Source organism: Equus caballus, chromosome 15 (assembly GCF_041296265.1).
Source record: "Equus caballus isolate H_3958 breed thoroughbred chromosome 15, TB-T2T, whole genome shotgun sequence".
In the NCBI taxonomy this organism is placed as follows: domain Eukaryota; kingdom Metazoa; phylum Chordata; class Mammalia; order Perissodactyla; family Equidae; genus Equus; species Equus caballus.
The window spans coordinates 26,711,522-26,976,768 of NC_091698.1; the positions used below are offsets into that span (position 1 = coordinate 26,711,522).

A 265,247-nucleotide genomic window follows, 5' to 3' on the forward strand; every position below is an offset into this window, starting at 1 on the left:
AATTATTCTTTTGAGAAAATTGATGGTAAAAGGGATATAAGAAGGTAACTGCTTGGAAAAGGGCAGCAGGGTCATGGGAAATTTTTTGTTTTAAACTATATGGAGAGTGACGTCAATGATGGAGAAGAGTCCTATGTGGTCAGGCCTCCTTCATCCACGTCCTGAAGGAACTCAGCCAGTGTACTGTCAGGATGTGTCAAGTGCCTCTCTGAGTCAGGTTAAGTTCAACCACCTATGACAGAAGTGCTGGTTCCCAACTCTCTCCACCCACTTCTACCCATGGTTGTTTCCACTGTAGATCCCCCGCCCCTGTTGTAAACTCTGCCTCTCCTCAGACAGGACTGCAACTGACTCTGGTGAAATGTAACTACGACCTTTGACAACTGCTAACCCGAATCCCTGAGGGTCAATTCCAATAGGAACTGAGAATTTCTTCATCATTTTTACTTACAGAATTACAAGGCGATGACGAAAGTTGAGTTTTGTAATGAGTTTTAAATATCATCACCCAGAAAAGCTTTCCCATGGCTCTGGAACCACAGGCTGCGGAGATATACTCGATGAAACCGCTTCTTTCATGGGTGTGAGGTTGGACAGATCACTTCGTTTTTCTGAGCTTCAGTTTCTTCATGAGTAAAATGAATGAGTGGGCTGGGTTGGACTTCTGGCGTGCGGTCAAGGATACACACACATTCAGACCTCACAAATCAGGGTGTTTGAGGGCAGGACCCAGGCTTTATGTATTTTAAGAAGGATCTACAGGCGATTCTGACATACACTTCTGGTTACTGGCTTAAGTTCTTTTAATTCCTAACATTTTATATTAATACTCCCAGTTTGCTTAAAGTAAAATCTATCTAAATAATAGTGCTAAAATTTCCCTCATGAAATTTTGGTACTATGGTTGCATTTAAGTTGGGATTCTTTTCTTTCAAAAGACAATTTATTCAGAAAGATAATTCATTTATAATAAAAGAAGCCAAAATATTAACGCCTTATTAATCTATCTGGCTCTAATAAATACCCATAACTTAAATGCTACTAAGTACTTGATTTAGGAAGAATGTTACTCATTAAAGGAGACATCATAATTGGGAAATGTGCTATAACATTCATGAGGGAAAAGGGCAGTGTAGGAGTCTCCAGGCAAAACGACCTCACTTCATCACTAAACCTTTAGATCTGAGATCAGAGGAAAGGTCTTGTATCAGGGATGAGAATAAAGAACTGAAACTTACCATGGAACTGAGAACAGAAATTACAGGCATGGCTAAAAAGCAGAACCCAGACGTAGGGAAATCATCTTCTTGTAACAGAACCCAGTGGGTGAGTCAGAAAGAGCTGATACAGGAGAAATCCTGGTGGGGCAGGCTCAGAACGCTGATGGGCCTCAGTCTCTCCAGTCGGTGCAGACAGGCAGGGGCAGCGTCTCAGCCACCTGTGGGTGAAGTCAGTGTTCCACCCCACCACAGGGAATACATACACGACCCCCATCGCCCCTCGCTGGGCAAAAGTGGGGCAGGACGTTAACTCGACTGCTGCTAAGAGCCTCTATCACATCGAAATCAAGCCTCAGAATATGAATCAGGCTGAGTTATAGAAAAATAAAGTTATTTTTCTTGTGCGCACAAATTTGTGGACTGTGATCCATGCCCACCACAGAGCTGCTGTTGTCATTACCACTGTTAATTGTCACCCCTGCCTTTGTCTGGGAGCCCTTTCACCTCTGCTCTGTGGCTCAAGTGCAGATGACTAACATGCCCTGAGACCTTCCTGCTCAAGTTACCATCTCTCCTTCCGGTTCTCCAGGTAGATTGCTCTCTTCCTCCCTCTATGAACAGCGAGAGAATTCATTCATTCACTCCTTCATGACATTCATTCAGTCTAAAAATGTCATGTGTCAGAGAGCACTTTAGGCAACAGAGATACAGCAGGGAACAGACAAGTTCCTTCTCTCCTGAAGACTGTGTTCTGAAGGAGAGAGACAGACAGTAAACAAATAACTATATAATGTGTCAAGTGGTGGCCAGTGCCCTGCAGATAAATATAGCAGGGTAAAGGAATGAAGAGAGACAGGAGGCAGATGCTATTTTAGAGGCGGTCAGGGAGGCCTCCCTGTGGAGCTGACATTTGAGCAGAGAGCTCTGTGAACCTATAAAAATGCTTTATACACATGATAACCACAGATAATCAGCCAACTGGCACAGTAGGGGAGCTGTTCCCTTGGCAGTATACCCAGAGCCTGTCACAATCTAAGGCTAAATCAAATGACTCAAAAGACAGGTAAATACCACCTGGATGCACATGTTCACTGATGAAAGAGAAACTGACTGAAGATTAAAACTGGTAGCAGCAGAAATGGGCTTCCATTCAAAACAATCTTCCTTTAAGCAATATATAAAATTACTAGGCAAAAGAATAAGATTATGATAAGTTATAAATACCTAAAGCTATCCAATTGGTGTTTCCAAAGAGGGTTTTTCCTTACACTGTTTTGATTTGGAAATGTTAAGAGAAGGTTTAGAAGCTCATGGTCTCAGCTATGTTCCAGGGTTCCATAGGGAAATGGACAACACAGCCGATGGATGGGCTCCTCTCAATGAACCACAAGTGAGAGACAAGATGGTAGAGTGGAGACAAGGAGGCTTTGGAATCAGGCAGACCCTGGTTTGAGCGGAAACTGAGACCGAGAAATTAAATAACTTGCCCAAGATCACACAGCCAGTAAGGCGTGAAGCCAGAATTAAAATTCAGGCAGACCTCAAGGGAATTGTGCTGAGCGGGGTGGGGAGCCAATCTCAAAAAGGTGGTATACTGTCTGATTCCATTTATATACCGTTCTTGAAATAAGAAAATTATAGAGATGGAGAACAGCTTGTGGTTGCCAGAGCTTAGGGTGGGAGATGACTCTAGCTATAAAAGAGTAGCATGACAGGGGCTGGCCCCGTGGCCGAGCGGTTAAGTTTGCATGCTCCGCTGCAGGCGGCCCAGTGTTTCGTTAGTTCGAATCCTGGGCGCGGACATGGCACTGCTCATCAGACCAAGCTGAGGCAGTGTCCCACATGCCACAACTAGAAGAACCCACAACGAAGAATACACAACTATGTACCGGGGGGCTTTGGGGAGAAAAAGGAAAAAATAAAATCTTAAAAAAAAAAAAAAAAAAAAGAGTAGCATGACAGAGCATGTGGCGATGGAACAGTTCTGTATCTTGATTGTCATGGTGGTTACACAAATCTACATGTGACAAATTGGATGAAACACACATACACACACACACACACGAATGAATGCATTAAAACTGGTGAAATCCAAAAAGGCTCTGTGGATTATCCTACTGTTAACTTCCTAATTTTGACAGTATACCCTATTTCTGCAAGATGTTACCATTGAGGGAAACTGGGTGAAAGGTACACAGGATTTCTCCTGTTTTTATTTCTTACAACTACATGTGAATACAATTACTCCAAAATTAAGAATTAAAAAACAAAAAAACTCAGGCAGTCTGAGCCCTGAGCCTAAGCCATAATCATGATGCAGAGCCAGAGGCTGCAATGGTTCTCTGTGGCAAGGGACTCTTCAATTAAACAATATAATATTTTTAAACTTCTGTTATTCTTAGATGTTCTGTTTACCTCTTTAATGGACAAGGAGAATAAATCTAATTTTAAACAGTTTTATAATAAATTTATTAAGTATTTTAATTAAATCCTTACTTTCATGACATAATCCACATAAAACATCTCGATTCAACACAGGGGAAAAAAACAGATTCTAAATATTTGTATTCCTCCCACAATTCTCCATTAAAACTTCTGTAGACAGAAAAGTAATCAAGTGGCTTTTGAAAGCTTTAAAATGATTCTCAGTGTCCAGCAGCATAGACAGAACTCGCCCTGTGGGGCCACACGTGCTCTGTATTCCTGGCAGGCTGGAGGAAGAAAGGAACACCTTTGCTCGGCGTCCTGAGAGCCGCGCTCCAAATGCACAGGAAAAGCACCTTCCCACTTGTTCCCCTTTATTGTTCTGATTTATCTGAAATGTACGAAATGGGTACTGGAGGATACTGCATCACATTTACTTGTTTCTAACAGTCTACGCAATATGTTAGGCTTAATTGCGGAAAAATGAATTTTTGAATACTAGCATTTAAAAAGCACAGCTCGGTTAGCCCAGGATGATGCCTGGCAGTTTTCTGGAGAGCGGAGGGCGGGTCTGCAAGACTGCGTCCGGAAACTGCAAACCTGAGTCTAAGAAGCGGGAGAGGAAATTCCCTTGGACACATCAGGGAACCCGAGGGCACGGAAAGGGCGAGCCTGACCTCAGAGCTCGCGGTCAGAGCTGGGCCGGGCGAGGATCCCTCTCTGCCGTCGAGCGAGCGCGGCGACCCAGGGACCATCACCCCGGCGCGTGCGCAGCCTGGTGAGCTGCGCGGGCGGTTCTCAAACACCTGCTTCTCCTTCGCCTCCTTTGCCTGAGCCCTCTGTCCTTCTATAATAGCAACGGACTAATGGAGAAAAAATACAAAGAATGTTTTCATTGTAACTTTAAAAAGTGATCGACTTTCAAGCCCAAGATGTTATTTTTTAAATAATGAGAAAATAAATAGATAAATAAATAATGAGAAACATTTTCCTCTAGCATTCTTTCAGGCTCTTGGGCCCCTGGTGGCTGCATGGTCCGGGTCCCAGGAGTCAGGTGCCAGGGGACCATGACAACAGCTTTGACGGGTATGGTGGTGTATCAGCACAGGAGAGGACAATTTGAGCAAAGATTTGAGGTGCAGCTAAATTAACTTTGCTACTTTTTAGAGTTCATATTTGATTCTAGATCTTTCTATTAACCTATGATCAGCCCAAATCAGGGTAAATGTCAGTTATTTTATAGCCTCCAGCAATAAGTGCAAACACTATCAGATTCCTACTTGTGCAACGTGAGCAAGCTGGTATAATATTTGGGAATGCCAGCCCAGCTCACAGCAATCCTATAACACCCCTCTTTCCAGGAGCGGAAAAGCCCCCAGGAGCCTGAATGCCCTGAAATACTCCACCTCCAGCCCCAATGCCGGCCCCGCCGCCCCAAACACATCAGAAGGGCCCTGCTTCTTCCTGTGAACTGACAATCTGTCTGAAACTCTGGCTCTGTCTGTTCTGTGTTTTGAATAGACACTAGAGCCCACATGTTTTATGTCACAGGAATGGAATAATAGAGAACACACATCTTGAGGGATAGGAATGAAGCAGATGATAGGTACATAGAGGGAAATTATCCTCAGAGGTATTCCTCTTCCAACTCCTGTCCCTTTCTGAAACCCAGCCTTAGCCCTGTCCTCGGGGGTCTATGTGATAACTCTTTTTCTTTTTTACCTTCAATAGAAGCGTCCTAATGAATACTGGTGGAGTCTGCAAGGTAATAGACTGTGCTGATTTGCTCAGCCGTGTCTCCAGTGCCTGTCACGGTGCCTGGCATGTAGTAGGAGGTCAATTTATATAAATTGAATTAATGCATGAACAATACCCTAGGCAAGTATGGCACATGTGGGAGGAAACAGCAGGAAAGAAGCATGCCAGAAGAGAGTTCTCTGCTTGACGGGAACGATGGCAAGATGGTGGAGTTAGTTGTACAAGAGAACATCTTAGAGGGGAAGGCTAATGTGTTGACAATGGAGAGCGAAGATACTCATCTGTCATTAGTTCCCATCCGAATTCTTTTAAACACCCTCTCCATATTTTGATGATTTCCTAGATTGTGAACTTACCTTCAACTGTAGAAGCCAGATCCTACCATCCCCAGCCTCCCTTCCACTGAGGTACAGATTTTTGACTTGGGTTCCACCAATCAGATGAAATCGGTGTGAGACATCGTTTGGAAGCCAACTGCAAGAGGACCAGGCAGGGTCTAGGGCACCCGTGTTGCTGGTGTGCTGGAGGCAGAGGCAAAGTGGTTCTGGGGTCACATCTTCCTTAGCAGGTTGGTTCTGTGAAGGGCTTGTGGATGATGGCCCTAAAAGCTCAGCCCAATATACCCCTTCAGCCTTTCCAAGGACCTTGTGATCTTTCTAACAGCTCTTAATAAGTTCCTTCCAGTGTAAACCAGCTAGAGTGAAAACAGGATATAGAAGCTAAAGTCTTAGTCATGAGGACAGAGCTGAACATCACGTCTAATAGTCAAGGTGAGATCCAAAATGAAAGAGTGAAGCAGGAAGCCAGAAGAATGCTCTTTCAAACAACCAGTTTTTGGATTAATTGATTTTTCTCTATTGTTTGTTTTTTCTTTTATTAATTTTTAGTCCTATCTTTATTATTTCCTTCTTTCTATTTATATGAACTTAATTTTCTGTTTTTCTAGCTTCTTAAGGTAGAAGCTTACATCACTGATTTTAAACTTTTCTTCTTTTCTAGTGCAAGCATTTCAAGTTATCCTCTTCCCCTCTAAGCAATGCTAAGCTTTATCCCACAAATTTTGGTATGTCAGGTTTTCATTATCCTTCAGTTAGAAATATATTCTAATTTCTCTTGTGATTTCTCCTTTGACACGTGTTATTTAAAGTGTTTAATTTCCAAATATGGGGGGAATTTTCATTTTCCTGACATCTTTCTCATATTGATTTCTATTTTAATTCCACTGTGGTTAAAGAACGTACTCTGTATGATTTTAGTCCTGGTAAATTTATTGAGGATTGTTTCATGGCCCAGCAGATGGTATATTTTGATGAACTCATACACACTTGAAAAGCTTGTGTTCTGCTCTTCTTAGGTAGAATGTTCCATAAACATCAATTAGGGCAAGTTGGTAAAAAGTGTTATGTAAGGCTTCTCTCTTTTTATGATTTCTGTCTACTTTTTAAATTAAATACTGACAGACGAGTATTAAAATCAGCACTATAACTTTGGATCAGTCTCGTTCTCCATTCATTTTCATCAGTTTTTAAGATTTTCTTTTTATTTTGAATTATTCACAATCCCTTGTATTCGTTACCTACCGCTGTGTAACAAATTATCCCCAAACTTAGCATCTTAAAATGACAAACATTTACTATCATGAATCTGGGTTTGGCTTAGTGGTGTACTTCTGGCTCAGGGTTTCTCACAAGTCTGTAACTGGAGCGTCAGCCTGACCCGTAGTCATAGTCATCTCAAGGCACCAGTTAGCTTCCAAGCTCATTCCTGTGGCTGTTGGCAGCCCTCAGGTCCTTGCTGGCTGTGGGCTAGAGCCTTGACTAGTGGGCCTGTCCAGAGGGATGCTCACAACATGGCAGCTTTCTTCCCCCAGAGGGCACAGAGAGAGATTTTGGTAACCTAATCTTGAAGCAAAAATCACATCGCTTTTGCCCTATTCCATTCATTAGAAGTGTTTCTAGATTCAACCCACACCCAAGGTGTGGTGTGTGGGTTACAGGAAGGTGTGAATAACAGAATGTGGAGATAATTGGAGGCCATCGTAGAGGTTTCCTATCACACTCCTCGCAGCACTCAACAAAGAAAGGAACCTCAGTCATATATGTATATACATATGATGATACTGGATTATTTCATGGCATCCGTGGAAATGCTAAGCAACCAGTCCCCAGGAGAGTGGGACTCAAGGCAGCTCTGGGGACTCTGCAGCAGGAGTTTGTAGATGCTCATGTGTAAGCTCTGCCATTTACATAACTCAGAATTCATCCTTAATGTTGATATCTCTTAGTAAAAAAATTCAAGAGAATTTGATTGGACTAGCTTGGGTTAGGAGTCCTTAACCAATCAACCAGGGCAGGGAAAGGAAGATCATGAAGAGTAAACCCATGTGCGGAGGTCGACCCCTGTGGGCAAGGGAGCAGGGATCACAGAGGGAGGGTGAGTTATGTGCCAGGTGTCCCCCTGGTGATGCTTACAACCACAGGTGGCTAGAATTGAGAGAGAGCTGGCTCAGAGGAGATCTGTGATGAAGACCAGGGGCCATAGGAGGCAGCAAGGAGCACTTTAGTAGCCCTTGTGTCACATCCCAGGTCTGTTTATGGCCCAGGCTATCCCCCACACATTTCTGCATACCTCAGAGACATCAAAAGTCTCTGTGCACCATGTTAATGACCAAAAGGAACTTTAGTGTCTTGCCAGGGTCGCAGAGTAACCTGAGAAGAGGAGTTTAACTCAGAGTTGGACTAAGTCTTACATGCTGGACTGTACAAGCAACTGTGGCCTCAGGAAGCTCTGAACACTCAGCCTCTTCAGGAGGCAACAGTAGGTAGTCCTGAGGTCCTGCCAGATGCTGCAAGGCTTGGGCGTTATCTGCTGCCTCCTTGGGCTAAGTTTGGTTGTTTCAAATGTTTGGCAAGTATAAAAATTCTTGGATAAAGTATTTCCTGGGGCTCGATGATTTGCTCTCTCAGGCCAGCCCCTGCTGGCACCAGTGATGGTCCAGGACCTCTTGTTAGCGATGGCTATAGAAGCTAGATTTGGGGCTGAAGCAGTTAAAGGCCTGTTCTTGCTTTTCTTTCTTTCTTTCTTTCTTTTTTTTTTAACTTTTTATTATGGAAAATTCCAAGCATACCTAAAAGTAGAGAGACTGGCATAATGAACCCCCATGCACTGATCACCCAGCTTCAACAATGATCAATTCATTACTCATCTTCTTTCATCTATAACCCTTCCCACTGCCCCCACTTACCCTGTAGATTATTTTGAAGCAAATCCCATCATATCATTCCATTCATAAATATTTCAGTATATATTTCTAAAAGATAAAGTCTCTCCAAAAAATCCATAATAACCATTATCAAACCTAAGATAATTATCTCATAAAAAATCCAGCCGTATTCAAATATTCTCTTGTACTGCTTTTTTAATGTACGAACTCTAAAAATTAAAATTTGAATTCCCCCAACTGCTTTTAAAAGCATTCATATTTCATTGGTGACTATATTCACAATAAAAATATATTAAACCAACCAATAAAAAAGATATAAATGACAAAAACTTAAAGTTGTTCTTTATAACTTGATAATTTCCGAGAAACTGAAACCAGTTTCTGTCATCTTTTCTCAGGCTGCTGTTTCTTATTTTTCCAGAAGAAAAGAAAGTAAGTTAAAGCCTGCAGTAGTCGTTAGGGTTAATAAATTGTGCTGCCCTCTCCCTCCAGCCACGGGAAGTCTTGCACTTCCCCAGACCCTTGAAGGGAGGTGTGGCCACATGACATGTTCTGACCAGAGTTGTGAGCGGAAGTGATGAAATATCGGTTCCCATCAGATAATTTAATTGTCATTATGAGACCCTCCCAAGCATTCTTATCCCTCTGCTCCAGTGACCTGGGTTACTCCATCAGCCGGAGCCCGGATGAACACGTGGTGGAAGAGAGAAACAAATCTGTTATTTTAAGTCATTGAGATTTTGAAGTTGTTTGTTATCACAGCACAACCTGGCCTACCTTGACTCATATGGAGTGCTCAGCCCTGAGCAGGTGATTTCAGGGAAGTTCAAGCTATGGCTAATAACTTTTTAGTGAGAGCCCTCTTGAGGAATAATTTGCTTCACCTCTTATGACATTACTGAATTGATCTGTGCTATCATTTAAGTGGAGCAGTAGAATTTTAATTCTCTAGCCTTGACATTATTATAAGATTGATACAATAATTATAAGAGCACTGTGCCAAATAAAATACTGTAGACATACAAAATATTAAATTAAATGGACCTAGAGATGAAACCCTGGCCTGGAGAGTTGAGTCTCTGCCCTGCCATTATCTCGGACAGGTCCTTCATTTCTGGGCCTCTGTTTCCTTTTCTGTAATGATAATCATTATTATAACAGTGACATTGTTGAGCATCTGATGTGCTACATAGTTCCGTGGAACTTAGTTTATTCAGTCCTTACAACTGGCCTTCAGTAGTTATTTTTGCCATTTTTTTAAAACACGAAATTGTGGAAACTGAGATTTAGAGAGGCGGAGTAATTTGCCCAACAATACGCGGAAGTGGAGGGGACACTTCCAAAGCCAGCCTCAACTAAATATTTAAGGTCCATTTCTTGTTCTAAAATCCAATGGGTTTTTTGGTGTGAGGTTATTTGCAATGAGTAAAACCACACTGTCAAAAAGAAAATAATATTTTCTCCAACAAAAGAATAGTTCTTTTACTTGCAATAATATTTTCTGTCATGTGACAGAACACATATCTTATGAAGATCAAGGACTCTGCTCTAATATTCCCTGGCCTGTGTACTATCAAAGGTATTCAAAGCATCAAATCTTTATGATAGAATACAGATGCTAACCATAATGCAGACTAACTCTGAATCACAAATATTCCCCTTGAGAACTTCCACACACTATTTCTTTCCTGACATTTTTCTTTTCGGAATAATTCAAAGATTTGTTAACTCTTGGTCATAAAGACATTTTACCAGCCATGTTACGTGGTTTTAAAATACCAAATTCAAAAATACCAAATTTTACTTGTGGTTAAAATACCAGAAATTAAAGCAATGACGTTTAGAGAAAGTGGAATTCCCTTTATGGAAAACTCTGCCCAGGCGTGTGTGTTACAGCCGTGATGCCTGCTCTCAGACTGCCATTACAGGCTCCCCGCAAAGGGCCAGTTCTCGGTTACTCGTTTAGGGAACTCACACTGGTGGAGAGAGTTGTGTCTCTCCTACTGCATCTTCTTTTCGGCAGACATCCTTATTTTACTGTGGTATATTATTAATATTTTAATTTTGTTTTTCACTCTTTCCGGTCTCCATCTGAGCATCTTGAATATATTGATCCTCGCCTTTACTGAATATTCTTGGAATTTTTATAGTTACAAACAGTTAAATAACAGGGAGACGTGGGAACACAAAAGTCCCTCAAGACATTGTTTAATGTCTTTTTTCCTCTCAAATGGCTTTCCGAGGCTGCTAATTACCAACAAACCGTGACATTTTAGGTTGATGGTTTCACTGAATGATGGCTGAAGTAAGTTTCTTTAATAATGGTGTTCAGGAAAGTTCAGAAACTCAGGGCAGCCTAACATTCAATTTCAAAGTACTTAGTGAGTACTAGAGAAGACAATGGTAGGGAAGGTGGGAGGAACAAGAAAAATACTAGAGGTATCCTCTGTCCTCAAGAATATTATTTCCCTCCTTTTAACAGAAAGAACACCAAACTACATGAAACATCTCAGAAAGTCATAATAGTAAGTCTTTTAGGAGAGAATAAGTTAGACAGGCCCCGAAGCCTACTCTGGAGAATTTGAAATGGCAGCCTGAAATTTTGGTTTATTTCAAACTAGGATGTGTGCCATGAAAATATTTCTTATGAATGCTAGAAAGATTAATAAAGGCTTATAAAACATGTCAGTCAGCTCGGGAGGAAAATATTGAACAAAACCATAATTAGTGCTAGCATCTAAATGCCTTCTGCTTAATAGTAGAGATGTATATGTGGTAGTGGTTATGGTCATTGATGAGGCCTTAGTTCATGTGAATTTGGAGACGTCAAAGGAATATAGTTTTCTTTCTTTTTTTTTTTTTTTTAAAGATTGGCACCTGAGCTAACATCTGTTGCCAATCTGTTTTCTTTTTCTTCTTCTTCTCCCCAAAGCCCTCCAGTACATAGTTGTATATTCTAGTCGTGAGTGCCTCTGGTTGCGCTATGTGGGATGCCCCCTCAGCATGGCCTAATGAATGATGCCCTGTCTGCACCCAGGACCCGAACCTGTGAAACCCTGGGCTGCTGAAGCGGAGCATGCAAACCACTTGGCCACGGAGCCAGCCCCAGGAATCTAGTTTTCTTGAGGAATATATGAGTAAAGAGCTTCAAATAGGAGCGAATTCACATAGATAGCAGGCTCAGCCCACCACCTCACAAGCTACTATCCCCATCCAACAGCATGAACCTGTCTGAGGTTTATTTGCCCAACCCTAGGCTGCAGCAATTTACCTACTAAGTTGAACAGGCTTGAACCTTGGGCTCTGTGAGTTGATTTGTTTTCTTTTTAAGAATAACACCAAGGAAAACCTACCAAAGAAAAAGGCCCATAGCCAACAAAATGAGCAATTATTCTGTATATTGAAGAAGACTGTCTATATGCTACACCTCTTCTTACTCACTTGACTGCTGTGGCCTTTATTCATACTCTGAACTAGACGAAAGAGAGCTAGAACTGAAAACAAAGAAAAATTAGTTGAAGAAGTTGAAAAGGCTGGATAAATAAAGAAATTGGTAGATGCCAGAGTTGTCCTCATTAACACTCCCTCCCCCTTTCTCTCCATTGGTTCATTCCCTCCCATTATAGTTTGTACTTGTCGGTCTTATCCACTAGATTTTAAGTTCCCTTAAGGAGGAGGACTATGTCTTACTGATCTTTATCTTTTGGTTCTATTCATTCATCCATCCATCCATCCATCCCTTCATTCATTCTGTAAGTGTTACTGAGTGTCTAATATATTCTAGAAGCTTGGGATACATCAGTGAACAAAACAGATGGGGGTGAATGACAGATAATGACAACACATTTAATGACTAAGTAAATTATTAGTATTCTAGAAAGTCTTAAGTTTTATGGAAAAAAAGGAAAAATGAACACAGAGTATGGAGGATTGGGACTTGAGGGTGAGTATATTAAACCAGCGTATTAACAGTGGTGATCAGAGTATGCCTCACTTAGAAAGTGATAACTGAGCCAAGACTGAAAGGAGGTAGGTAAGTGAGGCAAGCAGAGAACTGGGGGAGGAGAAAGCACTTGAGAGAGAGGGAAGCGCCAGAACACAGGCCCTAGAGCAGAAGCATCTCTGGTGTGTTTGAGGAACAAAATGGCAGTGAGTTCAGCTGAAATAGACTGAATCTGGAGGAGTGCAGTAGAAATGGGAGTCAAAGGTCATGGGGAGCCAGCTGGTGCAGAGCCATGTGGACCATCATAAGAGCTTTGGCTTTTACCCTCAGATGGGGGCCACTGCAGGAAGGATATGGGATGTCTTATGTTTTAAATGGGTCATTCTGGCTGCTGTGTTGACAAGAGACTATTAGCGTGCAAATTTATGTCAAAATGTAAAGGAAAGACCACCAGAACTAAAAAAAAAAAAACGAAAAAAAAATCAAAGCTGAGTTTATATCCTTGATAGGTAAGGAAATACACCATGAAAAAGTTCACTGAGTAATTCATGAGCTGGGGAAAGTCAGGGTTTTTTAAATTCCAGAAAGAAGGAAGAATTCATGGTGGTTATGCTAATCAAGGATTGAAAACCAGCACTCCGGAGAGGAAAGAACAGTGTTGGATAAAACGAATCCTTTGTTCACTGTACAGGAACGAGTCTTCAGTTAGGTCTAATAAGGGTCTCGCCTAGAGCTCACTCAAAGTTCACAGTCCTTTATCAGCTTCGGTTAGTCTGAACCAGGTGAGGTATAACATAGCATTCCATTTTGATATCTCCTAGTTAAGTGGTGTAAGTGGAAAATTTTCCTTTCACAGTTGGAAACAGGGAAACCTGTTAGGCAGCTCTTGCAGAAATCCAGTTAGAAGATGATTTGGCTCATTCTAGTGTGTACCACGGAGGTGAGAAGCAGTTAGATTCTGGATATATCTGGAGATGAGTAAAGAAGGAATCCTGGGTCTTTGGCCTGCGCAACTGTGTGGTTGGAGTTGTCCTGGAGATAGGAAAAGCTGGAGGTGGAGCACGTTTGGGCAGAAAATTAGGAGTTCATATGAGTTTAAGATGTCCATTAGATGCCTGAGTGGGAATAGCAATAGAGACAGTGAGGTCTGGCTGGTGACAAAGTTGGGACTTGGAAGAGTACAGATGGTGTTCAATACCAGGAGACATGTACATTCACCAAGGGAGCTAGTGAGGTAGAACCCTGGGGACTCCGACAGGATTTTCCCCTCCTGGTCCCAAATTTTAATTCATACATTATTTTTATTACAATGCAAGCATTCTTGTAAGCCTTCTCAAATATTTTACAGCATGAAGCGGGTGTTTAAATCAATCAGTGATCTTTGAAACTCTCACTGTGCCTGATATGGTGTTTTGAAAAAGTAGGTACTGAATAACAGATCCTTTTACAATCTCCTGCTATGTGCCAGATGCTATTCTATATGTTTATAAACATATATTGCTTAATCTCCCCAAATTTATTAGATATCATTTTACAAGTAAGGAAACAGGCCAGAAAAGTTGAGTAATTTGCCCAGCATCATATAGCTAATAAAGGCAGGGCTGGGATTTAAGCGCAAATTCCCCTCAGTCCCTTTTAACTCTGCTTCCAATCGTAGTTTACTAATCCGAGCAGAGAGCAAAGTGAGTAGAAGATGAGCAGGCGTCCCAACAGCTTGGAGTTCCTGGCACTTATCCACGCAGGACAACAATATTCAAACTCGAGCGTGTGTCAGAATCGCACGGGTGGCTTGTTAAAGCACAGACTGCTGCACCTCGACCCAGAGTTTCTGATTCCACAGGTCTAGGATGCGGCCTGCCAATGTGCATTCCTAACAAGTTCTCAGGTGTTGCTGATAGTGCTGGTCTGAGGAGGACACTTTGAGAACCACTGGTTTCCCCTGATTCTGCCAGCTAAACAGCCTGCCTCCACCTGCCAGATGCCTAGGTTCCTCTAATGCTCAGAAGGGGAGAAAGGAAGTCCACAGCTAATCAGAACTTCAGAAGGGTCCTTGGTGATAGTTCCTTCAGTTTTAACTCATAGCTCTCTCTTTCCCAAGACACATGGGTGGAGGGGACGAGACGATGGGGTCATGGTGGCTCAACTCCAGGTGGTCTCCAACACACAGTTCACCAAGTTGTCTAGCAAGAGTCTTTCTTCTTTTACTATTATTCTCCCAGCAGTCTTACTGTCTTTTCCGGGGAATGAACTCCCATCATCCAGCTTCCAATGTCCATCAGGCACAGGGGAGGTTCAGGTATGGTGAGCCTTCAAAGCTTACACAACTATTGGGGGGGCCCTTTAAGAACAAGAATACTAGCTTATAAACACACAGTTAGGTGTGGCACCGTGGAAGGAACTTGTGCAAGAGAGGGACCCTAAAGCTTAAGCTTCATTAACTTCGTGGGAAATCTACCTCCCATCAAACATGTCTATAGATGTCTAAGCTCCAATTATAGGTGTATGCAAGTTATTTCCCATGGAGCTCTTGAGCCTTAGGCTAATCAGAGGAAGTGGTTGATTCCTGTGTAAGAGAACCTGAGCATTTCACGGCTGGGGAGGCTTGTCTGCTCTGAACCTGGAAGTGGGGGAAGAGAGGCCGACTCCTTGCGCTGCACATTGGAAGTTGAGCTTTCACCCAGCAAAGGCACTCGGTTACTCATCCTTGGGCTTGATTTCTTCAGTAAGTTAAAAGTCTTCCAGAAACCCCTTGCCTCAGGTATGTACAAAGACAGAAATGCCCACTTAGAGATAATAATTATTCCTATTTCATTACATCAAGAATAAAATTTGATTACTCAGTTTTAACACTAATATTCAGAAAAACGAAACTGCTGTTCAAAATCATTAGGGTTAGGTCGTTTAAAAATCTAATAATTTACAAATAAACTTAAGTGCTTGCTTGACAAAGAAGACTACTGCATAGGGTAATCTCTTTGAATTCCTTTTGCAAGTCTTTCTGAAATCTTATTTTTCTATGCAGTTTGCTCTTACGCATATTAGGGGTGGACTTAGTCTTAAAAATGCATTGATTCACTCAACAAATCCTTCCAAGCATAAGTAAACGGCTCTGGAGTCAGGGGAAGTTACTAAGATAGTCATTAAGTTAGGAGTTAGGGGAAGTTACTAAAATGAGTAAAGAGGAACTCCCTCAAGGTGTTTAAATTTTGTACAGAATAGCCACATACACCAAGAACCTCAACCTAAGATGGAACGAGCATCTAAGAGGCATGAGATGGCTTCGTGAAGGAGATGACATTTGATTTGGGCCTTGAAGGGAATATGTGAATAAAACGTCTCATGAATCATTCCAAGACAGAGAAAGCAAGCATGGCCCCTGGACACTTTTCTAAAGAACAATCTGCCGTCTCCCTCCGGGGTCACTGCGGGGTTTTCCCGCAGCAAAGTGGGCACAATCCACGGGCAAGAAGATTTCATTAAGCGGTCCGGGGTACTGCGTCTTGAAGGATGCGAAGATGAACAGAGCAGATCCCCGTCCTCAAGGAAGCAGGACCAGGAACTGAATCAGGCCCGCGGTATTCTAGAAGCGGCTGGGAGGCAGAGGCGCGACCAGGAGTCACTGGAATGGATTTTCAGCGCTGGGCCCCGAAGTCCGGATACGCGCTCAGCCCTCGGGAAGGCTCTCGCACTGCAGCGCCGAAGAGGCGGAGGTTTGCCCTCGTCAGAGCAGCGGCCGACCCTCCCCTAGCGCCTCGCAACCCCTCCCTGGCCCCGCCCACCCACCACGGCGGCTGCGCGGCCAGGCCTCGCCGTTTCCACGTGATCGCCGTCACTGCCTCCGCGAAGCGTGAGCCGCCATCATAAGTCCTGGCGGCCGGGCCTGGCCTGCCTCCCTCCTCCTCCCCCCGCGGGGCAGCGGGGACGGGTTAGGGTTGTGCTGCCCCCGTCCCGCCTGGCCAGTGAAGCCGTGGGCCCCCGAGAGCAGGACGAGGAGTTCGGGCCCACGGCCTCCCGAGCCGACAGACTGACCTGCGGGCACCGCAGGTGACGGCACGGCGGGGGCGGTGCCCAGGGCTGCGCCCCGCCCCTCGCAGGCCAGCGCCCAGAGCCCGCGGCCCGTGCCCGTTTCCAGTATGGCCGCCCGCCGTGCTTGACCCGCGGCCTTTCCGCTTCGACTCCTCGTAGCCGATGCTGAGGCCGAGGCCGTGACTGACACTCTCGCTCACACGCACGCACGGACCCAGTCCCACGCCCCGAGCCCGAGCCCTGGGCCCGGAACTGCTCTCGCTCCCGGCGCCACAGCCAGAGCCCGGACCACGGCTCCCGCGCCGCTGCCGCCGCCGCCGCCTCGCCGAGAAGGGCCGCGCCGGACCCCGAGCGCGGCGGCCCCCGGCCGGCAGAGATGGGGAAGCGGGCGGGAGGGGGAGCAGCGGGAGCCGCTGCCGCCTCCACGTCTGCCGGGGCCGGTCTGGAGCCCGCGGCCGGCCGCGGCGGGGGTCCGCGGAGCGCGGCCGCCGGCCTCCTGGGAGCGCTGCACCTGGTGATGACCGTCGTCGTGGCCGCAGCGCGGGCCGAGAAGGAAGGTGGGTGTCAGCCGGCCGGCATCTCCCAGGCCCGGCCCGGCGGCTGTCACCGCGCCCTCGCGGAGGCCGCTGCCGGGCTGCGAGCGCGGAGGAAGGGCCGCGGCTCGGGGCTCGCTCGGGGCTCGGGGCTCGGGGCTCGGGGCTTGGGCTTGGAGGGCAGCCGAGCGCGGGGCTGCGGCCGGCGCGAAGTTGCTCGGTCGGGTCCCGTCCCGAGCCGGGAACTCGCGGTGCGGATGCCAACTCGCGGCGCTGGCCGCGCGGAGTTGCTCTTGTCCCCCGTGATTCCTTCCCCTTGTCTTCCCTTGTGTCTCCTGTCACTGCCATTTCAAAACTTCCTGAGTTCTCGTATGTTCTTGTCACTTGGCCCACTCTGGAGGAGGGGCATATTTTTAGACTTGATTGCTGTTAATAGGCAAATTTTAGGACTTTTTCTTTTGCTTGGTTGCAGTTTTCATAACGGCACGCAAACAAAGCTCAGTTTAAAATGTCGTAGTAAAAACAGCGAGACTGGTGGAAAGGCTTCAAAACACAGCTTAAAAATTTCACTTTGACTTTGTTTAAACAATTCTTAGAGAGGAATCTTGTTTCTTCAGTTTCCCTCTCCAGTATCGCTTTGCAGTATTGATGATTAGCTCACAGTTTTTTCTATCTATCTTTGTATAGAGGGAAAGAGAGAGAGAGAAAATACAGTTTTGTTTAGCTTTCTAGGAAGCTATTGAAAGTCTGTTTACATTTTAAAATTTATTTTAAGATGCGTAATTGGGTCTCATTATCTGTAAAACAAATGTCAAGTTTCTAGTTTGCTAACCTTTATCTATACCTCACAGTTAAGGGCTGGCCTCTATTTTAAAACCTGCCATTAGCATTGGATGAGTGTAAAACCGATACTTTTACAGGGTTAAAAATTATTTTGTAACCTAGAAGTCCAAATCTGTAGTTTTGTTGGCACTGCCTGTTTTTGAGCCTAGGGAAATGAGTGGTCACAGAACCTTCATGAGGAAATCACAAAAAGTGAATGGGTTTTAAAAAGCTAAGCAAAACTTGTTAGTTTAGCTTCCGTTCCACACTAAACTGCCGCTACAAGAAAGTCATTGCTTGCCACAGTAACTTTAGGGTTGATGTTCTACTTGATGTCTAAAGTCCCTTGCTTTTTATTGTTATTGAAGGTAACAGCAGATGCAAACCAAATTAGTATGAAAGTGCAAATATACTCTAGTTTACTGTTTCTTTATTTTTATTCAAAACATTACAACTCCTCATTTAATTCTCTAAGCAACCTTAGTCTGGGTTAACATAGGTTGAAATTGTTCAAAGAATTGCCATCTATAGAAAGCATTAATTGACATAGGCAAGATTATTTCTAGAATATAATATTGCTGCTTTAGGACTAGTCAGGCCTGGGGTTGTTATAGTTCCTCATAGGTTGCAGATCTGCAGTTAGTTGCTTGTTCTTGTGTGTGTCCACAGTACCCAGCACGGTCTGGCATGTGGTTGGTGTCCAGTAAACCTAAAATAATACAGTAATTTAATGGGCATGTCTCCTTGAGGTTAAAGTAGTCCTTGGCAGGTATTGTGTCCTCCTGTTCCTTTGCTTACCTTGCACAGTGCCAGGCATACAGTAGGCAGTTAACATTTGTTTGAGTGAATGACTATCTTCATGGGCCGCCAGCACAGGGAAATAAAATAATGGTTGAGTCTGGTAAAACATTAAGTTTGTATTATCCTGCTGCTTATTTTTCTAACAAGCCGTTTTATATGCTAATTCTCTGTGTGTAGTAGTAGACAAATCCCTTGTTTGAGAAATGTCAGCCTAAATTATATTTGCTAATTTCCTATTTATATAGCTTATAAGTTTTAGTGCACCCCTCTAATACCCATAAATGCAAGGGTCAGGTGAGGAGAATACATGCCAGGGTGTAAAGTATGAAAAGATGTGGCCAAATCAGCTAGTGGTCCTGGCAGAATCAGACATTTTTTGTGGCCCATATTGTGTCTGTACGAACAATTTGAATGTACAAACTAGCTGTTCAAGGTATTGCTAGTAATTATACTAATGCAAAACATAGGCCCTGCCCATCATAAATGGGTCTGGTTCTAATCAAATATTCCAGGAAGGTAGCTCCAAAAATGGCCTGTGCTTTCAACCTTTTTGCTGATCAAATTCTAGTATTGTTTTTGTTTGACTAAGTAGGAGAAATGAGATTGATTTTCTTACATGATGGTAATGCTGCGAGTTTCGCATCTGATGGGGCACAAATACAGCATTTGCCCCAAAAGGGTGCTGTTGAGTTTTTTCAGCATGTCTGGGCAGATTTCTGAAGGTAGCTGAATTCACTTTGTCCGTTTACACCCTGAGGATTTTTTGTGTTTATTTTAGTGATATAAACTAGTTTAATTTTTCAAAGTTAAGATTTACCTGCCATTTTCATGATGGTTCTCTGAGTATTTTGTATATTTTTCCTTCATTGCAGCAAAATTTCACTAGAAAATCTTCAAAACAAAATAAAACTCATTGTGTCCTGAAGAAAAGCCGCAGAAATGGCAAGATTACCTAAAGCAGTGTTTCATGTTTGGACTAGATGTTGTTAATTTACTTAAGTCAGAGTCATGAGCTATTCCTTGTCTTACCCTTCCTATATCTTAGCATCCATCTTTACTGATCTTTGGGGGTATGTTATCACTAGTCCAGAGAAGAGGGACCTTTGAGAATGTTTTGGCTGAGCGCTACAGTTTGCAAGGACTTGTTGAAAGAGTTGCCAGAAGTAGAACTGACTATAATTACTACAAATAACTCACTTGTTCTGGACTAGCGTCAAGATTTTTCTTGAAGCTGAGACCTAGATATTGGGAAAAGTAAATATAGGTGTGTGGTGTGTGTAGTGAAAATATATGTATGTGTATATATTAAGCTTATACTTTTTAGTGGTAGTTTGATATGTAAATCAGCCCATTATGACCAGCAAATAAGAGCTTTTGAAAAAAAGCATCATATATCCTGTAATATAGTTTCATTGTGAAATGGGTTTTTGGAAGGTATTGTTGTCTTTTAATTTATTATAAATAAAAAGCTACATTTTATGTATCTAGTAATTATAAACTTGGATAAATTTTCACTAATATGATTGTTTCAGTCCGTGACCATTTAAATATCAATGTCACATGTACTATCATCAATTGGCTATTAATGGCAGGCAAAGTTTGACAGTCTTTATTAGGATTTTTAAATTTGTTTGCCGGATACTTTAGTTTTATGCACAAATTTTTGTTTTAAACTGTATTCGTGACAGAAGTGCAGAAGGAGGGTGCAAAAGTGTTTTATCTACAAAGCATATGAAAAACAGCTTGGGAATAAAGGCAAGAAGAAAAGAGAGAAAAACCTAATTTGATTGGGTGATTTGTCTTAGGATGATAGAATTAATTAGGAGAGGTATTTACTTTTTTCTAATCAAATTATTTATAATGTAAAAATATTTTAAAAAATAATTTTCTTAAGAGTGAGATGTTTTAATCCCTTGTATGGGGGTAGAGTGGCTACTCTTTAGAGCCTAGTAAGTAGAATATTACTTAATTAATATTGCTTCACTGGTCAACTCTTGTTGCTTGCTTTTGAGCTGTTTGCTACTGCCAGGAGCATTGGAATCCTGGAGCTGGAAGAAGCGCGTCCTCTCTTTCTCTGGCTAATGACTATTTTCCTCCACTTTATAATCCTTGCAGCAGATTCTCATTAGACACCTGCCAAAAAGATCAGCTTTTGGGATAGATGTAAAATCATCTAATTTGTTATCATCTGCAGTAGTAATAAGCCAAACTACTCTTGGGGAAAAATTAAATCATTGCTGGGTGCTTAATAGTATTTTAGAAGTTCTCCTTCATCTGCCTGTGGGTTGAGCTTTCTGATTGGCCTTGAGAGACGCAGAGGCCTTTTTTCTATGGCTGAGTTTTTCCTTACTATCTGCTGTAAGCAGCGTCAGGCACTGTTGATAGCTGCTTCTTGGAACATCTCTCCCTTGGTTTCTGTGACTTTGTACTTCTTGGTTATCATCCTGCCCTCGTTGTCAGTCACTGCTCTTTAGCTGCCCATTGGATGTCTTCCTTCGTATGCTTGTCAAGCCACCAGCACACACTGCACGTGTCCAGGACAGAATTATCTCACGCCACCTCCAGTTTCCCAGTTTTTATTAATACCATGATTATTCGCTGTGCCGCATTGGTCTCGTTTTTGACCCTTTACCAAGTGATGTCAGTGCCTCTTAGCTCTCTTGATCAGCTCTCCCACGGCCTCCAGCCTGGGGAACTGCAGGAGGTTCTCACCTCCCAACTTTCTCCATTTCTGCTCAGTCCTGCAGTCCCAGTCTGCGCTCTGAATTTGCATTGTCTTTTGTTACTCAGCTCTCATTCATTTTGACACGTAATCATGTATTTCCTCATTTAACTACTTAATTTTATGGGTGTCATTCTTCACCCATACTGGAATTTTTGCAGGGCAGAACCTCTGTCAGCATCTGCACTGTGTCCATAGCAGGCATTCAGTTTTAAATGAAGGTCTTCATAAAATGGCCTTATCCTTCCCTTCTCATACTTGACACCTGGATTGGGAGTAAAAAATACAGGTAAAACTGTAAACTCAGCTGCAGGTATCCTTAGGGATTCCGCTATAATAGGACTTAGGGTGACACCACTTTTTCTTCCCTACACATTGCTTTCGCTTGTAACTAAAATGAGTACTGTATAGTTACCTAGGCCATCATTTTTGTAAGTTTGGATTTTAAGATTTCAGATCCTCATAAAACTCCAATTTATAGATCATGAAACAGGCACAGAGAAATTAAGTAATATTCCCAAGGTAACAGAGCTGGTAGGTTGAACCAGGATTCTGTCCCAAGCCATCTGTCCCTAGAGTGAAGCTATGTAATCCTGAGTCCTTAAGGTAGTAGATTTTGTTGTGTTGTATACCACCTGCAGAAAGACCAGGCCTGCCAGTTCATGCAAAACCAGTGTATTAAGTACTCAAGTGAAGTGCACTTTTTTTTAATAGCCACAAACATCTGTATCACTTTCTATCAATTTGTTAACCATTAAAGCGATCACAGGCCATTCAGGATCATGCACATTCTTAAAAGAAAACGCATGAATGGATAATCCAGGAAACAGATATTTGGTATTGGAAGTTACTGACTCTCTGCTGTTGATGATTTAGGTACCTGGTATCTTGCTTAAGTTAAGATTAAGTTATATTGCATTCTGTGAATACTCCTTAGTTCTAGATTGGTGTGACAAGTGAGTCTAGACATGTGGAGTAGTCTCAGAAGCTCGCCCTGGATTAAAAGGAACTGGAGAGAATCCAAAGGCTGGTGGTGGCATCAGCTTTTGACAGTGGGGAAGTCTCTTTCAGACATCCATTAGAGATTCAGGAAGCTCCACAAGTTCATGTCTTTTCTCATGAAGGCATTTTTGGACTAAGTGGTCATTAGTTCCATCTGTAATACTGGATTTGATTTTCTTTCATTCCTGTGTGATTGCTTTAGAAAGATTTTTAGAAAGCCATAACTCTGCTTGATTCATTTTGTGGCGTACAGCACTTAGGGCACAGATGTGAAAAACGGCTGAGGTCTAAGAATCCTTAACATGGTCTGTCATGATAAAATGTTAAACCTGCTTTATTTGTTTGTTCATTTATTTCTATATAATTGTGGTAAAAAATGCATAACATAAAATTTACCGTCTTAACCATTTTTAAGTGTACAGTTCAGTAGTGTTAAGTATATTCACATTGTTGTGCAACAGATCTCCAGAATTTTTTCATCTTGCACAACTGAAACCCTATACCCATTAAACAGCAACCCTTCCTTCGTTTCTCTCTCTCCCCAAACTCCTGGCAACCACCATTCTGCTTTCTGTTTTTATGAATTTGACTGCTTTAAATACTCTTAGAAGTGGAGTCTGCAGGATTTGTCTTTTTGTGACTGGCTTATTTCACTTAGCGTAGTGTCCTCAAGGTTTATCATGTTGTAACATGTAACAGAATTTCTTTCCTTTTTAAGGCTGAATAATATTCTGTTGTATGTATGTACCATTCTTGCATTTTGTTTATGCATCAGTGGACATTGATTGCTTCCACTTCTTGGCTATTGTGAATAATACTGCTATGAACGTGGGTATGCAAATGTCTCTTTGAGATCCTTCCTTTAGTTCTTTTGGGTGTATACCCAGAAGTGGGATAGCTGGATCATATGGTAGTTCTATTTTTAGTTTTTTGAGCAACTGCCATACTGTTTCCCATCGCAGCTGCACCATTTTACACTTCCACCAACAGTGCACAAAGGTTCAGTTTCTCTCCACATCCTCACCAACACTTCTTTTCTTTTTTTTTTTAGTGGCCATCCTAATGGATGTGAGGTGATATCTCATTGTGGTTTTGATTTGCATTTGTGTAATAATTAGTAATATTGAACATCTTTTCATATGCTTGTTGGTTATTTGTATATCTTTTTTTAGAGCACTATCTAAGTCCTTCACCTGGTTTTTAGTTGGTTATTTTTATTCTTGTTGAGTTGCAGCAGTTCTTTATATGTTCAAGATATTAACCCCTTATCAGATAGATGATTTGCAAATATTTTCTCCCTTTCTGTAGGTTGCCTTTTTACTCTGTTGGTTGTATCCTTTGATGCACAGAAGTTTTTAAGTCTGATGTAGTCCCATTTGTCTAGTTTTGCTTTTGGTGCCTGTGCTTTTGTTTTCATATCCAAGAAAACATTGCCAAATCCAATGTCATGAAGCTCTTCCCCTGTGTTTTCTTCTAGGAGTTTTACCATTTGGGGGTCTTACATTTTGTTCTTTAATCTGTTTTGAGTTAATTTTTGTATAGGATGTAAGATACGGGTCCAGATTCATTCTTTTGCATGTGATTATCCAGTTTTCCCAGCACCATTTGTTGAAGAGACTGTCCTTTCCCCGTTGTGTGGTCTTGGAACCCTTGTGTGAAAATCATGTAACCATATATGTGAGAGTCTATTTCTGGGCTCTCTGTTCTGTTCTGTTGGTCTATTTTTCTTTATGCCAGTACCACACTGTTTTGATTACTGTAGCTTTGTTATATCTTTTGAAATCAGGAAATGTGAGGTCTCAAACTTTGTTCTTCTCTTTCAAGATTCATCTGGCTGTGTGGGGTCCCTTGAGATTCCATATGGGTTTTAGGATGGATTTTTCTATTTATGCAAAAAATGGCGTTGTGGTTTTGATAGGGAGTGCATTGAACCTGTAGATTGCTTTGGATAGTATTGACATCTTAACAAGATTGCCTTCCAGTCTGTGAACACGGAATGTCTTTCCATTTATTTGCATCTTTAATATCTTTCAGCAGCATTTTGTAGTTTTCAGTGTACAAGCCTTTCACCTCCTTGCTTATTAGATTTGTTCCTGGATATTTTATTCTTTTTGATGCTCTTGTAGACCAAACCTGTGTTTTTGAACAAATGATTTCAATCATTGTATGACTAAGAGTTGTGAACATGCAGTTTTTGATAAAAGAAACATACTCCATATTTGAAACAAAAAATTCTATATGCTTAAGTATTTCCGTGGGTTATTTGCCTATAAAATGAAATGATTTTTAAGCCCTCTTGAGTTCTAACAATTTGTGACTATTTTCTAAATCAGTTATGATTGCAAAATGACATGACAGTCCAACTTTGCTTCTTAAAACTAATTTTTTTCTATGTAGTTATAGTATTACATTTGGATCAAAGCGTGTGCTGGTAAAAAACTGTTTTTCGGTAAAGGTTGAGAAATAGCCTAAGCCAATATTAGCAGTTTGTATTCCGGGTATGGCAAGGGCCCTACTTGGATTTTCTTTTCTTGGGAATGATTAAAGTGGAAGCAGAAGATTTTCTGGGGAATTATTTGTGATGCAGAGGTGCTCTCTGAAACTTTAACGTATTTATAAAGAGCCCTGAGGTATGGTTTAAGTTAGTCATCTCAGAAGTTATTTGGTAGAGCAGTGTATAAGAGAAGCCAGTGTGCTCTTCCAACTGAGCCACTTTAAAAAAGTCTTCTATGAACTGGTGACGTGAGCTCATCTGAAGTATTGCTTCTTGATTTGCAAATGGGGAATAAAGTGGTGGTTAGCACAACCAGGAGGTCATTTCTCTTTGCAGAGCTGGTGCAGCGGTAGTTAGGTTTCACGTGTAGGGGCGTTACTTCATATTGGAGGTTTACCTCACTGTACTGGGGATGCTCTTGGGTTAAGGCTGGATGTGAAAATAGGTTACTGAGAATCGTGTTGAAGAAAGATGTAAGAAAGAAGAAGCTGTTTAGATCTAATTTTATTGGAATCCTGGAGATTCATGTAAATAGAAAATAATTTCTGAATATTGTCAGTTCCTTACTGACTGCATCTGATTTTATTTGTACTTGTGGATCGTGAGCTTCTGGACTTAAAGGACCAGGTCGCACTTTTCCTGGACATAGCATTGTAAGGGGTTCAATCCGTTGAAGTCTCTCTTGGTGGGAGAAGCAGTGGACTATAACCAATTAAAGATGAACCAGAATGAAGAAAAAGTATTTCTGAAATGATAATATTTATCTAAGTTTTATTTTTCACCCTATCAGGAATATATGATGTAAGCAATTATTGCCTATAATTGGTAATGCCTGTAATTACTTGATGATGGCTGATGTTTGTCAAATACTTTTGTGGGAAGCATTGTGCTGATTGCTTTGCATGCCTTATTTAATCTCCACACTAACTCTGTCTGAGGTGACAGTGCTTCTTCACTCACCCCCCAGATCTGTTTGTTTCTGGCTATAATTCCTCTGTGGCTGTCAGTACTGCTGGGGGGTGCTTGTTTGTGACAGTATAATACATGATTTTAATCTCCAGTAAAATGGGACAGTATAATATGTAATAATTCTGCATACAACTGAGAGGTTGGTTTGGGAAAATTTTTTTTAATTTCACAAAAAATTCATGGTGATTGTAAAAATGAAACAAATTATAAAATACAGATGAGTAAATGGAGAAAAATTTCTCTGATGTATCAAGTAGAAAGAACCAACATCAGTCATCAGTGTTCTAGTCTCTATTTCCTCCTCTCTCTTCTTCTCCCCTGCTCCCTACTTAAAAAAGAGGTAATTTGCCTTTGAAGAAAACTATCAATTCACATTTCAAGCATACTAAGTGAAGGTGCCAACTTTCCCACATTGGCTGTTACCCTTCTTTTAAGTCCTTGCCAATCTGGCAAGAAAAGTCATAACGTTAATTCATTTTTAAAAATTACTGGTGTTTCTTCACCGTGGTTTCCTACCATGTTTGAGTGATGGAGTTAGGTGTAAAACGTATCTCGAGTTCAGAGAGAGAAGGAAGGGTAGAGCTCCAGCTGGTGTACTAAGGTTTACGTAACCTCGAGAAATTCTGGTGACCCTAGGCAGTATTGCACATGTGGCCCTAAGTCAAAATTTGTGTCCACAAGGGAAGTATTCTGGGAACTCCATTCTGCTGTTCCTGGCAAGGAGTTGGGGTAGGAAGAACATACCAAAACTGAGTTATCTAAGTTAATGAGAGAGGATTCATGGCTTTACCTGGGGCTCCAAGAGGTAATAAGTTGGGAAGTAGAAAAATCATTCAGAGTATGCCTCTGGGCTCTGGCTATCCTCTGCTTTCTGGCTGTGTGAGTTTAGTTTAAGTATGATTAACCACTTTGAGTTTCACTGTCCATAGAGTTGGGGTAAAAATAGCAGCTCTGTCATTGAGTTATTGCAGAGATTTACTGAGGTGGTGAGTGTAAAACTCTTAGCACAATGCCGGACACATAAAAAAAAAGTTACTGGTAAGACTGAAAACTTTTATACATTTGCCGGCCATTCGTATTTCTTTTGTATTATTTGATCGTGTCTTTTGTCAGTTTTTCCATTGGTGTTTGAATTCTTCTTTCTGGCTTAAACGAATGCTTAATTAAAGATTTCATATTTTTCTGTTTCCTTTTGCATTTGAATTTTTTTGTTTTAATTTTCTACTTATTATTATTATTTTAAAACTTATTGACCAAATCTGTCGCTCTTTTCCTTTATGGTTTTTGCCTTTGTTGTTACACCTAAAAAGCCCTGTGTATAAAGTTTATATATTCACCAACATTATCTTCATGCGTCTGTTTTTAAATGCAAATCTCTAATTCTTCAGAATCTATTGATATCAGGTAGGAAATCTTATTTTTCTCAAATGGTCTGGTGCCTTAATACCACTTGCTGAATTCTGCACCATATTTCCTTTTCATGCAAATTCTCTTATATATTTGGATCTGTTTCTTGATTTTTTTTGTTTTTTTCCTCACAAATGTATTTGTGTATTTTCTGTTTTAAGTTTGTTTTAAGTACTACATCTTTACTGGTCCATTTTATTAGCTAGCTTGGCAGGTCATCTCCTCCCCCTAAATTATTATTCTTTCAGAAACATTTTTGTCTGTCTTGTTTTTTATTCCCTATAAACTCTAAAATCACTTTTGAAGAAAATTTAAAATTCCTGCTTACTTTTTGATGAGAATTGCATTAAAATGTTAGACATCTTTGGAACTTGTTGAATGTTTATAATGTTTTCTATTTGTTTTCCTTTCATGTGTATGTACGTGCACACACACAAACACATGTATTGAGTTGAACTATGTGAAATTGCCATTTTTGTAGGTCTGAAGTGATTGAATAGCAGCTTAGTTATTCCGTACAATATTAGCGTGTGTGTTTGTAGGTATTGTTGCGTTGGCTAGAGCTGTAGAGCAGCATTAGAGAAGAGTGGAGAAAAAGCAGACCTCCTTATCTTTTTCCAGTCTTTATAAGGAAATCGTTGTGTTTCATTATGAAGTATGATTGTGGTAGTCAGTTGAACTTAGGTGTTCTTTATAATAGGAAATTTCTTGCATTTTTAAGAGTTTTAGTTTTAAGAGTTATTAGGGACAGATGTTATGCTTTATCAGATGAAATTGTCTTAGCTTTTTTACTTTAAGCTGTTTGCATTACAGTAGCAATTACCTTAACTCAGCTCCACTGGACTCTCCTGGTGACTGTAATCCATGTCTCTCTTCCCCCTAGGAAACAGCCATTGATGCCCGCTGGACTTGGGCTCTGGTAACTAACAGGCCACTCTCACACTCTTTCACACATTTGCTTCCTCTAGTTGTGTGTATTTTTATATATTGTGGTTTTTTTTTTAACCAAAACACTTTTTAAAGTTTTTTGAAATAGTTCAGACACATTGCAAAAACTGTCAATAGTAATAGCAACAACAAAAACAAAGAGTTTTAGGAATAAACTTAACAGGAAATGTGCAGAGTCTAAGGAAAACTTTAAGTAGATTTGAATAGTGGGAAGACATTCATTGTGCTTGCATAGGGGGACATAATATCATAAAGATGTCAGTTCTTCCTAAGTTAACATTAACGTAATTGCAATTTTAAAATACCAATAAAACTTTTTATAGAGTTAGAAAAGTTGATGTTAAAGTTCATATGGGAAAGTAAACATGTAAGAATGCTGGGAAAATGCTGAGAAAGAAAAGTTACGAGGTGTGACTAGCACAAGCAGTTATTAAAACATACTCTTAAGCCATTATTAATTGGCAACAGGAAGGTATTGGTATATAAATAGACCAATGGAATAGAATAGAAATTCCATATATAGACGTAAGTGCATGTGGTTTATGCTAAACTCTTACTTTCCTTCTGGGAGCCTGGAATGTGCTAGGCAGAGGGTGCCAATGTGACCAGCCCCCAATCAAAACCTTGGACCCTGTATTAGTTTCCTATTGCTTCTCTAGCAAATTACCACAACTTTAGTGGCTTAAAACAACAAAAATTTATTCCCTTATAGTTCTGAAGGGCAGAATTCTAAAATCAAGGTTATGGAAGGTTTGTGTTCCTTCTAGAGGCTTCAAGGGAGAATCTGTTTCCTTGCGTTTGTGGGCTTCTAGAGGCCTCCTGTGTTCCTTGGCTCATGGCCCCTTGCTCACTATGCCCCACTGTCTTGCTTCATTCCAAGTTCCTCCTTTCGTTGTCAAATCCCCTTCTGCCTTTCTAATCTCCTGTCTCCCTCTTATACAGACCACCGTGATTACATTGGACCCTTCCAGATAACCCCGTACCTCAAAATCTTTAATTTAATCACATGTATAAAATCCCTTTTGCCATATAGGGTAGCATGCACATATTCTGGGGATTAGGACGTGGCCATCTTGGGGAGGCATTATTCAGTCTACCACAGACACTGAGTCTGTACTTGAGCTTCCCTGGTAGATAAGAAACCAAAAGCGCAACCACAAAAGAGAAAATAGATACATTGGACATCATCAAAATGAAAAAGTTTTGTGCTTCAAAAGACACTTTCAAAAAAGTGAAAAGACAGCTCACAGAATGGGATAAAATTTTTGCGAGTCACGTATCTGATAAGGGACATGTACCTAGAATATATAAAGAACTCTTACAACTCAATAGAGAAAGCCAGCCCCATTAAAAAATGGATAAAGGATCTGAATAGGCATTTCTCCAAAGAAGATATACAATAAGCACATGAAAAGATGTTCAGTATCATTAGTCATCAGAGAAATACAGATCAAAACCAAAATGAGATACCACTTCTCACTCACTAGTATGGTTCTAATAAAAAAGATGATGACAAGTCTTGGCAAGGATGTGGAGAAATTGGAATGTCATACGTTGCTATTGGGAATATAAGATGGTGCAACTGCTTTGGGAAACACTCTGGCAGTTTCTCAAAATGCTAAATAAAGAGTTACTTATGATCCAGCAGTTCTCCTGGGTATGTACCCAAAAGAAATGAAAATGTGTGCACACAAAAACTTGTACAGGAATGTTCATAGAAGTATTTTTCAAAACAACCACAAAGTAGAAACAACTCAAATGTCCCATCAACTAATGAATGGATAAATAAAATGGAATCTTATTGAGCCATAAAAGGGAATAAAGTACTGATGGATGCTACAAACATAGACGAACCTTGAAAACATTCTAAGCAAATGAAACCAGTCACAAAAAACCAGGTGTGAGCACAAAAATCATTTAAATGAAATGTCCAGAAGAGGCCAATCGACAGAGACAGAAAGCAGGTTGGTGGTTGCCTCGGGCTGGGAGAGGTAGCAGTAGGGAATGACTGCTAATAAATATGGGGTTTCTTTTTAGGGTGATGAAAATGTTCTGGAATTGGATAGTGGTGATGATTGCACACCTCTGTGAATATACTAAAAGCTCTGCATTATATATTTTAAATGGGCAGATTGTGTGGTATGTGAATTATATATCAATAAAGCTGTTATGTAAAACGTTTATTCAGAAGTTGACAAATATCCTTTTTGTTGAAGAAAAAAAAACAAGATACCGTTTCTCACTTACCAATTGGCAAAAGTTTAAAAGCTTGCTAGCACCTCTGGTGAGGCTGTGGAAAGCACACATTCTCACACGTTGCTGGTGGGAATGCAAAAAAGGTATAGCCTTAAGGGAAAGAAATTTGGCACAATATCTGACACAACTCCATACATGTTTACAGTTTTCACCTAGCAATCCCAGTCCTAGGACTTGACCGTGAAGATACACTCCTGACATACAAACGCAAGGTTATTCTCGGTGTGATTATTTGTAATTGAAAAATATTGGAAACTGCCTAAAAGTCCATATGTAGTTGAATAAATTATTTACATCTGCGTAACGGATTATTATTATGCCCTTGCAAAAAGAATGAGGAAGACCTCTAGAATCTGATATTCAGTGATTACCCGAATACATTACAAAATGAAAGCAGCAGGGTACAAAAGAGAGGGAGGGAGGGAGTGTATAGAGTATGCTTCCCTTAATTTTTTTTATGGCTTTTTGTGATGGATACATTTAATACATGTATAGATTTATGTAACCACCACCACAATCAGGATACAGAACAGTTCCGTTACCCCCTAAAACTCCCTTATGCTTTGCCATGATAGTCACACCCTCTGTCCACACTTCTCATTCCTGGCAACCAGTGATCTGTTCTCCATCACGCTAGTTTTCTCTCTTTGAGAATGTCATATAAGTGAAATCATATAGTGTGTCTAGTTTTGAGACTCTGTGATTTTGATACTAGTTTCTTTTATTCAACACAATGCCTTTAAGATTGATCCAACTTCTTGTGTGTATTAATCATTTATTTCTTTTTATTGCTGAGTAGTATTTCAGTGTATAAATATACCATCATTTGTGTACCCATTCTTATGTTGATGAAAATGTGGGCTGTCTCCGGTTTTTGGCTATTGCAAATAAAGCTTCTGTGAGCATTCATGTATATTTATAATATACATCTTTATCACAATCAACTTGTAAGTCATATTATACTTTGTGTGCAGATATATTTCCTTTTCTTTTGGGTAAATACCTAGGAGTGCAGTGTCTGGATCATATGGTAGAGGCATGTTTAACTTTAAGAAACTGCTAACCTATTTTTCAGAGTGGCTGTACCATTTTGTATTCCCACCGGCAGTGTGTGAGTTCCAGTCCCTCCACTTCGTTGTCACACTCGGTATGATCAGTCTTTTCAATTTTAGCCATTTTAACAAGTGTATGGTGATGTCTCATAATTTTAATTCCTGTTTCCCCAGTGAATAATGGTGTTGAGCATCTTTTCATGTGCTTATTTGCCATCCATATATCTTCTTTGGTGAAGTGGCTCTTCAGGATCTTTTCCCCATGTTTATTTTGCATTTTTTTTTCTTACTGAGATTTGAGTTCCTTATATATTCTAGCTCTAAGTCCTCTGGAGATATATGTTTGCAAAGATTTCCTCCATGTCTGTGGCTTGTATTTTCATTCTCTTTAACAGTGTCTTTGGAAGAGCAGAAGTTTTTAATTGAGTAAGTCCAATTTATCAGGTTGTTCTTTTGTAGATCATGTTTTGGTATTGTATGTAAATCTTTGCCCAACTCAAGATATCAAAGATTTTCTCCTTTGTTTTCTTCTAAAAGTTTTACAGTTTTAGGTCTTGCATTTAGTTCTGTGATCCACATTGAGTTAATTTTTATATATGGCACAAGGTATGGATCCAAGTTCATTTTTTTGCATTTGGATATCCAGTTGTTCTAGTGCCATTTGTTAAAAAGTCTGTTCTTTTCTTGCTGCATTGTCATTGCACTTGTTGAAAATCAATTGCCTATACATGTGTGGTTTTTGTGTCTGGTGTCTCCTGTTCCATTAATTTGTCTGTCTGGATGCCAGTACCACACTGTCTTGACTTCTGTAGCTTTGTAATAATTACTGAAACACATAGTGTTAGTTCTCCGACTTTGTTGTTGTTTTTCAGAATTGTTTTGCCTTTTCTAGGTCCTTCGTATTTCCTTATGAATTTTAGAGTGAGGTTATCACTTTATGCCACAAAGGCTGCTGGAGTATTGATTGGGATTGTGTTAAATGTGTAGATCACTTGGGGGAGAATTGATACCTTAATGTTTAGGCTTCTGAACATGGGGTTTTTCTTCATTTAATTAGGTCGTCTTTAAGTTCTCTTAGCAATATTTTGTAGTTTTCAGTTTGTCTTTTATATCTTTTGTCAGATTTAGCTCCCAAGTATTTCGTATTTTTAATGCTATTCTAAATGGCATTGTTTTTTAAAGTTCAAGTTTCTGATGTTCATTGCTACTATATAGAAATAAATCAGTGTTTGAATATTAATCTTGTATTTGCTGAGCTTGTTAAACTGACTTAGTAGTTCTAATAGCTTTTCTGTAGATTCCATTGTATTTTCTACATAGATGATTATCTGCAAATAAAGACACTTTTAGTTCCTCTTTTCTAAGCTGAATACCTTTTATTTTTGCTGCCTGGTTGTACTGGTTAGAACCTCTGGTACAGTGTTTAACAGAAACAGTAAGAGCGGACCTCCCTGTCTTGTTCATAATCTTAGAGGGAAAGCAGTCAGTCTTTCCCCATTAAGCATGATGTTAATTGTAGATTTTTCATAGATACCCTTTCTTGGGTTGAGGATGTTCTCTTTTATGCCTGGCTTGGTTAGGGTTTGTAACAGGAATGGATGTTGAATTTATCAAATGCTTTTCATGTGGCTGTTGAGATTCTTTTTTTAGGTTGTTCATATGGTGAATTATCTACCTTGAGTTTCTTACTTGATCATGATATATTATCCTCCTAAGGTATTACTGGACTTTTTTGGCCAAAGTTTTGTTGAGAATTTTTATGTCTGTGGTCATGAGGGATAATGTTCTGTTTTCTTGTAATGTCTTTGCTTTTGGCAATAGGGTAATACTGGCCTCAGAAGTTTTGTTGAGAGGCTTTTTTTTCCTTTTTAATTTTTTGAAAAAGTCTGTAATAGAATTGGTGTTGTTTTTCCTATAATGTGTGGTAAGAATTACCCTTTCAGCCACCTGGGCCTTGAGTTTCTTTGGGGGAGGTTTTTAACTACAATCTCAATTTTTGAGATGCAGGGCTATTCAGGTTATCTCTCTCTTTCTGCGTGAGCTTTGGAAATTAAAATCTCTCGAAGAATTTGTCCACTTCATATAAGTTGTCAAATTTATTCACAAAGTTTTTCATAATGTTCTGCTGTTGTCTTTTGAATATTTGTAGAATCTGTAGTGATGACACCTCTCTCATTTTTTTCCAATTATTTTATTGAAATCATAAAGGTTTATAACAGTGTAATTTTGGGTATACATTATTATTTATCAATTTCTATACAGACTGCATTGTGCTGACCACCAGTAGTCTAATTTTTATTCATCACCATACTTATGTGCCCCTTTACCCCTTTTGCCCACTGCAAGCCTCTTTACCCTCTGGTAGCCACTAGTCTGTTCTCTTTATCCATGTATTTGTTTATCTCCCAATTGTGCACTGCCATGCTTGGGGCCTGCCCTGCCCATCAGCACTCATGAGGCAGCTGTGTACCACAGGGCAGCGTAGCCCTGATTTCATGTGAGTGAAATCATGCATCGTTTGTCTTTCTCTGTCTGGCTTATTTTGCTTAACATCATACCTTCAAGGTTCATCCATGTTGTTGTAAATGGCATGATTTTGTCTTTTTATATGGCTGAGTAGTATTCCATTGTGTATATATGCCACATCTTCTTTATCCATTCATGCGTAGCAGGGTACTTGGGTTGCTTCCACATCTTGGCTATTGTACATAATACTGCAGTGAACATTAGGGGTGCATAAATTTCTTTAGATCGTTGATTTCAAGATCTTTGGATAAATACCCAGTAGGGGGATAGCTGGATCGTATGGTATTTCTACTTTTAATTTTTTGAGAAATCTCCACACTGTTTTCCAGAGTGGCTGCACCAGTTTGCATTCCCACCAGCAGTGTATGAGGGTTCCCTTTTCTCCACATCCTCTCCAACATTTATTATTTTTTGTCTTGGTAATTATAGCCATTCTGACGAGTGTAAGGTCATACCTCATTGTAATTTCGATTTTCATTTCTCTAATAATTAGTGATATTGAACATCTTTTCATGTGTCTGTTGCCCATCTGTATATCTTCTTTGGAGAAATGTCTGTTTATATCCTCTGCCCATTGTTTGATGGGGTTGTTTGTTTTTGTTGTTGTTCGGTTGTATGAGTTCTTCATATATTTTGGAAATTAACCCCTTGTCGGATATATGATTTGCAAATATTTTTTCCCAGTTGGTGGGTTGTCTTTTCCTTTTGTTCATGGTTTCCTTTGCCTTGCAGCAGCTTCTTAGTCTGATCTAGTCCCATTTGTTAATTTTTTCTTTTGTTTCCCTTGCCTGAGTAGACATGGTATTTGAAAAAATGCTGCTAAGACCAATGTCAAAGAACGTATTGCCTGTATTTTCTTCTAGAAGTTTTATGGTTCAGGTCTTACATTCACATCTTTAACCCGTTTTGAGTTAATTTTTATGTATGGTGCAAGATAATGGTCTACTTTCATTCTTTTGCATGTGGCTGTCCTGTTTTCCCAACACCATTTGTTGAAGAGACTTTCCTTTCTCCCTTGTATGTTCTTGCCTCTTTTGTTGAAGATTAAGTGTCTATGGATGTGTGATTTTATTTCTGGGCTTTCAGTTCTGTTCCATTGATCTGTGTGTATGTGTTCGTGCCAGTACCATGCTGTAGTGTATTTTGAAGTCTGGGATTGTGGTGCCACCAGCTTTGTTCTTTTTTCTCAGGATTGCTTTGTCTTTTGTTGTTCCATATAAGTTTTAGGATTCTTTGTTCTATTTCCATGAAGAACGTCATTGGGCTTCTGATTAGCTAAGCAGGTTCCATCCCTTTCCTTTTCCCCTTCTGAGTTATGGTTGCCGCACATTATTCTGTTTTGTGTAGTGAGTTTGTGACTAAGTTTAAGTGTTTATAGTTACTTTTGATGCTTTCCTTCCTTTTATCTTTAAGTTATAATTAAGGATTTGCTACCCTGTTCTGGTAGACAGCTGCAGTTTTCTCATTTTCTCTGTCTATCTTCTTGCTCAAAGCTTTCTGGACCTTTGCCTTTTTGTTTCAGGTATGAGGGCCTCCTTGATAATTTCTTGTGGGGAAGGTCTAGTGGCGATGTGCCCCCTCAGCTTTTGTTCATCTGGGAAAGCTTTTATTTCTCCATCATAGCTGAAGGATAGTTTTGCTGGATAGAATATTCTTGGTTGAAAGTTTTCGTCTTTCAGTATTTTGAGTATATCATTCCATTCTCTCCTAGCCTGTAAGCTTTCTGCCAAGAAATCTGCTGAAAGCCTGATAGGGATTCTTTTGTAGGTTATTTTCTTTTGTCTTGTTGCTCTTAATATTTTTTCTTTGTTGTTGATTTTTGCCAGTTTTACTATTACATGTCTTGGGGGAGGTCTTTTAGTGTTGATGTAATTAGGAGTTCTGTTGGCTTCAAGTATTTGTAAGTCTGGTTTCTTCCCCAGGTTTGGGAAGTTCTCAGCTATTATTTCTTTGAACAAGCTCTCTGCTGCTTTCTCCCTCCCTCCTCTCTCAGGGACACCTATAATCCTTATGTTGCGTTTCCTAATTGAGTTGGATATTTCTTGAAGAATTCCTTCATTTACTTTTTTAAAAATCTTAGTTCTCTCCTCTACCTGAAACCTTTCTATATTTCTATCCTCTAACTCACTAATCCTTTCCTCCATCGTATCAGCTCTATTTTTTAAGGTTTCAGCTCATTAATTGTGTTCTTCATATCCAGAATTTCTGCTTGTTTTTTTTTTTTAATGTAGTTTCAATCTCTTTGGTGAAGTATTCCTTCTCATTAATTTTATTCTTGAGCTCATTGAACTGTCTTTCTGAACGTTCTTGTAACTCATTGAGTTTATGACAGCTATTTTGAATTCTCTGTCATTTAGATTGTAAACTTCTGTGACTTCAGGGTTGATTTCTGGAGAGTTGTCATTTTCCTTCTGCTCTGAATTGTTGCTGTAGTTTCTCATGGTGTTTGATAAACTACTCTTTTGTTGGTGCATTTGTGGTAGTATCAAGTCACAGATTCCATCTGCTACCTCAGCAGGAGCTGTGTTTCTGATCCCCCCTCTGTCTGCTGCAAGTTGTGTGAATGTGGTGGGCTCTCCCACCAGCCGGGAAAGCGTGGGCACAGGACTGCCACCCTGCCAAGGCACGTTCCCACTTGGTGGGGCCACAGTGCTACTATGTGTACTCACGCTGACCAGAAAGCATTCTTGTGCACATATGTCTGCTGCCACCTCTTTTTACATCCGTGCTGGCGGCTGTGCTTGGTGACGGGGCTTCTTTGCGGGATCCAAGCATAGGCCACTCGGGAGCGCAGAGGCAGGCTGGGCTCTCCCATGGCCAGAATAGCGTTTGCCTGCAGGCCCAGGGCTGCCACCACCCCTTCCTACAGTTGCACTGAGGCACACTCCCACTTTGGGGGCTGCAGTGGTACTGCAGGTGTTCATCTGGCCAGGAAGGCATTCAGGCATGCACACGGGGCTGCTGGGGAGCATAGGGGAGTGCTCACCTATCTCCACCACTTCCTGGGGAACCAGTCCCTCCACCTTCAGATGTACAGCTGTGTGGGCCCTCAGGAGTCCTGTTGTGCTGTGTGGGTATCCTCCACTGGTCAATGAATGTCTGTGTAGTTATAGTTCAAAGGGGGAGAGATAAAGGGCACAGCTCACTCCACCATGTTTCTGACATCACTTCCTCTCATTTTTGATATTTATAATTTATGTCTTCCCTCTTTTTTCCTTGATCGATCTGGCTAGAGGCTTATCAATTTTATTCTCAAAAATATTCCTTTTTTCTGTTTACTTAGAGCTTAATTTGTTCTTCATTTTCTAGTTTCTTAAGGTGGAAACTGATATCTTTGATTTTGAGGCCTTTGGGGATTTACCAAGGATCTTTTTGGTTATTGAGTTCTAATTTAATTTCATTCTGGTCAGAGACCATACTTGCCATGATTTGAATCCTTCTGAATTTAAGACTCATTTTATGGCCTAGACTGTGGGCTTATCTTGGTAATATCTGTGTGCATTTGTGAAGAATGTGGTTCTGCTCTTGTTGGAGTGTTCTAACATGTCAGTCAGGTCAGGTCGGTCCTTGGTGTTGTTCAAGTTCGCCATTTTGCTGCTTTTCTACCTAGTCGTGGTATCAGTTACTGAAAGAGGAGTAGTAAAATCTCTGACCATAATTGTGTGTTTATCTGTTTCTCCTTACAGTTTTATCAGTTTTTGTCTCATGTATTTTGAAGCTCTGGTATCAGGTATATAATGTTTAGAACTGTTTTGTCCTCTTGATGAATTAACCCCTTTATCATTATGAAATGATCTTCTTTATCCCTGATAATATTCTTTGCTCTGAAATCTAGTTTGATATTAATTCAGCTGCTTTAACTTTCTTTTGGCTAGTGTTAATATATATTGTTTCATCTGTTTACTTTTAACCTATTTGTGTCTTCATATTTAAAGAGTGTTTCTTGTAGAGTTGAATTTTGCCTTTTACCCAATATGATAATCTCTGTTTTCTAATTGTAGTGATTAGACTATTTACATATAATGTGATTATTGATATGATTAGGGTTGAGTCTGTTGTCTTGCTCTTTATCTATTTGTCCCATCTGTTCTTTGTTTTCTTTTCCTTTTTTCTTGTCTTCTTTTGAATTTTTTTTAATTATATTTTATCTCATTTTGGCTTATTAGCTATAACTCTTTGGTTCATTATTTAATGGTTGCTTTAGGATTTATAATATACATCTTTATTACAATCAACTTTTAAGGATTGTTCCACTTATAATAGTTTTCTTACATTTCTTCTCTTTGAGCTTTCTGCTATTGTTGCCTTATCTTTTATTTTACACACGTTTTATGTCTCACAATACATCATTATTATTTTTGTTTAAACTATCAATACTTTTAAAAAAGATTTTAAAAGATATGTGTATATATATTTATACTTAGTTAACAAGTAGTTACCATTTCCATTCTTTTGTATATCCATGTTTCCATCTGGTATCATTTCCTTCTGCTTGAAGGATTTCCTTTAACATTTCTGTAGTGTGTTTCTGCCAGTAATGAATTTTTTCAAATTATGTATGTCTGAAAATGCCTTTATTTTGCCTTTGTTTTTAAAAGATGTTTTTACTGGTTATAGAATTATAGGTTGACGTGTTTTTTATTTCTTTTAGTACTTTAGAGATGTTACCTTCAGTCTTTGCTCTTGCATTGTTTCCCATGAGAAATTTGATGTCACCTTTATCTTTATTCCTCTGTATATAGCATTTCTCGTTTCTCTTGATCCTTTTATGCTTTTCTCTTTGTCACTTGTTTTGAGCAATTTGATTTGATGTCTCTTCCTATAGTTTTTCCATGTTTCTTGTGCTTAGGGTTTGTTGAATTTCCTGGATCTATGGATTTATAGGTCTCATTAAGTTTGGGAAATTTTCGGCTTTATTTCTTTAAATATTTTTCCTATCCTCCTCTCTGCAACCCCAGTTTGGAGACTCCAGTTATCCATGTATTAATCAACTTGAAGTTGATCCCACAGCTCACTGTACTATTTAGTTTTTGTTCTTTTTTCATGTGTTTCATTTTGAATAGGTTCTATTGCTATGCCTTCAAGTTCATTAATCTTTTCTTTTGCAATATCTAATCTGCAATAAATCCCATCCAGTGTATTTTTCATCTCACATGTGGTTTTCATATCTAGAAGTATGATTTCAGTCTTTTTTATGTCTTTCATTTCTCTACTTAACTTTTTGAACATATGGAACACAGATATAATACCTTATTGTCTTGTCAGCTGATTTTAATATCTGTGCTAGTTTTAGGTTGGTTTCAACTGATTATTCTCCTCACATTGGTTCATGTTTTCTTTTTTGTATGCTCAGTAATCTTTAATTGGGTGTCAGACATTGTGAATTTTGCTTTGTTGGGTGCTATATTTTTGTATTCCTGGAAATATCCTTGAGCTTCCTTCTGAGATGCAGTTAAGTTACTTAGAAACAGTTTGATCTTTTTGGGGTCTTGCTTTTAAGATTTGTTAGGTGGGTCTGGAGCAGTGCTCGGTCTAGGACTAATTATTCCCCATAGCTGAGGCAAGACCTTCCTGAGTGCTCTATCTAATATCCCATGAATTGTGGGTTTTTCTAGTTTGACTGGTGGAAACAGGCACTGTAACTGGCTCTGGGAAGTGCGAGGCACTGTTCCCTCTAATCCTTTTGGATGGTTCTTTCCTAGCCTTAGGTAGTTACTTCACACACGTGTGCTGATCAGCACGCTGCTGAGTACTCGATGGAGATCCTCTCTAGTTTTCCAGGCTTCTCTCTATAGCTCTCTCCTCCCTGCTATTTTGTCCTATGAACTCTCACTGCCTTGGTTTCCTTGGACTTTGAGCTGTGTCTCTGTCAACTCAGAGAGTCTATCAGGCTCTATCACAGTTTCCCCTCCCTGCACTGTGGCCTCGTAACACTCTCAAGGCAGTAAGTTGGGTCAGTCAGAGGGCTCACCTTGTTTGTTTCCCATCTCTTAGGGATTGTTGTCCTTTACTGACTGATATTTGGAGTCTGCAAACTATCGTTTCATGTATTTTGTCTGAGTGTTCAGTTGTTTCCTGTGGGAGGGCACATATGGTCCTTGTAATTCCGTCATACCCAAAAGCAGAAGTCTAGACATCTATATTGGTTACTATTCTCTAGTATAGTTCCATGTTATTTCCCTGTGTTATTCCTGCACCTCTTGCTACAGAAAAAAATCTTGTAGTTAATATCAAGATAGGATGGTGTATTAGTTTCCTATTGCTGCTGTAACAAATAATCACAAGCTTAGTGGCTTAAAACAAAAATAATTTATCTTACGGTTTTGGAGATCAGAAGTCTCAAATGGATATCACGGGCTAGAGTCAGGTGCTGGTAGGGCTTTCTGGAGGCTCCGGGGGAGAGACTGTTCAAGCTTCTGGAGGCCCACCCACATTCCTTGGCTTGTGGCCCCTTCCTCCATCTTCAAAGCCAGCATTGTCTGGCTAAGTCCTTCTTTTGCTGCCATCTTCCACTTTTAAGGATATTGGGCCTACCCAGATAATCCAGAACAATCTTGTTAAAGTCAGCTGATTACAACCTTCATTCCATCTGCAACCTTAATTCCCTTTTGCCTTGTGACCTAAGACATTCACAGCCTCCTGAGATTAGGACCCCATCTGCCTCAGATAGGTGGCATCCTTTTCAGCACCATTTTCCTCTGCCTCACGTGTTTTCTTTTATTTTGGAGCAAAGAAGAATGATCTTTTAGATTTTCTTCTTAACCTACCTGCATTAAAAAATATTGTTAGAAACAATGAAACTCTGTAAACCTACACTTTTTTTAAATGTGTTGTGTATAGCTTGTGTATTGTACATAATATTTAGAGGTAGTTTATTTTACTTTTTGATACGATTCAGATAATTTTTATGGATTACTGCACAAAGTTATTTTTCAGCCCATAGTATCTGGCACTCTATAGAAACTTCTCCAGCTTGTGGAGTTGATTTATTGCCACAAATGTAATTTTAGGCAGGTGTAAACCTATCTTCTATTTCAATTTTTTTTCTTTTAAAACCATACAATAGTATCTCCCCCTCCCCATCAGCATTAACTTCGGGTGTTGTTTGTCGCTTTTTATCGTGCAAAGCAGCTGGTCTCTCCTGTGTGTGTGCTTTTCCTATCAGGCCTTTAGCAGTGTCATCTCCCACATGTCAACAGTTTCAGTGCTCCTTGACAAATGTCAGGGTTGTAGACCCACGATGTTCTCCCTGACCTTTACCCATGACTCTTTGGGCAGAGTTATGTGTACTTAATATTGACAGAATAATTTATGTACAGCAGCTCTGAATTATTGTTGCACTTTTCCTTCCACAGCTGTCTTTAAATTGTGACTTCCATCTTCCTCATTATGTCTAAATAATTGTTGATGGAATTCTAAAGTAGTTGTGTAATATATTTCTTCATACTACTTAAGCTAGAAGTCACTGCACAAAATTAATAAAAATAACACAGAATGATAATGCATATTTTAATCACTCTTTATTACTTCTCCCCCTTGCATTAAAAACAAAACAAACCAATCTTTTATATGTCCAAGCACAGTTGAAGGTGAATAGAGGCAGATTTTGGACCACACAGTCAAGCCAGTGACTTTTGTTTATGAAGCCTTCTACTCTTTCTTTCTTCTGCTTTGCTGCCACTGGCACACTGCTCGGTGAAAGTGATTTAGACGTGCCCAGCATGGCAGACTAGTAAGAAGTTGGCCAAAACACACAGCACATTGTCCTGGTTGGAGGAAAAGGCCCAAGTTGTCATCTTCCTCTGGCCATAGTTCTGGAACCTGGACTCCAGTTGGCTAAGCACCTTTTTATCCACCTGCCTGGTTTTTGTCTGGAATCTGGTGCCTGGTAAATAGACAAGTTCAAGGCTTTGCAGGTGGATGACTTTTCTTCACATACTGGTTTATCATTTACTAGCTGTGTGTGTCCTTGGGACAAATGATTTAGTTGTGGACTTTTCTCAGCCGTAAAATGGGCATACACATGCTTAATAGAGTTGTTAAGCACTTTACACGGGTACTCAAATGTTAGTTTTTGATATTTTTATAGAGAAGATTTCCTACCTTTAAAAAATCTTTTTCTTCCTTTTTTATGCTATTTCCTTTGGCCTGTGTCTCTCTTTACATCTTCCAACCCCTTTCATCCAGGGAAAAAATTCCATGGAGCTTTTGTCTCTTAGATCAACCCTTAATACCTCATGCTCCCTCCTAAGCAATTCCTTGGAGGGCAAGAGAGGCCTAAGGACATACCCCAAAGAGGTAACCATTTCTTTAAGGTGTTGTGTTTTATTTTAATAATGTATGCGAATTTTGCATTTCATTCCATGCTGATTTCAATAGAAAAACAATTTTTCCCAAGTGGATACTCCTGGAAAATGTCTCATGTTTCCTACTTCTAGTTCACAGCAGCACATTCCTGGAAACACTTGTATACTGGCGACAGCAGCACTGTTACAGTAATTCTCAGTCCACAAGGAGAATGGGATGGAATGTTGCCAGGGTGTTGATTTGAACAGTAGACTAACCTGGACCCTCCCGGGTCCCTGCACAGATCAGCATCAGACAAGTTGTTGTGAAAGGCACTGAGTAAAATTTAGAAAAGTGGACGATTTTGCATCATTTACGGTAACACCGGTAGTCCAGTGTTGTATGACAGGCTGCTTTGGAAGCAAACGCATGTGGTGGATACCAGCTTTTGGTGGGAGGTGTTTGGCTTTCAGCTTGGTGCTTCGATTTTTGTAGACTCTTACTGCGTCAGCTTTTTAGTGTGAGCAGGTTGTATAGTGATGTGTGGATACGTTTATGAATCATCGCAGAATTAGTGCTCCAAGGCTTTGGAGTAACGGCCTGGGTAGAGGAGCATCAGCACAGAAAGATGCATTCGGAGATATTGGAGAAAGCCTGAAAGTATCGTTCAACAGATTCTGAAAAAGAAGTGCTTTAGAAAACGTGAGATAGGCATTTGGGTGTCTGTAGACAGAGTTAGGGGAGGAAAGAGGTAACAGGCTAGCAGAGGGAAGTCTGCAGGGATGCGGGGAGTCGGGGCAGAAAGACCTAAGCAAGGTGAGCACACTGCTGGGCTCTGGGCATATGTTTATGAGTAACACAGTCATTAGCTTCCAGGAATTTCTTGTTAGAGAGATGGGTATAAACAAATAATTACAGTGCAGGGGTAAAGATACCAAGGTTGTGTGTGCCACAGGAGGGACTCAGGTTGATTGTATAAGTAAACCTATGTATTGGTCAGCTAGTCTACTGGAGAGAACAGTATTGCTGAGGATTATAGGTCCGGATCCACATAACCCAGTGTTACAATGAGTTAGAACACTGCTTTGTAGTTCATTCAGCTCACCCCTGCCACCCACCTAGTAAGTGTGCACTTTATTGTTTCAAGTTGTGGGCAGATGTGGCTGAATTCAGACCTGTGAATACTCTTGGAAGAAGTTTGGTCAGAACAAGGTTCCGTCTTCCCGATAAGTGATCAGTCTTGTCATCTTGCGTTAGGAGCCTGGCTGCTTGGCTCTGGGTAGGGACTAGACATGCAGCTGACTTGGTTACTGCCTTGACTTTGACCTTGAGCAGGGGGTCTGGCCCTCATGCCTCAGCTTCCTGACATGTTTTAATGGGGATAGTAGGAATACCTACCTTCTAGGGTTGGTGGGAGGCCTGAATTAGATCATCTGTAGGGCCTGGCGTGTAGTAAGTGCTAGTTTAGTGCTAGCTCTTGTTGTGGGTACACATTCACATTGTGTTTCAGTCCTGACTGCTTGTGTAATACCAGGCTAGCCAGGTTGCAGTTGTGTTCAGTTGGACCGGACTGACTCCTTGCTCTGAAGGTATTCCATGTGTTCAGCTGAGCAAACACTTAGTGAGGGCTGAGGAGTGTGTCAGACACTGGGTTAGTCATTGAGGCCTCAGAGATGAATAAGGGGTGATTCCTGTCTTTCAAGTAGTTTCTACTTGTATTGTACTCTTTGTTTTGCCAAAGTGTCCTTTAAGATCAGGACACTCAAAGAATTAGATTTGAAAAGTGGAAGAAATAAGAAGATTAGAAAGAGGTTTTCTCTTTTAAAGTAGAATATCAGGTAGTGTAAGTAAATTTGCCCCTTCCAGACCTTATTAACCACCCCAGAAAGACTTCATCTGAGTTTGATGCCAGACACTGTACAGATTGAACACCTGCTGAATTAGGTTGCAGTGAGCAGAGAACAAGTCAGCTTACTCTGTGATTTACATGTTCAGTGTGTGCATTCTGTCAGCCCTGGTAATCAGACAGTTTAACATATTAGATAGCCATGACAGGAATTTACTTCACGGTAAGGGAAAAAATATAGATTCCCCTGTCAAATTAATGATGACAATTTAAATTAAAAATTAAGTAGGATAATCTGACATGTAAAATTGTTCTTTAATTTCTAATCATGCTTTTGATTAATTTGTTTCTTTTATCTGCACCCTCTCTTTTTTTCTGAGTTATCCTTACATTACTATTCTTTCTGTATTCATTTAAATTTTTAGATCTAGTTGAAAGAGCCATGCTAGGAAACTTGGCTAATGCCACCTGTTTCTGCCTTTATGTGATTTTCAGAATTATATTTAGATGGTTTCTGCATGGGCAGACTAAAGAAAGGTAGAAGCTAGCCTTCGAAGTTAGCCTGTCTAGGGGAAGGCCAGCTTACACAATCTAAATTCACTGGAGAATTTCTTCAGATTTCTAGAAGCAGTAATTTGTATTACACCAGGGAAATTTTAAACAGTCTGCGGTTTGTGAGTTCAGATGAGTGGGTGCCCAGTCGTGGGGTTTATCACACCATACAGATTCATCATTCTTGCTTTCCACCAGGTGCTTAACTGAGTAGCCCCGTAAATGGCCCTGCCAGTAGGTGCTTAGGAAGTGGTGGCATGATGTGCCAGATACTCTACAGTAGTGCCTGTTGTAACAAGAAATGTGTGCCTGTTTTATAGATGAGGGGACTAGGGTTTAAAGTCAATGTTTTTGCAAGTTTTCTTGGTAGTAGTTAATAGTGTATATTTAATAATTTTACCATTTGATAATGTTGCTCTATTTTAGAAATTACCATCTTCCATCCCAGGATTTGTTGGGATTAACTAAGAATAGTGCATGCAAATTTCCTAGCTCAGTGCTCAGTATGTAGAAGGCATTCAATAGATGTTGTTAGACATTTTACAGTGGTTATTTTTATTTTGAAGTGTTTTCTGTCTGAAAGTGGAGGTGTAGTATAAGGAAAAACAGTCTGATTGTAGTAGCATTGATTAGTCAAGGGCATTATATCTTAAGTGTGTATTTAACAAACTCTATTCTTAGTTATATGTGATTTTTACTTTCCTCAGCAACTTTATTTGACTATTTTAAGGAAATTATGGAAAATATTAACTTCTTCCCTAACTGTATTCCCTGTGATTTGTTTGCAGTAGGACTGAATTTACTCTAAAAGTGTGGTGTGTGACTTGCATACCAATTTCACTAATGGGAAGTGACATGAGCAAAATTGTAAGGAAATAGAGGTCAAAGATCATCCTTGAATAAACCTAGTATAAAAGTAGAATGCCGTAACAATTCTCCCAGTTTCTTTAATTTAAAAGCAGTATCTTTGAACTTGTAGATGATGGTCTCCTTTATTGTTTTGTGTCTGGGGACGTGGGAGTTCTGAATGAGAAAGAGAAAGAGACTTTGACTGCAGCTGTATGTGGTTATGGGTGTGTAGGGATTGCTGTCATCCTATTCGCAGAACATTCAGGAACCTGAATGCTTGGTTTGCCAGTTTTCTTGGCATTAGGTTGAAGTATTGTGGAACATTATTATACCTATGCCACTTTTATGTAAGCCTATGGGTCAGAAAACTGGATTGAGAAAAATGTTATATTTGATAAGATAACATGATTCTTTCAAATACTAGTTAATTCCATATCCAAATATTTGGAACTTTTAATAGAAATTTACCACACTACTTTTACATAGAAGAAAAGTTCTTTTTAGTATGTAATGTAGTGCAAACATTACCTCATTTTTCAAGTGAAATCAAATTGTTCTAGTAATCTTAAAATTGTTTTAAACTGACTGCTTCCTGGTACCTTAAAAAAAAAACATTTAGAAGCGATGTAACTCCTTTTTCTCTGTTAACACATAGGAGATTAATAAAAGACGAAAACTAGGCAGCAGCTGTATGTCTTGGGGGTGTTTAGAATATATGTGGCGATCGATAGTAGTATGCACCTAAAATAGCCCTGTGAGGTGAGTGAAATTTATTGAACTTGTGCCAGGTTTGTTTTTTTCATGTTTTACCAGCTTTATTGTAGGATAATTTGCATACAATAAAATTCACCAGTTTTAAGTGTATGCTTTGATTAGTTTCACAAACATACCCACTTGTGAAACTACCACTGTCACAGGACAATTTCTTCATCTCAGAAAGTTCCCTTGTGCCTCTTTGCAGTCAATACCTTCCCCTGGTACTGGCCTCAGGCAACCACTGATCTGCTTCCTCTATAGCTTTGCCTTTTCTAGACTTTAAAATAGACGGTATCATACTGGCTGCAGTTTTTGTGCTTCACTTGTTTCTTTGCATGATGCTTTTGAGATGGATTCTTGTTGCATGTGTAAAAGTTTGTTTCTTTTTATTACTGAGTAGTGATCCATTATATGGATATACTGCAAGTTATTTGTTCACCTGTTGATGGACATTTGGGTTGTTTCAAGTTCCGGTCTATTGTGATTAAAGCTTTTATGAACATTCAAGTAAAAGTCTTTTTGTGAATGAATATTTTCATTTCTTGTAAGTAAATGCCTAGGAGTGGGATTGATGAGTGTTTAGTAAGGTTATGTTTATGAGAAGCTGCCAAACCGTCATCAGTACTGTTACGAGAGTTCCAGTTGTTCTTGCTGTTCATCCTTAGCCACTTGGTGGTGGTAGTCATTTTAGTGGATGTTTGGTGGTATTTCATTATGGTTTTAATTTGTTTTTGCCGAATGCCTAATGATGTAGGCATCTTTTCATGTGGTTCTAGGCTATTTATAGATCTCCTTTTTTAATGTTTCTAGTTAAATCCTTTGCCTAATTTTTATTGTTTTGTGTCTTACTAACTTTTCTAAGTTCTTTAATACTCAGCATGTGATTCTTTTATCAAATATATGTATTGCTAATATTTTTTTCCAAGTGTATGGTTTGCCTTTTCATTTTTTTAGTGTGTTTTTTGAGAGCAAATATTTTAAATTTTAATCAAGTCTAATTTTTCCACTTTTTCATTTATGGTTCTGTACTTTTTGAGACCTGTAAGAATTTTTGCCTACCACAGAGCCACAGAGATTTACTCGTGTGTTTCTCTAGACTGTTACAGCTTTAGCTGTTATATTTAGGCCTATAATCCACTCTGAGGTAATTTTGTGTATAGTGTGAGATAGATCATTACTCACATATGGATATTCAGCTGTTCCAGCACCATTTATGAAGAGACTTCTCTTCCCCCAGTTAATTGCTCTGCATCTTATTGAAAATCAGTTAACCATATACACGTATGTCTATTTTTGGATTCCCAATTCTATTCCATTGATTTATACATTTATCATTTTGTTAGTAGCACATTGTCTTCATTACAGCAGCTTTTTAGTAAGTCTTTAAAAGAGATAATTTAAAGTTCTCCAACTTTGTTCTTTTAAAAAATTGCTTAGCTGTTTTAATTTATTTGCATTTCCATATAAATTTCACCCTTATCAGTTTCCTAAAAAAAAAAAGATGCTGGGATTTTGAATCTTTGAATCTATAGATCAGTTTGGAGAGAATTGACGTCATAACATTGTCTTCAGTCCTTGAACATGGTTCTGCATCTCTGTTTATTTAGGTCTTTAATTTCCGTAAGTGGTATTTTATAGTTTTCAGTATACAAATACAAGAATGCTCTTGTAATTGGAATTGTAGTTTTATTTCATTTTTGTTTTTTTTTTAAATTGGCACCTGAGCTAACAACTGTTGCCAATCTTTTTTTTTTTTCTTCTTATTTTCTCTCCAAATCCCCCCAGTACATAGTTGTATACCCTAGTGGTGGGTCCTTCTAGTTGTGGCACGTGGGATGCTGCCTTAACATGGCGTAATAAGCGGTGCCACGTCTGCGTCCAGGATCCAAACCAACGAAATCCTGGGCCGCCAAAGTAGAGTGCACAGACTTAACCACTCGACCACGGGGCCGGCCCTTATTTCGTTTTTCAGTTGTTCGTTCGTACATAGAAATGTAATTGATTTTTGTATATAGACTTTGTATCCTGCAGCCTTAATTAATTTACTTATTCTATTAATGCCCTTTTTTGGGTGGATTCATTAGGATTTTCTACATACATGATCATGTTTGTGGATAGAAACAGTTTTACAGCTTCCTTTCCAATCTGTATGCCTTTTGCTCCTTTTTCTTGCCTCGGTGCAATGCCTAAGTCTTCCGGAACAATGTTGAGTAAAAGTGGCAAGAATGGATCCTCACCGTGTTCTCAATTTTAGAGGGAAAGTGTTCACTCTTACACCATTACGTATGATATTAGTTGTAGATTTTTCATAGATGCTCATAATCAGGTTGAAGAAATTCCTTTCTATTCTTAGTTCACTGAGAGTTTTCATCACGAATTGGTAAATTTGTCAAATGCTTTTTCCTTATCTGTTGAGATAGTTGTATTCTTTCTTTTTTTAGTATGTTAGTGTATTTTAATGCATTTTTCCTTAAATGTTAAACCAACCTCACATTCTTGGTATTATCCTCATTTGGTCATTATGTTATTTGTTTTTTATATATTGCTGGACTCAATTTGGTAAAACATTGTTAAGCATTTTTGTGTCTTTGTTAATGATGGATATTGGTTTTAGTTTTCTTAGATATTTTTTGTCTGTTTCTGGTGCCAGGATAATGTGGACCTCAAAGAAATTGAGAGGTATTTTCTCCTATAATGTTGAAATATTTATATAGAATTGGTCTTATTTCTTTTAAATTGTTTCAGAAACCTAGAGCTTAGACAGGAAAACTACAAGGTGATCCTGGAACATTTTATTGTGGCAGAAAGCAAACAAGTTCTGAAGGACTAATGATAACATGTCAGAAGGACACAAGAGCTGACTTCAAGGGACTCCAGTTGGCCAAATTCAGGGCATTTTGAGCATCAGAAAGGAATAATAATAGTAATCAATTGTATTGGGAGAAAAATTCGTGAGTCTATAGTGATACTCAAACATGAAAAGGGTAGAAGGAAATGAAAATGGCATTACCAAAAAACATCATGTAGTAAATGTACAAGGAATGATTGAATTATAAAAGCATTTTACAACCACCAGTGTAATAATTGCTTCAAGCAGAAATCATCAGTGGATGTTAAAATCATTGTTGAAAAGGCTGTCGGACAGATGCACACTCTCTCACTGTTCTCCCTACAGATTACTTATTATTTACAAAAGGAAAAGAACATCTTTTTGATGGAAAGATATGGTGTATACTACATTAACCAAGTGGTCCTTTCTTTCCATTTCTCCCACTACTCCAATTTAGCATCACCAGTAATGTCAGACAGATTGACATATCTGTGTATTAATGAGATGCACAATGTCATCGATGTATTATTCTTGCCAAAAATGTTTAATCTGAATCTAAGCTTGGGGAAAGAGTAAAGCAAATCAAGATTTTGGGAGATTGTGTAAAACACTAGGTCTTGATTTTTAAAAAATATGTCATGAAAGATAAAATTTGAAGAGACTATCCTGATTTAAAGGAGACTAAAGAAACATTACAACCAACTGTAATGCATGATTCTTGATTGGATTCTGGACTACAGGAAAAACTGGACACTTTTGGATGGACAGTTGAGGAAACTTAAATATGGACTACGTATTTTTTAATATTGTGTCAACATGAAACTACTTATATGTGATAATAGAATTGTGATTATGTCTAGGAATGTCCTTATCCTTAGAGGATATATGCTGAAGTATTTACTGGGAAATACTGTGATATCTGTAGCCTACTTTCAAATGCTTTGGCAAAAAAAAAAAGTGAATATTTGTAGGGAGAGCAAAAGAGGAAGGGAGAATGTGTTAAAATAAATATGACAGTATATCATTCTTTTAGTTTTTCTTAGGTTGAAGTTTTCGACAGTGAAAGATTTGGCAGAAAATGTTTTCCTATTTGCGAGTCAAGGCCACAGTCTTTACCATGTGGCTGAAAGCAGTTGGTTCTACAAGCATGCCTCCTGGTTCCCTACCCCTTTTCAAAGCACAGACACAGATGACCTTGAGTCTTAGCTTATTGAAAATAGACCCTCCATGGGGCCAGCCCCGTGGCCAAATGGTTAACTTTGTGGGCTCTGCTTCGGCGGTCCAGGGTGTCACTGGTTCAGATCCTGGGATCGGACATGGCACCGCTCATCAGGCCACGCTGATGAGCCACGTCCCACATAGTACAGCCAGAGGCACTCACAACTAGAATATACAGCTATGTACTGGGGCCTTTGGGGAGGAGAAGAAGGGGGGAGAAAAAGATTGGCAACAGTTATTAGCTCAGGTGCCAATCTTTAAAAAAAAGAAAATAGACCCTACAGCATCGGCTCCTTTCTCTTAACCTCAGTTTGTGTCTCTTCACCCACATGTTTGTTTATTTCACTCTTTAGAAAGAGCATTTCCAAGGCTAACCCTTCACCTCTTCTCTTGAGTCTTTCAGGCAACTACTTTATAGTCTGGCTTCTGCTCTGTCACTCAGAAACCTGTCTCAGGACCTACCAGTGACTTCCAGTTGGCTGAATCTGGTGGCTTATTTAAAGTCGTTAAAGTCTTTGCCGCCCCTTCCCGCCATCCTCTCCGTGTGATAGCCTTTGACACTGTTGAACCCTCTTCTTGGCCTTCATGACACATGCTGTGCTTTTCTGTTCCTCTTTCGCAGAAACCTCTACTGTCAGTAGCACTACTGCTGCCTCAGGGAGGTTCTGCCCTTATGAAAGCCCTTCAGCTCTCTCCCACTTCTTCCTTACTGGCTTTTTAAGGCCTGGAGCTTCAGTTTTCATCTCTCTATGTGTGTCTTCAACTGTGACCTCTTTGCCCAAGCTCAGAGACTGTTCTGGGACTGCCTGCATCAGCATTTTCACTTGCATATTCCATTGTTGTCTCAAATCCTGTATGTCTGGAGTTGAATTAATCTTTTTCCTTTCTTCATACTCCCCTCCAAATCTGGTCATCCATACCTGGCTTCAGTTGAAAAGGCATTGAAATCACCAACCTCCAAAGCTTGTGTGTATCACTATAAAAAATCAAGATCCCAGGCTCACTCCCCGAGAATATGGTTCGGTAGGTTTAGAAGTAGGCTCAGAATCCCCATTTTACTGAGGGCCAATGTAATTTGATGCAGGGATCCAAGGACTGCACTTTGAGAACTGCTGTTTTAATGATCACTTTAAGGGTTGGTTATTTTTCTAGTTCATCATTGGATTCCTCTACCTTCAAGAAGCCAATCTTCTTGAGAGACCCCCTCTGTGTATGAAAGATTGTTGACAGGCCGCCTGAGCTTGAACTTTAGAAAAACAGACTTAGCTCCCATCTTGACCCTGCCGTTTGCCTGCTGTGTGACGTTGGGCAAGTTACTAAAAAAATGGGGAAAACAGCACATAACTTCCAGGGCTTAGTATGTGGTGTGGCGCAGCCTCTGCTTTCCTTTCCAACCTCTTCTCTAGTTCCTCCCAGTGCTCCTTAAATTTCAGACCTACTAAATGACTGTTATTTTCTGAGAGAACCATAATTTCTCATACCTCTAATTCCTTTGCGCTGTTGTACTTTCTGGTAGGAATACACACCTATCTGACTCTCACTTGTCTTTCATATTAACCACTAACTACTTGGAGGCATCTGCAGACTCTCGTGGTTGAACTTGGTGGTGCCCATGCTCTGGGAGCCCCCAGTACTTGACTTACTTGCCTGTGCCCATCTTAGTCTGTGAGCTCCCTGAGGACAGGCAGTGTCCAGCCCTAGTCCCCAGCATAGTGCCTATGCACAGTAGCTTCCTGTTAAAAGTTTTCTTGTTTGTTTTTTAAAAGTAATTTACCAGAGTACCTACTATGACATCAGCTAATTGTATTTTGGAGGCCTAGTTTTGAAATTTTCTTCCTGACCTGTTTGTCAACATACTTGGCAGCCATGCTAACAGGCAGGAAACTTTCTAGCACATTTTCAAAACAGAAAATGTATGTCCTTTTGGAGTAGAAATTTTAGCACTTGAACAGGTTTTTTTCTAATGTCTGAAGAGGTAACTTGTTTCTTTTTTTAAGTTTAGGTTTGTAATTGACTCACCCCACAATGAGATCATAAAGTAAACTTGCCCCTCCCTATCCTATGCTTCTGTTTATAGCCAGTGGTTAGTGCCAAAAATGGTGTCCCTCGAGCTTTGCAGCAGACTAGGATGGACTAGAGTAAAGTCAGATTTGTGTTAGTTGCTAGAGGGGGAAAAATATTATAATTACATTTTTGTATTTATGTAATCAAATAACATAAAGTAAGTAAATAAATTGTAAAATAATAAATCAAAATTCACAGTAATGCTAAAATTGGTGTGTAAATAAAACGTTAAGTACTGGGACACAATAGGATTTTTGGTTTTTTGGTTTTTGTTGGTTTGGAAGCTGCCAAATTGGTGTCTTTTAATTTTTTTTTTTCTCTTTGTCAAAAATCTCACATTGGTTCAAACATCTAATTTCATTTTTAAATTAATGCTGTTAGACAATATTTTTAGCTTAAAATTTATGTCAGAGGTGGGGAATAAACTATTAAAGACTGAGAGTGAATAAAATTGTTGAACCATGCATTTACAAAAGTCATGTTTAATAGTAAGAAAAAAAATTCTAGTTTGCATTCTTAGCGAAGAAAGAAAATATTCTTAAATTCTTCTAATTATAACACATTTTCAATTTGGCATCATTTATCTATTTTCACCCTGAATACTACAATGCCCAAGAAAATTTTCTAAACTTCTCCAGAAGTTTTATTTTCTTTTACCCCTTAGGGAGTATGACTTAACTGTTATTTGTAAGAGTTTGTTGAAAGAAACTTGAAATTTTAATTTGCACCCAAAGATCAATAGGAGATCAATACCACATGAGTTAAAACAAAGAATAGAATTTTTAAAAAAGGGTTATCTATCTAATCAACCAATTATGTGATGGAGCATTGTAATTATTTCACATTTGTACTTAGAACAAACAAAATAAATTGGTTCTAAGATATTAAAATATTTGGCTTTTTTTTGCTATGGGTGTCCAATTACTCTAGCTCCTGTTGCTGAAAAGGCCAGCTTTCTTCCCATGAACCTTTGTCAGAATCAGGCATATTTGTATGGGTCTGTGTCTGGGTTCTGCGTTCTATCCCGTGCATCTGTGTGTATCGCTCCGCCAGTACCACACGGCCTCGAGTACTCTAGCTATATAGGAAGCCTTACTATTGGGTAGAGTAATTCCTTCCATTTTATTCTTATTTCTCAAGATTCTTTTAGCTATTTTAGGGAGTGTGTCCTCCTATGTAAATTTTAGAGTAAGCTTGTCTATGTCTATGAAACACCTTGCTGAAATATTGATAGGAATTGATTAAACCTGTATATTAATTTGTGGAGAATTGATATTTATACTGTATTGAGTGCTCCAGTCCACAAATATGTGTTTTCATTTATTTAAGTATTTTTTTTAAATCAGCATTTTGTAGTTTTTAGCATCTAGATCCTGTACGTATTTTGTTAAGTGTATGCCTAAATATTTTTTTGGATTGATTGTAAATGGTGTTTTGTTTTTAATTTTGGTTTCCACGTGTTCATTGTTAGTATATAGAAATGTTATTGATTCTTGTATGTTGATATATCCTGCTACTTTGCTGAACTCACTTTTTTTAGGAGTTTTGGCGTTTTTCATGGATTCCTTTGGGTTTTGTATGTAAACTCTAGAGTCATCTGCAAATAGGCATGGTTTTATTCTTCCTTCCTGATCTGAATACATTTTATCTTTCTTATTGCAGTGGCTAGAATTTTGAATACTTTGCTGAATAAGAGTTATGAAAGTAATATCCTCACATTTTTCCCAGTTTAGAGGGAAACCATTCTGTGAAGTATGTTAGCAATAGTTTTTTGCAGATGCTCATTATCCAGTGGAGGGAATTCCATTCTGTTCTTAGTTTGCTGAGAATTTATATCATGAATGGGTGTTGGATTTTTTTTGAGGGGAGAGAGGGATGAGGAAGATTGGCCCTAAGGTAATATCCATTGGCAGTCTTCCTCTTTTTGCTTGAGGAAGATTGTCCCTTAGCTGGCATCCATTGCCAGTCTTCCTCTTATCTTTTTTTTTTCCTGCTTGAAGAAGATTTGCCCTGAATTAACATCTGTGCCAGTCTTCCTCTATTTTGTATGTGGTATGCCTCCACAGCATGGCTGATGAGTGCAATAGGTCCGATCTGGGGATCCAAACCCACCATCCTGGGCCACCGAAACCCAGCACACAGAACTTTAACCACTTGGCTACGGGCCAGCCAGGGCCTGTTTTAAAAAAAAGTTTTTGTTCTGTTTTTGTGTGACTTTGATATCAGGGTAATACTAGCCTCATCAAGTGAGTTGGGAAGTACTTCATCTTCTTTTTTCTGGAATAGATTATGTAAAATTCGTGCTAATTCTTCTTTAAATATTAAAGAAGATAAAATTCTCCAGTAAAGCCATTTGTGCCTGAGGATTTCTTTTTTGGGGGATCTTTCTTTTGACAAATTCATTGTTTTTATGGCTCTAGATGTATGCTGGCCATCTGTTTCATCTTGACTGAGCTTTGGTATTTTGTGGTTTTTGATGAATTGGTCCATTTTTTCCTAAGTTGTCGAATTTATGAGCATGAAGTTGTTCATAGTATTCTCTTATTAATCTTTTAAGGCCTGCAGCAATTATAGTGCTCTCCCCTGCTTCATTCCTGGTATTGGTGATTTGTGTCTTCTCTCTTGTTTGTGTATCAGTCGTGCTAGAGCTTTGTCAATTATGTTGATTTTTTTCCCAAAGAACCAGCTTTTGGTTTCATTTTTCTGTTATTTTCCTGTTTTCAATTTCATTGATTTCTGCTCTTATTTTTGTTGTATAGCCTTCCTTCTACTTGCTTTGGGCTTATTTTGCTCTTCTTTTTTAAAGGAATTCTTTTTAAAGAGCTTCCATCTTGTTTTATTTATGTTGTTTTTTGAGTATATTGCTTTTGTATATTTTTCTTAGTGTTGCTCTGTGCATTACAGTATACATATGTAACTTACCACAGCCTGCTGATAGCAATGTTTTACCACTTCGCAATTTTAAAACCTTGCTTTCATTAAGATTCCTTTGCCCTCCCCACTTTTTAAAATATAATTTTCTGAGGTATTTCCTCTCCATACACTGAACACAACAGATGTTACTATAATTTTCTTTCAGCCATCAAGTATGATTTAAGAAACTTGTCAGAGACCCCCAGTCTTCTTTTGTCATTTCCTTTCCTTTGAGGGAGCTTCCTTTAGCTATCTTTAGAGGTGAGCAGGGTAGTGACAGAGTTTTTCATTTCCTTTCATCTGATAATGTCTATATTTCTCCTCCTTTCCTGAAGGATGTTTTCGCTCGATATAGAATTCACAATTGACAGTTCTTGTATTTCAGCACTTAAGAAATGTTGTGCCACGTCCCTCCTGATTTCAGATGAGCAATCCACTGCCGTTGGAATTGGTTTTCTGCTAGAGGTAATGCGTCATTTCTCTTAGGTTACTTTTAAGACTTTTTGTCTTTCGCTTTCAGAAATTTAATTGTGATATGTCTTGGCATAGACTTCTTTGGGTTTGTCCTGTGTAGGATTTGCTTTGTAGGTTTATATCTTTCACCAAATTTGGGAAATTTTTGTTCATATAGAATTTTATTTTCAATGCTTTAACCTTCAGTTCTATCTATAACTTCTGTTTCTCTGCTGAGTTTTTGTATTTTTTCATTTTTCTTAAGGGAATTTGTAACTGCTTATTGAAACAGTATTATGGTGATGGCTTTAAAACCTCTGTCGGTTCCAACATTGGATTCATCTTGCTTTTTGCTTCAGTTGATTGTCTTTTCTCATTCAAGTTGTGTGTTCTTAGTATATAATGAGTGACTTTCTGTTGTGTTCAGAGATGTTGTCTGTTATGTTAGGAGACTATGGGTCAATTTAAATCTTTTATTTTAGCAGGCATTTACTTTTTCAGGTTTAGTGGGATACGATGGCTTACGATCCCTGCTTCTCCCATCTAAGTACAACTAAATACCTTGGAAGCAGTTTAACAGATGGTCATTAGAAGATTCTAAAAGGCAGAAGGAAGGTGGACTAACTGGGATTCCAGAACTTAAGAATGACACCACGATGGGTTCCCTGTGTTTCCTTTTTATTTTCCATATATCCCAGAGTGGAGGGACCTACAACTTGGAATCGCCAATAGACATAGACAGAAGAACAGAAATAACCTGCCCTTTCTGACCGTAGGACCAGCAGAGACTTAATAGTGAGATGTTTACCCAGTGGCATCGACAGGCCTGGTCTGCCTGCAGCAGTAGCCCCGGCAGAGAGAGAGTGGGAAGCTCTCCAATAGGATGGCCAGAGAACAGGCCGGGATAAGTGCTATCCGCCGAAGGGTCTGCCATTTCCTCCGCCCAGTCACCTAATCCTACCACGTAGCCTAAGGAAGTGCCTTCCACCCCTTCGTGCTGCACCAGAAGGCGTCCAGTGGGGGCTCTGGCGGAGCTGGGAGAACGAAGCAGACAAGTATAGCATCACAAAGGCTTGTTACAAAACTAAACTATCTTTGAAACTACAGACCACAAAAGTAGACCAGAACCTACACACTAAACCCAAATGAGGCCATGTTTTTCTAACCACTTTAGATCATTAATTTTACCTCATCAAAGGGATTTTTGCTGTTTGAAATGTGTCCAGTGGTGCTTAAGGTGAGTCTTTGCCGTCAGTTGAGTTGGTTTATTCGGATCTCTTTGGTTTTGTGCTTCTTGGTCAGTCATTTTAACTTTAACATCTGCGACTCTGATAAATCCTAAAACTCCAGTGCAGATGTTCTCGAGGAAATGAGTTTATCTTGGTTTCTTGGCTCTATGCAGCCTCGCTGTATGCCCTCTACTGCAAATTTGGGCTGTTATGAGGTCATTTTTGCCTCAAAAAAACAAAAACAAAAACAAAGCCTACTATCCCCTCTTTGAATCTATTGGCTAAAATTTTAGTCATCTTAGCTTACAAGTGGACAACTGAGCAGTTTTTAATTCCATGGTGTAAAAAACTAGATTGGAATCTTGAGCTAATAAATCAGGTGGTAGTAAATACTGGGTTCTAGGAATCAGCAGGCTCATGCCCTAGTTCTGGCTCTGAACTCATTCAACTTCTGATTTCTAAGGTACTCTTAACCTTTAAAAAAAGAGTAGTCAGAATACTGTTTCTCCTAGGTCACTGAGCTTAACTGCTTCCCCAATTTGTTACCACCTGGTGGAGAATATCTTGTAAAGAGAGCCTTCCCTGATGCTCTTTACTGGAATGTGGAGGGGGTCTTGGGGGAGAAGGAAGTTTCGGGGCATGAGGATCATAGCATACTGGAGAGAAGGCAGCGATTACAAAGCCACAGAGGCATGTCTGGGAGAAGTCAGAGGGAGGGAGGGTGGGAAAGTCCATGAAATAGATAGTACTGCTACCCTCAAACTTTGACTAATTTTTTTTTATTGAAGCATAACTTATTTTGAGTAAAGTGCACACATCTTAAGTACAAGGCTTTTTAAATGTTTACATATGTATATACTTGTGTAACTATCATCTAGATGAAAATGTAGAATATAAAGCTTTACCACTGTTTTTCATTGGGAAATCCTTTTTCCCATTCACTGCTTTAATGCAATGGTTGAATATTGGCTTGATAGGCATTTATTTGTCTGTCTTACTTGTGCTGAAATTTTGGATATTTTGCAAGAAAGAAATTTAACTTAATGAGATTGATAGTCATCATCATCACATAACAGTTATGTATTTCTAAGGGGGAATATTTCAATATAATAAGCCCGTTGGGTGCATAGGTGCAAGAAATAAGACAGGATGGTTGTAGTTTTGGGGAAAAGCCTTCCTGTAGTTAATGTGAGGTAGTGATTTGGAATCCTTCAAAAGCTGTTGTATAAAAATAACCAAAGAAACAAGCCATGTACAGAGTATAGAAAGGAACATTGATTCTTTTTTTGGTGAGGAAGATTGTCCCTGAGCTAACATCTATTGCAAATCTTCCTCTTTTTGCTTGAGGAAGATTGGCCCTGAGCTAACATCTGTGCTAGTCTTCCTCTATTTTGTGTGTGGGACGCTGTCACAGCGTGGCTTGATGAGCGGTGTGTAGGTCTGCACCCGGGATCCAAATCTGCGAACCCCAGGCCAGTGAAGCAGAGCGCATGAACTTAACCACTGTGCCACCAGGCTGGCCCCTAAATATTCACTTTTTAAAACAAGGTTTATTGAGATATAATTGACAGGCAATAAACTGTACACATTTAAAGCATACCATTTGAATTTTGACCCATGTGTACACTTGTGAAACTGTTACCACAATGAAGATAATGAACATATGCACCCTCCTAAAGTTTCTTTATGACCCTTTGTAATCTACTCCTCCTCCCACAACTCCAGGCAACCACTCTTCTGCCACTGTATATTCATGTGCATGCTCTAAACTTTTATATAAACAGAATCATATAGTATATACTCTTTTGTCATCTGCCTTCTTGTCCTAAACTTTTATATAAACAGAATCATATAGTATGTACTCTTGTTATCTGCTTTCTTTCATTCAGTCTAATTATTTGAGATTCATCCATGATGTTGCATGTTTCCATATTCTTTTTAATGCTGAGTAGTATTCCATTGTATGAATATACCACAATTTGTTCATCCATTCACTGATTGAAGGGAATTTTGGTTTTCTCTTTTGAGCTATTACAGATAAAACTGCTTATAATGTCCATGTACAAATCTTTGCACATATACCTAGGAATGGAGTTCTAGATCATATGGTAGATATATGTTTAACTTTTTCAGTAACTGCTAACTTGTTTTCCAAAGTGGTTGCACTATTTTACAGTCCTGTCAGCATTGTGTTAGAGTTCCAGCCCCTTCACATCCTTGCCAACACTGGTATGGTAAGAATTTTTTATTTTAGTCATTTCAGTGGGTATGTGTTGGTGTCTCATTGTATTTTTAATTTTCATTTCCCTAATGGCTAAGGAGCTTGAGCATCTTTTCATGTGCTTTTTTTCATGTGCCATTCATATTGTCTTTGCTTAAATGTTTGTTCAGTTTTTTGTGCATTTAAAAATTGCATTCTTTATTAGTAGTAGTTGCGAGAGTTCTTTACATATTCTGAATACAAATCCTTTGTCAGATAAATAAATGTTTGTTTCTGGTCTGTGGCTTGTATTTTTACTTCTGTAACAGTGTCTTTTGAAGAGTAAAAATTTTTTTTTTTTTTTTTTAAAGATTTTTATTTTTTCCTTTTTCTCCCCAAAGCCCCCTGGTACATAGTTGTATATTTCTCGTTGTGGGTTCCTCTAGTTGTGGTATGTGGGACGCTGCCTCAGCGTGGTTGATGAGCAGTGCCATGTCCGCGCCCAGGATTCGAACCAACGAAACACTGGGCCGCCTTCAGCGGAGCGCGCGAACTTAACCACTTGGCCACGGGGCCAGCCCCTGAAGAGTAAAAATTTTAATCAAGTCTAATTTATCTTTTTTTTTTCATAGTTCGTGATTTTTTTGTATCCTGCTTAAGAAATCTTTGCCAAACCCAAAGTCACTAAAATTTTCTCCTATGTTGTTGTTTAGGAGTTTTAGAGCTTTAGCTCTTGCAGTAAGTTGTATTATTCATTTCAAGTTGATTTTTCTAAGTGTCAAGATTCTTGTTTTTTTCCTTTCCCGTTTGACTGTCCAGTTGTACCAACATATTTTATTGAAAAGATTGTTTTTCCTCTGATCGAATTGCCTTGGTACCTTTGTCAGAACTCATTGACCATATATGTGGGGGTCTTTTTCTGGAGTGTCTATTCTATTCCATTTATCTACTGCCTTTGTCAATATTACACTGGTTTGATTGTCTATTTTAAGTCTTAAAATCAGCCAGTATTGTCTTCCAATATTTATCTTAATCTCCAAAATTATTTTTAGTATTTTGGATCCTTTGCTTTTGCACATATTTTAGAATCATCTTGTAAATTTCTACCAAAAACTCTGAGATTTTGATTAGGATTGCATTGAATATCTACATCAATTTGGTGAGAATTGGTGTCTTAATATTGAGTCTTTTGATTCAAGAACACAGTGTATCTTTCCATTTATTTAGTTATTCTTTAATGTCTCCCGGCCACATTTAGTCACATATATCCCTTAGTATTTAATATATATTGATGCTATTGCAAGTGGTTTTTAATTTTGGTTTCAACTGTTCCTTGCTAGAATTAGAACTAAAATTAATTTTTGTATGTTGCCCTTGTATCTTGTCATTCTGTTAAATCTTATTTATTCTGGTAGAATTTTTGTAGATTTCTTAGGATTTTCTACATTGAAGATGATGATATCTGTGCATAAAAGGCAATTTTATTTTCTCTTTTCCAGTCTCCATGCTTTTCTTTTTCTTGCTGTCTTACATTGGCTAAGACTTTCAGTATGATGTTGAATAGGAATGGTGAGAGGGAACAGCTTCAACTTTGTTCTCACCTTTCACCATTTAGTGTGATGTTAGGCATGTCTTTTGTACGTGGCTTTTATCAACTTAAGGCAGTTCCTTTTGTTCCTACTTTGCCAAAATCTTTTTATCTTGGAAGGATGATGAATTTTGTCAAATGCTTTTCTTGCATCTTTTGAGATGATTGTCTTTTAGTCTTATAGGTTGGACTACATTATTATTTTTCTTGACTGTTAAACCAATACTGCATTCCTGGGATAAACCCCCTTTGGTTATGATGTATTTATCCTTTTTATACATTAGTGGATTTATTTGCTGAAATTTTTAATGAGAATTTTTACATCTGTAGTAATGAAGGTCATTGGTCTATAGTTTTTCTTTTCTTTTACTTTGTTTGTTTTTGGTATGAGAGTAATGCTGGCTTCACAAAATGAGTCAAGAAGTTTCTTCTCTTCTGTATTCTGGGGGAATTTGTGTTGAATTGGTATTGTCTTTCTTCTTTAATTACGTGGGAAAATTCATGAGTTAATCCATCTGGGCCTAGAGTTTTCTTCATGAGAAGATTTTTAACTGCAAAATAATTTCTTTTTTACATACAGGGCTATTCAGGTTAACTTTCTTCTTGACTCATCTTTGGCATTTTGAGTCTCTGAAGGAATTTGTCCATATCATAATCTGAATTGTTGACTATGTTAACAAAGTTGTTAATAACACTCCCTGTTAACCCTCTTAGATCTATAGCGAGTGTAGTCATGTTCAAGCTCCCATTTCTTATGTCTCTCACATGTGACTTCTCGCTACTCACAGTCTTTCTAGAGGTTTTATCAGTTTATTCATCTTCTCAAACAAAAAGCTTTTGATTTGATTTTTCTCTATTTTCTGCTGTCTATTTTACTGGTTTATATTCTTCATTATTTTTCTTCTATTTTAGGTTTAATTTGCTTTTCGTTTTCTAGTTTGTTTTTTTTTTTTAAAGATTTTATTTTTTCTTTTTCTCCCCAAAGCCCCCTGGTACACAGTTGCATATTTTTAGTTGTGAGTCCTTCTAGTTGTGACATGTGGGACACTGCCTCAACATGGCCCGATGAGCGGTGCCGTGTCCGCACCCAGGATCTGAACCAGCAAAACCCTGGGCTGCCGAAGCTGAGTGCACAAACTTAACCACTCGGTCATCACGGGGCTGGCCCATCTGGTTTCTTATATTAGTCACTTCTTTGGGCATGGGGGATAAAAACTATTGATAAGATATAGATGATTACTTACCTAATATTTAGAATGTGATGTATTTTATATATATCCAATGTAGATATATATATATCTCCATGGTATATCATAAAATATAATCACATATTAGAAACACACATGATAAAAATCTCTGCACAATAGCTGAGTCAGTGTGTCGTTTTAACTGATAGTTTTAAAGTGGCTATAGTACCACTGTAGTAACAGACACTTCAGTTTATTATTCTTGTCACAGTTAATGTGTGGCAGCAATAAGAATACCAGACACCTCTATAACTAGTATTTCCGACTTGGCATAATTAAGTAAGGGGATTTACTATGGCTTGATAGCAGGCTTTTTAAAAGAGTGAGTGTGTTTAACCATTCAAATTTTTATGTCTTGCATAAATGATTTTCTTTTTAGTAAACTTTTTATTTGGAATATATTCAATCTTTCAGAAAATCTCTAAGAAGCAAAATAGAATAAAAAACACTCACGTACCTTTACCCAGATTTACCTCTTGTTGACAGTTTGCCCCATTTGCTTCATCATTTGCTATTTGTTCTCCCCTTTCATGCACACTGAAAAATTAATTTCTATACATGAAAGAACTGTAAAGCTTAAAACTCTTCTGGAGTAGAGATTACATTCTGTCCCATAGTTATACAGTTTTTAAAATGCCATTTAGGGGCCAGCCTTGGTGGCCTAGTGGTTAAGTTCCATGTGCTCTGCTTCGGCGGCCTGGGCCTGGGTTCAGTTCCCAGGCGCAGACCTCCACCACTCATCAGTAGCTATTCTGTGGCAGTGACCCACATACAAAATAGAGGAAGATTGGCAACAGATTTTAGCTCAGGGCAAATTTCCTCCAGGGGGAAAGAAAAAAATGTCATTCAGGCAGCCTTTTAAGAAAAGATTTAGAGAATAGAGCATAAAACCATGCCGTATCTTTTTTTGTTGTTGATTTTTAAATATTGAAATATAATTCCCATATCATAAATTCACTCTTTAAAAGGGTACAGTTGAGTGGGGTTTTTTTAAGTCTATTCAAAGAACTGTACAACCATCACTACTTTCTAACTTCAAACCCCAAAAACTATCCTTTGTATATATTAGCAGTCACAACCCATTTCCTCCCAGCCACTAGGAGCTGTTAATTTACCTTTGTTTCTATGGATTTTCCCTTTCTGAACATTCATAGAAATGGAATCGTAAAATATGTGGTGCTTAGTCTCTGATGTCTTTGACTTAGCATTGTTTTCAAGGTTCATCTGTGTTGTAGCATGTATCAGTACTTCATTCTTTTTTTGTGACTGAGAAATATTCCATCATATGGATTCACCACATTTTGTTTATCATTCACCAGTCAGTGAACATTTGGGTTGTTTCTACTTTTGGGCTATTATAAATAATGCTGCTGTGTGTAAGTTTTTGTATGCACATGTTTTTAGTTCTCTTATGTATCTACATAAGGGTGGATTTACTATGTCTAGGTAACGCTATACAGTAGTCTCCTTATCCATGGGGGATACATTCCAAGACCCCAGTGGATGCCTGAAACTGCAGATAGTACAGAACCCTACATATACTATGTTTTTTCCTGTACATACATACCTATGATAAAACAATTTATAAATTAAGCACAGTAAGAGATTAGCAACAATAACTAATAATAAAATAAAACAATTATAACAATATACTGTAATAAAAGCTACGTGAATGTAGTCTCCCACAATATCTTATTGTATTAAATGGGATTTTCCATTTAATGTTTTCAGACTGCAGGTAACTAAAACCGTGGATGGGGGCCTACTGTATTTACCCTTTTGAATAACTGTTTTCCAAAGTGGCTGGTCCATTTTTTACCCCCACCAGCAACTTATGGGTTAACCATTTTGCCACATCCTCACTAATACTTATTATTGTCTGTCTTTTTGATTATAGCCATCCTGGTATGTGTGTCAAAGTGGTGTCTTGTTTTGGATTTGATTTGCATTTCTCTGAAGACTGATCTTTAGCATGTTTTCATGTGTTTATTGGGTATTTGTATATATTCTTTGGCGAAATATTTATTCAGATCTCTTGTCTATTTTTTATTGGAATATTTCTTTTTTTTATTGAGTTATAAGAGTTCTCTTTCTGTATTCTATGTACATATCCCTTAACAGATATATCATTTGCAAAAATCTTCTTTCAATTTGTGGGTTGTCTTTTCACTTTGTTGGTAGTGCCCTTTGAAGCACAAAGGTTTTAATTCTAATAAAGTACAATTTATCACTGTTTTTCTTTGATTGCTTAGCTATCCTAGCTGAGAAACATTGCCTAATCCAAGGTTACAAAGATTTCTACTTTTCTTTGTTTTTTTTAAGAGGGGCACCTGAGCTAACATCTGTTGCCAATCTTTTTTTTCTTTACTCCTCCTTCTCCCCAAAGTCTCCCAGTACATAGTTGTATATTCTAGTTGTAGGTCCTTCTGGTTGTGCTATGTGGGATGCTGCCTCAGCATGGCTTGATGAGCAGTGCCATGTCCGCACCCAGGATCCAAACCCATGAAACCCTGGGCCAGCAAAGCGGAGCGCGTGAACTTGGCCATGGGGCCAGCCCCCACACCTGTAAGAGTTTTATAGCTTTAGCTCTTACACCAAGGTCTTTGATCCGTTTTGAGTTAGCCTTTGCATATAGTGTGAAGTAGCATCCAGCTTCATTCCTTTGCACGCATATATCCAGTTGTTCCAACACCATTTCTTAAAAAGACTATCGCTTCCTCCTTGAATTGTCTTGGCACTCCTGTTGAAAATCAGTTGACTATACAGGTGAGGGTTCCTTTCTGGGCTCTCAGTTCTGTTCTGTTGAGTTATATACATCTACCTTTATTCCTTTACCACACTGTCTTGATTAGGGTAGCTTTGTGTAGTAAGTTTTGAAATTGGGAAGTCTAAGTCCTCCACTATGTTATTTTTTCAAGATTGTTTTGGCTGTTATAGGTCTTTGTATTTTCTTAAGAATTTTAGGATCAATTTGTCAATTTGGCAAAAAAGCAAAGTGGGATTTTGATAAAGAGTACCTTAAATCTAAGGTCAATTTGGGGAGTATTGCAACCTTAATATTGTTAAATATTCTCGCATATAAACACCAGATGTCTTTCCATTTATTTAGGTCTTCTTTAATTTTTTTCAGTGATGCTTTGTAGTTTAAAATCTACTAGTCTTACACTTGGTCATGATGTATAAGCCTCTGCAAATGTTGCTGGATGTGGTTTTCTTGTATTTTATTTAGTACTGGATATCCGTATTCATAAGGGAGATTGGTTTGTAGTTTCCTTTTATTGTGATGGCATTACCTGATTTGGTATCAGAGTATAAGGCCTCATAGAATATGTTGGAAACTGTTTCCTCCTCTGTTATTTTTGGGAAGAATTTGTGAAGCACTAGTGTTAATTTTTTAACCATTTGGTAGAATTCATCCATGAAACCATCCGTCCCTAGGCTTTTCTTTGTGGGAAGATTTTTGATTACTGATTCAGTCTCTTGTTATAGCTCTATTCAGATTTTCTGTTTCTCTTCAGTTAATTCCAGTAGTTTGTGTCTTTCTGGTTATTTGTCCATTTCATCTAGGCTATGTAATTTGTTTCTGTACAGTTGTTCCTAGTGATTCTCCTATAATCTCTTTTACTTCTGTAAGGTTGGTAGGTCTTTGTATTTCTGTAAGTTCAGCAGTAATGTTCCATGTTTCATTCATGAATTTTTTCTGGGTCAACCTAGCTAAGGATTTGTCAATTTTGTTGATCTTTTCAAAGAACGAAATTTTTGTTTCATTAATTTTCTCTGTTGTTTTCCTGTTCTCAGTTTTATTTATTTTCACTCTCACTTGTATTATTTCCTTCTTCCTACTTGCTTTTAGTTTGCTCTTCTTTCTCCACTTTCTTAAAATGATAGGTTATTAATTTAAGATCTTTTTTTTAGTATAGGCATGTACAGCTCAAATTTTTTTTGTAAGCACTGCTTTCACTGTATCTCATAAGTTATGGTCTTTTGTGGTTTTCTTTTCATTTTAAAATGTTTTCTCATTTTTCTTCTGATTTCTTATTTGACACATGGGTTATTTAGGATTGCATTTTTTAATTCCACATATTTTTTGAGTTTCCCAAATTTCCCCCCTTATTGATTTCTAATTTTAGTCCATGGTGGCTGGAGAACACACTTTGTATGACTTCAGTCCCTTTAAAGCTATTGGAAATGTGTTATGGCCTAACACGTGTTCTTTCCTGGAAAATGTTCCATGTGCACTTGAGAAGAATGTGTATTCTGTTGTTGAAGTGTTCTACAGATGTCTTTTAGGTCTTACTGGTTTCTAGTGTTGTTTATGTTTCATTGTTATTTCCTTGTTGATCTTTTGTCTAGTTTTTCTACTAATTTTTGAAAGTGGGGTATTGAATTCTCCAAGTATTTTTGTTGAATTTCTTATTTCTCCTTTCACTTCCGTTCGTTTTTGTCTCATGTATTTTGGAGCTCACTTGTTAGGTGCTTGTATGTTTATAACTGTTTATCTTCTTGATAGATTGATCCCTTTAACATTATAAAATGTCTTTTTTTCTCTAGTAACATTGTTTTTAAGTCATTTTTTTTAACGATTGCCCTGAGGATTATAATTAACAACCTAGTTTATAATAGTCTGGTTCAGATTCATACCACCTGTTCTTCAGATATTCTTCCTGCTCCCTTTTCTCACTCCTCTTCGGGGACACCACTTGTGTGTATGTTGGTACTCTTGATGGTGTCTCGTGGGTCACTGAGGCTTTGTTCATTTTTCTTCATTCTTATTTCTTTCTGTTCCTCAGACCAGATAATCTCAACCTATTTTCAGGTTCACTGATTCTTCCTTCCACTTGGTGAAATATGACCCTGAGTCCCTCTGATGAATTTTGTTTTTCATTTATTGTACTTTTTATGTCCAGATTTCTATTTGTTTTGTTTTTCGTTTTCTTGGGGGTTTTTTGCTGAGGAAGATTCACCCTGAGCTGACATCTGTTGCCAGTCTTCCTCTTTTTGCTTGAAGAAGATTTGCTTTGAGCTAACATCTGTGCCAATCTTCCTCTATTTTGTATGTTGGATGCCTCCATAGCGTGGCCGCCAGCAGGTGGTGTAAGTCCGTGCCCAGGATCTGAACCCCCAAACCTGGGCCTCTGAAGCAGAGCATGCTGAACTCAACCACTAGGCCACCAGGCTGGCTCCCGTTTTGTTTTTCTAATTTCTTTCTCTTTATTGATATTTTCTATATGGTGATACATCATTCTTATACTTTCCTTTAGTTTATTGCACATGGTACTCATACTTCAAGTAGCTTATTTAATGTTTTTGCCTAGTAAGTCCTATGTCTGGACTTGCTCAGGGACAGTTTTTATTCTTGCATTTCTTTCCTGTGTATGGGCCATATTTTGTTGTTTCTTTACATTTCTTATAGTACTTCATTAAAAACTGGGGAACTTCAATTATTGTACTTTATTTGGTTCTTTTTATAAATTCCTTTGCACTTTTAATGTGAGAAGAAAATCAGTTAGGTATATATTACATCTTTCAGATAAGAAGATTAGTGAGGGAAGAAATAAAGTTTCAGTCGTAAAATTTACAGATAGAAGGGATCCATACAAACCTAATCCAGAATGTTTAAAAATTTTTGTTCCTGAGCCTTTTGCCGAAATAATCTTGAGCAAGTATAACTATAAAAGACAGATTAATATCATTAATAATGATTAATTCTAAAATAATCCCATTATTTTAACAAATACATATATATTTTTTCTTTTCTCTTTTTTTTCATTTGTTTTGTGAGGAAGATTTGCCCTGAGCTAACATCTTTGCCAGTTTTCCTCTATTTTGTATGTTGGGTGCCTCCACAGCATGACTGATGAGTGGAGTAGGTCCGCACCCGGGGTCTGAACCCATGATCCTGGGCCACCAAAGTGGAGAACACAGAACTTTAACCACTTAGCCACAGGGCCAACCCCAACTGATGTTTCTTATCTTTCATTTTTCAGACTTTGTGCTAGGCATCGATGACAAACAAGCAAATCAGAAGCTAGTCACAGATTGTGGTAAGAGTTAAAATTGGACATATGATAGAGGATAGCAGGGAGCTGCTTGGAGCACTCATGGAAGGCCACTTAGGCTAGTAGACTAATTTAGGCATTGGACTGTTTTTCTAGGCATATAGTTTAAAGTTATTGTAATTGATCATTTAAAGCAAAATATCATAATTTGTTGCATGCCAGAATTCTTTTCATTTTAGGAAAAGTAATGATGGGTAACATGATATTTTCCTTTTTTTTTTTTTAATTAATGTTATGATAACCTTGTGAGATTTCAGTTGTACTTTATTGTTAGTCATGTTGTGGGTACACCACTTCCCCCTTTGTGCCCTCCCCCCACCCCCCCCTTTTCCCTGGTAACCACCGATCAGATCTCCTTGTCAATATGTTAACTTCCACCTATGAGTGGAGTCATATAGAGTTCGTCTTTCTCTGACTGGCTTATTTCGCTGAACATAATACCCTCGAGGTCCATCCATGTTGCTGCGAATGGGCCAATTTTGTCTTTTTTTATGGCTGAGTAGTATTCCATTGTGTATATATACCATATCTTCTTTATCCAATCATCAGTTTCTGGGCATGTAGGTTGGTTCCACATCTTGGCTATTGTAAATAATGCTGTGATGAACATAGGGGTGCAAGAGACTCTTGGGATTTCTGATTTCAGGTTCTTAGGATAGATACCCAGTAATGGGATGGCTGGGTCATAGGGTATTTCTATTTTTAACTTTTTGAGAAATCTCCATACTGTTTTCCATAGTGGCTGTACCAGTTTGCATTCCCACCAACAGTGTATGATGGTTCCTTTTTCTCCACAACCTCTCCAACATTTGTCGCTCTTGGTTTTGGATGTTTTTGCCAGTCTAACGGGTGTAAGGTGATATCTTAGTGTAGTTTTGATGTACATTTCCCTGATGATTAGTGATGATGAACATCTTTTCATGTGTCTATTGGCCATATTCATATCTTCTTTTGAGAAATGTCTGTTCATGTCCTCTGCCCATTTTTTGATCAGGTTGTTTGTTTTTTTGTTGTTAAGCCGTGTGAGTTCTTTCTATATTATGGAGATTAACCCTTTGTCAGATAAGTGGCTTGTAAATATTTTTTCCCAATTAGTGAGCTGTTTTTTTGTTTCAATCCTGTTTTCCCTTGCCTTGAAGAAGCTCTTTAGTCTGATGAAGTCCCATTTGTTTATTCTTTCTATTGTTTCCCTCAACTGAGGAGTTATAGTGTCCAAAAAGATTCTTTTGAAACTGATGTCAAAGAGTGTACTGCCTATATTCTCTTCCAGAAGACTTATTGTTTCAGGCCTAATCTTTAGGTCTTTGATCCATTTTGAGTTTATTTTGGTGTGTGGTGAAAAAGAATGGTCACTTTTCAATCTTTTGCATGTGGCTGTCCAGTTTTCCCAGCACCATTTGTTGAAGAGACTTTCTTTTCCCCATTGTAGGCCCTCTGCTCCTTTGTCGAAGATTAGCTGTCCATTGATATTTTCCTTTTAGGACTTTATAAATCAGCTGCTGCTATTAATTTTTTTCAGCTAAGGTAATTCATGTTTAAATTTTAAAAAGCTCTTAATTAAAAATATACACCCAAATTTCATTACTGCCTTTATCTTTATTTGCTTAAGTTCTCATCAGTTAGATAAAGGTCTGATCTAGCTTGATGTTGAGAACTTCTGCGTTGGTCGTTATATCTCTAATAGCAGCCACCAAATATAGCATGTTTCTAGTATTTTCTTATTGGTTTCCTGTGCTAATTAGATGGAAGGCTTCTAACTAGGCAGTGTTATTTGTCTCTTATACTGTGAGCATCTGCTATTCAATTAATTCTTGTTAGTTCATTGTACCCTTACATCAATAAATCTGTCTTCACAAGGAGTATAACCAAAAGAGATTTTCTGAGGGCCAGCCAAGTGGCGTAGTGGTTAAGTTCATGCATTCCACTTTGGCAGCCCGGGGCTTGCAGGTTCGGATCCTGGGTGCAGAGCTACACACTGCTCATCAAGCCATGCTGTATTGGTGTCCCATATACAAAGTGGAGGAAGATTGGCACAGATATTCGCTCAGGGCCAATCTTCCTCACAAAAAAAGAGAGAGAGAGAGAGATCCTCTGGATCATCTGAAATTTCAGTTATGTAGAAGGTGGGGGAAGGGGTGAGAAGTGGCCTGAGCCTGTTACATTCACATTCTTTTCTTCTGAATGGTTTATTTTCTTCAGAGACATTCTTGTGCGCTCCAGATAGATTCTATGTCAGTAATTCTGTTGGCGGTATTAGCTCTGGTCTCAGTTTTGACATTCAACTGTAACCTGGGACTAGAGATAACAACCAGACGGAGGTTATTTGCGTCAATGGCTGCAAATATCCGTACTTATACCTGAGCAAAAGATGAGATTTCATTCGTGCACCCAATATTTACTGAATGTTCTCTATATACTAAGAACTGCTGGGGAACGAGCAGAAGTATAACAGATTGGCACTGTGGTTGAAGAGAAACACAAGAAATGGAGGACAAGGTTTCCCAAAATAAAATCAGGATGTGATTACTAGGATAAGGGGAAGTCGACTCTGGGCAGGCAGGAGAACACCGTCTAGTTGGGTAATCTAATTAGCCAGTATCTCACTCTGCTGCTTGGCTTTGGTATTAGCCATACTGGGAAAGCCAGGTATGTGAAATTAGACAGTAAGCTTCTTCCCTGAATACCCAAAGACCAGCGAAGAGGAGTCAGTGAATGCCGTATTAAGCCAAATAAAATATCATTGTTCATGTTTTTAAAAAATAAACTTTTATTTTAGAATAAGTTTAGATTTATATAAAAAAATTCCGAAGAAAATCCAGTTTCCTTATGCTCTCCCCAGTTTTCCCTATTATTAACATCTTACGTTAATATAGTGCTTTTTCTTTTTACAATTAATGAACCAGTGTTAATAGATTATTATTAAGTAAAGTCCGTATATTTTTCAGATTTCCTTAGCTTTAGCTAATTCCCTTTTCCTTTTCTAGGATCCCATCCAAGACCCCACAGTACATTTAGTTGTTATGCCTCCTTAGGCTTCTCTGGTTGACAACAACTTCTCAGACTTTTCTTGTTGTTTTTTACCTTGTCAGTTTTCAGGAGTACTGGTCAGGAATTTTGTGGAATGTCCCTCAGTTAAGATTTGTCTGTTGTTTCTCTCATGATGAGACTGGGATTCAGTGAATGGGGAGGAAGACCACAGAGATAAAGTGCCATTTTTATTATATCATGTCAAGGGCACATGCTGTCAACATGACTTGTTACTGTGGATGTTGACCTTGATCATCTAACTGACGTTTGCTGGGTTTCTCCATTGTAAAATTACTCTCATTTTTCTCCTCCTCATACTGTTTTCTTTGGAAGAAAGTCACTATGTGCCTCTCATGCTTAAGGACTGGGAAGTTACACTCCACCTTCTAGATAGAAGAGTTTTGCAGAAATTATTTAGAATTTTTCCGCCTGGGAGTTTTGTGTCTTCTCTCCCACTTATTTATTTATTCAGTCATTTGTTTATATCTGTCTGGACTCATGGATATTTATTTTATACTTTGAGTTGTAATCCAGTAGTAGTTTAGTTTATTGCTCAAGTCGTTCCAGCTTTGGCCATTTGGGAACTCTTTCTGTTAACTTTTATGTCCCTTTGACATAGTCCCATCAGTGTAGGTTTTTTTGGTTTTTTTTTTTTTTTTTTTTTTTTTTAACACTTTCTTACTTTCTGGCACCATAAGATAATCCTGTTACATCTTGTGTGGATCCTGCCCCAGTCCTAGATTCAGCCATTTCTCCAAGAAGGCCTGGTTCCTTTTATTGGAGGATGGTATTAGGACCAAGATCTGGGTACGAGGGTGTGCTCTTTGCTGCTGGAGTGTAATTGCTTCTAGTCGCTCTCAACTTGAGGAGCGAGGAAATATATCCTGAGTATACTAACCTGTATATACACATCCATAAATATTTCTATATGTAACCATCTGTATCTATTTTAAGCTAAACATGAGTTCATACTGATATTGCCAACGCTAGCCCATTGCTATGTGGATCATTCTAGCCTTCTTTTGTTTTTGTGTAAACTCTTATTCCAACTGTGAGAAATCTCACTCCCACCGTCCATCATCCATGTATTATATTGTTCAATTCCACAATGCATGTGTAGTGGCATCAGAATTATTAACCCAAACCCCTGAGGGAAATAACTTTATCAGCTAGAGTACAGTGCTTATGCACAGTTTCTTTTGCCTTTAGTCTTACAGTTTCCACCCGTTTCCAGATTACTTAGGTCAGCATCTTTCCCCACCCCGCTCCCCCTTCAGTGAGTCGTTTTCATGCGTTTGTAACATAGTTAAACTGTTTTGTCATATTCTGCATTGCATCTTAGGATCCCGTGATCTCCTAAATGATTTTTTTAATCACATATGTTAGGTTCACTCTGTGCTGTAAAGTTCTGTTTTGAGAAATGCGCAGCATCGTCTATCTACCTTTATAGTATCACACAAAATAGTTTCACTGCCCTGAAAACTTCCTTGTGCTTCACTTATTCAACCCTTCCTTTCTCTCCCCATCACCTAGAAGCCACTGATCTTTTTACCATATCTGTAGTATTGCCTTTTCCTGAGTGTCATATACTTGGAATTATATAGTATGTAGCTTCTTCTTTTACTTTTTGTCATTCGATAATATTCCATTGTATGGATGTACTACAGTTTGTCTGTTCTCCTATTGAAGGACATCTTAATTGTGTCCAGTTTTTGCTGATTATGAATAAAACTGCTATAAAGAATTGCTTGCAGATTTTTATGTGGACGTAAGTTTTCAAATCAGTTGGGTAAATGCCTAGTAGCTTAATTGCTGGGTTGTATGGTAAAAGAATGTTGGTTTTCAAAGTATCTTGTCTTTTCATCGTACTCAGTTTCTTGAAACTGAATAATTTTCTTTTGCCATTTGCCTGCGCGCTCCCCCTCCAAATCTCTTTTGACTGTTGATCCCAGGTTATATCATCACTACAAAAGAGCAGATGATATAGAATTTCAGCTTATTGTTTTTTGAGGGAAATATAATCCTCTAGTGATCTTTTCTATGAGTTTATTATATTTTCAATTAATCTGTCAGAGAAAATAGCTGCATCTAGTTGAGTTTGACTATTTTGGGCTTTCTGGCAGGTTAGCAGGAATAGCTGTTTTGCATGTGGTTTATACAAACTGCAGGTAGTTAAAACTACTTTCTGATTGAGTTGTATTGTTTTATTTTAAAGCGTTTCATTGTTGCTAAAATCCTGAAGTATTAGTCATATTTTTGTCTTTAACCATCAACATTAAGCAGTACGTTTTTAAGTAGAAAATTGTGTTAATTAACTTTAAGGTAAGAGATTTTATTTAAATCAAATTTATGTTCCGATTAAGTGATAGTGTGCTTTGTTTCCTTCACAGCGTTCATTCAGTCGGAGAGCATCATAGAAGTACTGCGCTTCGATGATGGAGGGCTGCTGCAGGTAATTTTATTTTAAGTGAAAGAATCATCTCAGTGTCAAGCCTGGAATAATATCTGGTTATTATTTTTCTTTAAAAAAATGTAACTGGTTTCTATGAAATATATTTTATGAGCTTTACGTGCAGTCAGGTCAGTAGAGTCATTGGTAATAATAAAAAACCTCCTTAGCTATGTGAGTTATCTTTTAAATATTTCTGGGGGTTTTGGGAGGTCAGGTGAGGAGGGTCAGATCGGGGCAGTGGGATCAGTAGTGAGCTCTAAGGATCTGGAGCCAGTGAGTGCAACACTGAATTTGGATGTTGGACTTCAAAATAGGCATCTGGAAAAGAACTTCTCTAGAGAGTACAGATTTACATATATACTGCATCTGTAGATTTACATCTGCATCATGCTTCCACTTACCATCCTAAGCCACATCTTTAAATATATTATGCCTAAAGTTAGAAAGTGTAAGCTGATAAAAGTTCCGTCCTTCCTTTCAGACCTAGCTCAGATATCACCATGAAGCCTATTTTAGTCTTCCCAGTTAAAAATCACTTCTAGAATTTCAGAGCTGGAAGAGACAGTAAAAGCCATGCTAATCAACCCTCTGATTTTCATGGCTCAGGTTTTTTTTATCCTTTCTTCCAAACTTCTATTATCTCTATGCTTATCTTATATAGCACTTAGCACTTTTGTAATGATAACATTTGTTTGTCAGGTACCATGCTATTTGGTAGCATGACTCATAACTTTTTATTTATTTTATATTCAAGGGAAACCAAGTTTTAGATTAAGAAAGTTGCCCAAGATCCCATGATCTTGTGGTAATGGGACTTTTATTAGCATTCTGGTCCTCTCACTCCAGGTGTGGTTGTTAGTCTCTCTATTCCATCATGCTGCCTATGATGTATTTGTTTATTTATTTGTAGCTAAATACATGACTTAAATAGTTCTGTAGCTTATAATAAAGGCAGGAAAGTAAAAATTAAAGTTAGTTAAAGGCAATAGAGAAAGAATTCTGCTAGGAACCTGGAATGAGATTTCTATTTGCCTTTTAGCTTAAATTTAGATTTCAGACAGTAAGGCAAACAGAGAGCAAGAAAAAAGGCGATGGGTTTTAAGGTTCTTTTTCTCTGACAACAAAGCAAAGAATTGTTCTGGACGACAACTTTTTTCCTGCTTCTAAATGTTTGAATGAACTTATCATTCATACCTTTACATAAGAGATATTGAGAAACATAGCAGGCAGAGGTTAATGGTTCTTGCAGAAGTCTTTGTATGGCTTTTTTATATTTTAAAACTGAGTAAAAACTGAACATAATGATTCTCAAGTTTTGTAAAGCACTTTCCTAGAAAATGACCTTAGTCTCTTTTTGCTAGTTCTTTACTCTGTTGCATGGTGAGAACTTGGAGAACCTATAGAAATGACTCATAGCTCCCTTTAGGTGGTTTGCAGGATCTGTGTAGCAGGCAAATCAGGACTGAATTTCTGGAAAATTCTCCAAGTGTTCTTATTCTTTATTGGTTAAAGAAGGATCCATATTCTTTAGGAACTAGACATCTAGGTTGCAAGTTGATAATCCATTTTGAAAATTCTGGAGTTTGATTTGTATTTTTGCCAGGGGAGGCTGTCAGTGCATGTCTAAATGGACGTGGCTGTGGAAGAGCTTGTGGGTTGGGATGTGATTTGCTCGTATTCTGGGTCTGCTGAAATGCTGAGACAAGAGCTTGGTTGAGACCTCAGAGTTCTATGGCAAAAGGAATCTGGACTGGAAAAATGTTGAGGGCAGGTAGTACCAGTTGGTTACCTCAGCCACAGTGAAACCTCACTAAGGATCCTGCAGAATGTCTGATGTTGAGATACTGTATATAGTGTGTGATATATCCTCAAGTAGTGGAATAGAAGACCCTTTTGAATAGATATATATAAAAATTGTTCATTTTAATGTTGAAGGATATTTCCTCGGAACAACAATTGTGATTATATGTCGTTCTTTCTGACGATAATTTACTACTAGGTTCAACTGTTTGTTAAACAATTCCCAGTTTCTTATGGTATGATTAGAACAGAAGTATGTACATGTAGCATTTCTGTAACAGCATATATGTCAAGTTTCTCCAAATTAAATCAAAGCTAAAGCAGGGAGAGAGTCAAAGCAACAGCCTTGTTTTACATTATTTAAAATGAAAATTTTGCCTGAGAGCGTTCCTTCCGAGATCTTGGAATTGATGTCACATGCATGTGGCTTGGCTCATAGTAATTTTTTAATCCTGAAAATTAATTGATGATAAGTCTGTAAAAATTACCAAAACTCAAAAAATTTGCTAGAAAGGTTGGATTTGCTTTCCTTGTTTTTCAAACATAAGGGAGATGAGGCTTATAGAAGTTAAATAATTTGCTCAGTGTTCAGCTGTAAGAGCAGGAATCCAACATCCAGTAAATACCAGCCTGCCTGGTTTCAGAGCTCGTAACACAGCAGGATGTATGTGCAGCTCTCTCCACTGCATTTGAGGGCTGCCTCTAGTAATGTTAGGCAGTGATTAGAAATTCTAAGATTTTGGAAAAAAGATTTTGGAATTCTCTTAGCCCACGTTTTCTGTAGTTGGTGCTTTGGCCATTGTTATTCCTACTTGGCAAGGCTACTAAGAATTGGTTATAGTAGGTAGAAAGATGCAAAAGTTCCCAAGATGAACATAGACACTAAGGATTCTTCAGCTCAGAAATATGCATTAAGATTCATCACCTGGTCAACTATCTCAAACCATCATTCCGGTCCTAACTAATAAGAATGGCTGGCTCTTCCCAGCCTGTTCCTTTGATAGATTGTAAAATTGAATAACAAAAGATATTCTTTCATTTATAAGTGTTAATACATTTTCTAATCTAACTTTCTTATAAACAAATAAAGATAAAGCCCAAGGGAAAGGCTAGCTCTATAGTTTTTTCACTACATCGCCAAAATAATAAACAGAATTTTAAGATATTGGAAGGCAAGCTCTATAATGAGCTTGAGAGCACATGCAGAGTTTTGTCTTTTAAAACTTATAACTATAGGAATCCATAATTTTGTTTTCTAACTTTGGTCAAGAAACGATGGTAATAAATATTCTTTTCTCAGTGCTTATTGGGTGCTCATTGGTTGTTCTAATAACATATAGGCATCTATTATCTCTACTCACTGCCTTGCTTTTGAGTGCCCAAGATAGGAAACCTTCACTGGAAGGCAGGGAAAGCTAGAACTAGCACTTTTTGAGCACTTACTGGAGTGTCAGCTAGTTCATTAATTAGCCCCAAATTTCACCACTGATAAGGGTTGCAGGAGGAGTCAGTAACAAGTTTGATTCCAAAGCTCTTAATGCTTCACTTTCCATTGGGCTACTGCTTAAGGGTTAAGTAACAAAGTTGCCTTTTAGAAAAAGAGGTAAATTCCTCATTGGTGTGCTTAGGAGGTAGTGCAGGTCAAAGAGGTCTTTTTATACGAACACAGTAGATAACTATTGTGATGCACAGTAGATAACTATTGATATGCCAAAACAGTAGATAACCTATTGTGCCCCTCAGATTTCAACTGCAGCACTATTGTTAGACAGCCAGAGGGTGTTTTGTTCATATTGTAAAAATAATTCTTTGCCCAATCTTCTCAGAGGAAGGTTGGGGAAAAGATTTTGGAGAGTTTGCCTGCTATTCTGTGTTAGGTTGGCCTGGAAGGGACTCTGTAGGCCTTTTCCTTAAGTGTAGACAATACTTTGCAACCCACCAAAATGCTCAATTGAATGAGTGAGCCTAGTTTGGTCGCCTGGTAGTACTCTTGTTCTTGGATGAGCTTACATTTAAAAGATACTAGTTTTTAAAGACAGCTATAGTAAAACTCAACAGGAGTTAAAGGGCTTTTGAGGATAACTTTAACCCCTAGACAATTTTTCTTAGTTTGTATAACTGAAAGGAGCTGGAGTTGGAGCCATTAGAAACTGCGTTAGAGAAAGAAGATGAATCAGACTCATCCTAGAGGTAGGCTAGTATAAATGGATTCTAAACACTTAATGGGGACCCTATTTTGAGTCTTCTTCCAGAGAGTGTAAAAGAGGTCTAAGAATTTGATTTTTTTTTAAAGTGTCTATTGTGAGAGATAATTCATACATAGATGCATAAAATGTGAGAGTTTTTTGCAAAGCAAATACCCATATAGAACCACCACTCAAGTTAAAAACTAAAAACATGCCAGTACTCACATAAGTTCCCCCTGAAGCTCTCCCCAGTTGCTATCCCCAAGAGTTAGCCATTGTCCTGAAGTTTATGGTAATTTCCGTTCCCTGTAGTTTTACCATCAAAGCATGTGTCTCTAAACACTGTAGTTTAGTTTCATCTGTTTTTTTGAAGTTCATACAGTTTTTTTTTCCCCCCGGCTCCTTTACTCAACATTATGTTTTTAAGATTCTCTGTTGTTGAGTGTGACTGTAGTTATTCATTTTCATTGCTGAATACTATTGAGTATGTCCCAATTTATATATCATTTCTGCTGTTGATGAACATTTCACATGTTTCCAGTTTTTGACTATCATGAATAATGTTCTTTTGGTGAACATATATATACATTTCTGGTTGAATAGAGTGTAATTGCTGGGTTAGAGGGTATGTAAATCTTCAATTTTACTAGATAATGCCTTATAAGTTTCCAAGTGGTTGTTCCAATTTACAATCCCATCCTCAGGAACTCCTCTGAAATACTCACTTAACGTGTTTTTTAAAGCATTCTGAAGAGTGGGTAATGATCTTATTGTGGTTTTAATTTGCATTTCGCTGATTCCTAATAAAGTGGAGCAACTTTTCATGTTTATTTGACCATTTGGATATCTTCTTTTGTGAAGACTCTGTTAAATCTTTTGCCCTCTTTAACTGTTGGATTGCATGTCTTTTTTTTCCTCTTGTTTTGTTGGAGTTCTTTGTAAAGTCTGGTTATATGTATTAGAAATATGTTTTCCTACTTGGTGGGTTACCCTTTCCACGCATACTGGTGACTTCTGATGAACTTAAGTTCTTAATTTTAGTGTAATTTTAATTTTAGTGTAGTTCAATATATCAGTCTTTTCCATTATAGTTTATAGTTTTTTTGTCCAGTTAAATCTTTTCCTATCCAAGGTCATGAAGTTATTCTCCCGTGTTATCTTTTAAAATCTAGAAATTTATTGTTTTGCCTTTCATAATTGTATACAGTTCTAACTGGAATTGATTTTTGTTATTGGTGTGAAGTTAAGGTTTTATTTCTCCCATATAGATATACGCCTGTCCCTGCACCCTTTATTGACTGGTCTCCAGTATTTTCTTTCCCCAGTATTCTTCAGTGACACTTTATTCATAAATCAAGTATCTATATATGTGTGAATCTTTCTGGGCTCTGTTGCCTTTTCTGGTCCATAAAAGTGGTAATTCATGTGGCTCAAGATAAAATGTCGAAATGCAGTTGTTTTTTATATATCGACTGTTATCCAGCAAGCTTGCTAAATTGCTTATTCATTCTGATAACTTACCTCTATATGTTTTGGACTACCTCCATAAACTGTCATAATCTGAGGTTAATAACATTTTATTTCTTTCTTTCCAATCATTTTAGTTTTTAATTCGTTTGCCTTTACTGACTACAAACCAGCATGATGTTGAATGTAAGTGATATTTAGTAGGCATCTTTGACTCATTCCTCATCTCAGAGATAAACCTTTCAGCATTTCACTGTTAAGCATGTTGTTTACTATAGTTTTTCTCCACCCCTCACCCATAGATATCCTTTATCATATGTGTCAGTTGGGGTTTTCAGCAAGATCCTGAGATAGAGTTAAGAGTGCAAGAGATTTATTAGAGGATTACTGCCTGTGAAGAATAAGGGGAAGGAAACAAGATTGGGCTGGGAGAGCCTCAGACAGTGATGCAGAATCTTGGCCAGCCCACTGAGGAGCTGTGGAGCATAGATTGCCTACCAGAAGCTTCCCACATTGGGCAAAGGTCACCAGGCCCTAGTACACCTGCTGTGCTCATTCATTGGCTGGGAATTGCTCAGAAAGAACTTGGCCTTACCCCAAACATTGCAGTTGATTCCAAGGGTGCTGCAGTTGGAGGCTGATAGCCAATGGTGCTTTTCATAGCTGAATGGCAAGTTCTTGTAGGGAGATCTGAGTAATACACAGTAAAACTACTGAAAATCAAGGCAAAGAGATACATTCTAAAAGCAACCAGAGAAAAAAGTGAGAAGACCTTCCAAGAAGCTAGAATTAGCCTGAGGCCTGACTCATAAACTGAAACCATAGGAGGAAAAAAGGATAAAATTTACTTTTTAAAAAGTTACCAAATTAGAATTTGATATCCAGTGAAAATATCCTTCAAATATAGAGGAGGAATAAAGATTTCAAAGCAAATGAAGGTTTGTCACCAAATGAAATAATAGAAGATATTCTTCAGGCTGAAGGTAAGTGATCTCAGGTAGAAGTTCAGAAATGCAAAGGAATAAAGAGCAATAAAAATATAAGTATGTGGATAACTAAGTTAATATGTACTTTGTAAGACAATAGTAGTAGTATCTTGGTGAATACAGTGTGGCAGAACACTGGTACTACTAAGGCTAGGTCATAGAAAGCTTGGCTGCTTCTGCATGGGTCTCTTGGACCTCTAGGAATTGGGATATTTCTTTTGGGAACTCAGTTGCCCCGATGAGAAACCTAAGCCAAACGGAGAGCTCACAGGTAGTCCTCTGGTCAGTGGTCCCTGCAGAGCCCCCAGCGACCAGCCATCATCACTTGTCTGCCAATGACCATCACGTTTGAAGCGTCAGATGAATGCAGCCACAGTTCACATCTGACTGCAGCCACATGAGAAACATCAAGTGAGGCCTAACCGACTGAGCTCAGCCAGCCCAAAAGAGTCTGAAGGATAATAATAAATTACTGTTTCAGGCCGTTAAATTTTGGAGTGGTTTATTATACAGCACTAGATAACCAGAACACTTAATGTCATCTAATATCTGGTTAGTCTGTGTTCAGTTTTCTTCCACTGTTTCAGAAATTGCTTTTTACATTTGGTTTATTCAAATCAAGATCCAAATAAGGTCTGCACATTGCATTTGGTTGCTGTGTCTCTTAAGTCTCTTTTAACCTGTCTTCCCATGCCATTTTATTTTTGTTGAAGAAATTGAGTCATTTGTCTGTGGGATTTCCTAGAACCTAGGCTGAGATAATTTCTTCTTCTTGGTGTTGTTTAATATTCGTCTGTTCTGTGAATTTTCTATAAACTGTTTAGCTAAATCTAGAGTCTTGATTAGATTCAGATTCAATTTTTTTCTTTGCAAGAATATTTCATAGGTGGTAGTTGTATAATGTGAAGAAAATGACTGATCTCTGTCCCTAGGGAGACTTTAAACCTTGTAATATCCTTATTAATAAGAATGTCTTTGTTATTCATGAGTCCCTTGGATCACTCCTGAGTTTATGCTTAACAAGATGACTCAACCTAGGGGCTGGTCACTTGAAAAAACAGTCATGTGATTAGAGGTTTGGGCCTTTAAGCCAACTCAGCCTTCTGCAGTGATGAGAAGGGGGCTAGAAATTGAGTTCAATCACCTGGTGGCCTATGATTCAATAAATCATAACTCTATAATAAAACAGCAATAAAAACTCTGGACACTGAAGCTCTGTAGAGCTTCTTGGATGGTAAGCACACCAATGTGCCAAGAGAGTGATGTGCCCTGATTCCATGGAGAGAGGGCACAGAAGTTCTGTGTTTGGGACCCTCCCAGACCTTGCCCTGTATGTTTCTTTAGAATAAAACTGTAATTGTAAGTATAGCACTTTCATGAATTCTAAGAATCACTCTAGCAAATTATTGAGCTTGAGTGGGGAATCGTGGAAACCCCTCCATATTTGTGGCCAGTTGGTTAGAAGTGCACATGGCCTGGACGCCCTAACTTTTGGTTGGTGTCTGAAGTGAGGACTGTCTTGTTGGAGACTGTGCCCTTTAATCTATAGATTCTAATGCTAACTCCAGATGGTGAGCATCAGAAATGTATTGCATTCCACTAGTAGCACTGTATGCTTTTCATCGTTTTTTTTGTCAGAAGCCATGTATTGTCAGGTTGGTTGTCTTGGATATTTTAGGTCACAGATGTTTTTTGTTTTGTTTTTTAAAGATTTTATTTTTGCTTTTTCTTCCCAAGCCCCCCAGTACATAGTTGTATATATTTTAGTTGTGGGTCCTTCTAGTTGTGTTAGGTAGGATGCCACCTCAGCATGGCCTGATGAGCAGTGCCATGTCCGCTCCCAGGATTCAAACCAGTGAAACCCTGGGCCACCAAAGTGGAGCCTGGGAACTTAACCACTTGGCCATGGGGCCAGCCCCCCCACCTTTTTTTTTTTAAAAGATTTTATTTTTCTTAGAGATGTTTTTATGTTCATCAAACAGTTTGTACACAGTTTGCAGGTGCCAGGGTGGGCAGAAAAGGACCTTATTCTCGAGATATCGGGGATCTATGCCATGATTGCTGATTGCTTCTTCTGAGCTCAGTGATGTAGAGAAAGAGGCAGGCAGCTGTTGTGGTTGCACCTCCTTCCGTTGTTAAAAGTTCCTCCCCTTGAAGTAACCCAGGAGATTTCAAGGGCTGACAGTCCTCCCCACCCCCTTTATTTTTCTCTTTTTCCCCTTTTGGGAGCCAGGCATTAATGAGTAGGACATTCAAAAGCAATTACATATACAGGGGAAATTAGAAAATCATTGCAAAAGAACTCATACAATGCAACAACAAAAGCAAAAAACCCAATTAAAAGATGGCAGATAGGGGAAGATGGGCACAGATGTTAGCTCAGGGCCAGTCTTTCTCAGCAAAAAGAGGAGGATTGGTGGCAGATGTTAGCTCAGGGCTAATCTTCCTCAATCAATTTTTTAAAAAAAAGGAAGAGGAGGGGCTGGCCCCGTGGCCTAGTGGTTAAGTTCGTGCGCTCCGCTGCAAGCGGCCCAGTGTTTCGTCAGTTCGAATCCTGGGCGCAGACATGGCACTGCTCATCCAACCACGCTGAGGCAGCGTCCCACATGCCATAACTAGAAGGACCCACAACGAAGAATATACAACTATGTTCTGGGGGCTTTGGGAAGAAAAAGGAAAAAAAATAAAATCTTAAAGAAAAAAAAGGCAGAGGATCTGAAAAGACATGTTTTCTAAAGAAGATATACAGATGACTGATAGGCACATGAAAAGATCTTCAACATTACTAATTATTAGGGAAATGCAAATCACAACCACAATGAAATATCACCTCTTGCCCGTCAGAAGGGTTATTATTAAAAGGACAAGAAATAAGTGTTGGAGAGGATGTGGAGAAAAAGGAACCCTCATACACTGCTGGTGGAAATGTAAACTGGTGCAGCCACTGTGGAAAACAATATGGAGATTCCTCAAAAATATGAAAATAGAAGTACCGTATGATCCAGCTATTCCACTTCTAGATATTTATCCAGAGAACATGAAAACACTAATTTGAAAAGATATAGGTACCCTTATGTTCATTGCAGCATTATTCACAATGGCCCAGACTTGGAAACAACATCAGTGCCCATCAACAGATGAATGGATAAAGAAGATGCAGTATATATACACAACGGAATACTGTTCAGCCATAAAAAAGATGAAATCTTGCCATTTGTGACAAGGTAGATGGACCTTGAGCATATTATACTAAGTGAAAAAAATCAGACAGAAAGCCAGACATCTTATAATTTCGCTCTTGTGGAAGATAAAACAACAACAACAAAAAATAAACACATAGAAACAGAGAAAAGATTGGTGGTTACCAGAGGGGAGGGAAGAGGTGAAAGGGCAAAAGAGCACAATGTGTACAGTGACAAATGGCACTTAGACTTTGGGTAGTGAACACGATGTAGTCTGCACAGAAATCAAAATAAAGTAATGTACACCTGAAATTAAAAAAAGAAAAAAATCACTAATATTCGAGGAAAGGCGCAGGCTCATGAAAGACATGAGAAGACCTAAATTTACACCGCAGGCTTGTTTTTGGCACAGAGACAGCCTACAATAATCAAAAGAACAAAAACGAAAACAGCAGACCCTGGGAAAGAGGGAGAATCTGATATCCAGAGTTACTACCTTATTAGATTCAAATGTCCGGTTTCAACAAAAGATCACAACATACACAAAGAAACATGAAAGTATGACCCATTTAAAGGAAAAAATGAATCAACAGAAACTGTCTGAAAAGGACCTGATGCCAGATCTACTAGACAAAGACTATTTAAGATGATTGTCTTAAAGATGCTCAAAGAACTAAAGGAAGATGTGGAGAAAGTCAGAATGCTGTATGAACAAAATGGAAATACTAATAAACAGATATAAAACCTAAAAGGAAACCAAAAAAGAGAGTGATGTCATCAAGATGGTAGAGTAGGAAGCCCTAGCTCTCTTTCCTCCACAGAAACACTGGGATCACAATAATATTGTACCAAAATAACCTTGAAGAGAAATTCAGAATCCAGTTAAGAAGTAGAAGCACCCTAGAGGACCACAAACTGAAAGCAGTGAGATTCATACTGGTCAGAAGAGCAGAGCAACTTTACCCACATTAGTTCCTCCACCAGACTAGCTTAGCTTGATGCCAGGAAGATCACCTCAGCCCATGATTTCTCCCCCAGTAGAGAAGTGAGATTGGAATGTACTTCTAGCCTCCTGGCCTCTCAGGGTGCCCTCCATTGGGCTGGTTTCTGTCTCAATTCATACTAAGTGCTAAACAACCTGCAGAGCCTGGTCTACTGGAACTAGCTAGGAACAAAGGAAAGGTGAGGGCATATCCTTACAGCCAGCACTGCCCTTTGAAATTGGGACTAAGCACAGAACTGAGGGGTTTTTTCCTCCACAACAGATGGAAGGAAGCTAAGAGAACGTTATCCTCCAGCATTTCAGTGGACCCTCAGTGGAGCAGGTTTCTGTCTGGCCTCATACTGAGTGCTGAATGACCTCCAGTGCCCAGTGCCCTTGGGCAGCTAAGAGCAAGGGCTGGGGAGGGCATGCCCTTACAGCTAAAACTGAGCTGTGAAATTGGGAATAGGCACAGAGGTGAGTTCTTCTTCCAGAAGATAGGGAAAGAAGCAAGAGGGGCCTTGTTCCCAGCCTTACATTGCACTCCTGAGGGTTTGGTTTCTATCTTGCCTCATATCTAGCACTGCTGACTAGTGGCAATTTCTCCCAGTCAAAACCAGTCCATAAAGACCAGAAGAGGAACCTGCTTCATAAAATGCACAGACAACAAGCAAACCTACAAGAACCGTGAAGGATGAAGAAAACACAAAACAATCAAAGAAAGAAAACTAATCTCCATTAACCAACCCCAAAGAAATGCAGATCTGTGAAAAGCCTGACAAAGAGTTCAAAACAATCAACTTGAAGCTGAGTGAGTTGCAACAGAACACGTATAAACAACTAAACAGAATCACGAAGATGATACATGAATAACATGAGAAGATCGACAAAGATAGAAACAATAAAAAGAGAACCAAACAGGAATGCTAGAGCCAAAGAATACATTAACTGAACTGAAAAATTTATTAGAGAGGTTCAAAAGCAGATTTGTTCGAGCAGAAGAAAGAATGAGCAAACTTGGAGAGGTCATTTGAAATTACACAGGAAGAGTAGGAAAAAGAAAAAAGAATGAAAAAGAGTGAAGAAAGCCTACATGACTTAGGGGACTCCATCAAGCAAACCAATATATTACATATTTTATTTAGGTATAAAGGTAGTCCCAGAGGAGGAGAGAGATAAAAGGCTAGAAAGCCTATTTAAAGAAATAATGGCTGAAAAGTACCCAAATCTGGGGAGGGAAATTGACATCCATATTCATAAAGCCCAAAGGATCGCAGATAGGTTAAATTTAAAAATATCTAAACACGTTATAATCAATTCATCAAAAATCAATTAATCAAAAGACAAAGAGAATTTTGAAAGCAGCAAGAGAAAAGCGACTCATCACAAGAGGGCCCCCATAAGACTGTCCACTGATTTCTCTGCAGAAACCTCTCAGGCCAGGAGAGAATGAGATAATACATTCAAAGTGCTGAAAGAGGAAAAAAACTGACAACCAAGAATACTGTACCTGGCAAATCTGTCCTTCGGAAATGAGAGATAAGCACTTTCCCAGACAAAACAAAAGTTGGAGAAGTGCATCACCAGTAGACTTGCCTTACAAAAAAAATGCTCAAGGGAGTTACTCAAACTGAAATGAAAGGATGCCAATTAACAGCATGAAAACATATAGAAGTATAAAATTCATTGGTAAAGGTAAGTATATAGTCAAATACAGAATACTACTGTAATGATGGTAAGTAAATCACTTTCTACTCTCATGTAAAAGTTAAAAGACAAAATTATAAAAATAACTATAACTGTAATCATTTGCCAGTGGGTACATAATATAAAAGATGTAAATTGTGACATCAATAATAGAGTGTGGGGAAGAAGTGAAAGTGTAGAATTTTTGTATGTGATTAAACCTCAGTTGTCATTAGCATAAAATAGACTGTTATGTTTTATGTAAGCCTCATAGTAAACACAAATGAAAAACCAGTAGTAGTTACACAAAATATAAAGAAAAAGGAATCAAAGAATACCACTACAAACAAAAAGTCATCATATCACAAAGGAGGAGTGCAAGAGAGAAAAAGGAACAAAGGAACTCCAAAACAGAAAATAATTAACAAAATGGCAATAAGTCCTCATTTATTAATAATTACTTTAAATATAAGTATCAAATTCCCCAGTTAAAAGGCATAGAGTAGCTGAATGGATTAAAAAAAAAAAAAAGCAAGATCCAACCATATGCTGCCTACAAGAGACTCACTTTAGCTTCAAGGAACACGTAGGCTGAAAGGGAAAAGATATTCCATGCAAATGATAACTAAAGGAGAGCAGGAGTGGCTCTTCTTGTATTAGACAACATAGACTTTACGTCAAAAACTGTCACAGGAGACAAAGAAGGTGATTATATAATGATAAAGATCCTCAATTCATTATGAGGATATAACAATTATAAGTATATATAAGCACCCAACTGAAGGGAGAAATAGTATTTTTCACAATAGCCAAGGTATGGAAACAATTTGTATCCATTGATTAATGAATGAATAAAGAAAATGTGGATGACATTAAATTTATACACACACATATATACATATATATACACACATATACATACAATGGAATATTATTCAGCCTTTAAAAAGAAGGAAATCTTGCCATTTGCAAAACCATGGATTAACCTGGAGAACATTATACTATGTAAAAGACAAATACTGCATAATCTCACTGATACGTGAAATCTAAAAATGTCAAACTCATAGAAGCCGAGGGTAGAATGATGTTACCAGGGGCTGTGAGCTGAAGGAAATAGGGCCATGATGGTCAAAGAGTACCACATTTCAGTTATGCAAGATGAATATCTTCTGGAGATTTCATGTACATCATGATGACTTAGTCAATAATACAGTATTATGTACTTGAAATTTGCTGAGAGTAGATCTTAATTGTTCTTACCAAAAAAAAAAGTATGTGAGCTGATAGATATGTTAATTAGCTTGAGTGTGGTGATCGTTTCACGATGTATACATATATCAAAACATCACATTGCACACCTTAAATATATATAGTTTTTATTTTCTAATTATACCTCAGTGCAGTTGGGGGAAAAAAGAAAATCTGGAGCTGAAAATATAACTAAAATGGAAAATTCACTAGAGGGATTCAAAGGCAGATTTGAGCAGGCCAAAGAAGGAATCTGCAAACTTAAAGATAGGACAATGGAAACTGTTGAGTCTGAGGTACAGAAAGATAAAAGATTAAGGAAAAGTAAACAGAGCCTAAGAGACCTGTAGGGATACCATCAAGTAGACCAACATATGTATTATGGGAGTCCCAGAAGGAAAATAGAATATTTGAAGAAATAATGGCTGGAAATGTCACAAATTGAATGAAAGACATGATTATAAGCATCCAAGAAGCTCAATGTATTCCAATTAAGACTAACTCAAAGAGACCCAATGGGACACATTATATAATCAAACTTTTGAAAGACAGACAGGATCTTGAAAGCAGCAAGAGTGAAGCAACTCATCACATATAAGGGATCATTAGTAAGGTTATCAACAGATTTCTCATCACAAACTTTGGAGGCCAGAAGGCAGTGAGCTGATATATTCAAAGTGCTGAAAGAAAAAAAAAACTATCAACCAAGAATCCTATATCCAGCCAAACTGTTCTTCCGAAGTGAGGGAGAAATTAAGACATCCCCAGATAAACAAAACCTAAAGAAGTTCATTACTGTTAGACCTGCCTTGCAAGAAATGCTAAAGGTAGTTCTGCAGGTTAAAATGAAGGGACACTAGACAGCAACTCAGAGCTATATTAAGAAAGGAAGATCACAGTAAAAGTAAATACATTGGCAATTATAAAAGCTGGTATTATTGTATTTGAAACTCCAATTTTTGTTTGCTACATGATTTAAGAGACCAACGTTATAAGAAGAAACCTAAGAGTCTAAAAGCTAGTATTATTGTAACTAGTTTATAACCTCACATTTTGTTTTCTACATGATTTAAAGACTAATATACTTAAAAGAATTATTAGTTTGTGTTTTTGTACACGCTGTATATAAAGATGAAACTTCATGCCATCAATAACCACAAGGGGTAGGGACAGTGCTATAAAGGAGTTCTGTTTTTGTGTGTTATTGACATTAATCTAATATAAATTCAAATTAGAATGTTAGAACTTTAGGATGTTAAATTAATCCCCATGGTAACCACAAAGAAAATAAGTATGGAAAACACAGAAAAGGAATTTAAACATTTTTGCTGCAAAAAAAAAATCAACTAAACACAAAAGTTGACAGTAATGCAGGAAATGAGAGACAAAAAAATCTATGACATATAGAAAACAAATTACAAAATGACAGAAGTAAATATGCTATGAAGCTAAGTTGGTATTAATTCAAACTGGTTTGTTATAAATTTAAGACATAAATTATAATCTCCAGGGTAACCACTAAGAAAATAACAAAAAAATACACAGAAAAGGACATTAGGAGGGAATCAAAATGGTACACTACAAAATCAATTAAACAGAAAAGAAGGCAACAACAAAGGAACTGAGAAACAAAAGATATAGACATACAGAAAGCAAATAGCAAAATGACAGAAATCTTTCGTTATCAGTAATTACTTTAAATGTAAATAGATTAAACTCTCCAATCAAAGGCAGAGATTGGCAGAATAGATAAAAACATGATCTTAACTATATGCTGTCTACAGGAGAATCACTTTAGATATACAGACAAAAATATGTTAGAAGTAAAAAGTTGATATGATCTGAATGTTTGTGTCCCTGCAAAATTCATATGTTGAAAACTTAATGCCCAAGGTGATGATATTAGGAGGTGGGCCTTTTGGAAGCGATGAGGTTATGAGTGTAGAGCCCTCATGAATGAGATTAGTGTCTTTATAAAAGAGACCCCAGAGACATCCCTTGCCTCTTCAACCATGTGGATGTACAAGAAGTCTGTGACCCAGAAGGGAGCCCTCACTGAGTCATGCTGGCACCCTGATCTTAGATTTCCAGCCTCCAGAACTGTGAGAAATAAATTTCTTTTTATAAGCTACCCAGTTTATGGTATTTTTTTTCTAGCAGCCTGAACAGAATAAGACACCTGTAAAAAGATATTCCATGCAAACAGTAAGCAAGAGCGAGAAGGTAGCTATACTAATATCAGACCAAATTGATTTTAAATCAAAAACTTTTCATGAGACAAAGAAGTACACAACATATTTTTTTAAAAGCTCAGTATAACAAGAAGATACAGCAATTGTAAAGGTTTATGCACCTAATGATAGACCATCAAAATATAGCAGAAGCAAAAACTGATGTAGTTGAAGGGAGAAATAGTTCTATAATAATAGTTGGAGACTTCAATACACCACTCACAATAATGGATAGAACTAGACCAGAAGATAAGTAAGGAAATAGAAGTCTTAATACAATAAACCAGTTAGATCTAATGGACATATATAGAACACTATTCAACAATGACAGCATACACATTCTTTTCAAGTCTACATGAGACATATTTCAGGATAGACCATATGTTGGGTCACAAGTTGTCTCAATAGATTTTATAGTATAGATATTGCACAAAGTATTTTCTCAACCACAATGGGATGAAATCAGAAATCAGTAACAGAAGGAAAACTGAAAAATTCACAAATTTGTGGAAATTACACAACAAGGGAAATTCGAAAGTATTTCAAGATGAATGAAAAAAAAACAATATGCCAAAACTGTAGGACACACCAAAAGCAGTGGTAAGGAAGAAATTTATAGCTATAAATGCTTATATTAAAAAACAAAGAAAGCTCTCAAATCAATAATCTATCTTTACAACTTAACTAGAAAAATAAGAACAAGCTAAATCCAAAGCTAGCAGAAGGAAGGAAATAATAAAGATTAGAACAAAGATAAATGAAAGAGAGAATAGGAAAAATAGAGAAAATCAATGAAAGCAAAAGTTGGTTTTGAAAAGATCAAAATTGACAAACTTTACCTTCATGGGCTAAGAAAGAAAGATGACTCAGATTACTCAATTCAGACATGAAAGTGGGGCACATTACTCCTGATTCTACAGAAATAAAAAGGGCTTTAAGAGAGTACTATAAACAACTGTATACCAACAAATTGGAAAACCTCAATTAAATGGACAAATTTCAAGTTACACAAAACTTACCAAGATTAAATTAAAAAGAAATAGAAAATCTGAGCAGACCTGTAACTAGCAAGGAGAATCTAGCCATAATAATAAAAAAAAAATCTCCCAACAAAGAAAACTCTGGACCTGATAGCTTCACTGGTAAATTCTAGCAAACATTTGAAGAACTGCCAATCCATCTCAAACTTTTCCAAAAATTTAAAGTGGAGGGAGTACTTCCTCACATTTTGTGACATCAGCGTTACCCTGATACCAAAGCCAAAGATTCTACAAGAAAGAAAAACTACAGACCAATATCCCTCATGAACATTGATGCAAAAATCCTTAACAAAATACTAGCAGAGCAAATTCAGCAGCATATTAAAAGGATTGTACACCGTGACCAAGTGGTATTATTCCTGTAATGTGAGGATGGTTCAACGTATGTATATGGATCAGTGTGATACAGCATATAAACAGAAGGAAGGACAAAGACCACATGATCATCTCAGTTGTTGCAGAAAAAGCATTTGACAAAATTCAACACCCTTTCAAGAGAAAAACACTCAACAACCAGGAACAGAAGGAAATTACCTGAATGTAATAAAAGCCATATATGAAAACTCCCAGCAAACATCAAATTCCATGGTGAAAGAATGAAAACTTTAAGATCAGGAACAAGGCAAGAATGCTCGCTTTTACCACTTGTATTTAGCATAGTACTGGAAATTCTAACTAGAGAAGTTGGACAAGAAAAATAAGGCCCACAAATTGGAGTGAAAGAAGTGGAATTATCTCAGTTAGCAGATGATATGATCTTATATATAGAAAACCCTAAAGATTCTACAAAAAAACTGTTAGAACTAATAAATAGATTTATCAAAGTAGCAGGATACAAAATCAACACACAAAAATGAATTGCATTTCTATATACTAACAGTGAACAATCCAAAAAAGGAATAAGAAAAACACTTCCATTTACAATAGCACCAAAAAGAATAAAATACTTAGAAGTTAACTTAACCAAGGAGGTGAAAGACTTAAACAATGAAATATTCAAAACATTGCTTAAACTAATTTAAAAAACATAACTAGCGGTCGGCCTGGTTGTGCAGCAGTTAAGCACGCACGTTCCGCTTTGGTGGCCCAGGGTTCGCTGATTTGAATCCCCGGTGTGGACATGGTACCGCTTGGCAAGCCATGCTATGGTAGGCGTCCCACATATAACATAGAGGAAGATGAGCATGGATGTTAGCTCAGAGCCAGTCTTCCTCAGCAAAAAGAGGAGAATTGGCAGCAGATGTTAGCCCAGGGCTAATCTTCCAAAAAAAAAAAAAATAACTAAATGAAAACAGCCCATATCCATGGATTAACATACTTACTATTATTAAGATGTCAGTAATACCCAAAGCAATTTACAGATTCAATGCAATCTCTATGAAAATGTCAGTAATGTTTTTTGCAGACATAAAAAAAACCTGTCCTAAAATTCATGTAGATTCTCAAAATACCCTTAATAGCTAAAGTCTTCTTGAAAAAGAAGACCAAAGCTGAAGATTTCACGGTCTGATTTCAAAACTTACTACAAAGCCACCGTAATCAAAACGATGTGCTACAGGCATAAAGACAGACATAGACCAAGGGAATAGAATTCCAAGCCCAGAAATAAACTCTCACATATATGGTCAGATGATTTTTGACAACCCTGCAAAGACCATTTAATGGGCAAGTATAGTCTTTTTAACAAACGATGCTGGGAAAAAAACTGGATATCCATATGAAAAGAGTGAAATTGAACCATTACCTAACACCACGTACAAAAATTAACTCAAAATGGGTGAAAGACCTAAATGTAAAACCTAAAACTGTAAAACTCTTAGAAGAAAACATAGGGCAAAAGCTTCAAGATATTGGATTTGGCAGTGATTTCTTGGATACCGGGAATTATAAAAACTTGGTCTGCAAAAGAACGAGTGAAGAAGAGAAAAGCCAAAATATAGAGTAGGAGAAAATATTTGCAAACCATGGATCTGACAAAGGACCTAGTTTTTAGAACATATGAAGAACTCTCAAAACTAAATAATTTTTTTGTTTTCGTTTTTACTTTTTTGCTGAGGAAGATTGGCTCTGAGCTAACATCTGTGCCAGTCTTCCTCTATTTTGTATATGGGATGCCGCCACAGTATGGCTTGATGAGCAGTGTGTAGGTCCATGCCCAGGATCTGAACCCACAAACCCCAGGCTGCCAAAGCAGAGTGTGTGATCTTAACCACCGTACCACCAGCCTGGCCCCATCAAAACTCAATAATTTTTTTAAAAATCCAGTTCGAAATTGGCAACCAACGTTGTACTGAAAAGCGTATATGGATGGCAAAAAAGGACATGGAAAGCTGTTCAACCACATTATCCATCAGGAAAATGCAAATTGAAACCACACACAACATAGTGACAAGACCAAAGGCTGGCAAGGATGTGGAGAAACTGGATCACTCATACGTTGCTAGTGGGTATGTAAGTGATACAGCCACTCTGGAAAAACAGTTTGGCAGTTTCTTATGAAACATAAACATGCTGTTATCATATGATCCAGCAATTACATTCTTGTACATTCTCTCAGAGAAATGGAAATTTACGTTCACACTCAAACCTGTTCACAGCAGCTTTATTTGTCATAACTAGAAGCTGAAGACAACCCAGATGTCAGATGTCCTTCAGTGGCTGAATGGCTAAACAGAATGTGGTACATCCCTACCATGAAATATTACTCAGCAGTAAAAGGTAAACTGTTGACACACGCAGTAGCCTGAATGAATCTTCAGAGAATTATGCCGAATGAACACAGCCAATCCCAAATGAGTATCTTTGTGTGATTTCATCTATCTGAGAGTTTTGGAATGAGAAGATTTTAGACATGAATAACCAAGGAGGGTTTGCCAGGGTTGGGGGAGGGGAAGCAGAGGGGGACGTGCTTATGAAAGAGCAGCATCCTTGTGGTGATGGAGCTGTCCTGTAGCTTGACTGTGGTGGTGGGTACCTGAAGCTACGCACAGATGCGTACAAGTAAAACTGGGGCCATCTGAACAAGACATGTGGATTGTATGCGTGTCGGTGTGCTGGTTGTGATGTTAGCAGAATGTTACATTGGGGGAAATGGAGTAAAATGTACCTCTCTGTGTTATTTTATTTCTTATAGTCAGGAAAGACATTTTGTGAGTTAAAAATTCTTAAAACTACCTCACAGATACCTTGTCCATTTGCAATGATGAGATTATTTGCAGAGCACCTTTTAGGGGAGTGGGGAGGATAGTTAATGAGAGGGAAGGTCACATGTTTAGGTTTTGTTAATCAGAAGCAAACCTCATCCTCTACCACCACCCCAATCCTTGAGGAAGTATGTGATTTTGTATCTGAAAGTGACAAAGAAGTCTGATCACCTGCAAGGACACTTGGCTCCTTTTCTCAAGCATAGTCCTGGGAAAAGTTGCAGTCTGTGACGCGCATATGCTGCCCAGCATGGCTCCTTGGTACCGCCAACTGTGTATGTGCGCTGCCTGTATAGACCTTGTCTCATTTCTAAGCACCCATTGCCTTGAACGCAACTGTATTGTATACCAAATTCTGTAGTAAATTTCATTTATTAGTTGACTTTTTTCTAAGAAAGTTAAATATTCTGTTCAGCAATTATACAGTATAAAATGGTGGTCACATTAAAAATTGTTATCAATAATATGGCCAACTTCAGCTCATGTAAGCTAAAAGAAGTCAGTTTCAGGCATATACAGTCTTACCACAGATGTGTCATAATAGGTACGTAATAACAGACCAGATCACAGGATTTGAATTCTGACTTGTACCATTTGATCCTGGACAAGTGATTTGAGTCATTCAGAGGCTTATTTTCTTTATTTGTAAAATATAATCCTGTATTTGAATGTCTCAGTGTGTTAACAACTGCAAGGACCATTAGAGACATAGTTGTTGTGACAGTCATGCATGTTGAATCATAACACAAGGAGATGTTACTACAAATGAAAATCTAAATTATTATCTCCTCATAAAATCCAAGTCACAGTCAGCTTTTCAGTCTTGGCAGTATTTACATTTTGGACCAGATAATTCCTTTAAGGGGGTAGGGAGTAGAAGACTGTCCTGTGCATTATGGCATGTTTTTCAGCATCGCCGGCCTCTACCCTTTAGATGCCAGTGGCCCCTTCAGTTGTGACCATCAAAAGTGCCTGTAAACGTTGCCGAATGCCCCTGGAGGACAAAATTGCCCCAAGTTGAGAACTGCCAGGTTATAGGGATAAAATTATCATGTGTTATTTTCGTGGTAAGAGAAATATTTGAGAACGTATCCCATATGTTTTTGCAGAGTCTTATCCATTCCATTGGAAGAATAGTCCACTTTCCTCCTATTTTCATATCCTGTTTGGGGTTGGAGATACTTTCTGAGAGAGACTGCTCAGATTGGTCTGGAATCTGGAGCCTAGCAGTGAGCTCGGCTGAGGCTGGATCCCTTATATGCAGCAGAAGCGTGGAGTCTAAATTGTGGGTGGGAAGGAGTCTGTGCTTGTCCCTGTGGATAGACACAGTGAAAAGATCATTTGCAGGAGGTCAAGAATTACCAACTTTAAATTTCTGTGATTTGGGGAAGTTTACTTTGAAATGTTGTGGGTATGTCTTGATAGAAGATCCACAAGTACATGGCACAGGCATTTTCTAGGGCCCTGAGTACTCCTGATAGACCCTTGTCTCTGGGCACAAATTTTATAAAGTCCAAAGGTTCCTGCTGGTCAGATGGCGCAATGTGAAACCTCAGCATCTTCTAGGGATTGTCACTATTTAGTGCGATGGTAATCTTTTTCATATGGTTGTTGGTCATTTATTTTTCTTGAGTGAATTGCCTCTTCTTGCCCTTTGCTTATTTCAGTCACACTATTCTTTTTCCTGTAGTCCTTATTTTTCTTTCTTTTGCTGTTGATTTATAAAAATTTTTACATAAGATATCAGATCTTTTCACTGTAAGGTTATTAATATTGCAATCCCTTTTTGCTTGCTTTGGCTCTTCTCTTTTCTTGACATTTATCCTGTCTGTTTTTGTTCATTCTTTGACTTTCAACATTTCTGCATCATTTTGTGTTAGATATTTAGGGTCTATAATTGGGCTTTGGTTTTTCAACACAATCCTTTTGTCTCTTTTAAATAGACTAGTTTATCTCATTTAATCATACTGTATATGTGTTCAGTCTCTTCCGTCTTATTTTTATGCTTTCCTTTTTGTTATTTTCTGTCTCTTGATTTAGAGGCTTAATTTTCAGATATACGTTTAAGATATGATTAAACCTTTATCTCTCAAATTGCTTCAGAAACAAAATAGTGTCTGTTGTGGTCTTTTCCTTTCTCTCAATATGTAGGGTATATTGTTGGCATGTGATCAGATTTTTATTCTTGTTTATTAAAGTTAAATGATTATTTTTCTATTTTGTGGTTTATACTTCAAAAACATTTACTTTCTGCTTTTCTAACCTTATTTCCACAGTTCCTTTACCTTGAGTGTCTGCTTATCTTTCACAAGACAGTTTCCTCATTTGCAGTTCTTGATGAGTAATCTTGTTGACCAGATTGTCTTCATGAATGCTTTTTTACCCTCAGGAAAGTGTACGTGGGCGATACACTTCCTGAGCCCTCTTTCTGTCAATTTCATGTGAGAACCACAGTTTAACATGTCCTGAAGTTCTTAGGTTACACTCTTTATTGAAATATAAGTGACATACAATAAACTGTACATGTTTAAAGTGTACAATTTGAAAAGTTTGATCTGTTTGTACACTTGTGAAACCGTCATTATAATTAAGATAATGAACATAACCATCACCCCCAAAAGTTTACTTGTGACCCTTGGTAGTCCCTCCACTTTCACTCTCCATCTCTAGGCAACCACTCATCTGCTTTCTGTCACTATCAGTTAGTTTATATTTTAAGCCATTTTATATAAATGGAATCATTCAGAATGTGCTTTTGGGGAGAGTCTGATTCAGCATAATTGTTTTGAAATTCATCCATGTTGTTGCATGTATCAATAGTTTATTGGTTTTTTCCACTCAAATGTTATTTTTTATTCTTTAAAAAATGGTACATATTTATTTTAAAGCAATAAAGAAATGTTTAAAGAAAAAAAAGAAAGTTTTCCAGTCTTTGAGTTTATCTTTTTTTATTGCTAAGTAGAATTCCAATGTAGATGCACCACAATTCATGTACCCATTCACCTGTTGATGGAAATTTGTGTTGTTTCAGTATTGACCTGTTACAAATAAAGCTGCTATAAACATTCACATACAAGTCTTTATATGGACATATGCCTTTGTTTCTCTTGGACAAATATCTAGGTCATATGGTGGATGTATGTTTAACTTTGTGAGAAATTGCAAAGCTTCTTCTAAAGTGGTGGTTCTGTTTTACATTCCCACTGACAGTATATGAAAGTTCTAGTTGCTCCGCATTCTTGTCAACCCTTGGTATGGTCAGTCTTTTCAATTTTGGACATTATAAATAAGTATGTAGTAAGTAAGTTACTGTAGTTTATATTTGCTTTTCCTTAGTAACTGATACTGAACATCTTTTCATGTGCTTAGCTGGCATTTGTATAGTTGCCCATTTTTAAAAATTGGGTAGTTTTCTTATTATTCAGATTTACAAGTTCTTTATATGTTCAGGATATAAGTCCTTCATGAATATGTGATTTGCAAATATTTTCTCTCAATAAGTGATTTGCCTCTTCATTTTCATAACAATTTCTTTTGGTGAGCACATTTTTAATATTTTGAAGAAGTCCAATATATCAATTTTTTTTCTTTTATAACTAGTGGTTTTTTTGTCCTGTTCATGAAATATTTGTCTATTTCAAAGTTGCAAAGATAATTTATGTTTTCTTGGTGAAGCTTTCTAATTTTAGTTTCTATGCTTAGAACTATGTTTTATCTAAAATTAATTTGTGTGCATGATGTGACATAAGGATAAAAGTTTATTTTTCCCCTACATAGGTTTGTCCCCCTATTCCAGCACCATTTGTTGAAAAGATACACGTTTCTCTATTGAATTGCATTGATGCCTTTGTTGTAAATCAAATGACCATAAATGTGTGTGAGTCCATTTCTGGACTTCCTCCAGTTCCGTTGACCTTTTTGTCTATCTTTATGCCAGTACCACACCGTCTTGATTGCTATAGTTCTTTTTTTATTCTGGTAAAATGTGGATAACATTAAAATTACAGTTTTAGCCAGTTTGGTAACGTTAAGTACGTTCACATTTGTTTTCCCATCATCGTCATCCAGCTCCAGAGCTTTTTCATCATCCCAAATGGAAACTCTGTACCTATTGAACAGTAGCTCCCCATTCCCCTTGCCCAGCTCCTGGCAGCCACCACTCTCCTTTCTGTCTCTATGATTTTGACTCCCACAGGTACTTCATGTAAGTGGAATCATATAGTATTTGTCCTTTTGTGACTGGCTTATTTTACTTAGTGTAAGCGTAGACTTAGTCTTCAGAGTTCATCTATATTATAGCATATGGCAGAAATTCCTTCTTGTTTAAGGCTGAATAATGTTCTGTTGTACGTATAAACCATATTTTGTTTGTCCCTTTATCCAGCGATAGACGCTTGGGTTGCTTCCCTGCTTTGGCTCTTGTGATGAATGCTGCTGTGAACGTGAATGTCCAAATGTCTGTTTGCGCCTCTGCTTTCTGCTTTCAGTTCTCTGGGGCATTTACCCAGAAGCGGGGTTGCTGGATCATATGATGATTCTATGTTTAATTTTTTGAGGAACTGCCACACCGTTTTCCATAGCAGCTGCACCATTTTACATTCCCACTAGTAGAGCACGAGGATTCCATTTTCTCACATGCCTATCAATACTTGCTATTTGCTGTTTTTTTTGGTAGTAGCTATGCTGATAGGAGTGAGGTGGTATCTCATTGTAGTTTTGATACGTGTTTCCCTGATGATTAGTGATGTTGAGCATCTTTTCATGTGCCTGCTGGTCATTCGTGTATCTTCTTTGGAGAAATGTCTGTTCAAATTCTCTGCAAATTTTTTAATCAAGCTGTTTGGTTTTTGCTGTTGAGTTGTAGGAGTTCTTTATATATTATATGTTAATCCTTTGTTAGATATATGATTTGCAAATATTTTCTCCTATAGTAAAAAATTTTCATAATAAAAAGTTGAAGAAATTCTTTAAGTACAGAAAATAGAAGAGTTCAGTTCCCTGTTCACCTACCATTCAGATAAACCCAACAATTACTAATGTTTTGCCATATTTGCTTTATATACACACATACTTTTACACACAACAAATTATATTGCTAAACATTTTAAAGAAAATTACAGACATCCTGACACTTCACTTCGCATGAGCATTCACTTTCAAAAAATGAGGACATTTTCCCACATCTGCCATATTTCTCCTGTATGAGTTCTCCAAAATGCCATTTAAAAATAATTTATGTTAATGGCAAAAAAATAATGCCACAATTCTGCTTTTTCTAATTATAACATAGAAGCTAACCTTTTTTTTTTTTTAAAGATTTTATTTTTTCCTTTTTCTCCCCAAAGCCCCCCGGTACACAGTTGTATATTCTTTATTGTGGGTCCTTCTAGTTGTGGCATGTGGGACGCTGCCTCAGCGTGGTTTGATGGGCAGTGTCATGTCCGCGCCCAGGATTCGAACCAACGAAACACTGGGCCGCCTGCAGCGGAGCGCACGAACTTAACCGCTCGGCCACGGGGCCAGCCCCCTGAAGAAGCTAACCTTTTGAAATAAGTTCACTGATGGTATTCCTTAGAGTTTTAGCATTTGCTAACACATCATTTTTAACAACTTCGTTTCCTTCATCAGTTGCCCCCTAACTTGTTGCATTCTCTCTTTTCCTCCTCTAATTCATCCTTTACACTACAGCCAGAATAATACCTTTACAATGTAGACCATGTCTGTCTCTGTCCCTCTTATTCCTTCAGAGTCCTTGTGTAGCATCTGGAGTCCAACACAATCCAAACTTCTTACAGGGATGCGACATAATCTGGACCCTGCCTGGCCCTCCAACCTCATTGTCTACTTTTCTCCCCCTCCCATCTAAGCTCCAGCCAAGTAGACCTGCTGTTTCTTGAACATCCAAGCTCTTTCCTGTACTAGGACCTTTGCATGTGCTAGTCTCCACCACCACCTAATCCCGCTTCCACACACCGCTCTTTTTTATCCTTTAGGTTTCAGTGTAAATGTTCTCTCTTCAGACAGGCCTTCTCTCATGACATATTTAAGCATGTCGTCTGTTTATTCTTGTTCACAGCACAGAAAGGTATTTTGGTAATCCTTTATGTAATGTATAAACACATTTATTTAGTTTGAAAGTTACTGGCCTCCCCCTCCCCCTGCCTTGTGCTCCATGATGGCAGGAACCATTACATACCAGCACATGGCACACAGTAGGTATGCAGTGAACAGTAAGAGGCACACGTAGCCTCACAAAGTGATTGTGAAGGGGGCTCTTCTCGTAGGATGTGTTAGTTTAGCAATCTTTTAAAAATCAATCACATTACTTTGTATTATTTCCATAGATGTTTAAAATTTGATCCAAATTATTTTCTCATTTGAATTACATAGTGTGACAGATCATTTCGTATGATTTGAGGATCAGGTTTAACCTGAAAATCCAAGTAAGTATAAGATCAAAGTTGAAACTACAGTAAAATATTTGATGTTCTGTATGTCTGTAGTATAAAGATTTGGTCTCAGTATTTTCACCAGTTTTTCCTTCCTTTCACAGACTGAGACAACACTTGGACTCAGTTCATATCAACAAAAAAGGTAAGGAAGGAAAGTATATATATGTTATAATTTATAAAAGTTTATACATTTAGTAAGATGCTAACATTCTTTCAGTTCCTTCTGGGGGATTCCTGCAGTGCTCTTCTCTTTCCCCATACTTTTTTGCTGAAGAGTGAAAGCAAGTTATAAATCACATTATATTATGTACTTCAAGTATTCTGTATGGAAAATGAGGTTTAAATCTGAGTTTGCAGGTGATGCATTGTGTAGCATATGTCCGCCTGTCATATACAGAGGGACTTTACTCATAGCTGAAATGCCAACTGCTTTCTAAGAGGACCAGCTAACTCCCTAGTGGCTTCTTTTGTGACTATCCCTGCCTTTAATGGACTGACCATTGCTGCCCTCAGCTGTCACCAGGGGTCTGTCTGCAGGCCCCTAGAGGAGGAACTCAGGGCAGTAAAACTCAGTCTTGTGACTAAAGGAGACCCCTTTTAAACACAGATTCTCTGTGATAACAGGGAAGTTGTTAAACTTGCAGATATTATGAAAATATATACATGCATGTGTATTTGAAGATGCATTCCTCACCTCCAGATTCTTTGGGGTTTTGGTAGCTTATCACATATATTAGAGAGACAATATAAAAGAAAGATGCTGGCCTGATTCCCTTTCAATATCCAGTGAGGGCCTGCACATGGTATCTAAAGGGGAATGAGAGCTATCTGTGAATTAGATATCCTTGATGCTTACAGTACACCCAAGAATGTCCTCAGAGTAGTGAAATGCAGACTGCAACAACAAAGAATTTTATTTTGAGAGAGAAGTAGCAAATACTCAAATTAAGTAGGGCAATTAAAGCTTTACTTCAGGGCCCAGCCTGGTGGCCAAGTGGTGCTCTGCTTCGGTGGCCTAGGTTTATGGATTTGCATCCCCAGTGCAGATATGCTTGCTCACCAGCCACACTGAAGAGGTGTCCCACATGCAAAAAAATAGAGGAAGATTGGCACAGATGTTAGCTCAGGGCTAATCTTCCTCAAGCAAAAAAAGAGGCTTGGCAATGGTTGTTAGCTCAGGGCAATCTTCCTCAGCGAAAAAAAAAACCCGACTTCATAAATATAATAATGAAACTCCTCAACATTCACCGTTTTTACTCTTTTCACTCTTCATATCTGCAGTAACATGGCCCTGCTTCCCCATTGCTCGTCCTTCTCCCTAATGTCATATGCCCTATTGGGACCTGTTCTACCTGTGAACCCTGCCCGAAGGACACACTCGCTGCCTGCAGTAAGGTGTAGACTTCTCTGCTACTCTGATTATAAAATATAATGCCACCCTGCCATCCCTCCACCCCTCCCCAGATATTTTTGGCCTTGGGGTGGATTGTTTCCAGACTACTGTGACTCTATCCTGATGCCACCTTGGCTGGACCATCTGAGAACCCTAGAACTCTGACCCATCTGGAGCCAAATTAGTGGGGAGAAAAGCACACCTATTATCTTGTGCTTCTTTCTTGATCCTTTATCTTAGCAGTTAGGAGATTAGCTATGGAATTATATTTGGCTACTTTTATGAAAATGATGGTATTATCCATGATCAAGATTTGGGCTTTAAGTTATTTTCCTGGTATAATGAAGAATTTACCAAAAAAAGGGAAGAATTTACATCAATACATAATTATATTCTGATCTCATGTTCCACTTATCTTATCATCTACATCTGTCTAACAGACTACCCCAAAACTGACTGGCATAAAACAATCATTTTATTATACTGTCGGACTCTGTAAGTCAGGAATTTAGGCAGGGCACGGCAGAGACAGCTTGTCTCTGCTCCATGATGATTGGGCCTCAGCTGGAGAGATGCCAGCGCAGTGACTCAGTGGCTGGGAGCTGGAGGCACGTTGGTGCTAGCTTGTTACCTGGGACCTCAGCGGGGCTGTCACCTAGAATACCTACATGTGGGCCCCTCTCTGTGGTCTTTTCCCAAAGGCTTATGGGCTTCCTCATGGCATAATGGCTGGATTCCAAGCTTGAACCAGTGAAAGCTGTATCGCCTTTTATGACCTACTCTCTGAAATCATATAGTGTTATTTCTGTCATATGCTGTTTGTCAGTCAGTGACTTAAGTTGGCCTCCGGGTGTTGGGAGGTGGGGCAAAGACCCCCACCTATAGATTTTAGGAATATCAGAGGATTTGCAGACAAGTTTTAAAATAATCACACTTCACTTTTTTTTTTTTCTGACCAAGACCATGCATTAGATAAACACTTGGTTCAAATTGGAATGCAGTAAAAATACCCTGTGGTTCTTTCATATGGGTATGATCCGGATTAGGCACTAAACATATGTTTTAGTCGGCTTGGGCTGCTATAATAAAACACCGTGTAGACTGGGTGGCTTAAACTACAGACATGTATTTCTCACAGTTCTGGAGGCTGGGAAATCCAAGATCAAGGTGCCGGCACATCTGGTTCCCCAGTGAGGGCTCTCTTCTTGGCTTGCAGACAGCCGCCTTCTCCCTTTTGTCCTCACATGGCAAAGAGAGAGGGTAGAAACGAGCTAGTTCCATCATGAGAGCCTCTCTCTGTGACCTTATCTAAACCTAATCGCCTCCCAAAGGCCCTCTCTCCAAATGCCCTCTCATTGGAGGTCGTGGCTTCAGCGTGCGAATTTTGAGGGGTTACAGTTCAATCCATAACAGCATAAAAGTCTAAATTTAGATTTTTGAGCTTCATATCAAGCAACTAAAAACTAACCTAAAGAGCTGTATTTGTAAGTCACCCTTCATAAGTCGTTTTAAAACGTGTCTGACATGGAAAAGCAAATATGTTCTCCATACTTAACCTAGCACATGACAATCAGAACAGAGCTTCCACACTGGAAGGATTTAGCCAGTCCTTCTATATGTGGCTCAGTGCTGCACAGTCAGATCAGACACTGCCAGACTTCTCATTTAAATCAGAGGAACTTTAATAGAATGTGAAATGAAAATATAAAATGTGCAGTTGTGTAACAACAGATGTAAATAAAATGTGTAGCTGGATAACAACAGAAATTGTAATCCTTTTTTTTTCTCAGTTCGAAAACAAACTTCTATAAAAGTATCAGAGTTTTGGTTTGGTTTTGAAAATTTGGCTAAGATGAAAGTTTTCGTATGATTAGAGATGGTTGTAATATACAAGAGACCCTAGTAGATTATCTTATTGAGCCCGCATGTTTGACAAGCTGAGACCCTTAGGACCAAGGGGTGTGCTCAAGGTTAGAGTGGCAGAGTTTCAGTTAGAAGTCATTATCTTCTGATGGCTGGCCCCGTGTTGCATTCTCTTTGACTATTTGCCTGTCAAATATGTAATCCTTCAGTATTCCCTATATTTTCTCTTCTAGCCAGTATTCCTAGAGGACAAATAGAGTTAGTAGGAATTGGAGTGGGAAAGGCTGTGAAGGAGGAGTAGGGAAGGCAGCGGAGGCATGTGGGGGGAAAGCTGTCAGGATTGGGATGCATGGCGGGGAGGCGTGTTGAAGAGAGGCAAGAGATCCGCGCGGTCTGCTTTCCGTTCTCCAAGTGTCTGCCCTGTGCTGGGCTCTGGATACAGCCTCTGCCCTCAGGGATCGGGAAGGATCGTGGAGATACCATTTCTGATGAGGTCATAAGTCATATGTGTGGATGAAGTGACAAAAACAGTCCACTTTGCGAAAGAAAGCAGCACATTTGAAAGGGATATTATAATCAGGTGATGTAAGCCTCGGGGCTTAGTTGTAGTGGACCAAGGTACCTGACACAGGTGTTGTGCTTCACGTGGCGTCTCACTCTCATCATCACAACAGGCCGCAAGGCCCAAGTCACAGCTGAGGGGAAGGTTGGCTTCTGACTCCAGAGCCTGGTCTCCAACTCTGGAGTGTGCTGCCTCCACCAGTCTCTCCTTGCGGCGGCCCCGGTGTCCACTGAGCATTAGCAATCACTGAGATGGACACTTTGTCTTTTGACCTTCTGTAGTCATTTCTGCATTCGTTTCTAACTTTTTATACTCCCCAACTGTATAGTCCACATGCTGCCATCTTGTTTTTCTAGTAAGCCAATAAATTCAGCCCCCTCCTTTTTCATATTGCCTATATGATCTCCCGAGTCAAAACTCTTTCTCTATGTGAAACTCGATGCTGAGTGAAATAAGTCAGAGGGAGAAAGTCAAATACGATGTGATCTCACTCATAAGTAGAAGATAAAAACGACAAAAAAAAAAACCAAAAACACATAGCATTGGAGATTGGACTGGTGGTTACCATTGGGGATGGGGGGAGCGGGGAGGGCAAAAGGGGTGATTAGGGTCACATGTGAGGGGTTGCACTATAATTAGTATTCGGGTGGTGAATATAATGTAATGTATCCAGAATTTGAAATATGATGTACATCCGAAAAAAATAAAAATTAAAAAAAAAAACGAAACTTAACCTGCTCTGGGTATCATGAAAAGCTTAGTTCGCAAAATGATTCTCTAGCTAGTGGATTGGATGGCAGTACAATGGTAGATGCTGGCCTTTGGCTACTATTTGGTCACCTCCCACCTTCTTTCCTACTTGCCTGTCACCTCCCCCTTACCCCCCCATCCCCTGCACCATTATCATCTGCTTCAGCTTTGGGGGGAGGCTTGGCTCTAAGGGCTTCCAGGACATTCTGCAAAGGGAAGAGCTGCTGCTTTTGTAACCTCAGGATTGTGGGAAGTAAAACCATTAAAAACAGAATTTTTCAGGATACTCTCGTTTGTATTTCTCTCCTACTTTATGACTCACCCTTTTAATTTGTTTAAATGTACCTATCAATTACATGATAATATTTTGTTTAAAAAGCTTCTGGCTGCATGGTATAATAGTGGAAGATGTGCATATAGCGTTCCATCAGTGTTTATTTCATTTGAACACCAAAATATTATAATGAGTACCAGTAACGATTTAATTATTGCGTGACGTGAGGCCACCTATTGTGGATGCCTTTTCCTAGTATTGTATAGCCCTATGATGGGAGATGAGGAATCAAGAGCCCTGAGTTCCGTGTTCACCAGCTGTGTAGCCTTGAGCAAAACTGCTTCACTGCTCTGAGCATGACTTTCAGTTGCAAACTGGGGAAGATCCTTTCTCTGCCTGATAGGATATAAGGTTATGCATTATATAAGGTTGTTGTGAGGATCAAATGGGAAGATTTATTTGAGTAAGAGTAGTGTGCAAACTTTAAAATATTATATGAATATAAGCAGTGGGTGTTTGCTAATTTATTTGTTCAGTCGTTCAACAAATATTTGCTGGGATCTTTATATACACCAGGCATTGTTCTAAGAATTGGTGATTCAGTAATTGTATTTCTTATCTCTTGCTGTGTAATAAATTACCCCCAAACCTAGCAGCTTAAAACAGCAAATTTTTATCATGTTTCTGTTTTTGTGAGTGAGGAACTTAGGAGCAACTTAGCTAAGTAGTTGTGGCTTGGGATCTCTCATGAGATTGCTGTCAAGATATCAGCAGAAGCTGCGGTCCTCTGAAGGCCTGTGCGTGGTGGGTCGTCTTCACGGTAGCTCACTCATATAACTGTTCGTAAAAGGCCTCAGTTTTTGCCAGCTCTTGGCAGGAGGCCTTAGTTCTTCATCATGTGGAACCCTCCATAGGACTGCTTGAGGGTTCCCACGTCATGGCAGCTGGCGACCCCAGAGCAGGTGATCCAAGAGAAAGAACAAGGAGGAGACTACAGTGTCTTTAGTAATTAAGTCCTAAGAGTCACATGCCATCACTTCTGCCATATTCTGTTCATAAGAAGCCAAGCTAAGGAGCGGGCAATTAAGTGCCATCTCTTGAAGAGAAGAATATCAGAGAATTTGTGAACATATTTTAAAACTACTACAGTGCTGGATGAGGAAGATAGTCAAGACTCCTGCCCTGGTGGAGCATGTGTTCTAATGGAGAAAACAGACAATAAGTGACCAAATAAATAAAATATCAGCTAGAGAGAAGTCTGTGTGTGTGTGTGTGTGTGTGTGTGTGTGTGTGTGTGTACACTCAGTGTCCCCAAGAAGAACCAGAATCTTCTGATCTTTTAAGTTTCCTGGTATCTCTGGAAAATAAGCCAAAAAAATATTGGGTTGGGGCATACTTTTCAAATTAAGGTGGCTGAGGTTCTTTAACTGACTGTATAATTTGCTTATACTAAATACAACCGTTTTGATTGCCTACAATTAACCTAAGCGTCTAGAAGATTGAGTTAGATCCCAAACTTGGTAGTATCTTAATGGCAGATAAAATCTGCTAACAGTTGCAGTTTGACTAATATCTGTTTTAAATTTTGTGAAAAAGCTAAAGGGGAATGGCCTGAAGTTGTTTTTAAGGATTTCATTTGGTTTGTACTTGGATTTATCTTCCAGCCCTGGAGCTTTTAGCTGCACGTGAAGTGACATGTGCAGAAGAGTAGTACTACTTTGCATTAATCTTGAACACTATAGTAAGTTGATGACAGACAAGGCAACTTATCAAAAGTGCATTTAAGTAAAGACATGGCTTACTGGGCATTAAACCACAACAGCAGGTGTTGATAAGCTCCAGTGAGTAAGCTAGTTTTACCTCACTTATTTTTTAACAGCAAGAAATTAGTTTCACCTTGAATTTAAGTGGGACAGAATTGAGATTTCTGGAATGGTGGTGTGAGGATCTCGGGGACTTCTCCCCGTAAGTGGATTTCCTAAGCTGATCACAATTAGCAAAGACAATCAGTCAGAGTATCTGGAGATTGATCAAAGAACGTAGAATGAATTGAGAAATATTTATTCAACAAAATCTCTGTAAACTTGGCAAGAAAGTGGGAGGCCACAGCACTCAGGTTGGAGACGGCACCCAGGGCTCCACAGCTCTGCCTTGCAGAAGAAGGTTTCGGTGGGCTCAGCAGCCAAGTGGACGTTCCCATCTCCCCCAGCTCGCTGGAGTGGAAGAGCTATTCCAGGTAGATTTGGCAGCCAGAGAGCGTTGGCAGATCTCGTTGTCCACAGGCTTATCTTGAGTGGCTCGTGGCAGTCAGGTGATGCTTGTCCCCCCACACTCAGTTCCCACCATCTAGGGCTGATCAGAGTGGGCAGCTGGTGAAAAGAACAGTCCCTCTCTCCTACACAGCTGTGTTGTAGGAGAGCTTCTTTAGTGTGCTTGGTGGCTGAGTGACAGGCCCTGTATGTCCCAGCTTCCTAGGGCAAAGACCTGGGTAGATTTGACAGTCAGTGAACCTAGGGATGAGTCTGATCAGAGATGTGCAAGACTTGTACACTGAAGTCTCCAAACATTACTGAGAGTAATTAAAGAAAACCTACATAAGTGGAGAGATAAAAAGAATCAATACCATTAAGGTGTCACTTCTCCCCAAATTGATCTGTCTATTTCGGTGTGGTCCCAATCGCAATCCCAGCAGGCTTTTTTGGTAGAAATTGCCTATAATCTAGCTAATTGTAAAATTCATACAGAATGTAAATAAGTTGTCAAAATAGTAATGTAATAGACAGTAGTCAGCCCTTTATCATAGATTATTGAACACGCAAGAAAATAACCCATAATCAAGAGGAAGAATAGAAACAGTTCTAGAAATGACAGAGATAATGGAAGTAACAGACAGGGAATTTAGTACGTATATTATATATGTTCAGCAATTTAAAGGAAAACATGAAGGAAAAGTAGACAATATTTAAAAAAAGAACAAAACGGAACCTCTGGAGCTGAAAAATAGTTTCTGAAATGAAAATTTCACTGGGTAAGATTAATAACAATGTATTGTTATTAGAAAAGCTCAGTGAACTTGAAGACATAGTGACAGAAGTAACCCAAACTGAAGCACGGGAAGGAAAAATGACTAGAAAAAGAATAAACAAACCCTTGGTGACTTGTGGTACAATAGCAGGCAATCTGACTCATGTGTGAGTGAGTTCCCAGGAATTGGCGGGGGTGGCAAGGGGGCCTGTCAAAGACCTGCAGTAAACCCAGTGCAAGAGGAACACAAAGAAACCACACCAAGCCACATGATATATTCAAGTTGCCGAAAACCTGATAAATAGAAAAGCAGCCAGGAAACAGAATTCTGTAGAGAGTCACAAAAGATGAGAATGACTGCTGGCTCTTCATCAAAGACAATGCAAACCAAAAATCAACAAAATGGCATCTTTAGAGTACCAAAAGAAAAATTGTCTTTTGGTACTAGAATATTATATCCAGCATAAATGTCCTTCACAAATAAAGAGATTTCCAGACAAAAGCTATGATGTGAGGCCAGCAGACTGTCACTATAAGAAATCTTAAGGAAGTTCCTTTAAATTCTGAAGGCAGTAAGTAATCCAGACAAAAACACAGATCTAAACAAATGAATGAAGACCACCAAAAAGGTGAAAATACATGGATAAATATAAAAGACATTTTTTCTCATTAAAAAAACTTGAAGATAATTGAGCTTTTTTTAATATAGAAAATCCGTTTTTTTTCTTTTAAGATTGGCACCTGACCTAACAACTGTTGCCAATCTTCTTCTTTTTTTTTTCTGCTCTGTCTCCCCAAATCCCCCCAGTACATAGTTGTATATCTTAGTTGCAGGTCCTTCTAGTTGTGGCATGTGGGATGCCACCTCAACGTAGCCTGACATGTGGCGCCTTGTCCACGCCCAGGATCCGAACCAGGGAAATCCTGGGCCACTGCAGTGGAGTGTGTGAACTTAACCACTCGGCCACAGCGCCAGCCCCAGATAATTGACTTTAAAGAACAAATAATTACAATGTTTTGTGAAATTTATAACTTGTATATGTTACATGTATGATGACAATAGAACAAAGGGGGGGAGTGAATGGAAAAATTGAGTTGTGAAGTTCTTACAGTACATGTAAAGTGGTATAGTATTATTTGTAGTGAGACTGTGATAAGATGAAACAAACCCTGGAGGAAACATTAAAATCATTAAAAAAAAAAAAAAAAACCCAAAGAAGTATAGTTAATAAAGCAATCAAGGAGGTAAAATGGAATACTAAAAGATTTACTCAGTTCACTGAAAAGAAGGCAGCTAAAGAAGGCAAAAGAAATAAAAAGCAGATGGGGGTAAAAAGGAAACAAATAGCAAGATGCTAGACTTAAACCCAGTTATATGAAAAATTATAATAAATGTCAACGGTTTTAACACCAGTTCTCAGACTGTATTAAAAAAGAAAGATCCAAGCATATGCTGTCAATAAGAAATAGACTTTATTTTTGAATTCATATTTAATTTTTTAACCTTTGGCTTTGAAATAATTTTAGAGAAAAGATGCAAAGATAGTACAAAGAATTCCCCTGTGCCCTTGACCTGTATTCCCCATTTGTTAACATTGTGCATTTGCTTTGTCATTCATAATCTCCATCTCTGCCTCTTCTTTCCTTCCTCCTCCCTCCCTTTCCCTATATGTCTTTCTGTATATACATATATAACTATTTTTCTGAATTTTTTGAGAATCAACTGTAGACATGTTGCTCTTTTACTTCTAAAAACCTGTGTATTTTTTTTAATAAATATGGATATTATTTTACAAGACCTCAGTGTACTTATCAAAATCAAGAAATTAACACTAGCATACTATTATTTAGTGTATAGACCTTATTTGGATGTTGTCAATTGTCCCATTAATGACTTTTATTTTAAAAAGAAAAGAAATTTTTGTTCTAAGCCTCAAGCCAGTGTCTCTCATATTTAATTTTCTTGTCTCTAGCCTCTACTTTAATGTGAAACAATTGATTTATCTTTCTTATCTTTTAGGACTTTGACATTTTTGAAAAGTAGAATCCATTTATTTTGTAGAATATCCTAGTTTGGGTTTTCAGATGTTTTCCTCATGATTCAATTCAGATTGTCAGTTTTGGGCAGGAGTATCACTTAAGTTTATGTCCTGCTAGTTCATTTGATTATCAGGAAGCACATGAGGTCTATTTGTTCCATTCTTCTTTTGTAATTCATAAATATCTTGCAGAGAAGTACCTTGAGACCATGTAAATATACTGTTTGGCATCAAACCCTCTCTAGTTTTAGCATTTATTGTTGATTCTTGCCTGCAACAGTTACTACTATCTATATTATATCTATTTCTGTATCTATGTATATTAAAAACCATGAGTTGTTACTGATACCTCCAGTTTTAATACATCATCACAGTGTTCCTTCTGTCCTTCCCTTTTCTGTTTCTGTTTATTCTCCAACAATGAGAAATCTGGGTCCAGTTGTCTGCAATATGTATATTGATTGCTCTTAGAATACAGATAAATTTGTGTCAAAATTGTTAACTCATGTCACCATGAAAAACAAACCTACTAATTAGACTACAATGTTTGTTTAAAATTCATTATTTTCTTTAGTCTGAATGTGTATGGTCAAAATATTACATTCCAAACTTATACATGTTATAATGTTCTTCATCTTTCTCTCCATCCTTTGCCCTCCATCTCCGCCCCCCCCATTGTGATTATGTTCATTCAAAATAAAGTTTGATTCATTGGTTTCTGTCTATATTCCATTTGGGATTTTTACCTCCATTTTAAAAATTCACTTTTTTAAATATGTGCAACAATAGAATTCAAAAAGGACGATACAAAAATGTCAAATGCATGAATATTTTCTTATATCTCTTCTTTCTTATGCAAAAGGAAGTGCATATAGATTCTCTTTTGCATTTTGTTTTATCCACTTAAAATTATACCCTGAAAACCTCTATATCAGTTCAGAGACCTTTATCATTAATTGTATGCAGTTGCAACATACTATATTATGTGGTTGCGCCATCATTTTTTCACCCATTGTCTTCTATATGAGCAACTTGTTTCCAGTATTTTGCAGTTGCAAGTAGTGCTTAAAAGACTAACCTTGCGTATATATAGTTTCATATTTTTGAAAGTTATCTTCAGAATAAATTCCTACAATTAGGATTTCTGAGTCAAAAGATAAATGTATATGTAATTTGTATTGTTGAAAGTATATGTTTAGGATAAATTCCAAGAAGCACTATTGGTGAGTCAAAAGGTAAATGCATATGTAGTTTTGCTAGGTATTGACAAATTCTACTTCAAGAGTTGTGCCAATTTGCATAACCACCATCAGTAAATAAGAGTGCCTATTTTCCTATAGCCTTTACAACAGAATATGTTATAATACTTTTTAATTTTTGTCAATCCGATAGGTCAAATTCTATCAAATTCTAGCATCATTTCGTTTTAGTTGTCTTTCTGTAATTATAAGTGGGGTTGTATATCTTTCTATATATCTAAGAGCCGTGCTTATATTTATCTTTGGATATCATCTGTTCATGTTTGTTCCACCCATTTTTCTATAAGACTTTTAATCTTTATTTCTTTCATTTTTAACAGTTCTTTCTTTATTAGAGATATTAGTCCTATATTGCAAATATTATCTCCCTATTGGTCAGTAGTCTTGATATTGAAGAAATGTACTTTAAGTATAAAAATACAAGTAGCTTAAAAGTAAAAAGATTGGTGGGAGGAAGTACCACTAGTCTTAAAAATGCTGGGTGGTTATATTACTATCCAGCAAATTCGACTTTAGGACAAGGAATATTATTAGGGATAAAGAGAGACATTTTGTGATTATAAAAGAGACGATTCACCATGAGGATACAACAGTCCTAAATCTGTGTTAACCTAATATCAGAGATGTAAAATACATGAAGAAAAAATAAACGGAAATAAAGGGAAAAATAGACAAATCCACAATTATAGTTGGAGATTTCAACAGTCATCTGAAAATAACTGATAAAGTAGATAGGAAATCAGTAAGAGTACAGAAGACTCGAAGAACACTATCAATCAACTTAACCTGGTAGATATTTATTAAATATTACACCCAACAATAGCAGATTATTATGTTCTCTGACACAGAAGAATTAAATTAGAAATCACTAACAAGAAAAGTTTGGAAATTTTTTAAATTGGAAATTAAAGCATGTAGCAAAATTCATCATCTTTATTTAATATTTGTGATTAAAAACACTCAGCAAACCAGGAATCAAAAAGAATTTCCTCAACCTGATAAAGAGCATCTGTGGAAAAACAAAAGCTAACACGATACTTGATGGTGAAAGATTGAATGCATTCTTTCTATTGAGAACACAAGGCAAGGATGTCTACTTTCATCGCCTCTATTCAATATTGTACTGGATGTGCTATTCATTACATTAAGGCAAAAAATAGAAATAAAAGGTGTTCGTCTACAAACAGCATGATTAGATACATAGGAAATCCTAAGGAATATACCCAAAAAGCCATGAGAATAAGTGAGTTTAGCAAGATTGAAGGACATATGTAGTCAATATCAGAAATTCTATTTCTTTATGACAAGGGCAAAAGTAAAATATTTTAGAAAAATGCCGTTTACAATAGCCTCAAAAACGTTACATACTTCAGGATAAATTTAACAAAAAGTTTTTGAAACCCATTCACTGAGTTCTATAATAAGAGAGATTCTGTGTTCGTAGACTGAAGAACTGCTAATATGTTAATTCTTCCCAGATGGTTTAGACTAAATGCATTCCAATTAAATCCCAGCAGACGACTTTCTAGATATTGACAAACTGGTTTTCAGACTTACATGGGAGCATTAGGGTAACCCAGACAAGTTTTGAAAAGAAGGACCAAATTGGAGGATTTAAACTACCTCTTTTGAAGACTTAGTTTAAAAGCTTTATGACATTTTGTGCCATATGTACATGGAAACAAAAAATGAACTTTAAATTAAATTACCTCACACCAAAACCCAGGATTAACTTTAACAGGACAATAGGCCTATATGTAAAAGCTGAAAGTATAAAACTTTTAGAATAAACATAGAAATCTTTGCAGCCGGGGAAAATTATTATCAGGATACCATAAAAGAAAAAATGATAAATCAAACTTCAAAGTTAAAAATTTCTGCGCTTCAGAGACCCTTTTCCCCCTGGTTTTATTAAGATACGATTGACTTGTAACAATGTAACATTGTGTAAATTTAAAGTGTACAGTAATAATTTGATATATGTATATATTGTGAAATGATTACCACAGTAAGTTTTGTTAACATTCATCACCTCCCATAGTTACAAATTTCTTTTCCTGTAATGAGCTTGTAAGATCTGCTCTCTTAGTAACTTTCAAATATACATTATGGTATTGTTAACTTTAGTCACCATGCTGTACATTACATCCACAGAACTTGCTTATTTTACAACTGGAAATTTATAATGTTGACCATCTTCACTGATTTGCTTACACCCCACCCCTCATCTCTGGCAACCACCAATCTATTCTCTGGTTCTATGAGTTCAGTTTTTTTAGATTCCACATAATTGAGATCATACGGTATTTATGTGATTTATTTCACTTAGCATAGTGTCTTGAAAGTCCATCAGTGTTGTTGCAAATGGCATGATTTCCTTCATTCCTCTGACTGAATAATAGTACATTGTACGTTTACCACATTTTCTTTGTTCTTTCATTTATCAGTGGACACTTAGGTAATTTCCACGTCTTGGCTATTGTAACTAATACCACAATGAACATGGAAGTGCAGATATCTCTTTGAGCTGGTGTTTTCATTTCCTTCAGTAAATACCCAGAAGTGGAATTACTGGATCATATGATAGTTCTATTTTTAATGTTTTAAGGAACCTCCATACTGTTTTCCATAGTGGCTGAACCAATTTACATTCCCACCAACAGTGTACAAAGGTTGCCTTTTCTCCACGTCCTCTCCAACATTTATTGTTTCTTGTCTTTTTGATAATAGCCATTCTGTCAGGTGTGAGATAATATCTCATTGTGATTTTGGTTTGCATTTCCCTGATGATTAGTGATGTTGAGGATCGTTTCATGTAGCTAATGGCCATTTGAATATTTAATATCTATTCAGATCCTTTGCTCATTTTTACATTTGGATTATTTGATTTTTTGCTGTTGAGTTGTCTGAGTTCCTTATATATTTTGATATTAATCCCTTATCAGATGTGTGACTTGCAGATATTTCCTCCCATTCCCTACATTGCCTTTTCATTTTGTTGATTATTTCTTTTTGTGTACAGAAGCATTTTACTTTGATGTAGCATCACTTGTCTAGTTTTGATTTTGTTTCTTGTACTTTAGGTGTTATATCCAAAAACTTGTTGCCAGGACCCATGTCAATGAGCTTTTTTCCTGTATTTTCTTGTAGAAGCCTTACGGGTTTGGGTCTTACATTTAAGTCATTAATCCATTTTGAGTTCATTTTTGTTAGTAGTGTGAGATAGGGGTCTACTGTCATTGTTTTGCATGTGAATATCCGGTTTTCCCACCACCCTTTATTGAAGAGACTGTCTTTTCTCCATTGAGTGTCCTTGGCTCCCTTGTCAAATAGTTGACCATATAGGCATGAGTTTATTTCTGGACTCTTAATTCTGTTTCATTGGTGCATGTGTCTGTTTTGATGCCAGTACCATACTGATTTGATTACTATAGCTTTGTAATATAGTTTGAAATCAGGAAGTGTGATTCATCTAGCTTTGTTCTTCTTTCTGAGGATTGCTTTGGCTATTCAGGGTCTTTTGTGGTTCCAAACTCTTTAGGATTTTTTTTCTATTTCTGTAAAAGATGTTATTGGAATTGTGATAGGGGTTGCATTGGATGTATAGATCACTTTAGGTATTATGGACATTTTAACAATATTCTTCCAATCCATGAACATGGGATATCTTTCCATTTATTTGTGTCTTCAGTTTCTTTCATCAGTGTCTTACAGTTTTCAGTGTAGACATCCTTCACCTCATTGGTTAAATTCATTCCTAAGTATTTTATTGTTTTTTGGTACTATTGTGAATGGGATTGTTTTCTTTATTTCTTTTTCAGGAAATTCCTTGTTGGTGTAAAGAAACACTACTGATTTTTGAATGTTGATTTTTCTATCCTGTAACTTTACCAATTAGTGTATTAGAGCAAACAGTTTTTTGGTGAGGTTTTAGGATTTTCTATAGATAAGATCATATCATCTGCAAATAGTTACAATTTTACTTCTTCCTTTCTGATTCTGATGCCTTTTCTTTCTTTCTTTTTTTTTTTTTTTTTTTTTTGCCTGATTGCTCTGGTTGGGACTTCCAGTACTGTGTTGAATAGGAGTGGTAAGAGTGGGCACCCTTGTCTTGTTCCTTATCTTAAAACATTTCAACTTTTCGCCACTGTGCTGTTAGCTATGGGCTTTTCATTTGGGGCCTTTATGATGTCGAGGTACATTCTTTCTGTACCTAGTTTGTTGAGAGTTTTTATCGTGAATGGATGTTGAATTTTGTTAAATGTTTTTTCTGCATCTATTGAGGTGATCATATGATTCTTTTATTCTATTAATGTGATGTACCACTTTTGTTGATTTGCATATGTTAAATCATCCTTGCATCCCAGGGATAAATTCACTTGATCACAGTGTATAATCCTTTTAATGTGCTGTTGAATTTGGTTTATTAGTATTTTGCTGAGAATTTTTGCATCTAAGTTTACCGTGGATGTTGGGCTGTAGTTTTCTTGCCTTGTAGTATCCCTATCTAGCTTTGATATCAGGGCAATGGTGGCCTCATAAAATGAGTTTGGAAGAGTTCCCTCCCATTCAGTTTTTTGGAAGAGTTTGAGAAAGATTGGCATTAATTCTTCTTTAAATGTTTGGTTAATCACCAGTGATATCATCTTGTTCTGGGCTTTACTTTGTTCGGATATTTTGATTACTGATTCAATCTCCTTATTTGTTACTGCTCTGTTCAGATTTTCTATTTCTTCATGATTCAGTCTTGGTAGATTGTATTTTTCTAGGAACTTATCCATTTCTTCCAGGTCATCCAATTTGTTGACATATAGTTGTTCATAGTAGTCTCTTATGATCCTTTGTATTTCTGTTGTATCAGTTGTAATCTCCTTTGCATTTGTAATTTTATTTATTTGAGTCCTCTCTTTTTTTTCAGTTAGTCTAGCTCAAGGTTTGTCAATTTTGTTTATCTTTTCTAAGAACCAACTCTTAGTGTTGTTAATCTTTTCTATTGTTTTCCTTTTTTGTTCTTTTTCATTTATTTTTGCTCTAATTTTTATTCTTTCCTTCCTTCTGCTAACTTAGAGCTTGGTTTGGTTTGTTTCTGGTTCCTTGAGATATAAAGATAGTTTATTTATTAGTGATCTTTCTTTTTTCTTGTTGTATGCATTTATAGCTATAAACTTTCCTCTTGGAACTGCTTTTGCAGCATCCCTTAAGTTATGGTGTGTTTTGTTTCCATTTTCCTTTGTCTCAGGATGCCTTTTTACTTCCCTTTTGATTTCTTCTTTGATCCTTTGGTTATTTCAGAGTTTGTTGTTTAATTTCCATGTGTTTGTGAATTTTCCAGTTTTCTTTCTGTTGTTCATACCATTTTAATCAGAAAAGATACTTGGTATGATTTCAGTCTTCTTAATTTGCTAAGACTTTTTTTATGGCCTAAGTTTGATCTGTCCTAGAAAATGTTCAGTGTATGCTTGAGAAGAATATGTATTCTGCTATTGTTGGATAGAATGTTCTGTATATGTCTGTTAGATCCATTTGGTCTATAATGTTTTTCAATTCCATTGTTTCCTTATTAATTCTCTGTCTGGATGATATATCCATTGTCGATAGTGGAGTATTAAAATTCCCAACTATTAGTATATTGCTACTTATTTCTCCTTCTAGTTCTGTTAGTATTTGCTTTATATATTTAGATATTCTGGTGTTAGTCTTAAATATTTATAGTTTTTATATCTTCTTGTTAGATTGACTGCTTTACCATTATATAATGACCTTCTTTGTCTCTTTGCCCATTTTTGGCTTAAAGCCTATTTTGTCTGATTATAAGTCTAGGTACCTCTAATTTTTTTTGATTATCATTTGGTTGGAATATCTTTTTCTCTCCTTTCATTCTCAATTTGTGTGTGTCTTTAAAGCTGAAGTTGTTCTCTTGTATGCAGCCTATCACTGGATCTTGTTTTTTTATCCATTCAGCCATTCTAAATCTTTTGATTGGAGAATTAATTCTTTTATGTTTAAAGTAAGTATTAATAGGAAGGACTTACTGTTTCCTTTTTAATTTTTTGTTTCATAAATCCTTTGTTTCTTGCTCCTTCTCGCTGTCTTCTTTTATGATTTGATCATCCTATGCGGCAGGAGGCTTTGACTCCTTTATTGTAATCTTTCGTGTAATTACTACAGATTTTTCTTTTGTAGTTACCATGAGGCTTACATAAAATATCATATTTTTAACATCCTACTTTAAGCTAACTTCAATAGCATACATAAATTTTACACTTTTACTTCTTTGCCCTCACATTTTAGTTTATTGATGTTAAATATATAAATATTAATATTTTATAGTAAAATATAAATATATTATGTATATAATAACAAATTATTGTAGTTTTAGTTATTTTTAATAATTTGTTTTTAGCTGTTAAACTAGAGTTGTAACTGAATTACACACTACCATCACAATATTAGAGAATCTGACTTTGACTATATATTTACCATTACCAGTGAGTTTTACACATACATTCATGTGTTTTTTATGTTAATTAGCATCCTTTTATTTCCACTTGAGGAACATTCCTTAACATTTCTTGTAAGGCAGGTCTGGTGGTGATGCACTCTCTCAGCTTTTGTTTGTTTGGGAAAGTCTTTATCTCATTTCTTTAAGAAGGCTTTGCTAGGTGTAGTATTGTTGGTTGACAGTTATTTTCTTTCAATATTTTGATTATATTATCCTATTCTCTCTAGGCCTGCAAAGTTTCTGTTGAGAAATCTGCCTGTAATCTTATGTGGGTTCCCTTGTATGTGGTGTGTCACTTTTCTCTTGCTTCTTTTAAAATTCTCTTTGCCTTTGACTTTTGATGACTCAATTATAATGTGTTTTGGTGTAGCCCTTTTCAGGTTTAACCTATTGGGTTCTTTGCGCCTCATGAATCTGGATGTCCATTTCTCTCCCCACATTTGGAAACTTTTCATTCATTGTTGCTTTAAATATACTTTCAAGATTGTATATGAAAATGATTGCCATAATACATACCTTGTTTCTCTTGAAGGTATCCCGTAAATCTGGCATGCTTTCTTCACTCTTTTTCGTTCTTTTTTGTTGTTGTTGTTCCTCTGACTGGATAATTTCAAGTGACCTGTCTTTCAGTTTGTTGATTGATTCTTCTGCTTGGTTCAGTCTTTAGTTGAAGCTCTCTATTGAGTTCTTCAGCACAGTCATTGTATTCTTCAGCTCTAGGATTTCTGTTCAGTTGTTTGTTTTTTGATGATGTTGAGCTTCTCATTTTGTTTGTGCATTGTTTTTCCAATTTCCTTCAGTTATTAACTTCTTTAAGAGGATTATTCTGAATTCTTTGTCAGGATTATTCTGAATTCTTCCTCAGACAGTTTATAGATCTCCATTTCTTTAGGGTCTGTTATTGGAACATTATTAGTTTCCTTTGCTGGTGTCATATTTGCCTGATTTTGATCTTTGATTCCTTGAGTTGGCATCTGCTCATTTGAGTAAGTGATCTCCTCTTCCAGACTTTACCGGTTCACTTCGGAGAGACAATTCTTCACCAGTCTGCTCAACTCGGGGTTCTTGACAGGTCAGCTGGTAGTGGCCTTGGGCAGGTGGGTCTTGCTTTCAGGGTCTCTATTAGCCAAGGCCACTTCCTGATCACAGAGGTGAGGAGAGTTGCTGCTAGCTGTAATCAGTTGGATAGGACTGTTAATTTGGTTCCCCGTCCGTGTGCAGGTGTAGGATGGGCTTCACAGTACCCAGATTCTCTGGTCAGGCTTCCTAGTTGGGCAGGACTGGGTGTTCTACTCAGTGGTTGGGTGGGGCTGTGAATTTGCCTCCCTGCCCAGGCGGGGCCATAAAACATGCTCCACAGCCATTATGGCCTTATAGGTAGGGACCCAAGTCTGGCAAAGCTGCCCACCAAGCTCCCTGGCCAGACAGGACAACCAACTTGGCTCTGCAGATGGGCTGAGCCACTGGCTGGGTTCTTGGCTGGAGTGCCATTGTAAGCAGGGCTGTAGATTGGTCTATGCAGCTTCCCAGGTGAACATGTCCTGGTTGGGTGGGGCTAGAAGCTATATTCGCCATAAGCAGGTCTTTGAATTTGCTTCTCAGCCCAGGCGGGGCCACGGGATAGGCTCCGTGGTTGGTATGGCTCGTTGGGTGGAGACCCAAGTCACGCAGAATTGTCCACTGAGCTCCCTGGCCAGACAGGACCACTGGCTTGGCTCTGCAGAAGGGCAGAGCTGTTCGCTAGGATCTCCACTTGGGTGTTGTCACAAGGAAGAGTGTGGTCTGCTAATGTGTTGGTTGCTGTACATCCCACCCCTGCATCCCAGTCTTATCTCCAGTGGTCAAGCCCCACAGATTCGCCCCTACAGATTCCCACTATGAGCCCCTTGAGGCAAGACTCAGCTGAGCCTTCTGGGAAGCAACCCACAATGTTGGGGGAGCTGAATGTCCACCTTGGGCTCTCACTTTCCCACTGGAGAAACTGCAGGCTCCAGGTGGCCCTGTCAGTGCAGCCATGTGCCAGCCTGGTAGAGAGGCTATGGGATCAGAGGGTAGCCCTTCCTCTTACCTTTCTAATGTGGTCCTTTTTGGTCTCTGTGGTCCAGAGCGGTTCTTAAACTTCGCTCTCGTGTTCTGGGATTTTCACAAGAGTGTCTTGTCTGTGGATAGTTGCCAGTCGGTGTTCTTGTGAGGGAGACTAAAGTGGGCAACGACCTATGTCACCGTCTTGACAATGTCACCCCCAAATGACACCATTAATAATATGAAAAGGAGGGACAAGTAAAAAATATTCACAGTACATATATTTGGCGAAGGATTTATCTAGGATATATAAAGACCTCTTAGACCTTAATAAGACAAATATCCCAGTTAAAAAATTTTGAATAGATACTTTACAAAAGAAGATATCTAATTGGATAATAAATAAATGAAAAGATGTTCAACATAATTAGTCTTTAGGGGAATGCAAATTTAAGCTAAAATGTATGTGTGTGTGTGTATAGAAAAAATATACATATTATATAAGAGTAATCTATATCTTTTAAATCACTTTTTTTTTTAGCTGTCTCTAATAAAAATCTTACTTGGAACCATTTTAAACTGTTGGTGACTCTGGAAGCTACTTTTTTTGCATCTTATTTCTGCTTGCAGTGCTTATTGTGGATCAAGATGCAAAAGACTAGTTCCCAAATGTGAGAGTGAACATAAAATCGCCAGTTTCTGGGCTCTGTACTAGATGTAAGGAATCAGATTCTGGAGGTGGGGCCCTAGAAACTGCATTTCTACAACAATTCTAGATGATTAAGATGTAGGTAGACCACAAATCATTTTTCAAGAAATACTGGCCAAAGAGTGCCTTTTGTTAGATAGTAATTGCCCCTAGGAAACCATTTTAAATTTCCTGGTTTAAACAAATTCCCAAAGCCCCGAGAAGCCCTCTCTGCTTCCTTTGGGAGCCACCGGCTTAACTTTCACTTGATAGTTCACCGAGCAACATAGACCATGTCCCACGAGATTTCTTTTCTCTCTCTAGTTGTTCTCTTGCTTGAAGTCAGAAAATAGTCTTTATTCATCTCCTTATCCCCAAATAAGTAGTTAATATTTTAGTGAAAATAAGAAGATTGTATGGAGACTTGCAAAACAATTATACAGTTACTGCAGAAAGCATAAAACCCTGTATTGTAGTGTTACAATGTCTCAGATTCTTTTCTTTGAATTGGCTTCCATTTTTCACATTCTTCTTCTCCAGTTTATTTTTCAACATTATAGATTTGGAAACATTTGCTTTCTGTTAATAAAGCACTAAATGATGTCACACCCTTTCTAAATAAACGTAGTAGCAACCATCTCAATTAGCTGTGGATACATGACGGCTATGTTATTGAATTTTTGGTCCTATTAAAATAAGATTATACCTATGACGGCTTGTATTGTACCCACTCAAATATTAAACTGTTTCTTAGATATAGATCTGCTGTTGTTTTGAAAATATGCATTATTCATGAGGGAGTCATCTTTTATGTGTTGCTCCCTCTATCTCATGTTGTGAGCGTTCTGTAAATATCACAGTAACAGTTGCTGGACACCACTTCTCTGGAGCACTTTATGGGCGGTCTTAGCCCACATAAGGCATAAAAAAGGAAAACAAGGTCTAAGGATTTAAAAGGAAGAAATAGAATTTTTGTTACTTGCAGATGATTTGTCTACAGAGATAGTCCAGATAGTGATCATTTTGGCAGCACGTTTAGTGACAAGAGAAAATCTAAAAGAATCTACAGACAAACTATGAGAGTTAATTCACCAAAGTGACTGGATATAAGATCAGTACACAAAAATCAATAACTTTTTTATATAAAGCAACAACCATGTATATTCAGCTGCCTGCTTGTCATCTTCATCGAGATAAGACATCTCAAATTTAAATGTCTAAAACAATACTTTTGAGTATCTGCCCATCTATTCTTCCCCACTTCCAACCCACTCCTCCCACGTCATGACTATGTATCCATTTTCTCAGACCAAAATCAGGATTAAGTCATCCTTGAGTCCTGTCTTCTTTCTCTCACACTCCAAAATAAATGCGTCAGCATGACCTGTTGTCTCTAGCTTCCACGTATGTTCGGAAAAGAGCCACTTCTCACCACTCTCCATTGCAATCCCCCTAGACCACAGCTGCCATCCCCTCTTGTCTGGACTACTGCAGGACTTCCCTGCTGCCACTTTTGGGCTCCTACAGTCTGTTCTTCACACAGCAGCTGGCATTAACCTTTTCATATATGTCAGATCATGTTACTTTCCTTGCTCAAAACCATAGAGGCTTTTTGTTACACTTAGAATAAAATTCAGACTCCTGCAAGGAGACCTGGCCTTTGTACCTCTCTGATCTCAGCTCCTCCCTTTTCCCCCTCCTTCCCTGCAGCTTCGTTGTTCCTCAGCATGCCTAGTACCTCCCCCTTTTCTTCCCGCAGATCTCCATTGTTCAATTCTCTGTTCATGTCCCTCCTCAAAGAGACCTTCTCTGTTCCTACTGTGTTTGCTCTGTCTTTATATATCACACATCATCACCTGATATGTTCTACTTTTGTCTCCCTACTGGGTTGTTGGTGCCACGAGAGCAGGCTCTTAGCTTTGTTCCCGTAGCCCCAGCTGCTAGGCAGCGCCTGGCATGCAGCATATTTCTATTGAATGAATGGGGTGTGCACTTTTTTTCACCTTGCCTGGTGACTTTACACATTTCCATTTGCATCTTTGGGAGCAGACTCTCAGTTCTGTGAGAGAAAAAACTGTCTTACTCTTTTGTATCTCTAGCATCTAACCCAGTCAGTGTTTATATATATGCATTAATGACTTATACACATTTATTTATGCATTATGTTTTTTTTCCTTGATTGGACTAAGATTTTATATAAGTTTGGGTTTCATACTGTTGAAACTGATGAGCTGATCAGTATTTCTAGTTCTAAAGGCACGAGAGTGTCCTTGTTATAGCATGCCTGAGAAAGGCAGCAGTCGAGAGGGGTAGCTTCTCTACTTCTAGGTCCATGTGGCAGCTGTCCTGTGGGGAACCGTGCCTTCTCTGTCCTAGCGTCTTGAGTTTTGTGCCTTATACGTTTGGTGGTGTCCTTCTTGTTTGTGTGTCATCTTTTCTGTTCAACACATGTAGAGAGATTATCAAGCAGCACAGAGGAATAGTCTTAATCAGTAGAGCTAAAAACACCCTTAGGCTTTATTACTTTTAGATCAATTAATCCACTGCTCAGACTATTTAATCTTTGTTTTAATTTGCTTTCCTCTTTATTTCTCCATATGTTATACTTAGATTCTACTGTTCTTTTATATTTCTAATATTTGTTATTCATCTTTTATCCACTGTTTAGCTGTTTTTTTAAATATAGTCTCTGATTTCATTTTCCATTTTACTTTATTTTTTTAATGATTCAACATTTATTTACATTACAAAATGATCACACTGAAAAGACCAGTTACCATCTGTCATCATACAAAGTTATTACAATATTGTTGACTATATTTCCTATGCTGTACATTACATTTATTTTATGATTGGAAGTGTGTACCTCTTATCCACTTCACCTATTTCAGACTATTTAATCTTTATAGAATTGAGTTAAAGCTAAATTTCCTACATATTCTGCATGTCCCTGTCTATTCCTAGTGTATTTCCTATACTTCCTGATTGAACTTACTGGATCATTTGAAGCTTATATTCTTGTCAATTACAGTGGTGATGGAAATAAAGTCTCACAAAATGGGTTTTGCTCTAACATCATTTCTTAAAGTGCAGCAGAAAGATAAACGTCTACTATTTAGAAATGTTAGTGGCTAACTGAATTTCTCACTTTGTCAGTATGAGAAACAGACGACTTCACCTATGTGGGCTCCCCAACCCGACAAAGTCGTTTATACTTTGCATCAGTGTTAGGTTGTGGTGATGTCTAAGAGGTTTGCTATTCAGAAGTCTGTTTTAGTGAGAAGTTCTAGTATCAAGTGAGATAGTTAGAAATGATGCTCAAATATTTAGAACAAGACATCATAGATCAGTGTGTTCTACACTCTCAGGCTAAAAAGATATTTCAGTTCTTGGAAATTTCTATCCCAAAATTCGTTTTTTAGTTCCTTTGGCCCTCTAATTACAAGGTTATCTAGTTACAAGGTTTTCATGTCTGTGTATTTTCTGCCAGGTATGTGTGGTTGTATTAACTAGGTATTGTTCATTGTACATGTATCAAAAACTCCGAGTGAGCATACTAAGGTATATTGTTATCAATCTTAACAGCCAAGTAAATTTCAACATTCTGTCTACCTGAGCTTTTTCTGTTTTTGCATACCTTTGATTAGGAAATATACCCCTATTTTTTTCTTTTCATTTTTTAAAACAACATTTATGGACTTCCTCTAAGAAGAAAAGTAATGCACATTCCTAATAGAACATTAGACTCCACCTTTCTTAAAGATACTTTCTCAGGGCTGGCCTGGTGGCATAGTGGTGGGGTTTGTACGCTCCACTTCAGCGGCCCAGGGTGTGATTCAGATCCTGGGTGCAGATGTACACACCACTCATCAAGCCAGGCTGTGGGAGCATGGCATATGCAAAACAGAGGAAGATTGGTGCAGATGTTAGCTCAAGGCCAATCTTCCTCACCAAAAAAAAAAAAAAAGTTTCTCATGACAAAACTCAAGTGTCTGACTTCAGTTTGGGGAAATATATATTTTGAAGAATTGCTTCTTATGCTGTTTTATTTTTTTACTTACAGTATATCTCTGTACCGGGGTAATTGCAGACCTATACGATTTGAGCCCCCAATGCTGGATTTCCATGAACAGTAAGTTTAAAATTTGCGCACCATAGTTTCCCATTAAACTGTTATATGTATTTTATGCATGCATTTGTCTTGCCTTTTGCCTGTGTTATCTACATGAGAAAGCTACATTTCCAGGTCATCAGGAAACAAATGATGTTGAACACAGTTTGAAAATGGGAATCAAGTATGTGTTATGAGTCTAACCTGTATTTATAACTTTTGGAGTTTGAAAAATACACTCATAATGGAGTTTCTGGTTCAGAGGATCTTATCTTCAGAAGCAGCATAAAGCTTGTGGGTTACCTTTTCTGGTTAGCACTCTATTTCCATTTTTATTATTTAAATTTTTCTTTGCGGATATAGAAGGACATATTATTTATCGTTTGATGCATATGCTTTTAAAGTACACACTTTTATACATCACCAAATAAAATCATCACCAACCTAGAAGGGCAAGCAAAAGCAAATCCGACAGAGAGACGTGGTTCAACCACAGAACTCTTCCTCAAACCGTACTTCTGGCGTCCCTTCCACCTCTGGGTCTCAGGTTTTGTACATCTCAGATACACTAAGGGGGAAACAAGTCTTCACCCTGCTTGATTCCAACCCAACTTAGCAGGTGGGTAAAAAGAACTTTTTAAATGATATAACTGCTAGAGCAATGCTGTTCTGGTAAGTTAGCAGAAGAAAAGAGTTTAAAAGGGAAGTGACGGGGAAGCTATATGTAGATCTGTTCTGGTTCAATAAGTGAAAATTGTAGTTTTTGTTAACGTTGTCAGAGTTGTAGTTAGCCTTTTTTTTTACTATAGTAAACCCATTAAGTTTAATAATTTATTTACAATCTCAAACCTGGAATAATCAAATATATCAGTTATACTTGTACAGAACCTTGGTAGACTAGTTAGCGTAAGAAGTAAGAGATATCTGATAGCAGCTCCACCTTCTTAGGAGATTATGTTCTTATAGAGATCATGGATTTTGGGGGGGGAGTGCAGAGAAAAGTTTGCATGCTTCTTTGTGCACTTCTAGATGGAATCAGTATTTGAGACTAGTCATTATAGAAGTAAAATTGCCTTGTGAGTGTTAGATTTAAAGACTATAATGTTTAGATAGGAAATATATCACTGTTAATTCTGTCCTATAAAAAAGGTTTAGGTACATACAATGTTGAGATGGCAAGGAACATAAAGTTCTAATCCGATCACAGTCGTCTATCACTCATAGTCTCCTTCCATCAAAGGCAGGATATTTAGTGAAACATGGCATGTATTTTGATCTTTAGCAAGAGAGTGCATTATTTTTAAAATGAGTTTTCTCTCTTCAAGTATGTTCTCTCATTTTAGAGTGGATCAGAATAGAGACGGATGAACTCCATTCTGAGACTATGGCTAGAGCGGCATTTATGATGACACATGCAGATGGGACAGAGGAGATCAATATATGGTACCAAAACTTTTAGTCTAAAGTAGGAGTATTCTTACTTTGAAAAGCTTAGCAGTAACCATTCTGGAGCAATTGTTTCAGAAGTTATATCCAACTGTTTTTCACTTCATTATTTATTTTTTGATGGAGTTCTTCAAATTTCATGCCTCCCTTGAGATAAAGAAATTTTCAGGTATGCAAAATCTCTGAATTGGAATTTGGAATTCTTGTTCCAAATTATTTGTCCCTCAGCCTTTTAAATAATGCCCCACCCCCAAAATAGAGAAATTGAGATAAAGTCCAGCAAGATTCTGTACTGGTGGTTTTAACCTTTTTTGGATCCTGATCTCTTTAGGAATAAATGAAAGCTGTGGAACCTCTGCCGTCCTCTCCCCAGATGCAGACACACACAGTTGCACATACAAACAACATTTTGCATGTAGATTCAAGGATTTTATAGACATCCCCTCTAAGTCTATATCTGGATCCTTAAGGGCTGCTGAAGACTCCCTGTCCTAGACTGCAGGTCAGCAAATCCCCACTGCAGAACTTTCCTGGGGCTTTGCTTATTGCCCTCGCAGTGCGTGTCCACTGTAGTAAGCTCAGAACACTTACCGGCAGAAAGAAGAAAGTTACACATTACCGACGACAGTCCGACCACTCAGAAACATTCACATTGCGCTTTTGTCTTTCAAGTCCTTTTCCTACGCATCTATATTTATTTATTTACAAAAACATAACTGTATTTTCTGAATATAAACTAATTTGTAACCTGCTTTCTAAACATGATGTATTGTGCATTTTTTTATTCCATTGTATTTTGTTACGTTATTTTATGGTATCAAAGAATATCAGATGTATAGATAGATTTGTTAAATTCATTTATTGTTTTAACTTTTGTTCTTATGCTCAGTGCTGAAACTAGTGATTTAAACACAACCGTGACTATTTCCTCAGGAGAAAGTCCTAAAAATGGAATTGTGAGATGAAGGATATGCAGAATATGAAGGTTTTTAGTTAATATTTAGGCTAGAGAATAATTTGTTGTCATGAACAAGGAGAACTTATAGGAATAAATAAATTAATCTATGACTAGAGAGGAAAAAAATGGGATTTCTTTAAGAGACTGGAGCTGGACTTAGAGAAACTGAGATCTCATGAGCTGAGAGAAACTGTGGAAGATCTTGTAGAAGACGTGTGAATGGACAGATGAACTCCAGTATGAACAAGGGTCAGGTCATACAGGGAGGGAAATTATCTGAAGTACAGCGTGAGCTCTCAGTTTCAGCACAGGGAACAAATATAATAGTTACATTGCACTATTCTCTAAAGCAGCAGATTTATATGCTGCCCCAAAACAGTGAAAACAAAAGAAAAAGAAAACTACTCTACCATTATTTTAAACTTTTCTGTGTCCAGTCTGTGACAGCTGAGTGGAGTTTGTTTTATCTCACAAAGGGAGAAGTGGATCTCAAGAAGTGGGAGTTGGGGGCAGATATGAGCACATGTGTACTAGGATTCAATCAAAAACACAGAACCAGTTGGAGATTTTATGTGTGTGTATGAGTATATGTATGTATACGTATATATGTGTGGAGTTTTTATGAGGAATTGGGTTATACAACTGTGGGAGCCCATTAAGCAAGCCTGAGGTGTACAGGGCAGGCAGTCAGGAAGGGAAAGTCATGAGGGGGCTGGAACCCCAAGGGCACAGGCTGAAGCTTGATGTCCACAGGCAGGCGCTCAGGGAAGACCCGAGGAAGCAGAGCAATTGCAGATCCAGCTGTTTGGAGTCTCTTAGCTCAGGCAAGGGCTAAGCTCTCGTTGAAAGGGCTTGCAACTGATTAAGACAGGCCCACCTAGAGCAATCTCCCTTTTAATTAAAATCAACTGATAAGAGACTTTACTTCTGCCAACTCCCTTTTCAGCAGCACCTAGATTAGTGTTTGATTGAATAACTGGGAGAAGGTATGTGTGTGCTGCAAAATGGCTGCTGCCTCCCTTCCGTCTTCCAACTCTCAGGAGACAATATTACTTGTAACCCACCCTAAGCAGAAATGTACTAGAAAGGAAATTCTGGGGACTAGTTCTGTCCAACCAAGATGATATATCACAAAGCTACCACATGGATGTAAACAAAGAGTTCCTAAATTTAGAACTTTTGACTCTAGAAAATCAGAGGGGATATGATTGAAAGAATCTGCACAGCAGGTTTAGAGCCAAGGTTCTTGTTATGAAACCTGAAAGTAGTTTTAGGAAAAGAAAATGAAGTACATTTTCACTACAGAAAGTAAATTATCAGTGGACTGGGAAGTAACTCATTGCTAAAGGAAATCAGAGATGTTTTAGGATGTATCCTCTTTTAAAGTTGTTGTATATTTATTTTTGTTTCACCCTCAGAAGCATGAAACTTAGTTGATTGAATTTTTTCCCGCATTGGCTACTTTTCTTTCCGCCTCCAAAAATCCCTGCTCTTTCTTTAATGAATATTATGATATGGGGAAAAATGAGATTAGAATACTTTAGTACAGAATGGTTCCTCCTCATGCCTCTGAGTTACCTATTCAACATCCACCCCACCCCACCCCCTCTTTTTTTGTTAATATAACCCCAGTGTTTTCAGTTATCCAGCCCTTAGGAAAAGTAACCCTGTCCCCATCTCAGAAGTAAATCCTGATTAATCTAAGTCAGTTGTAATAATCTCTTTCTTCTTGTTTGTGATCAATTCAGGGGTGGATTTAACCCAGTTCTGCCCAATAATATGAAGTCAGGTCTACTAAAGGATTTCTGGGGAAGGATTTTTTTTCCCCCACTCTAAAAAAGGGATACAAGAAAGAAATACCTCTCTTCCATGCTGAATAATGTCTACATGTGATGCTTGGGATACTGTGGCAACCATCTTGCGATTAGTCATGGGTACTAGTCTGAGGATAAAGCCAGCAAAGTTTGCCTGACAGAGTAGAAAAATGGGAAGAACTTGCATCTGTGTTGATATTTTCAAACTGCTGAATTAATCAACCCTGGAGCTGCCCTAATTTAAGTCTTTTTGTTAGGTTACGAGTCCTGGCATTCTTCATCTCTTGTAGAGTACATGGCACTGCTGACCTCTTCCTCCCTCTCAGATCTTTCTCTGCCTGTACTGTTGTGAACCACTCTCAGTGTTTTCTACCTGTGTCTAAGGCCCTTTTTTCTTAGTCTCTTTCGGGGTTCTCGTCCTCTGTCTGTCCCCTAACTGTGGCTGCTTCTCTTTCTTCAGCCCTTAACAGTAAGCTCCACACTTTCTTACTGGGTGATCTCTTCCACGCCTTTGGCATGGCCTGTGGTTTTCCAATCAGTGTCTCACCCCCGCCCTCATGACTCACCTTGTGTCTCCAACACCACCTTAAACTCAATGTGTCCTGCTCTTGCTTCCGTATTCCAGCCTCTGTGAATGGTAACAACCAGTCATCAAAGCCAGGATCCTGAGGCTTTCTGGATTCCTTCCTTTCCCTCAAAGCACTCCCTCCTTTCCCCCACCAAATCCATTACCACAATCCTATCAGTTTTCACCTCTACTCTTCTCTAACCTTTAATTCAGGCCTTCGTCATTTCTTATCTAGACTGTTACCACATGCCTGCCATTTTCCAATTTGTGATCTATACTATCAACAGAGAAATCCTTTTACTATCAAAATCTGATCATATCATTTCCCATACTCCTCCTACCCCCACATTCTTTTAATGGTTTTCTAGTGTTTTCCCAATAAATGCTAAATTTCTTAACATAAAATCTGTCCTTTACCTTTCTTGTATGCCCCCCACCTAAACCAGCCTGTGGAGAACTACTTACCGTTTCCTGACATAACTGATCTTTCTAAGCTCAAGGCATCTTATACATACTTTGAGTCTCCCTTCTAAAAAGAATTTTTTATGGGAGGTTTCTTATATCAGGAAAGTAGAAAGAAGGGATAATGAATGTACTCTTAAGTTAAATTCAACAATTAACATTTTTGCCATGTTTCCTCCATATTTTTGTGGATCTTGAATGATTTGAAAGTAGCAGACATAATGACATTTCATTCCGATATTCCTCAGCACATGTTTCCGTATATAGTAAGGACAGTCAATATAACTACAGGACCATTGTACTGTAAGTATTTTAAGAAAATTAATGGCAATTACAGAGTGCCTTTAATCCCTCTGTTTTGGTCAGTGCTGCAGTTGTTTGGTTCTAAGTGATAGAAGTCTATCTGAAACCAGCTGAGGCAAAAGTAAGATATATTGGAAGGAGTGCTGAGGACCGTAATGTATCTGCAGAAAGGTCAGAGATGCAGCTAGGGCCTGGAGACAACAGGATCCACGTTGTGCAGCTCCACCAGGACTCTTCTTTCTGGCTCTTATCTCCGCCTCGCTCTTTATTGGCTTATTCTCTCCCACTGCCAGTGTCTTTTTCCTACAATGATGAGGACAAATCCACTGACTGCTCTTCAGACCCACATTCTATAGCTTTGCTCCATCAGGGGAAAAAAATCTCAGAGTAGTGCAGTGGTCACTCTGGCTTAGATCAGGTATCTACCCCCCAAACAAGGAGGGCATTTGTTGGTGGACATGTTTTGCAGGTGTTGTCCCTGTGTTTATCAGGTTTCGCCCAGAGAAGAGAAATCATGCAGTGGGCAGCTCCTCCAGTTGAACTCCGTTACAGCCTCCTTGGCCTCTTGAATCCCTAATGACCTTCGGCACTGCAGAGTATAGCTCTCCTCTGTGAGGCAGGCCTTCCCCAGCCTGCCTAGCAGAGGTAGAAACTGCCTTCTCTCCGCTTCCATGGTGTTGTGTTTACCCCGCAGGGTAGGATGGATCCCCGCTCAAAATTTGCTTCAGATGTGAAGACTGATGACATCATATGCACACACACGAAGAGGGTATGAAAAAGTTCATTGTAGTGAAGCTTTCCAGAGAGCGCAGGATGGGCTCCCAGTCAGGTCTGGAAAATGGCTTGAGAGAGCAGCAAAAGGAGACTGGCTTGGCTTTTATTGTGGTTAGGGAGTGAGGCTGGGGTGGGCTTGCATAGTTTGGACTTTTCACGGGATCCAAGAGAGTGTGCAGGCTTGCTTATTCGCTTGCTCAGGTGTGGGGCATAAGGTGAAGGGACATTATGGGGCTTGAAAACTCAGTAACTGTCAGCATCAAAAATGAAGTTAGAGTCTTCATTACTCGTGACATCTCCTAACTTCTATTTATGCAATGGTTATTGCTCTAATCGTTTGTTTTGATGTCTGCTCCCCTACCAGACCAGGCTATCAAGATAAATACACACTATTTATCTTTGTATGTCTAACACAACTTCACACTTAACACTTATATACAGTACATTATCTTCAAGTCCAACAAGATTGCCAGCTGATTTCTTCTGCTTCTGCTTCTTTTGATTTAACTGCTTCAGTTTTACATTTTCAGGTGTTGGCACTGGACCACATTAAATGTTTGCTATGCCTTTTCTTCTTCATCCAACACTTTACTGATTGAATGTCCATCTCTAAGTGTTTCATTGCCTTGATACGTATCGCAGTAATTTTAGGACTTGACAAGAAGCATCATTAACAGAAAACTTTATAATATTTTTTCCAGAAATTGTAAGCAGGGTTATCATTGTTCACTACCTTGATTTATGCACTGAAGTTTTGCCTTATGTTTTCTGTGAGCTATTTCCACTGCTTGTGGTCATTTTTGCTAAACCAGAAGTCACTCTTAATCTTAAAACACCCTTTGCAGTATCTGGAAAACTTTAATTTGGGTGGAATTCACCACTCCAGATTGCATCCGATTGCCAAAAGGCCTCCAAGAGGGTTTCAGGCCTCTTAGCAAGGATATGCAGCTCTGATTCCCTGGCCACTTTCGAGACCCCCACAGGCCAAGTCCTCTTACTACTCTCATCATCCCTGCTGTGCTCTAGAATTTCTTTCACAGTCAATTAATCAGATTAACTTTCTTCACAAATAGGTTTTCTTTGTTTTCATCCATTTTGTTTGAATTTATCCTTTAATTCTACCTCTTTTCCCCTTCCCCTTCCCTCCCTTTTCCTTCCCTCTTCTCCTTTCCTCCCTTCTGCCCCATAACAGTTGGCTGGAGCAGTCTGGGTGTGACTACCTCCCCCCTCCCTCTGCCCCCTCCTCAGTTATTTATGCCAATACTGTTAAATATTTTTCTGTTCCCGTAACAACTCCTTTTTTCAAACATTTGTTGCTGACTGTAAAAAATGCTTTGAGTGGAAACTTGATTTACTGAGTTCTTTGGTTTATATAATTATTAAGTGCAGAAAATCTTGGTTTCAAATCTAAAGCTTAAAATGGAGACCTAATTCCTTAAAAAAATGGAAATTGAATAGACTGTCACTAAAAATGGAGGTCTTTATTGTCAAGTTAAATTCACTTCATGAAAGGCATTTCTCCCTAATCACTTTTTGGTATTCCTCTTTTCTAAAGGGACGTTTGGTACCTTTTAACTTTCCAATTTCTGACTGTTCCACCAACACCCCAGCTCAGCCCTCAGTGTAAAATGTGTTTGAGAAGATGGTTGGATTTCTTGTGGTAATTGAGTGTACAAAGTACTGTATATTGATTTGGCCCAACTTCCTGCCAAAAGTTGTGTTTAGTAGGGTGCTGTGTCACTGTCATTCATAAGGTTTGTCTAAGGGCAGTTGCTCAGCCATTGCTTCAGCTGTTTCCTGGCATTGCATTGTCATCTTTCTGTGGCATAGGAAACTTGCCATTGACCACAAAATTGCAGCTTACTTTCCAGGCTGGTCTCTAATTCATAGCTGGTTCTTCCTAATTCTTTTGAGCCTCAGATCCTTCTAAAATAGGGAGAGTTAGTCACTAGCTGTGCTCTAACAGCACAGAGAACAACCGTATATTTGATTTAGCTTGGTTTATCTATAAATAATTGACACTGTCCTCTTTGGCCCTATGTCTTTGGAGCAGCTGATAATGGAAACGAACAGGACCAGCACTGGCAAGCATTTGAAAATCTTTGTTTTATTTTTAAATCTTATCCTGTCTAGCCAAACAGTCACACACGCTGCTTATGACAGGCAGAATTCTAAGATGGTCCCCCAAATTCCTGGCCTCTAAGATGCACACACACCTTCTCCCAGTTGTATTCAATCAAACACTAATTGAGATGTTGCTCTAAAGGATTTTGAAAATGTAATTAAGCTCCCAAATCAGTTGACCTTTAAGAAAGGGAGATAATCTAGGGGCCTGACTTGATCACATGAGCCCTCTAAATCTGGCTGTAGCAGTCCTCAGAAACAGACATGGTGGAGGTTTGAAGCGTGAGAGATATTTGATGCAAGGAAGTTTCTTTGTGCTGGTTTTGGAAATGGAAGGGGCCGTATGGCAAGAGACTGAGAGCTACCTAAATTTTGCAGACAATTTGAATGAGCTTAGAAGAGGACTTTGAGCTTTAATGAGTAAGACCCTGAGCAGATAAACCAGTCATGCTGTGCCTGGACTTCTGACTTACAGAATTATAAGATAATAAATCAGCGTTGCTTTAAGCCTCTAAGTTTTTGGTAGTTTTGTTATGTAGCAGAAAACCAATGCACTACTTATTTACAAGTAAGCATGTATTAGTACTTGACCAAAGTCTTCCATGGTTTAGTGTGACTTCTCTCTTCAGTCTCCCATTTCCTCATGGATTCTGCCATGGATCCATCACCAAAGGAACTGAGGAGAGGGAGGGGCAGGGGAAGCTGTTCATATGAGGTCTGTAAGCAGGTCTGTCCAAGGAATGCTGCCTCTGCTTCCTGTGGTGTAGACTGCCCAGAACTACAGAAGCCTGCTCTGTTAGAGTGTGCATGACTACAATAGCCTGCTGACGCCCTTCCCATGATGTTCCCTCTGTTCTTGTTACTCCAAACTTCTTTTAATAACCTAAGTAGGTGACCCTTCTCCTCTGAGCAAGGGTTCATTTCTGTAGGGTGTGGCCCAGGGCCTTTTCACTTTGATCCCTAGAAGAAAGGATAAGGCCAGCCTCAGCATTCTGATCCACTCCCTGCTTCCAGGCGTCTACAATCTCCAGGCTTGTTTCCCTACCCCAAAGTCGTCACTTGTTGCAGACCGTCTTGAGTCCTGTCTTCTTGAAGGACACCCTAGCTTACCTCTCCATCTTATACCCTGTCTTCTTTATCTTAAGTAAGGTTGATTGCACTGAGGTCATGGGAGGAAAAACATTAAGAATGAGTTAAGGAAGTGAAATGACTCGATTCCAGTTAGCCTTCAGGACATTTGAATTGTAAAAGAGCATATTTGTTGAAGACAGCACATAATCGGCGAACTTTCAGGATGTAAGGAGGACATTTTATTTCTGTGTACTGTTATTATACTTACATGTCTGTATAAAGCTTGAGGAAGAAGAATTTTATCTTCCATATTGTCTTTATACAGCTTCTCCCTGCAGCATCATGGCCACAGTTTGAGGCCCCAGCTGGATCTCTACCTACTTCCCTAATTATTTCGTGGTCCTGAAATTGGTGAGCCTATTGGTTAAGGGGTCTAGCTTCTGAGAAAGTCTCCACCAGAGGCAAGAGGAATTCCATACGTTGGGGGCTGCTGGGTTTGGGGAGCTTCTGAAGGCACTCATCTTCCTGCTTCCTAACCCAAAATGTGTTGTCACAAACTTGCCTCTGGATATTCCTCTGTCCCTTCTTCAGGACCAAAGCCCTGGTTCCACCTTTGGGTTGTGTCCTCATGGCTGTACTGTTAAACCACAGAAAGATTTTGGACCTCATGATGGCTGGGCTGTAAGCCATGGAATGATTTTGGACAGTTTTTGCTTTCCTGGGTAAAGCAGAGAAACTCTTTTGTGGGATTCTGCCTCTCAAGGGCAGTCTTTGGGCCCAGCCTCCCTGGTGACTGCAAAGGCAGCAGAATCATCTCCTCTCAGCTGAGAAACTTCACGGGAGTTCATCTTCTCCACATCGTTCCCACTTTTGGTAAAAGGTGGTAGCATCTGCAGTGATGACCTCTGAGAAGGGGAATATGACTTGGTTTAGGCCTTAGAGGCACCAGAAAATGTTTAACTTAACAACAACAAAACTTCACGTCAGCATTATACAGAAATTCTCAAATGGTGTGTAAGACAACAGCAACGCAGACCACTATCAAAACCTTAAAAATGTGTTAAATGTTTACAAAAGACAATGAAGAGTGCTTATTTACATAATTTGTGGACCTTATGCCTATGAACCTGACCTTTTTTGGGCAATATGGAAAGAAGATAATATTATTCCATTCTAGAAAAGACGAAATATTTAAAATAATCCAAGATTCAACTGTAAATGAAGCTGCAGAAGAACTGCATATAGTAGTGGTGAATTCGATTTTGATGTTACGGGTTATGAGAATCAAGTGACGTGATGTGACTATATTAAAAGTCAGGTTGAACACTTGAAATTCTAACTTTTGACTTTGACATTTTTGCCCCCAAAAAAGCAAAATTATGAAGTCCTAATGAGGGGGTTAGATGAACCTATAAGGAAACAGACTAAAATTTCTCGTAGAACAATAAAATGAGCTTTGAGTTTATTTATCATAACGTTTAATTATAACACTTCCACCCTGAGTTCTCTAATATCCTATTTTAGAAGCATTTGTTAAAGTACTTTTCAAATTGATTTATTGAGGAATCATATCACAACATATGGGGTTCCCCATCTGACTAAACAGGATTCGACGTTGATTGTTATATTAGAACCAACTGTAAAAATGAGGTAGCGTTATTATAATGTGACTCAAATGTAGTTCCTCAGCAGAGAGCTTTCCATTCACTGACTTCAGGTAAACAACTTACACAGCAAAGCCACTCTAAAGCAAAAAAAAAAGAGAAGACTGAAGGCTTTATTCCACTTTTATATGATGATGCTTAACAGTCGTAGAGTAGTGTTACTTTCCAGAGTGTTTTCATTACTTTACCATGACATTCTAGTCTCTGTGAGAGTTAGAATATACACACAGAAGAATGCGTAGGACATATATGTAGTTTTACATCTGCCACCCAGCTAGATATTATGATGTATTTTTAATTTATGTAATTATATTTTAATATATAAATAATATTGTGATATGGCTTATCCTGTTTTCCCAGCTTTACTGAGTTACAGTGGACATATAACATTGTGTAAGTTTAAGGTGTACCATGTGTTGGTGACGTACTTATCTGTTGCAGAATGATTGCCACCTTAGCCTTCTTCCCTAACACCTGCATCAGGTCACATAATTACTGTTTCTTTTTTGTGGTGAGAACATCTATGATCTTAGAAACTTTCAAGTATATGAAATAGTAGTTAACTTAAATCATTATGCTGTACATTAGATCCCCAGAACTTATTCATCTTCTAACTGGAAGTTTGTACTCTGACCAACATCTCCCCTTCCCCCTCACCTCCTGGTAACACCATTCTAGTCTCTGTTTCTATGAGTTCAGCTTTTTTAGATTCCACATATAAGTGAGATCATGTCTTTCTCTGTCAGACTTAGTTTATTTGGCAGAGTGTCCTTTCTCATGGCTGAATAATATTCCATTGTGTGTATACATACCACATCTTTTTTATCCATTCGTCCATTGATGGACACTTAAATTGTGTCTATATCTTTGCTACTGTGAATAATGTTGCTGTGAACATGGGAGTGCAGATACCTCTTTGAGATCCTGTCTTCATTTCCTTTGGATATATACCCAGAGTGGGATTGCTAGATCACGTGGTAGTTCTATTTTTAATTTTTTGAGGACCCTTCACACTGTTTTCCATAGTGGCTGCATAGCTCATTCCATCTCTTACCTTTTTAAAGGCCCATTTTTCTTAGATGTCCATCTGTTCTCTTATTTCTAATAAGAAATACTAGATACAGCAGAGTATCCACTATTTTACCCACTAAATCCCTCTTTGGTGGCTACACACAAACAGTCCTGCAATGACATCCTCTTAGAGGTTCACTTATGGACTGTTATGAGAATATCTTTGCAATGTAAGTCCAGGAGTAGAATGCATAGGTCATAGAGTGTGGGTACACTTCGTATGTCTAGATATTGCCCAGTTGCATGACTGGGCCACTCTGTACTACTAAGAGCTGTGCATGTGCATTCCTATATTTCCACATCCCATATATTCACACTAACACTTAACATCAGCTAACTTTCTAATTTTATTAGTTAATGTGATACCTCATTGTTAATTTTGTATTTCTCTCATCACTAGTAAGTTTGAGTATCCACCTCTTTGTATGCTTATTGGCCTATTGGTTTTCCTCTTCTGTAAGTTGCTTGTTCATATCCTTTGACCTTTTTTTCTTTTGAGGTTCTTACTAATTTGTTAGAAATTCCTTTTTTGGTATAGAAATAACCTTAACCTTAAAGTCTAAAAAGATGTTTAGACGTTGCAAATATTTTTTCCTAGTTTGTCATCTGTTTAACTTTTCCCATCCTATACTTCATTGAACAGAAAATCTTAATATGTAGCCAACTTTTTTTTGTTTTTTAAAGATTTTATTTTTTTTCTTTTCCTTTTTCTCCCCAAAGCCCCCTGGTCCATAGTTGTGTATTCCTAGTTGTGGGTCCTTCTAGCTGTGGCATGTGGGATGCCGCCCCAGCATGGCTTGGTAAGCAGTGCCATGTCCGCGCCCAGGATTCGAACTGGTGAAACCCTGGGCCGCCGCAGTGGAGCATGCAAACTTAACCACTCGGCCACGGGGCCAGCCCCTAGCCCAACTTTTGAAAAATTTAAAAGTACAGAAAAGTTAGAAGAATAATTTGATGAACAACTACATAACCGTTATCTAGAGTCACCAAGAGTTAACCTTTTACCACTTTTGTTTTCTCTCTGTCTTCTATGTGTGCGTGCACCTACACACATCACTTTTTTTCCTAAAAATAAATGTAGACATCATGATACTTCATTCCTAAGTTCTTCAGTATGTGATTCCTAAGGGACTGCTCCTCCATAGCCACAATTCCATTATCACACCCAAGGAATCTAACATTGATACAATAAACATCATCTAATATATAGTTTATATTCAGATTTCCCTAATTGCCAAAAGCATGTTCATTAAAGTCTAGCATCCCCCAACCAGGATCAAATCAAGGGTAACACATTGCATTTAGTTGATAAGTGTCTTTAATCAAGAACAGTTCCCTACCTTTTTTTTTTTTCATTCGGAAGCTTGAAATTTTTGTCGTCCAGGTAAGTTGACTTATAGACTAGCCTACAAATTTGATTGGCCTGATTACTTCCCTATGATTAGATTCAAGCTAAACATTTTTGTCAAGAGTATTACATAGATAATGTTGTATATTTCCCCATTACATCACTTCAGGTGGCCTTCAACGTCCATATTTGTAATTATTGTCGATGATAAGTTTGAACACTCGTTAATGTACTATCTGCCAGATTCTGTAATTTACAAAGGTACCTTTTCTTCTTTGTAGTTAATAAATAATCTGAGGGGTTAATATCCTCTTCTGCAACAACCTTTCATCCAGTAGTTCTACCTACTCATCACACATTGCCTCTTGCCTTAATCAGTTATTATGTTGATAGTTGCAAAATAGTGGTTCTTCTTTTTTGCTTCAAATTCTGTCATTGCTTTTTCATTTAGGAACAGAGATTTTTCTGTAAAGAAATATTCCCCTCTCTTTTTGCTTTGATCATAACTATAGACCAAGGGTCAGCAAATTATGACCGTTGTCACCTGTCTTTGTAAATAGTTTTATTGGAACATAACCATACCCATTCATTTCCATTTTGTCTATGACTGCTTTTTTATAACAGTGGCAGAGTTGAGTAGTTGTGACAGAGACTGCATGGTCTATAAATCCTAAAATATTTACTGTCTGGCCCTTTCTAGAAAAGTGCTGTTGATCCTTGTTATAAACTCATGGGTTCTCCTTTTTATTCAATGTGCTATAACCCTTTACTTTCACTATTCTTTTTGTTCCAAATTTTATAAATGTTGCCAATGAAAGCCTCTTAAAGCTGGTTCCTGTATCTTTTTTTGAAATGTCCCTCTATGAACACTTCTTTGCTTTCTGATACAGCAAAATGCTCTAGACTTCCTTCTGGTTTTCTTGTCCCAGACCTGGAATTAGATAAAACTACATGAAGTCCTGGGTTTTTCGTTTGTTTGTTTTATTTAATGGGGAACGACATTTAGAAATCCAGATCCGGGGACTAAGTGTGCTCATTGCTCCTCAGTGTCACTGCTCCTTGCCCCTGGATCTCATTGCTTCTAGGCTCACATGGACAGATCTATTGAGGTATATATATATACATGTATACGTACATATAAATCATGGCTCCTACTGATAATTCCAATTCAGATTTTCCCAGTTCAAATCCAGCCTCACAGAGTTCTGCCTCCTCTTTCTCCATTTTGTAGCTGCATCTCCCTTTTCCCCAAAATATTTGGTAGAATATTCCCTTTAAGTATTTGGTAGAATTTGCCAGTAAAGTCCTGGACTGGAATTTTCTTCATGGGAAGGTTTTAAATTATGGATTTAATTTCTTTAGTAGTTTTATTTGCTGTAATGCTTGTATATATATTTTTTTAGTTTATCAGTTTTCGTAAGCTATGTTTTTCTAAGAGTTTAGCAATTTCAGGATAATTTTCAAATTACCAACTTAAAATTGTTAATATTTTTATGATTGTTTTAATGTTTGTAGCATCTATAGTGATGTCTCCTTTATGACTGCTGATGTTGATATTTTGTGCCTTCTTTTTTAATTTTTCAATTTTGCCAGGTAGTTATCAACTTACTAGTTTATCCTCCACAAAAAAGTGAGAACTTTTGGCTTTGTAGGTTCTCTGTTTTATGTGTGTTACTTCATTTATTTCCACTCTTATTTCTATTATTTCTTTCTTTGTACTTTCTTTGGGTTTAATTTGCTTTTCTTTTTCTAATGACATGGGTGCTTAGCTCATTAATTTTCAGGCTTTCTTCTTTTCAGATATGTACATTTAAATTTATGAATTTTCCTTTAAGCACAACTTGATCTGTATTCCACAAGTTTTTAATGAGTTAATTTTTTCATTTTCATTCAGTTCCAGATAGTTCTTAATTTTTATTCAGATTTTGTCTCTGATCCTTCTTTGTTTGCACATATGTTGGTCTATTTACATATTTATAGGGATAATCTAGTTATGTGTTTGTTATTGACTTCTAGTTTAATTGGACCAGAACTAGAAAATTCCGCATATAAAAGAGTTATGAACAAAGAAGAGATAAAACAAATAGAACATAACTATCAAGATGGTGGACTTTAACCACATCAATAATTACATTAAATATAAATGGTCTAAACACACTAATTAAGAGACCAAGATTGTCAGATTAAAACAGCAAGACACAGCTAACAACAGAAACCCCAAGTCTAGGAAGCAAAACTGACAGAACTGAAGGGAGAAATAGACAATTTAACAGTAATAGGTGGAGACTTCAGTGCCCTACTTCCAATCGTGGATAGACTATGTAAGCAGGAGATAACAAAGGAAATAGAAGACTTGAAAACAGTACAGAATGACGAGACCCTAGTAGACATCTATAGCACGTTCCACTCAACAACAGCAAAATCCTTACTCTGCTCGGACACACACAGAATGTTCTCCAGGATAGACCATATTCTAGACCACAGTAAAAGCCCCAATAAATTTAAAAGGGTTGAAATCATACAAAGTATGTTCTCTGATGACTTCATTCTCTAATGAAATAAATTGGAAAGTCATACAGAAAAAAAGAATCTTGGGATATTAAACAACATATTCCTTAATAATCAATGAATCAAAGATGAAGTCAAAAGGGGAATCAGAGAATGCTTTGAGATGAATGAAATGAAAACACAGCATACCAGAAGTTATAGGATGTAGCAATAGCATTGTTCAGAAAGAAACTTACAGCTGTAAATGTTTTAATCAGCAAAGAAAAAAATTTCAAATCAGAAACCAAACCTTCTACCTTAAGAAACTGAAAAAATAAAAGCAGAGTAAACTCAAGTAAGGAGAAAGAAGGAGATAATAAAGACTAGAGTGGAAATAAATGAAATACAGAATAAAAAACAATAGAGAAAATCAGCAAAACGAAAAGTTGATTCTTTGAAAAGAACAACAAAATTAACAAACCCTTACCTAGATCAAGCAATAAAGAGAAAAGACTCAAATTATTAACATCAGAAATGAAAGAGGTACATTACTATCAACCTTATAGAAATACAAAGGATTATAAGGGAATTCCATGAACAACTGTATACTAACAAACTCATTAGCTTAGTTGAGATGGACAAATTCCTGAAAAGATACAAATTACCAAAACTAACTTTAAAAGAAATGGAAAATCTGAATAGATATACAATAAGTAAAGAGTTTGAATTAGTAATCAAAAAACTTCCCAGAAAGAAAGCTCTGACCCACAGAAAGCTTTATTGTTGAATTCTACCAAACATTCAAAGAATTAATTTCAGTCCTTCGCAAACTCTTCCAAACAGTAGAAGGGAGAACACTTCCCAACTCAGTCTGTTAAGCCTGTGTTACCCTGATGCCAAAACCCGACAAAGAACTACACAAAAAGAAAACTAGAGACCAATAACATCCCTTATGAAGATAGATGTAAAAATTCTCCACAAAATACTAACAAATGAAATTAGCAACACATAAAAAGGATTATACTGTGACCAAGTGGCATTTATCCCAAGAATGGAAGGTTAGTTTGACATCTAAAATCAATTAGTGCAGTAACACCATGTTAATATAGAATAAAGGGGGAAAACCCGTATGATCATGTCAATAAACACCAAAAAAAGCATTTGAAAGAAATACAAACATTCTTTCATGAAAATAATGCTCGACAGACTAGAAATAAAAGAGAATTTCCTCAACCTACTGAACAGCATGGATGAAAGTTCCACAGCTAACATCATAGTTAATGCTGAAAGACTTCCCTGTATATCGAGAACAAGACAAGGATGTCTGCTCTTGTCGCTTTTATTTAACATTATACTGCAGTTCTGACCAGGGCAATTAGAGAAGAAAAAGAAACAAAAGACACCCAGATTGGAAAGGAAGAAGTAAAACCATCTCTATTTTCGGAAGTTATACTCTTGTATATAGAAAATCCTAAGCAATCCACTTAAAAAATAAGTAGAACTTATAAGTGCATTCATTGAAGTGCAGGACATAAGATCAGTATACAAAAATAGCTTATATTTCTATACACTAGCAGTGAACAAACTTAAAATTAAGAAAACAATTCCATTTACAGTAGCATAAAAAAGAATAAAATGCTTAGATATAAATTTAACAAAAGTAGTGTAAGACCTGTATACTAAAAACAGCAAACAACTATCAAAAGAAATTAATAAAATAAATAGAAGCCATCCCATATTCATAGATCGGATATCCACATACAAATGAGGATGACAGTACCCCCTGAATTGATCTATGGATTCAAAACAATCCCCATCAAAATCCCAGCTGACTTTTTTGCAGAAATGGACAGGCTGATCATAAAATTCACTTTGAAATGAGAGATCCAGAGTAGCCAAGTAATCTTTTAAAAGGAGACCAGTGTTGAGGCTCATAGTTCACAATATCAGAAACCTTCCACAAAACTTTAATAGTTAAGACACTGTCATGCTCCCATAAGGACAGACATATAGATAAATAGAAGAGATTTTAGATTCCAGAAATGGAACTTTACATTTATTGCCAATCAATTTCGACAAGGGTGCCAAGACAATTAAATGGAGAAAGGATAGTCTTTGCCACAAATGGAGCTGGGACAACTGGATATCCACATGCAAAAGAATTAAGTTGGATCCTACCTCACACCCTACGCAAAAATTAATTCAAGTGTATCATAGAGCTAAATGTAAATATAATAAAGCTAAACTATAAAACCTTTAGAAGAAAACTTTGAAATGTATCTCCACTATGCAGTGGTTTCTTAGCTATGACTTCAGAAGCACAAACGACAAGAGACAAAACATTCAAATTGGGTTACATAAAAATTAAAAGCTTTTGTGCTGTAAATGATACCATCAAGAAGGTGAAAAGACAACTTACGTAATGTGAGAAAACATTTGCAAGCATCTCATAAAAGATTTATGTCTACAATATATAAAGAACTCTTGCCACTCCTTAAATTTTATTGTGTGTTTAAGTAAGGGGTTTCCTTCTCTCTCTTTGTTGACACTTCATAAACCCATTCAATCAAGAATTATGTCATCCTTTTTTAAATTTTGGGTTTTGCCCATTATTTTTCTCCATATTCTTCAAATATTCCTACACTCCATTTTCCAAGTATTACCACTTCTAGTTATGCCCTACATACCTGATTTTCGTTTGGTTTTTTATAACCCTATCTCTAAAAATATTCTACATATTCTTTCTCACTGAATTCTTAACTAAATTGTCAATTTGATCTTCCAGGTCACTAATAGATTTTTGTCTACTTATCCCATCTATTACCTTTATACATTATATTTTAATAGTAATATTTTCTCTTGTTTTCTATGTGATTAGTTGCTTCATTTTACTAATATCTTGCCATACTTCCTTAAGTATATCACATTATACTTATTTTTAAATTCTTGGTTCAACTTTTCCAGTTTTGGGGGTGTATTCTTCAGCCTTTATTCGGTTATGCCATGACCACAGCCAACCCCAAAATCTCGATAGGATTTAGACTGAAAGAGTACTCGTGTCTGGGAAACGCCATTTTCTTGGCAGAGGAAAAAGAGTATAAGAAGGCTCTTGAAACTTAATATGTCACTTTTGGTCACATCTCATTGGCCCAAGCAAGTCTTATGGCCAAGCCTAGTGTTAATGAAATGGACAAGTATAATCCTCTCACAGGTTCCATCAGCAAATTGGGAACAACATTACAGTCTGTTGCAACATTGTATGTGTTTCCTAATTGATTGCATTCCTCACAGATCATGTTATTTTGATGTGTGAATTTATAAGTTCCTGTCTTGTAATACGTATTGAGGAAGGACAGAAGGCCAAGCCTTGGTCTTTGTCTCTTGTGAATTTAAGAAGGGAGGTGATCACCAAGGTGGAGAGCTCCAGCTCCACACACACAATACACAGGAAAACTGTGGATTGTCCTTGGTTTGCCGCCACTCTATCTGACAATGCTTAGGCAGAACCATCTGAACAGAGGTGTCTTCCTAAATTGTAATCTACTAGCCTTAGGGCTTTGAGACCCAGAGAGAGGAGTTAGAGGCAGGTCTGCTGGAGGGCAGCCAACTGTCAGCTTCTGACCCCTGTGAGCCTTTCTGCTCTTCTAGCCTGAAGGGGGAGGCTCTGGTTGTGCCAAGGCAAACGGGAGGAAGTGGACGAAAGAGTTTCGAAGCCTCCCTCTACTCTAGCCTCTCATTGCCAGCTTAGGCTGCTCTTTGTCCCTCACTTTTCCTACCCGCCAGTCCAGGCAGCCTTCTATACCCCTAAGGGTTTCTTACTGTTTTTTGGTTAATCCTTGGAGTCGGTACCTCCTTCTAACCTCTGAATTTTCCCAGCATTGTTGTTTATGTGAAAGGCGGGGCGGGGGCAGGGAGAACCAGCTGCATGTACTAACTAATTCTTTAAAGGAACCCAAAGCCCCTGATTCTTTTTTTTAAGCTTCTGAAAGTTGTTCACTGTTTTATCAGCTTTCCCAAACTATAAATTAGAGGCAGTCAACTGAATTGAAGAAAAGGTGGGGGAAAACTTCCTGAAGGACAAAAGCATGGAGGACAGTTGAACCAAATATAAAACACCGTTCTGGCTCTGCATCGTCAACTACTTAGGATTTGAGCTTTATACAGAGGAAATAAAATTTCAGAAAACATGGACCAGAAGGGTTGTATGAGGAGAGAACCTTGTGAAAGAAGTTGTAGTTGAATTAGAAAATGAGGGTTTGGATTGGCGTAGAGGATGGAGAGTAAAGACAGAACAAAGAGATTGGTAACGGCGCAGGGGTCATCACGTGGAGCCAGCCTGCCTCCAGTGGAAGGTTACATGGTGAAAACATGAGGAGTTACTTGTTCAGGTTGAATGATGTCAGATTAGGGAGGATCTTAATAACCACTGGGGGCTGGGAGGAGCGAACTCGCCCATGTATGCTCTTACCACATGCCTGGTGCTGTGCTAGATAATGTGGGGAATACACAGGCATTATAATGTCACCTTTGTCCCCAAGGTGCTGATAATCTTGTTGAGGAAATAAGACTGGTGCCAGTTAAATGATTAGAGAGCACTGTGAAAAAACGTAGTTTATATGCAGAATTCTCTGATGCTGTAGAGGTTAGGAAGCCTGTACAGATAAGATTAGCTACATAAGTGCTGAAACACACTGAGGAGGAGGTTTCTCTCTTAAGACAAACTATAATGTGGATGCCAAAGGGAACATTCAAATGGATGTGTGGACGTTAGACCATTGAGGGTGTTTTACGTTGTTTCTTTGAGAGAAGGCAGTTGAATGCAGTGGATTAGAGCATGGGCCAGAGCCAGATGACCTGGGTTCAAATTTAGGCTCCGAGTATGACTTGGGCAAGTTAGTTAATTTTTCTGGGTCTCAGTGTCCTCATCTATAAATGAGGATAATAGCAGCCCCAACTCATAAGGTGGATCTGCTCACTTAACTTTGCCACTCAATTTCTGCTCCTAAATTGAAGAGCGTGTATCAGTGGCATTTAGGGAGAGGAGGATGTGATTCAGAACTAGTAGGGAGGCAGGGTGGTGTTGGAGAAAGAAAGAAAAAATCTGACCATTTTGTCCCCTGCCTGCTTCCTCACTGGATTGTAAACTTCAGCCAGGTGGAGACTTGCTTCATTCTATGCCAGCACCTGGCTCAGTGTGTGACATATAATTGACACTCATTAAATATTTATTGAATGGCTAAATGCATTTCTATATGTAACTTTAAATATAAACCAATTTAATAAGTAGTTTTATTTGTTTGGATATGTATTTGTCTGACAATTTTGATGTGTAATTTTTTTAACAACCAGAAGTTAACTCAACAACTAGAAATTATCTTTGAAGTATTTGTGACAGTTTTCTTTTTGTTTTTACAGGCCAGTTGGAATGCCAAAAATGGAAAAAGTTTACTTACATAACCCTAGTTCTGAAGAAACTATTACTTTAGTATCAATATCTGCTACAACATCACATTTTCATGCATCATTTTTTCAAAATAGGGTAAGTTTCTCTGTGTTATAAATTATTTCTCTTCAATTTGAAATTGAAACGTTCAGATTTTTTTTGATGTATGATTTTGTTTTGCCGTAATTAAAATCTGGTTTGAATGTTTCATATTTCTTCTGGATTTCAGTTTGCCCCATTTCCTAAGAATTATCACTTCTCCTCTTAAACACACATTGTTTTTCTCAGCATGAAACAGCTTAACAAATCAACTTTGAACCTTGAACACTGAAAAATGTAGCATTCATATAGTCAGGTGATTTTCTTTTCCTTCCTAATAATAAGTTATTTCTCAGCATTGTGTTAGTTTTCTCTTGCTGCATAATAAATTACCACAAACATGATAGCTTAAAACAACATCCACTTATTAGCACATGGTTCTGTAGGTCATAAGTCCACTGGGTTCTTGGCTCAGGATATCATAAGGCTGTAATGAAGATGTCGGCTGGGCTGACTGAGTCCTTCACTGGAGACTCGGGAAATCCACTTACAAGCTCCCTCAAGTTGTTGGTAGAATTCACTTCCTTGTGGTTGTAGACCTGAGGTCCCCGTTTCGTTACTGGCTGTCAGCCGGGGACCTCCCTCGGCTCCTTAAGGCACCCACATTCCTCGTTACCATCTTCAAGCCTGCACTGGTGCGTCGTGTCTCCCACATACTTCAGATCCCTTGGGCTTCCCTCTTCTGCGTCAGTGGAGAAAATGCTGCTTTAATCGTGTCATTGGGTCAGGACCACCTGGATAGTCTCCTTTTGATTAACTCAGAGTCAGCTAACTCAGACCCTCAATTACATCTGCAAAATCCCTTTTATCATATAATATAAATGATCGCAACTGTGGTGTCTGCGCATATTCACAATCTCAGAGATTAAGACAGGAAATTGGGAGGGCTATTTTAGGGTTCTACTTACCACAAGTATCCTTTAAAATTTTACTTATAATCATTTTTGTGGATGGTATGCAAACTTGTTATTTAAAAGAAGGTTTTCTGACCAAAAAAACTGGTCTTAATAAATTTTGAATTTGAGATAATACATTAAGATTTACTATGTAGACTGCCAAAATAACTAGCTAAATGGCAGTTATCAGAGGAAAGTAAATGAGTGGAACCTACTTTCATCTTCCCAGGGTTTTGACTGACTCTTTTGAAGAGATATAACTAAATAAATAAGAAGGAGCTTTTTTAAGCATATAAGATTTATCAATTATTTACATTTTTACTATCCTCCTTCCTAAAATCCTCTTTCATCATATGTTGTCATTAGCTAACAACTTCCAGAGTAAAAAAAAAAAAAAAGACATACAATTTTGGCTTTTTTTAATTTTTTTTTTTTTTTTTTTTTGGAGGAAGATTAGCCTTGAGCTAACATCTGCTGCCAATCCTCCTCTTTTTGCTGGGGAAGACTGGCTCTGAGCTAACATCCGTGCCCATCTTCCTCTACTTTATATGTGGGATGCCTACCACAGTATGGCTTACCAAGCAGTGCCATGTCCACACCCAGGATCCGAACCGGCGAACCCTGGGCTGCCAAAGCAGAACATGTGCACTTAACTGCTGTACCACCAGACCAGCCCCAATTTTGGCTTTTTTAAATTTAAAAGTATTTTATAAATGAGGAATTCATAAATTAGCATATTACTTTTGATAATAAAAATTTTAATTTTTTTGTGATACTATGGAAAACATCCCTTTTCTAAAATGTTTCTTAAAATAAGTTACCCTTGACTTGTTCTTTGCTGTTACCTAGAATATGTTTTCACAATTTTTATAATTATATAAAATATTTCTTAAAGTGATAGTTCTCTCAATTATTTTTTATGTCATTACCTAAAAGATATTTTCACAATTTTTATAAATGTACAGATGGTCTCAAATAATGGGATCCCAATGCTGGAAGAGACCTGTGTATTCGTTCATCTAGTCCGTACCCTCATTATACAAATGAAGAGCTGAACCCCAGGGGGATTTGCCACTGGTTATTAGCAGTTAGTGACAAGGGCCAAGGGAGGGTCTGGGTTCTCTTGGTCTACCCAGTGGTTTGTATTGTACTAAACTGCAGTGTGCGGCGTGTACTGAGCTACAGTGTGCAGCGTGTACTGAGCTACAGTGTGCGGCGTGTACTGAGCTACAGTGTGCGGCGTGTACTGAGCTACCGTGTGCGGCGTGTACTGAGCTACAGTGTGCGGCGTGTACTGAGCTACCGTGTGCGGCGTGTACTGAGCTACCGTGTGCGGCGTGTACTGAGCTACCGTGTGCGGCGTGTACTGAGCTACCGTGTGCGGCGTGTACATTACAACCTATAGAGAGAGATACATTTATGTGTAAAAGGAACCACTCAACTTTCAGGCATTACTAATGTGCAGAAATGTTTTGGGTTAAAGGGCAAAATTGAGAAGTGAAAATGAAAACAGTTTAAAAATAGTTCACAACTGCACTGCAGATTTTATTTTTAGCACGTTAACTAAGTTTGCTCGTTCAAGCAACGTCTTGTTGTTTCTAAACATCCAAGCTTCACCCTTGTTAAAGGCCTAGGTTTTCACTTTTTTCCTTTTATCATCACAATACAGAGATTAGAGAAAGAGTTAACAGACACAGATTCTTACAGGGGCTAGGTAGACAGTGTAGACGAGAGAAGCAGGCCAAGTAGAATAAGGGGTGACCTGGAAAGCATGTGGCCCATCCAAAGGAATCGGCTCCTATTGAGTCCAGCCAGTGGTTGCCGTGTGGGAGTGTAAGCCCATGCCCAGTTCTTCTGGTTTCCAAGAAGAGTCAGAAATAGGAATTTTTATATGATTTCTCCCAATTTTTACATGATGAAAACGAATTCAATTTTAGTAAGACAGATAGTGTGGACCAAACAAAATTTGACATTTCTGAACTCTCCCAAGGACTTAAGTCTACCCATGAACCTTATGCAAAGAGAATAGTTATTCTGAAAGTCCTTGAAAAGATAAACTAAATGTGTATGTAGTCAAAGAACAAGTTAAAAAACAATATGTATTTTCCATCATCAGGAGATAGAATTAAACAATAAAAATAATCTATACCTATCAAAATCTACATTTAGGAAATGTAGATTTAGCTTTAAAGGAAATATCCAAAATCTGTGCTACCTTCTCTTTTTTTTTCTTTTTGTTGCTTTCTGTCTTTTTTTCCCTACAGTAAGATAGTGACTACAGTAAGATAAGTTCAAGAAGTGGAAGGGTGAGATGAAAGGAGCTCTGAGGGGGAAGAAGTAACCTTATTTCCCCTCCACTTCAATTTTATGCCTGTGATAAAAACCCTTTGGGAAAAAAATGGAAAGAGTTTCTCATGTCCAGGAGAGCAAAGCCTTTCTGTATTTTTATTCTAACTCTGATTGCCTTTGCCACCTTCAGAATTCCTAGTCAGATCTTATTTCTTTGAAAATAAAACATTTTCTGTAACTCACTTAAGTTTTTGATTATTGACTAACCAGTGTAATTACAGAAATACAGAAAAGAATAATTATTGTTTAAAAAGCCAAGTTTTACATAACCATATTTTAACAAGCACACACAAATAATACTCCTTACTAAGGTTTTGATTTTAAGACCACCTGGAAATCAAGAAGAATGAGAGTAGTAAGAATGTGGTTATGTGACAATTTGTTTTTCTGTATATAACTTCTAATAATTACCTGTATTTATAATTATCTGTTAATTAACTATAATTGTCTAATTAGTTATAACTTAAAATTACTTGACTGCAATTTAGGCCTATTCATCTTTCATGGCTATATTATATGTTGACCGTGAAATATGTAATATATGTTTTGTATCAAAGAATAGGGTTTTTTTTTAATACTCTATAGTCATCAAATTTTGATTACCATGAGATTTGCAGAAATGGGGTATCTTACAGACATTGGTAAGCAAACAAAAATTATTTTTCTCTTGATTGTCTAGATCCTTTTTGTTGATTAAATTTTCAGATAAACTGAAGATCAACTAGGATAAACATTGTTTCAATCTGTGATTAAAATTAAAATATTTTAGCCCACTTATTTTAATATGCTTAATATAATAGACAGTCTCTTCTCATGGGTTGAAGGTCACTAATGAATATTAATGGTTATTTTTATTTAAATGTAGAAGCCTAGACATTATTTATTCTCTTTCAGATTAAACTGTGATATCCCTGCATGTTACTGGGAATTGAATGAACAAAATATCATGATAGCAGTAGTATGGAATATTATTATGCAGAAAATAAAAAGAATGAATTAGATCTGTATCTGTTGGTATGGAATAATGTGTTATGATATATATGTTAATACGTAAGAAAAGCACATTGTAGAGTAGAATATGCCATTTTTATAAAAAGTATAAAATCTGTATATATTTGGATATATTAATAAAAGCCAAAGTAAGGTGCAGATAGATATACCTGGGTAACTGGGTACGCTGAAAAGGATAAGAATGGAGGAGGGTTGGTGGTATAAACTTTGTACACCTTTCACTGTATCACTGAGTAAAATAAGCGCTTATTGTTTTTGAAATTGAAGGCATATAAGAAATTTTAAATTAAAAAATAGTTTTCCACCTGTGTAGAAATAAATTGATTAATTTAACAAATATTTATTGAGTACCTACTGTGTGCCAGGTACTTTGGATTTGTCAGTGAACAACAGAGCTGCTTCATTTATAATACTTGCCTCTAGGGGGGTTGGGTGACATCAGCAGCAGAAAGGAAGCAAGAGTAATAAATAAATGAGTGTTATAAAATACTAGAAGATAATAAAAGCTAAGAAAAAGAAGGGTAAAATTAGGGGATTAGGAGTGTGGCAGGAGGTGCGGTCTGTATTTTTTTATTGTGATATAACTGACATATACCATTGTGTAAGTTTAAGGTGTACAGCATATTGATTTGATACATTTATATATTGCAGCATGATTACTGCCGAAGGGTTGCCAACACCTCTATCGTGTCACATAATTATCATTTCTTTTCTGTGGTGAGAACAATTAAGATCTAGTCTCTTAGGAACTTGGAAGTTTATAATACAGTATTGTGGTCACTATTCTGTGATTAGATCTCCAGAACTTAGTTATCTACTAGTTACATGTTTATACCCATCAACAGCCTGTCCCCAATTACCCGACCCCCTAGTCCCTGGTAACTACTATTCCACTCATTTTACAAGCTCAGCTTTTTAGATTCCACATATAAGTGATAACATAAAGTATTTGTCTGTCTCTAGTCTGACTTATCTCACTTGGCATAATGCCTTCCAGGTCTATCCATGTTGTCACAAATGGCAGGATTTTCTTTTTTCTCATGGCTGAATACTATTCCATTGTGTGTGTATCACATTTTCTTTATCCATTCATCCATTGACAGACACTTTGGTTGTTTCCATGTCTTGGCTATTGTGAATAATGCTGCAATGAACATGGGAGTGCAGATATCTCTTTGATATCCTGTTTTCATTTCCTTTGGATGTATAGCCAGAAGTGGGATTGCTGGATCATCTATTGTTCTATTTTTTATTTATTTATTTATTTTGTGTGTGTGTGAGGAAGATTGGCCCTGAGCTAACATCTGTTGCTGATCTTCCTCTATCTTATGTGGGATACCGCCACAGTGTGACTTGATGAGCAGTGCTAGGTCTGTGCCTGGAATCCAAACGTATGAACCCTGGGCTGCCAAAGCAGAACTTGCAAACTTAACCACTATGCCACTGGGTGGGCCCCCTCTATTTTTAATCTTTTGAGGAATCTCTGTGCTGTTTTCCATAGTGGCTGAACCAATTTACATTCCCACCAACACTGTATAGGATTCCCTTATCTCCATATCCTCATCAACACTTTTCTCTCTTTTTTTTTTTTTGTGAGGAAGATTTGCCCCCGAGCTAACATCCATTGCCAATCCTCCTCTTTTTTTTTTTCACTTGAGGAGGATTAGCGCTGAGCCTGCATCTGTGCCAGTCTTCCTCTACTTTGCATGTGGGATGCCTCCACAGCATGGCTGATGAGTGGAGTAGGTCTGAATCCACAAACCCTGGGCTGCCGAAGCGGAGCACATGAAACTTGAACCACTTGGCCACGGGACCGGCCCCATCTTCTCTTCTTAATGATAACTAACTATTCTAACAGGTGTGAAGTGATCTCAGTGTAGTTTTGATTTGCATTTCCTTGATGATTAGAATTGTTAGCATCTTCATATAGTTGTTGGCCATTTGGATGTCTTCTTTGGAAAAATTTCTGTTTAGTTCCTCTGCCTATTTTTTAATCAGATTGTTTGGGTTCTTTGTTACTGAGTTGTGTGAATTCTTTATGTATTTTAGATATTAACCCCTTATCCAGTATATGATTTGCAAATATTTTCTCCCATTCTGTAGGTTGCCTTTTCATTGTGTTGATTGTTTCTTTTGCTATTCAGAAGCTTTTTAGTTTGATGTAGTCCCACTTGTTGATTTTTGCTTTTGTTGCTTGTGCATTTGGTATGGTATCCAGGAAATCATTGCCCAGACCAATGTCAAAGAGCTTCTTCCCTATGTTTTCTTCTAGGAGTTCTACGGTATAAGGTTTTTTGTTTAAATCTTTAATCCATTTCAAGTTCATTTTGGTGAGTGGCGTAAGATATGCATCCAATTTCATTCTTCTGCATGTGATTATCCAGTTTTCCTAACACCATCTGTTGAACAGACTATCCTGTCCCCATTGAGTATTCTTGGCTCCCTTGTCAAATATTAGTTGATCATATAGGCGGGGGGTTTACTTTTGGGCTCTTTATTCTCATATTGGTCTATATATCTATTTTTATGATGATACCATATTGTTTTAATTACTATAGCTTTGTGGTATAGTTTGAAAGTTGAAGAGTGATGCCTCTGGCTGTCTTGTTCTTTCTCATGATTACTTTGTATTCAGGGTCTTTTGTGGTTCCATGCAAATTTTAGGATTGTTTTATCTATTTCTGTGAAAAAAAATGCCATTGGGATATTGATAGGGATTGCATTGAATCTGTAGATGGCTTTGGGCAATGCGGACATTTTACCGATATTAATTCTTCTGATCCAGGAACATGGGATATCTTTCCATTTGTTTGTGCCGTCTTCAATTTCTTTCATCACAGTTTGGAGCTTTCATTATACAGATCTTGGTTAAATTTATCCCTAAGTATTTATTTTTTGATGCTATTATGAATGGGATAATTTTCTTTATTTCTTTTTTCAGATGTCTTAATTGTTAGTGTATAGCAGCAGTATATATAACACAATAGTGAGTAGATTTTTGGTTTTTACTACCATGAGGCTTACATACAACGTCTTATAGATAAAACAGTCCATCTTAAGTTGATAACAACTTAACCTCAATTGCATGCAAAAACTTCACACTTTTGCTCTCCCCCTTTTGTATATTTGATGTCATTATTTACCTCTTTTTTACATTGTGTATTCATTAACAAATTATAGTAGCTATAATTATTTCTAATACTCTTCTTTAATGCTATAGTTAAGTGGTTAACACACCATCCTATTACGGAATTAGAGTTTTCTGTGTCTGTGTATTTCCCTTTACCAGTGTGTTGTATGCTTTCGTATGTTTTCATGTCATTGTTTAGTGTCTTTTCATTTCAGCTGGAAGAACTCCTTTTACCATTTCTTGCAAGGCAAGTCTAATAGTGACGAAGTCTTTCAGTTTTTGTCTGTATGGGAAAGTTTATTTCTCCTTCATATCTGAAGGATAAGTTTGCCAGATAGAGTATTCTTTCTTTCTTTCTTTCAAGGAAGATTGACCTTGAGCTAATAACATCTGCCGTCAATCCTCCTCTTTTTGCTGAGGAAGTTTGGCCCTGAGCTAACATCTGTGCCCATCTTCCTCTATTTTTTATATGTGGGATGCCTCCACGTCATGGCTTGATAAGCGGTGCATAGGTCTGCACCTGGGATCTGAACTGGCGAATCCTGGGCCACCGAAGCAAAACACACAAACCCAACCACTGCACCACTGGGCCAGCCCCAGATAAAATATTCTTGACTGGTAATTTTTCCCCCAACACTTGGAATATGTCATTCTACTCTCTCCTGGTCTGTAGGGTTTCTGCTGAAAAATCACTGATAGCCTAATGGGGTTCCTTTGTAGTTTATACAGTCCTTTTTTCCCTGGCTGCTTTTAGGATTCTCTTTTATCTTTGATTTTTGGTCATTTCATTATAATATGTCTTGGAGAAGGTCTTTTTGCATTGAGGTAACAAGGTGATCTGTTATCTTTATGAACTTGGTTGTCCAAGTCTCTCCCCAAATTTGGGAAATTCTCAGCTGTTATTTCGTTAAATAAACTTGCTGCCTCCTTCTCCCTTTCTTCTCCTCCAGAACTCCAATTATGCTAATATTTGTTCTTTGATAGAATCCCATAGGTCATGTAGGCTTTCTTCACTCTTTAATTCTTTTTTCTTTGTTCTGCTCTAACTGGGTTATTTCATAATTCCTATGCTCTAGCTCACTTATTCTGTCTTCCATTTACTCTCCTCTGCTGCATATGCTTTCTATTGCATTTTTTTCTTTTTATTCATTGAAATCTTCAGCTCCAGAACTTCTGTTTGGTTCTTTTTTTGCTGAGGAAGATTCACCCTGAACTAACATCTGTTGCCAGTCTTTCTCTATTTTGTATATGACCTGCTGTCACAGCATGGCCACTGATAGACAAGTGGTGTAGGTTTGTACCTGGGAACCAAACCTGGGCTGCTGAAGTGGAGCGTGCCGAACCTAACCACCATGCCTCCAGGGCTTGCCCTTTTGGTTCTTTTTTATGATTTCTTCTCTTTGGTAAATATTTCATTTTGTTCATGTATTTTTTTTCTGGTTTCCTTGAATTGTCTTTCTGAGTTTTCTTGTAGCTTGTTGAGTTTCTTCAAAACAGCTATTTTGAATCCTTTATCAGGTATATTGCAAAATTCTGTGCTTTTGAGCTCAGTTGGCGAATTATTGTTTTTTTGGTGGTGGCATGTTTTCTTGATTTTTCACATTCCTTGTAGTTTTGTGTTGCTGCTTTTGCATTTGAAGTAGCAGACACCTCCTTAAATCTGTACTAGTTGCCTTCAGATAGAATATACTCTTCATTGGTCCTGTTATAGCTCAGGTTTTCTTCACCTTTTGGGTTTTCTGGAGGGCAGTGCCATAGCTCAAGTGTGTAGCTTCTCCTTTGCCCACAGACCCTGTTATGTTTTTCTGATAGCAGTCCATTACCAGACGTGCTCTCACTGCTTCACTTGGGAGTGCCCATAGGGAGCCAGCTACAGAGTGAGGCAAGGGGTGAGTTTAGTACTCAGGGCATTCGGGGTGCCCATAGACCTAGTGGGGAGATCCTCAGGTGAGGTACTTCCAGATGCTCATGGGCAGACTTCCTGCTGAAGTCCTAAGCACAGTCAGCAGGACCTGTGTACCTTTAACACCCTTTGATATTCTTATCAGCCTCTTTCTGATCTCATCCCTCCCCCAGTTGAGGAGGTCCTGCCTCAGTACTCTGGGTGCTGCTGGAGAGAAACAGGTTTCTCTGCTCACGTGCTGTACAACTAGGGTAGCCAGTGCACTCACCACTGTTAGATGCCTCCGTCCTGTGCAGTGTTGCCTTGGCCAGGTGGAGGAAGAGGGGTGGTGCTGGGAAAATTCATCTTATGGTCTCCACTGAGACCAAACTCATATGTTTTTTGCTCTAATGGCTTGATGGAATGTCTCCTTGGGAAGGCTCAACTTCTGCAAAATCTGTCTCATCCTTGGGTATCTACCCAGCACTCTCCAGGTTTTTTTTCCCAACTGCCAGAGGGGTTGGGGCAGGTTCACTGGTTCCACAGCCTGTATCAAAGTCTGTCCCCTTATTACTGGGCGAGACAACTCCCAGGTCCCCTGGCATATGGTGCTGGATCCCACAACTTCCACAAAGGCACTTCTGTTTGTGGATGGACTTCTAATCATTGTTTAAAAAGAGGGACAAAAAGGAAGAGTATCTTACACTGCCGTGATGCTGACATCGGTCCTCCGGTTTTCAAATAGGATGGTCATGGTTGGCTTCATTCAGGAGGTGACATTTGAATAGACTTGAAGGAAGTAAGAGGACTGTATGGAGGGAAGTGGAATATATGGAAGAAGAACATTCCAGACAGAGGGTACAGGCAGTACAAAGGCTCCAGTGTGAAAGCATGCCTGTTGTACAAAGAGGACAGTGTGACTAGACCAGAGTGAGCAAGGGTAAGAGGAGAAGTAAAAGTGGCTGGGAGGGGACAGGTTGTGAAGGGCCTAACAAGGTATGATAAGGAGTTTGACTTTTATCCTGATCAAAATGGGAAGCCATCACAGGGTTTTGAGCAGAGGAATGAAATGATAGCTTATGTTTTATAAGGATCACTGTTTATAAGAATAGACTGAAGAAGGGCCAGGGGAGAATGAGGGACAGCAGTCACATTGGCTGTTGCAGTGCTCCAGGATAAGAGATGACTACTCGGGCCAGAGTAGAGAAGTGAAGAAGGCTGTTGGATTTGGGATGTGTCTTGAAGATACAGCCAACAGGATTTCCTGATATGGAATTGAGTGAGAGAAGAGTCAAGATTAACTCCAGAGTTTTTGTCCTGAGCAACTAGAAAGATAGAGTTGCCATCAACTAAGAGAGAGAAAACTGAGGGTGGAGCAGCTTTCAGGAGGACGGTGAATAGTTCGGTTTTGGACATGTTAGATTTGACAGGTCTCCTAGACATCCAGGGGGAGGTGCCAAGTAGGCAGTTTGTATTTGGGTTTGGTGTATGTGAGAGAGGAGTGGACTTGAAATAGAAGTGTAGGAGCCACTGGTGAAGATATGAAGCCATGGACCTGGATAAGATGACCAAGGGAGCAAAAGGCCAGGGACTGAGCTCTGGTACAAAGATGAGCTACTTAGCTGCTGATAATGTTAGAGTAAAGCTAGCACACCTGGTGTGTCTTCATTACTTTCTCTACTGTTTTCTAATTTTTTTTTTTCGGTTGAGAAGGATTTGCTCTGAGCTAACGTTTGTTGCCAGTCTTCCTCTCTCTTTTTATCCCCCCCTCCCCAAAGCCCCAGTACATGGTTGTATATTCTAGTTATAAGTCTTTCTACTTCTCTGTCAGCTACCACCACAGCATGGCTACTGACAGACGAGTGGTGTGGTTCCATGCCTGGTAACTGAACCTGGGCTGCCAAAGCAGAGCACACCAAACTTTAACCACTAGGCAATCAGGGCTGGCTCTAATTTTTTTTATCACACTAAATTCATTCCATCTAGAAAATGTGTAGCAAAGGGAACAAAAGGATGAATTGTAGCAAATCTAATGAATTCTTATGGGAAGGTTACATTTCTGAGCCTGAGTTTGCTGTTCTGTTTCATCACCGTTTTTGTTACGCCCTTAAGTGTCAGTTAGAACTAGATTTTCCCTGTTATTAAAAAAATTAGGGAAATATTTGTTTTATCTGTGTCTCTCAGCATCTTCTTAAAGTATTAAAATAACAGTAGAGTCAAGTCTTGATTAGATATTGGGAACTATCAGAGACCTTGTATTCTCACTTCTAGGCTCTTTTTTTCACCTAGACATTTTGACATTTGGGTTGTTTCTAGATTGGAGGAGTTATAAATAAGACCACTGTAAACATTTATGTATAGATTTTTGTGTGAAGATAAATTTTCATTTCCCTTACATAAATACTTAGGAGTGGAATTGCTGGATCTTATGCTACATATATATTTCACAGTTTTTCATGGTGACTGTACCATTTTGCATTCCCATCAGAAATGTATGAGACTTCCAGTTCAGCATCCTTATTGGCACTCAGTATTGTTAGGTTTGGGTTTATTTGTTTTCAATTTTAGTCATTCAAATCGGTGTATAGTTTTAGTTCATTTTTATTTTAATTTACATTCCTCGATGTCTAATGATTTTGAGCATCTTTTCATTTGCTTATTTGCCATCCATGTATTTTCTTGGGTGAAATGTCTGCTCAAATCTTTTGCCTGTTTTTTAATTGGGTTTGTTTTCTTCGTGACTGAGTTTTTGAGAGTTCTTTATACCTTCTGAATATAAGTCCTTTATCACGTATGTAATTTGCAAACCTTTTCTCCCAGTCTGCAGCATGTCTTTTTATTCTTTTTATAGAATCTTTCAGAGAAGAGAAGTTTGTAATTTCCATGAAGTCCACTTTATCAAATTTTTCTTTTATGGTCATGCTTTTGGAGTCATGGCTAAGAACTCTTTGCCCAAACCAAGGCCACAAAGATTTTCTCCAATTTTTCTTTCAGAAGTGTAGTGGTTTTAAATTTTGCATTTAGTTTATGACCCATTTTGAGTTAATGTTTGTTTATGGTATGAGATATGGATCAAGAGTTACTTTGTGTTGTTTGTATATTGATATACCATTGTTTCTGCACTGTTGGTTGAAAAGACTATCCTTTCTCTTTGAAATCCTTCTGCATTTTTGTCAAAAGTTAATTGTATGATTAATTGTATTAATTTAATTAAAAATTAAATTGACCTTGTATGTGTGTGGGTCTGTTTTTTGGAATCTCCATTATGTTCTAATATGTACCTAATAGATATCGGCTCTAATATATCTGCCCTTTCACCAATACCACACTGTCTTGATTACTATAGCTTTTTAGTAATTCCTGGAATCAGGTATTGTGAGTCCTCCAATTTTGTTTTTCTTTTTCAAAATTGTTCTTCTCTTATTTCCATTTCTTACCATCTAAGTTTTAGAATTAGCGTGTCAATTTCTTTTTAAAAAAATCTCACTAACATTTTTTTATAACATTGTTTTGAAATAATTTTAGATGTGTAGAAAAGTAAGTACAGATAGTCTCCATATATCACTCACCCAGTTTCTCCTAATGCTGACATCTTATATAATCACAGGACACTTAGCCAAACCAGGAAATTAGTATGTTTGCCTTTTATTTATTTTTCTTGTCTGATTGCACTGGCTAGGACATCAATACAGTGTTGAGTAGCTGTTGTGAGAGGAGACGTCCTTGCCTCATTCCAAATTTTGGGGGGAAAGCATTCAGTCATTCACCGTAAGATGTGGTAGCTCTAGGGTTTTTGTAGATGCTCTTTATCAGGTTGAGGAAGTTCTCTTCCACTGAGTTTACTGAGATTTTTAATCATGAATGGATATTGAATTTTGTCAGACTATTTTATGCACCCATTGAAATGAACATATTGCTTTTCTTCTTTAGTAAGTTGGTAATATTAATTACATTGATTTAACATTTGAATGTTAAACTAGAATTGCATTGCCTGGGTAAAAACCACGTGGTCATGATGTATTATCCTTTTTTACATATGGGCTGGATTTAATTTGTCAGTACTTTGTAGATAATTGTATGTCTGCATTCATGAGGGATATTGGCTTGTAGTTTTCTGGTAAGTCTTTGGTCTTGGTATCAAAGTAATGCTGGATTCATAAAATGAGGTGGGAAATGTTCTCTTCTTTTCTGTATGCTGGAAAGTTTCTGTAAGATAGATATTAATTTTTTCTTAAATGGTTGGTAGAGAATTCTACCAGTGAAACCATCTGGTCTTGGGCTTTTCTTTGTGGGAAGATTTTTAACTACAAATTAAATTTCTTTAATGGATATAGAACTGTTGTGGCTATATGTTTTGTTTTGAGTGAGCTTTGGCAGATTGTGTTTTTCAAAGAATGTGTCCATTTCTTCTAGTTAGTAAATTATGGGTATGGAATTGTTTTTAATAGTCCTTTATCATCCTTTTTATGTGTAAAGGCTATATAATGCTGTCCACATTCAAATATAAAATACTTGTATTTTTGTCGTCTTTTTTATTCTTGGTCATCCTGTCTAGGATTCAGTTTTGTGGACCTTCTTGAAACATTAGCTTTTGGTTTTACTGATTTTTCGCTATTTTTTTGTTTTCTATTTCATTCATTTCTGCTCCTGTCTATTGTTTTCTTCCTTTTGTATATTTTGGGTTTAATTTACTGTTTTTTTAGTTTCTCAAGGTATAAACATAGATGATTAATTGAGACATTTCTTCTCAAAATAAGCATATAATACTGTAAATTCACCTCCAAGTATCACATTAGCTACAGCCAACAAATTTTGGTATGTTGTCTTTTGATTTCCACTTGATTCAGAATATCTTATGATTTCCCTTGTGACTATTTCTTTGACCAATGGCTTATTTGAAAGTGGGTTATTTAATTTCAAACTATTTAGGGATTTAGCAAATACTTTTTTATTATTGGTTTTGGCTCAAATGTGACTTCCATCTAGTGTCTGCAGCTTCCAGGGGCTCTATACTCTCATTTTAGCCCACACTTGACTTTTAGGAGCATGTAAAAATTGTAGCTGAATTCATTTTACCCTCTTGTATGGTAGCCTCAACTTTCCATTCTCTGCCAGGGGTGAGCCAGTATTCACATTCCATCACTCCTTGGAGGTGCTTGTCGTTCCTTTAATTTTGATCTCGTTGGTACACAAACTCTGTGATGGGTTCAAGAAAAGTTACGATTTTGTAGATTATTCTTTTCATTGTTGATAATGAAGGAGAAATGCTCTTTCTAGCTTTCTGTATCCTAAGGTGAAGCCAGCAGTCTCAATGCTATGTATTTTAAGGTATAATTTGGGGAACATTTTAGAGTTCTAGCCATAGAGGCGCAATGAGAGAGGTTGATGACTTTACATATTAAAATGCATTTTAAGGCTTCATTGCAGACAGAACTGCGAGCTTAGTCTCTTGAAGTTCATGGAGCAGCCCTATTGTTTTGTTGTAATAAAATTTTATTTTGTTAACTACAGTGACTTTCTCAGTCTGCACAAAATAACAGGAGTGAGTTCCTGCACATACTTTCACCCTTGCCTTCTTTCCTTAATTTAAGTTGCTGGCACATTTTGTGCCTCGTGAGAGTGAGTGACAGAGGTCAAGGAATTGAGGCCTGGGCTTATTTCTTCTGCGAAATAGTACAGGTTGCTGCTTAGTTAGTAAAGTAGTACATCTGTATAAGAAGCTCAGCTTCAGCTCACCTCCTACCTGACTGTGATAAAGGAACAGCCTATCATTAGGCACTTCATTCTAGCCTAGTGATTGCTGAATGAACAGAATCCAAGGAAACCACCTGTTGTACAGGGGTTTAGACTTGTAATTGACAAAGATAGTGACTGTAGACGTCCAATATGAAGACATCTTTTTTGTTATTTTCCACTGCAGAATAGTTTGACTAAGTTAAAGCTTAAAGCTTTATAAGGAAAAAGCTACTTTATGGAAATGATTGTAAGATGTTTGTTTTAGAGAACTTTTGCTGTCTAACTGTGATCAGCATAATCTGATCTTTTGGTTACTAATTTAACTTTGTTTGTTGCTGTTCTTTTTCAGAAAATTCTTCCAGGAGGAAATACATCATTTGATGTAGTTTTCCTTGCAAGAGTAGTGGGAAATGTAGAAAATACTTTATTTATTAACACATCTAATCATGGGGTATTTACTTACCAGGTAAGAAACAGAATTAAAGCTTTCATTTATTTTGTAAAATATAGTCTTAATTTCTTATCATGATAGCCTTTTAAGAACTGTCTTCAAAAACTCAGGAATAATAGAAAATGTCGAGTTTATACTTAACTTCTGTGTCTGTGAATATCCCTATTCAAATCAGACTGTGAACAAACAATCTTAAAGCTACAGCTAAGTGCGAATGTAAGATTGATTGGAAAAGAATAGTAAAAATATTTTCATACTGACTCTAAACTTTTCTAATCTTTACTTTTTGCACACTTGTGAAGCATACTTGATAAGTTTCAAGATTAAAACCTACTTCTTGATATACTTATTTTTTGTGTACAATCAATGTTTAGGCTATTAAAGATAGTTAATGTTTTATGAATCGAGATTTTTTTTTATATATCAAGGTTATCGAGATTAGGAAGAATAATTGCTTATATGGCACAGTATACTACATGCTTTACATGCACTTCTACCTGCATTGCGGATACCGTTATTCTCATTTGTTTAGATAAGGAAGGTGAAGTTTAGGAAAGTTAAATAATTTGCCCCAATTATACTACTAGAAGGTTGTTGAGCAAGGGATTCAAACCCATGTCTTTGTAACTACAACAACCATCCTCTTAACCATTGTGCTCTGCTGCCCGTGAAACTCAATTGTTTAAATCCTTAACTTAGCTAATGTCTTACTTTATAATTTTTATGCTTTTGTTTTTGAAAATTTCTTCTCCAGTACCCAAAACATTTCGTATATTTTGAAAATTAGTGTCAGAGTAAACATTCCATGTAGTCAAACTTTTGCTTATTTGTGGTGAATGAGTCTTTAATGGTTCTTTAGTAGGCAGTCAGGAAACTTTTGAATGCCTTATAGATGAGTAACTGAAGTGCTGTGTAGGTGACACTCATTTAACATACACTTGTTGAGTAAATGACTCCCCCTGTTTAGTGAACCCAGGGCCTTCCCACTGGGAGTGACCTGGGGCTCAGCTTGATGTTTGAGAGGTTGTCTTGGCCCTAGATCCATCTTCTGACGGTTGGAGTAGGGAAATTTTTTGATTCCCTATTTTCTTCTGTCATCTATCTTGTGACCTCATGAAGGACTGCTCCATTTTAATTTCCAGTATATTATAGAAATCATTCCAAATGCACATATATATATAGTAAATCAGATATGTAGCCAAATCAAGTATAGAAACTACGTGTGTTCTTTTTAAAGGGAGTTAAGATTTTTCCATCTAAATTAGCCTCACCACTTTTCCCTAGATCAATCAATTATAACTATGAAAGTGTTAGTTATAAAAGCAACTCAAACTGAATGTCTTTCTCCTTTGAAATAGGTATTTGGTGTTGGAGTTCCAAATCCCTACCGACTGAGGCCGTTTCTTGGGGCCAGAGTCCCTGTGAATAGTAGTTTTTCACCTATAATAAACATACACAATCCTCACAGTGAGCCTTTACAGGTGAGTTTATGATGGGGATTTTGAATGTTTCATTTTGGTAGAAATTAATGCTTAGCATGAAATCACAGTTTTCATGTACTTTTCAAGACTTTAAAATAGTGGAGTTTTATAGATGTATTGAAGAGGGATGTTCTTTTAGTGCAGCTTGCTGTAGTCTGAATTTTGGATTACAGCGGTCCAGATATTGAGTTTTTAGAACCATTTTTAAAACAACTGTGGCTACTGTGGTGTTACAGTTTAGGCAGCTCTTCATTTAACTTAAGAAGGGTTCTCAGCTATACCCGGACGCTGCTTTTCTTGCCTGTAAGTTCCTTCTGGCCCAATATAAATTTTTAAAAACATGGTTCATATTTATTTCTTGTAATAATAAATTTTTTGGTGATGGCAGCCTGGAAAATAAAATCCAAGGGAAAGGTAATAGAGAAGCATGATTAAAAGCAAACACTTTTTAATTTAAAAAATACAACTCCTTATCTTACCCAATCTTTTAGTACTAAATGTCTTCAAATTTGAAATCTCTTCTCTAGTTCCTTGTCTCTTCCACAGTGGGAGGGGCTGTTGTTGCTCCTTCAAATGTTTCCTAAAATCTCCACGCCACATCCCAAGTGACTTCCAATTATATGACATTTCCTGCCACTGTAGTTTCTAGTTCTGTTGTCTGTGTTGGAAGGAGATGTGGATGCTTTCCAGAATAGTCCATAATATCCACACCCAAGGCTCCCAGAGCTCTCTAGGACCAGTACTGCAGGACCTAACAGGAGTGTGAAAATGACGAGTGGAGGGAAGATGCTATATATGCTGGTAAGCTACAGAACTTTGACAACCAAAATGATTTTTGTCATCCTAAAACCCGCTGGTAGAAATGTTCATAAGCAATGAAGGGGAAAATGAGGAAGAAGAAGATGAGATTTTCAGAGCCTGAGTTGTGAAATGCTTAAGAATTATATGCTAAAGTAGCAAGAAAGAGGTTTCTCCCCAACACTTGGCTGACATTGGGTGAGGATAGCTACTAATAAAAATACTCTGCCCAAATTTTAATTATTGTTAGCTAGATATCTTCTTCACAAAAGAAAATGCCCTTGTGTCCTGCTTTTACGAGTAAAAAGTGTTTGCTCTTCATCATCACTCTGTCATTTATATCCTTTTGCTACTTTAAGTAATGGTGTATTTTCCCTGTTCTGGCCAACTTTTATTACAAATCTATACAGAAACCTCATAAATTCTTGCTGCTTTCTTTCCTTGACTGTTTTCAGTCAAAGAAATAAAAACATATGCTTTCGTTGTATCATACCTGCTGCATGAGTTGCCGCCCGCTGCTGTGGCAGCAGTATTACGCAGCACCCCAGGGAGGCACTCCCTCTCTCTGGCTGCCAGCCAAAGACCGAGGACCTTGCTTCCTGCTTGGAAGGCTGGAGGTTACAGGACTTGGCAAGTATTGGCCAAGTAGCCTTATAGTCTACACTTTCTCTCGTCACCCTTTGGAGTCATCAAGCTATCATGTAGAACAGTTTTATCTCTTTGAATTCAGTTCTGATCTTTGTTGTTGTTGTTCATCTGTTCTTTTTCCAGTTTTAACATTTTAATTCAAGAAGATTTACCACAGAGGACTTTTCACCATCATACAGGAGAGCAAATGGAAAACCAAAGTTGCCCTCTTAGAACCAAAATAAATTATTTACCTGGAAGGCACTCTTAACCTGATAGTCCTGTAGCATGTTAGGGTGTCATTAGTCTTCTCCTTAAATTTAAGAAAATATTGTAGAGCAAGAAATTGCATCTGATTGGTTCATTATACAACACAAACACAAGTATGTTCTCCCTGAAAAAAAGTCAGCTGTTCAAACGTGTGAAGCAAAAGTCCCTTGAACTTCCTGCCTTGCAATCCACTGCTGTCGGGTAGGCTCTCCGCGATGGTGGAGAAGTTCTGTATCTACTCTGTCCAGTACAGTAGCCACCAGCCGCATGTGGCTCTTGAGCCTTTGAATTTGTGGCTAGGGTGTCTGAAGAACATTTAATTTTATTTTATTTTAATTAATTTAAATTTAAACAGCCACATGTATCTAACTATTGTATTAGCATAGCTGCAATCTCAAACCCTTCCTCGTAGTTACTACTTGAATGATCTTGGTGTGTGTCATGTCACACCTTTTTCTGTGCATGTGCAAACATATATGGGGACACAGAAAAATAAACATTCCTTGTGGGAATTTTTTTTACATCAATTATCTTCTGAATTTATTGTTAGCTTCCTTTTTTTCCTAAACTTTTTACAATTAGGATAAATAGCAATGTACTAAAAAGCAGGAATGTGTCACTTTCCTTGTTTTAATGTAATCTTTCCTTCGATTTTATGACATAGCCTTTTTCCGTCCCCATTTCCTTATTCTTTTTCCTTTCATCAGTAGTCTGCCTTTAAATATTTTGTTTCCAAAATCATTATGCTTGTTTCCTTCTTAGAAGATTAAATGAAATAATACGTGATGTTTTCTGACTTTTCAGAAAACATTCTGCAGTCACCCCACCAGTTAAGGTGCTATTGCTATTAATACAGTCAGAGCTGTTGGGGAGCAGTGTAATAAATTGAAAGGCAAGAAATAATACTCAGAGAAAATCTTAGCTTATTAGTCTTTGCTAAATGCCTTACTTTAACAACAACACGTCCCAAAAATCTTTAAGTACTTTACTAAAATGATGCTGTTTTTCCTGGTTTGTCCTTTTTTATGCACTCCTGGAGGGCTTTTATGATAAAACAAGTGATAGAAGATTTTCCATCATTCTCTTACTTCACCCCGAATTTTCATTTAATTAAAGGTATTCTTTCTTTTTAAGAGATAGGGTTACCTACCTTTAAAGGAAAGTCTCCCGCCATGTGGCCCTTCTCTCCCTAGGTGTTTGCCCAAGAGAGAGGAAAGCAGATGTCCAAAGTCTTATGTGATGCAATGTTCATAGCAGCTTTTTCTGTAATGACCCAAAACTAGAAAAAACCCAAATGTCCATCAGTAGGTGAATGGATAAAAAATTGTGGCATATCCATAAAATTGAAAAGAAATGAACTATTAACGCATGAAACAACATGATGGATCTCAAAATAATTACACTGAGTAAAAGCAACCAGACACGAGTATATACTGTATGCTTCATTTGTGTAAAACTAGAAAATACAAACTAATCTAGAGTGGCAGAGAGCAGTTCATTGGTTGCCTGGGGATGGGAGGAGGCAGAGAGGGACAGATGGCTTGCAAAGGCCCTGAGGAAACGTTTTGGCAGTAATGGATATGTTTAACATCTTAATTGCAATGTAGCTTCACACCTGTAAACGTATGTCAGAATTTATCAAGTTGTACACTTTAAATATGTGTAGTTTATCGTACATAAATTATACCCCAGCAAAACTGTTTCACATAATCAAGAGTGTAGGTACAAGCCACAGAGGTTTTATTAACAGTACCTGTGATTTTGCCACCACTACGAAATATTTTCATACTACATTAAAATTATTGCGTGTATCTCCGAATAATACGCTCTTCACTATTTCACAGTTATACTGGTTATTAGATCCGCTGCTAGATCTTGTTACAGATGTGTAGATAAAGAAACACTTGTGTTACTACAGTTGCATGTTGTTAACAACAGGAATATTTTCAAAGAGTGCATCATTAGGAAATTTTTGTCATTGTATGAACATCATAGAGTGTACTGAAGGGGAACAAAATTTGCTACCCTAAAATGTGTGTCTTTAACCTGAGGATTATTTTAGATTGGTTATTTTTAAGAAACAAAAGACTCAGGTTTTCCTGTTACCTCCTCCTTAAGTCCCTAAAAGAATTCAGATTAAAAAAACACCTGTCTCAGGAAGAGAGTGCTCACCTTGGCATGATGTAAACTAGGTGGTAGACAGGTAGGATCCTAGAAAAGCCTGTTGGTTGGGCTCCTCTCTGTGTTCTTCTGTTTCTGTGTGATCGAACAGTTGTTTTCCAAACCTTTGCTCCTTTTCGCCTTCCTGTGAATTACCTTTCCTTGTCTCTCCCCACCCCCAACATCTTCTTTTGTCTTTAGCTAAGGATGGTATTTGATGTGAAGGCTTTGGCTGTTTTGGTGAATTACTCAATTTTCCTGGGTTTCTCCCATTAGCTGTTATTAAACTTTGTTTGTTTTTCTCCTGTTAATCTGTCTCATGTCAATTTAATTCTTAGACCAGCTTGAAGAACCCTGAAGGGTAGAGGAAAATTTCTTCCTCTCCTACAGTACTTACGCAAACCCAGATGGTATAGCCTACTACACACCTAGGCTGTATGGTACTCATCTGGTGGGACCACCTTCATATATGCAGTGTGTCATTGACTGAAACATTGTTAAGTGGTACATGACTGTATAAGAAATACAAAAATTATAGTTCTAAAATTTGATAAACTGTTTCCTTTGGAAAAAATTTAAAAAGTATCCTATGGATGGATTTTTTAAAATTTAGTCTCTGAAAGAGCTACACTGGTTCTAAGTGTAATATTCAAAGTTATCTTGTTTTAAACCACCATTGCTTACACAGATGAGACACTGATCTAGTGATATGACATGGTACTTATACTGCTTTTATATCTGTAAACGTTTTTACACATTTTTTCTGATAAACAATTAGGGTGTCAAACTCATTTCTAGATAACAGCAAATCATTTGCGTTGAGAATATGATTTTGAACTTAATCGTCACGTGCTCTTTTGTCGCAGGTTGTAGAAATGTACTCTAGTGGAGGAGATCTTCACTTAGAACTTCCAACAGGTCAACAGGGAGGCACCAGAAAACTGTGGGTGAGTGCTAACATATTTTCCTCTCATGTGTGGTGACATAAAACCAATTAAATACACCAGAAAATACTTAGTTCTTTATCACCTAAAGAAATATGAGTGACTTTTCCTTAATTAGTTTCTTAATATTAAATTTATATCAAATATATGTGAAAATTGGAAGAGAGAGTGAGAAAAGTATAAGTAGTGATTTTTGGAAAGTGCATTGAACAAAATTGGTGGGAGCTTTAACCCACTATGTGGAAGGGAAGAGATTTCAACTCTTCTTTTTCAGAACATTGGTAAAGTTGCCTCTGAATCTAATCATCTGTAATGTGTGTTTTACACTAATCTTAAAAAAAAGCACTACTGGGAAGGATCCAGTATGTTTTTGAAAGTAGAGAATTGAACGTTCAGACTTACTGTGGCTAGAGATGGCATTTTCAGAGGGAATGTAGTCAAGCCCTTCTGGTGACTTAGAAAACTTTAAATTCTTAAGTGATCTACATCCACCTTTAATACTGTTCAATATTTAACAATAGTTGTGTCAGTGCTTTAGAGAACCGCTTTTTCTTGGAGAATACTAGCAAATATTAACCAAATTAATCAATATGTGGTAACTGCTTTATTTGTAAAGGTTCCTGCCCTAGGGCAGTTGGGTTTTTTTTTTAGCATTGTTTACCATGCTTTAATCAAAGAGGGGAAAGACGACATAAATACACTTCTTGTACCGAGGTCACTCAAATCACTGCTCATCCATAATTGAAGATATACTGACTTTACCACTGTGATTAAGTTCTAAAGACCAAAGTTTTCTGTATTAATTGCTCTGTTAAACACACTTAGCCTCTTGATTTTGTCTTCTGATGCGTCTCAACCAAGGAAGGGAGGTAGAGGGGCATTTTTAGGTTGTTGACTTGAACATTTAGAAACAAATTTGTCAGTAATCTGGTTAACTCCTAAGATGTAGAAACACAGTAGCAGGTAGAAATATATAATGGACAGTCCATTTATATCCTTTCACAAAAATGTTTTACCTTGAAACTATGTTATTGTTCAAAAAGCCTTTGGGAGAAATAGTGTATAAAACAGAGCTTCCGAGAATTAACTGTAAGCTATTAAATTTGTATTGTAATTCTAGATAGAACAACTAAGAATTTACTATGAAATATAATTGATATCTAATAAACATAAGAGTTCACATTTCTGATTAGCTAAGAACTGTAAAGAATGGTAGCAGAGATAGCATAGTGTTTTAATACTCCCAGCAGCTACAAGAAAAGATAGTGGTTCTTATTCCTACAAACCTAGAGTAAGAAAAATGTCAATTGGCCTTGACCTCACCCTCAGCCCCTTTCAGTGTACGTAAGAAAACCCCAGAGACCAAGTCAGCTCCCCAGCAATGGGGAAATGGACGGTGCATCTCTAGTGGCCAGGAGGGTTCCAATCACTTCTTTCGTACTTTGAGACTAAAAAATTAAGAGTAGAGGTAAGTGAAGACCAGTAAATTCTAAAACACAAGGATTTCCTAAAATATACTGAAAGGTGTGCAGAGAAGTTGTAGTGGTTCCAAGGAAGCCAGATTGTTCTAAAACCAGGGAAAGAATTACATCTCAAAAAAAATTTTTCTCAGTGAGTCTTCTTTCTAGTGTATCTATGAGTATTCCCTCATTACAGGCCTTTAAATCTTTGCTATCTTACATGCTGAGAGCCTCACTGAATGTAACTGGTAAATTGTAAGTTGGCTTGGGAAGCTTTGTTAGGTTTTAAATGAAAGGAAATGGAGTCTAAGCTCTCTTGGTTATCATTTAAAGAGATTCCTGTAGACGTCCGGAAAAGCACTTCCCTCTGGTGGTGACATTTCTGTTAGTTAAAGAATTTCAGGACTGAATTGTATACCTAAGCATAACATTAAAGAATAACTGATTTTATAGATCAATTCTGCCTTTTAATGGGGATTTTGCAGCTGACAATTTGTTTTCAGATAATTTTATGTCTTTCACTTTGCTCAACTTCACATCCCATACTTCCTCAATTCTAAGATGCACATTTTTTCACATCCTCCACAATTGGAGTGTGTGTTACAATCCGTGGAATATATTTGTTTAACTGGCAATGCATCTTTTAGTCAGTGTCATCTTATTCAGTAAACGATGGTGGTTTTGCGACATTACAAAAGCTGTGCTTCATTATGGTCTGTTAACTTGTCAGGAAATTCCTCCTTATGAAACCAAGGGAGTGATGAGAGCCAGTTTTTCATCTAGAGAAGCAGATAATCACACAGCCTTCATCAGAATAAAGACTAATGCTTCAGACAGCACAGAGTTTATCATTCTTCCTGTCGAGGTTGAAGTTACAACAGGTTAGTGGAAAACTGAAGGAAGTGCAAATTTGTTCGTTTTGTTTTCAGTACATCTTACTCTGGCAAAGTGAAATATGATTGTTTACTTTTCTTTTTTCCAAGCTCCTGGAATTTATTCCTCAACCGAAATGTTGGATTTTGGTACGCTACGAACACAAGGTAAAAAAAAAAAAAAAAAGACAGTGTCTTTGTAGGTTTTAAAAAGAAATCCCTATGTTCAGTGCTGAATGGTTCCACTTTCCACTTTAACTCCTTTGTAATTCAGCTTTGAAAAGTATTTCTCAGTGGGTTACATGATTTTGTGGAAATCTGCTTCTGGGAACTCAGAGCCCTCACAGGGTATCCCCCATTCCCCTGGGGGATACCACTGCTTACCAGGTGGGGAAGCAGAGTCATGGGGTAACTTACGCAAAGTCTTCTAAAATGGAAGATTGAGGCAGAGAGTAGCTTCTGAGTTATCTAATCCAATTCCTCACCTATTCAGTTATACTGAATCTTTTTTAAATAGTAGAATAAAGGAAATAAAACTTTTTACTTCTGGATGTTTGTTTAGATATGGAGTATTCAATTTCATTATAATGACAGCATGTTAAAAATTTGTCCCACGTGGCCAGAGAAAGAATTCAAATTCTAAAATTGAAAACAACCCACTGGAGGATTTACTAAGGAAAAAGTAGGAGTACTTGTAATTTGGGATTTCTGTGGGCCGTATGTAATTAAAATTTGCTTGTTTAGGATTGAAGACCCATTTTTGAAAAGTACATTTGGTTTTAATATAGTTTCACACTCCACCTTATTAATTTGCTTCATAATGCTTTACTGAAACTAGAAGATTAGTAATAATGTCTAATTTCACTAAAAATTTTGTTTTGTGATTTAGTTATTTAGGAGGGGGCAATTCTTGTAATGCACAGTGTGTTTATGAGTAAGGTGATTCCTACCTATAAGTTGGGTAGGGTCACATTCTTTTCATTAATGTGATTGTCATTCTTTTTCACATTGTAGAATGGATTCAGTCTGATGTCTAATAAGGTAAAGATTCTAACTTGCTATAAAGCACACCTTTTTAAGAAATATTTCTTTTCCTCAATTTTAACAGATCTACCAAAAGTTTTAAATCTTCATTTATTAAATTCAGGAACAAAAGATGTACCAATAACAGTAAGTTTTTACTTATTTTCTCCTAACTTATATATTCTTTGTTTTTAAACTTATGACAAAGTTATAAATAATGAAACTCTTGCTCTAAAGGAATTCCATTTTGTGGTGACCTGGTGACACTTTGATTCTAAGTGTGATGTGAGAAACCTGTTCTGTTGCTCTGCCTCTAACCACCAGATTTTAAGCATAAGAAGGAAAGTAGGCAGTCTTCTCCAAGCCAACTTTGAATGAAAGTTCCTGAGGTTCCTATTTAGGCAGAGTCATGTAAGAGGCCTGCGGAGTCTGATAAATCTTGGGATCTGTGTGCCATGTACAAAAAAAAAGGTTATAAGGATTCCATCAGGTTTGTTTGTTAGACTTAAAGTATGGGTAAGTAAAAAAAGAAAAAAGATTCGGGTGAGTTGGGAAGAGAAATAATAATGGTAGGTAATGGTAGAGTGCTGTTAACATTTGTCACAGCTATTGTGGTTAGCCTAGATAGCACGCTGTAAACTAGGGTCCTCTCTTCCTCTCACACATACACGCAGAGCAAGTGACTTTTATGCCTTATAGTGGAATTGGGGTGCCGTTACATGATTTTAGGCAAAAAAAAAGAGACAGGGATATCCAAATTTTGCCTTGGCCTACAACCTCACCTCCTGATGAGGTCCCCAGGATACACTCATAGGGAATAATGGAAAAGGAAAGCAGTACATTTTTATTATAACCTGTGCTGATGTCATAAACCTCAATTCAGGAAATTCTGATAAAATGAGGTGGATCAAACGGGCTTGAGACTTAAGGGACCTTTGTCCATCCAAGGCCAAACCCAGAGTTTACCACTAGCTCGTGGAGTAGAGACCAAAAAGAGCAGAGTACACAAACCCTAAATGAGAAAGTGAGAGATGGTCATCCCAGGTAACCACATTTTAATGCATAGTGACCTTGCTCACTAGTAGGGTCATAGTCCAGGCAGTGTCCTGATATCTGATAGGATTTCTTCCTGCTGAGTAGAAGAGTTGGAGGAGGTTTAGGGTAATGGGGTCTGGTAGAGAGCTTCCGCCACTATACAGTGGGATTGCAATGACCCCACTTGGAGTTCCAGTATTAGGCAGGCTGTGATTCACACCGTGTTCTTCAGGGAGGTCTTCCAGGGCCCAGGGCCCTTCCACAGATGACAAGGAGCAGCTTCTTTGACTTAGCCTTCCTAATACCATTGAAACAAGATACCAAATCAATGAACAGCAGTATTAAATCTCTTGTTTTTTGTTATTTTTCTTCTTAAATAGCAACCTTAGTGTATATGTTTGTATATGCTTGCTTTCAAAAATATATTCGTTTTTTTGATTCACTGACTTGCTTGATTCTTTTTTTTTTTGATTGGCACCTGAGCTAACAACTGTTGCCAATCTTCTTTTTTTTTTTTTCCTGCTTTTTGTCCCCAAATCCCCCAAGTACATAGTTGTGTATTTCAGGTGTGAGTCCTTCTAGTTGTGGTATGTGGGATACCGCCTCAACGTGGCCTAATGAGTGGTGCCATGTCTGCGCCCAGGATCCAAACCAGCGAAACCCTGGGCCACCGAAGCGGAGCGCTTAAACTTAACCACTCGGCCACAGGGCTGGCCCCATTAATTCTTTTTTTTCTCATTCAGTTTTTTGAATGATTGTCATCAAAGTCTCTGTGGAATTCAAACTATCAGCATATCTTCCAGTAATGACCTGTTACATAAGAAAATATTACAGGGAATATTTCTATTGTACAGTTTCTTTGTAATTTCTATTTATAGCAATAATTCTATTTTTCTGAAAAATACATAATGCTGATTGTTACTACTGTATTGAGGGGTTAGTGATTGGTTTTGGCTCCTTAATCTGTATTGAAATTTTCACTAGTCTACAGAAAAGTAAGCAAAATAAGAACAATATAAATGTCATAAAAGTATGAGTGTGTATATGTTAATATGAAATTATAAACACCCTTTCTAGAAAAGCACTATTCTGCAATAATGTATTTGTTTCTTTGTTTGACATTAAAATATCTGTTATTTTATGAATAAAGGTAGTAGGTATTTGTTTTTTTATAGAATGAGTGGGGAACTGTTCCCTTGTCTTCTGTTTTTGGGAAGAGTTTGTGAAGAATTGGTATTAATTCTTCAGATGTCTGGTGGAATTCACCAGTGAAGTCATCTGGGCCTGGGCTTTTCTTTGTGGGAAGTTTTAAAATTACTACTTCATTCTCTTTACTTGGTGTAGGTCTATTCAGACTTTCTATTTCTTTTCACATCAGTTTCAGTAGTTTATGTCTTTCTAGGAATTTTTTCATTTCATCTAAGTTTTCTAATTTGTAGGCATACTGTTGTTCATAGTATTCCCTTATGACACGTTTTCTTTTCTGGTGAAGTAGATAGTAACATCCCATCTTTCATTCTTGATTTTAGTAATTTGGTTTCTTTCTATATTTAAAAAAATTTTTTAGCCAGTCTAGCTAAAGATTTGTCACTTTTGTTGATTCCTTCAGAGAACTAACTTTTGGTTTTGTTAATTTTCTCTATTCGTTTTTCTTTTTTGACATTAAAATATCCTTTATTTTATGAATAAAGGTAGTAGATAATAGGAAATTCTCCTCCTCCCCCTGCCACCAGCATCCTCACATTTGCAAAATAAAAGGTTAGAAAACTTCTGTTAGACTTCCCTCCACCTCCAGAAGTACCCACACACACATTTTAGACTTTGCCAGTGAAATGGAAAGGCCCGAGAATCACTGCTGTGTGTTAACATTTTAAAATCTTACTTTATACCTAGAATTGTGACTCTTTTTGTTCAGAATTTTCTAGGTTAGTATATCGGAGTTTCCTCTGTAAGAGAGGGTGATTCGTCCTGCGAGATTTGTCCAGGTTGCGTTGGCCGTAACCTGCTTAGCTTCTTTGAACTTTTTGATGCTGGATTCTCCTTTAGCCCAGTTGGCTACATGGAGCACATTTACTGTAGACGTGGTAATGGCTGCACACCTTTCTTCCCAGCCCTGTCCTTCTCATGTGCTCAGGTCACTGTCCTCCGCAGAGGAAGCATCTGGAAGCACAGCTTCCCGGCAGCGTTTGGAGATTCCTCTTTAGCTGTGGATGGCAGTGCATTGGCCTATGGGGCAGACACTGGCTGTTGGTAGATCCCCTTGACTTTGCCTCAGTTTGAGACATCAGATCATTTTTATTTTTCGTGTGTTCTGCGTGCTGTCTGTTACTGGCCTCTTCAAGGGTCTGTGGGATACCGTTGTGCAGAGCAGGGTCAGGGTGGGAACTTTCGTGCTTCTTGGGCGGACTTCAGTCCTGCAGTCACTGCTCCAAATGTGAGGGTTTAGAGATTTGATGGGAAAGTGCTTTTACTTAGCCCAAGCCCTCTGGTCTGATTTTTCACATACAATGAATGGACCAAAACAAGTGTCTTTTTCAATAGACATTTTCTAAAAACATGAAATTAGCAATGAATCCTAAGAATGCAAATTAAAAAAAAGTAGTATTCAATTCATTTATGACGAAGAATTAGATCATGTTCCTCCTTTTCTCTCTTATTAAGGAGTTTGAGGATACATTATAAGTGAACATTTTTGCTCTTTCTGTGGGTCAGGCACTATGCTAGCATCTTTAACATGGATTACCTGATATATTACAACAATCCTATAAGGTACACAGGTCCTAGTTTTCCAAATAGGGAAAATGAGTCAGAGATTTTTTTTTTTAATGACTTATTCAACCATAAAAACTCAAAAGTTCTGTGAAAATAAATTAGGTATATAATGACACTAATCAAGTCTTCATGAACCTATCAATTTAACTTTGTATTCAATATTTCTATTAAAAATCTATTGATCTAGGTATATGTCTATAGATCTACTTCTGTATCTACCTTTGTATGTATTTTTTCTAATATCCAAAGCCTACACTCTGCCCGTGTTTTGGTAATTTTTGTGGCATTTCCTCTTTCATTCATCTCTTCATTCATTCATTCATTTATTCAATAAATATTCAGTGAGCATCAACTATATGCCAGCTTCTATGCTGAGTACTGAGAACACAGTGAATCAGACAACCACAGCTTCTGCCCCTATCGAGCTCTCTCTTCAGCTGGGAGATAGACAACAAACAAGGATGCAACAGAATTGTAAATGGAACCAAGTTCTCTGAAAGAAAGAAACAGAATGGTGTGGAAGCTGGGGAGGGAGCTGGTTTAGAAGGGTTGTCTATGAGGAGCTGACATTTGAGGTAGTAACTGACAAGTAAGAAGTGGGCACCCGTAAGAAAAGCTGGCAGACCAATGTTCCCAGCAAAGGGACCAGCAAGTGCAAAGGCCCGAGGCAGGAACAGCTTTGAGTGGGAGACACGAAGGAATTGAGTGTAAAAGGTGAAGGCTAAACAGTCAAGCGGGGCTCCCTGGGCTCTGGAAGGTGTTGAGATTTTCTTGTAAATCCAATGGGAAATCATGGAATTTTCAGCAAGGAGTGACATCATCTGATTTATGTGTGGTGAAAGGTCACTGTGGCTACTTTGTGGAGAATGAACTATGGAAGGTTGGAAATGTGTTGCAGTGTCCACTTGAGATGTGATGGTCACTTAGACTTCTTGCCTTATCGGTCAGGGGAGAAGGCTGTCTACCATGGAAACTGAGTTTTAAGAGAGTTTCCTAAGGTTTTTTCTGTATTTTTCTGCATAATATGCCAGACTTAAAGACTGATGCATTTTTAGCAGGGTCGATACATCCCTCCCTTTGACAAATATATAGAATTTTTAAGATGGGCTAAGCAGCGCTAGAAGCTGGAGGTTTTCTTTTTTTTTTTTTTTTCTGTGAGGAAGACTGGCCCTGAGCTAACATCCGTGCCCATCTTCCTCTACTTTATACGTGGGACGCCTACCACAGCATGGCTTTTGCAAAGTGGTGCCATGTCCACACCCGGGATCCGAACTGGCTAACCCTGGGCTGCTGAAGTGGAACGTGCGCACTTAACCACTGCACCACTGGGCCGGCCTCTGGAGGTTTTCTTAAAATTCCACTTCAGGGAATTCAGAGTCTCTTCGTCTTTCTAAATAGAGGGCTACTAAAGCAAGCAGCATCAAGTACAAGTTCCTCACCTGTTAATGGACAAAATGACCAGGTTCAAGCCTTCCTGACATCGACTATAATGCAACTTTGAGGACATGGTTTTCCCAAAATTTGCGGAACATTCATGCTACATAAATGATGGAATAAGTTTACCCGAGATGTCTAAAGAGGAACATCTGCGTGAAGTTTCCTTGCTAATTGATAAGTAAGAATCACAGAGGTACTTAGTAATTTTACCGACATCAACTTGATAGGAGCTTTAGCGAATTTGTACACCTACTGTTAAAAACACAATTGTTATATACTGAAAGGTTATTTTCCTTGCTTGCTCGAATGTTTTGTAAATGGTTGCAGAATGTTCTGAGCCCTTGAGTCTCACTTGAGAGTTACTCAGCATCAGCGGGTATGAATGTCATGAGAAAAGGCTGGAACTATATTTAGAACATAAGCAAGCTGCCTTTCCTGGGAATCTTGCCATACTTTTTCCACTTCTTGATTATCTTTAAGTAAGCAATAGTTAGTGACTGATACTAAACAGATTGTTAGTGTAAATATGCTTATTACAAGTTAATGATTACATATTACTTGTCATTTAAAGCCACCAAAATGAGCCAACTATTTAAGTGTTTTGTTTGTTTTGCTTTGTTTTTATTTCCTTGGAAAAAATGGATTTTAACTGATTTTAGGGGGGGTTTAATAATAAGTGAACAATTCAGACAATTTGTATAAAACATGTCGACTGAATAGTTGCTTCCTATTAGTGCAACATATTTTAAGGAAATAATACTGAATGTAAAGTTTTCCTCTGGTAAGGAAAATCTTAAAGTGGTGTGTCTCATGTGAGAGAAACATTTTTTCCCATCGACTATTCTAAGCTCTTACTGCTTACAGTGACTATATTTTCATAAATACCGTTGCGTAGCTGTCTCTGGCATGGTGTCGTGCAGGCTGAGCGCACTCAGAAAGCATGCGGTTGTTACTGATGAAGTGCCGCTCGCTGTCTTTCAGCTGGTGTGACCATTCCCATTGCTGCTCTGTCGTGGTCAGTGGAGCAGACGCAAGAATTACGAGCCGTATCTGTGAATGTCCTCCACAAACTACAAGGCTTCGTGATCATCGTTATGATCATCTCTCTAACAAATCTTGACCTCAGGATAAAAGTGGCTAATTTGACAAAACATGAAAATTAATGGAATCACAATGTTTTGTAGATAGATGGAGTCTTAGAAAATAATCCAATCCCCTAGCGTTTTGCAGGTGGGAAAATTAGGCCCAGAGTAGATGGGCCGCTTAAGCTCACGTTCTAGTTAAATAGTTAATAATCTTTTGTTGCATAAACTGGTCTCTATGGGGTTGTCACATATACTACTGTACTACTTTCCTTTCCTTTGGAAAAAGTATTAGTATAGTAGTATAATGAAACCAAACTAAACTTTCTCCAGTTTGTAGTATATTTTGCAGTTCAAATTGCTTTGTTTTATTGTTCAAAAATAATACACGCACACACATACTGACATACAGCCCTTCAAAGGAATGAAGAGATTTGTACTTTGAATGATTGCTAATAACAGCGAGTGTATGGATAATAAATACATCAGTATAAACAGATCAACTCACAGCCCCAGGCAGATCCAAAGCAAATGAGGAGGCATTCTCAAGGAAGAAAAGGGAAGAAAGGTAGAAGGGTCAAAATGCTAAGCGAGCCTGAGGCAAGAGCTAAAAGCCATTAAGATTTCCAGCACATCGGGGCAGCCTGGTGGCGCAGTGGTTAAGTGCATGTGTTCTGCTTCTCGGCGGACCGGAGTTCGCCGGTTCGGATCACGGGTGCAGACATGACACTGCTTGGCAAGCCATGCTGTGGTAGGCGTCCCACATATAAAGTAGAGGAAGATGGGCACGGATGTTAGCTCAGGGCCAGTCTTCCTCAGCAAAAAGAGGAGGATTGGCAGTAGTTAGCTCGGGTCTAATCTTCCTCAAAAGAAAAAAAAAGGATTTCCAGCACAGAAAACTACAGAACCATCCTTAGGGCCATCATTCCAGGCCCAGGAAAGACTTGCTAAGAACTAAGGACTAGCCAGCAGTGGGAAGGAAGATGCTCTGCTGACTGGGCGTAAAAAGCAGTACCTGTGATTAGTATGTAATCAACTGTGTTCCCTTTGAATCACAGACACAATGCAAAAGGGGCAGTTTTTCTTCACACTCTTCTCAGGTGTCTCTTGCGCCTTCAAGGGTCTGCCCTTCATTCAGTTTAGGCAGATGCCACCTTTATAAATGAGCTGAGAGGGTGGGTGGGGAGCCGGGGGTAGAAGCCGGTGACCTGCAGGCATCTGACGGCACCCACCTTACCTGGCATGCCTGATAAGTCTCACGGAACAGAACTGTTCTGAAATGTCAGTCTTTGACAACAGGTCTATAAAGCCCCTAAAAATTCCAGAAGGGTTTTAAGACCAAAGTAAGATCCTAATTGCATTCTAGTGGAAGATTTTTTATCATGATTTGTGTACAGTGCCACAGTTTCATTAATACATGTTTGGGCAGTAGGATACCAGGTGAAGGACACCTGGTTTCCAGTTTTGCCTCTTGATGCCTAGCTATTGAAACATCACTCAGCGTCACACGGTCTCTTCATCTACAAAATAGGCGTGGAGCTTGGGATCTTTCGAATCCCTTCCAGTGAAAAATGCTTTGTGTCAGGAAGGATAATCGATAAAAAAGTAACTGCACCTTAAAATGTATCTATTTTTTAAGCTTGCTCCAAAAGTGTAAGCTTTTACTGTCTTTTTGTTATTTTGGGTTTAGTTGTTTGAATAGAAAGATCTTATTTTTTAAGTTTGAAGTATTCTGATCTCTTCCATGTTGCACAGTGCCACAGTCCACCCCACTGCTCAGTCCACAGCCGGGAGCACAGCCCGGCCTCTCGACAGCCCCGCCCCGCTCGCACAGGCGCCCCCTGGAGAAGTAGAGAAAACACCATTAGAAATGGGATCTGCAAAGTCACCTTGGCAAAGGGGCACCAGCTCCAAATTCATGTTCATTCTTCATCTTCACAGAGTCAAGATGTTACATTTAGCATTGTGAATTTCTTTGAGGGGGACCTTATCGTAAATCTTCCTGTCGTCTTCTCTTCGTACACTGTACGAATTAAGCATTTGTTTAGAAAATAAATACTTTTTTCCTATTATTTTGTATTCATACCCAGTGTACTAGTTTGTCTTTAGATTGTTATCTTCATTTGTTTATCAGACATTTTTCCTCTGGTCATGATTTTATTTCATAAAGATACTCTAATGAAATTTATTTGCAGTTTTTCCATTTTGGCCTACTCCACTTAAAAGGAACACCTAAAGTTACACTTTTCGAATTTTGATTCTGCTTTACTTTCCAGTATAATGTAACTGAACCATTAGACTAAAATACTGCTATATATATTTTTCTTTTTGCAGAGTGTTCGACCTACACCGCAAAATGATGCTATAACGGTACACTTTAAACCAATTACATTAAAAGCTTCAGAAAGTAAATATACCAAGGTTGCAAGTATTAGTTTTGACGGTAAGAATTCAACTTTTTCTCTCTATTAGAGTGGTCTTATTTTGATAAACTAGAAGACATCTGTGTTGACATCCTTACGTAGAAATCCAGACCGTTTCACAATCAGATTTTATATTACTGCTTTGGTTGATTTTTTTGTTAACTGTCACAGACTCTTCTTTGTTTCATAAAGGATAATATCATAAGTTCATAAACCTAAATTAATATTAGCAAGTACATTAGGATTGGAATTACATTTTCATAATTTGGCCTCTTTCACGTATATATCTACTAAACTTTGCCTTAATTATGAAGTCATTAATTTTTATAATTGAGTGATAATATATTTGAGTTTCAAAAGCACGTTTGAATTTGAAAGAGAAATAAATTATTCTCTGTAACATTTTCATATATTGGCTTTTATAAACATGACAGATAGTCCTGCCTAAGCTAAAAATAATCTTTATGATAAAATTGTCAAATTAGATAACTATTATTTCAAACATTTATATTGTGTATTTTGACATTTGAAATGTTAACCCAGACTTTAACATATTTTAATAGCATATTTTTATTCAGTTTTTCCCGCTTTACTAGAACATTTGTTGAATTTGCTGTCACAACATTTTTAAAATAGTGACTTAATGGCTGTTTAACCCATATATGTAATTAAATTTAATGAGAACTGAAACTTGGAACAGGCTTTTCTCTCCCCATGTGAGTGAGTCGCCCTAAAGCTTCAATCTTTGACTTTCTGATAAAACCACCTCTGCTCATAGTCCACGTTGCAACGCTGGACTCATCAGAAGCGAGCATTTGATCACTGGGCAAGCTGCTGAGTGCAGCAGGATGCGGGGCACTCTGCACAGTGTTGTGAGGGCAGCTGTGCTCACTCCTCGCATGTGGAGAGTTCTGGGGAGGATCTGGGGCACCTGCACAGCCCGGGTGCCTGCTTCAGTATCATCCCATGAGCTCAGAGAAGACTCCCGAAGAAATCAAGATTAAACATGAGGCATACTTCATAATCCAGTTATCAAGAAATAGTATTATAGAAAGTTTTGATGCCACAGTTATTTCCAAATCTGTGATAAATTGTCTGCTGTGTTGCTAAGATACTAGAGTCATGACCACCAGTATGAGTATCAGCAGGTACATTCTCTTCACTGAGAAAGAGAACAGCCAGCCAGTAGTAATTCTTGACCCCAGAACAGTTAGGACCCCCTTCTGGTAAACGCAGGGGATAGGGGAGTGCGTCCTGGGGACACTTGTGCCCTTAGTTCTCCCACACGCTCTTCTCCAGCTCCTCTGTTGACAACCCAGTGAGTGCGTCCATTCTTGAGATGAGTGAATGTCAGTAATGTTGGTTCTTCTGAGATCATAGACTCTAAAAAAGTGTTTTTTAAAGAAATTTTGTAAAATCCAGTACAAAGACAAAGGGAAAGCATGTTTTAAAGCAAGTGCTACATTTCTTACGCATGGTTTTTATTATCATGGGAAAATCCCTCCACCTTCCACTTCCCACCTCCCCACCCCCACCCCAGATTCCAATGCAAAATGCCACTGAGATGCTGTGAAAATCAGTCAGGAAATGTGTGTTTTACTTACTGTTTAATATTTTCAGAATGTGCCAAATATATGAACTCTGCAGTGTTCACTTTCCAAGCAAACATCTTTCTCATCAAGTCACTATTTTTATCATTTTTAACTGAATTTTCTTGAGGTTTTTGACCACTTCATTTGCTAAAAGACAACTTGATAAGTTACTATGAAATGCCTAAATTCTGGCCATGGTGATCAGCCTTACGTCAGAATAAACAGCAAAAAATTAAAAGCATCCAGAAATGGCTATACAGTAGTCTCCCCTTATCCACGGTTTCAGTTACCCATGGTCAATCTCAGTCTGAAAATAGTAAATGTAAAATTCCAGAATAAACAATTCATAAGTTTTACATTGTGCACCATTCTGAGTAGTGTGATGAAATCTTATGCCATCTCACTCTCCTGCCCTAGACATGAATCATCCCTTTGTCCAGCGTATCCACACTGTATACGCTAACCTACCCTTTAGGGACTTAGTAGCTGTCTGGGTTATCCGATGGACTGTTGAGGTGTGGCAGTGCTTGTGTTCAGGTCACCTTTATTTAGCTTAATAATGGCCCCAAAGCACAAGAGTGGTGATGCTGGCAATTCAGATGTGCCAAAGACTAGTTATTGTTCTTTAATCTCTTACTGTGCCTACTTTATAAATTAAACTTTATCATAGGTATGTATGTATAGAAAAAAACACAGTATATATAGGGTGTGGTACTATCCACGGTTTCACCCATCCCCTGGGGGTCTTGGAACATATACACTGTGGATAAGGGGTGACTACTGTACAGCAAGCAGAAAGAAATGAGGCTTAATGGGAATTTAAAAAATCTGAAGTCACCATCTACATAGCCACATACTAGATGTCATACCATTTTTTTATTGTTCTTTTTTGTGCTAAAAGTTGGATAACACACATTTGCAGAATTCACATATAAATTCTTCTCTTAAATGGAAGTATTCATGAAGTACTTTAAAGGTCATAAAGATAAATATCTTCTTTATTTGCTTTGAAAGGAACAGCTAATGGGTACCCAGATTGGATCCAGCTGAATCTATTTCTGTAATTCCAGATGAAATTATTCACAACTGCTACAAAATTTAAAGGTTTTACTTCATCTGTGAGGACAACATGATAGCAGAGAGGGTATATGTCTCCTCTTATACTATGAGTTAGGGTTGGCTAATATAAGAAGTCAGAGTTCAACTCTTGACATTGCTTACACTGTGGTACATTTTATTGGTATTTAAAGCAAGACTCTAGCCATACAAGGAATGTTATTTCTTTGGGTTTTTTTTCAAACCTGAGCTAACGTCTGTTGCCAATATTTTTTTTTTCCTTCTCCCCAAAGCTCACCAGTACATAGTTGTATACTCTAGTTGTGAGTGCCTCTGATTGTTCTGTGTGGGGCGCCGCCTCAGCATGACTTGATGAGCGGTCCTGTGTCCGTGCCCGGGATCCAAACCTACGAAACCCTGGGCCAGTGAAGCTGGAGCATGCAAACTTAACCACTCGGCCACAGGGCTGGCCCCCGGAATGTTATTTCTTAAATACAGCTGTAGACCAGCGGTCTTAAATGGGGGCACTTCAATTGTCACAGCTGGGGGTGCTACTGATAGCTTATCAAGTAGAGGCTCGGGGTGCTGCTAAATGTCCTACAATGTACAAGACAGTGCCCCACCCCCAGCAAAGAATTAATCTGGCCTAAAATGTTAATAATGCCAAGGTTGAGAAACCCTGCTGTAAGTAAAGCCAAAGCTTACGGCTATAGAGAAGTAGCTGAAATAAAGTATTTTTCCTCCTGACTTGTGTTTACTTGCTAATTCCCTATCTGTTTATCCCATTCCAAGAAAATTAAAACATTTTTCCTTTTTGTATGAAAAATTTGATATTTGGTTTAAAATGTTGTAAAAGTATTCTGTTTGCCAATTTGAAAGCTCAACTTTCTTTCTAAGATTTTGTCAGTCCACGTGAAGTCACTCTCATACTCCTCTCTGTAAAATCTTTAGTGGCAAAAGGCGACGGAGATTATTTTTTTGCTTCCTTTCAGCCTCAAAAGCCAAAAAACCATCTCAGTTTTCTGGGAAAATAACTGTTAAAGCAAAGGAAAAGAGTTATTCCAAACTAGAAATACCATATCAAGCAGAAGTTTTAGATGGGTGAGTTTCTCTTTAAAATATGCTTTATAACTTTTTACTAATCATTAAGTTCTGTTTTCCTACTCATTGACCTTAGCAGCAGTAGTAGCCAACTTCACGTAAACTCCACGGAATTATTATTGAAAGAGCAACTTCAACTATAAAGGAGAAAAATCTCCTGTATTTTGTTTATTTTTTACTCTTTTAGAAGAAAAAGGTAAATGGAATCATATGATATGAGCTTTAGTGAAGTCTTAATGATTTACTAATGCAGTAGAAAAATGAATCTATGATTTTTAAATGATATTTAAATCATTTGAGTTATTTCCCTTCTGTAATTTTTTTGTATGCAAGTGGTTGTGGCTTGCTCTTAAAGTGTATTGTCACTTGAAAAAAAAAATCATTTACATTCCTTTATAAACTCATAAACACTGTCTAGAATTACGTCTTTTTGTAAATGAGCAGTAACATACATAGTTCATTTTCTGATTATACTTTAACCAATAATAGTTAATATCCAGCTTGGTAGGGACTCATTTTAACAAAGCTGTTTATGATGGACATTTTTTTTAAGTAGCTTAAAACTTTTTCCTTTAATACGGTCTTGATTTTAATTGTTTAATTACATTTAATTAGTAGAGAATTGTTCTTTATATTTCAGTTTTTTTTTTTTTTAAAGATTGGCACCTGAGCTAACAACTGTTGCCAATCTTCGTTTTTTTTCTTCTTCTTCTTCTCCCCAAAGCCCCCTAGTACATAGTTGTATATTCTAGTTGTGAGTGCCTCTGGTTGTGCTATGTGGGATGCTGCCTCAGCGTGGGCTGATGAGCGGTGCCATGTCCGTGTCCAGAATCCAAACCAGGGAAACCCTGGGCCGCAGAAGCAGAGCGCACAAACTTAACCACTCGGCCATGGGGCTGGCCGCTAAATTTTGTTTTAAATCGTGTGGTCAATCACTAAAATATCTAAGGTTCTAATTCTCTAATAACAGTCCTTAATGCTAAACATAAATTATCACTCAGAACAAAAGAACTTGGATTTTAAATTAACATATGGAAATAAAAATGGTTTATTTTGTTCATGTTTTTGTTTTTTCAAATAGTTATTTGGGATTTGATCACGCTGCAACATTATTTCACATCCGAGACAGTCCTGCAGATGCTGTGGAAAGGCCAATTTACCTTACAAACACTTTCAGTTTTGCGATCCTCATTCATGATGTGTTGCTACCAGAAGAAGCCAAAACAATGTTTAAAGTATGTCTGGGAACCTCATACTTTTATTTTTACTGATCTACCAAATAGATGATGCTGACACGTTGTTTTTTCCTCTCCCATCATTTCCTAGGTTCACAACTTCAGCAAACCAGTCTTAATTCTTCCAAATGAGTCGGAATACATTTTTACTCTGTTTTTTATGCCATCCACATCATCCATGCACATAGATAACAATATTTTACTTATTACCAATGCTTCTAAATTTCATTTACCTGTGCGGGTATATACAGGCTTTTTAGATGTAAGTATGTTATCTACCTTTAAAATTTATAACTCTGCCTATCTTTTGTGTTTTCAGGTATTATTAGGCAATCATGTTGCACACTCTTAAATCTTGCCATTTTCTGTGCTGTACAAGTTGGTCTAATTCTCGCCTGGTCAGTACTTCCAGGATAACTGGTTTTCACCCTTCCCAGCAGTCGTCTCTCCTCAGGATACAGTTGATTCCTCTAGTTACAGCCTCCACTTCGATCTTTTCCACATTCTGCCTTCTCTTGGCTTTGCTTTTATTTATTTATTTATTTACTTTTGAGGGAGATTAGCCCTGAGCTAACATCTGCCACCCATCCTCCTCTTTTTTGCTGAGGAAGACTGGCCCTCAGCTAACATCCGTGACCGTATTCCTCTACTTTATATGTAGGATGCCTGCTACAGCATGGCTTGACAAGCGGTGCGTGGGTCCGCACTTGGGATACGAACCGGCAAACCCTGGGCCGCCGAAGTGGGATGTGCAAACTTAACCACTGTGCCACCGGGCCAGCCCCAGCTTTGCTTTTAAATTGTTACATTCTTGGGGAAGAGAAAAAGAAACTAAATGGAGGAAAAATAATAAGCAGAAAAAAAATAATGCAGGGAGGGTCAAGAGGGAACTGTGCAGGGAAGAGATGACCCAAACCAGGAAATATCAGGATGAAGAAAAGAACCAGGTAATAAAGATGAAAGTAAGGCAGGAGAGCTGCACAATTGAATAGTAATCTAAATACGGCACAGAAGGAAAGAATAAAGGTGTTTCTAGTACAGAAAATAAGCCAGGAAAAAAAAACTCTGAACAAAACTGTCCCCGGAGTAATCAATGAAAGAAGTTTAGATCAGAAACAAAACTACTAGAAAAGAGAAAAAGAAAATTAGAACATATGGAAATGTACTTCTCCAAAAAGCCAGCATCAATAAGAATTTCAGAGCTGGAAGGCCCTTCACTGTTATCCTGCTCCTTCTTCATTTCTTTTGCCTGAATGACCACCTTTCCATAGCTGCTTTCCTGAAGGCATGGCACTGCCTGAGACCCCGGACTCTCTGCCCAGTTCCCTCAGGCTCCCCCTCACCCCTCCTGGTGCCTTCACCACCTGCTGCTTTCATGTGCCTTCAGAGGAGAAATAGTTGTTCCGTGGAGGCCCTGAGTGTTTCATTTGTGATTACTCAAAATATTTTCATTGTGCAAAGTTCTTAACTATATTTTATATGTGTCTGTATATGTGTATATTTACATAAAATATAGGAGCCTTTGTATATCTTAATATAGTTATTTTCTCTTGATAATGTTCTTTTACATAAGAATAATTTTGTTTAATCTCGTTCTTTTATATCTTTCCAGTACTTTGTATTACCTCCCAAAATAGAGGAACGTTTCATAGATTTTGGCATACTGAGTGCTACAGAAGCAAGTAATATTTTATTTGCAATTATAAACAGCAATCCAATTGAGGTAAAAAAATCTGTTTTTATTCTAAATCACATCTAAGGATTTTATGCTAGTGCTACAATAATCACTTTCGTGTCTTTCTCTTTTTTAAGTTGGCTATAAAAAGTTGGCATATCATAGGAGACGGTTTATCAATAGAACTCGTAGCTACTGAAAAAGGCAACAGAACTACAATCATTTCAAGCCTTCCAGAGTTAGAAAAATCCTCTTTATCAGACCAGTCCTCAGTAAGTAAGCTTTCTTATTGTTTGCTTAAACTTAGATGTATGTCTAAACCCCAAAAAAAGACTTGCTATGTCGCAGGCTTCAGCTAACACATTTACGAAATTCACAATAGCCTTGGTTATTTGATATCGAAAGGGGCTTGTAGGTAATTTACTTCAGCCCCCTCCTTTTATGACAAAGGCACTCGAAACTTAAAGGGGTTAAGTTCTACCTTGTCATAAAATGTTCTATAACAGGCAAAATTTAAATGATACTTTTGTAATTCATGTCGTTATAGGAGAAATTTCCATAGTGTAGTATTAAATGAACCCTAAACTAACATAGTTTAGTACTTAACTAACCCTGTGTTCATTGAATTTACTGGGCAAAAGAGATAGTCCTCCCCATTGGTGGAAGATATTTTCAATTATATGGTAATAGTTCTGGCCCACTTTCTGTACTGATGAGAAGAGAGTGTCAATGAGGTAAACATTGTTTGAGCCCTACCCATGTACTGTCACTCTGTCTTATTAATACATGCAGTGGTCATAAAAGAGCACAAAACAAGAGAAAATAAATGTGTCGCTCTAAGCCCTCAGCCCTACTGAAGAGAGAACTTGAAGTTTATATCTGCTCACGACAGGGTTAGCAGAATAGCCTTGTGGGAGGAGGAGCATGACAGATGTCATCTGTGGGTTAGGAGAGAACTTCTTGCAACAACTTTACGGAAGCAAAAGCAAATGTCCTGAGACACAGAGATTGTTGACAAACGCACTTCCGTGGAATGCCATAGGTTATAAAAGTTGATTTAAACATTTTATGCTGGAGGACCCCCCCAAAGCAGGTTTTTTGGAGTGCAGTTTGGCAATGTACGCCACTCCAGGGAATTCTTCCCATGGAACTAATTTAAAGAGCCAAAAGCTATGAGAATGAAGATTTTTGTAATAGCTTTGTTAATAATTCCAAATAACTGGAAACAGCCAAATGCATGAAGTAAATCGTGATTTTATGATTGAATATTGATGCAAATAAAAAATTGAAAACATGATTGCATGTAGAAACTTGGAAAAGGATTCATGAGAAAGTGGGAAATCGTACTAAATAATATTTTAATTGCAGCTATGTGACATTCAAGCTACATAATCAGATATTTGTGAGTAGTGGTAGATTTATGGGTGATTACATTTTAAATAATTTATAATGTTTAAAATTTGATTCAGAAATAAAGCCTTCTTTTAAAACAAAAAAGGAAATGCCTATGAGAAGTAATATTTGTCACTCCAGCTGAGATTTTATTTTTAATACAAAGAGAATGCTGAAAAAGGGTAATAATGAGACCAGCCATTAATGTGTTCCTTTCAACAATGAAGTTAGAGTAAACTTGTATGTATATTTAATTCCAGATGGTTGAATTATAGTTTCCTAATAAGACATTATAAGTTAATAATTTTAGAAATCTGGATCCTTTCCTAGCAGTAAATAGTATGCGTTAACACATACTATTTAAATTTGAGAGATCCATACAACATACATAAAGCCTGTTTGACAATTTAGGTCTTAGAATTAGCTTTTAAATAAAGCTATAAATATAAAAACGAGAGACAGAAAGATGAGATCATTATTATGAGCCCTTACTTAAAATAAGACGTTGTAGTGAGTTGCCAACTTCAAAATAGCAGAATGATTTTTTTTAAGTATGTAATTCCTAAACTTTCAACAGTTTTCCCAAAAGCCAAACTTAGGAACTAAATTGGCATCCTGTTCCTTATGAAGCACACATTGCCAACAATTCTCTGTGCTCTTCAGACTCGTGTTCTGATTTTGGGTAGTCAGGAGTCATGATGAAACATTAGAATTGCACAGAACCAAGGCAGAAATGCTTCGAAAAGAGAGAAGTGAGTATGTTTGGTGTGTCAACATTTATTTTGAGGTAAATGTGCATTCTAGACAAAATACAACTACTAATAACTAAAGTACAGCTTCATAAATTGAATTTCATGTTTTTTGGATATTTCACAGTTGAAGAGAGTAAATGCCAGAAACAGCAAATAGCTTGAGAAAACAAATAAGATCCCCGTTCTTCTTTCAAATTGTTATTGCTTAACCCTTCTTTCTGTGATTCTTGATGTTCACATGACCCAACCTCTCTTACTCTGAAGGTATGATTATTAACATGACAGAGTTAAATTCAGAACTTGAAGCAGAACCAACTCTTTATGGACTTGTGCCCTGCTGTGGCCGAGGGGTTGGTGGAAGACTGTGTCCCTCTATTCGAGCCATCACCCTGCTTTGGCCATTCAGCCACATGGCTGGTATGTGAGGACCATTGCCCTCCCCACCTTGGCAGCCGGAAATGTGACTCTTCCTCAGGGAGCTGGTTTTCTCGGTGGCCCATGGAATAAGTGTATTGGATAAACCATCTGCTATCATCTAGAGATGGCATTATTTTGAGATATTTGTACATGACGATATGGTAATTCAGTGTCATACTGGTGTATGTTAGGATTTGGAAGTCAGCTTATCACTATAGCCCTCTTTTTCATTTTAATGAGAAATTTCAACTAGCAAGACTAATGAATCATTTCTACTACATACAGGTAATATTAGCTTCAGGCTATTTTGCAGTGTTCAGAGTCAAACTTACTGCAAAAAAGCTGGAAGGGATTCACGATGGAGCCATTCAGATCACAACAGACTATGAGGTAAGGACTTCATGAGGATTCACATTAATGGGATTTTTGTGAATAATTCAGTCCTTTTTTTTTTGGTTTTTGGAGAAGCAGAGAACTAAGTTTATTCGTACAGTTACAGTTTACCAATTTTGTACCTTAAAAACTGAGCTTTTGAGAATGGTTTACAGAACATTGGTGTTCATTAGCTCATAGTTTTCTGGTAAAACCCAAACCTCTTAACTAAAAACAACTTCAGAAAAATGCCTTTGGCACATTTAGCATTGCTGTACTAGAAACCTGCTTACAGATGGTTATAATAGCATTGCACAGATCCTGACTAAAATCCCTGTTAGGTATCTCTGATTCTTTCTGCACTCATAAATATCCTCCTGTGTAACATTTCCAAAAAGGAAGATACAATCAGGAGAACAAATCTTAATTTGAGTTCTCACAATTGTATTTACACGGGTCCTTCTACGTCAAGAAGCCAAATGAAGATCATTGAGCTGTGTGTGTGTGGGTGGTACCATTAAACCTGAGATCTACAATCTCTTAACAAATTTTTACGTGTACAGTACAGTATTGCTAACTCTAGGCACAATGTTGTACAGTAGATCTCTAGAACTCATTCACCTTGTGTATCTGAAACTTTGTACCTGTTGAATAATGACTCCCCATTTATCCTTCTCCCAGCCCCTGGCATCCACCACTCTACTCTCTGCTTCTATGAGTTTGACTATTTTAGATTCATTATCTAAGTGGAATCGTGGAGTATTTGTCCTTCTGTGACTGGCTTATTTTACGTAGCATAATGTCCTCAAGGTTCATCCATGTTTTCTCAATATGGCATGATTTCCTTCATTTTTAAGGCTGAATAATATTCTGTTGTGTGGATATACCACATGTTCTTTATCCATTCATCCATTGATGGACATTTAGGTTGTTCTCTCGTCTTGACTATTGTGAATAATAATACTGCAATATATATGAGAGTGCAAATATCTCTTTGAGATCCTGATTTCAGGAAGTTTTAAAAAAAATACTTTGCCTAGAGTTTATAGTTGTTACCTACAGAAAGGTTGATCCAAATGTTGCCATTATCAGAACATTCTATTTGGTAGAATATGAACATTTTGTTTCATATTTTATTTATTATTTCCACATCGATAAGTGAAATAAACCAAAAAGCTGTATTTTCTTGTGCTGTCTTTATCTAGCTATGAAATAAAAATGAAAGGATTGGGCAGGTTTCACTCTGATTTTTGCCAAATAACTTGAATAAGATAAGAATGTCCGTTCCTTGACAGTTTGGTAAACTCATATGTAAAACTGTCTGGCCCTAAGATCTACTAAATTTCAATTAGAGGTTATTGAAAATAAAGATGTAATTTTTTCACATCTAAGTTACCACTGCCCTTGAATTTTATTCATAGATATCCTTGGAGGCTAAGAAACACTGCTAGAAAATATGCCTAGGAGAGGAATTTCTGTATTGTCTAAACATATGTTCATTGTTTTTTATAATTTTTATTTTTTATTTTAAAAATTTTAAATGTTTCTTTCTTTTACTTTCTTTGATTTTGGAGTCCATATTCATCTCTACTAATTTTCCAAATTTATATCCTAATGGAAGTGTATGAGGGTACACCATGTACTTTTGCATCATAGTCTTATCAATACTTAGTACTGATCAATTTTAACCAATCTAGTCTGGTTAGTTTGGAGAAGGATTCTTTAAGCCTCACATAACAATAGATAGCGTTTGAAGGGTGTTGGAAATTACAGGGGGTGGACATAGGAGGAAGCACTTCGCTGGGAGATATTTCAGCTGGGTTTTGTCACAAGGTTACGTTCATGCAAATCTGCAGAAGAAAGTTGGATAAGTGGAGTCAAATGGTGGCCCAGTAGGGTGGTGAGGACAGTAACTGCATAGAAACTCTACATGTTTATAAGTTGTTGGTGCATCTCTATGCCAGTACTTTGAAGAGTCCTTTGTAAACACTTCTGAAGGAATCATATTTTCTGTTATATTCTCAGGCTGATCATTGAGCTTCTTAAAGACTTCTGTGAGGTTTGGCATGTTGCATTCAGTGAGATTTTGAATGGATACATTTTTGCCAAAGCTAAATATTTTAATTTAATATTTAAAAGCTCTTTGGGAAGTTGAGGACAGCTCAATTCCACAAGTTGCTGCCCTTGTTCTCCTACCTGTTTTCAGCACATATAACCCCCATGTGAAAGAAAACTAATTCAGAATAAACAGAATTGTTCATTTAATAATAAGTGATTTGTTGGGAGTATGTCAATTATATCCACAAGTGAGGGATTCATGTTTATCACTCATGGTGGAAATAAGTACATTTCATGGCTAAGGCAAGTTTTGTTTAGTATGGATGAAAATAAGAATTAGGGGAAAATATCTTAGAGAAGTATCTTTGTGAGTTGCAAAGTTACAAATAGAGTGTGAGTACAGATTCAAAATCTAGAATGTTCAACTCATTTTTTTAAATTTCTTCTTTTTTTTTTTTTTCCTTTTTCTCCCCAAAGCCCCCCGGTACATAGTTGTATATTCGTAGTTGTGGGTTCTTCTAGTTGTGGCTTGTGGGACGCCGCCTCAGTATGGCTTGATGAGCAGTGCCATGTCCGTGCCCAGGATTCGAACCGACGAAACACTGGGCCACCTGCAGCAGAGCGCACGAACTTAACCACTCAGCCACGGGGCCAGCCCCTCAACTCATTTTTTTAAATTGGTTGATGTTAATTTATTGCTATATACAAAAATAGAGAGCTATGTAACTCTAGAAAATGCTAGATTTTTCATACATTGTTTTAAGAGTACTGTTTGACTTTCCCTTTTAAATTAATAATCTACAAAATAACCTGTAATATGGAAAATCTATTCTTCATTCCTTCCCTGTTGTTTGGTCTTGTTTACCATGTTTTCAGTGAATCACTGAGAAATACATATAAATTTATTGTATTTCATTGCCTTTTATGGAGTTCAGTGGACAAATTAACAGTATCCATGGATGATTTTAATATTGCTTATGAGTTGGTTATTGCTAATGTAAGTCCCAAGATGAGTTTTTTTTAATGCCCAAAAATAATGTGCTGAACTGTCCAGCTCAATCTCAGACTGAAGCACTTATTTCTTGTGGTCTGCTTCTTCGTTCCACAGATCCTGACAATTCCAGTGAAGGCTGTGATCGCAGTGGGCTCACTGACTTGCTTCCCAAAGCATATGGTTCTTCCGCCTTCCTTTCCAGTAAGACAGTTAATTTTTAGACTTCTTGCTAATTTTTTTCTTTGTTTTTACTTCTCTGTTCCTAGAATTCAGCAGTAAAGTCAGTTATTCTTTATTAATCATTTATTTTAAGGTAAAACATTGTACTGGATTCTTTAGGAGCTATTAAGAGGAATAAGAGCTAGTCCCTTCTCTCAAAAAGTTTTCTATCTAGAATGGGAAATGGGCCCATGATTCACAGATGTAAAGCAGGATGGAGAAATTGCCCTAAGAGGTGTAAAAATAAAGTGGTATGAGAGAAATACACATGTAATTGATAAAGGTGCCGTGTGAGCCAGCTTAGAATGTCTTCTCGCAGGGATGGATAAGGGGTGTCCAGGGAACAAACCAAATAAAGACATGAGGGCAGTAAAGTCTGAGATGGCTTTAGGCAGTAGTGAGTTGCCCCATTTGGCAAGAATGGAGGGAAGTTTCAATATGGAAATGGTATATTGGAGTGATAACATGAAAAAATTACATGCACTTAAGTCTAAGAAAATCTAAAGTTTTTGAGCGGTGGCTTGACATCATCAGAGCTGAGCTTTAAAGATTGGCTCTCTGGCAGAAGTAAATATAGAAGACATACAGAAGTAACAATAGAGTGAGTGCCTGGAGGCCAACCCAGAGACTCTGGCCAGAGTCCACATGAAAAATGTCAAGGGGGCAGTTGGAGCTTAGGGCGTTGGCAGAGGCAGTAGATCCCTTTCATCCCTCCAAGCCTTTGCTGTTAGTCTGCGTTGAATGTCCTCCATCCTCTTCTGCCTTCAGAGAACTCCTACACATCTTTCAAGATTCAATTCCATTGTCATCTCCTCTCCGAAGATTTCTTGATTCTAGATGGTAATGGTGGTTACACATATGATCTTGGAACAATTTGAAATTACCTCTCTTGCAGCAAGCCTCACATTGTGCTATAAATAATGCCTTATGTTTTGGTCTCCCCTGACAACTTTGAGATCCTCTAGGAAAGGGATGAGGGATCTTTTATGCTCACTAGCAGGCACTTAGTAGATAATGGATGGATGAAGGAGCAAAATGATGGAGAAGAGAACATTGGCAAGAGGCGTTTCAGATGAATTATTTGAACTGTACCTGAGCATCCTGAGGAGGTTATTAATTGAAGCAGGTGTGGGTAGGCAGGTAGATAGAGTAGTCAAAAATTGGACTTAGGGTTTGAGCCTGGAGAACCAGCAGATGGCGCCCCCGTTTGCCGGAAGAGGATGTGGTCAATTCAGGGCACCTTGGGGCAAATGTAGACCTGTCTCTTATCCTCTGGTAGGAGACTCGGTGGGTTAAGAGAAACAATACATTGGAAGATCTTAATGCTGTATACAGTAAAACAAATTCAAAATTTAGCTCCTTAAAAATATAAATTTTGAATTCATATGTTCAGCACATTTAAGTTTGGGTCTTACTTAAGTCTGTCTTCCTGTCATTCCAATTTGCACTGACTATATGGAACTTTTGATTCATTATTTATCCAAAAGGACCTTGTTCCTTCTTTCAATTGCCTTTCAATCAGTGATCTCCTTAATTACTGCATAAATCCTAGAAGGAAGTAATTCAGTAGATGACACAGTGAAAGACCCGTGGGTAGAGTAAATGAGAGAAAGCATCTGTATAAAGCAAGGTCTTGGTTTTGAGCTACTTCAGGTTAAGCTTTCAAGTATCTTTAGATGGCTTACAGGACCAGATCTTTTTTGGAATTACAAATTAATTTGATATTACTGTCTTAGTTGGGCTGCTATAACAAATTACTGAAGATTGGGTAGCTTAAACAACAAACATTTATTTCTCACAGTTCTGGAGGCTGGGAAGTCCAAGATCAAGGTACCGGCAGATCCAGTGTACAGTGAAGGGTACTCATGCTGGTTTTGCAGACGGCTGTCTTGTGCTGTCTTCACATAGCCAAAGAGCAGAGGGAGGGCAAGCTCTTGAGTCTCTTCTTTTAAGAGCGCTAATCCCATTCTTTAGGGCTCTACCCTCATGACGTAATCACCTCCCAAAGGCCCCACCTCCTGATTCCGTCACCTTGGGGGTTAGAATTTCAGCATATGAATTTGTGGGACACAAATGTTCAGTTCATAACAATTACCAAATTCTGTAAAATCCCTTATCACGTGGAGATTACTAGAGCTAAGTGATGGAAACAATACTTCAGAATAAACATTTTATATAACTCATAGTTTAATTCTTAGTATTTGATCACCATTGTAAAGGGAACTTTTGTGACTGTTACTTCTTTTGATCCCCATGACACCCCTGAGAGACAAGACACGGGCACGAGAGGAGTTATTACAGGTGCACGAAGACCAGTAGCTGCCAGGAAGACGCAGCTAGTTAAAGGCATTTGCCAAGTCCCGGCTTTCTTCTAAGGAAAATAGATCTGATTTTTTTTTTTTTTTTGGTCTTGTTTGAGTTTGGATTTTAGAATTTAGTTATTTCATCCTGAATTTGGATGCTTTTAGGGCAAGTTGGCCTTGGTATAAACAAACCTTGCTTAATAAACTGACAGTGACCAGTTCCTTTATTCAGCCCTATCTCTGTTTGTACCTTTGTGAGCATCCTCAATATTTTAACATGAAATGTGAACATTTTTACTTTAGATGTACATGTGTGCTTGTGTATTTATATATATATATTTGAGGGGGCTCTCCTTACAAATTGAGATTATTAACTGTTGAAAATCCTAGTGTCCTTTGGGCTTTGGTCTCCTAGAAATATGTCTGTCAGCTCTAAAGTGAGTGTCCTTAAGAAAATCCAGCCATATACAAATGAGTTTGCTTGTTTCTTTTCTTCCTTCAGGGGAAAATAGTTCATCAAAGTTTAAATATTATGAATTCCTTCTCACAGAAGGTAAAGATACAACAAATACGGTCTTTGTCAGAAGATGTGCGATTTTACTACAAACGATTACGGGGCAATAAGGAAGATTTAGAACCAGGAAAAAAATCAAAGGTTTGAAAATGTTATATTTGAGAATTCCCATCTGTTAGTATTTTGTTATTGTGACCTTCTGTAGCTTTGGGATTCATGGTTCTCCTGTGCCTCTTTATAGATTGCAAATATTTATTTTGATCCTGGACTGCAGTGTGGGGATCATTGCTATGTTGGCCTGCCTTTTTTATCCAAATGTAAGTTATCTCACCGTTCTCTCTCATGCCCATCACGCCCCCAAAGTATTCTTTAATGGAAGGCTGCCACTTTTAATGTGCACTCCATCTCTTGGTGCTATAGAGTTATCTGAAGGAAAATTGACAAATGGATATAAGTGTAGAACTGAGTATGTCATAACATATGTTTCCTTGTTTTAGCTGAACCCAAAGTGCAGCCTGGTGTAGCCATGCAGGAAGATGCATGGGATGTTGACTGGGATTTGCATCAAAGCTTATTCAAAGGATGGATGGGAATAAAGGAAAATTCAGGTCATAGGTGAGTGGTTTTGCTTTAAGTATTTTAGCTATTTTTATAAGTTTGAAACAGCTCAGTTGATGCTGTTCTTGCTCATTATTCTGAATGTTATTCTTATATTAGGTAGTTTTCTCTATAGCTAAGAAAATATGCCTTATCTTCAGAAAATTCTTAATGAAGCATCTTGAGTCACCATTTTAATTGTATATTACGCAGAAATATGCACACTACCATTTTCCTCTTTTCTCCAGTGCTCTAGGTGCTTCCTTAAAATCAAAGAAACTATTTGAAGTTACCTTTATGTAAGATGACTACAGTGTTCACCTTAGACATACTATTTGCATAAGAAAGAAAGTTTTTAACTACCACTCACCTATGTTAAAGGCAAAGAAAACATTTTCTAGGTTTAATCCCGCAGTGGAGACCAAGTATCTATTTGCTCATTGTGAAAAGAACAGCCTCCTGCGTTGCCAAGTGCTGAGCTGTTAGAGGGGCCCGGCCCAGTCCACATGGGCTCAGCGGTGTGTCTTTGGCAGGTAGATGATGTGCTAATGACAAATCAGTACTATGTGGGTACTATGTGGATCAGTACTATATGGATTCAAAAGCAGACACTTATTCAGCAGTGTAGAAATTTGATCTTTTCTTGACTTCTGAAGAGACTTTGACTAGAATAATGATAATATGACCACTGATAAAAACTGCTCTTCTCAGTTGGCTAATTTGAAATGTATTTGTCAGTATCATCAAGATACTCCAATTTATAGTACTATAAAATTTTAAACGGTTAACAATTAAATCTGAGGATTTCTGTTTATCTGAACTGTCTGCTGTGAAAGTTTACTTAAGGCAAAAGAGTTAAATTTTTACTTTAAAATGGTTAAAATCAGTACAAAGAGACTTCTTCTAATGAGCTCACTAAGACAACACTCATTAAAATACTCCTTGGTCCCCCACATTTCCATAGTGGACATCATAATATATAGGCAGTCTCCAAATATTAACATCCAATTATGAATAATTAACTTGTAGTGCTGCCCTGGGTTCAGCTGCCAAGGAACCTCTTCACCTCCCACCCACCAAAACTCCTGCCTTCTCTGTATGCCCAGCATTCCACCGCCAAAGACCCAGGCTCTGTGTCTCCCCACCTTCATGTCCCCATTGCACAGTGAATGTGGCATTCTCCCTGCTCCTGCCCTTGTGTTACCTGGTCAGTGTGCATCTTACAGAGAATTTCTCTTACTAGTCTTATAAAACCTGCACTCTTACCAGTATTAGAGTGTAATAATTCAGTGGCGGTATGAGTTAAAATAGGCTTCAACATTTGGGCCCAAAGACCTTAGCCCCATTTATAATATTGCTTCCTTAGGGAAGGTGTTTTGAGTTCTAAACAGCTGGCTTATAAACACTCATAAGTAGGGAAATATTCAAATGCGGTCCTGAATATTGCTGATGACTCTGCAGATGTCTGCACAACCTCGTATGTGTTACCTCTTCAACTGGCATCTTCATTGCATGTCAGGATTTTGCTTTGTTTTTTGTCTCAAGGGGAAAAAAAGCAATATGCCAAACAAAGTACTGCCTTCTTGTTAGTTCTATTGAAAATATTCTTAGCACCATGCTATTGGTGTCTAGATGTTTTCACTAGGCGTGTGTGCGAGGTCCTTTAGGATCCCCATATTGTCATATGTTATCTATATATGCCTGCCTTTTCCTCTGTATTTTCAGTACAAAAACAGTGCAGGTGATCAGTGACAGATATTTTGACAGCTCTTTGTGCCAAAATAGAGGCATCTTTGTACATGTCTCTATTAAAAGCATATTAAAATATTAGAGCAAATAAACCTGTGTATTCAGGGCCAGAATAAAATTTCTCAAGTACACAGGCCTAATAGAATTTCTTGTATTTAGAAAACTCAGATATTTCATTTTGATGCAGTGACTTACAAATTGTTTTTTCTAGATTGAACGCTGTTTTTGAAGTAAATACAGACCTTCAAAAAAATATACTATCAAAAATCACTGCTGAGCTCTCCTGGCCTTCCATACTTAGCTCACCCCGGCACTTGAGATTTCCACTTACTAACACGAACTGCTCCTCGGTAAGTATTCAAGGTGACATCGGCTTTTGGAGATACGTAATAGGATTATAAAGTATCTATTCATTTAACTGTGGAAAGCTTTCATTTACGGTTTCATTACTTTGTTTAAGGAAGAAGAGATCACTTTAGAAAATCCCGCAGATGTTCCCATCTATATTCAATTTATTCCTCTGGCTTTATATTCCAACCCTTCAGTCTTTGTAGATAAGTTAATATCAAGGTAAGCATTTCTTTAGATAATCAAAATGTTTCTGTATTAGCTTTGAATTATTTTATACATTTAAGACTTTGTTGCAGTTCCTGCAGTAATAGATTAGGTTTATAGAAATTCTAGATCTGTATTTAAAGTTGAGAGAAGGTTCTGGAGAGAGATTGACACTATGTTAAACACCTAGAAAAGCTTTGAGTTTAAAACAAGAAAAAGTGATATTGAATTCCTTCCTAAAAAATCATAGAGAGAAAGCAAATGGAACCTTTCAAACATGATAGTTTTAAAAAGTGAACAAAATATTAACTATGAGTTGTAGCCTTTAATTTTTTGAAGGGTATTAACCTGGTAATATTGATCTCAAAATCTGCCAAAAGGTAATTTGCAAGCAAAGCACAAGGTTGATAATTACTCTATAACCCCTTTAACCATGATGCTGTTTGTGAAAAAATATGTGTACATTTTTTATTTTAGGTTTAACTTAAGTAAGGTGGCAAAGATAGATTTAAGAACACTAGAATTCCAAGTCTTCAGAAACTGTGTAAGTATTCAAACTTCATACTATTCCAAAGAAATAGTTCTATGAGGTAATCAGTGCAAATATGAGGGAAAACTATTGACTGCCCTTAAAATTGGCTGAAGGGCATGTTACTAGAGAAGTCAGAGCAGTCCACTAATTATTTTAGAGGCAAAAAAACCCGAGAGGAATGAGTGGGATTTAGATCGATGTGAGACACGCTGAGTAGAAGGTTCCTATTGGCAGGCATTAAGCATGAAGCCCATGAAGCTTTATAATAATGGCTGCCAGAAACTCTGAGAGTATATAAATGAGGTATATACTAACACATAATTTACTTTTATTACACCTCAGAATATTGAGCTTGGTCATTTAAATATTTACTTTCTAATAAAATTGTAAGTTCCATGAATGCCAGACCCGTGGCTGGCTGTATTCATACTTGGCACAGTAGCATGCATAGTTTTTACTCAGTAGATATTCTTGAATTAATAAACGTATACATGAACTGGTTTGTTCTAAGAACAAAAAAAATCCTCTCTCATACAGGCCAGGCTAAGCAGCCACTAACTAGTCATGATTATATAAGGCCTTAAAGTCTAGGGTATGTGTCAGTCAGGAAATCAGCACTTGGAACTAAAGCCACCTGCAAATTGGCCCAGGTCTCTTGGCCTCCGTGCCCTTCCTTCCAGCTACATCTCATCCCTCCTTAAACCTCCTGTTTATGCCAGCCTGCTTGCTGCAAAGCCTTCACCAATTAGGGTATCTTCATTCTCCCTGACTCGGCATTGACACCCATGTTAATTTTGGTTTTTGTTTCCTTTTTGATGTGTGATACCTTGTTTTCCAAATCTGGGTATAATCTCCTTGAGGGCTTGTCTTCTTTATATCTTCTTTCTTTCCCATATTAATAATATAAAAGTTGTTGAATGAATAAGAGTAGGAAGCTAGTTCATCCTCCATCATCTAAATTACTTGAAGTGAAAACAGTAAATGATCACCTCCTTCCTCTCCTTGTTGTGGACTCTCTTGCTCACTGTGGGTCACAGTCATCACACAGCAGCAGGAGGCCTTCCTGCCAGGCTGTAGCTTTGCTATTTCTCACTTAGAACAAGGTTTGTACCTTCTAGCTTTGTCACCTTGACCAAGTAAATAAACCTTTCTGAACCTTCAACTTCCTCTCTTGTAATGTGAAGTTAATAATGTGTATTTTACAGATACAGAGTAAACAAACTCACATGGACACCCTTCAACTGGTTTCTTGGGACATAGGAAGCCCTCAGTGAATGTTGACTGGATAAGTCAATCTGTGGCTAACTAGGCTGGCAAAGAAAGGCAGTGGAGAAATTTTCAGTATTTCGGGGCTGTAATGAAGAATCCTTCCCAGTATTTCATGAGCACTTAGCATGTGTCAGCATTATGCAGTGTGCATTCATATTTATGATTTCATGTAATCATTACAGCAGCCAGGCTGAGCAATTGCCTACCGCCCTAAGAGACAAATATTTCCCTTGTTTGTTGGTGGGAAAAACAAAGCTCGGGAAGAGGAAGTAACCTGCCCAAGTTCATACCTGTCATAACTGGCAGGGCCAAATTCAAGTCTTGCTCTCTCATGTTCCAGAGCCCTTGCCCATACCATCATGCCACACAGTCATTGCTGGTTGGGAATCACTAATTAGCCTGTCAAACCAGATGTTTAATAGTTCTGGAAATACCTGTATTCTTTCCCAGAGCTTTGTGTTTTAATCTATAAGGCACACATTAGCCAAACCTTTGTATAATAGTTTTTATAAGTCTGTCTTTAAGTCAATCTTGTATAAGAAAGTAATTTTCAATGTTGTATTTTTTTGCTGCCAAATAATGGATAGAACACTAGGCTGAAATTTACAGTCATATATTCTAGTCTCGTGCCCTTCTCTTGGAATCTTTTTGTACTTTGCCTTTTCCATTCATAAAATGCCAACGTAATAAGTCCAAGGTTATCTGGACTCCACATAACCAGAAAGCTCAATAACCAGAAATTCTTTTCACTTTGCTGTTATAAGGGAGGAGATACACATAAGAAGTAAATGAGCTATTTAACTTTTTTATCTTACCAAATGCATGTACTTTAGAGATACTTACAAGATGTAAAACTCTAAAGTAGACACTGTGAGAGATAGGAAGATGAACAAGAATACTCTAGACCTGAGAAATTTATTCTAAATAAGAAATTCTGGAGGAGGTCTTAGGATAAATTCTATTACAGTTCTCTACAGTGCTATAAAACTGGTTCTCAAAATATTTAGTCTCAGGACTCCTTTATAGTCTTAAAAGTTAAGAACTTCAAAGGCTTTTTTTGTTTATGTGGGTTACATCTATCAATATTACCATATTATAAATTAAAAGATCCTTAAAATATTAATTCATTTAAAATAATAATAAACCCATTCCATTTAACATAGATATCATAAAAATGAAAAACAGCTATATTAAAAAACCATTTTGCAAGAAGAGTGGATTGTTTTACATTTTTACAAATCTCTTTAATGACTCTGACTTAATACACAGATAAATTCTTATACCTGCTTCTGCATTCACTCTCTCGTGATATTTGTTTTGGATGAAGTATATGATAAATATCTGACCTGACCTGACATAGACATGTAGTTGTAAAGGGAGTATTTTAATGCCTTTTTAATTAATTATAATACCATGCTTCAGCCATGTGGAAAGTATTGATTCAGCAGATATGCAGAGCTTCCAAATGTTGACACAATTCACTCTACAATATCCAGAAAATCATATTCATTAATATAAGCACCAATCTCATCAGAGAATTCTTTAACTATTTTGAAGCTGTCAAGCTCACAGGATACAAGTTTTCCAAAAGTCTAAATTTTACTCAAACACTCAAATGTTGTCATTAGCAACAAATACTTGGATTTTCCTTAATGAGACAGGTGCGTTTTATTTTTGTGGAAATGTCTAGCAGATAGCCCAGTCTGAATAACCATAGACTGGCTGTCAATCATTCTTTCAAACATAAATGATATTCCATGAGAAAGGCAGCTAGTTCCATTTGCATTTCCAGCGATGGCCTTTCCAGACAGCGTGGCCCTTCAGTGTGTAGCAGGAATGCTCTGTGCAGACTTCCCATTTTATCACACAGAATGTGAAAATGGCATGTGCTCAAGGGTTGAGATTTAATAAGATTATTATTTATTGCTGCTTAATCTGTAATAATTTTTTTTAACCACAAGTGCATGGCAGTGAAGAAGACAATGGCTTCTGGGGAAGTTTGATACCACCGCCATGCTTCATGTCAGACGGTCGGCAGTTTCACCCATCGTTGCTTTTGCTGACCATCAGTGCAAATGTCAGCACAGTGAAAAAGGCACATAGTGCCTGCCAGTGTGGTGAAAATATTTTTGACTCCACGGATACCCTGAAAAGATCTCTGAGATCCCTGGGGCTCCATGGGTCACTGTTTGAGAACCACCACTATAAAATTACTAAGGATTACTCAGGCCATGAATGATATCCCTGGGCCATCACGACATCCTAGAGTGTTTCCCAAGTCATCAGAGTTTGCTAGGAATAAATGTACAGTATGTAATGTGTCCATCAATTACTCAGAATAGTTTATTTAAAAGGGAACTTATTTACCAACCATTTTGGAGCATTTGGAATATTCTGTTGTCTTAGTAGACACTGATGGTGAAGAATGTTAGATGCAGGAAAAAATTGGCCTCAAAAGCAAGAGTAAAAAAGCAGTACGCTTCATTAAGTCTCTTGACTGTAAGTTATATTTGTGGAATCATGCTAAATGCAAATAGACAGATCTGTATTATTAAACCTAACTATGCCAAGTGGAGTAGAAAATTATACAAAACTCACTCTCCTTCCACACGTTAGCAGAGCAATGAAGAGCTATGGACATTTATAGCCAAGCGTTGCCAGCCCTCCCCCCCTCAAAAAATTTAAGGTTAATGTTGCTTAAAAATCAGAACAGTATATCCTTATGTGTAAACTATTATTTTTTTAATAAATAAATATTTTTTAATCTTATCTGTAACTGGCAGGAAGTCATATTTTGATCTTCAAGTCGTCACATGTTTATGAAACACGATCTTGTGCTTAGCTTTCAAAATTAAATTCAAAGAGATTGACGTGAGTTAAAAATATTTTTACAAACAAATGTGATGCAACCTTAAGACTCTTCAGCTGATACACTTCAGAGAGGAGAAGCAGGAGAGCAGTGATGAAAGTGGGGACAGCTTCACAACTTCGGGATGCTGGGTGTTGATTACACAGCTGTTTGCTTTGTGCTAAAACATTGAGCTATTCATCTTAGGTTTGTGTCCTTTTCTGTATGTGTGTTATATTTCAAAATTTAAAAAGTTAAAAATAAAAAAGTCTATACAAAAACACATGCCCAGTACAAATGTGAAGACTTTGGTGGCCTGGGAAACCAAGCCCCTTCTGGGACTTCATGTAGAATATGAAGTGTCATCACTGGTTGCCCAGCTGTGCTTGCCAGCTAACCAGTGTCTAAATCATGAGGGATAAAATTGTTTACATATTTAATTAATCCAAGAAACTATACTGGACTGTGAATGAGATAAATGAAAAAAACGTTTTTCCAGAGACTGTATTAATGACTCCAGCTTGTTTACCCAATGATTCAAGGCTCATCCCCTGCAAAGTTCAACAGGATTTACAGAGGGCCTCTCTCAACATTTAATTTTAAACCTCATTTTAAAACCTGGAGAAAAGAAATCTGTCAAAGTAAAGTTTACTCCAATTCACAACAGAACTGTTTCTTCACTAATCATAATCAGGTATGTTCTGCGATGTAAGTGTGGGTTGATTTTTGGTACTTATATACAAGCCCTTACTTGATTTGTTTCAATATGAGTTTGTATAACTAATTTACGAAATAAGTATTCACTTTGTCCAAAATACGCACACACACACCATGCCTGATGAAATACACTTTTGTGATCACATTTATACCTAAAGACCCTGAATGGTATCTTACTGTACTATGTGTGTCTCTTAAAAATGAAAAACTCTTGCTCTTCTCTCTGTAAATATTTTTAAATTCCAAACTTGTCACTCTTAAATTTAGTGTATTAATTTCTACATGGTGATTTATAAAATAACAACAAAAATTACAGATCGAAAGATTATGCAAATTTAATGGAAGAATAATCTGTAATTCTTGTTTGCATAGAAATAACCTGACCGTGATGGATGCTGTGATGGTCCAGGGACAAGGAACCACCGAGAGCTTGAGGGTGGCAGGCAAGCTTCCGGGTCCAGGGAGTTCCTTACGCTTTAAAATCACAGAAGCATTATTAAAAGATTGTACAGATAGTGAGTATTCCTAACAGTTCCAAGGTCAAAAATTTCAGCATTTGTTTCCAACAGTAAATAATTCCAGAAACAAGGACAGTATTTCTGTATGTGTACACGTATCTATTCGTGATGAACACTTAAGATTTTAAGGAAACACTCTGACTTGCTTTCAGGGTTGTTTGTTTTGGATCTTAAGAGATTTAAAGTATCAATATTCCTTGCATGCTTTAGGTGATTGACTCTGAGTGTGAAAAATAAAACATAATTAAATTTTTGCCATCTAAAATGGCATAGCAAAGTGGAGTACTTCCTGATGAAATCTGGGTAATAGCTGATGTCTTTGGCGTGAGGAGGTTGTCATAACCTCTGGCATATAGTAGTTCGTGGAGAATGTGTTAATGGTTTGGACCTGGAGCACATGAGAGCAAAATTTATGCACCCTCCTGATTTTTTTCCTTTAGGTTTGAAACTAAGAGAACCAAATTTCACATTGAAAAGAACATTTAAAGTAGAGAATACAGGACAACTTCAAATTCACATAGAAACCATTGAAGTCAGTGGGTACTCATGTGAGGGATATGGCTTTAAAGTTGTTAATTGTCAAGAGTTTGCACTAAGTGCCAACGCCTCTAAAGACATAATCATATTGTAAGTATTTTTTTATAAGGTATAATGACTCACTAGCTTCTCATTAACTTTTTATACTCGAGTTGTTCACACTCTGTAGAAAGGTATATTTTCATACTTAGAAAAATAAGCTCTTTATCCACAAATGTATTTGCTGTTTTTTTTCCACTTAATCTTCATGTCTTTGTTTTCAAAATTGTGAAACTTTCTCTATCTCCAGAGTGGATCAGGTAATCTAGGAAACCAGTTTCAAAATTATTTTCAGGGTCGTATTAAAGCATAAGGCGTTGGTAGGAAATTGAGTGTAAATTCGCAGTCTGAGCAACAGAGCGAACGCTTGTATCCAGTGCAGTTTTTCCATGTTGTGCAGTGTAAGAATGTGTGATATTCTGGTTTTGAATGATTATATCGGTAATAGTTGCAGCATATGTAGTAAAATGTAACCTCTGTCTCCTTAATTGAATGGTAATTTCATGATCTTCCGTGAATATTGACATAATAAGTAACTACCTTACCCCGTGTAAGGCATAATACTTGGCACCCAAAGGCACAATGAGGAATGACTCCTTCCCTCAGGCGCAGATCATCTGGTTGGGGAGCATACAGTTAACAAAAAATAAAAGAATTGGGGCAGAAAGCAGTACTGCAGGAGATGAAGACAGGATCACTAGGGCTAGGATGGTGTACACAAAAGGCATTATTGGGAATGTATCCTGGGGGAAGAGTGTGGATATAGATAGAAGAGAGAGGGAAAGGGACAGGAAAGAAACGCAGAGGCCACTTTCTGAATTAATAATTATGGGGAGCTAATTATTGTTCTTTTTTTCTGTAATTTCTCCAGTTATCCACAGAATATAGTTGTTTTTGTTATTAACTTCATGAGATAATGTTTTCTTCTTAGAATGAAGAAGTTGAGTATAAGTATCAAACTAAAATTCTGTGTTGTTTCAAAGGCGTATGAGATTGGTATTGTATTTAAACTGTTTGGGGTATGGTTTTAAAACTTAGTCTTACTGCCATCATTCTGTTTTAGGTTTACTCCTGATTTCACAGCTTCTAGAGTTATTCGTGAACTGAAGTTTATAACAACGAGTGGCTCTGAATTTGTATTTGTATTGAATGCATCCCTTCCGTACCATATGTTAGCAACCTGTGCAGAAGCCCTCCCCAGACCTAACTGGGAGCTGGCTTTGTACATCATCATCTCAGGAATAATGAGGTACTTGTGTCTTCTTTTGAGGTTGGTATTCAGGCATCACTTGACACTGTTTCTCAAGTGCCCACTGTGTGCCAGTCACTGTTCTGAGAGCTGGGGATCCACCAGCGAACAAAGCAGACCTCTGCCTTAGTCGAGCTTACATATGCTAGAGGAGCAGTCAGAACTGAACCCATCTTGGGTGGTAGATACGATAAACAGAAGCCTTTTCTGCCTTTGAAATTTGGTATACACGTTAAGTACATGTTAATTTCTTCAAGGAAAAAAACACTCATAATTTACCAGGTAAAGTTTCTTGATTTGGGCATATGTAATTTACTCAACATAATAGTATGTTTTTCTTGAATCATACCTGTGCAACATGAAACTGATTAGAAATATTTTTTAAATCCTCAACATCCTTATCTTTTTTTCAGTATATTTCTTTATGTGTTTTGAGAATTAGAGTTACTCACCTCTAAATTAATTTATATTGTTAGCCCACACATTCTTTAAGGGAGAAGAGTTGGCCTACAGAGTTAAAACCAAAAAGATAAAAGCTGCTTCTTGGTAAAAGTTTGGAAAGTATCCTCCTGACACAAATAGTGATTTCCTCTAGATAAGCCTCTGTGTTAAGTCGGCGTTCTGAAAAATTGATGAGCACACTTTTATCTGTGGCACATTGTGTCTTCTCCACTAAAAATTGTCACAGGCATGTTTGGTTTTTATATCGTACTGTACTTTACCAAGAAGCTCTGCCTTTCATATCAGCTTTTGTTATTCTTGCACTAACAAATGAACCCAATTCTCTGACTTCTGTACCCGGCAGTGCACTGTTTCTTTTGGTAATTGGAACGGCCTATTTAGAAGCTCAAGGAATTTGGGAGCCCTTCCGAAGGCGACTATCTTTTGAGGCCTCGAACCCGCCCTTTGATGTGGGAAGACCATTTGATCTCAGGAGAATCGTTGGTATTTCATCTGAAGGAAAGTATGTGCACGTGCTGGAAATAAATGCTCTAGAATACGTAGATTTGGCTTGTGTAATTAAAGGAAGAACCAAGTTTCTTCCTTTCTCGGGGGGGGAAGTCTTAATTCTCATTACTTAATAATACCCTGTGTATAGCTCTCAATTACTAAGAACTCATAGCAAATACCATGTTTTTATTATGGTAGTGAGGGTTAAAATATTCTTGGTTGTATCACTGACTCGATTCCTAAATTTTCAGATAGAACAAACCTATAGAGTTGTGAAAAGCGTCCTATTTCTTGCCGTTTTTTCCTCACGGTAGTTTATATTTGTGGTGGCTATACTGATGAAATAAAATTTTTTTAATCTTAGATTTTGTAGGTTGCTGTTTACTGATCTGCAGTTGGTCCTTTTTTCAGCTTGAACACACTCAGCTGTGACCCCGGTCACAGCAGGGGGTTCTGTGGAGCAGGTGGCTCGTCATCCCGACCCAGTGCAGGGAGTCATAAGCAGTGTGGCCCGTCAGTCCACCCGCACAGCAGCCACAGCAATAGAAACTCAGCTGACGTGGAAAACGTCAGAGCCAAAAACAGCTCAAGTACCTCTAGCAGGACTAATGCACAGTCGGCTAGCAAAGCAAGCCCCCTTGTCTTAGATTCCAGTGCAGTGGCCCAGAGTCATGCAGCAGGCAGAAAGTCCCGAGGGCCGAAGCAGAGCCAGCACAGCAGCCAGCACCATGTCCACAGCCCGCTGGAGCAGCACTCTCCACCTCCACCACCACCGCCAGTGCCTCAGCACCAGGAGCCACAGCCAGAAAGGCTGTCACCCGCCCCCCTCGTGCACCCTTCCCACCCAGAACGTGCCAGCAGCACAAGGCACAGCTCAGAGGACTCCGACATCACCAGTCTCATAGAAGCCATGGACAAGGACTTCGACCACCACGACTCCCCGCCCCTAGAAGTGTTTACAGAGCAGCCGCCATCACCATTGTCAAAAAGCAAAGGTAATCGTCTGTTCTCACTGTCAGAGAAGCGCGATGCCTGAGGGGAAAGCTAGTGCACGTTTAAGAGCTGCTGTGATCATAGTTGTGAGAAACAGCTAATTCAGTAGGTGTTCTGGCTCAAGTTTCTCTCCAGTATTGGACTTCAGCGCTTCCCTGTCAGAATGCAAGTAGAGGTGTCCATTTATCATGAAAGATATTTGTGTTTCTTAGATTACTTACCACACTGAGAAATTTATTGGACATCTACTGTTTTCCTTTCCTGCCTGTGATTATTGTGGTGTTGTGGTAGGTTGAGCTTTTTGTTAATTGTTAAAATAATTTTTACCGTAGTGGTAAATGGATATCGTCTGCCCTTTAACTCAAAACTAGGATTCCACTTTAGAGTAGGGGTTGGCAGACTACAGCCAGTGGGTCAAATCACCGCCTGTTTTTGTAAATAAAGTTTTGCTGGAACACAGCCATGCTCATTCGTTTACGTATGTCTGGCTGCTTTCCGAAGTGCTGCAACAGCAGAGTTGAGTAGTTATGACATACGAGGTCCACAAATGTGAAAATATTTACTGTCTAGCCCTTTACAGAAGAAGTTTGCTGACCCCTCCTTTAGAGTTCTGCATACTGTATTAGTTATCTGTTTTCTCATTAACAAATTACCCCAAAACCTAGCAGCTTAAAACACCACCATTTACTGTCTCACAGTGTCTGTGGGTCAGGCATCTGGTACAGCTAGGCTGGGTTCTCTGGCTCTCATAAGACTACGATCAAGGTGTTGGCCAGGGCTGAAGACATCTTAAGGTTCAGCTCAAGGTGGACCTGCTTCTGAGCTCACTCTGGTGGTTGATGTACGATTCAATTCTTCATGGCCTATTGGACTGAGGGTCTCGATTCTTCGCTGGCTCTGGCCAGCAGCCTGTCCTCTCCATAGAGCAGCTCAAAGCAATTGGCTTCACCAGAGCGAGCAAACAAGAAGGCAAAAGAGAAAACAAGCTGGCCCAGTGAAAGTCAGTCTTTTATGACCTACTCCTGGAAGTGACACCCATCAGTTTTGCAGTATTCTCTGCTCAATAGAAGTGTGGCCCAGCCCACGCTCCCGGAAAGAGAATTCCACAGAAGCATAAATACAGTACCAGGAGGTGGGGCTCATTGGAGCCCCCTTAGAAGTCCACATACCACACATATGTAGGTGGGCTGATTAGTAACTTCCAAAATCCAAATGTAAAAACTAGTAAATGTCCTCTAGCTATATTTCAGTTCAGTCCCTTAGAGCCTGAACTTTTTTGCATCTTCCCTTCTCTCCTGTGGCAGCCATGCTAATAATGTTATTCCAAGTGTATTTAAGTACCTCCCTCGCTGATGTACCAAGGACTTAACACAGGGAACAGGGAACATGGCAGCCCCAGGAGGTCAGAAGAAACCTGACGTCCCAGAGCCCAGGGTTTTCTTCTAGAGAATTTCTTAATCCCAGTGATCCGAAGACTAGTTGTGTTGAGTCCTCTTAGAATTACCTGCATTTGGATTTGTAAAACAGTAAAATGTCTTGAATGTTATTTAACTTCTTCCACAGAAATCTTTTTTTCTGTTAACTCATTATTAATAGAGCTTATACATTTTAGGGTAATTTTATAGTGGGATTAAATGAATGCTTAAAGTTCTTGTTTTTACTAGATCAAGTTACATAATGTGTTTTCCCATATTGAGGGCATGGATAATAGAAACATATATTATCCTTTCTGACAGGGAGTTTGGCAATCAGTGGAATGCTCCTTGCCTGTGTCTAAGCTGGTCCTCTAACCTCAGTGTGACAGGTCCATTTTTATTTTCAGGGTCATTCCTCTAGAGTGTAAATTTTACAATTAAAAAATGCTTTTTAATTTTCACAGTGGTCCTAGAGTCGACCTACTAAAAGATATTTAATGATGGACCGTGGATACCACATTATTAGTGACTCTTGTCATTTCTAGCTTTGGAGAGTATTCACAGTGACCTCTCGTCAGATGAATGTGACCTCCCTAGATCCCGCCGTCTCCGAGTTGAGTGGCTCGCAGGCCAGCCAGCCATTTCCCTGGTTATGCCTCCAGTCACTATTCCTTGTGAAGGTGGAGCCCAGAAATGCCCTCTGTTCGTGGCTGGCCTAAGCAGGGCCTCATACAGTTGGGCAGTCATTAGATTCTGTACTTCTGTGGTTTCTCCCCTGATAACTGTAAGCCCTAGGGACTGGGCAGCGGCCATTGCTGGATTGAGGGTTAAAACCTCAGAAAGCTTTGAACCTGGTGCAGTCAGTTCTCAGTATCTGCATTAACTGAACAAGTAGTGCAATCTGCAGCCATCCTTGTTTCTACCTTTGGCATCTGAAGGGTGGCTTTATGTAGGGTCGGAAGCAGCAGAGTGATGTGGGGTCCCAAGGCCAGGGGCTACCATCAGTCAGGCCCAGATCAAATCCTGTCTCTGCCACTTACTAACTGTGTGACATTGGAGAAAATTACTTCTCTGAGTCTCCGTTTGTTCTCTTTAAGATGGAGAGGATAGCTACTACTTACTTTGTAGGGTGTAGCTACTGCCATGATAGTTATTAGGGAAGGAAATGGTGCACACCATCTCTAGCCTGCTGAGTGGAAGGTGGCTCTGGAACATCCCAGCAGAAATGTCTGCTTGGAACATGGTCTTGAGGGTAAGAAATGGAACAAGCAGAGGGCTAAGACTCCTGAGAGCAAGGCCAGCAAGAAGGCGGCCAGCAGACAGCATGACAGAAAACAAGTGGAAGATATGGTTAGCATATCCCAGCAAGGCCAGAGGAAGCAAAGTAGAACAGAGCCTGGCAGTTAGGACATTATTTGACCTTGGCAAGAATAGTTTCTGTGAAGTGACAGGACTAGAAACCAGGTTGCTGTGGCTGGAGAGTACCTTTCACATCAGACTGTTAACAGTGGCCACTGCTTAGTGTATGTGTTGGGGGCGAGTGAGTGAAAGGGAGTGTTTACCCTTTAATCTGTAGTTTCCATGTTCTTTAATTTTTAATAAGAATAAGAGATGCATATATTGTGTGGTAGTGGTTTTTTCTGTTTTGTGTTTTTTGGTGGGGGTTTTTTTGGTGAGGAAGATTGGTCCCGAGCTAACATCTGTTGCCAATCTTCCTCTTTTTGCTCGAGGAAGATTGTCACTGAGGTAACATCTGTTTTTGCTTGAGGAAGATTGTCACAGAGCTAACATCTGTTCCCATCTTCCTCTATTTTGTATGTGGGACGTTGCCACAGCATGGCTTAATGAGCTGTGTATAGGTCTGCGCCCGGGATCCAAACCTGCAAACCCTGGGCCGCCAAAGCGTAGTGTGCGAACTTAACTGCTATGCCACGGGGCCAGGCCCACGCGTGGTAGTATTTTTAATGACAAAAAAAATGGAAAACAAGGTGCTTGAAAATATCTACGGCTCAAGGACAATGTTCCAGACAGGACTGCACACGCCTCGTGCACCTTGGTGATTGGCGTTGCTGTGTCTGCAGTGAGGAAATACAATCTGAGAAAGGTAATGTCAGGCAGATATGGGAACCAAGCCCAGGCCTGACTGTAACCCCTCAGATGGTAACTACACTACACTGCCGCCTCCAGAAAGGAGAAGCAAACGAGATACTTGTGAAAACAAATGCCCAAGGAGGTGGGTTGGCATGAGACCCAGTTCAGTAGATTATAAAAGCAGGGACGCTTATTCCTCAGGCATGTTGATGCAGGCGAACTGATAGAGATGAAGAGATGGCACAGGGGAGCTTTTATTTGAGCTAAAATCACAGCTGCTGAGCCTAAAGGGAGAAGCGGTAGGGTAGAAACAGAAAGTAGAGCCACTTCAGAATAGTCACATTCCAGATAGCTGAGATTTCTGTAGCCGGGAGTCCAGGGCACATGAGAGTTGGATTTGCAGAGCAGCCCCTCGGGCAACACTGGGGACGCCGCTGAGGGTCTCCGTGGCACTGCCGCAAACCTCTGTCTTTTCTCTCCGTTATGCTCTGCAGTCCACAGGTGCAGACTGAAGGCTGGGTGGATGGATTGAGACAGTGTTGGAGTTCTACAGGACAGGGACAGCAAAAAGATACAGGGTAAGAATGTCACAGATGCTCGCAGGAGAGTGGAGGATGTGCCAGGCTGTGTGGAATTAGCAGGATAGGGAAGGACCTTAATCCAGAAGAAACCTCACAGACAGGGAGAGCATGAACAAGTCAAGGGCTGGGAGATCCAACAAGTCAAATTGCAGGGATCGTGGAAGCAAGAGGATGATAGGAGACTGAGGCATGAAAATGAGGCAGGAGAGTTTAGGGTTTCAGAGAAAAAGCAGTTCTGGGCAATAACAGGTTCTTAGGTGCAGCCTCGGAAATGGGATGTGGAAGAGTAACAGAAGTAAAGCCCATTGGCAGCAGCAAGGCCACAGAGCTAGAGGTCCACAGTCCCTTACACGAGTCTGGGAGTCACCTGTGTTTGGGGATTCAGATTTTTGGAAAGGTATACAGTGCATATACCATGTAATTCAGAAGACTATGAAAGTAGCCCCACGTCAGCTCAGCTTAGGCTGTGCCACCAAAAGAGTTTAGTCATCAGGGGCTGATCCAGTGGCCTGGCGGTTAAGTGCGCATGTTCCACTTCAGCGGCCTGGGGTTTGCCAGTTAGGATCCCGGGTGCAGACATGGCACTGCTTGGTACACCATGCTGTGGTAGGCGTCCCACATATAAAGTGGAGGAAGATGGGCACGGATGTTAGCTCAAGGCCAGTCTTCCTCAGCAAAGAGAGGAGGATTGGCAGCAGATGTTAGCTCAGGGCTAATCTTCCTGGAAAAATAAAAAAGTTCAGTCATCAATTTTTGTTTCTAAATGAGTTAAGGAAAAAGAGCTTTGAGAGCTTTTTGAAATTTGGATTTCAGAGTCACTGATAAGAGAGGTCAGTGAGTGAGTCTCATGCCAGGCTCTTTAGTGAAGAGCCAGGAGATCTTTAGGCTATGGTGGAGAGGCCGACAGAGTGTGTAGGAATGGAGTGGGTGTGTAGTTGTCCTAGATGTAGATCCTTCTTGGTGCATGGATCTGATTGGTCACCCTCCCCGCCCCACCCCCCCGGCCTTCCAGGCTGCATGCTGAGTGACAGACAGACTAGATTCAGAGCTAAATTACAAAACCCATCCTAACCTCTCCTCCCTCCAGAAGCAGGGCGTCTGATAAGTATGGGTGAAGCCTGGGCCTTGCTCCGTAGGCTTCCCACTCCCTCCTCTACTAATGTTTATAGTCCCACAGGCAGAGCTAACCGGTCCTCGGAGTCAGTCTAACCTGGTTTGTCCAACACAGGCAGAGAAGCTGGACAAGAGTGAGCAGAGAAGAGGGCTAGTATTGGCCCAGGGAAGCTGGCCCTCTGAGGTCAGCTGGCCACCTGGGGCCGGAAGTGCAGTGGCTTACCCACATAGAGGAGCCATTCCCTGGAAGAGAGGGTATGGGGTGAGTCTGTTAAGGCCTTGCTACCCGGATTTGCAGTCCAGGACCAGCAATAGTAACATCACTTGGCAACTTTTAGAAATGTAGAATCTTGGGCCCCAGCCCAAACTGCTGGGTTGAATAGGAATCTGCATTTAACAGGATCCACGGGCGATTAGATAACCTGTGTTTAGCCATTATAAGCCCACCCACTAGTGGAAAGTAACCAGTAAGTGTCCTTGGGAGGTGGGCACTGGTCCCATCTAGTGGTTTTTTAGGCAGGCAAGGAACTGCCCTTAAAGGGGTTGGAGAGAAATACCTAAACAGAAGCACAAAAGCTGTCCTCTCCCAACGTTAAATTGTAGTCAGTTTGTTTTATGAATGTCCATGATACTATTTCTAGAATAAACAAATCCAAAATCTAATTGAACGTCTTAATTTTATGAAAACCCTAAATAATTGTCCTCTGTATCCTATGAAGTTTGGGTTGTGCTACCTTTTTTCCCTAGTCTGGTGTACGTTATGGGTTCTGCTTAGTGCTGCAAACGGTATACCGATGAAAGAAGAACCACAACAGAATAGATCATGGGTCTTTCAAACTCAGTATTAACTCCTTCCCTGGGATAGAAGTAAGGTTTTTTCACTTAATAGGAATTCTTTTCTACCTTCTATTGGGCTAAACAGGCATCTTTGCTATCTAAGCACAGAGATTAATAAGAAAAAATAATGCTTGCTATAATTTTGAAAATAATATTTACTTTAGCTAAAGAGCTTCTGAAGAGTTTTCTTCATATGCACTTTTGGCGTGTTTTAGTTTATCATACTCCTATAAAGGTATTATTTCAGAATAAATAGAGGAAAATAAATTTACATGACCAGTACTGACTCAAGTAAATTCTGTGTTGGTCTGTATAATTTATTGGCCTCACTTTAGACCTTTTAAACAGCCACAAGATGAGAAGGAAGACACATTCCTGCCGGAATTGGTGATTCTGTAGAGATTCTCCAGAATCTCCCGTCAGGTGTTGTCACTGACATTGCCTAAGCCTGGACTTGGGTCCACAGCTGCCGGGGACTGCACGTGTTCAGAGAAACCATTGGCTCTAGTAATTCACACTCCCCTGAAGCAGTTCTTTTGGGTGGAAATTAAATGAAATGCTTTAAAGTGAGAGAGAGTCAACCAAAGCAACTTGCCAAACTAGTGATTACAAATTCATTTTTACACTACTTAGTGAAGACAAAGAAAAAGTCAACGAGCAGGACATGTTCTTTAAATTTATAATTCAGTTTGCCTACTTTTAAAATGATTGGAGGTGGTTAAAATTATTAAAGCACATTTATAAAACAGTGAAAGTCAGAAAGTAGTTATTTTTTTATCTGTTTGCTTTTAATTATGGTGCTATCTCAACAGAAACCTAGAATAAAGTTTGTTGTTACCATTAAGTATTAAGTTGAGCTGCAAATTTCCTGGCAGCTAAGGGCAAAGTAAAACATCATTATGTAGTTCTCATGCAGAAAGAGGAAGTATGAGAGTTCATCTGAAAAAACAGCCTTTGTTGGCATTGCATTCCTGCTTGAACCTGAGGACACTGAATGATAGAATGGGCATTGTGTCTTTATTGAGGAGAATATGGGACTGTTCCCCACACAGGTGCTCTATATTGACTGGCCTCGTAACATGAAATCATGACTCCTCATCTGCATCTTGCTTCTCAGATGTACGCCTAGCCGCACCCACACACACAGCATTTATGCTGACTGGGGTGTGTATGTATTCAGTTCCCAGTTGGGGTATCTGATAGGGGTCAGAACTTCACTGCGAGGTGAAAGTGTGAGACCCAGGAGCAGTGGATAGCACTCGGTCACAAATATTTAGCAGCCTGCCTTGTGTTCTTGTACACGCGTGTTAGCACCAAGGTGCCCTCCAGGTAGAGACAAATGTTTTTTGTCTATGAAGAGTTTTGAATTCACTCAATTATTAGGAAAAATGTACTTAATTAGGCTTTAAAGCAATGAAGAAACTGTTTCATTCTGACCATTTTTAAGAGCAGGCATAGCAGCCACCAACTGAATATCTGATTTGAGGAGAGTTGCAGAAAGTATGCCCTCTCCAAGCTGGATGGGAGTGTTTCGTACTAGCCATTGAGTCTTGAATGATTATCAGGTGTTAGCAGGGTGAGGTGGGTTTTGGTGCCTGGCTTTCTACCGTGCACCCCTTTTTTCTCTCAGGTCTTCTGCCATAGAAGTGTGCACACAATGAGCAATGAAGTACGCTTGTCTTAATCACCATCAGGTACCCCTTAACCTCCTCCCTACCACCTCCCTGCCAATGACAACTTAGGTGGAGAAAGAATCTTATGCTGAGAGTCCAAGTGAGGCCTCTTGCTTCCCTTCCAGGTCTGAAACTTCTTATCAGAACTTGTGTATTTGGGCATGGCAGGAGAGAGCATGAGGTAGATAGTTGGGGCTTCAGAAGGCACCCAGCTTTGCTCTTCCAACCAGCCATGTGAATGAGGGAGAACGGCCAGCGTTTTCTGAGGGAGGGACGCACGGGGGCATTTAGACCTCTTCTTGCCCCCTGGAGGCAGGACGTGAAGACAAGAGCAGGGGAGCTTGTCACGTGAGAGCACCGGCCAGCCACACGTCAGAGTCTGCTGTAGCTCGTCATAATAGCCTTGTCTCTGGCAGGCTTATCTTCTGATTTGCTGTGTAGACGGGCTTACACCCAAATCATTCTGTCAAATAACTGTTCTCACTTTCTTTTATTCAGGCACACAAATTATATATTTCTAAAAGTATTAGTAGCCTAGGACCCATAGATTATATGTAGAAAATAATTTTCAGTGGTAGTTATGTTACAAAGAAGTTTGTGTATGCATAGATTGCAGAAAGCAGCAAGTTTTCTGAAGTATGTCAAAAGCCATAAAAAGAAATAATGCACACACATCATTTGAACCAGTAAGCTTATATCTGGAAATTTAGCATCAGGAAATAATCTTACATACACCATATTTTATAATGGTGAAAAGTGGAAACTGCCTATGGGGCTGGCCCGATGGTGCAGCGGTTAAGTTCACGGGCTCCGTTTCGGCAGCCCGGGGTTCGCCATTTCAGATCCTGGCTGCGGACCTATGTCCTGCTTGTCAAGCCATGCTATGGCAGGCATCCCACATATAAAGTAGAGGAAGATGGGCCGCAGATGTTAGCTCAGGGCTAATCTTCCTCAAAAAGAAAAAAAAGGACATTCCTAAATATCTAAGGACGGGGTTTGTAATTGCAGTATGTTAACTCATGCAGCGTGTCATTTAAAATAATCATGCCTAGAGTGTCCATCTGTGATATTAGGCTTTGAGAGAAAACCATTGTCCACTTCATACACTGTCCTCCTCCTCTCTTCTCAGTGAGGGAAGCAGCGTATGGCAGTGGTCAGTTGTGAGGTAGACCTCTGTAAATCTTTCATTTTTCTCGGACAAGATTAGAATGAGAGATGCAGTCCTTGGCATGGTGAAAAGAAAATTGGAATAGGGTTTGGAAGGGTGCCTTTCAGGCCAAATGGACCTATTATTTGCATGAGAAAAAAAGTGTGTTTAGCTTTTTAAAGGTAAACACTTGGTTCGTTCTGAAGAATTAATATAGTTGGCAAGGATTAGTACTCACCCCATGAACATGCCACAACTTGGTTACATGTGAGCTCTTGGGGACTTTTTGCTTTTAAATTTAACTGAGATGCACTGTTTTTTTTTTTACTTTTTATTTTGAGATAATTGTAGATTCCTATGCAGTTGTAAATAATAATGCAGAGAGATCTCTGTACCTTTTACCCCATTTCCCCCAATAACATGTTGCAAAACTGTAGTATCACAACCAGGGTATTGCTATTGACAGAGTCAAGATACAGAACTTTTCCATCACCACAAGGATCCCCTGTGTGCCCTTTTCTAGCCACACCCACTTCCCTCCCCCTCCGACCCCCTCCTTTCCCCCTCCTTTATAGCCATTAATCTCTTCTTCTTTCCTATAATTTTGTCGTATCAAGAATGTTATATAAGTGGAATCATGCAGTTTGGTATGAAGAGTGACTGATTGAAACCTGCATAAGTTCCTCATAAAGCATCGAGAGGGATAAGCTTTTGGTCTTGAGGTAGCAAGTCACACTGTCGGTGTATTTCACTGTTGAGAAAGGCACAAAATCAACTTGTGCAGCTTGGCAGACACTGGCTGAGCACTTGCCACGTGCTGGGCACCATTCAAGGCGCTGAAGATGGAGGGATCAGTAAGGCCTGATCTCTGCCTTTCAGGTGCTTAGACTGTATGAGGAAGAGCGCCAAGGAGGTCAGTGTTGACCAGGGGATCAGCCGGCATCCTCCATCAGGAGTCTAGTGACGGTGGGAGTAGGTAGACAGAGGGTGAGTGGCCCCAGGGACAGTTCATCCAGACAGTGGTGTGAAGCCTGAGGAACCCGTCGCTCGTGCTGGATTATTTCTCCAGGCCAGGCAACAGATGGAGAAGTCCTGAGCTGAGGAAGTGTTCGTGGGGGTGAGGTAAGAAAGGAATTAGAGATTTTAAAGGGAGAATCCGTTTGACTGATTAATTGATGGTGATGCTGAGTTGTTTAGATAATTTCATCCAGATAACTCAGAATTCCCCAAATTCTACTCTGAACTTCAGGTACCTTTCCTTCTGAGATACCCATAGGATATAGACACACAGAGGTCTTGAGAAGTAGGAAATGAGGCACCACGTTATCACCAGCAGATCTTGTGCCCGTGGTGCCCAACACAGATGCTCTCCTGAGTCCAGGTGGAATTTATAGCCTAAGCCAGGAATTCTCAAATTAACTGTCATTACAGTCACCTAAAGGGCTTGTTAAAAAACAGATTGCTGGGCCACCCTCAGAGTTTCTGGTTCAGTGCGTCTAGAGTGGAACCATAGACTTTGCATCTCTAACAAGTTCCAGGTAGTGCTGATTCCACTGGTCTGGGAAAAACGCTTGGAGAACCACTGACCTAACAAAAGGTTTTAAAGGGTCTCTCCTCTGCCTAAAGCCCAGTCATTACACTGGAAACCAGCCCCTGAGGAAGAGGAGAGACCCTTGGGCACAAGCTTGCCTGAGAGTCAGCTTCCTCCCTCACCCCACCCAGTGGCAAAAGGAAGGCTGAGTCACCCGTGTGTGCAGCCTGCCGGGCACAGTGACCCTGCCTGTGGGCGAACATGGGCCCGTCATCAGTCTAACCCAGCCAGATTATTAGTCCTTTCTCTGGGGAAAGCACGCTCTCCCCTCCCGCTGACATTTGGATTTGGGAATAGAAGCAGCAGGAGAAATCATACATGACGGTGAGGTAGCTGCTAGGCTGAGTGGTTGGATGGCCGTTGATACTGTGGACCAGTGAGCCTCAGCCTAGTGGCACAGCAGAGTCACTAGAGGAGCTTTGTAAAAACATCCCCACATCTGGGTCCCACCTCGAGCTGCTTTAATCGGATTCTCTCAGGGTGGAGTCCATACAGCAATGTTTGTTAAAAGCTTCCTACGTTATTCTGAAGTGCAGCAGGTTAAGAACCAGTATTATAGACTGAGAACCCAAAAGATGCTTTTAGGATATTTAACTCGGGCTTGGACATTTTAGATTTGAATTGCTTATGTCAACTTAGTTAAAGTGAGCCATGGGAAGAATATAAAGGGAAAAGAGAAGTTGTTCCAAGGGTAGGTCTCAAGGGAACACCAGCAAAGAAACAGCCACAGAAACGTCAGGAGAATCACAGTGCCGGAAGAGGAGGAGATGCTGGCTGGGTCCAGCAGGGGCGGGGGGCTTCCACAGCGTCCAGCGGAACAGAGAGGGCTTGGAGGAGGAGGAGTGCTGGAGGTCATCGGCGTGACCGTTAAGGGGTTATTGTTCACCTTTTCAAATCATATTCGTTAAGGTGCTGAGGACAGAAGTCAAAGTGCAGCATGTTAAGAAGTTAATAAGAGAGGGGCATTTGGAGGTAAAAAATGTAAACTACTCCTTCATGAAATAAGTTTTTTAACCCAAATTTTCAACTTAACTATTGGTTTAAGTATTTCTTTTTCCCCTTTATTTGTGTGTCCATGGCTTCAGGGAAAAAACATTTCCAGCCCTTTCCTATTGAGAAGAAAATTTCAGGTTACTGTAAATACAAATCGCTTATACAGACAGTGCCTCTGACCCCGCGAACCTCAGCATGATAAAACTGTAGAACTGCAGGTGGGAAGCTCGCTGCATGCCGGTCGATCTTGGTCCTGTGGTAAAGTCAAGTGTTCTAAGCACGAATTATTGAACTCGCAGAATCTGAGACATCCTGGGGCTCGTGGGCCCAGAGCAGGGCAGCCCCCGCCCCTCTGCGGGATGGAGAGGAGCTCTGGGTGGTCAGGCTGGGCAGGAGCTGTGAAACCACCGGCCGGTCTTCTGCTGAAACAAAGGCTTCTCTGTTTTTGCAATTTAATGTCCCAGTTATGGTTTGACTTCTGATACCTCCTGGAGTCAGTGGGAGAGTAAATGATGAAAGGACATTTCCTGCATATCAGTCAGAACCGTACTTATTCTTTTTCTAGGTTGGGCTCAGCAAACTGTCTCTGTAAAGGGCCAGAGAGTAAATATTGGAGGCTTGGTGTGTCACAAACTTGTCTCTGTTGCATATTCTTTGTTTCTTTTTTTCAACCACTTAAAAATGTAAAGGTCTTTCTCAGCTCACAAACCACACAAAACAGGCCGCAGGCCAGATTTGGGCCCTGGGCCGTAGTTTGCCAGCCCCTGTTCTCGATGCCAAAGTTTGGATGTCTGGTACCCATCAACAGAGACCATAAAACATCAGGGTTTAATAAGTTACATAAAGCCACCATTATCAAAAGGACATATTTTAAAGTGACAAAGAGAGAATGGGCTACACTGTGGCTCGTGTGGCTTCTGCGGCTTTACGCAGCCTGCCCGCCCAGGGGGTTTTGAGGGTGCAGTCTGAGGAACTGGAATTGGAGATTTCTCTGCCGCTGTCTGGACCGGCTGGCCTGCAAGCTCCGTGAGGCAAGGAGTAAGTTGTTGGTGTTCACTGCTGTTTTCCCAGGACAAGGAGCACTGCCTGGCAAATAGGGGGCACTCAGATGTGTTGTCTCATTTGTCTTGGGAGCATCCATGTCTTGTAAAATAATAGACTTCCTGCAGCTCTGTTTTGTTTTCCGTCCATGTTTAACACAACATGGCGTTATGTGCCAGGCACTGTTGGAAGGGCTTTGTGTAATTCCTCCTTACAGCACTGTGAGGTCTGGTCTCCCCCGGCTTGCAGTTGAGAGGCCAAGACCACACAGCCGGTTAGGAGAGAGCCAGGATTTGGACTCGGCCGTCAGGGCTCTGCTGCCGGGGCTCTTAGCGCCCCTCAGGTGACACACTGGGCAGCTCGTCCTCTGTCACCATCAGGCTTCCATCTCCAGGTTTGAAAGGATCTCTGATTTTCTCTTCCATGACTTTTCAAGGCTACGTCACCCTCTGGGGTATGAAAAAGTATTCTGACAGACAGACATACAGATTTGTCAAGACTACTGAATTTGCCAAAACTCATTGAACTTACGCTTAAAATGGGTGTATCTTATTCTACAGAAATTGTGCCTCAATAAAGTTGATTTTTAAAAATATTCCAATCAAAAAATCAAATGTGAATTGGAAAGTCTTAATTAGGGAAGAAATAAAGAAAGCTTTATTATCAGAAAGAGTCCAGCCTTTTTTAAAAAGTTTTAATGACTGTTTTCTGAGCTATTTAAAAATTAAAGAGTTATTTTACTTTGACTTTCGTCCCCAGGGAAAGGAAAACATCTTCAACGCAAGGTTAAACCACCTAAGAAGCAGGAGGAAAAGGAGAAGAAGGGAAAGGGAAAAAGCCAGGAGGATGAACTGAAAGACTCCTTGGCTGACGACGACAGCTCCTCCACCACCACAGAAACCTCCAACCCCGACACAGAGCCTCTCCTCAAGGAGGTAGGGCCGGGCCTTGCGAACGGATGAGGGAAGGAAGTGTCTCCTGGAGCACGTGACACTCTGTCTTTCTGATGCAGAACGAATGTTTTATATTTAACATAATGCCCATGTTCTGAGGATTAGTTCTCAGTGTGCACAGGCGTGCTGAAATGGTCACTCGAATAGTCGCTCTCCTGCAGAAAGCGGCCACAGCTCTGGGGGTGCATGTTTTGTTTCCCTCAGGGAAGGACATTTGGAAACATGTTAATAAAGTAAAATAGAAGTTGGGGACACTGCTTGAAAGTTAGGGGTTATCTAGAAGAGTAACTACTCTGGCTCCTGAAGTTTGTTTCAAATTTTAAGTATCAAAAGAGGATGAGAAGGAATTACACCATTTTAATCACACTGGACTTCTGTCTTATCACTGCTGGCCCACGCAGGTAGAGCAGTCCTAGAGAGAAATGTGGTCCAGGGAAAGACCCCAGGTTTCGCAGTCACATCAGCACATCAAGAAAGCTGCCTCCTGAGGCCAGCTGGGTGACATAATGGTTAAGTTCGCATGCTTTGCTTCAGCGGCCTGAGGTTCACAGGTTTGGATCCCAGGTGCAGACCTACACACCACTCATCAAGCCGTGCTGTGGTGGTGTCCCACGTACAAAATAGAGGAAGATTGGAACAAATGCTAGCTCAGGGACAATCGTCCTCAAGCAAAAAGAGGAAGATTGGCAACAGATGTTAGCTCAGGCCAATCTTCCTCAGCAAAAAATGAAAGAAAGAAAACTGCCTCCTCAGAGTCCTCAGCTCTCAGAGTGGTCATTAGCATCAGGAATAATATTGCAAAATGCCTGGTACATAGTGGGTGTTAGGTAAATGGAGAGTTGAGTTCCTGTTGTGAATATGTCTGAGAGTGTGAGGTATAAGTGATGTGAAGAAAAGTAAGGGCATAGTTCTTTCATGGCATTTTTATATTTAGATAACTATATTTCAAATTTAAAATGGGGCTAATATAGCCTTTTATGTTGTAGACCAGAATTTCTTCTTCAGTTTTAATGCAGTGACATAAGGAGTCATCTTACAGAGATCCCTCAGTGTCATCTGCATGTGTTAATTTTTAGAACAAACTTCGTCTGTAACTTACTTTTCTTGTCAGCGGCCTTGCCCTTGGCATCCTGGCAGTGGGTGTGGCTCTCCGCACGCCCTCGGCACAGCCCACAGCTGGTGTGGAGTCCGCACTTGATGGCCACTTGAACGTGTTGCTTCAGCCAGCAGGATGCCTCCTGCCAATCTTTGAGTGGGTCCCACAATCACAGGAAAGCGTTTTCAGCACAGGCTTTCTTACAACTTCTCCTCTCTTTCTGCCTTTCCGGCTTTTTTCCTAACCCCTCCTCCGTGGCCCCCTCTCCAGCTGACCTCACCTGCAATGTCCTGGGCACCCAGTGGCATAATTCCCACCTCTCTGGGGTTCGTCTCCTCCTGTTTCTCCCACCTCCTTCCCTGTCATTTGCTTCCCTACAGACGCAGCTCGGAACTGCCATCCTCCGTGTGGCCTCCATACCTCTACCCTTCTCCCCTCTCATCGGTTTTTACTCCTTCTCAGCACTCTTGCACAGAGTTCGTGTGCTTTTATTTCTTCGTGACTGATCTGTTTACCAGTTGTGTGTGTTTTCTTCCCAACTAGATTACGAACTTGACAGGTCATTCTCTCTCGTCTGTCTTTTCCAACCCTGTTCTGCCCGTTCACTCAGCAAACGTGCGGAGTACCTGAGTGCCAGGCCTGTGCTGAGTGCTTGGGAACAGCAGTGGACACAAGACCAGGTTCTTATCCTCAGAGAGCTCACAGTCTACGAAGTTCTTGATGAGTCAAGTGTTCAGGAAATACTTCTTCAATAACTCAGAATAGTCTCAAAAGGTGTATGGGCAGGAGGGTGTTTTAGCCCTTTCTCTGGTTATTTACTCTTGACAGTTAAATAGATTGACCTGGTGTGACCTGTTAGAATCCCGGCTGCCTTGATGACCATAAACCATGAAGCTGGACGCTGTTGGGTAGACTCTATTCACCATGTGCTTATGCTCCCCTGTACAGACAGCTGATCCCTTTTGCTGAGTATGTCCTTCCCCTACTGTCCCCGGTTAGCCTCAGTGTATCCTTAAACACAGTGCTGCTCAAGCTCTGTGCTGAAGTACCAGGTCTTTTTTTATTTCCAGTGTGTCATGTATGTGGTCCTACTGCACACAAGTAGTACACACCCACTCCATGTTCAACTCCCCAAGCAAGTTCAACAATACTGAATGAATAGGCGCCCTTCCGGAGACAGTCCACTGATCTCATGATGCCGCAACAGTGTCACATTACTATAAAAAAAGCATAAGTGCAGTTTCTGCATCTACCCAGTCTCAGACCAGGAACAGTAGTTGGACCAGTTGAGTAACACAGCTTTAAGATGCAACTTGGGTATGGCCTTCTCAGTCCAGGCACCACACTCAAGCCAGGCAAGACAGCTCTTCTGTGCCCCAGACATGACTTGTCAATATACGAATGAGCATTTCTATACGAAGGTACAAGTTGATTGATCCCTAACTGTCATTGTGTCTCCCTCCTCCTAGACTTCACAGTCCTTGGGGGAAGGGACTAGGCTTTCTTGGTAACCCCATTGCCTGGCACCAAGTGGGTGACCAGTAAATGTTTGTGTATTATGTGAATGAATAGCTAAGCCCGCTCCCATTAATGTGAGTAGTTGTTGGCATTAAACCCGCGATAACACTATTGAAAGCCACAGTGTCACTTGTAAGCACGTACTGAATGGATGTGAACACTTAGAGGTGCACGCACTGTTTTCTTGCCCTAGATTTTTGTTATGCTCGGGATTAGGAACATTGCCAGAGTGTTTAACTTTATATTTTAATCCTAGCTGGAACTTTTCTTGTAAATAAAGGCAAGGGTTTCTTCCCCAATACTTAAAAATAAGAAGCTACCAATTTTCCACTGCCACCACCCACCCTAGTCAGGATATGAGTATAAATTAACATGACTTTCTTTGTAACTCAGACTCAGCAAAACATAATTATGGTAAATTAAAGGCTAAACAATTGACAGAACCACAGTCGTCAAAGATAGTTTGAAGAAAGGATTCTATCGTTTTTATCCATACAGTGTGTGTATCTGCTACATCTGTGGTTTGTGTCTCCACCTTCAAATGGGACTATATCAGTCATTTTTATTAATCCTTCTCAGCAATTAAATGTAAATTTTTTACAGGATACAGAAAAGCAAAAGGGAAAACAAGCCATGCCCGAAAAACCTGAAAATGAAATGTCTCAAGTGAAGCAAAAAAGCAGAAAACTGTTGAATGTTAAGAAAGAGATCCCAACAGATGCGAAACCCAGGTGAGAGACAGATGAGTGCAGAGAGGTAAGGTAGATGAAAGAAATTGCTGGTGAAAGCTCGGTGATGTTTTTGTTTGGTTGGTTGTGTTTTGGAGTTTTTTGCAACAAAAGCCATGTACCGCATCACGTTCCTCTTGGGTTATTTCTAATGCCTAAGAGTCACTGTCATTGTTGAGGGACAGCCACATGCTTCTGATGTCACATATGTCAAAGGTAAAATTAACAACTTATTGCAAAAATGTAGGTGGCAGTTCATTCCTAGGCAGAGAGCCATTTCACTTCTGCACGGAGATGACCTTGAAGGTTTAGGCACAGGTACGAGCATAACCTTTTTCAGGAACAACTCTCACTCTGCTCACGAACCCACAGCTGCAGGTGGGACCTAGAATTCCATAAATTCTAGAATGTGCCATAAAACTTGGAAGAATTTATTCTTACCTAAAAAATGCTCAGGGCAGATATAACCAATCAGTCAGACATTACTACCATGAAATAACTCCATTCCAGTCCCCGTGGGATGGGATTCTGGTGGGCCCCACAAGGAGGCTTGCTGCAGAATGTTTCCGCAGTTAATGAATGTGTTGAATTATTGGGTTATCAACTAAGGTTTCTTCGTACTTTCATTAAACCTTGGATCTACCTAATAAACTCATTTTAGGGCCGGCCCGGTGGCTCAGCGGTTAAGTTCACACGTTCCACTGCGGCAGCCCAGGGTTCGCCAGTTCAGATCCCGGGTGCGGACATGGCACCACTTGGCACACCATGCTGTGGTAGGCGTCACCACATATAAAGTAGAGGAAGATGGGCACGGATGTTAGTTCAGGGCCAGCCTTCCTCTGCAAAAAGAGGAGGACTGGTGGCAGATGTTAGTTCAAGGCTAATGTTCCTAAAATTAAAAAAAAAACTAATTTTAGTTTTAGTGTTGTTAATAATATCCTTCCTAGTTCATCATATAAAATGGCCATCAGCATGGAAGTCAATATTTGCCTTCTTGTGTGATACGTGGGCATTAACCCAAGAAGTTGAAGGAATTAGGTATAAGTTAATAAAGGAAGACATTGTTAGCATTACAGTCGGCCTTAGATTTGTGAAAGGTCTGTTCTTACTCTGATTCTGGGAACAATACCTGAGCTTTGCAAAAACACCAATAACCTAGACTCTATCTCTAGATTGTACAGTCTAACTGAAGAGGAACAGTCTGTTCTGTGGAACCAAAAGCTAAGAAGAAATTAGTGATTACTGCAGTAAAATTTAACCCTGTCCCTGAACTTATGAAATAACGCAGCGTATGGCAGTGACTAGCATTGAAGTCTTTATACCTAAAATTTACTCCTGTGCAAATTGTTAGTTTGAGTAACCCAGTCCCTCAATTTTTTGAGAACGATCTGACCCGGTTAGAAGGAATATCAAGGGGTGGATGGTTGACACTTGGATCTCTCCTGAGAAAAGTCGGCCTGAGGCCCTAATTGGTGCTAATATTCTGGTGCCGCAGGACAGGAATCATATTCATTTGGTGGCTAGGGATTATTATTCTAGGCCCTTTTCAAGCTTAGGTAATTGATCAGATATTTTAAAGTAAATGAGGCCAAAAAATCCAAATTATGAAAAACCTTAGTTTTTACATATGCAGAGATCTTGTGAGAATAGACAATCATGCTATAATTCTTATGATCACAAATTTTAAAGCCAAGCTTCTAAGAAATATCTTAGTGAAACCCTTCCATAGGTGACTGTCACCCCATCTGCATTGTTAATTAGCCTTGATGCCTGAGCTCAGCACCTGAGATAGAATATTTTTAAAACAAATAGTACACGTTAACCTTAATCCTCATCCCTCTTCCACTGACTTCCGTTGTGTTCTGACCTTTTTATGAAATAAGTTGACCACTAGCAGAGTTGGTTTTGGAAAGTTTGTGGAAGAGTAACTTGAGTGCCGCGGCGTCTGCAGGGATGTGGAGTTCTCTGGAAAAGCGGAAGCGGGAGCGGCCAGTTCTCCAGCACCCAGTCAGGGACAGTTACAGCAGCAGCCCGCCTTCTCCAGATAGGCAGTTAAGAGAGAAAGCGTTACCAGGAGACAGGCGAGGCAGTGGACTCTGAATCGTAACTTTTTAAATTCTCTTTTGTAACTGGAGAAATCTGTAAGCAATCCATATCCTTAGTCTTCTGACCTTCCTTACCTAATCTTTTTAAAGTCACTGATACTGTTTTGTGGTTGTCTGAACTCAAGGATAAAAGTATTGAGAATCAAAATTCATTAGTACATCAATCCCATATGGAGTTAAACAAATAAAGACTGGTTTTTTAATAACCAGAACGGTGGCCTCTCTGAGTTGGGCCGTTCCCTGTCTGCGCTGAGCTGTGGTAGTAAGTGGCTTGTGCTGTCGTTCAGGTCAAGTTGCCGTTAGTCGCAGCATCAGTGACGCCTGAAATTCCTGTCCCCAGTCAGGAGTGCTTTCAGTGTGTCACTGTCAGATTTCACATATCTGAAGGAAATATATGCACCTTTTTTAAAAGAGATACCATTAATAAGGCATATATTATCACTGTCTTTTGGAAGCTTTATCTGATTGGGAATAAGTATTTATCTTACATATCAGTTAGCCAAAACCTGATCTTGCAGTGTTAATAGTATTTGTGGGCTTAGATTACATTTGCTTTATCGAAAATTAGGCTTTAAATATTATCCTTATTGTAGCATATGTCATTTCCAGACCAGGAGACCTAAATCCTTAAAAGTTGAAGAATTCGTTTTCCTAAAAACCAGTGGTGGTAAAGCCAGAGGAGTGCCTCAGACACAGTCTCTGCCCGTGCATCCCCAACCTGCCACAGTCCCAAGAGATGACTTCAAAGAAATCACTTGCTAGGAGTGTGGAGCACGGGGTTGCAACGGCAGAGACCCGCTCCATCCCTTTTTCCCAGCTTCAGCACTAGGGAAGTAAACCTTGTAGACCTCCCAAAGAGGCTATTTTGGGTCATGTGTGCCAGGGAATGAGTTAGATCTCAGCCACTGAAAGGACTTCTGCAGAACCTGCTGGGTTAGGATACCAGCTCTCCATTGATCCTTTTGGTTGCTGTTTATATTCATCAATATTTTACACATTTATATAACTTAAATGTAATAATCTAAAATAAGCAAAAAACGCTTGATAGAATAATCGTGCTCTCTAATAATCTGCTCAGATAGCGCGCCTAGGGTTGTGGGTGCCACATTCCACACGCTGACCTCTAGGCCCATGAGCCCTGGCATGGCCCTAACCTCGCCCTCAGCCTTGTGCCTCCCGGCCGCCCCAGACAGGGGCCTGTCCCATGTATTCCATGAGCAAAAGTCAAACCTGGCACCTGAACCACCCTTCTCTTTTTCCCTTTTAGAAAGAATCACTTAAGTTGACTCTTAGCCATTTTATTCAGAAGCCTGAAAAAAAAATTTCTTGATAGAGATCCTCTGGCTTAATTTAGGAAAGTATGAATCAGCAAAAGTAAAATACATAGTTGTCTGGCGCTGTTTTTCTTAAGAACCAACTAATTTTACAGTGGCACAGACTTAAGCTTTGTATAAATAGACAGCCCCCATCCCCCACACTGACTTTAAATAGCTCACACCCGCCCACCTTCACCAGCACAACCAGGAGGCTAGGTGTCTGTGTCGTGGAGCCTTGGCTTTTCTAAAAGATGCAGTTTTTAAATAACCATGTATGTCAGAAGTAGAAGGATGGAAGATTTATAAAACTGTCCATAAACAATGGATTTTTTCACGTCAGTTTGTTATCCTGCCTAAAATTTTACTTACTTGGGTTAACCGAGACCCTTTGGATTTTTGGTTAGCTCTTTTACTAATTCCAAATATAATTACCTGTATAAAACCTAGAAAATTTGTGAAATATAAAGAAACAAAAGAAAATGACCTTTAACCTACTACCTTATAAAACGTTTGTAAATAGCCTCCATTAAAATATATTTATTTATGGGGCTGGCCCCGTGGCCGAGTGGTTAAGTTGGCGCGCTCCGCTGCAGGCAGCCCAGTGTTTCGTTGGTTCGAATCCTGGGCGCGGACATGGCACTGCTCATCAGACCACGCTGAGGCAGCGTCCCACATGCCACAACTAGAAGAACCCACAACGAAGAATATACAACTATGTACCGGGGGGCTTTGGGGAGAAAAAGGAAATAATAAAATCTTTAAAAATATATATATATATATATATTTATTTATGAGATCACACTTTATGTATTGTTCTATCATCTGCTCACCTTTTGGGGGGGTTGCCAGGTGCTGTGGTGCCATGGGATCTAGAGAGTTTGAATGATTCTGACCTTTGAAATGTGGTCTGAATTAGTACAGTAGACTCAGAACCTAGAAATGGGCTGCCTTCCAGGAGTGGAACGTCAAGTAGCAACGGAAGGGGGATAATGTGGTGCCTAAAGAACCCAAAAGATGGGGCCGAGGGAGGCCTGAGTGGCATGTTGGAGTCACTCACCTGAGGGTTGGGGACAGGAAGTGCACTAAGGTAGAAAATGCCAGAGACATACCCGTTTTAGAGCATGTACGTCAGTCACTGAACTTTGTAGGATTTTTAATGAAAAGGATGGTGTCAGCTGAGCCTTGGACTGGCAGTTTTCCAGCCACACCAGGAGCATGCTGGAGATCACTGATGATTTGGGGAGGAATTCTCGTAAGGCGACACCGGATTCTCTCAGCTATGTCTCAGCTTTCCCCAGAAGATGCCCTTCCTGGACCACACAGGCCTAGCACCCGTCAGAGGCCTTCCCAAGCCTGCGACTTGATCGTTACAGAAGCGGCTTTGTAAAGAATGTCTCTGTGGCCCAGATAGCTCCATTGTTCACAGTGCTCCCTCATCCGGGCCACCCGCCCAGTCCGTTTCTCCTGGAGATTGCTGCTCTCCCAGCAGATTCCAGTGTTTTCTTCTTCGGGCTGTAGGAACTTAAAGTAGCCCTCATGTCTCCCATTTTGTGCTGGCTGACAGGCAGTTCAGAGCCAGTCATCCTATTTACACATGTTTATTATCTTAAACTTACCTCTGAATCTTTAGAAAGCATGTACAGTCTAAGTAAATTAATAAAAAGAATATTTAGATTTTTGCCTAGGATAACCCCGAGTTCAAGAGTCAAGAAGAAAACTCATCTCAGTGTACTCCCGCTAGACCTTAGGCAGGTACTGCAGGCCCGCGCCTCTGCAGTGGGCTCAGAGCACCTTTGTAGGTAGCCCAGGAGCTTAGCGCTGGTTCATTTCCTAATTCTGTGAGAAAAACGTGTTCAAAGTTTGAATAGCAGAACCTTTGACGTTTGTAAGGCTGAGACCTTTCAGAATCTCTGTGTTCGAGTCCCACCAGTAGTCTAGATGCTGGGTGAGACTCACTCACAAGCAGAATGACTTTACACTTAGCAGCCCCGAGCCAGCAAGTCTGTGCTAAAGGCTTTGGACACATTATGTGAGGTGGGTGCCCTGGGCCCTTCGCATTACTGAATAACAGAGCTCACCTCACTGTCGCACTCGAAAGCACAGAACGGATCTGTGAGTGCTGTAGGTCTCCTGAACGGTCGTGGAAATGTTTGGAATGCGGGGCCGTTCCTAAGTTAGGACCACGGGGAGATAATGCCTCAGGAAGCCAAATTAGTAAAGTGTGCAATTGAAGTTATACAGTAATCAGTGAATTCTATTCTCTGCTCCAAAACAAAGGGATAAATGTGAATTTTCCATCCGTGGTTGTCTTTCAGTTCCTTAGAGCTACCGTATACTGCCCCACTGGAAAGTAAGCAACGTAGAAATCTCCCAGCCAAGATTCCGCTTCCAGCTGCATTGACCAGCGGATCCAAGTCACGGAATGCCCAGAAAACAAAAGGTATTTTCATTTTAGTCATACAGGCATTTTCATGGTTTAATAGTTAATAGTTGTTAGTTGTGAGTTACCAGTAACCAGTTAGTAGTTTTCAGTCATATGAAAGGCTAAGGTTCTGTCCTCGTCCTCATTAGAAGGTTGGTTGAAATAGACCTGAAAGAAAGGAATTGTCCTCCATCAGCAACTTTCCTTTCTCATTTTTGTGCAGGTACAAATAAGTTAGTGGACAACAGGCCACCTGCCCTAGCAAAATTCCTCCCAAATAGTCAAGAACTAGGCAATACCAGTAGCTCAGAAGGTGAAAAAGACTCTCCACCACCGGAGTGGGATTCCGTGCCAGTCCATAAACCCGGCAGCTGTAAGTATGATGATTCAGAAACCGCGGCGCTCCGCGCACCCACAGCCCACCCCTGCTCTGGGCATGAAAACTCTGCAAGGGCTTTTGCTTTCAAGGAGACCCAGTGTCGGTGGTCCTGGCAGCGTGTACCAGCCTGCCACTTGTTAAACTGCTGTCGCTTAGTTGGCCGAGGTGGGAGTATTTACACCAGAGAAGTCAGCTGACAGTTCACATGAGGGCCCTTCTTCCCAGAGAGCTGGTGCGCTGGCGCACCACTGCCTGGAGCGCGGAATGGGCAGATGTGTGTGGAGGGTGCAGCATCCAGAGAAGTGGCCCTCTGCGAGAGCGTTAACTCAGCCATCCTTACCTGACTGGTCCCTCTACATCTCCACTGTGATCGTTTTGTGAAAGTTTAATTACTCTCAACTTTACCCACATCTTTTACATAAACAGCCTCTGTGAAGGTTTTGTTCTTTTCCTCACTGGCTTCATGACCTTGCTTCTCAGAATGGCCTGCAGTAAATCGTGACAGTAGCACAGTCCATGGAGATACTGTAGAGGTCCTGGCCCTCTAGGTACTTAGGACCAGAAATAGAAGACGACAGGGACAAGCACAGGAAGGGCCTAATGGCCGGGATTTGGGATCAAGAGAGGTCCTAGCCTTAGGACTGAGTTGTCTGCACTCACTGTGGTGTTAGAGTGAACTCACGTTTGGCCTGTTTGTCCCAAAGGGAAGGTCAGGGTTGAGTGACAAGACTGTTTGAGATGAAGGGATTTCAGTGAAGAGCAGGGGATTGGAGCCTCGGTAGGTTGAGTGAGGGCAGAGAACTTGGAGGTTCAGGTGAGGCGTACAGTAAACATGCCGCCTCTTACCTTTTCGCCTGTGTGAATACATACTGCATGGAGAAGCTCTCTCTGTTAAAACTTGGAGCCCCTGTTTGCCCTGAGACTTTCTGGCATGTTTTAGTAACTTTTTTGCCCGAGATGAGATATAATCCTAAAGCCCTGGTCATTCAAGAGATCTTGAATGAGTCACTGAGTGGTCCCTCTGTCCAGGCTGAATGCTTTTGGTTCCTTAGACCCCATCTGAGGTCTCAGCTGGAAATTTGTCCTTGGCTTATACTTTGTTATTCAGGCAGTTCCCCATTAAGCAGATGCCGCTTCCACCACAGCGGAAGCTGTGTTTCAGCTTTGCAGGGAGCCAGCTTCCTAGGACTGTCTGCGGCCCAATGAAGTGAACATAAGCCCTGGTGGTGTAAGGAACGACAGAGCACGTGCTATTGTGCAGGAAGGGGACGTCAGCCACACACAGCCTTCAGAACAAGATAGCTGGCTGTGGCATTGTTGCTACCAAGTGGCACCTGAGGCACATGTCGGCATCACTCCTTTGGGGTGAAGGAGAAAAGGATGACAGGGTCTGGCCCTGTGAGAATTGGGAGGGAGGAATGTGAGAAACAGCAGGCAGACAGTCTGGAGAGGAATGTGTGTGGAAAGCACGGTGCTCCGGGCCTGTTTCCTCCCCAGGCTCATCCAGGAAGGCCAGCTGATGCTCCGGGAGCTCCGTGCTTCAGGGCCAAGCTCCACGTCATCCAGCTAGATGGCTCTGCCACTGGAAAAAGTGTGTTACTCTGCCCAGAGCTCGCATCTGCAAAATTCTTTTGTGTTTTTCTAGCCAAGGAATTCCTTACACTGGTCCCAAGCTCTGTAACCTCTCTGCTCACCACCAGCCATACTAGAAAGTTCTAGCAGGCCTCCACTAGATGCACAGCATGGCTAATGAAACCAGTAAGAATCAGTCCAGGACACACTCTCTCACTTGTACCTCTTTGTTCCCTGCCTTCTCCTCTCCTCTCCTGCCCTCTCCTCCTCTGCTGCTTTGTCCTGCATAGACCGTTGGCCCTCCACGCACTCTGTTAGCAGCGCTTAGCATCCTGGCATTCCCAAGGGTAAAGCATCTTCCCACTCAGGGTGGTGCAGGCCCAGGCATAGCTGTGATCACAGGGGGAGTTTTGCTGCCTGTGTGTAGAGATCTCTCGAGCCAGGGTAGCATGGTGCCCTGACCCATATGAGATGCTCAGAAAACTCCCCTGGAGTGATTTCATGATTTACAAAGACAAAAAATGCAAGGGGGTGTTAAAAGGAAAAGCCAACAGAAAGCCACAGAGAAGAAATGTGTTAATATTTAAATCCAAAACTTCTCTGGTTGCACATCCCCTGTGCTATTTTGGCCTCTTTCCCTTCCCCGTCTTCTCTTTCTACTCAAGCATTATTCCATAAAGTCTTTTTCTAACTTTTCTTAACTTTCCCTGTTTCATTCCATCGATATTTATCAGGTGCTTCTGCAGCACTGGGTCCAATGAAACACATCCCAGTAAAGGAGAGCTGGCCGAGGGATGCACACCTTCCCTGGGACAGGCCCCTCGGGCGAGCACACACTGGGCGGAGCATGGTGGGCAGTTCACGAGGGGCAGGCACTTCTGGTGGTGGGGAGGGAAGGGTCAGGACAGCTGTACAGATCATGCTCTGCCGTGCAGATTTGGTATCAGACAGGCACACTGTGCTGTGGGGGCTTCCAAGGAGGGCAGGAGGGTGGAGAGATTTGAGCCGGGCTCATCCAGGAGTTGGCATTTGAGATGGGCCTGAGCGTGGGCCTGAGGTCCACAAACAACCCAGCAGATGAGGAAGGGCCTATCCGCGTAGTCAAGGGTGAGGTGGGCTGGGGCAGAGACAAGGACAGGGATGGAGATGCCAGCACCATTGAGGAGGGTCGGAGAGAATTCCTGGGGTGGGCACCAGGTGGCACCAAGGATAAGGAGTAGATGGCTCAGGCTTCAAAGAGAAGGATCCTTTTCTTGGAGGTGCTGTAACTGGGGCCTTGACGCAGACAAGGAGCGCATAGCCTCGCCCAGGCCTGGAGCCCTGAGGGTCTGGGAAGAAGTGGCTGGTGCGGGAGATAATTGCAAGGGAGGTGGGGCCACCGCGCAAAGCTGGCTTCAGTTCTGGAAGTGAGGTGGAACGGACCCTCAGAAAGGGGAGCAAAGCAGACCATGCTCTCTGTAGACGGGGCTCGCAGCGGGCATGAAAGGCCAGCCAGCGGGGAAGGTGGGCAATGCGCCAAGCTGGCAGCGCTGTGCCAGGCAGGGATGAGAAACAGCAGGGCAGTTGTGCCAGGGTGACTGTGGGTAAGTGGGCGGCTTCGCAGACTGGGGCCCCGGAGACTGAAGTCGCAGAGACCAGAGCCCTCTCTCTGCATCGCAGTAGCTGGAGCACCGCCGAGGCACACACGACGGGTGCGCAGATGTTCCCTTTTCTGAGCAGAGTTGTGTGTGTGCTTCCGTTTAGTGAGTGCAGAATGAATGCTTCACAACACCCGAATTTTTCTGTTTTAAAATTTTAAAACAGCTGTGCAGACATTACGCTAAAAGGCAGCAGGAGTATTAGGAGTTTGGTCCTTGTAAAACAGGGACCAGGTATGCCCGCGGAGAGCGGGGTATCGTCGTGGTGGAACTGGGAGAGTGGGGTATCGTCGTGGTGGAACTGGGGGATGTTGCCCGGACCCCACAGCTGCCATGGGTGTGAGCCTGTGTGGAAGCACAGAGACTCTTGCAGACCCCAGCAGTGACTTCCCCAGACGGTGCGGGAGGCCCGCACAGCGCAGTGGAGAGATGTGTCACGGCGTTCGTTCCTGAAAAGCCCCATAAAGCAGAGACACGACTTCCCTTTTTTTCTTTAAAACCTTCAAACAGAACACATATAAAAGCTTTAGTGTGGTTTTTGTTTGTAGAAGCACTTGAGTTCTGCATAGTATTAGATAGAATGCCAAAAGTAATTGCTCTTGAAGAGTGGAAATCAAAATATCACATTGAGATCTTTTATTTTTAATTTCCAGCTACCGATAGTCTTTATAAACTTTCTCTGCAAACCCTCAACGCAGACATTTTCTTAAAACAACGCCAGACCTCACCGACACCTGCCTCTCCGTCCCCCCCGGCCGCGCCCTGCCCCTTCACTGCCCGGGGTAGCTACAGCAGTATCGTCAACAGCAGGTACGCGCCTGGTCACTTCGTGTTCCTTGGATGTCAGGAAATCTGACGCTCGCTCCATTAAAGGGAAACGCTCAGTGGCCGCAGGCCGCTGCCCTGTCTTGCCTCGTATGTCTGCCATTTGCAGTTGCTCCGCCCTTTACCTGGGCCCATTCTCCCACCTGGCTGCTATGTTGCTGCCTGACTCCCACAGTAGCCCCTTCCATCCTTTAGCTTCTGTCACCCGTGGATTGAGAAATGCATCGTTCAACTTATGAGTACTAGGTTCTAACTGAAGAGGCAGTAAGCATACTAAGCATTAAATGAAGATCTGCAGGAGACGCCCTGGGAGTCGAGGAAATGGGCTCACGGGACATTTATTTTGACCTTACAGCAGTTTAGTTTAGCAGTCCCAAGGGCAGGGTCCGGAACAAGGCCACCGCCCCTGCAGGAGGCGCTGTGGTGGGTGACGTGCACACAGGAAGGAGGCCTCCTGCCAGGCCTCCCTGGAGCACAGGGCTGGGCTTCGCTTGCCTCACTGTTGGCGTGACAGGAACCTCAGGGATAATGGTGACCACGTGTTGCGTACTCACCAGGCACCAGCACTGTTCTCAGCACCGTGCAGGTGTCACCGCACTTCCTCCTCCTGATGAGCGCAGGTCAGGCACTGTCACCTGCATGCTTTCCACATGAGGAGGCCCCAGCTGGCACCCACAGCAGACCTGCCCAGTTTTAACTCTTGCCCGAAGAGGCAGTAACCCCTGAGGCTGGGAGCTCCCACCCCGTCCTGAGCGTGGGGAGACGCCCCAAGGCCCGGCCCATCCCGTGCTGCTGCCTGCCAGCATGCTCACGTGCTGCCTCTGGTTCCCTGGCCTACTGGCTCCCTCACCAGTGCTCGTCTCTAAAATGGGGTTGCAGCCTTTTCCAGCCCCGAAATTATGATACCTGCCCTTGTCTCTTTCCTAGTGACCTTGCGTTTTCTTACCTTTCCCCCAAAATCTGTTATTTTCCATCTAATTACACAGTTTTAGATCCCAGAGCATTTACATGAGGCTGGGCTGTGCCCTGTGAGCTGCCCTTTCAGAACCGGGCAGAACCGGGGCCCGGCTGCCATGAAGGCACTGCCTGGGCTCGGTCCTGCGGGAGCCAGTCATCTGGCACAGGTGCCCCCGATGGGCCGCCAGTGGGCTGTGCTGACGAGCAATGAGTTGTTCTCTCTTTGCTACTTCCTTCAAGTGACCCTAAAACGAAGCAGCCCAATGGAAGCAAGCACAGATTGACAAAAGCAGCCTCGCTCCCTGGCAAGAACGGCAACCCCACTTTCGCTGCGGTCGCGGCCGGGTACGACAAGAGCCCAGGTGAGTGGCTTGACATCCACAGACAGCCCCGGCTGGGCCTCAGGCACTGTGGAATTACCTGTGGCTCGTTTGCCTTTGATTGATTCAGAGTCCATTGTTACAGGTGGGAATGGCTTTGCTAAAGTTTCTTCAAACAAAACAGATTTTTCCAGCAGCCTTGGCATTTCACACACTCCTGTTGACAGCGATGGCTCAGACAGGTACAGTAACCATTCTTAATCCCTAGATAGAGCGGGCTCTCAGGTCAGCTCGGCATCTTCTGTCCACACATGTGTCTCAGGCATTTTTACCCCCAGATCACCAGTAGGCATTTGTGGTCAGAAGGCGTCAGGTGCCTCTGGGAACTCTTGCCTGTCGGGTGGAGGCAGAAAGCCCAGGGCTGTGCTTCCCCGACAGAGAGAAGGTGGCACACACAACACGGCGCCCCCAGCAGAGAGGGAGATGCATGTTCTGCACTCCAAATTTGTTCTCATCTTTCTCACTATCATGGTCTCTTGTAAGAAAGGATGTGATCTGATAATTAAAAATAGAAGAACAAAACTATATTTGAGGGAAAGGAAATTGGAGCAAATACTGGAGAATTTACAGTAAATTATTGGATATGCCAGTTTTCCTGACCCAGAGCAGCCACAAAAGTCAGGGTGGCACAGAGTGGTCACCCGGGTTTCTTTTCCCAGATAAATAACGACAATAATAATAAAGACTGTGTCCATAAGTAGAGCCCCAATTTTACCTGCTTGACACTAAAAGGAAACGCATCCTAGATTTGAAATAGTTTCTTAATAAATCTTCCATTACCAAAAAGTAAACATAAGGAAGAAATACCTGTTTTATCTGCGAAATTCTTGTTTCCCACCAGGCTCTCGGCCTGTGGTGGGCGTTGGGGCTCGGGAAGTCTGTGCCTCACTCCTTTGTGGTGTGGAAGCTGTTCTTCGGTTCTGCCCTCGTCTTCGTTGTTAATATTTGAGTACCCTCGTTGACACGGCCTGTCCTGTTTGTGAAGCTGTATGTAAGGATCCGTTTCCACTAACATCATACATTTTTGTGTTGCCTTTTCCTCTTGTAACACCAGCTCGGGTTTGTGGAGTCCCGTCAGCAACCCCAGCAGCCCAGACTTCACACCCCTCAATTCGTTCTCGGCCTTTGGAAATTCTTTTAACCTAACTGGTGGTGAGTGTTTAACACTAGCCCTGTCACTAATGAGCTGTGGACACAGAAGGAAGGCAGACAAGGTCTAGCTCTACATGTGGAGACGCTCCCTGAGAAAGAGGAGGGCGTGATTGTCATTGAGGACATTTTTAGAAGACCTGTTTCTTTGTACCTGTGGTCAGGCACTAACACAGAGACACAAGTGAGCTGACCTCAGGAAAGTGGGTCTGTCCTTGCTCTCCCGGACACATGCTCGGGGGCCTGGCACGGCTGCCCACGTGGGAGGAGGCCCAGCAGGAGGCTCCCGGAAGGGCCCCTGACGCTGCGCCACCAGCCCAAATGTGCGGTGCAGCAGGCTCCATGCCATGTGAGTCCCAGCGGGTCTGTGGCCCACTGGACTTATTTAAGAGCTTCAGGAAAGGATGCTGTGTCTGAAATATGCCTCCTGACTAGGCTGGGGCTCCTTATCTTTTCTTGCTGTCCAGAATTAGAAGCAAGGATGTGAGTTTTGCATTAGCTACAATCATAGTAGTCAAGTCGTGGGGTGTTTGCATGTGATGTCACCCAGCTGTAGATGTGGGGGAAGTGTTCAAATCCTGTGCTCTGTGCTGGAATTCTGAGGAATATCCCCCTGTCCCCCATCCCCTCTGGAGTGTGGTGGGAGCTGACAAAGTAGATGTGATGGCCCCAAGTGAGCCACGGTGGGATTTGTGCCACTGGGTGAATGCCCTGTCTTGTCCTAGGTGAGCACAGCAAAATGAAATAGGGACTTGACAGTTGCTTCCTTGTTTTCAGAAGTTTTCAGCAAACTCGGGTTATCTCGGTCCTGCAATCAGGCCTCCCAAAGGAGCTGGAATGAGTTCAGCAGTGGCCCCTCATACCTGTGGGACTCTCCAGCGACGGATCCCAGCCCTTCCTGGCCAGCCAGTTCTGGTTCCCCAACCCACACGGCCACAGTGAGTACTTGGACCTGGGCCTCTCTGCTCATTCGTCATTACCGCCACACTGTCACTCAGATGGCACCGGCACAGTTATAAACAACAGCTGTCAGGGTGACCGGGCCGGGTTGGTCCTTTCATCCCTGTTGCTGTATCTTCATATTCTGCCAAAGTGGCCCATGTAGTCGAGAAATTATGGGGAGAACAACTGAGCGCCTATAGGGCTGCTCTCTGAATTCTCTCCTAGTAGCACACGGCCATTTCAGCCCCTTCTCGACCTGTGAGTTGGACCCCAAGTGTGGCTGTGGGCCTGTCTTAGGTTCTGCTGTGTCCAAGGTCAGACGGTGACTGACTGCGGCCTCTGCCATCCACAGGAGGCAGCCCCAGGAGCCAGCGGCTGCGGGCTTGCCTATATTTGTTTCTGAGAAACACCTGTGTCTTCACTTGAGCTTTTCCAGTGTGCATTTATTTGCTTTTTGGCTAAATTTTTCTGCGAAGATCATACTCCAAAAAAGTATTCTTACCAAGGAAAATAATTACTGGTTTAAGCTTTCACAAAATTATGACAAAAATATGACCCCACTGTGATTACTTCTTCGTTCTCAGGAAAACTAAATTAGACAAGCAAGGTTTAATGGTAGATATTTTAACTTCATAGATTCCAAAGTTTGCCTTTACTTGGAATCATTCTGGCTTCAGTTTTCAAAGCATCTTAGCCATTCCTTAAAACTGGGATCAGGAAATGTTTTAGGCTTCGCGGGTCCTACTATTTCTGTTCAGCCCCACCATGGTGGTGCAGAAGTGGCGGGAGACAGCATGGAAGCAAGTGGGCGTGGCTGTGTTCCAGAGACACTTCTATTCACCAAGACAGGCAGGGCTGGATTTGTCCCCCTGGCCCTAGTTTGCCAGCCCTTCTCTAGAATATCAGAGCCATCTACTCAGACTCTGGGATGGCTATATGTGTAAAACATTTGCTTTAAAATAAAGTGAAGCGTTCCATGGCCTTTTTTAGCATAACCTTCGCCACTTTACCGTCTGCCTGCCTGTCTCGATGTTAATGCTCCGTGTTGTGCGCTTTCTCTTTGGTCAGTCGATCCTTGGCAGCACCAGTGGCTTGTGGTCCACCACTCCGTTCAGCAGCTCGATCTGGTCCAGCAACCTCAACAGTGCCCTTCCGTTCACCACTCCAGCAAACACGCTGACAAGTATCGGCCTCATGGGCACAGAGAACTCCTCTGCTCCTCATGCTCCTTCCACCTCCAGTCCAGCTGATGATCTGAGGCAAACCTACAACCCGTGGCAGATCTGGAGCCCCGCCATCGGAAGGAGAAGCTCCGACCCTTGGTCTAATACGCACTTCCCTCATGAATATTGAAATTAGGCAAAAAAAAGAAGTGGGGCCCCTTGTCTGCATCATGGTGTGCCTGTGTTTGAGACATCTTTTTAAGGCTCTTGCTGCTGTGGCTTCCAACTCCCCACCCTCCTCATCTCTGCAAACAGACTCCAGCAGGGCAGGCTTGTACCACTCGCTTCTTTCAGATCTTTCTTGCAATTATGAGAATGAGATTTGCTGTTGTGCTTTTAGAGAAAAGTCTAGACTCAGCCACAAATTCTAATAAGACCTGTACATCTGAGAACCTTAACTGTTACCAAGTTTCCACCACCTGTCTTCTTCCATTCTTTATTTATCTGTATGAACACAAACTTGACATTACAGCTAAGGAAATAATTTGAGTTGAATCAGAAGTCCTGGCATGTGACAATTTTATTAAATTACCAAGTTTGGTTTTTGATAATTTCGCAATATTCTGCACCAAGATCTAATTTTAAAAATGTACGAGGACTTTGTGCTGAAAAATACAGAGTATTTTTTTAAAATAAGGCTGTCTTTTCAGTCTCATAAAATAAGGCTCTCTTGGTTTAAAAGCAGATTACAGAAATGGCAGTCACCTTTAAGACAGTGAATGACTGTAAGACCATTCGGTTGAGACCATATGCATTTTCTGTGCTGTTTGTACTTGAGGTATGTAACATTTGTATACCTGAATTTATTTTAAAGATAAACTGAAATGCACATAGCCAAGTCTTGAAATACAAGATTGAATGTGTATTTCTTAAAAATACAACTTTGTGTTGTACTTTGAAATAAATGATGCTTTTTTCAAAAGCCTTGAGTTGTTGTATGTCTTTTTTTTTGCGTGCAAGATGCGCTTATTTGGATTCCCTCACACCAGGTGAACCGTTCTCTGGTTGCCTTATCCTGTGGAGTCTGATCTATCATGCTGGAACTCGCTGTGCTCTGATTAAGTTCTGTGTATTTCCATGGTAATCCCTGAAGGTCCTTGATAGGAAAAAGTCTACACATCTAAAATGTATTTTTCCTTTTAAGTAGAAGTGTGTTGACCCTTTTCCAATTTTAAAGCTCCCACAACTCCAGATGGTACATGTGGAGACTGCAGACACCTGGCAAGTTCCGGATGCCACAGCATCGGCCTGGGTTGGTCCTTCAGAATGTCTTGCCCTCTCTGGCTGGCTTTTCTCGTCCTTTTATTTCCAGTCTATTTCAAAGCCAGCCTTTGGACACACAGCCCTTACTGGGTAACCAGGAGATGCTGAACATAAACGTTCTGTTTGGGGGCTGGCCCGGTGGCGTAGTGATTAGGTTTGCAGGCTCCGTGTTGGCGGCCTGGGATTTGCAGGTTTGGATCAGGGTGCGGACTTACACACGGCTCATCAAGCCACACTGTGGCAGCATCCCGCATACAAAACAGACAGGGGTTGGCACAGATGTTAGCTCAGGGACAGTCTTCCTCACCAAAGAAACAGAAATAAATTCTGTTTTAGGTCATTTATATCAGGAAGAATCCAACCATCCCCAAGGAGTGATTTTTGAGTCCAGCCTTTTCTCTGCTTTACACCAAAGCTCAGAAAACCAGCCACATCGCTTTTCCAACCTCTGCTCTGCCACATACCAGACTCTTGTACAATCAGTGCTCTGGGCTCATGGCGGATGGTGGACCTGGAGCTTGTGCAGCCTCGCTGGCGGGGTCTTCTGTGTGCACTTGCGAATTCAGGACATGTTTAAGGCTTGAGATCTTCTTTCCCCACCGAAGCAAATAATAAGGTGATGCACAGCTGTGATGACAGGTGAGCTTCGTACCAGCCCGTATTTGCAGACTTTACCTCAGAGGGCGTCTCCAGGCTCCCCACTTGGTCCTTCATCGGGTCACCCGAGACTCCCAGAGGCCATCCTTTTTTAAGTTCTAATTTTACCCCATGCTGTTCTTGTCAGCAGGACTGAGAAACACCGTATACTTGAAAATAGGAAAAAATACAAAAATGGGGGGTTTCTGCCATTACCCAGGTTTTCCAAATAACTCTCAGGGCGGGTGGTAGCAACATGCTCACCACCAAACCTGAAGCTTTGATGGGATTCTAGCAGTTTACAGTGAAAACTTTCCTAACACAATGCTTTGCTTTGTACTAGGCTGGGGTTGAATGTAAGATTGAAAGTTTTGTATATATATATAAAATTACTTATATAAAATGATTTATGTATATAAATTTTATATATATAGTATTTATATAAATTTAAATAGTTTAATTTTATAAAATTCTTAAAATACTACAATTCATGAAAACTTAATATGTTAACACAACTTCAATGTCCAGATTGGTAACTAAATTTAAAAATTTAGACCTAAATTAATTTATAAATAACCTTTAAATAGTTACATAGTTTCTGAAAAAATACAGAAAGAATTAATTTTAATTCACCTTATTTCTTAAAATGTCAATAGATTAACAAAATATGCAAATATTTTTAGATGATAATATGTTTTTGCCATCTCAAAATTTTAAAGTAATAAAATATAAATGCTAATAAAATATTAACAGTTTGTATTTCTCTAAGTCTCATGTCTGAAGAAGAAAAGTACAAGTCCGTTACTATTACAGGTCGTCATTAATGCTGGTGGGTACACTGGGTACAGCCATTGCAGAGACAATAGACCATGTGCTTTTCTATTGATTTTTAAAACTTGTCACAATTCATCCTAATAAATTTAACATGATATATAGTAGTACTTAATATACTGAAGAGTATTTTAAAGCTATAAAAACTGAATCATTACCTCTTTTATGTTTATATTCCTAAATGCATACAAATAAAGGTATATTAATAGGTCCTTTTAAAACTTTTCTTACATAAATAATGTACCAAAGGAGTAAAATTAGAATTTGAGCTTTTCATGTGAAATGATTTAAATTATGCCAGTGAAAAGAGATTCTTTTTTGTCACCAAATTAACTCTTGGTGCTTTTTTACACACCTTTTATAATTTAGAGATTATAATTAGAGATTCCATTGATTAGCCCTGACTTCATTTTATTTGTTCCTACCTAAAAGTGCTATCACAGGGGCTGGCCCCATGGCCAAGTGGTTAAAGTTCTGCATGCTCCACTTCAGCGGCCCGGGTTCATGGGTTCAGATCCCGGATGCAGACCTGCTCCACTCATCAGCCATGTTGTGGAGGTGTCCCACTTAGAAAATACAGGAAGATTGGCACAGATGTTAGTTCAGGGCTAATCTTCCTCAAGCAGAAAAAAAAGGAAGATTGGCAAGCGATGTTAGCTCAGGGCAAACCTTCCTCACCAAAAAAAAAAAAAAAAAAAAAATGCTATCACAGACTTAAATTCATCCTTAAAATATAGACCAATTCCAGAAATTAGATCATCTCAGATCGCAAATATTTACCCACAGCTGGGCAGACTGGCAAAACAATACAAGCAAATATCTATACTGGTAGAATAAATAAATGTGTTTGGGGGATAGTCCACCCAATTTGGATGCTTTAAAAACAAAAAGGCTTCTAACCTTGACAAAAGCCTATAAAAGTTGAATAACAAAGACATTTTAGATGCTTTGATTCTGTCTAAGAACATGGCTATAATTACAATAAAAGAGCGCTGAGACCTGGACCCTACGGTAAATGCTTGGGCTGACACCACGCTGAAGAAACCAGATTAACCTGGAGAAAGACTCCATTAATCTCAGTGGTAGGAAAAGTTGGAGAAATTGAGAGAGGCAATTATTAACTGTCAGAACAAGTTCCTGATTAGGAAAAAAGAAAAGGAGGGAAGTTATGATGTGCACTACAGCTTAGAATAGCGTACGCACATCACCAAAAACACTGACAGTGCAGTCGAACAAAGTTCTTGATACTACTCACAATTGCGGAGGTCAGTTGACAACAATATTAAACCACTGTTCACGGGGCGGTGGTAGAAATACTGCCAAGGATGTCTCTAAATGTGTCTTCCCTGCAAACAAAACAATCCTGGCAAATTGTAAAGGCGGACATGGGGCAGAGCCTGAGGCTGACGGCCCTTCACACAGCTCCGAGGGTACTTTGTACAAATGCCTGCTGCCAGGGATGAGAAATAAGTTCTGTGGATTTGTTTCTTTTCACTGTGGATTGAACATTTCCTTGCTAGAGAGTAAGAGACCCAACTAAAAGAAAAAGTGCTTAAGTTTGTTTTCCAACATGGCAGATCCCCACCTCGCTCTCTAATGACAGAGGTTCTCACTTTTCTAGTACTGTTGGTAAGAAACATGATCAAGTTTTCCCTTTAATCCAGTCCTTCCAAAATCCTCTAGAAAAACAGAACTAGTGAAATTTTAAAAGTAAAATTAGCAAACCTTTCAGAAACTTTTTAAATTCTGTGACTTAAAAGATTACCGTTAGCATAGTGTTCATCAGATCAACCTCCTCTGGGGCCCACATTACCTCCTTATTGAATTACTAACATGCCACCTCATACAGTTTGAAATTTCACCCCAATCTTAGATCCTATGTGATTACAAACATTTCATTTCCAGCCTTGTCTCAACAGATGCAAACTATAAATCCAAAACACTCACCTCTGCATGATATAGGCTTCCATGCAAAAGGCACACAGGAAATTCACCCCTACTGTACTAAGTAATGCTTATCTCCCCATCCAGTCTATGCTTTGGTGGGGTGCTGCTTATTGGATAGCAGGCTTATATCTGTCTACCACACGCAATCACCCTGTGTATTCAGAGGCATTGTTGGATGTTCCCAGATATTTACAGATACCCTCTTTCCACTAACCCATTCTTAAAAAGACTACCCATAATCCAAAATAACGTTATCATAGGTTAGTCAAAAAACTTCCCAAAAGGGATCATTGATTTGGTCTTCACACATACTCTGTAACTATCATTCTACCAAGGGAACCAAACAACTAGAGAGGATGGTTCAAAATGAATGTGAAATCTCTGCAGACGTCGTAAATGAAGCCCTTTCTGCTCTGAAAGCCCAGCAAACTAAGTTCATTCTTCAGAGTTGTCAAGGACGACCATAACAGCCCTCATTTTGCTCTTAGCTATCCAAAGGCAAGGTTATGCCATAGAAAATACTTCTTTTTTACACCTACGTAATCACTACAGGGAAAATAGCAGCAGAAAATATTCAGCAGAAAATTTGCAGGCCAGAACAGAGTAGCATGATATATTCAAAGTGCTGACAGAAAAAAACTGCTAACCAAGAACACTCTACCCTGCAAAGCTGTCCTTCGTGATTGAAGAAGAAATAAAGAGCTTTCCAGACAAGTGAAAGCTAAAGGAGTTCATCGCCACTAGATGGGCCTCACAAGAAATATTGAAGGGACATCTTTAACATGAAACGAAAGGGCAGTGATTAGTAACAGGAAAACATATGAAAGTATGAATCTCACGGAAGGTAAACATAGAGTGAAAAGGTGTAAAGGTTAATGACTTAGAAAGCTAGCATGGAGGTTAAAAGACAAAAGTAGTAAAAATAATTTGTTAATGGATACACAATATAAAAAGATGTAAATTGTGACATCAAAAACAAAATGTGGGGAGGGGAATAAAAATGTAGAGCTTTAGAATGTGTTCAAACTTAAGCTATTATCGACTTAAAACAGACTGTTCAAATATAAGTTGTTTTATGTAAACCTCATAGTCACATGAAAGAGAAAGAGAAAGGAATCTAAGCATACCACTACAGAAAACCATCAAATGAAAAAGAGAGCAAGAGAAGAAGAAAGGAACAAAAGGATCACAAGACAGCCAGAAAACAATAAAATGACAATAAGTGCATACCTATCAATAGTTACTATAATTGCTTTTAAATGTAAACGAACTAAATTCTCCAATCAAAAGAGAGAGTGGCTAAATACATTAAAAAATATAACAATAAAAAAAAAAAAGATGCATCTGTGTGCTGCCTACCAGAGACTCACTTCAGATGTAAGGACATACACAGACTGAAAGTGAAGGGATGGAAAAAGATATTCCATGAAAATGGAAACAAAAATAGAACTAGGGTAGCTATACTTACATCAGACGAAATAGACTTTAAGACAAAGACTATAATAAGAGTCAAAAAGGTCTATAAAGGGGTCAATCCAACGAGAGAATATAGTATTTGTAAACATGCAACCAACATAGGAGCACCTAAATATATAAAGCAAATACTAACAGGCCTAAAGGAAGAAATAGACAGCAATAAAATAATAGTAGGCAACTTTAATAACACACTTTTATCAATGAATAGATCATCCAGACAGAAAATCAATAAGGAATCATTGGCCTTAAATGACACCAGATGGGCCAGATGGACTTAACAGATATATACGGAACATTCCACCCAAAAACAACAGTGCACACACTCTGCTCAAGCATACATGGAACATTTTCCAGGATAGAGCCTATGTTAGGCCACAAAACAAGTCTTAATAAATTTAAAAAGACTGAAATTATATCAAGCATCTTTTCAACTACAATGGTAGGAAACTAGAAATCAATTAGAGGAAGAAAACTGGAAAATTCACAAAATAAGTGAAGATTAAACAACATGCTACTGAACAACCAATGGGTCAAAGAAGAAATTAAAAGAGAAATCAAAACATACCTTGAGATAAATGAAAATGGACATACAGCATGCCAAAATTTATGGAATACAGCAAAAGCAGTTCTAAGAGGGACATTTACATGATGTATATGCATACATCAAGACACAAGAAAGGTCATAAATAAACAACCTAACTTTACACCTCAAGGAACTAGAAACAGAAGAACAAATGAAGCCCAAAGTTAGTACAGGGGGAGAAATAACAAAGATCAGAGCAGAAATAAATGAAAGAGAGACTAAAAAGACAACAGAAAAGATCAATGAAACTAAGAGATGGTTTTCTGAAAAGATAAACAAATCTGATAAAACTTTAGCTAGACTCACAAGAAAAAAAAGAGAAGGAATTCAAATAAAATCAGAAAAGAAAAAGGAGACATTACAACTGATACCATAGAAATACAAAGGATCATAAGAGACTATCAACAATTATATACCAATAAATTGGACAACCTGGAAGAAATGGATAAATTCCTAGAAACATACAACCTACCAAGACTGAATCATGAAGAAATAGAAAATATGCACAGAACAATTACTAGTAAGGGGATGGAATCAGTAATGAAAAACTTCCCAAAAAACAAAAGTCCAGAACCAGAGGGCTTCACTGGTGAATTCTACCAAACATTCAAAGAAGACTTAATACCCATCCTTCTCAAATTCTTCCAAGAAATTGCAGAGGAGGGGAAGCTTCCTGACTCATTCTATGAAGCCAACATTACCCTGATACCAAAACCAGACAAGGACAACACAAGAAAAGAAAATTGGGGGTCAGCCTGATGGCATAGTGGTTAAGTTCACGTACTCCACTTCAGTTGCCCAGGGTTTGCAGGTTCAGATCCAGGAGCAGACCTACACACCACTCATCAAGCCATGCTGTGGCAGCGTCCCACATGCAAAACAGAGGAAGACTTGCACAGATGTTAGCTCAGGGACAATCTTCCTCAAGCAAAAAGAGGAAGATGGGCAACAGATGTTAGCTCAGAGCCAATCTTCCTCACACACACACAAAAAAAACTCTTGAAAAAACGAAAAAAGAAAATTACAGAACAAAGGTCATTAAAAAGATCAAGATCAAGTGGGATTTATTCTAGGGATGCAGAGATGGTTCAACATCTACAAATCAATCAACAAAATGAAGAATAAAAATGATTATGATCATCTCAATAGATGCAGAGAACGCATTTGACAAGATACAGCATCCATTTATGATAAAAACCCTGAATAGAATGGGTATATAAGGAAAGTACCTCAACATAATAGAGTCCATATGTGACAAACCTATAGCTAATATCATTCTCAATGGAGAAAAACTAGAAGCTATCCCTCTAAGAACAGGAACCAGACAAGGATGCCCACTTTCACCACCTTATTTAACATGATATTGGAAGTCCTAGCCAGAGCATTTAGGCAAGAAAAAGAAATAAAAGGGATCCAAATGGGAAAGAAGAAGTGAAATTGTCACTATTTGCAGATGATATGATTTTATAGAAAACCGTAAAGAATCCACCAAAAGACTTTTAGAAATAATAAATGAATACAGTAAAGTTGCAGAATACAAAATCAGCATGCAAAAGTCAGTTGCATTTCTATACACTAACAATGAAGTAGCAGAAAGAGAAATTAAGATTACAATCCCGTTTAAAATTGCAACAAAAAGAATAAAAAACCTAGGAATAAACTTAACCAAAGAGGTGAAAGACCTGTACTCTGAGAACTATAAAACATTGTTGAAAGAAAGAGAAGAAGACATAAAGAAATGGAAAGATATTCTGTGCTCTTGGATTGGAAGAATAAACATAGTCAAAATGTCCATACTTCCTAAAGCAATCTACAGACTCAATACAATCCCTATCAAAGTTCCAATAACAATTTTCACAGAAATAGAACAAAGAGTCCTAAAATTTATATGAAATAACAAAAGACCCCAAAAAGCCAAAGGAATCCTGAGAAAAAAGAACAAAGCTGGAGGCAACACAATCCCTGACTTCAAAATATACTACAAGATTATAGTAATCAAAACAGCAAGATAGCGGCACAAAAACAGACACAAAGATCAATAGAACAGAATCGAGATCCCAGAAATAAACCCACACATCTATGGACAGCTAATCCTCAACAAGGGAGCCAAGAACATACAATGGAGAAAGGAAAGTCTCTTCAATAAATGGTGTTGGGAAAACTGGACAGCCACATACAAAAGAATGAAAGTAGACCATTATCTTACACCATACACAAAAATTAACTCAAAATGGATTAAAGACTAGAATGTAAGACCTGAAACCATGAAACTTCTAGAATAAAACACAGGCAGTATGCTCTTCAACATCGGTCTTAGCAACATATTTTCAAGTACCATGTCTGACTGGGCAAGGGAAACAATAGAAAAAAATAAATAAATAGGACTGAAATCTTCTGTACAACAAAGGAAACCATCAACAAAATGAAAAGACAATCTAACAATTGGGAGAAGATATTTGCAAACCATATATCTGATAAGGGGTTAATATCCAAAATATATAAAGAATTCATACATCTCAACAACAAAAAAACTAACAACCCAATTAAGAAATGGGCAAAAGATCTGAACAGACATTTCTCCAAAGAAGATATAAAGATGGTCAACAGGAACATGAAAAGATGTTCAACATCACTAATTATCAGGGAAATACAAATCAAAAGATTTGAGATACTACCTCACTCCCATCAGAATGGCTATAATTAACAGACAGGAAATAACAAATGTTGGAGAGAATGTAGAGAAAAGGGAACTCTCATTGACTGCTGGTGGGAGTGCAAACTAGTACAGCCACCATGGAAAACAGCATGGAGATTCCTCAAAAAAATTAAGAATAGAACTACCATACAATCCACCTATTCCATTGCTGGATATTTATCCACAGAACATGAAAACATAAATGTATGTAGATATATGCACCCCTACGTTCATCGCAACTTTATTCACAACAACCAAGACTTAGAAGCAACCTAAGTGTCCATCAAGGGATGAATGGATAAAGAAGATGTAATACTTTGGATACTACTCAGCCATAAAAAAGAATGAAATCTGGCCATTTGTGACAACATGGATGGACCTTGAGGATTTTATGCTCAGTGAAATAAGTCAGAGGGAAAAAGTCAAATACCATATGATCTCACTCCTAAATATAAGATAAAACAACAACAAACAAACACAGAGACAGAGATTGAACTGGTGGTTACCAGAGGAGAAGCAGGGAGGGAGCAGGGTGAAAGGGGTGATTAGATACGTGTGTGGTGATGGATTGTAATGAGTCTTTGGATAGTGAACATGATGTAATCTACACAGAAATCGAAATATAATGATGTCCACCCAAAATTTATATAATGTTATAAAACAATATTACCACAATAAAAAAATTTTAAATAAAAATAAAAAAGAATTAAGGGCCAGCTCCATGGCCGAGTGGTTGAGTTCATGCGCTCCACTTTGGCAGCCCAGAGTTTTGTCACTTCAAATCCTGGGCTCAGACATGGCACCATTCATCAAGCCATGCTGAGGCAGCATCCCACATGCCACAACTAGAAGGACCCACAACTAAAATATACAACTATGTACGAGGGGGCGTTGGGGAGAAAAAGGAAAAAAATTTAAAAATCTAAAAAAAAAAAAAGAATTAATACCAATACTTCTCAAATTCTTCCAAAAAAGTAGAAGAGGAAACACTTCCACTCATTTTATGAGGCCAGCAGTACCCTAATACCAAAACTAGACAAGGACACTACAAGAAAAGAAAACTACAGGCCAATATCCCTGGTGAACATAAATGCAAAAATCCTCAACAAAATATTAGTAAACTGAATTCAACAATACATTAAAAGGATCATATGCCATGATCAAGTAGGGTTTATCTCAAAGATGCAAGGATGGTTCAACATCCACAAATCAATCAATGAACAAAATGAACGATAAAAATCACATGATCATTTTAATAGAGGGAAAAAAAGCATTTGACAAAACTTAATATCCATTTATGATAAAAACTCTTAACAAGGTGGGTATGGAGGGAACAAACCTCAACATGAGAAAGGCCATGTATGTCAGCCCATAGGTTATGTCACACTCAACAGTGAAGAGCTGAAAGCTTTTCCTCTAAGATCAGGAACGAGACAAGGATGCCTGCTCTTGCCACTTTTATCCAACATAGAAAGTCCTAGCCAGAGCAGTTAGGCAAGAAAAAGAGACAAAAGGCATCCTAATTGGAAAGGAAGAAGTAAAACTGTCACTATTTTCTGATGGCATGATATTATATATAGAAAACCCTAACAACTCCACACAAAAAAACTGCTTAGAGCTAATAAACAATTCGGTAAGGTTGCAGGATACAAAATCAATAAACAAAATCAGTTGCATTTCTATACACTAATAAAAAACTATCAGAAAAAGAAATTAAGAAAATCCCATTTACAATTGCATCAAAAAGAATAAAATACATAGGAGTAAATTTAACCAAGGAGACAAAACACCTGTACACTGAAAACTATAAGACATTGATGAAAGAAATTGAGGAAGACACAAAGAAATGGAAAGATATCTCATGTTTGTGGACTGAAAGAATTAATATTGTTAAAATGTCCATACTACCCAAAGCATCTACAAGTTCAATGCAATCCCTATCAAAATTCCAGTGGCATTTTTCACAGAAATAGAACAAACAATCTTAAAATTCGTATGGAACCACAAAAGACCCCAAACAGCCAAAGCAATCTTGAGAAAGAAGAAAAAGCTGGAGGTATCGTGCTTGCAAATTTCAAACTATATTACAAAGCTATAGTAATCAAAACAGTATGGTATTCACATAAAAACAAACATGTAAATCAGTGAAACAGAACAGATAGTCCAGAAATAAACCCATGCATATATGGTCAATTGATCTATGACAAAGGAGCCAAGCATATACAGTGAGGAAAGGACAGTCTCTTCAATAAACAGCATTCAGAAAACTGGACAGCTACCCGCAAAAGAATAAAACTGGACCACTATCTTACACCAAACCCCAAAATTAACTCAAAATGGATTAAAGACTTGAATGTTAAGACCTGAAACCATAACACTGTTAGAAGAAAATATAGGCGGTAAGTTCCTTGACATCAGTCTTAGCGATAATTTTTTGGACTTGACACCAAAAAGCAAAGGCAACAGAAGCAAAAATAAATGAGTTGGAGTACAGCTATAAAAAACTAAGCAAAGGCAGGGGAACACAGCACAGCAAAGAAAACCATCAATAAAATGAAAAAGAAACCTACAGAATAAGAGAAAATATGTGCAAATCATATATCAATAAGGGGTTAACATCCAAAATATATAAAGAACTCAACCAACTCAATAGCAAACATAAACAATCTGATTTAAAAATAAGCAGAGAATCTCCATAGACATTTTCCCAAAGAACATCCAGATGGCCAACAGGTACATGAAAAGATGTTGAAAATCACTAATCAGAGTGAAATGCAAATCAACCACAATGAGATGTCACCTCACACCTGTTAGAATGACTATTATCAAAAAGACAAGAAATAACAAGGATGTGGAGAAAAGGGAAGCCTTGTGCGCTATTGATGTGAATGTAAATTGGTGCAGCCACTAAGGAAAACAGCATGGAGTTTCCTCAAAGATCTAAAAATAGAACTATCATATGATGCAGCAATCCCACTTCCAGGTATTTATCCAAAGGAATCAAAAATATTCAAAAAGCTATGTTCCTCATGTTCATTGTAGCATTATTTATAATAGCCAAGATGTGAAAGCAATGTAAGTGTCCATCAATGGATAAAGAAAATGTGGTATGTATGTATATGTACACACACACACAGTGGAATATTATTCAGCTTTAAAAAAAAAATGAAATCTTTTGTGCCATTTGTGACAATGTGGATGGACCTTGAGGGCATCATGCTAAGCAAGGTAAGTCAAACAGAGAGAGACAAATCTGTACTATCTCACTTATATGTGGAATCTAAAAAAAAAAAAAGAGGTCATAGATACAGAGAACAGATTGGTGGTTGCCAGCGTGAGGGGTGGGAGGACAAGAGGTACAAACTTCCAATTACGAAATAAATAAGTTATAGGATGTAATGTACAGCATGGTGACCATAGTTAACACTACTGTATTGCTTATTTGAAAGTCGCTACAAGAGTAAATCTTAAAAGTTCTCTCAGGGAAAAAAATTGTAACTATGCACAGTGATGGATGTTAACTAGACACATGATGGTGATCATTTTGCAATATATACAAATATGAAGTCATTATGTCGTACACCTGAAACTAATATAATGTTATATGTCAATTATATCTCAATAAAAAAATTTAAATAAATAAGTGGCAACAATTTTTTTTTAAGTATGCTTTTTGGTGAGGAAGATTGGCCCTGAGCTAACACCTGTTTCCTGTCTCCCTTTTTTTGCTCTCCAAAGCCCCAGTACTTAGTTGTATATCCTAGTCGGATAGTTGTAGGTCATTCTAGTTCTTCTCTCTGGGATGCTGCTGCAGAAGGGCTTGATGAGTGGTGTGTAGGTCCGGGCCCAGGATCCCAAACTGTGAACCCAGGGCCGCTGAAGCAGAATGTGCGAACTTAACCACTCAGCCATGGGTCTGCCTGCAATTTCTGTTTTTATTGGTCAGTGTGGTAAACTATTCCAAGGCATTTCAAAACCTGCTTTAAACTTGACAAAAACTAGCAGTTTCTGACAGTTCATTACAAATACTGTACCAACACACAAAGTATCAGGGGCTGGTCCCCTGCCATGACTGAGTGAGGATTAACCCCACCATCAACCTCATGAATAAATCTTCCTCACATCGCCGTTGCCTGTACTGATAAACGATCAGAAGGTGAGATGTGCGGGCCCACAGTAGATCGTGTCACACCACGCAGAAGTGGAGCGCCAAGCAGAAGCCGCGTAACTATTGCTTTATCAGCTTCTCAGTGACAGGCCACCCGTTAATTTGGGAATTTCTCCCTCAGTATTTTCCATACCTAGGTTTTAAAGTCTAGGCCCTTGGCTTCAAGACCATTGCAAGGACTGATAGTCATTTTGTCCCTGACAATTTTATGCATGACAGTTGGCAGATATGACCCATCCAGGGTCTTAAGTGCTACAGTGCAGACTGTCACAACAGATGGTTCAAGTCATCCAACAGCCCAGGGGCAAAAGATGAACCCAGCTGCCAGGACAGACTGTTCAATAAATGCTCCTCGGACAGCATTCTTTTTTTTTTTTTTAGATGAAATTCACCATTTTAACGATTTTAAAGTGTACAATTCATTGGGTTCTAGTATATTCACAATGTTGTGCAACCATCAACACTATCTAATTTGAAAACATTTTATCACCACTCCCCCACCCTGAAAAAAACCCCATACCCATTAGCAGTCACTACCCGCTCTCCCTTCCCCACAGCCCCTGGCCACCGCTGATCTACTTTCTCTCTCCATGGATTTGCCTATACTTGACACTTCACATAATAGAATCATAAGATATGTGGCCTTTTGTGTCTGGCTTCTTTCACACAGAACAATGTTTTCAAGGTTAACAGATGTTGTGACATATATCAGTGCCTCATTCCTTCTTATGGCTGAATAATATTCCATTATGTGAATAGACCACATTTTATTTATCCATTCATGAGTGGATGGACATCTGGATTGTTTCCACTTTTTGGCTATTATGAATAATGCTGTGTACATAATGCATCCATGTAAAAGTTTTTGTGTGAACATATGTTTTCAATTCTTTTGGGTCTTCTGGTAAATCTATTTAACTTTTTAAGAAACTGCCAAACTGTTTTCCAAAGAAGTTGAACCATTTAACATTCCCACCAACAATATATAAGGGTTCCAATATCTTCATATTTGTTATTGTTCATTGTTTTGAAGCGTTATCTCATTGTGGTTTTAAATTGCACTTACCTAATGATTAATAATGTTGAGCATCTTTTCATATGCGTATTAGCTATTTGTGTGTCTTTAAAGAAATGCCTATTCAAATCCTTTGTCTATTTTTAATTGGGTTAGTTTTTATTGTTGAGTTGTTAGAGCTCTTTATATATTTTGGATATTAGACCCTTATCAGATATGCAATTTGCAAATACTCGCCCCCATTCCATGGGTTGTCTTTTCACCTTTGACACACTTTCTTGCACAAAGTTTCTAAGTTTGATGAAGTCCAACTTCATTTTTTCTTTTGTTGCTTGTGCTCTTAGCATCATCTCTAAGAAATCATTGTCTAAGCCAAGGTCACAAAGAGCTACACTTATATTTCTTTCTAAGAGTTTATAGTTTTAGCTCTTAAATTTAGGTTTTGAATTTTGAGTTAATTTTGTTATTTTGAGTTAACCCCATTTTGAGTTAATTTTTGTAATGTTTTTGCCAGTGGAGAGTCTTGTAAATAATGCAATATCTTCAAAGTGAAATAAAGCAAAGTATAATAAAATGAGATATGCCTGTAATAACATCAAACAGAATAAAATACTTAGGAATTAACTTAACCCAGGAGGTGAAAGACTTGTACAATGAAAACTACAAAATGTCACTGAAAGGAATTAAAGACACATATTAATGGAAACACATCCCATGTTCATGAGTTGGAAGACTTACTGTTGTTAAGATGTCAATAGCACCCAATGCAATCTACAGAATCAATGTAATCTGTATCAAAATCCCAATGAATTTACAGAACTAGAAACTCCATCCTAAAAATCATATGGAATCTCAAGGGACCCTGAATAGTCAAAACAATCTTGAAAGAAAGGAACAAATTTGGAGGGCTCACACTTCATGATTTCAAAACATATTACAAGCTAGAGTAATCAAAACTGTGTGGTACTGGCATAAAGAGAGATATGTAGACCAACAGATAGGAATAGATTGCAGAGTGACATCAGCATCATGGCAGAGTCACCTTGCCCAGGACTCTCCTCCCTCCAACATACAACAAAAAGGAGCAACCATATTCCAACAGAAGATATCCTAATAACACAGGAATCCCCAGAGTGATGGCAGCCAAATGATGGAGGGTGGAGAGGCTGGAGCCCCCCTCGGAAGAGCTGGAATGGGGTAAGAGAGAACTTGACTGCCTCCCCTAAAGACTGTGGTTGCTGCCAGGAGGCTCCATGAGGGAAGGAGTGAGGGAGGGGTCACACATCTGCAGGATCACCCAGGACTCCCTAGGGCCCTTGCAGCCTAGAGGGAAGCCCACTAACAGGGTGAAAGCTCTCACGTGGGGTGACCTTATCAAACTAGGACCCCAGGAAACCAGATATTGAGAGCTGAGTGGGAACTCCAGTCTGCGCACAAGAGAAAATGCCCCCCACCTCCACCCCAACCCACGCTGTGGCACGCCATCTCGTCTGGGGGCTCAGAATACATGGCTCTTGACCCCCATGTAGTGGCAATAGGCTGTAACTGCAACTGAATAATATCACAATGGGAAAAACCCATAGTTACAGCATCCGGCAATTCATCAAAACTCCAGACCAGAGGGAAAACAATAAATACCCAGAATTATGTCCTGAGGACTCAGAAGTAAATAAACTAAATGACAATGAATTCAGAATAGCTATCGTCAAAAACTCAATGAGGTAAAAGAGAATATAGAGAAACAATTGAACAAGTTCACGAGCTACTTCACAAAAGACATTGAAACTATAAATAAGAATCAATCAGAAATACTAGAGATGAAAGACACAATGGAAGAGATAAAACAAAATATAGATTCCCTGAATGCTCGTGTGGACACCACAAAGGAGCGAATCAGCATAATCAAAGATAGACATGTTGAATTGCTCCAGACAGAGGAGGAGAGAGAACTGAGACTAAAAAGAAATGAAAAAAGTCTCCGAGAAATAGCCGACTCAATGAGGAAATGCAACATAAGAATTATAGGTATCCAAGAAGGTGAACAGAAGGAGAATGGAGGAGAAAGCATGTTCAAAGAAATAATAGCAGAGAACTTCCCAAACCTAGGGAATGAGAGGGAAATGTGTGTGGAAGAAGCTTTCAGATATCCTAGATTTGTCAGTGTAAAAAGACCTACTGCAAGGCATATAGTAGTAAAACTGGCAAAAATGAACGACAAAGAAAGAATACTCAGGGAAGCCAGACAGAAGAAAGTAACCTACAAAGCAACCCCTCTCAGACTTTCAGTGGATTTCTCTGCAGAAACCTCACAAGCTAGGAGAGACTGGAATGACATATTCAAAATTTTAAAAGATAAAAATCTTCAGCCAAGAATACTCTATCCAGAAAAAATATCCTTCAGATATGAGGGAGAAATTAAATCTTTCGCAGACAAAGAAAAGCTAAGGGACTTCATAGCCGCGAGACACTCCCTACAAGAAATCCAAAGAAGGCCCTCACACCTGAAAAAAGGAAAAAAGGGAGAAAGGGTCACAAAACACAGAGTAAGGACACAAATAGAATGAGAATAGGATAGCAAATATTCAAATATAACATTAGGCTAAAGGGAAGGAAAACACCAAAAACAAAGACAACCTTGTCACTTTAACCACAAACTCACAACACAAGTTGGAATAAGATATGAGAATAATAACTTAGGAGGGGAGGAGGAAAGGGACTGAATCAGTTCAGACTAAGGAAATAAGAGGCCACCAGAAAATGGACTATCTTATACACGAGATTCTGAATACAAACTTAAGGGTAGCTACTAAACTAAAAAGCAGAACAGAGACACAAAAAATAAATAAGGAAAAAACTAAGAAACACAGCATAAGAAACTGCAGTAATCAATGGGCAGACCAAAACACACAGGATGAGAAAGAAAGGAAATGCAGGACAACTGGAAAACAAGTGACAGAATGACAGCATTAAGCCCTCATACATCAGTAATCACTGTCAATGTAAATGGATTGAACTCTCCAATAAAAAGACACAGAGTGGCAAGATGGATTAAAGAACAGGATCTAACAATTTGTTGCCTCCAGGAAACACGTCTCAACCCCAATGACAAATACAGGCTCAGAGTGAAGGGGTGGAAGATGATACTCCAGCTAATAGCAAACAAAAGAGAGCAGATGTCGCAATACTTATATCAGACAAAGTAGATTTCAAGATAAGGCAGGTAAAGAGAGACAAAGAGGGCAGTATATAATGATCAAAGGGACATTACATCAAGAAGAAATAATGCTTATAAACATCTATGCACCCAACACAGGAGCAGCAAAGTTCATAAAACAACTGTTAACAAACCTAGGAGGCTGGCCCGGTGGCACAGTGGTTAAGTCCACACATTCTGCTTCGGGAGCCTGGGGTTCACTGGTTTGGATCCTGGGTGTGGACATGACACCGCTTGGCAAGCCATGCTGTGGTAGGCATCCCACATATAAAGTAGAGGAAGATGGGCACAGATGTTAGCTCAGGGCCAGTCTTCCTCAGCAAAAAGAGGAGGATCGGCAGCAGCTGTTAGCTCAGGGCTAATCTTCCTCAAAAAAAAACCTAAAAGAAGATATCAAAAATAACACAATAATAGTAAGGGACCACAACACCCGACTCGCATCATTGGACAGGTCATCCAGACAGAAAATCAACAAGGAAACAGTGGAATTAAATGAAAAGCTAAAACAGTAGGACTTAATAGACATATATAGGACACTCCATCCCAAAACAGCAGAATACACATTCTTCTAAAGTGAGCATGGAACATTCTCTTGCCTTGTTTGGAAACAAGGCAAGCCTCTATAAATTTTAAAAAATTGAAATAATAACAGCCATCTTCTCCAATCATAATGCTATAAAAGCTAGAAATTAATTACAAGAAAAAAGCTGAGAAACGGACAAAGATGTGGAGACTAAACAATATGCTATTGAATAAAGCAATGGATCATTGAAGAAATTAAAGAAGAAATCAAAAAATATCGGGAGACAAGTGAAAATGATAACATGCCAGACCAACTCATATGAGATACAGCAAAAGTTGTGTTAAGAGGGAAATTCATCACAATACAGGCACACCTTAACAAACAAGTAAAATCCCAAATAAGCAATCTCAAATTACACCTAACTTAATTAGAAAAAGAAGAACAATCAAAGCCCAAAGTCAGCAGAAGGAGAGAAATAATAAAAATCAGAGCAGAAATAAATGCTATTGAAACAAAAAAGGCATCAGAAAGGATCAATGTAACAAAGAGCTTGTTCTTTGAGAAGATAAATAAAATTGACAAACCCCTAGCCAGACTTACGAAGAAAAAAATAGGGAAAAATCAAATAAAATCAGAAATGAAAGAGGAGAAATAACAACAGATTCCATAGAAATACAACACATTACAAGAGAATACTACGAAAAACTATATGCCAACAAAATGGATAACCTAGAGGAAATGGATAAATTCTTGGACTCCTACAATCTCCCAAAGCTGAGTCAAGAATAAACAGACAATCTGAACAGACCAATCACAAGGAAAGAGATTGAAACAGCAATCAAAAGCATCCCAAAGAATAAAACCCCAGGACCAGACAGTTTTCCTGGGGAATTCTACCAAACTTTCAGAGAGGATTTAATACCCATCATTTTCAAGGTATTCCAAAAAATTAGGGAGGATGGAACACTTCCTAACACATTCTACGAAGCCAACATCACGCTGATACCAAAACCTGACAAGGATAGCATGAAAAAGGAGAACTACAGGCCAATATCACTGATGAACATAGATGCAAACTTCTCAACAAAATTTTGGCAACCTGAATTCAGCAATTCATCAAAAGGATCGTACATCATGATCAAGTGGGATTCATACCAGGGACACAGGGATGGTTCAACATCCGCAAATCAATCAACGTGATACACCACATCAACAAACTGAGGAATAAAAACCACATGATCATCTCAATAGATGCAGAGAAAGCATTTGACAAGATCCAACAGCCATTTATGATAAAAACTCTGAACAAAATGAGGATAGAAGGAAATTACCTCAACATAATAAAGGCCATATATGACAAACCCACAGCCAACATCATACTCAATGGGCAAAACCTGAGCGCCATCCCCCTGAGAACAGGAATGAGACAAGGATGCCCTCTATCACCACTATTATTTAACATAGTACTGGAGGTTCTGGCCAGAGCAATCAGGCAAGAAAAAGGAATAAAAGGAATCCAAATAGGGAGGGAAGAAGTGAAACTCTCGCTGTTTGCAGATGACATGATCTTATATATAGAAAGCCCCAAAGAATCCATTGGAAAACTATTAGAAATAATCAACAACTACAGCAAAGTTGCAGGGTATAAAATCAACTTACATAAATCAGTAGCATTTCTATACTCTAAGAACAAACTAACAGAAAAAGAACTCAAGAACACAATACGATTCACAATCGCAAAAAAAAAGAATAAAATACCTTGGGGTGAATTTAACTAAGGAAGTGAAAGACCTATACCAAGAAAACTACAAGACTATCTTGAAAGAAATTGATGACAACATAAAGAGATGGAAAGACATTCCATGCACATAGAAGAATATACACAGTTAAAATGTCCATACTACCTAAAGCAATCTACAGATTCAACACAATCCCAATCAGAATCCCAATGACACTCTTCACAGAAATAGAACAAAGAATCCTAAAATTCATATGGGACAACAAAAGACCCCGAATTGCTAAAGCAATCCTGAGAAAAAAGAACAAAGCTGGAGGTGTCACAATCCCTGACTTCAAAACATACTACAAAGCTACAGTAATCAAAACAGCATGGTACTGGTACAAAAACAGGTGCACAGATCAATGGAACAGAACTGAAAGCCCAGAAATAAAACCACACATCTACGGACAGGTAATCTTCAACAAAGGAGCTGAGGGCATACAATGGAGAAAAAAAAGTCTCTTCAACAAATGGTGCTGGGGAAACTGAAAAAGTTTCCCACATGTAAAAGAGTGAAAATTGACCATTCTTTTTCACCATTCACAAAAATAAACTCTAAATGGATCAAAGACCTAAAGGTAAGACCTGAAACCATAAGGCTTCTAGAAGAAAATGTAGGCAGTACACTCTTTGACATCAGTATTAAAAGGATCTTTTCAGACACTGTGTCTTCTCAGACAAGGGAAACAATAGGAAGAATAAACACATAGGACTTCATCAGACTAAAGAGCTTCTGCAAGGCAAGGGAAAACAGGATTGAAAACAAAAACAACCCACTAATTGGGAAAAAATATTTGCAAGTCATATATCTGACAAAGGGTTAATCTCCATAATATATAAAGAACTCACACAACTCAACAACAAAAAATCAAACAACCCAATCAAAAAATGGGCAGGGGACATGAACAGACATTTCTCCAAAGAAGATATACAGATGGCCAATAGGCACATGAAAAGATGTTCGTCATCGCTGTGCATCAGGGAAATGTAAATCAAAACTACACTAAGATACCGCCTTACACCCATTAGAATGGCAAAAATAACCAAAACAAAAAGTAACAATTGTTGGAGAGGTTGTGGAGAAAAAGGAACCCTCATACACTGCTGGTGGGAATGCAAACTGGTGAAGCCACTGTGGAAAACAGTATGGAAATTTCTCAAAAACTCAAAAATAGAAATACCATATGACCCAGCCATCCCACTACTGGGTATCTACCCAAAGAACTTGAAATCAGCAATTCCAAAAGTTCCATGCACCCCTACGTTCATTGCAGCATTATTTACAACAGCCAAGACATGGAAGCAACCTAAGTGCCCATCAACAGATGATTGGATAAAGAAGATAGGGTATATATATACAATGGAATACTACTCAGCCATACAAAAGGATACAATCATCCCATTCACAACAACATGGATGGACCTTGAGGGTATTATGTTAAGTGAAATAAGCCAGATAGAGAGGTACACTCTCTGTATGACTCCACTCATATGTGGAAGTTAAACATGTAGACAAAGAGAACAGATTAGTGACTACCAGAGGAAAGGGGGCATGGGGGCAGGCACAAAGGGTGAAGTGGTGCACTTACAACACAACTGACAAACAATAATGTACAACTGAAATTTCACAAGGGTGTAAACTATCATAATCTCAATAAAAAGTTAAAAAAAAAGAATAGATTGCATAGAAATAAACCCTCACATGTATAGTTAAATGATGTTTGAGAAGGGTGCCAAGACCATTATGAGGAAATGACAGACTTTTCAATAAGTGATGTTGGGAAAACTGGATACCCATGTGCAAAAGAATAAAACTGTGCTCTTAATTTACTCTATATCCAAAAATTATTCCAAATGGATCAAGGACCTAAACGTAAGTGCTAAAACTATAAAACTCTGAGAAGAAACATAGGGGAAAATCTTCACGACATTGGGTTTGGTAATGATATTTAGAATATGATAGCAAAAGCAAAAGAAAAACAAGAAAAGATACATAAATTGGACTTCATCAAAAGTAAGACCTTTTGTACATCAAAGCATACTAACAACATAGAGAAAAGGCAACCCATGGAGTTGGAGAACATATTTGCAAATCATATATCTGACAAGGGGTTAATATCTAGAATGTATAAATAACTACCATAACTCGACAACACGCACACATACAACTTTAATTAAAAATGGGCAAAGGATTTTAACAGATATTCCTCTGCAAAGGATATGCAAATAACCAAAAAGCACGTGAAAAGATGCTCAACATCATTGGTCATTAGGGAAATGCAAATCAAAACCACAAGGAGATATCACTTCACACCCATTAGGATCACTACGATATAAAAAAAAAAAGAAAGAAAATAGCAAGTGTTAGTGAGGATGTAAAGAAATTTAGACCCTTCCGCATTTCTGGTGGGAACGTAAAATTATGCAGCTGCTGTAGAAAAAAATTTGGTAGTTCCTCAAAAAATTAAAGATAAAATTACCATATGATCCAGCAATTCTACTTCTCGGTATATACATTCCAAAAGATGTGAAAGCAGAGACTCAAAAACAAGATACTTTTGCCCCCACGTTCACTGCAACGTTCATCACAATAGCTAAAATGTGGAAGCTGTCTAAGTGTAACTGACAGATGACGGGATCAACAAAACGTGGTGTAGACACGCAATGGAATGTCATTCAGCCTTTAAAAGGAAGGAACTTCTGACATATGCTACAACATGGATACACCTTGAAGACATTATGCTAAGGGAAATAAGCCAAAAGGACAAATATTGTTTTATTCCACTTAAATGAAATATCTAGAATAGGCAAACGCAGAGACAGAAAGTAGAATGATGGTTCCTGGGCTGGGGGGAGGGTGTAAAAGAGCGTTACAGTTTACTGGGTATAGTTTCAGTTTTGTAAGATTAAAACACTTTGGAAATGGATGGTGGTGATGGTTGCAGAAAATGTGAATGTGATTAATACCACAGAGCCGTACGTTTAAAAATGGTAAATCTTATGTGAAGTTCATTTTACCACAATAAAGAAATGTTTAACTCTTCATCAAATCCAAAGTTATCTAGATTTTCTCCTGTTTCCTTCTAGAAGTTTTATAGTTTCGTGTTTTACATTTAAGTCTATGATCTATTTTGAGTTAATTTTGGGGAGAGGTGTAAATGTGTCTTGGTTCATTATTCCGCATATGGATATCCAATTGTTCCAGCACCATTTGTTGAAAAGACCATAATTACTGCATTTAATTGTCAGTCTTTGCTTCTTTGTGCAAGGTCAGTTGACTACGTTTGTGTGTATCTATTTCTGGGCCCTCTATCCTACCCCATTGATTTATGCATCTGTTCCTTTGACATCATCTGGTCTTGATTGTAGCTTTATAGTTAGTCTTGAAATCAGGTATTGTGTGTCCTCCAACTTTGTTCTTCTTATTTTTTTGAGGAAGATTAGCCCTGAGCTAACTGCTGCCAATCCTCCTCTTTTTGCTGAGGAAGACTGGCCCTGAGCTCATGTCTGTGCCCATCTTCTTCTACTTTATACGTGGGACGCCTACCACAGCATGGCCTACCAAGCTGTGCCATGTCTGCACCCGGGATCCGAACCGGCAAACCCCAGGCCACCGAAGCGAATCATGTGCACTTAACCGCTGCACCACCGGGCCGGCCCCATCTTTTTATTCAGTATTATATTGACTAGCCTAGGTCTTTTGCCTTTCCACATAAGCTTTAGAATCATTGGACTTATATAGAATAACTGTGTATTCATTTTTTTTAAGTTGTGGGGTTTTTTAAGTTTATCTTTAAAATATGGTAAAATATATATAACACAAAATTTACTATTTTAACAATTTTCAGGTGTACAGTTCAGTGCTATTGATTACATTCACAATGTTGTGCAACTATCATCACTATTTCCAAAATTTTTCCATCATTCCAAACAAACTCTGTACACGTTAACCAATAATTCCTCATTCCCCCTCCCCTCAGCCCCCGTGACTGCTAGTCCACTTTCTGTCTCTAGGAATTTGCCCGTTCTAGATATTTCATATAAGTGGAATCATACAGTATTTGTCCTTTTGTGTCTGGCATATTTAACTCAGCAGAAATGTTTTCAGACTTCCTCCATGTCATAGCACTTGTCAGCACTTCACTCCTTTTTATGGCTGAGCAGTATTCCACTGCACGTACATACCATAAACTGTTTCTCCCTTCATCGGTTGGTAGACATTTGGGTTGTTTCCACCTTTGGGCTGTTGTGAATAACACTGCAATGAAAACTGAGGTACAAGTGTCTGAGTCCTTGCTTCCAATTATTCTGGGTCTGTACTCAGAACTGGAATTGCTGGATCACATGACAATTCTGTGTTCAGCTTCGTGAGGACCCACCAAGTTGTTTTCCGCAGTGCTGTGCCACTTACATTCCCACAAGCAATACTTGAGGGTGCCAGTTTCTCCACATCCTCACCAATACTTTTCTGGGGGTTTTTTTATTTTTAAAGTTTTTTATTCCAGCCATCTCAGTGGATTATAAAGTGGTACCTCATTGTGGTTTTGATTTGCATTTCCCCAATGACTGATGTTGAGCCTCTTTTCATGGGCTTATTGACCATTTTTATATCTTCTTTCAAGAAACGTCTATTCAAGGGGCTGGCCCAGTGGCGCAGTGGTTAAGTACGCATGTTCTGCTTCTTGGTGGCCTGAGTTCGCCAGTTTGGATCCCGGGAGAGGACGTGGCACCTCTTGGCAAAAGCCATGCTGTGGTAGGCGTCCCTTTTATAAAGTAGAGGAAGATGGGCGTGGATGTTAGCACAGGGCCAGTCTTCCTCAACAAAAAGAGAAAGATTGGCAGTAGTTAGCTCAGGGCCAATCTTCCTCAAAAAAAAAAAGAAAAGAAATGTCTATTCAAGTCCTTTGCCCAGTTTTTAATTGGGTTGATTGTCTTTTTGTCGTCAAATTGTAGATTTTCTTTATCTATCCTGGATGTTAAGTCCTTGTCAGATATACGTTTTGCAAATATTTTTTCCAATTCTGTGGGCTTTTTCGTTTTCATGAAAATGTCCTTTGATTCACAAAAGTTTTAAATTTTGAT

At 39.0% G+C, this 265,247-nt stretch overlaps 1 protein-coding gene across 5 annotated transcripts; it reads left to right on the forward strand.

Moving 5' to 3' along the window:
• The first annotated feature begins 16,402 nt into the window (after positions 1-16,402).
• On the forward strand, positions 16,403-240,956 carry TMEM131 (transmembrane protein 131). Of its 5 annotated transcripts, none has more exons than XM_023618613.2 (42): positions 16,676-17,151; positions 68,145-68,201; positions 73,634-73,695; positions 100,260-100,300; positions 124,598-124,666; positions 146,151-146,274; positions 161,631-161,747; positions 163,091-163,213; positions 167,935-168,015; positions 170,203-170,353; positions 170,456-170,512; positions 171,453-171,514; positions 180,028-180,136; positions 183,757-183,865; positions 184,947-185,100; positions 185,192-185,362; positions 186,713-186,823; positions 186,913-187,047; positions 189,622-189,726; positions 192,875-192,961; positions 195,785-195,937; positions 196,038-196,113; positions 196,294-196,411; positions 198,354-198,492; positions 198,603-198,712; positions 199,175-199,241; positions 203,889-204,040; positions 204,436-204,578; positions 205,022-205,208; positions 206,221-206,406; positions 207,212-207,370; positions 207,769-208,352; positions 221,592-221,767; positions 225,003-225,130; positions 230,864-230,988; positions 231,194-231,343; positions 235,212-235,368; positions 236,581-236,702; positions 236,806-236,902; positions 237,775-237,872; positions 238,647-238,807; positions 239,880-240,956. In XM_023618613.2, exons 1-42 carry the CDS (start codon positions 16,971-16,973, stop codon positions 240,162-240,164), a joined length of 5,679 nt encoding a protein of 1,892 aa, XP_023474381.1. In that variant the 5' UTR covers positions 16,676-16,970; the 3' UTR covers positions 240,165-240,956. The 5 variants fall into 5 exon arrangements, with proteins under 5 accessions (XP_023474383.1, XP_070091189.1, XP_023474381.1 ...); XM_023618614.2 differs by having other exon boundaries at positions 238,650-238,807; XM_023618615.2 differs by lacking the exon at positions 68,145-68,201 and having other exon boundaries at positions 16,403-17,151.
• The last annotated feature ends 24,291 nt before the right edge of the window (positions 240,957-265,247 follow it).

Excerpts from the sequence above, each read along its gene's own strand:
- TMEM131 (XM_023618613.2), top strand. The coding sequence starts at position 16,971 with ATGGGGAAGCGGGCGGGAGGGGGAGCAGCGGGAGCCGCTGCCGCCTCC. Across the intron at positions 163,214-167,934 it reads CTCACAGTGAGCCTTTACAG|GTTGTAGAAATGTACTCTAG; the intron begins GTGAGTTTATGA and ends CTTTTGTCGCAG. Across the intron at positions 196,114-196,293 it reads CCTGCCTTTTTTATCCAAAT|CTGAACCCAAAGTGCAGCCT; the intron begins GTAAGTTATCTC and ends TCCTTGTTTTAG.